This window comes from Vipera berus (assembly GCF_964194415.1).
Source record: "Vipera berus genome assembly, chromosome: 4".
NCBI classification, from domain to species: Eukaryota; Metazoa; Chordata; class Lepidosauria; order Squamata; family Viperidae; genus Vipera; species Vipera berus.
The window spans coordinates 90,564,908-90,853,265 of NC_138206.1; positions in this window are offsets into that span (position 1 = coordinate 90,564,908).

Genomic DNA, 288,358 nt, shown 5'->3' on the forward strand with positions numbered 1-288,358 from the left:
GAGGTCCAAGAGATCCTTGACTCCAGGGTTCGTAGGGGGGGGTGTCCAATACCTAATCAGGTGGAAGGGATATCCTGTGGAGGAAGCGACATGGGTAAGGGACGCAGATGTACATGCTCCTCGGTTGCTGCGGGCATTCCACCGACTGCACCCTGATAAGCCAAGGGGAGGACGGGGGAACACCGCAGACTGGGTGGATGATCGCTTACCTCTTATGTCTTCCCCTGCAGGAGGGGCCCTGGCAGGAGGGGCGGCATGTCGCGCCCCGTGGGCGCAAAGCCCAGCGGCGCCACGGACGCGACATTCACCTGGCACCTGGCACCGGACCGACAGAACACCCCAACGGCTGCGGCAGCAACGACGGCCGGCTGACATCTGCCCTTCCCCACTTGTGCACGCCGAGCCGGCTGGAGCTTCTACGAGGTGCGCGTGCGTCGTGCAGCCCGGCCCAGCCCTGCCGGCTACGGTGGCCTCGCAGGGTCCTAGGCCCGGCCTCCCTTGCCTGCCGGCTACGGTGGCCTCGCAGGCTCCAGGGCCAAGACAAGCTGTTGATTTGGCCTTCGCGGCGTTGGCGGACGGGGCCCACGACAGCGGAGGCCGTTTCCCATACGAGAGGACTGGGGGCTCGCCAGTTTTGCATGGGGACAGCAAGCGGCAGGGTGAAGTTGTATTTGGTTGCCGGGTCCAGGGACGGGTGTGGGGGTGGCGTCGAGCGGCGTCGGGACAAGCGTGCGCGAGGGGATTCACCTGGGAGGTGGAGGGTGATGGGTGGCGGACGTGTCGCAAAGGGAGTTGTTTGGGAGAAGCGGGGGTTAAGTAGGGGATGGGCGGAGGTGGGTGTAACCGGGTGGGGCGTGGGTGTGTACCTGCAATGTGTATTTAACAGCGTTGGATGCAGGTAGCAGCCAACGCTGGCTTTGTTCCGTTTGGATACGTTTGCTTTTGCTTATTAAACCGTTTTGGAAAACTCAGCTTTCGTCTCGGTTGCTTGAATCTCCTGCTCTCCGGACGAGGTTTGAGAACCACGGAGTCGTCCTCGGATAAGCGCTGGCTCTTCGGCTTTGAAACAGAGATGAGCACTGGCCCCTAGAGTTGGAAACGACTAGCACGCATGTGCGGGGGAACCTTTACCTTTACCTAATCTTATTTGGTTGTCCCAGCAAAAGCATCAGTTATTGCTTTCATTATGAACCAGTAAATACTTACTTGATATCATAGAAACTCAGGTTGTTGTGCATTTTTAAGCTACTGTAAAAGAAAAAAAAGCAAGGGAAAATGAATCAGCAGTAAATCAGATTCTTCAGCTACAGACTGGGATAGCAGAAGCTTTGGGCTTGTTCAGACTTCAAAAGAAGCAACTACATTTATATCTACTCAATTTATCCACCATAGTGGCTATCCCTTTTAAATGAAGGATCTCAACTGTCCCAGCAAAATCATTACTGACACTGTGGAATTAGTTATTACATTTTTTATTTTGCAAATGCTGTTTACTGGCATGAAATCATGAAAGTATACATCAAAGACTGAAGCAATTTGTGAAGGTCAGAATCCCTCCAAGTTGGTGAAAAATGGCTAATTAGGAATGATAAACAAGAATATTGGATGAGAACTGAGACTGAATTAAGATATAGCAAAGTGGATTCAGAAAAAGAATATAATTTTCATCTGCAGCTAGAAAAAGACTGGAGTACGATGTCATAGTTAATTGGGGAAGAGCAAATCTTTCAACTGTTTGCAAAATCACCTTGGATGGGATGGTTCTATAGTTATTTCATTCTAGTCACAAAACTCAACATGTTGCACAACTCAATGAGTGAAATAAAACCTATATGTAGAACATATATAGGACAGGTGCTTCAGGATATAGATTTGACTTGCCTGCAAGTTTTTTTTTTAATGCCAATAATACTACATGCCACCTGGGATTTTTGAATGGAGGAGAAGAAGATTGACCTAATAAAGGAAGAAGCTATAGTGACAGAATCATGAAATGTCATCTTAATAACTAACAACTATCAGTGGAAAACAGTATTGTGACAAATACAATACATTCATGCAATCTCCATCTACGCAAAGCCAATTTTGGAGCAAATGTATGCTGAAAGCAACAATTTAATAAAGTGGAAAGAAGCAAACAATAAAAGTAGAAACCACAATTCTTTCACAGAAAACAACATAAGCAGAACAAGAGATGTCCATGAAGCATTCATTTTAAATCAATGGACCAAGTACACCGTCTTCCTAAGTTGAAGCTTATCCTGGTGTACCTTCCATAAATTCTATTAATTGATATGCAATTTGTTCAACGAACTTATAATTTTGTTCCAATTCACATAACTAAATTGTATGAATCAGAAAACAGCAGCAATCTGTGGAAACAGGGAAGTTTTTAGGAGGGGAAAGTAAAGGAACTATATTGGCTTTCTTACTACTGCTTGAATTACTACAATGAAATGTAATACACAAGAGAGGGGTACTGGATAACAGACAAAAGTCTTATTAAATAGAGGCACTGACTGCTTCTGAGGGACTGCTCAACTTTACAGCTTGGGAGTCCCAATCTCAGTATGTTTGCTTGGAATAAATTGTGTGTAAACTCATATTCTAATACTGATTTTAAGTTGTGTTTTACCTGTTAAGAGTTATGGCTTATTTTAAATGTGCTTTGGGTTTTTTTAAGCAACAGAGAGAGCTAGGATATCCAATCCCAGAATAGCAATATACTTTTATCTTGCATGGAAAGGCAGACAACTCCTGTTTAATCTTTGATCATTTCATCTCCATGTCAGTTATTACTGCTGTTTTCTATGAAGCGTTATAGTAGAGAGCATAAACCATTTTATATATTTATATAAGCAAACAGATAGTGTATAAAGATGATGGTGATCATGATGATGAGAGAGCAGGGGAAGGAAAACAATTATCATTCCAGAAACATTTTGTTTTAAATTGGAGAAAATCTTTGTCAGTGTTGGGTGGCTAATCGGCTAACTTGTCTGTTCTCTACATTTACTTCTGCTTGTTATGCTCCTACATTCATTCTGGAAGAAATGATGTATCACATCAATGCTTGGCCAGTAACAAATCTACATAGACTGGAATGCTTTCTATAAGGAGATTTATGTAAGTTTATAAAGAGGTTTATATTAGGTTTCATCTAAAAGTAAATAACATCTAATATACTTTCAAAAGAAAAATAGAAGGTGCAGAAAAGAAAAAAATATAACAAGGAAAAGGAAAAAAAATAATATAAGAAAAAAACTAAAGAAATATATAAAGAAATGATTTTCCTCTTCATCACAAGAAATATAAACTTAGTAAGCTATCACCTTCTTTTAATAAAACAAATGATCTCTTCTTCTCATATCCCATCTCTTATCTATAAAGAAATCCTTAAAGCCTTGCTGTTTATTTCTGATCAACAAAAGTCAAATAAGGATTACCAGAGATAGCATATATATTAACCCTGATCAAATAAACCAATTCTATATTCCTTTCATTTAAAAAAAATGATCTTTAGTCACTTCAAATGTCCTAAAATTTTATTTCTTTTTATTTATTTATTTTGTTCCTTCTCAAAATTCTTCAAAACTTTAACAAATCACTGTTGTAAATATGTGGAGTGGGACAGCCCAGAAAGACCCGGTCAGCAACTTGATGGTTCTCCTGGACTTGCGACTCCTGTTCAAGAAACAGGTGGCAGTTGTGGCTAGAAGAGTCTGTGTACAACTTGTAACACCACTTCTCCATGAACTACGTTGGTTACCAGTTTGCAATTCAAGGTGTTGGTGATCACATTTAAAGCCCTTCATGGCATTGGTCCAGGTTACTTGAGGGACTGTTTCACCCTACCGGGATTGGTCTGTACCACTCATGCCGGCAGAGGAGGTGCGCTGCAGGTCCCATCAACCTGATTATTCAAGCTTGTGGGGTCCAGGAAGAGGGACATCTCTGCTGTTGCTCCTGCCCACTGGAACATCTTGTCCCTGATGCGAGGTCCTATCTTTTCATATGGACCTAAAGAGATGGCTGTGCCAGTTGGGCTGGGGCCCCAGTGGGAGAAGAGTGCAATGGAGGTGATTAATAACAGATTCCCACCTCCCCCCCACTCTGTGTCCCACTTTCTCCATGTGTGGCCAATAATTTTAAATAAATAAATAAATAAATTCATCCAATACAAGAAAATTACCCATGTGCCCCTCTTGGGTTGTTACAGTGTATTCAGAAAGTATTCAGACTCTCTTCACTTTTGTCAATTTTGTTATGCTGCAGCCTGATTCTACAGTTGTTGAAATTCATTTTTTTTTCTCATTAATCTACACTCAGTATCCCATAATGACAAAGTAAAAACAGAATTTTAAAAATATCTATAAATTTATTAAAAAGAAAACAAACTCAATTATGTCTGAATTTTGATTTCCATATTTTTGTTAACTTCTGTTTATTAATCTTAAAACTCGCTAAAGCACCGTCTTCATTAATATTTCAATTCTCTTTAAAGGATCTTCCTCTCTTAAGAGAGGGGTAACATCACTGTCTTCTCCCTTTTGGTATCTCACAGAGTTTTGTTAGATCTCCATTAACAATTTTTGTGCTTTCTGTGAAGTATAGATCAATCTTATCCATTTTATGAAGTTCTTTACAAAATTCTTATCTTTCAGAACCTTAAACAAGGAAGTTGAGTTCAAATTGTCAATACCCCTGTCTGCATCTAAGAACATCAATTCAGCTTGTTTTCATTATTATTTAATAATTATTTTATCAGTTAATTTAAACATTTTATCATTTAATGTAATAATTATTTTATTAAATAATCCAGTATTATACTTGCCTGAACTATTTGCACAAGAACACATTTTGAAACAAGCCTACCTTAAAGGAATTTTTATTTTTATCTATTGCAATAGTGGATTTAAAATTGGCCTTTTTATGCTCTGTTTTGTTTTAATATGCCATTAATAACTGTTCTCTAATTTTTTTTATTTGCGGCTTTGAGTGCCATCTGTTGGCAAAAAAGAAGATATAAACTCAAAAATATCTAACAGGTTTGTATGAGCTTACAAGAGATGTTTCGCTTTGATGAAGGAATAAATGAGGCATCCCCTGAAGCTGCTTCATGAAGCAGTGTGGATTCCTCACTTTTAACTATTTTTTTTAAAAAAATATATTCTATTGATTTTTAATATAAATATCTTGATATTTGGTAAACAGCGTGTTGTCTGGGTTTATATTTACAAAGTAATCACTATCGATTAATTTCTATATTCCAAAATCCACATTATAGCTTTGCTTGATTTTCTCTTCTTCCAATAATATTCTCTTTGCAACCTAAATTAATACAACTCTTATTAATTTGATAAGTAACAATTAAATATAAAGGTTTTTCTAAAATTCCTACCAATAATAATTTCATCAATATCATGCTTCCTTTCCATCTGGTCATCTTGGTTGTCTCATCACAAATCCTGTTTACAATTCTTATTTAAATTTATTTTCCCTTCAATGTTCAAAACATTTCTACTGGTTAAAATTTTCCCAGAATTAATTACCTTAAATTATTTAAATCTGTTTTCATATCTTAAAAAATAAATAAGAAAAAGACACAAAAGAAAGACATAGAAAAAGAAAAGACATGAGAGAGAAAAAAAGAAAAAAGAAAATAATATACTATTTAAAATATGTATCCCTCTTGAATTAGTATACACTTATTTCCAAATTCTTTCTGTTCTTTTTACCCATAATTAAACCTATGTTTAATCTTTAAATGTTCCATTTAATAAATACAATCATCTAATCTTTTAACTCTATTCAAAACATTTTTCCCATTTTTAGTTATCCATTGGAGTTTTCTTAAAATCAATTACATATAAATATCTAAAACATTTCCTTTATGTTAATCATCCAATACATTTTTATAGTTCTCATATTGAAAAACAAAAGAAAGAAAAGAAAAAAAAGATACTGTCCTACTTAGAGAGTTCATCCCTCTTAAACTAAAATCTTTCAATTTCGTCAGCCATATTCAAACAATTTTTAAATATTCCCTCTGATATACCCCATCATCTAATTCTCAATTGTCACTTTAGCCCTCTTCTTTAGTCAAGCATCTCTCCCAGTCAATATATTCTGTTGCATCAAAGAGTCTTTCCATAATCTTGTAAAAGTTGTTGTAGATATAGTAGACAAATCAAACATCATGTCTTTGTAAAAAGATTTTGCCCCTTCATATTCATTGAAGATTTCTCTCATCATCCCTTGTCTCCCCATTTCTTGTGGGGAGACGGTTCAGCAATCCATTTTGTCAATTCTTTTTCCTTATCTTCAAATTTAGTTTGTGATCCTAGAGTTATCTTTTCAATGTTCAATGATTATTTTAAGTCCTTCTCCACTTGAATCTCCACTAGCTTATGTTCAGTTGTCTGCTTTACATGATCTCTCATTTTTTGTTTTCTGATCATTTGATTGATGTGACGTTAAATTTGAGAATGCATTCATTTAAATTTTCAAATTCATTTTTAATTTCCTCATGGTTTGAAGTTAATATCATTTGCATTTGTTGTAACAGAACAAACATCTCCTGGTAAGTATTTATTTTTTTCTTGGTATGTTCTTTCTGCAGATCTCTGGTGCTCCATAATGACCAAAAGTCCTTTTTCTGCCAATCACTTTAAAGTCGCAATTTAAAAAATATTTATAATCCAGGAAGGTCACACCTTGAAGGTCACGACAACAGGCTTCTCTTTCTGGGCTGTATATTTAGGTCAGTATTTTCATCCACCACTAGATATCAGCACCAGTCCATCTTTCAATTGTTTTTCCCGTAAAATAAATTCACCGCTTCCATTTAGAGGAGCGTGGAACAATGACCCCCCCCTCACTTTTGGAGGATTTTTACTTCTGGGTTTTTTCTTTTTTTCTCAGATCAGTCAGGTAGAAGAGAGAAAATCAATATTCTTACCCAGTTCAGTCACACTGTTTACAATCATGCTTAGTTTAGTGCTTTTTAGCTTTGGCTGCATGTAGATTGGGCTAGATTCATGAATGACACTAGCCTTTCTTCTGTCAGTTTTTGGACAGCTTTCCCCAGACATCCAGATTGACCTCCATCTCCCCAGGATCGATGGGGCTTCCCTCCTTCCTTGCCACCTCTCTGGAGTCGCTTTTGGCCCATTTAGGGTCCCCAAACAGAAATAAATCAGCCATAGGGCGTGGAGCCTGCGATCCCTTGGCTGTTGCGCTAAACTGTGCAGAACCGGAAGCCCCCACTTTTAAATATTTTACTTCCTTGTGCTCATCTCAGGTTTGACCTACAGAAACTGAATAAGCTGACAAAAGCTTTTCTTATAGTGCTGCCTAAAATGCTGCAGACATTGTGAGAATGTCTCCAGCATGCACTAAAGATGATCATCCTGGATTGATCTTTGCACTCCAAGGGTTTTCCAAATGTAACATACATTGAAGCTGCTCAGCCTAGAACAGTGAACCTTTTAAAGACCGAGGGCCCAAACTGCAACCCAAAACCCACTAATTTATTGCCAGGGGTCTGGGTGGCCATGGCTGCGATGGTCACGACAGACTGGGTGGGCGTGGCCATGGTAGACTTGGCCACCTCAATGTTGCTCATGGTGGGGGATGCCTGTGGGTGCTGGGCAGGGTTGGGGGAGATCCAGGTGGTCTCTGGCAGGTGGGGTGGTGGGCAGGAGGCTCGTCCTGTGGGGTGAGGTGAGGCGAGGCAGGGCAGGGGTGTCAATTGCCACAGTGCAAGGCAAGGCGAGGCAGGGGCCAGGGTGGCTACTGCCTGTTACCATCTTCCCCCCCCACAGAGGCCAGTGAGCACATGGGGGCCGATGGTGTCCATCAGCAGCCACAGCCTGCCAGCTGTCTGGCATCATGGCGAACTGGCAATGGAGCACCATCAGCATGGGAGGAGACAGTCTCGGGACAGCTGGAAGGAAGCCCTTGCCTGGCCTCTGCCCCATCTGCTTGATGGCTCTGATGGGGGTGGCGGCTGCTGCTGCTCTTGCTACTCCAAGCAGCCAACCACGCAGGGAAGCAGGATGAGGTGGAGGGGTAGCCGGGGGTCTGGAGCCGCCTCGGCTGTCAGCTGGCCATAGCTTGCCGTGCCTCAGCAGCCCAATGAGGCAGCGAATCCCAGTCCAGTTGGAAGGCAAACATACATACGCATTCCCCACACACAAGAAGACCCCACATTTTCTTCCAAACAGATTTCTATGCTCATGGAAAAAGCATGCAAGTGGCTGTGTTCTTTATTCCAGACCCCATGGTCCCTGCTATGAGCATGCCAGTTAGTGGCTGGTTTGAGGTTTTTCTTGTCCCTGGACTCTATCAAAGATAAAGGGAGCCCCAGGGTCCAGAAAATAGTGGGAGCTCTTATTTCCAAAGGCAAAGGGAGCACAATCTGTGCCACTTTGTTGCTGCTGAGCCAAAGTGGGAATTTGGGTTTTGCAGACTTGCGTTTGCACAGCCCCTTCATAGAGTTTCCTCTCCCTTTGGCAATGTCCAATTGCGGCTGGACAGAGAAAGTGACCTTCTTTCTGTAGAGGTCATGTGTGGAAGGGGAGATGTCCTGGATTATTTTGACTTCCTCATGCTTCTGCTGAGGACGGCCTATGGCTATTTCCATTTGGCACCCTTGCCAGTGTTACCCTGTTCTTCCCCCCACTGGAATTCCTTCCTGGGGGTCCTGACTCCTCCTGATGCACAAGGGTGATGGTGGTCCTAGGAGTTGTATACCAATGGTCACGGGGCCAACAATGGGAAGGGAGCTAACTCCCAACCCCTCCAAGCTGTTATAGAGATCATCGTGTAGCTTTGCATCTGCCAGTTGCCCCACACACACCTGGCATCCCACTCAAAGGCTAGGGTGGCATTGGTTATTACCTAGAGGTGGCATGACAGGGACTGCATGGTATGCTGATGGGAATGCAGATAAACACAACCAGCATCATTGGGCCAAAGTTGGTTTGGTTTGGTTGACCAGACTCTGAGCTATTGCCAATATTTTCAGCATATAATCCCCTTCCATCAGTTGTTGCATAGGCCCCTTTTTAGCCTGGATGGTATTGTTCTGTACCAGCCTGCTACCGGCCTTGCAGAAAAGGCAACCCCTTTACAGACGGCAAGAGGCTGGAATACGTCTGCCAAATTTATTACAAAAATAAACAAAACATGAAACAAGATACCGGAGCTTTGAAACACTATCTGAGCGGTTGCTTTCAGCAAACCAGCCCTCCCCACACAAGTCCTTTATAAAGAGTTCAGGGCGTGGCTTCTCTATCCCTCCTTCCGAGAAGCCCCATTGCCTTCCTCTGTTTACTCCTACTTGACTGCCTCCTGCGTCGGGCGTCCTTGAACAGGGCCAGCTGTGGGTCATCTTCATCCACGCTGTCAGGCTCACACAGCTGGGTCTCCACCAGGTGAGAGGGGCCTGGCTGGGGGCTCTGCGGAGCCTCAAAGCCATCATCAGCAAGTTCTTCAACACCCCCCTCCTCCCCCTCATCTGTTCTGAACCAGCCAACTACCAGCCTTGTAATAAGGCAAACCCCTGTTCAAGTAGTAGAGACTGGAGAGCGTCTGAGGCTGCAAAGCGTCTGCCAAGTTTAATTCACAAGCAAAACAACAGAACAAGAAACACAAGAACTTGAATCCTCAAGCGGAAGGGTTGCTTTCAGCAACCAGCCCCTCCCCAAACACTCCTTTTATTTAGAGTTCAGGGCGTGGTCTCCCTGTGCCTCCTCCCGAGGAGTCCCACAGCCTTTCTTTGTTTGTTCCTGCTCGACTGCCTCCTGCGTCGGGCGTCCTTGAACAGGGCCAGCTGTGGGTCATCATCCTCCGCACTATCGGGCTCACGCAGCTGAGAAGAGGGCCCCGGCTGGGAGCTCTGCCAAGCCTGCAAGCCATCATCAGCCGGTTCGTCTTCCACACCCTCCTCCTCCCCCTCATCTGAGTCATCCGATACATCCGAGCCGGCTGCCGGGCCCACCGGCTGGCCCTGAGTCACAACATCATCTGAGTCATCCGACCCAACTGCCGAACCCACAGGCTGACCCTGAATCACAACACTATCCCGCACTGCAGGGCCCTTCCCCCGGGTCTGCCGATCCGGATGCGGTCGAGATGGAAATTGTTCATGAAAAGCGGTCACCAACGCCGGGGCATGAACGGCGGTCGCGTCTTCCCAGGTGAAGTCCTCTGGTCCTTAACCTTTCCATTTAATCAGGTACTGGAAACGACCTTTCAGCCAACGGGAATCCCTGATGCTGGCGACCTCGTACTCGGGGGTGCTGCCTCCATCACGAGGTCCTGATGGGGGAGGTTCCGCTCGGCGGAGTGGACAGGCCGGTTGCTCGGGGACCAACAGATACCGATGAAAGACTGGGTGCACGCGCAGGGAACGTGGCAGAGTTAAGCGATAGGCGACCGGATTGATGACAGCCTCGACTGGGAACGGTCCTAAATATCGGTGATCTAACTTTCTCACCGGCCGTGTTGACGGTAGGTTCCTGGTGGACAACCAGACCCGATCTCCCACCGATAGTGGAGGCGTATCCCGTCTTGACCGATCAGCAAACCTTTTGTAATCGGCCTTGGCCTTCTCTAACTGACGTCGCACCAATCGATGGATCGCCTGTAACTCTGCCATGAAGTCGTTCACTGCCGGCTCCGGTGAGTCCACGGGAGAAAGGGGGGAAAACCGGGGGTGATATCCCACATTGGCCAAGAACGGTGTCATCTGTGTGGAGGTGTGCTGCGAATTGTTAAATGCAAACTCAGCTATGGCCAGATAGTCCACCCAATTGTTTTGCTGCAGATTGACGTAGCAGCGCAGATATTGTTCCAGGATACCGATGACCTTCTCGGTTCCCCCGTCAGTTTGAGGATGATGCGCGGACGAGAGGCAAATCTTGATATCCAACGCATGCATCAGAGACGACCCTATCAGGGAGGCCGTGCAGCCGAAACACCTGCTGAATGAACATACGACTAGTGGTGCGGGCTGACGGTAAGCCGCGACAGGGGATGAAGTGCGCCATCTTGGTCAGCATGTCCACCACCACATACACTGTCGTAAAACCAGAGGATGGGGGTAAATCCGTCAGAAAGTCCATGGACACAGACCCCCAGGGTCTTTTGGGTGTCGGCAAAGGCTGCAGTAATCCAGGCGGGGCCCCTGTCGCTGACTTGGCCTGCCTGCATGGGATGCAGGAGGTAACATAGGACTGGACGTCGTGTCGGACTCGGGGCCACCAGAAGGTATGGGAGACCAGGTTCAGGGTCTTGAACAGGCCAAAATGCCCCGCCGCCGGGTTATCGTGACACTGGCTGAGGATGAGTCCCCTGAGTGGCCCTCCCGGAATGTAGAGCTGGTCACGATAATACAAGAGTCCATCCGTGACCGTCCAAGGAGAATCTGGCCCCACCTCCTCCTTCTGCTGAGCCACCCACACCTCCTGCTGCTGTGCCTCCCGGATCCGAGCCCGTATATCAACCGGCTCCCGCACCGCAGCAAAAGACTCGACGGGGATCACTGTCCTGGGCAGAAGCTTGTCTTCCACTCGGGAATATTCGGGCTTCCTGGACAGAGCATCCGCTCTTTGATTGTGCCCGCAAGGTATGTACCGAACCCGGAAGTCAAACCTAGCAAAGAAAAGAGACTACTGGATCTGGCATTGGTTCAAATTGCGAGCGGTCTGCAGGCTTTCCAAATTCTTATGGTCCGTCCGGACCTCGATTTGATGCCGCGCTCCCTCCAGATGATGCCTCCAGGCCTCGAACGCCGCTTTGATGGCCAGCAGCTCCTTCTCCCAGATTGTATAATTGCGCTCCGAAGGGTTCAGTTTTTGTGAATGGTACGCGCAAGGGAAGAGGGTACCGCTGGGCGTCGTTGCCTGGAGTAACACCGCCCCAATGGCAATGTCGGAGGCGTCCGCCTCCACAACAAACGGCCGTTGCGGGTCAGGATGCTTCAAGATGGGCTCCTTCATGAAGGCTTCCTTCAAAGTCTGGAAAGCCTGTTGTTCTGGAGCGTTCCACTGGAACCGAGTCTTCTTCTGCAGGAGCCGGGTGAGGGGGGCTGTCAAGGCAGCAAACCCAGGGATGAAAGTTCGGTAATAGTTGGCGAATCCAAGAAGTCGCTGAACATCCTTCACGCGACGCGGGGGTTGCCAACTCTGCAAAGACTCAACCTTCCTCGCCTCCATGGCGATGCCCTCAGGAGAAATGCGGTGACCCAGGAAATCGATGGTCACCCGGTAGAACTGGCACTTCTCCAACTTGGCAAACAGCCGATGTTCTCGGAGTCGCTGCAGGACCTGATGGAGATGCTGATGGTGCACCTCACGCGACGGGGAGTAGATCAGGATGTCATCCAAGTAGATCACGACAAACTGATCCAACAAATCCCGGAAAATGTCATTCATGAAATGCTGAAACACGGCGGGGGCATTGGTCAGGCCAAACGGCATCACCGTGTACTCAAAATGTCCATAGCGAGTACCAAACGCCATCTTCCACTCATCACCCGGCCGAACCCTGACGAGGTTGTAAGCTCCACGCAGGTCCAGTTTCGTGAAAATCTTAGCCTCCCGGAGTCGGTCCAAGAGTTCGGGGATGAGGGGCAGCGGGTAACGATTGCGCACCGTGATGGCGTTAAGTTTCCTATAATCGCAGCAAAGCCGTAATTCGCCCGACTTCTTCTTGACGAAGAGCACGGGTGCAGACACTGGCGAGGATGAGGGCCGGATGAAACCGCGAGCCAAATTCTTCTCCAGAAAGTCCCGCAATGCAGCCAACTCGGGGTCCGACATGGAGTACAAACGCCCCACTGGGAGAGGCGCATCAGGGACTAAATCAATGGGGCAGTCATAGCGCCTGTGCGGGGGTAATTGATCCGCCTCTGTCTCGCTGAACACATCAGCAAAGTCGGACAGTTCGGGAGGCAAGGAAACCCCTGGGGAACCCTCCACCTGGCCGGCACAGATATGGCGGGAGTGGTCCACGCACTGCAAGCTTGGGAAGGTGACCAAGTTCTGTGACCAATAGATCTGTGGGTCATGCGCCCGGAGCCACGCCAGTCCCAGGACCACGGAGAAATGCAGATCTGAGGTGATATAGAACTGGATGGCCTCCACATGGGAACTGATGGCCATACATAATGGTTGCGTGGCGGCCGTAATTGGCCCAGACAGGAGCACTCGACCATCGATAGTCTCCACTAACATGAGCGGATCCACCGGGCACTGGGGAACAGCCCATTTGGCCACAAATGCTGAGTCCATAAAATTTGTGGTGGCCCCAGAGTCAATTAAGGCATGGACTGGAATCCCCTCTGGCTTGCCAGGAAGGATCAGACGTGCCTCCAATATCAGATGCCGTGGAGGTCCACAGGCAGCATCGGAAAGACGTCGCTCAGTGTTGTTGTTGGACGCCCGATCTATCACACCGTCTAGATCGGGCTCGGGGCGTTTCCCGACAGAAAAGTAGGGGACTTTCTCGGGGCAGGCTCGGTCACTGATGCCCGCTGTCGCTTCTTTGGGCAAAAAGCAGCCAAATGTCCAGGGTCCCCACAGTAAAAACACAACCCCCCCGATCGTCGTCTGTTCATTTCAGTCACCGATAGACGAGACCTGGCGGCACCCAGCTCCATTGGCTCCTCCCTTTGAACTGGGGGCTCATGCACAACAGAGGCTGCAGGGGTCTGTGGGGTGGCACGGCGACTCCTTCGCTGCTGCAACCGAGCATCGATCCGCAGGCAGAGATGGATCAGCCCATTCAGGTCTGAGGGAATATCCACACGGGCCAGCTCATCCAACATCTCCTCCGACAATCCATCCTGGAAGGCATCCATGAGCGCAGCCTCATTCCAGGCGGAATCCTGGCTAAGCAGCTGGAAATTGCTGATATAGCCCTGTAGGGGGCGTTGACCCTGCCTCAGAGCTTTCAGGCGTCGAGTAGCAGTCTGCGTCTTAATAGGGTCCTCATACATCAGACGCATATGATCACAAAACCCCACAAAGTTGTCCAACAATGGGCTAGGTTGAGCCAGCAGAGGCGTGCCCCAACGAGCTGCATCACCCGAAAGAAGGCTTAACACAAACCCCACCTTATCCCGGTCAGTGGGGAAATCAGCTGCTCTCACGCTGATAAAGAGCTGGCATTGTCCCAGGAAAGCAGGAAACAGTTCTGGAGTGCCTGTAAATTTATCCGGCATTGCAACTTGGCATTTTCTCCTGGGTGGGGGTGATGGTGGGGGTGCAGCATGAACCTGAGCTTGCAGTTGAGCCACCTGAGCTGCCAGCAAAGTGAGTTGCTGGGTGAGCTGGGCATTCTCAGCACGTAGTTGCTCCATAATATTAGTAAGGGGTGGGAGGCTGAAAGCAAACTGTTCTGTACCAGCCTGCTACCGGCCTTGCAGAAAAGGCAACCCCTTTACAGACGGCAAGAGGCTGGAATACGTCTGCCAAATTTATTACAAAAACAAACAAAACATGAAACAAGATACCGGAGCTTTGAAACACTATCTGAGCGGTTGCTTTCAGCAAACCAGCCCTCCCCACACAAGTCCTTTATAAAGAGTTCAGGGCGTGGCTTCTCTATCCCTCCTTCCGAGAAGCCCCATTGCCTTCCTCTGTTTACTCCTACTTGACTGCCTCCTGCGTCGGGCGTCCTTGAACAGGGCCAGCTGTGGGTCATCTTCATCCACGCTGTCAGGCTCACACAGCTGGGTCTCCACCAGGTGAGAGGGGCCTGGCTGGGGGCTCTGCGGAGCCTCAAAGCCATCATCAGCAAGTTCTTCAACACCCCCCTCCTCCCCCTCATCTGAGTCATCCGACCCAACTGCCGAACCCACAGGCTGACCCTGAATCACAACAGGTATCTTTCTTCCAGTCCCACTTGGGCTGGGTTTGGGATGGTGGAGGACACGATAGATGCGGTGGCGATGACGCGGGGAAGTGGACTGGCTCTGGTCTTTGTTCATTTGGTACTGTTTATGACCCCAAACTTTGTACCCCAATCCTTCCTCCCCCTCAACAGTCTCAGGAATGAGAGTAGTTACTTGCCCATTCTCGCAACACTCGACGCTGTTGTTCAGAGCCCTATCCACCAACAGGGCACACAAAAACACCAGAGAAAACTGCAGAGGACCCATGCCTGCCAATTTTTAAAATAAGTCAGGGTAGTCTGATGGGTCTAGGTCTGAGATAAGGATGATCTCTTCATCCGCCAGTATGGCATTAAAATCAGGAAACTCAGCGTCCTCTTGAGGTTTAGGTTCAGAGAGTTCAGCCCAAATGTTAATCACAGTGGCACACCTTAGCCTGTGGAAGCCAAGGCCCTGTTGCAGGGTGTCACAGCAGGTTATCAATGATTACAATGTCAAAGTTAACAACATTCAGTGAGGCAGTTGGAATCACAAAGGCAACACATCAGGGAACTGGGTGGTGTGAGGTGTGATGGTTTGGGAAGTAATAGTCTCAGTCCTGGGCTGCCCACAAGCCAAGTTTTGTTTGCCAAGTAAAACACCCACAATCCCAAGATGCACAACAGACTCCAGAGGCCCCACTCCTAAGACTTGTCAAACATAAGTGTTCACAGGGGTTGCACACCTTTGGCTGCCAAAGTCTGTTTTCCCAGGGGCAATGCCTGAGTCCTTGGGAATGGGATGGTTTCAAAAGAAAAAGTGTCCAATAAGACAATTCACAGTCAGCATAATCAGCAACACTAGGGCCAAACTCACCACTCCTATAGCTGTGTATTCCAGTCCTACCATTCCTCAAAATGGCCTTCAATCAGAAAATGAAGAAGAAGAAATGCAGGGTTAGGTGGTGGCTTTTCATTTGAAAAGAAATCTCAGTCCCAAGTCTCCATCACCATGCAGCTTGGGGGTCACAGTCCACTGTTTTGGCACCTCCTGGTCTGGGCACTTTTTTTACATGGGAATGATGGATCCACAAGGACAGGCCTTTCACTTTCAGGGCAGAATATGTGGTCAGCAGCATCTGGAATGGGCCTTTCCACTTCTCCTGGAGTGGGGAGTCAAGCTTCTATGACCTCACTAGGACCCAGTCTACTGGTTCGAAGGGATGTACAGGATGGTCCAGGCCCAAGGGTTTGTTTTCCTGGGTAGGAGCCTTGTAGGAGGACTCCCAATGAAGGTTTCTGTGCTGTTTTCAGGTTGTTTTGTACACAGCAGAGACAGGTTGCAGTGACCTGGTTGGTGTCAGCACTCATGCCTTTGGCCAGCATGTATTGGGCTGCAAAATCGGCAAGCGCTTTTGCTCCCCAATGGGTGTCTTTGTGTAATTGGGTTAGCAAAGCTCTTAGGGGACCTTTAGGCTCCACCAACCTTGGTCCTAACCTCCACCACTCAGGTGGCCCCCAGTTCTTGAACCCATTCTTTCTCTTTAGTATAGGTTGGTTTGAGCAGGGATGTTTCTGACTGACAGGGGTTCAGGGGGCAGACATGTGCAGAGGCCTGTTGAGTGGCCTCTTTCGCTGCCTTCTCTGCCACCCAATTTCCCTTTGCCACCAAGGTGTCTTTGTTTGAGTAACCCATTATGTGCATGACTGCATCCTCTTGAGGGAAGTGTACAGAGTCCAGTAATTATATGATTTGGGGTCCATGTTTGATTGCCCCCCTTGGGGAGTTACCCCTTTCTTTCCAAATACCCCCATGCACATGTAAGACTCTAAATCAGGGGTGTCAAACTCAATTTCATTGAGGGCCGCATCAGCACTGCGGTTGCCCTCAGGGGGCCGGGTGGGTATGGCCAGGATGGGCGTGGCTTACTGGGTGGGCGTGGCTAGAGTGCGTATGGCCTACTGGGTGGGCGTGGCCAGCTCTACATCGTTCGCATCAAGGGTGCCTATGGGGGCCTGGGCAGGAGTGGGACAGATCTGAGGGTCTCTGGCAGAAGGAGGGTCTCTGGGCCAGGGCCAAGGCAGTGGGGGCCGTTCCCTCACTGTTTCCAGGATGGCTTCGCGGGCCACGTGAAACCACTTCACGGGCCAGATCCGGCCCCCGGGCCTTGTGTTTGACATGTCTGCTCTAAATGGATACCTACTGTCTATGTAAATATTAAGCCTCTTTCCTTTTGTCAACTGGAAGGTTCTTGTTAGGACTGTGATTTAAGCCAGTTTTGCAGAGGTACTTGGAGGAAGTGGCCCTGATTCAACAACCTCCCAGGGCGTGACTACTGAATAACTAGCCTTGTGGACACCATTCTGGACAAAACTGCTACCATCAGTGAACCACTTGCAATCTGCGTTTTCTAGTGGTTCATCTGACAAATTAGATCGGCTTGCGTAGACCGATTCAATGACTTCCACACAATCATGTTGTATTTCTGAGCCACCTGTGGCAGTAGGGTGGCTGGGTTTAAGACATTACATACTTCTAAGGTTAATGCTGGTGCATCTAACAAGATGGTCTGGTCTACCACCCATCATCCAAAATGCCCCCTTCACTTCCATGACTTCCTTGACCCCATGCGGGACCTTCACTGTCAGCTCTTGGCCAAGAGTCAACTTCTAGGCTTCTTCCACTAAGAGTGCCATGCCTGCCACCACCCTTAAACAAGCTGACCACCCCAAGGCCACTGTGTCAATCTGCTTACTGAAGTAAGCCACTGGCCTGTTCCAAGAACCCAATTTTTGGGTTAGGTCCTCAGCAGCAATTCCCTTTCGCTCATGGACAAACAATATGAAGGGCTTACATGAGTTCAGCAGCCCCAGGACAGGAGCTCGTGTGAGTTCTGCTTAATCGCATCAAAAACATTCTGACACAGCTGCGTCCATTCAAACACCTCCTGGTCACTGCCCCTTGATGCCTCATAAAGAGGTTTGGCCATGAGCCCAAAATTGTTGTTGTTGTTAGCTGCGAAGTCGTGTCCGACCCATCGCGACCCTATGGACAATGTTCCTCCAGGCCTTCCTGTCCTCTACCATCTTCTGGAGTCCATTTAAGCTCACGCCTACAGCTTCAGTGACTCCATCCAGCCACCTCATTCTCTGTCGTCCCCTTCTTCTATTGCCCTCGATCTTTCCCAGCATTAGGCTCTTCTCCAGTGAGTCCTTCCTTCTCATTAGGTGGCCAAAGTATTTGAGTTTTAGCTTCAGGATCTGGCCTTCTAAAGAGCAGTCAGGGTTTATCTCCTCTAGGACTGACCGGTTTGATCGCCTTGCAGTCCAAGGGACTCGCAGGAGTCTTCTCCAGCACCATAGTTCAAAGGCCTCAATTCTTTGGCGCTCAGCCTTTCTTATGGTCCAACTTTCACTGCCATACATTGCAACTGGGAAGACCATAGCCTTGACTATACGCACTTTTGTTGACAGGGTGATGTCTCTGCTTTTTAGTGTGCTGTCTAGATTTGCCATGGCTTTCCTCCCCAGGAGCAAGCGTCTTTTAATTTCTTGGCTACAGTCCCCATCTGCAGTGATCTTGGAGCCCAGGAAAATAAAATCTGTCACTACCTCCATTTCTTCCCCATCTATTTGCCAGGAATTGAGAGGGCCAGATGCCATGATCTTGGTTTTCTTAATGTTAAGTTTCAACCCACGTTTTGCACTCTCCTTCTTCACCCGCAACAAGAGGCTCTTTAGTTCTTCTTCACTTTCTGCCATTAGAGTGGTATCATCTGCGTATCTTAGGTTGTTGATATTTCTTCCGGCAATCTTAATTCCAACTTTTGATTCATCTAGCCCTGCCTTTCTCATGATGTGCTCTGCATATAGGTTAAACAGGCAGGGTGACAGTATACAGCCTTGCCGGACTCCTTTCCCAATTTTGAACCAATCAGTGGTTCCGTGTCCAGTTCTCACTGTTGCTTCTTGACCCGCATATAGGTTTCTCAAGAGACAAATAAGATGGTCTGGTACTCCCATCTCTTTAAGAACTTGCCACAGTTTGTTATGATCCACACAATCAAAGGCTTTAGCATAGTCAATGAAGCAGAAGTAGATGTTTTTCTGGAACTCCCTAGCTTTCTCCATGATCCAGCGTATGTTGGCAATTTGATCTCTAGTTCCTCTGCCTCTTCGAAATCCTGCCTGTACTTCTGGTAGTTCTCGATCCACATACTGCTGAAGTCTAGCTTGTAGGATTTTAAGCATGACTTTACTAGCATGAGAAATGAGTGCAATGGTGCGATAGTTTGAACATTCTTTGGCACTGCCTTTCTTTGGAATTGGAATGTAAACTGATCTTTTCCAATCCTGTGGCCACTGTTGAGTTTTCCAAATTTGCTGGCAAATTGAGTGTAGCACTTTTACTGCACTGTCTTTTAAGATTTTGAATAGCTCAGCTGGAATACTGTCACCTCCACTAGCTTTGTTGTTGCTCAGCTTTTCTAAGGCCCACTTCACTTCACATTCTAGGATGTCTGGCTCGAGGTCAGTGACCAACTCATTGTGATTATCTGGGACATTAAGCTCATTCTTGTATAGTTCTTCTGTGTAATTTTGCCACCTCTTCTTAATCTCTTCTGCCTCTGTTAGGTCCCTGCCATTTTGGTCCTTTATCATGCCCATTTTTGCATTAAACGTTCCCTTCATCTCTCCAATTTTCTTGAAAAGATCTCTGGTCCTCCCTATTCTATTGTTTTCTTCTATTTCTTTGCACTGTTCATTTAAGAAGGCATTCTTATCTCTTCTAGCTATTCTCTGGAATTCTGCATTCAATTGGGCATATCTATGTTTTTCTCCCTTGCCTTTTGCTTCCCTCCTTTCCTCAGCTATTTGCAAAGCTTCCTCAGACAGCCATTTTGCTTTCTTGCATTTCTTTTTCTTTGGGATGGTTTTGGTTGCTACCTGTTGTACAATGTCGCGAACCTCTGTCCATAGTTCTTCAGGCACTCTGTCTATCAGATCTAATTCCTTAAATCTATTTGTCACCTCTACTGTATATTCAACAGGGATATGATTTAATTCATACCTGAGTGGCCTAGTGCTTTTCCCTACTTTCTTCAGTTTAAGCTTAAACTTTGCAAGGAGAAGCTCATGATCTGAGCCACAGTCAGCTCCTGGTCTTGTTTTTACTGACTGTATAGAGCTTCTCCATCTTTGGCTGCAGAGCATATAGTCAATCTGATTTCTGTGTTGACCGTCTGGTGATGTCCATGTGTAGAGCCGTCTCTTGGGTTGTTGGAAAAGAGTGTTTGCTATGACCATCGTATTCTCTTGACAAAATTCTATCAGCCTGTGCCCTGCTTCATTTTGTACTCCAAGGCCAAACTTGCCTGTTATTCCAGTTATCTTTTGGCTTCCTACTTTAGCATTCCAATCCCCCATGATGATAAGGACATCATTTTTTGGTGTTAGTTCTATAAGGTGCTGTAGGGCTTCATAGAACTGGTCAATTTCATCCTCTTCAGCACTGGTGGTTGGGGCATAGACTTGGACTACTGTGATATTGAATGGTTTGCCTTGGATTCGAACTGAGATCATTCTGTCATTTTGAGGATTGTATCCCAGTATTGCTTTTCCTACTCTTTTATTGACTATGAAGGCTACTCCATTTCTTCTGAGGGATTCTTGCCCGCAGTAGTATACCTGATGGTCATCTGAATTAAATTCACCCATTCCTGTCCATTTTAGTTCGCTGATACCTAAGATGTCGATGTTCAGTCTTGTCATCTCTTGTTTGACCACGTCCAGCTTTCCTTGATTCATGGATCTTACATTCCAGGTTCCTATGGAGAAAAAATCTTTACAGCATCGGACTTTCCTTTCACCACCAGACACATCCACAGCTGAGCGTCCTTTCGGCTTTGGCCCAGTCGCTTCATTCTTTATGGCGCTACTAGTACTAGCCCTCTGCTCTTCCCCAGTAGCATATTGGACGCCTTCCGACCTGAGGGGCTCATCTTCCAGCGTCATATCGTTTTGCCTTTTGGTACTGTCCATAGGGTTTTCATGGCAAAGATACTGGAGTGGGTTGCCATTTCCTTCTCCAGTGGATCACGTTTTGTCAGAACTCTCGGCTATGACCTGTCCGTCTTGGGTGGCCCTGCACGGCATAGCTCATAGCTTCATTGAATTACGCAAGCCCCTTCGCCACGACAAGGCAGTAATCCATGAAGGGGAGCCCAAAATTAGGGACCCAAATTCTACAGAAGCCAGCCATCCCCAGAAATCCTCTCACCTGCCATCTGTTTTCAGGTCGTTTCAGCCTACGGACTGTTGCTTTCTTGGGGGGGGCAATAAAGTTTGTTGCCTTTTAGAGACACCATAACCCAGATATTTCACCTCCTTCTGAGCAATCTGCGCCTTGCCAGCAAACATGCGGTAGCCACAAGTCCCTAACCAATTTAACAAGTCCACTGTTCCCCTTACACATTGTTCTCTTGTGTTTGCCCCTAACAATAAATTATCCACATATTGCAACAATGAATACTCTTTCACCCACTCAGGCCTATACAAATCAGCCGCCAAACACTGTCCAAAAATGGTTGGACTTTCTTTGAATCCCTGTGGCAGTCGGGTCCAGGTATATTGAGAGGTGATGCCCATTTCAGTATCTCTCCTTTCAAAAGTGAAAATGGGCTGGGACTTTTCAGTCAGAGGGATACAAAAGAAAGCATCTTTTAAGTCTAGTACCGTAAACCAAGCATCCTGTTGGCTCAACAGGGTGTAGGGGTTTGGGACAACTGCATGTAGGGTCATGGTATTGCGGTTGACTCATCTTAAATTGTGTATGAATCTGAAGGACCCATCGGCCTTCTTGACCAGTAGGACAGGGGTGTCCCAAGGTGAGGAAATGGGTCTAATTAATCCCCACTAGAGAAACTTCTTTACCACTGGCTCTAATCCTAATCTTGCCTCTCTCTTTATGTCACATTGTCTAATGTTTGCAATTTGGCTTCCTGGTTTTAAAGGGATTGACACTGGTTGTGTGAACACTGCCTTTCCCGGCTCCCCATCTGCTCAGACCCAGGGTTTCACAGCCTGCCTGATTTCCATAGGTATTTGGTCTGTTTTCACTTCTGATAAAGCCATCAGTCTCCATGAAACTTCAGGCGGCATTTTCATTATGATTTTCCCATCCTTGAAAGTTATGGTTGCCTGGAGTTTGGTTAACAAATCTTGCCCCAATAAGGGAATGGGACAGTCTGCCATATAGAGGAACTGGTGGGTCAGAGGTGTCTTGCCAACTTTATATTGTAGAGGCTGGAGGAAGGGAGCTGCCACTGTGGTTCCCAATGCCCCCATTACTATGAAGTTGTCACTATTTGGCTATCATTTTATTTACAACTGATCTACTTGCACCTGTGTCAAGCAACATTTCCCCCTTATTTGAATTTCCACCAAGAGTTCTGGGGTTGGGGAGGCAGTTTCTCTCCTCCCCTGGCCCCATCAGTCTTCTTCATCTACCACCGGTAAGATCGTTGGACACTCATTTTTCCAATGGCCTTTCTTTCTACAGTGAAAGCATAGGGGTTCCCTCAGCCTCCTTCTTTGTCTCTGCCTGGGCCTGGAGTTCTTCCTACTGACCCCCATAGCCCTATTTGCCAACCTCTTCCACGATACCCTTTATCTTTCCCCATTTCCAGTCTAAGAGCTTCAGCAAGGAATACGGCATTTCTTCTTGCCTTCTGTGCTTCCTTCTTTTCTTCTACTTGGGCCTGATTAATATAAACTTTGTATGCCAATTCCACAAGTTCAGAAATTGCCTTTCCAGGGCCCCCCTCAGTCTTCTGTAACTTAGTCCTAATGTCATCATCAGCTGTCTGCCCAATAAAAATCATGTTTACCATCCTCTGATTTTGCTCAGCCTCTAGATCTAAGTCAGTGTATTGCCTAAAGGTTTGATAAATGCATTCTAGGAATCCCCCTGGATTTTCATCCCTCTTTTGTTGGATTTGGTAGACTTTCCCCAAGTTCTTAATCTTTGGGACCCCGTTTGAGTCCTAACAAAACCATGATCCAACAGTTACGTAACCGAACGGACTGAGGTTCCCAATTTGGTTTCTTCACAGGGCACATCCAGTCTGCATCAGTTGTGTGATCCTTCTCTCGAGCCTTGTCCATGGTTCCCCTCACCATCCTCCTCTCCTCTGGCATTAACAAAGTTTCCATCAGACTTTGTATGTCTGCCCAAGTAGGCTGTTGAGTACGGAAGATGGATGCAAAAAGGACATGCATCTGGTCTGGACTCTCTATAACTAGGAGTTTGGTTTTTTCCAGTTGTACAGGTCAGCTTTTGAGAATGGGGTATAGACCAATACTCTTCATGGTTCCCCCTCACCCTCCCACAATACAGTCTCCCTTAGGGGCACTTGGACTTCTGGCTTAACTGCTCCCTTGGACCGAGTGTGTGGTCTGGTTGATATTGGGGGAGCTGAACTTGCCCCTTCAGGCACCTCTTTGGTCTCCTTCTTCCTGGCCCCACCTACTGGGGCTGCTTGTCCTTTTGGACCAATATCTGACTCTTCCTTTTGCCTCCCTGGTCTCTCTACCCCTTCAGACCCAGCCACTTCGTGCCAAGGATATAAAGGTGGAGGACATTGGGGGATAGGTTTTCCTGGGCACCATCTATCCTCTGGATCTTCCATAAGAATTGTGGAAGGGGCACGGGGTTTCTTGATTGTCCCCTGTTTTTTTTCACTCACACTCTACATCCACACACTTCTAGTAATATAGGACTGTTGGCTAGTTTAGTAAATAAGTCCAGCACTTGCACTTTGGTATGTCTTTCTCCTTTTTCCAATACTGTCCTTAATTTGCTGATCAGATGATCGTCTACTGACCCTTCTGGGGGCCAGAAGTCACCTGGCCATGACAAATTTTCATGAAGCCACACTGACATACAATATCTGCACAGGGCAATCTTCCTGCCAAATTCCCCTCCTCCTAATTCCCAGAAATTTATCAAAATACATCCTATGGAACTGTTCAGAGTAATGACTGCCAAGGCCCTCCTTTTACTGTTTATCCTTTAGATTTTTTTTTTTGAGATTTTATCCTTTTGGGCCCTGCCTCCTGGAGTTTTATTACCCATCCTTGTGACTATTTCTCAAGGATTTTCCTGGGAGTGTTCTGTTCTCTCTGCCTGGGACTCCGCACCCTTAAACCCTGGGGGCGTCCCCCAAACAGTCTCACCTTGTCCTATAGATAGCCAACCACCTGAAGGAGCCTGCTTTATTTCAATATTTTCCTTCACGATGATGTAAGAAGGGGAATTGGAGTCCACACCTTGATTTTTCTGGGCTTCGACCTTTAGAATTCCACACTGTCTAAGGACTTATTCCAGGGCCAGGTTCAAAGGCATGCAGCTTATGGTCACACATACTCTCTCTTTCTCTGTGCCAGGATGGCATGCATGCCTTGTCCAGAGGCCCTTGCTATTTAATCTCTTTGGTCACAACTCACATGAGTTCATGAGAGGTTAAGGGTGGCTGCCTCTGGGAGGTGCACAGCCGAGGTACCTGGCCGGATATAATTATTAGGAATCATCCATTCCTCTCTCAACTACCTACTTATGTGACTTGAAGGCTTTCCCTTTGGATCTGTCCCTGGACAGTGGTGGATCCAAGCAAATGCCCACATTCTCCACCAAAACTGTTGTCCTCAAAACTGGGCCTTAGCTTGCTGTCAAAGCCAATTGACCACCAAACACAAAGTGTGAAACAAAAATATAGTTTTATTTTGGTACCACGATATAAAGGCCCTGGCTTTGAAAGCTGCCACGGCCTTGATTACAGTTTTACAGCAGATTTTATATTCTAAGGTGAATCACACACACACCTTTGTCCTCTCCCCATTATACATGCATAACATATAATATTGATTGGTTACCTGGATTGCAGCCTCCTAAAGCTTTCTGGCTTGCTATGCAAAATAGCTAAATGTCACCCCTCCTGTTGCCCACCTCACGTCACAGGTTTCTTGCAAAGTGTCTAGTTTCCTGTTCTAGCTACCATATTTTTCCATGTATAAGATGCTATTTTTTCCTGCAAATACCCTGTTCAAAAATCAGGTGCATCTTATACATGGAAAAATAATGGTAACCTCTGCAGCCCAGGACACACCAGTGTGGGTTGCCATGCCGCCTGGTACAGGTGTCAAGCCCCTGTGGGCTTGCCACTAATGGGAGGGTGGAAGGGCAAGATTGTCAGGCAACCAAACTTCCAGATTTGCCAGCTCAGCGGATCTGAAAGTTTCTCGGCATGGAGAAACTTGCATGCCAGAGCATCTTATACAAGGTTGCGTCTTATACACAGAAAAATATGGTAAGTGGTTTTGGGTTTTCTTCTAAGTGAGCTATTCATGTACCCAACATCCTGGCTAAGTGGTTTCTGACAGGTAAGTCTGTCTCGCTTCATTGCCCCTTCAGCCCCCCTCTTCCCACCATAGCCCCCCTCGCAATGCTATCAAGTATGTCAATTGTTAGCAATCTTGTATTGCAAATCCCTTAGTAAGCAGAAAGAAATAAAAGTTGTTTAATTGTTTAAGAGTAAATGTTTCTCTCAGAATTCATCTTCCTCACTTTCATGTTCATCACTCCTACACCTGGGTCCTATCTCCACATATGATCCTTCTTCTGATGCCCAGGGCCTCATCTGTACGTATATTCTTTCATCTGATCCTTCACATGCCAACTGACTGAAAGGAAAGGGAAAAAAAATTGGAATGGAGTTTAAAATCAGGAAGTGTCTTGTTGGAAGCCTGAATAGACAAATTAGACTCATTGGCCAGATAATTTCCTACCTGCCTTAGAGGCTGGTTTTTACATCTATTAATAGTAAAATGCCCAAGATTGTGACAGAGTAAAACAAAAACCAATATATGGCAACAATTTATTCATATATACAAATTGCACCTACTATGACTCTTTTAGTGGAAACTTTACATTAGGAGGCATGGGTGTAAATTCTATTTTTTTCAAGCAAAAACGTGTGGGAAAATTCACTCGCTGATGATCCTTAATGCAGTTAGTGGAAGTTGTGTCAGTGAGTGGAGTCTAAATATAACTAAGTGAAGCATTAGGGGATGGGGATTAAATGCAGTTATACCAATTGCTTGGAGAGGGCAAAAATCTATTAATTTCACAGCTTTGGAGGTGATCACTATTTACTTATAAATAAATATTTAACACAGAAAACTAAGATTGATTTTTTTGGCACGTGGTAATCTGACTATTATTTCTTATAGGTTGAGTTGAGACATAATGTCAATGTTGGTGTAAGCACAAGATTGTTGCATTAGTCCAGGGGTGTCAAACTCAATTTCATTGAGGGCCGCATCAGCATTGCGGTTGACCTCAGGGGGCCGGGTGGGTATGGCCAGGATGGGCGTGGCCTACTGGGTGGGTGTGACTAGAGTGCGTATGGCCTACTGGGTGGGCATGGCCAGCTGTACATTGTTCGCATCAAGGGTGCCTATGGGGGCCTGGGCAGGAGTGGGACAGATCTGAGGGTCTCTGGGAGAAGGAGTGTCTCTGGGCCAGGGCCAAGGCAGTGGGGGCCGTTCCCTCACTGTTTCCAGGATGGCTTCGTGGGCCACATGAAACCATTTCACGGGCCGGATCCGGCCCCCGGGCCTTGTGTTTGACATGTCTGCATTAGTCATTCTGGACCATATAAAAATAATATAAAAAAGAGATGGAATAATAAGACTGATTTTAAAAATATGTAAGTAATTGAGATGAGATAAAAACATAACTAATTATTTCCAAAACATCGATTGCGACTAAGAACCCTCACCAGGTCTTATCTCGCTGCGATAAGGGTGGCAAAATCCAACTACTTTTCCACCCTCATCGCGTCCGCAGATAATCGCCCGGCTGCCTTGTTCAGGGTGACTCGCTCCCTATTAAACCAAGAGGTGAGGGAGGAACCCTTGCAGGGTCGAGCCGAGGAATTTGGTCAATATCTGCTGGATAAAATCGCTCGGATCCGAACTGGTCTGGACTCCAACTGGGCTGAGATGGAAGAACAAGACATGGACAGTCTTGTCGACGTCATCTGGGAAGAATTTGATCCTGTAACTCCTAAGGAAGTGGACAGGATTATGAGAAGGTTGAGCTCCTCCACATGCTTACTGGACCCGTGCCCTTCCTGGCTGGCCTATGCAGCTCGAGAGGCGACACGAGGCTGGTTCCTAGCGGTCATCTCTGCTTCTCTGAGTGAGGGTCACTTCCCCACCGCCTTGAAGGAGGCGGTGGTGAGACCTCTCCTCAAGAAGCCCACCTTGGACCCATCCTCTTTGAATAACTTTCGTCCAGTCTCCAATCTTCGCTTCCTTGCGAAGGTTGTTGAGAGCGTGGTGGCGCACCAACTTCCTCAGATCCTGGATGAAGCGGTTTATCTAGACCCGTACCAATCGGGTTTCAGGCCGGGCTACAGCACGGAGACGGCATTGGTCGCTCTGATGAATGATCTCTGGAGAGCCCGGGACAGGGGCCATTCCTCTGTCCTAGTCTTATTAGACCTCTCGGCGGCTTTCGATACCATCGACCATGGTATCTTGCTGCGACGCCTCAGGGGACTGGGAGTGGGAGGCACGGTTCTGCGTTGGTTCTCCTCCTTTCTCCAGGGTCGCTCGCAGTCGGTGCTGACAGGGGGACAGAGGTCGACCCCGAGGCCTCTCGCTTGCGGAGTCCCTCAGGGGTCGGTCCTCTCGCCTCTCCTGTTCAACATCTACATGAAACCGCTGGGTGAGATCATTCGCAGTTTTGGAGTAGGGTACCATCAGTATGCTGATGACACCCAGCTTTTTATCTCAACTCCTAACAATATCAGTGATGCCCTAGACGTGATGTCCCGCTGCCTGAAAGCGGTCCGGGAATGGATGGGGAGAAACAGGCTTCAACTGAACCCGGACAAGACTGAATGGCTGTACGTACCGGCAAGCCAGGAGATTCAGAACGTCCCACTGCTTAACATTGGGGACAAGTTACTTCCCCCTGTTGATAGGGCCCGCAACCTGGGTGTCCTCCTAGACTCGCAGCTCTCCCTGGAAGACCACATTGGAGCTGTGACCAAGGGGGCCTTCTCCCGGGTTCGGCTAGTTCGCCAACTACGGCCTTATCTGGACCTGGATTCCTTACGTACAGTCACCCATGCCCTTGTGACATCTCGCCTAGACTATTGTAACGCTCTCTACATGGGGCTGCCCTTGAGATCCACTCGGAAGCTTCAACTGGTGCAAAGTGCGGCGGCACGGACACTCTTGGGAGCCTCCCGATACTCCCATATCACACCTCTCCTCCGTGCGCTGCACTGGCTTCCGGTTGCCTTCCGTGTGAAGTTCAAGGTGCTAACAATGACATTCAAAGCCCTACATGGCATGGGTCCGGACTACCTACGGGAGCACCTTCTGCCGATGTCAGCACCCCACCGTCCTGTGCGCTCCCACAGAGAGGGCCTCCTCAGGGTGCCACCGCTCAAGGAATGTCGGCTGATGGCCCCCAGGGGGAGAGCATTCTCAGTGGGTGCGCCAGCCCTCTGGAACACCTTACCAACCGAAATCCGGATGGCCCCTGACCTCCGCACCTTCCGTCGCGACTTAAAAACTTTCCTATTCCAGCAGGCTGGCCTGGCATGATAACGTTAATTGGGGTCCCAGTTTGTGTTCATTAGTGTTTCTTATTATTTTATTGTTCGGTCTGTATACCTTCCTTCCTCTGTACACCGCCCCGAGTCCCTCGGGAGAAGGGCGGTTTATAAAAACTAATAAATAAATAAATAAATAAATAAACTTAAAATAAATATTCTAGTAAAGTTTAATAAGAAATTTATGTATTTCCTAAGTTTCTGGTGAATCCTTGAATATAAAATCTTTAATCCAACCTTGGAAACTGAATTTCATGTTACCATTTTTCACAAACCTCAACAATGTAATTGCATGCAGCAAAAATATAAAAATTAACTATGTTCCTTATAACTAGATGCAATCCAGCTTATTGGTTCATACAGCATGGCATAGAACTCAAATCTTTAAACTGAATCCTTTAAAGTGAATCCTATTTTAAAGTAAGCCCTGTGTTTATGAGATATGTTTGGCAGAACAATTTTTACTATAAAATATTTAGATATATTTAATTATGTCCAATAAATAAACTTTCTACTGATTAATATTCACATTGTAGGGAATTAACACACTTATTTTAGGCAAACATTAAGAATCTTATTCCATAATAAAAGCTTACCATGCAAACTTGTCAAAAATGCTGTTTACAAGATCATTTAAATGATCTTTAAAAATGGAATGCTTATTCTTAATATTTTGTGAAATAAGCACTAGGAATGATCATGTTTCATGTAAATTTCATGCCAATTTTCCCTCCTCTATTTTTCTTCTTTATTTACATCATTTTTTATTTCTATTTACGGTACTTTTTATTATACCAACTACCAAAATAAATCCTGTTATTAATAAGTTATTAATAGCAATGCCAGTTGTTTGCCTATTTTCTGGGTCAAAGAAATTGTGAGAGCGGTTTTTTTTAGAACTCAACTGTAAGAATTAATACCATCATTACTGGCTGAAATATAGATCTTTATTCTGTGTGTATTTAATTGTTCTACATCAACAAAGCTTAAACTTCCAGAGGGGAGAAAAATCAAACAATGTGGGGGGGGGGGAAGCTTTGACAGATAATATAATACTCTTCTTTAAATCTATAAAGAAAATATATGTCATATTACAGTATGAATCATACACATATTTCTACTGTTTTGTTTTTTAAAAAGTACAATTTTACAATAGTATGGATAGTATTTGTTAGTTCTGATTTTAATTCAGTTTTCCTTAATTATCTTGATTTTTAATTTGGACTAGGCAAGACAAGAGACATGTCCAGATAAGAACTGCCTTTATTTCCAGGGTTAGAAAATATAAATCAAGTGCACAGATGTTTTTGATTATCCTACAGTGTATCTGCAAATAACCTAAATACATCTCCTGGGCCATAGTGAGACAGAATCTCTGTCCTAAATAATACTGATTTCATTTAATCCATTACCATCAATATTCATGGTTGAATGTATCTCCTTCCCTTTTTTTGCCACTGTGCAGTAGCAAAATCCAGATGTAGTACTGCCTGTGGAAAGTGACACAAATTGCAAACACAGCGAAATGTTAATTATAGACAGACCTTAGAGATGAACTTCTACTACAGAAACAAAGCAAGAAAGCTTTCCCATGTTATCAAACAGCATTGCCAATTTATGCCATGAGTGAAAATGCCATCTAAAATCTATATAGTAGACAGCATTTAAGCAGGTATCCTGCATCACTGTGCCTGCAGAATAGTCACATCTTCTAAATCACAAAGCGCCAATAAACACCTTTTTAAAGCTGGAATCCATAATCCTACATATTGACTTCACAACAGGCATAGCAATAAAGCTTGACATTCAAACTCTTTATGTCAGTGAACACTGACATAAAATGGCCAGATATGCTGTTTTATTGACTGTAAGAAACAATTCATACATGTGCAAAAGATCAGCCTTACCGCAAAACACGAAACTCAACTTACCACTTTTTTGAGTAAAACGCTGTTATTTTTTGGCCTTGACATTAACAGTTCTATCTACCTGGGAATCACTGTTCCCAATGATCATCAGGTTAGCCCTGTCACTTACCACATATGGTATTGAAGCACTATATGCTCTTTTAATAGTATCTTTATTCTTCCCCCAACATTTATGACTGCATTGCTTTAATAAAGAAATAATACAAATAAACATTCTAAAAAAATGATATAATTCCAAAATAATAACTGTCCGCATAACAAAAAATAAGTAGAAGAAAAGCATAACTAAGAAAAACTTACTGTGTATTTAACAGCCTTATTTTTTATTTTTATCGCATTTATATCCCGCCCTTCTCCGAAGACTCAGGGCGGCTTACAATTTATGGCCTCCAGATCATCAGGCTAGAAAACAACTGATAAGTCTAAAATTTTCAGAGTTCTCAGCCAGAACAGATTGAGGAAAGTTTGCTCTTCCTCACAAAATAGGTGGTCTGTCTGCTCCATATTGATTTATTCTTAGTGTTGAGTCATAAATGAAGGCAAAAATAATCAGTAAAAATGTGGTATTGGGGAAATATTTTCTAAGCAAGTTAAGAAAAATGTCCAGCACTAATCAGAAAATTTTTTAAGTATATTCTCACATATACTTATTTATAATAAACATAGCATGACTATTACCTATGTTTTGAAATAAAATAGTGACCAAAAATTCCCCAGCAGGTCAAGGATGTCTGTAACGGAACTGGGCAAGCTTTTTCTGATAAAAGGTTATGTTGGGCCTGTAGATGGCATGTTCAGCAGCCACTTATAAAAAAATGTGAAAGTAAAAAATAAAAAATAAAACATATTTAAATGCAAATTGAATGTAAGCCAAATTAATTAACATGACTTCCCCCCTGAATATTTAAGGATTTCCCCATTTTGTTACATTACAAATTTCACTTCTGAAATTCCTAGGGCTGCATCCATGGTTTGAGAGTTAATGGTTTTTATTTTCTTACCTCTGCCAATAGTTGTGACAAAAAGCAATCACAATAACTAACAACTATCACAGCACTAGTTCACATCCAGAAGCAGTCTAGCATCTAAAGTGTTATTTTATTTTAAAAAAAATGTTGAATTTTAGACATTTTTCAGAAGTTCTCTTAACTTCACTAGTACAAGAAAGTAAAACTAATATTAACCCTAGGAAGAGTATTTGAACAGGTACCTTGAGAAAACTGAAATAATTAGAATAGTCAGGTACCAGCCAAAAATGGGATGGATTTATTTATTGTAATCACATTCTCCCTCCTTTACTATGTCCAGTTTAATTTCATTAACATACATGCCAAACACACACACCTCTGCCAAGTAGCTTATTATTCTTTCAGTTATAGGTTAATGCTGTTTGTCTGCAGAATCAATCAACTACAATTACATATCTGTTGCTTTCCATATGTACCTTATCCTGACATAGATTGCTACAAGTTTAGCTACTTTGATAAATTGGCATGTAATTTAGACTACTACTCTTCCAAATATTTACAACCCACACATAAATGAACAGGTGCCCAAATTCAAGCTCATGCACTATAATAAATAACACAATGAGCATAATATTTCATAATATAACAAAGGAATGTATCACTAAGGATAAACTTTGCTTAATCCTACCTTAAAAATTGAATATATTACATAAAGCATAAACTGCTATTTATAGTTTATTTATAGATGTGAATCAGGTTATAAACTACTGACATATTCCACAGGAAGCAAAAACAAAAGTTTGCATCTTAAGCTGATATTTCAGTATACTTAGCACATGCTAACTGAAAACTAAATATTTATTCTTCAGAATGAAAAAACAGTAAATGCGCATTGAGAAGCTCTTAAAATCGGAAAGGTTATGTAAATGTTACAGCTAAAACTCTAGCTCTCCAGAAAGTGCCTTGTAATATATGTATGCACTGTGTACACTACAAAAACTATAGAATCATATATGAATTTAAAGATATTATGATATACAACATTCATATGATGAAAGCATGTTTATAGTGCTAAAATTTCATTCTTAATGCTCAAGGCAGGAAAACTAGATGGACTGTGAAGAATGTAAGGTAGTAGCTTTTTCTACAAAATTTATCAAACGTCTAAAGTCACAGAATTTACAGTTACTTCCTTCAAGCATCAAATGGGAATTTAGTATACATGTAATTGTTACTCCCAAATACATTTACAGTTCAATTTCATAGGACATTCTTGACTACGATGACAAAGGTAGTTTTGTCCTTTGAAACAAGTGGACATAATGATGTTGCATACATTCCTCCATTCCCTTCAGCATATATTCTTGGTACATGAAATATGCTAGTAAGTAGAATTTATTGTACAAAGAGAAATCTCCCCTGCAGAAGAAGGAGAAAGCGATCAATAGGACAGCCTTTTATCATTGCAACTATATTATTCCCTTAGAGCTGATATATATATCAAACAGACAGCTAAGTGCTTACTCGCCTTTCCTAAATCCTCAAGATACCACCTATGTGTAGAATGGGAGAACATTGTAGGAGATTCTTTGGTAGAACATAATTATGTCTGAACTACCTTTGCATCTCTATTAATATGAAAGGATACAAAGGGAAGCCAGGATAAAGTTATTGTGTCATACTAACATCAGATGTTCTTGCTTTGACATATTGCATATTAGCCCTTCAAGGCTTTACCTAACACAATAAAGATGTAATCAGTGTTGTTGGGAGAGACACATTCAGGTGGTTCTCAGACAATTGGTTTGGGTTTACTGATTCAAAGTATTAAAATTTCGGATTAGCTTCTTCCAAAGCATCTTCCCAAGTATTACATCCAACTGACTATGTCTAGGTTCAGAAGCTAAGCAAGAGGACTTGGGCCTGGTTTATACTTGGAAATCATTTCAACAGAGTGGAGATTCTTGAAACATGGTTTCCCCCATTTTATCTAATGACCCAGAGACCTTCACTTTCTTAGGCATAGAGGTGCAACATCATCTTTATTACTAGTCTACAAAGCAACCAATAAAATAATAGATTTTAGAAATTGTGAAGCTGTAACAATGAACTAATACTTGTATCCTGGATAACTACAGTAAACAAGGAAGTCAGACTTTCAAAAATGAACTTTGTGCCATAGTTTCTATTTGTTGTCTATGCAACAATCATTCAAATATTTAATTCCTCACCCTTAAATTGTGTACAATTTATATAGCTAATCTTAAAATTAGCTTCTAATTAAGAGCAGGTTTATAAATCCATGAGCATATCTATAATAAACTAAGAATTATAATCAACCAGTTTACTTCTTTAGTGAACCTATTACTTGCTATATTTTATGGCTCTATTTTTAACTGTATTGCAAGATAACATGAATGTGTGAGGATTTAGGAGGAAAAGAACAGTGAGATTAACATAAAAATAGAGTCTTTAAAATGTAACTCTTTGTCCTGTATGTGACTGTTTCAGAATTTCATGGTAAATAGCTAAGTAGAGGAAAAAAAATAACAGCAGCTGGGTATACTATTATAAAGAACCAGAAGGAAGATGAATACAGTTGAACCCATTTAGCAGATCATAAAATTGAGAACTTTTCCTGCCATTTGGTATCCTACAGGAGTTGATCTGAAAATGTCATTCTCCTTGGATGACAAACAAAGGATATCAGGAGAAACATAATTAACTAAAATGAATATACATTTTAAGACTGAGAAAGAATTTATTTCCTAATACCCCAAAAGCAAACATTAATGTTTGACCATTTTACCTATATTCCACAATCAGGTATGATGCTACCATTGTCTTAGTTGCACAGATTATGGATTTTTAAGGGGGGGGGGAAAGTCTCTGCAAAATATTATACCATTCATAGCATGGAATTTTTCTTAAGAATTTTATTCAAATCTCACTGTACTTTTGTTTGGAAATTCTAAGCAATTCACCTGTTCATTTTCAGTTTTAAATGCTAAATGAATTAATTAAAAAAACTTTAATTTTTAAACTGAAATATCTCTTTATTCTTTTAACAGTTAAATGTATTCCCTTAAAAATTGCTAAGTTTCTTATTCGAGAAAGAAATTCAGATTTATATAAACCTCAAGAACATACCTGAAACGGAAAGCCCATGATAGCATTCATGATGGAATTCTACCCGTGTCTCTTCTGAAGTAAATCCCACTGGCTTATTTACATAGAAGTGTCACTGAATTCAATCTATGGGAACATGCCATGAGTCATTTGTGTCCGAACTGTTAATTCTACTATAATACTCTGAAACATAAAAGCTCTTCAATTCACATTTTTTCCCTTCTCTCATACAGTCTTTTGGGCACAAACTGCATACAAAAATCTCTCAAGAATGCTTATAAAATTTGTTCACACACTGCATTAAGCCATGGTTTGCTAAATCATAACTGGTTGGACTACATCACCTATTAAGACATAAACAACATAATTGTTTCGCCTCCTTCCCTCTCCCCTGGTAATATAATTGGATTCATAGAACATCACATTTTTTTTTTAAAAAAAAGGTCAAAATCAAACATGGTGTGTATTACGGCTGAGCCCAATGTGTGAACTCAATCATTCTGTTCATGAACATGGACTTCTCTGAGATTCAGTGCAAAGTCTAAACCTGAGAAACAAAGGAAAGGACCAGAAAAGTTCCAAAAAGCTATTTTTAAACACTTCATTTAAATTCTCAGGAAGCACCTCTTCCTAAGCAATGTATAAACCCATTCACACTCCTTTGACTTTGACTCACAATAAAATAGAGTAGAATACAAACAGCTCGTGGAAAGTGAAGAACTAGGCAAAAAGATTCAGCAATCACATTCCACCGATTACAAATTCAAATTCACTGGTTACAAGAAGTCCATAAAAATTAGGGGAGGGGGAAAAGATAACATTCATAATGAGTCTCCACTCTCTCTTTAGATCGTTATGGAAAAGGAACATTTTAAGAGATTCGTCGAGCAACTTTGTCCCTTCGAGTATCTGTTTCTTTTCCCCACGGCATTATTTCCCCCTGCCTTTCTAGTAATAGTATTCGGGTTGTTACAGATAGAGAGAGCCGGCGAGAAACCGCTTTTTCCTGAGCCCGAGGGCAAAATATTTCGGATCCCCCACGAGCTTCGCAGCTGCCGCCGCCACAGTCTGGTGTCTGTGTGTTCGCACTGGGGGCCCTTCGCTCGCTTTAGTGCTGTTGCCAAACCCAGCCAGTGATTTTTTTTTGGTGGGGGGGGAGAAGGAGAGACAGCATCTCTCGCATTACCAGGGGAGAGGGAAGGAGGCGAAACAAAGCTCACTCTTTCACCGAGAGCTACAAAACGCAACCTACCGCGTTCTAGGAATTCTTCGAAACCACCAAACGCTCCCGGCTCGCAGTTCTCGCACCTCCCTGCTCTTTGGGAAAGGGAGTCAGGTCCCTGAGATGCTCGCGCCATCCAGCTCCCACACACGGCGGCGGCGGCGACAGCAACAACAGTCCCCTCCCCCGGCGCCCGCTGTCAGCTCTCCCCCATTAATTCCCCCGCTTTGGACTGCTCCCGCCTCTTTCTCCCCCCCCCCCCAGGCTAAGCGGCCGCTGACCCCAGCTCCGCTCCTTCCTGGCACATGGCCGTGGAGGTTGCCCGCTGAGTTGAGCCGCGCGCGCGCGCGCTCCGCTCTTCACCGGCAGGGGCAAGCGACCTCTCTCGGCTTGGACTCTGGGATTTGTGACTGGTATGTCTGAACTGGGACTGGGATGACTTCGCCTCGCCCGCAGGACCGCGAAGCAGCAGCTGCCAGCTCCTTTTTCCACACGCCAAGTCTTACCACGGAAAAGAGAGCAGCTGGGGGTGGTCAGTGTAGCCGCCCGGTTAATGCACAATCGCCCCACCCGGAGAAGGAGGTGCCGAAGGCGGCGGTGGCGGCAGTAGAGGAGAAGCAAGCCAGGCGTTAAAGACCCGGGAAGAAAGGCAGCAGCTGCTGGTCGTGCTTCTGCCGGATGGCTGCAGCAAGTACCCGTCGCCGCCGGTGCTGAGAGGCGAGCATGCTAAAGCAACTCGGGCGCTACCGCTGCGGCGGCTTTGCCTGCGTCTTCGAAGCTTCTATGTTGAGAACGGCGGCGAGGGCTGGAGGAGCCGAGAGATGCGCGCGGCTCCGCGTGGCCCCTCCCTGCTCTTTGGGAAGGCAGGGGCGGAAAAGACAGGCGGGGGCGCTAGCGCCTTTTGCGCCAAAAAAGCGCGTGCAGGAGGGGGAGCGACGCCTCATCCTTCAAACTGGGAACGGTGGCACGCGGGAGGCTACCCATTGCGCCTGACGCCCGCGCGCGCGCACACACGCATTTTGACCTGTCCCCCCAAAAAAAACTAACAGCACTTTCCCTAAGTTTTATGCCAGGTTGACGGGAGGAGTCTGTAATGTCTGGGTTTCCTCCCTAACATTTGTGTGTGCTTCAGAATTGTAATAAAATCGACAAAGAAACAGTCTTGGGAAGGTTCCTCTTCCGCACCTTTCCATCTCGGTGGCTCTTTGCGCGTTTCGTGTGGAAGCTGGACAGGAAGGTCCTATGCAAAATAAGTACATAGGTGCCAGGAGCAAGTGCATTCCTGCTGTTCCTCTTTAACTCCACCCAAATCAAAGTCTAGATGCTATTAAAGGCAAAAATGCTAGAATTTAATTCACCCGTTTAGTTTGCCTTTCTTCCGAAAAAAAATTCTTAAACATTTGGTAGCAGGGACTCCTTTGAGAGTATGATGAAACCTGTGAAATGTACAGAAACTTATCAAGAGAAATGTATTTAAATGAATAATAAAATCCGTATACTGTAGATTGATTTCCTTTATAATATAATGTTCAAATACAGCTGTTAAAATATAACAAATGTGTAACATCGTAATATATTGCTTTATCAATCCATTAAGTCAATACAATGTAAGCTAAATTTCAGTTAGAGGTTAGTGCAAATACAGTTACAGGCAGCACAGCTTTTTTTCTTAGAAAAAAAGCTGTGCTGCGGTCACAGTTGTGAGGGGTGTTGGCGGTGGGCTGCCCACCGGGGCCAGAGCTGACGCGGCTGGTGCTGTGGGAGCAGCGGGGCCCGCTCTATATGGCTGTGGGAGCAGCGGGGCCCGCTCTATATGGCAGGGCTGCGTAGGGCAGTGCGGGCCAGGCGATGCAAGGCGGCCATTTAGGCACGCAGGGCGAGGCGACAGTGGCGCAGGTCCAGCACCAGGTAGGCCACCAGCCTGGCTGACATGGGTGAGCACAAGGAAGGAGTGCACATGGACTCTGCAGAACCCACCTCCCACTCCTTGTCCTCTCTTACTTATTTTTATTTGTTTTATTTTTATTTTAATTCCATTTATATCCCGCCCTTCTCCGAAGACTCAGGGCGGCTTACAAGCTTAGCAGTTAAGATGGTGTAGTTGGGCAGCAGGGAGGGATGCAAAGTTCCTGCCAACTTGCCTTCACTGCAGACAACTTGCCGGTGCAATGTTTGCCAGCCAGATCTTTTGGCGTGCTCAGCAGCAATTCCTATTGGCTTTCGAAAGCCAATAGGCTTTCGAAAACCAATAGAGGGAGTAGCATAGCTTGTGCAAAAGCTTTGTGTGTGTGTGTGCAAAAAAAAGGTGCCGGAACGCCATTCTGAGCGTTCTATGAGAAAAAAGCCCTGCTTTTATGTTTTAATCTTATGATTTTAAAAATATATATTTTTTTCTATTGTAACTTGCCCCAAACCTCACCATGTGGATTGCATACAAATATTATATAATCGGTAAATAAAGGTAGAACATATGTTAAATATACATCAAATGATAATATGTTTCCCTACAAAGTCAATTCTTGCTCAATGAAAGACCAAAGAGTTAATTCGGAAAGGCAAGAGGGAAATCTAGAAGAGGTCTGTGCAACTGGTAGAAGGGAAAGGCCCACACTGATAAATTAAAAATCTTTGTGGTCTGCAAAGGAATGCTGGTGGGCTAATCAATGATTTGGTGACTAGAGGAGCATCTTCAGTGTTGGAGTTCATGGTCATGGTAAGCCATGGAGGCACTAGGCAACATGACTTTCAGGGCAGTGGTGGTGGTGGTGATTTTATTCCTTTTTTTTAAAGTGTGCTCTGTCCAAGGGTGCTTGGTAGGCTGCATGTACAGGCCTGGTCTAGAATTTATTTTGGAGCATTCAACTATCTAGAGCAGGCATGCCAAACTCATTTTGTTTGAGGCAACTTCTTATAAAAGAATTGCCATTAATTTGCTTTAATAAAATAATTTAAATCAATTTTTCACTTGATTTCAAATTAAATGAATTATTTTGGTTGACAATGAGTGCATTAATATATGTGTGCATTAATTATTTCAACACCAATACATTTTAACAACATATTCTATTTATAAATGAATGCAAATGCAAATTATACAATTTTTTGTGCAAAAATAAAACAAAATAACAGATTTAAGAGCTGTTATCATTAGTTATCCTTAGATAAAAAATAATTCCATCATCCAAACCTTTGTTATACTGTATTTAATGAACAGATGCTTTGGGATTAAAAAAAAGATTGACTACATTTGATTGTGTATCACCATAGCATTAAAATTCGAACAGTGTATGAAAAATAAAGGTTCCCTAAACGTCTGCTGGCTATATCTATACATTTTCCTTGATAGCATTCTATTGCCTTCTTTTTAGCCTTTTTTTCAACTTCCCAGCATAAAAAAGGCAAGGCACCGGGAGCTGAAAGTTACAGAGACTATTTAAGCAGGTTCACACTCGGCCCTTCTTACCCTCCCACTTTTAAATTAGCCTGTACAGATTGCATTTCCTTCAATTTGAGCCATCTGAAGGTCCGTCACTGTGATGCATTCTGCTGCTCTGCAACCTGGATGCCTGAGGAGAATTTGGCTCTCCGGAACAGTTTCCTTCAGCTTTGTGTGTGTGAGTGTGTGTGTGTGTGTGTGTGCAAAAAAAGGTGCCGGAATGCCATTCTGAGCATTCTATGGGAAAAAAGGCCCTGGTTGCAGGTTTTTTTGGAAGTTCATGTCCTCTGTTAAATCTATCCACAGATCTCCATAGGTCTGTGGATCCCAGGTTAAGAACCTCTTTTCTAGGAGCTTAGAATGGCTTACAGAAAAATCTCCCTTTGCTTTAACTGCCCTATGCAGTAAGTTGGTCTGGAGTTACCCAATAAATTTCTATAACTGATGGACTTAAATATGGATCATCCTAATCCAACTTCTTAACCAGCATCTTAATCTGCTCTGCATATATCCGTAAGCCATAATGGCTGGATTCACCCTCTATATTAAGCTAAGCTTGTAAGCCGCCCTGAGTCTTCGGAGAAGGGCGGGATATAAATGGAATTAAAATAAATAAATAAATAAAATATTATGACTTGTGACATGATGTGTGTGAATTAGCTTTTGATATTGAACATGTGGCTTTTTGCATGTTCCCTGCAGCACAAAGAAGTAATAGTATCTGTTGTTATATGGTGTGCTGTCATAATGTTTTGTGTATCACATTCCTCAAACACAGCTGACTTTCAGAAAGCTGAAAGACATCTTTAGCTGTGTCAGGCTTCCCTGAGCAGGCAATGCAAAAAACTTCAGCAATAGATTTCCAAGGACACAAAAGCTCAGCTCAGTAGGCTTATTTTAGGAAAGCTAAAATGCTACTACAAAAACATTCCAATGACAGCTCTGTACCATCTGTAAAGTTCAAACTTTCAAAGTTTAAATGTTCTCTGCACTTCCAACCCATTTGAGGGAAACAGCAGGCTAAGTAACCCTCTCTTTCAAGTAGGAACCCCAAATCCCATTTTTCTCTTATTTTGATAATAGATCTTGCATCAGGTTATTTTCTTTTGACTATGTGACAACAATTTCTTCCAGTTTTATATAGTGCTGTACATATACACATTACTAGAACAGAGGTGGCCAGAGACTGATTTTTTGCAGCTGCCACTGGCCCTTTAGATGCTAAAGCAGGTTCTCTCTGCTGTGGTCCCTGGCTATTTTTTCCACCACCATTCTACTTTATGTTTCAGAACAGCCTGAAAATTATTTATTAAGTACAAGAATTATATGAAAAAAGATATTACGCTGAACATAAGAAACAAACCGGGTGATGTCTTATTAATTGAAAAGGATATACAAATTAAAAAACCAAAATCTGAATAATAATCTTATAGTGGATTTGCAAAAAAGACTTGTTAACCCTTTGAAGAATTTTGGGAAAAGGGATGAAGAAAAAATGAAAAGAAATAAGTTTAGAATATTATTTTAAGGGAGTAAAGATCAAGATTGTTAAAAGTAAAAGGAAGGAGCATAAAGTTGGTTTATTTGAACAAGGTTAAAATATATGTGTTATTATCCTTGGTAACCCCAATGGGCTTTTGCTGATCAGCATTGAAATGATAGATGATTTATTAAAATGATTTGTTAATAGATAAGAGATGGGGTATAGGAAAAAAGAGATAATTTCTTATATTTTAAGAGAAGATGATACATAACTAAAATTATTTATACACATATGTATTTATATATATGTGTTTATGTATAGATATATATAATTTGTTAATTCTTACTTTTATTTTGTCTTTTCTGTACCTTCTATTTTTCCTTTTCTACTTTTATTATTTTTTATCATTTTAGTTATAATTTTTAATAAAATTAGCAATAGCAATAGCAATGGCACTTAGACCTATATACCACTCCATAGCACTCTCTAAGCACTTTACAGAATCGGCATATTGCTCCCAACAATCTGGCTCCCCATTTTGGAAGGGTGGAAGGCTGAGTCAACCTTGAGTCCCATCAGAATCAAACTGCTGGTAATGAGCAGAGTTAGTCTGCAATATTATGTTCTAACCACTGCCCCACCATGGCTCCTTTTAAAATTACTATTAAAAAAAGATAATGACCGGAAAATCACTAGCCAGCTCTATAAGAACTGATTAATGGACTTTCACAGAGAAAAGTGGAGTCAGATTATCCACATAGCACAATTATTATTCATCTAAGATTTAGTTATTTGTCAAAACTGATTCCCATTTGAGCACACCATTTGGGCACAAGACAGAGGTGGAATGCATTGCTGTGAAATGTTCATAGCCTTCAAAGAGAAGAATCAGCTTCAGTCTCCAAATCAAGATCTCTATGTAGTCACACTGAACTAGTAGGGAAATACTATAAAAGTACCAAAACTTAGGAAAAGCCAATGCAGTCCTAAGTTTCATCAACAGAGAGAGAGCAGCAAGATCACAGGAAGTGATAGTACTACTCTGTACTGCACTAGTGAGACATTTTTGGAATATTGCATTCAAGGAAACTAGGTATGTTTAGCCTAACAGAGAGAAGATTAGTGGTGTCACGGTGGCTGTTTTCCAATACTTAAAGGATTGTCATAGGGAAGAGAGTGTAGATTTATCCTCTGTACAAGAACCAGTGGATGGAAGTTTGTCAGAGAGCCAACCTGGAAATAAAGAGGAATTTCTTTTTTTTATTTTTCTTTTTTTTTATTGAAAAGTTTTACAATACAATACAATTTCTTTAAAGGAAATAAAGAGGAATTTCTTGACAGTGAGAACAGCTTGCCTCCCAGAGTTGTGGATGCTTCATTGCTGGAGGTTTTCAAGAAATGATTGGACAACCATTTGTCCACAATGGATTCCTGTCTTGGGCAGGAGGTTGAATTGAAAGACCCCCAAGGTCCCTTCCAGATCTATGATTCTATGATTCAGATAACAAAGTATCCAAAACAACCAATTTGGAACTGAGTCACAGAACCTCGATGTTGAGAGAGAAAAATGGGATGGAAGAGCAGGTTATCCTAGAAGATTGGCTGGCTGGTTTCTTAGATATGTGAGCACCACCACTGAAAGAGTACAATAATTATGCAAATTTCTTCTGTTGAATTTGTGTATAAAGTCTACTTGAGAACCAATTTTCTCTGGAAAAGCTGGCTAAAAATACACAAAATAATTAATTTTAAATTAATACCTTATCTCTGAAAATGTCAAAAGTTTCTGGGTGTAAAATATTTTTACAAAGAAGAAAGCCAATGCACCTTCATTAAAACTGAAGCCACTTGTTATAGTTCTTCATAAATGTAAGTTGGTATTTTTCAGCATGTTTTGCTTATACATATGCATTGGTTGTTTTCTATTAGAAATGCAGAGACAGAACATGCACACCTATATCAGAAATCAATACTTTCATCCACCACCTAGATTTGTGTATTGGAAAGAATGCATTTGCATTAGAATTTCAAAGAGCATTTTACTGTAGAACCATATTTTTCAGTCTCATGCTCTACAGATGTATTGGGACTACTGTTCCCAGAATTATCATTTAACATGACCAACAGTCACACTAACTGAATTTGGGAATTGTTGTTCTAATACATTTGCAGGACATTAGATGTGGGAAGATTGGTAAAGAATTTTTTAATAATTGCCATAATGATATTACTGTCTTTAGCTCTCAGAATTCAACTCTAGCATGACCTAGTTACCATATCCTGCTCCATATCTGTATTTGTACAATATTTTTTTTATTCTGCTCCTAACATATGCATTTTTCCTTTTGTTCCTTTATAACATAAAACAGTCTTTCATGTTTAGGTTCTCATGACCACAGTATCTCAGCAATATTAAAGAAAAATCTATAGTGCAAGCTGAATTTTAAGAAACTCTAAAGCAAAATCATTCCTTCTTTTTGCTAATTCTCTATGCTAATTTTAAAGAGACATTTTCAGAAAACCTCTGAAAAAGGAATTTTATCTATTGAAATTCATTAATATGTGCTAAATCTAACTGTGTTAACTGGGGGATGGAAAAGAACTTAAGATCTGACTCTTAAGTTCTCAGCATCAAAAAGCTAGATTTACAACCATTTTGGAGAAACAGACACCAGAACAGTTATGTTTCCAAAACTCAGCAACTTTTCTTGTGACCTTCAGCCCCAGTTTTGAAAATTCTACTCTAGTTTATCTCCTTGTATGATATGTTTTTATTTGTGCTTCATAGACATATGGTTGTCCTAGTTTCCTTATTTATTGCTAGTAAATTCAGCAACCTGAACAGAAATTATCTATGGAACTATATTCAAAGTGGACAGTCACAAATTCTTTCACTTACACATGTTTCTGGAAAGAAGCTGTATTACAGGGTCAACATCTTTTATAGAGGATGGATAAGTGTATAATTTTATATAATGTGTCTTGTACAGGTGCTGATGCCACTTTTTTAAAAAAATGAAAATTAAAACATATGGAACACATAGCAAGAAGATCACATTCTACCATATTACTTCAGCTGTTCTGGTATTTATGTGTTTGTTTACGCATCAACTTTGAGTCAGGTTGAAGATTATCTTCTTAGTGCTTTTCTTTCTTCCATCACTCTATCAGGTATATTGGACCATGAGAACATGACTAGCACAAATTTGTCTCGAGAGGCAGGCTAGAATCTGAGTTTTGCCACTGCCTAACACTAAACTGCCATGTTACATTGGCTCTCATGCTGAGTAAAGATCTGTCACAGGAAAAGAATCCAATTAAGACACACAATTTCTAAAGTTCCCCCCCCCTATAACTAGTCTCACTACTGAAATCCAAGTTGGGAACATTTGGTCAACTTTATCAACAAAAGATTATGCAGTACGCTTATAGCAAGTCATTTAATATTTCAGGTCTCCATTTTGTTAGCAAGGGAAGTGCTATACAGTTCAGAAGACCGGACCACCCTACACAGGCTAAATGGAAGTAGTGAAGCAAGTATTCTTACCTGCTTTTCCTGCCTTAAAATATGACTTGAAATATAAATTAATCTAAATTCAATCTGATTCATATCATAATTTCTTATAGTGGTCTCTTACTGGTCTTCTAACTTTTCCATGTAAGCAAGGAAGTTTTGAAGAAAAATGTCACTGCACTCTGAAAGACTGTATCCTATGGTTCTGTATTCATTGGCAGAAATAGTTTTGTAGTAATAGATAAGGAAGGAAAGAGTTATGTAGAAATATAAGAAGTTGCTACATATATGGTGAGAACCACTTTAATGTAGTTGTTAAAGAAACCATATTAAAAACTGGAGACCCCTAGTTTTAGTCCTGTCTTAAGCACAAAGCCAGCTCAGTTGACTTTGAACCAGTTATTTTCTCTTAGCCCCTAAAAGAAGGCAGACCAGATTCAAAAATGTTGCTAAGAAACCCACATGGACTTGTCCAGGAAGTTGCCACAAGTCAAGTCTAAGCCAAAGAGATTAAAAAAAAGCAGTAAGTCATTTGTTTCATCTTGCTCACTATGCTTGACATTAACTAGCATTTCTTCTCTATGATATCCATTCCTATCTGAAGATAGGTATATACCTGATCCTCTTGAGCCCTTTAATATGTAAATTCAAAATAAATGCTAGATGTGATGCATATGAAAAGTAAGGTTCTACATTTAGGCAAGAAAAACCAAACGTATAGGTATAGTATAGGTGGTACCTTGCTCAATAGTAGTAACTGTGAGAGGGATCTTGGAGTCCTGGTGGACAATCACTTAAATATGAGCCAGCAGTGTGTTGCAGCTGCCAAAAAAGCCAACACAGTGCTAGGCTGCATTAACAGAGGGACAGAATCAAGATCACATGAGGTATTAATACCACTTTACAGTGCCTTGTTAAAGCCACACTTGGAATACTGCATCCAGTTTTGGTTGCCACGATGGAAAAAAGATGTCGAGACTCTAGAAAGAGTACAGAGAAGAGCAACAATGATGATTAGGGGACTGGAGGCTAAAACATATAAGGAACAGTTGCTCGAATTTGGTATGTCTAGTTTAATGAAGAGAAGAATGAGGGGGGACATGACATGATAGCAGTGTTCCAATATCTCAGGGGCTGCCACAAAGAAGAGGGAGTCAAGCTATTCTCCAAAGCACCTGAAGGCAGGACAAGAAGCAACGGATGGAAACTAATCAAGGAGAGAAGCAACCTAGAACTAAGAAAAAACTTCCTGACAGTTAGAAAAATTAACCAGTGGAACAACCTGCCTCCAGAAGTGATGAATGCTCCAACACTGGAAGTTTTAAAGAAGAGACTGGACAGCCATTTGTCTGAAATGGTATAGGGTTATCTGCCTCAGCAAGGGGGTTGGACTAGATGACCACCAAGGTCCCTTCCAACATCATCATCATCATCATCATCATCATCCTCATTATTATTATTATTATTCTCATATAAACAAATCAAACTTTCATTATCCCCAACTGATAATAGAAGACCTTGGGTATCTATCACAGTTATATAAAAGTAGCTATAACTACATTTGGTTGAATGCTTACAAAATTTCTTAGATTTGAGAATGAATTTAATATTCAGTTCAAAATTCAAAGAACATTATGAAATATCAAGAATGTGGGAGCACTATGAAAAAATGGCTTTCATCCTTTTCTTGCCACTATTTTCTCCCCCGAAGTTATCCTTCCTTTCAAATTGTTATTTTGTTGAATTAATAACTAACAGTATTGTACATATTAATTCCCTGTGGTATTAATAACAGTTTAGAAAATAATCTGGAATGTGTAAATTACACACAAAAATAGCTAACACTCCCAGTTTTAATTCCACAAACAAGCTAGATTCCTTTAGCTTCTGGTAGTAAAGAAATTTTTTTCAGAAGATTCAGTCACTTGTAGTTTTGGCTTATACTTGCATTTGGCATACATTAAAAGAGATCTAATCTGACTTTTCTCCAGCAAAATGCTTTATAGAAGCTGAAGCCAGGTGATATTCAAAAGCAAGCAAGTTTTAAAAAACTTTTAACTTTTTTAGTTAGTAAAATACTTTAGGAGTTCTTCAGTTTAATTCATTATTAAATTGTAACATTTACTCAAAGGGCGTAGCCTCGAAATAAAGAACATAAGGAAAGGGCATCATATATTTGTTTAAAATAAGGAAATTCTGTATAAGGAAAATAAAATAAATCTACCTGAAGTATTGCCAGATTTTATTTACGTTTAATTATGGTTGAGAAAACAAACAACTGTGTTCTAGAACAAAATAAGACATAGGCTGCCATAATGTAATCTGTACGTTGATTTAATCCTACTTGTCTAATGGGATCTGCTGGGAGGGTAGCTTCCCAAATAGTCACCCAGTGTGACCTTTTGCAAATTTTGAAGGGCTCCAGGTTGGATGTAATAAAACATTTCCTGGGTCACTTACTGATGTTGGCTATGCTATACACTTCAACATGAGCTATTTTCAAGGCAGATAGATCTCTGGATAGCTCCCAGAATTTTAAAAAACTTTTCAACTATTTAGAAGCTTTGAAGTTGTTGAAGGCATTGAGGAATATGGTAAGGACAGATCTCTGAAACTATGGCCCAGTAGGTCATGGGTTGTCTATTATTTCACATAGATTAGAAAGGATGCCTTTTAGATGTCACAAACACAGAAAAGACCTCATCCTGAATCACTGAAGTGCATCATGCTGTCCATTTTATTTGTTTGTGTATTAAATTTATTTGCCTTCCATCTTGCTGTGGGGCCACTCTGGGAAGCTTACAACAATAAAATGGGAAAAACCTTATAAAAATGTAAACATGGCAAGTGATTAGGAAAGTGTGGTGTCCCCCCCCTTTTTTTTTTACTAATATCATAGAACCAGACATAGACATACAATAATAAAACAATCACAAAAGTATAATCTGTTAAGAATATGTTTGTATAGGAGTCCTTGTAGATTGCACAGCATCAAAGCCACTTAAGATCAAAGCTGTCCAGCAAAAATATTACATTTGTGAGTCCTTTTGGATCTAGAACTTGAGTGTCATTGCCCATAGTTCAAATAAAGGATGTGGAAAGTAGATAATTTTAAAATTTACGAAAAACCTAACTCTGTAAACAATTGTTTGTCAATTGGGCGCACTTTGACATGAATAATGATTACAGTTGAATCCTGGATGAGTGTAAACTTCTGCCTTTTACTGACAGAAATGTATGATTTTCCTTTTTCCAAAACACCTAATCTAAGAAAGTAAGTGCAATGCTAACTTAAATAAAATTTCTGAACTACTTTGTGTGTCTGCAGTACTGGAAATTAACAAAAATAATGGAGCGCTCCAGAACGTTTGTTCTGATTTGGATTTATGGAATTTGATAAAAGAAACTTGCATAAAATTCTTGTTCATAATATTGGCTAGGCAATTCTGGGAGTTGACGTTCACAAGTCTTAAAGTTGCCAAGGTTGGATACTCCTAATCTAAGCCCTCTGGAGCATATAGTGTGCTATGTCTTCAGCAAGGAACACGCGAGACAGCTGGCTCAAGTAACAACCGTTTAATGTAGTGTGGAACTGGGCGCTGACAGGCTTTCTGCGCCGACATTTATACTCCAGCTGGCACGCTGGTAACCAATCAGAAACTTGCCGGTTTCCTGCGGATTGGCGAGGTCCAATCCATGGCGGCTGGCTTAGACAGCCGGAGCTGTTACATTTAGCTGCGCCTGCTCTGTCTCCGCAGTTTGACAGCTGAGAGCTGTCAAACTGCTGCGGCTGCGCATAAGCTTCGGCAGCTTTGACAGCTGTCAAAGCTGCCGTGTATTCAGGCCGGCTTTACCTCATAACCATTAGTAAAGTACATAACCATAACACATTAATACATATCATAGTGGATCACCAGTCATTTCTACTTCATCTAGAAATAAATTGGCAGCCAGCGTAATTATTTTAATGCTGTATAATAGTCGTGTTTTCCACTTGGGTTATTCCTGAGACTATGCTGGCTAGTTATCACTGAATTCTGCAGTAGCTGAGGCTTCGTCATTATATTCAAAGGTAGCCTCCTGTGAAACTCACTGCAGATGTCAAGCCAAAAGGTCTCTATATCTACCAGCTTTCTAAAAATAAAGTTGATGATGTATCATTTGGAGCTGATTAAAAGTGCTCCTGGCCATTCTCTCAATCTGAGGTCCCAGAAAGACTCTTGAATCAAAAGCATTCCAAAACTCCAACTCTGCTAATAACTTCATTAGCTTTCCAGGTACTTTCGTGGGCCATAAGATGATCAATGCAGAAACAGAAACCTTGGCTTATTTGTGGTCCCCAGACTGAGGTAGAATCATTTTCTGAGACCCAACTTTTTCACAGGAATCCTGAAGGAGTAATATTATTTCTATGAAGCATAGCCACATTATTTTCCTACTATTTTCCTTATGAACTCTACAACAGACTTCTATTGTAGCCAGACCTGCCAATATATACTGCCAGCTCTCAGTTATCCAGGCTAGACAACTCCATCTTACATCATCAAATTATATATGATTTCAGCTTTATCTAACCTGATTTGTCATTACAGAGAAGAAAGTGCAGTTTTCATGAATGGACATCCTTAAAGCCCAAGAGTTTATAGAGCCACTGGAAGAGAGCAGCTATTAAATTCCTGAAATTTGTCCTCTTATAACAGGCTACTGATCTACCAATAACTACTGTTTAGTTCCCTACTGCTACAATTGATGCTTTGCATCCAGCAAAGCATACTATCTAATTCCATCTGCAGAATGACAAAAATTTATAAATAGGGAGCAATCTAGTAGGATGAGGTTTTTCTGTTTCCCACTAGTATACACCCTAGTATTCCCCCATCCATCTACTAATCAGGCCCACCATTACTTAGCTTGTAAGATGAGACATTTTTTTGCCAGATGCTACCAGCTGTTGAATGCCAATAGTTAGTCTATATCCTCAATCCTTTGATGACTGACCTTAAGGGAAGGACTCAACCTTGAGTCCTTCTCTTAAGGTCAGTTATCAAAGGATTGCCTTTTTCAGTGGATGGGCCACCATGTGACTCTGTTTCAGAACCACAACCAGCCAATTGGGTTTACTTACTCAATTGCCTTGTAACTACAAATACCATAACAGATATGATTGGAGTTTAATCAGAGAGCAATTGTAACAAAGGGTAATAAAAAGTAAAACTGGTTGCTTAGTGGTTACTGTTTGAAAGATGAGTGAGTAGTCTGTGGAAGCTACACTTCTTCCCTATTTGTTCTAGAACTGCAATAAAGGGATAGCTGCATAAGCTCTCTACTTGCTATTTAGTATTTAAAATAAGATATACACATACTTTATTAATATGTACAAATATAATCCAAGGTATGAGTGGTGCTTTAGATCGTAATTAACAGTGCTGCTATAAAATTTATATCATAATTCTGTTTCAATTTAACATTCCATTGCTCAAAAAATAATAATCTGGTTTATGAAAAAAGCCCTAATCAATGGTTTATCTCACTCATAAAATCCAACAATAGGTACTGATACAGAACCTACAAAATTATTTATGGAATGCATTATTTTAAGCTTATTAAAAGTTATATATATATTTTATTTTAATTCCATTTATATCCCGCCCTTCTCCGAAGACTCAGGGCGGCTTACAAGCTTAGCAGTGGCCTTCATTCTATGTATATGCCTGCTTATTAGGGCTTTCACCCCCCCCCCCAAGCGGCATTATTACAAAGTCAGCTTATTGCCCCCAACAATCTGGGTCCTCATTTTACCTACCTCGGAAGGATAGAAGGCTGAGTCAACCTTGAGCCTGGTGGGATGCGAACCTGCACTAATTGCAGGCAGCTGGTGTTACTTAAGGAGGCATTAGCCCACTGCTCCACCATGTTTAAATATGTTTTCATATTTCTTAAATTGAATTGATAGAAATTTTATATGTAATATTTTAAATATATTTTTATAAATTAATTATGATCTTCTACAACAATGTTCATGGATTACTGCCTTGTCGTGGCGAAGGGGCTTGCGTAATTCAATGAAGCTATGAGCTATGCCGTGCAGGGCCACCCAAGACGGACAGGTCATAGCTGAGAGTTCTGACAAAACGTGATCCACTGGAGAAGGAAATGGCAACCCACTCCAGTATCTTTGCCATGAAAACCCTATGGACAGTACCAAAAGGCAAAATGATATGACGCTGGAAGATGAGCCCCTCAGGTCGGAAGGCATCCAATATGCTACTGGGGAAGAGCAAAGGGCTAGTACTAGTAGCGCCAGAAAGAATGAAGCGACTGGGCCAAAGCCGAAAGGACGCTCAGCTGTGGATATGTCTGGTGGTGAAAGGAAAATCCGATGCTGTAAAGATCTTTTCTCCATAGGAACCTGGAATGTAAGATCCATGAATCAAGGAAAGCTGGACGTGGTCAAACAAGAGATGACAAGACTGAACATCGACATCTTAGGTATCAGCGAACTAAAATGGACAGGAATGGGTGAATTTAATTCAGATGACCATCAGGTATACTACTGCGGGCAAGAATCCCTCAGAAGAAATGGAGTAGCCTTCATAGTCAATAAAAGAGTAGGAAAATCAATACTGGGATACAATCCTCAAAATGACAGAATGATCTCAGTTCGAATCCAAGGCAAACCATTCAATATCACAGTAGTCCAAGTCTATGCCCCAACCACCAGTGCTGAAGAGGATGAAATTGACCGGTTCTATGAAGCCCTACAGCACCTTATAGAAGTAACACCAAAAAATGATGTCCTTATCATCATGGGGGATTGGAATGCTAAAGTAGGAAGCCAAAAGATAACTGGAATAACAGGCAAGTTTGGCCTTGGAGTACAAAATGAAGCAGGGCACAGGCTGATAGAATTTTGTCAAGAGAATACGATGGTCATAGCAAACACTCTTTTCCAACAACCCAAGAGACGGCTCTACACATGGACATCACCAGATGGTCAACACAGAAATCAGATTGACTATATGCTCTGCAGCCAAAGATGGAGAAGCTCTATACAGTCGGTAAAAACAAGACCAGGAGCTGACTGTGGCTCAGACCATGAGCTTCTCCTTGCAAAGTTTAGGCTTAAACTGAAGAAAGTAGGGAAAAGCACTAGGCCACTCAGGTATGAATTAAATCATATCCCTGTTGAATATACAGTAGAGGTGACAAATAGATTTAAGGAATTAGATCTGATAGACAGAGTGCCTGAAGAACTATGGACAGAGGTTCGCGACATTGTACAACAGGTAGCAACCAAAACCATCCCAAAGAAAAAGAAATGCAAGAAAGCAAAATGGCTGTCTGAGGAAGCTTTGCAAATAGCTGAGGAAAGGAGGGAAGCGAAAGGCAAGGGAGAAAAACATAGATATGCCCAATTGAATGCAGAATTCCAGAGAATAGCTAGAAGAGATAAGAATGCCTTCTTAAATGAACAGTGCAAAGAAATAGAAGAAAACAATAGAATAGGGAGGACCAGAGATCTTTTCAAGAAAATTGGAGAGATGAAGGGAACGTTTAATGCAAAAATGGGCATGATAAAGGATCAAAATGGCAGGGACCTAACAGAGGCAGAAGAGATTAAGAAGAGGTGGCAAAATTATACAGAAGAACTATACAAGAATGAGCGTAACGTCCCAGATAATCACAATGAGGTGGTCACTGACCTCGAGCCAGACATCCTAGAATGTGAAGTGAAGTGGGCCTTAGAAAAGCTGAGCAACAACAAAGCTAGTGGAGGTGACAGTATTCCAGCTGAGCTATTCAAAATCTTAAAAGACAGTGCAGTAAAAGTGCTACACTCAATTTGCCAGCAAATTTGGAAAACTCAACAGTGGCCACAGGATTGGAAAAGATCAGTTTACATTCCAATTCCAAAGAAAGGCAGTGCCAAAGAATGTTCAAACTATCGCACCATTGCACTCATTTCTCATGCTAGTAAAGTCATGCTTAAAATCCTACAAGCTAGACTTCAGCAGTATGTGGATCGAGAACTACCAGAAGTACAGGCAGGATTTCGAAGAGGCAGAGGAACTAGACATCAAATTGCTAACATACGCTGGATCATGGAGAAAGCTAGGGAGTTCCAGAAAAACATCTACTTCTGCTTCATTGACTATGCTAAAGCCTTTGATTGTGTGGATCATAACAAACTGTGGCAAGTTCTTAAAGAGATGGGAGTACCAGACCATCTTATTTGTCTCTTGAGAAACCTATATGCGGGTCAAGAAGCAACAGTGAGAACTGGACACGGAACCACTGATTGGTTCAAAATTGGGAAAGGAGTCCAGCAAGGCTGTATACTGTCGCCCTGCCTATTTAACTTATATGCAGAGCACATCATGAGAAAGGCAGGGCTAGATGAATCAAAAGTTGGAATTAAGATTGCCGGAAGAAATATCAACAACCTAAGATACGCAGATGATACCACTCTAATGGCAGAAAGTGAAGAAGAACTAAAGAGCCTCTTGTTGCTGGTGAAGAACGAGAGTGCAAAACTTGGGTTGAAACTTAACATTAAGAAAACCAAGATCATGGCATCTGGCCCTCTCAATTCTTGGCAAATAGATGGGGAAGAAATGGAGGTAGTGACAGATTTTGTTTTCCTGGGCTCCAAGATCACTGCATATGGGGACTGTAGCCAAGAAATTAAAAGACGCTTGCTCCTGGGGAGGAAAGCCATGGCAAATCTAGACAGCACACTAAAAAGCAGAGACATCACCCTGTCAACAAAAGTGCGTATAGTCAAGGCTATGGTCTTCCCAGTTGCAATGTATGGCAGTGAAAGCTGGACCATAAGAAAGGCTGAGCGCCAAAGAATTGATACCTTTGAACTATGGTGCTGGAGAAGACTCCTGCGAGTCCCTTGGACTGCAAGGCGATCAAACCGGTCAGTCCTAGAGGAGATCAATCCTGACTGCTCTTTAGAAGGCCAGATCCTGAAGCTAAAACTCAAATACTTTGGCCACCTAATGAGAAGGAAGGACTCACTGGAGAAGAGCCTAATGCTGGGAAAGATTGAGGGCAATAGAAGAAGGGGACGACAGAGAATGAGGTGGCTGGATGGAGTCACTGAAGCAGTAGGCGTGAGCTTAAATGGACTCCAGAAGATGGTAGAAGACAGGAAGGCCTGGAGGAATGTTGTCCATAGGGTCGCGATGGGTCGGACACGACTTCGCAGCTAACAACAACAACAACAACAACAACACAACAATGTAACTGAAACCAGTACTGTATGTTTCCTCCAGACAACCAGAGGTGGAAGCTTATCTGCAGATGAGCTCCTATGGCAGGAACTAGACTTAAGAACAGGTGCAGCAAATAGTCCCACTGGCTGCATTTCTGTCTCTAGCAGCTGAAGTCATTTCCACCTGCCATGTTTCCCTGAAAATAAGACCGGATCTTATTTTTTTTTGCCTCCAAAAGAGGTACCAGGTCTTATTTTAGGGGTAGGCCTTACCTCACCTCTGCCACTGACAGCCCAACTGGTCCACTTCTTCTGGAGCCTAAGTACTGCAGCTGCATTTGGCCCTGCATTTTGCAGTCAGGCCTTTCCAGAAGGCCTAAGCAGCCAAGTACCGAGCTATGGATTCAATCCATAGCTCAGTTCTTGGCTGCACAGGCCTTCTGGAAAGCCCTGTGACTGAGAAATGCAGGCATGGCTGCAGAAGAGGCCTCAGAAGAAAAAGTGGGTCGGCAAGGAGAGGCCTGGCTGCAAGTTAAGCGGGTGCAGGGCAGATGGGGCAGCTTCAACCCCCACCCCTGCCCTAGCTTGATTTTAGGTGTATGCCTTGCCCCAAAACTATGGCTTATTTTTGGGATAGGGCTTATATTAGCCCCAACCCCCAAAATCAAGCTAGGGCTTATTGTTGGTGTAGGCCTTACTTTTGGGGAAACACGGTAGCTACTAGCATTGACCATGTGTCAAGATGTCTCAAACAGATCATCGGTCCAGATCATAGCTGAAGATGTGACTCCAATTGAAGAATGAATTGACCTGATGTAAAACTGCTGGCATTAGAAGTAGAAATGCTTGTTGCAGAATGGATGGTTTCTAATCGTATGGATTTAAGCATATGTGTGGATAGTTTCTATAGTTTCTAACACTACAATTCCTAGATATACAGTAGAAATAGAACAACAGTAGTAAAAGAAAGTTATATAGTACCAATAGTAATAAGCACCCTGGGTGCAATCCCAAAACAACTGGAGGACCATTTGAATATCATCAGCATTGACAAAATCACCACCAGTCAACTGCAAAATGCAGGTTTACTTGGAACAGCTTACATCCTACAATGATACCATTAAACAACAATGTTTTCCCATCCCACATACTTGGGGAGAGATGGACTAAAATCCCAAATTCAGTTTAAATACTTGGCTGGCTGTGCAATGAACCATAATAATAAATAATGACTGCCAATTATTTTCTAGTCAGATTTCCTTGCTTTTTCTAAAATAAAAGATGATAGATCACAGTTTAAATTTCTTATATATGTGCTTTACAATACAAGTCCAGGAAAAGAAGCCTAGAAACTTTTTATTAGAAAGTTTGAACAATGCTAATTACAGGAAAATCTTCAAAAGAGAAAACAAACAAAATCTTCAAAAGAGAAAACAAACAAAATCTTCAAAAGAGAAAACAAACAATGATATAATAATGAAACAGTAAAATGTACATTTTTACAGATAAATAAAACATTGTATAGATAGATGGCTTAACTTTCTAACCTAGATATATTCCTGAGAGGTTCTAGTGTACAGTTACCCTGAACCTCAACCCAAATCCTTCAATTAAGGTAGTTAAGGAGGACTATCTATAAGGAAGAATTTCTTGACTGTGAGAGCAATTATGTTGTGGAACAGCCTATTTTTGATTTGTGGGTGTTCTATCACCGGAGGCTTTCAAGAAAAGACTGGATAGCCAATTATCCAAAATGGTTTGAGATTTCCTGCACTGGGCAGGAAGTTGACATAGAAATCTATGATACTCTGAAACCTGAGTACTACAACAGGTGTTTTCAAAATGAAGCCCAATTCTTTTAGAAAAAGTTACAAAAGATTATGAAATGTGGAAATAAGAAAAGAAACTCATAATACATTATCCTCCGGGTAAGATTCAAGGTGCTGGTTATCACCTATAAAGCCCTAAATGGCATGGGTCCGGGTTACTTACGGGAACATCTGCTGCCGGCATCAGCTTCCCTTCGTCCAGTGCGCTCCCACAGAGAGGGCCTCCTTAAGGTGCTGTCGGTGAAAGAGTGTCGACTGGCGGCCCCCAGGGGGAGGGCATTCTCTGTGGGCGTGCCAGACCTGTGGAACCGTTTACCGGTGGAGCTCCGGACGGCTCCCGACCTTCGCTCCTTCCGACGTGACCTAAAAACATATTTATTTGAACAAGCCGGCCTGGTCTGATGGGTTTAGGGGTATTTTAACATTTTGTAATTTATTAAATTGGGCTATTGTATTTAATATTTTTTAATTTTTATATATTGTATTTTATTGTATTGCCCTGTACACCGCCCTGAGTCCTTCGGGAGAAGGGCGGTATAAAAATTAAATAAAATAAAATAAATAAATAAACTTGTATCTTAAATGAATACATCCTGAAAACAAGTTCAAATAACAAATAATTGGAAAGAAAATAGGGAAAATAAATTAAGAGACCTATGGGATATGGAGGAGAGGATAACAGTTTGAGTATCGATGAGAATCAGTGAAGATCTGAGAACTAACATTTAAATGCATGAGACAATTTAATGGCAATCAGAGTTCATGACTAACAAATAAATTAACAAGAATTAAATAAAATTACACTGAATGTAGAGTCGTTGAAATTTGGACAGCATATGAGTTTTATAAATTATATTCATATCATTACTATACAAAATATCTATATGTATTAAACCCCTCCTGTTTGCAACCTTTCAGTTAGCCCAAACTCTGCATCATAGCACAAAAATATTTGAATCATAATACCTGGCTTAAATCCATTAACATAAAAATGCACACAAAATTTGAATCTCATTATTCCTGTGTAATTGAAATTTCAAGGATTTTCACAGCTGTTGTATTTGCAAAGTTGTGGACACTGCAACATTGCTGTGGTTAGCCACAGTCACATGATCATGATTTCCAACACTGTCAGTTTCCTACAAGCAAAGTCAATGGGGAAGTCAGCAGGAAGTCAGAAGTCACTCCTGCTCCTATTGCATTATGCTGCAACAATTTGTGAATTAAGGTGCCTCACTTTGGTATAGTGGCTAAGGCATCAGGCTAGAAACAAGGAGACTGTGAGTTCTAGTCCAGCTAGATGCATTATCAGATGGGTGACCTTGGGTTAGTCACTTTCTCTCAGCCCTAGAAAGGTTGCAATGGCAAACTATTTCTGGAAAACTTTGTCAAAGAAACTGCAAGAACTTGTTCAGAAAAGTTCACTGACAGTCTTTGAGAACTGGACATTGTTTAATAGAAGGAATGTATCTCTTCAAATCTTGTAAGTTAAAGAATATGTAAAAACAATGGAACCCATTAATCCTAAGAAATTGAAATTTTCACAATGTTACACCATTTTTATTTGGAAAGTTCAGGCCATTGCAGCATCCCAGGGTCATGTGTTGTAGATATTCCTCTGAGGTGATGAAGGCACCATCCAGCATTAGGATTTTTTTAAAAAAATATCAGCCTAATTATGCCACATGGTAAGAGATAGGGGATATGATGGTCAACAGATGACACCAAACATTGTTGGGAAGGACCAAGAAAGAATAGAGAAAATAATTGGATGAGGCCCATGCTAGATGACTCCAGGATCAGTCAGGACAAATAACATGAGAAAAAGAGAGACAAAGAAGGAGAGGCATGCACATATCCAGAATGACAACAACAGGAACAAAAGGAGAGAACAAGACAAAAGAGCAGAGAAATATTTGTTTCCAGGATCAGAGACAAAGAACAAATAATAAGAGAGATGAAGAAATGAAGGATGAAAGGGTTGCACATCTCCAAAAAGACAATAAAAGGCACAAAATGAGATAAAAAGAGATGGAGAAGAAAAGGGAAGATTGACTCAAGAATATACTGTATGGCAAACATTAACTATATGAGAGTTCCTCAACATTACAAGCCTAACTGCAGTGACAAGACCACAACAAAGCAAGAACAAGGCAAAAAGTATGACTCACATGACATAATATTTCTGCTGATATTGATGGCCATAAGCTGCCTTACTGTCATGCCTTCCTTGGAGAAATTACCAATTTCTGTTGTATGAAGGAAAGAAAATTGCAACCTCTACATAATGAACTCCCCAATTTATACAGCAATGATGAACCTATTGCAAGTGAGTTCAGGAAGAACATCAAATAATACATCTGCCTAATCCAAATGACATCCTTTGGTGCCAAAGAAGTCCTTCCAATGTGGAATGGATGGAATCCCATGATTATTCAAGGGCAAATCCATCATTACTATACATTGAACAGTTAATTCCAGACCCAATCATCAGGGTCTATGATATCTTTATGCCACCATCTTGCCATGACTATGTCAGCACAGTCACCTTGGCATGGCCATCTCAGTGCCACCATTTTGCCATGGCCATGTTACCATTGCCACCTTGGTCTTGGCATGGCCATCTCAGCTCCACCATCTCAGCACAGGACAAATGATCATGGGAAACTTTTCACGGGACAACTCGATGTGCCCCCCTTTTGTGGTATTTTTGTGGTATTATTTCCACTTGCAAATAGGAAAATTTGAGACATTGCAAAAATTTCCATTGTTATTGTTCCTGAGCAAAGATTGGCATTGTGTCACTATGCATATTGAATAATGAACCACAAGAATGAGTTTGATAATCTCTCAGAAGTGAATGTCTATTTCAGCAATACCTGGTTGACATGCCTGCTAATATTGAAGGTGAGAGGCTCAGTTACATCCCAATAAATCAAGCAATTTTGAGATCAACAACATATAGAGGCTTGACTGATACACTGAATAATGATGACTTTATACATTCATCATCCTCTCTTCAAAAAGTGTTAGTGGACCAAAATATATGATGGAACAATGTCAATGATGTACGTACAAAAGTATGGCAATGCTTCATTTTTCTTTATGATGATGTGCAATCCAAAGTGGCCTGAAATATGATTGCATCTTCTTTTAATCAACAGCCAAATGATTGGCTAGATTTAATCACAGGAGTATTCAACTTGAAGAGGGCCCATTGAAAGGGCCCATTTTCCAGTCTTCAATCATCAAATCAAAATGGGACCCTTATCAGTCAATAGGAGTGCTGATTACCTGATTAGGCAGCACAAGGAAGCAACAGTTAACAACTAAACAGCCAGCCATCAATTCCCCAGTTTACAATTAAAAGCTAACACACAATAAGGAACCATATAAATACAACAGGTAGAACAGCCACAGCCCAGTAAACATATTCTGCAAGAGACATTCCCTGATCATATGCTCCAGTATGAGGCTGAAAGCTTGGAAGAATAAACCTTTGGTTCCAGATTGGATCCTGCAACATTATCCTGGGACACATACAGAATAACAGAATTGGAAGGGACCATGGAGGTCTTCTAGTCCAACCCCTTGCTCAGGCAGGAAACCCTATACCAGTTCAGACAAATGGTTGTCCAATCTCTTCTTTAAAACTTCCAGTGTTGAAGCATTCACAACTTCTGGAGGCAAGTTGTTCCACTGATTAATTGTTCTAACTGTCAGAAAATTCCTCCTTAGTTCTAGGTTGCTTCTCTCCTTGATTAGTTTCCATCCGTTTCTTCTTGTCCTGCCTTCAGGTATGTTGGAGAATAGCTTGACTCCTTCTTCTTTGTGGCAACCCCTGAGATATTGGAACACTGCTATCATGTCACCCTTAATCCTTATCTTCATTAAACTAGACATACCCAATTCCAGCAACTGTTCTTTATATGTTTTAGACTCTAGTCCCCAATTATCTTTGTTGTTCTTCTCTGCCCTCTTTCTAGAGTGTCAACATTATTAAGATGTTGAAGAGTACTGGGCCTAAAACAGAGCCTTGGGGTACTCCACTGCATATTTCCCTCCATGTAGATGCAGTTCCATTGAGCACTACACTCTGAGTGCAGTTGGTGAGCTATTAGGAATCCATCTGATGGTGATGCTATTTAACCCACATTTTTCTATCTTATCAAGCAGTAAGTTGTGGTCTACTTTATCAAGTGCCTTACTGAAGTCCAAGTAAATTATATCCACAGCATTTCTGTGGTCTACTAATTTTATTACTTTGTCAAAAATGCAATAAGATTTGTCTGGCATTTTGTGACAAACCCATGTTGGCTTTTGATTATGACTTTGTTTACCTTTTTCTTGCCTATTTTAACTTGTATTTATAATCTGCTTTTTATGGTACTATTTTTGATAGGTTGGACTGTTTTTTCCCTTTTGTATAAAGTCGGATGCAAAAAAGGAGTTAAGCAGTTTTGCTTTCTCCCTGTTGTTTGTCATCTTCTTGCACATTCTCCTATTAATGGATGGACCAATCATTTCCTTGACTTGAAAGAGGATTTTTTTTTGTTATTTTGACTTTTGTCACAAGCTTTAGTTCATTTTGAGCCTTAGCTTTCTCACTTCATCTTTGCAGGCTCAGGCTATTTGCTGATATTCTGCCTTAGTTATGGCCCCCTATTTCTACTTTTTATACTTTGCAATGGATCATGGAAGAACCCTACAAATTATAATTGTAGCAAAGATAAACATCGGTGCATACAAAAATGACATTGTCGTGATTCCAAGAATTTTCAGAAAGTGAAGATGTCCCTCTTTATCAGACCAATTCCCAATACAGTCATGCTTTGTTCTCATTATACATAAAGTGCAAGGTCAGACCATGAATGTGCTGATTTATCTGGAGAAACTAATATTCCAGTATAGTCAGCTGTATGTCACTTTAAGCTGGTGGGAAAAAGTGAAAATGTTAGAGTATTCTTAATGGATGGCAGATCAGCCACAAATGTCATCAAAACCATCCTTTGTTAAACAAAGACCAGCTATATATCTTTCTTCTTTAACAAACTGATATTTTCTTCTTTAATTTTCAAACCAAACCAATAGCAATATGATTCAGGAAATTTAATGTTCATTCAGGTCACATCAGACTCCACTCCTTTTTTCTCAAAGAATGGGTCACAGGTTGTCTAGCTGATATTATGAGTCCAACATAAATTGTTTACAAATGGGATCTGTTGTTGCTGTATAAAACTTGTCAACATTTTTGTGACTGAAGTTTTCCTCCCTGAAGAAGTTAACATAAAATTCAGCAGAATAACCTGAAGCAGGTAGTAACAAGGGACAAATAAGATTTTTCCAGCTGTCATTATAAGAGGGTCAGTAGAGTAATACATGAAGAATAGATTTAACAGCACCACAGCCAGAGGGACAAGTACAGCAAGCTATAGGGACTGTAATAAATTTTCCTGCTGAAGATAGAATATTGAATCTTGTTCTACAGAAGTACCTTTGTTAGCATGGTGAAATAAGTGAATTGATGTAATTAGTGGGTTCCATCTGGCATTTTTCTGTTTATTTCCTAAATGATTCTGAATTTAGGCCAAATTCAGATGTGAATTTCTTTCCAAATGAATTAAACTGGGGTGCTGATACATAGCTCTGACAGAATAACAAGTTGGAAGAGACCTTGGAGGTCTTCTAGTCCAACCCCCTGCTATCTGTATCTCTTGTGTACAAGGCTCTGATCTGATAGCAAACAGATTTCTTGTGAATGACACTATATGGTGATTCGGTCATTTTCATACAATTTTTGAATAAGAAAAAGAAGATTAGACCAGCCTAATTTTATGTTCATGGTGTAGAAAGATTTTCTGATTATTTTCTTAATGACTTGTAAAAGATCTAAGAAATCTCCTGAATGACTATGAGAAAAGTTTTTCTATAACTGCCTAGGACAATGAGGATTGAAATTATTCAGTTAAACATAAAGTAAACTAGCCCTGTTGGGGAACAATGATATCCGAGTCAGTAATTAATTATTTGCTGCCTTGATCTTCAGCAGCCCAGCCTCAGGACTAGATCAGATGCTCAGGTTGGTCCTGAAAGCAGCATTCTCATGAACTTAGATTGCACTATTTCCAATGACCTGACGATTGGGTAGATTTCGGTCAGCGAGCTATGAAGTAGCTGAGGAAAGGGGTTGGCAACAACAAAGAAAATTCAAGGCTGCTGAGATACATTCCCCATGGAGAAAAAGTTTAAGCCCTCAGAAACACATCTTTGGGCCTCCAAATAGCCACATCTACATATGCTTTCAGGGCCCAACATCTTTGAAAAAAAATATCTGAACTCCTCACCCACATGATCTCTTACCCACTCAAAACCCATATTGTGTTCCCAGTTGTCGTTGTTTTTTCATTCATCCCAAAAATGATTACTAGTTGATTTTCTCTAGAGTGCTGCACTAAGCTTTGAAATCCTCATCTGACACCAACCAAAGTTTTCAAAATACCAGCTGCATAAGCAGCACAGAGCAAGAGTTTCTTGTCACTTATTTTGGGGTTTGGGTGGGGGTAGAAATTAAGTTCTGTGAATTTCTTCAAAGTGAATATTTATTTATTATTTTATTGGATTTATATACCGCCCTTCTCCCGAAGGACTAGGGGCAGTGTACAGGGCAGTTAAAACACAATATACAAAGTTAAAAATAAATTAAATTAAATTAGCCCCAACAAGTAAATCACATTCTAAAAATTTAAAATTCCAATCCCTCAGTCCAGGCCGGCAAGCTCAAATAACCAAGTTTTCAGGTTGTGGCGAAAGGAGCGAAGGTCGGGAGCCATCTAGAGCTCAACAGGGAGCTGGTTCCAGAGGGCAGGTGAGCCCACAGAGAATGCTCTCCCCCTGGGGGCCGCCAGTCGGCATTCCCTGGTCGACGGCACCCTGAGGAGGCCCTCTCTGTGGGAGCGCACAGGACGATGGGAAGTTAACGCTGGCAGAAGGTGCTCCCGTAAATATAAAGATTGGACAGGGATGATTCTAATATGCAAGGCTGTCCCTCTCCCTTGTGTGCAAAGATTTAAATTAATGGCTAAGTTGTGAATTGCAATTTATTTGGATTCTGGATTTTTAATGTAGTTTTTAGATAAGGAAAATAGGTGACGATCAGTCTCAATATTCCTTAGATTTTCCCATAAGAGGGACTTTAAAACTGAGTCAAATTTAAAACCAGAGATAACATACAAAGAACAATTAGATTTGCCGCTGTATTTCTCTGCCAAATGACTTAGGATAAAATATGATGAATGGAGAATGAACATATCTGAAATTTGCCTCTTCATGATGCAGAATAGACTCATTCTTCATTGTTTCTGGAAACACCTGTTTTAGATGCTGAATAGAAGCTTGTTGATTATAGAATTTTAAAGAATGACATTCAGTTGAAACTAGAACTGTTTCTTCTGGGACTGCTGCATAAACAGAGAAGAGCCACGAACACTGTTTTTATATATGACTAAACAACCCATGACCCTTTTGGTCCTAAGCAGTGAAGGCATTAAAGTTCTAGGCTATGGAATCACTAGAACGTAAGATTAGCTCTGGTGGATCAGAGCTTTTGGTCAGCACTTTACTTTTCAAAATCACATTCATGGGGAGATGGAAGAAGTAACAAAACTTGTTCCATCTCTCTATGATGCAAACTCAATGATGCAGGTATCAAAGGTCAGGATTGTGCTATTACATCGTAATACACATTTCATTTACTACTTTCATTATGGTTTGTAACAGATGCCTCTGTTTACAGTGGCTTGTCAGATGTACATGGCCATCCTGTGGGCTGGGAATCAGTTTTGCAAGACAAAATGTATTATTATTATTATTATTATTATTATTATTATTATTATTATTATTATTATTATTATTATTATTATTATTATTATTATTATTATTATTATTTGGATTTATATACCGCCCTTCTCCCGAAGGACTCGGGGCAGTGTACAGGGCAATTAAAACACAATATAAAAATATACACTATACAAAGTTAAAATAAATTAAATTAAATTAGCCCTAATAAGTAAAACACATTCTAAAAGTTTAAAAATTTAAAAAAATTAAAATCCCAATCCCTCAGTCCACGCCGGCAAGCTCAAATAACCAAGTTTTCAGGTCGCGGCGAAAGGAGAGAAGGTCGGGAGCCATCCGGAGCTCAACAGGGAGTTGGTTCCATAGGGCAGGCGCGCCCACAGAGAATGCTCTACCCCTGGGGGCCGCCAGTCGGCATTCCCTGACCGACGGCACCCTGAGGAGGCCCTCTCTGTGGGAGCGCACAGGACGATGGGAGGTTGACGCCGGCAGAAGGTGCTCCCGTATATAATCCGGACCCATGCCATTTAGGGCTTTATAGGTCATCACCAGCACCTTGAATCTCACCTGGAAGACAACTGGAAGCCAATGCAGCTAGCGGAGCAGAGGTGTTACATGGGAGTATCGGGAGCCCCCCATCACAACTCGCGTGGCCGCATTCTGCACCAGTTGGTGCCTCCGAGTGGACTTCAAGGGCAGCCCCATGTAGAGAGCATTGCAGTAGTCAATCTGAGAGGTCACGAGTGCATGAGTGACTGTACGTAGGGCATCTCGGTCCAAATAGGGCCGCAACTGGCGCACCAGGCAAACCTGGGCAAAAGCCCCCCTGTTCCTCCCCATCCAGACCCTCACCGCCTCCAGGCAATGGGACATCACAGTGATGGCATCAGTGGGTTGATTTGGGGTGGAAATAAAAAGCTGGGTATCATCAGCATACTGATGATACCCCACCCCAAAACCACGAATGATCTCACCCAGCGGCTTCATATAGATGTTGAACAGGAGGGGCGAGAGGACCAACCCCTGAGGGAGTCCACAAACAAGAGGCCTCAAGGCCGACCTCTGCCCTCCTGCCAACACCAACTGCGAACGACCCAGGAGGTAGGAGGAGAAGCACTGTAAAACAGTGCCACCCACTCCCAACCCCCTGAGATGCCGCAGTAAGATACCATGGTCGATGGTATCAAAAGCCGCTGAGAGGTCTAATAGGACTAGGACAGAGGAATAACCCCTGTCCCGAGCCCGCCAGAGATCATTCACCAGCGCGACCAATGCCGTCTCCGTGCTGTACCTGGGCCTAAAACCCGATTGGTAGGGGTCCAGATAATCCGCTTCCTCCAGGAACAGAGGGAGCTGATGTGCCACCACACTCTCAACAACCTTCGCTAGAAAGCGAAGGTTGGAGACCAGACAATAGTTGTTCAAAATCGCTGGGTCCAGGGCAGGCTTCTTGAGGAGGGGCCTCACCACCGCCTCCTTCAAGGCGGCAGGGAAGCTACCCTCCCTCAAATTTATGGATCAATATATCACAGAACATAAACCAGAATAAGTTACTGTAGCTTCACATTTCTGGATTATAATATGTTCTTGTACCTATAAATGGAGGCTTGTGCACAACTCATTTTGCATAGAAGTATACTGTTTGCAGAAATAATAAATACCAGTTATTTGACAAAATATATATTGATACAATTCTTGTTCCTTATGTATTCACTGGATAGGTAATTGTGTCTGAAAGTAAAATTTGCTTTCAAAAGATTAATATCCTGTATTTAGGAAAGGATATAAATCAATTTTCTTTTTCATATCCTTTCCCAAAAGTTGATATATGAGGTATCTTTTTTTCTGAAGCAAGCATTTTCTCTACCCTTTAAATATGCCATGATGAAATACATTTTCTTGCCAGGGATAGAATAAGATTCAGATTCAAAAGTCAGTTGATAACATGGGACATACCAAAGCAAGTATCCGAGGAAAAGGAAATTGAATATTTCATTTAGGCATAAATATGTGTATGGGTTAAGAGAGTGAGATCCTTCATTTATATGAAACAGTTATTCAAAATATAACTGTGAAGAAAATAGTTGTATTTACTAAATAAGTATCTTGAAACTATTTTACAATTTAGCTTCATGTGTAGTTTAGAAGGAGGCAGAGGAGAAGAGTTAATTTCTTCGCAATACTGCGAAGGAACAGCCAATGAAAGGATGGCTTATCCACTTAGAATGATGTCCATATATAATATAGTCTTGGATAAATATCTTTGAAGGACACTATCAAGTCAGAAATTCATTCAATTGCTTTTCTATTACTTTTCATGAACTGTAGCTCCACAGATCAGTATCAGTTCAGCCATTCTATTTTGTGTGTGTGTTTGTTAGTATGCTTACAATCAACAATCCCCACTAGTACCGACTGAAATTTTGGACCACAAATCCCAGCCTTCTCATTTGTAGGGTACTGAGTTTCAGAAAACTATTCCTGCAAAGCTTCACAAAATGTCTTTCTGGTTGTTGTTGTTTTAAGTCTGTTTCTTAGGCATGTCATGCCATCCTTCCATTATGGGGCTAATCATGCTTTGATATCACACAGAACAATGGGAATGGGGACTGCAGAGAATACAGTGGATGGATCCAGCTGATACAATCCTGCTTTTTTCCTCCCACCCAGTGGTGCGATTCAGCCGATTCGCACCACTTTGGCAGAACAGTAGCTAAATTTTTGTTGCCCAGGCCCAGAATGGACTTCTGGAAGCGGCATCCACACAGAGAACCGGTTGTTCACATATTTGAATCCCACCACTGCTCCCATCTCTGAGGTTTGGAGCTTTCCTTGTGGAGGTGACTTTGTGAAAAATCTCACAAGTGTACCTATCACGATATTAACTGCTTATGAAGATATCATTCTTCTTGGAGCAATCCATTTGAGTTTAGGTACTATCATTCCCATAATTATATGAACAAGAGCGGGCTACATTCTGGTCCTCATCCTGCCATTAAGTCATTTATATTTAAAGAAATGATAATTTAGATGAGCCTTTGTCTGACACTGGTCACCTTCTAAGGGAGGGGTGTCAAACTTGCAACATCACATGATATGTCGTGACATATCAGGACTTTTTTGCCATTGCCAGCAATGGGGTGAACGCGGTTTCGCTATGATGCACCCGGCCCGGGGCCCGGCAGTTTGACACCCCTGTTCTAAGGTAATCCAATATGCTTTAATTTGCTGGCACTGTTTTCACCCACACAACACCATAGACTGAGAATATCTATAGTATATAGTATTAACCCAATCAGAATATTTCCCAGTGGGATGTGTACATTCATTAGCCAATCCAGTTGTCCTGCTGGAAAATCAAGCAAAATATGTGAATATTTAGAACCATCTACATATAATGTAGTAAGCCTCTTCTCTGCTTTATTTATGCAAAATATTCATTAATATAGAATCTTCCATGCATACACAATGGTACTGAACTTTTTTAACTGAAAAAGAATGAGATAGAATGTCCAAAGTGTAGAAATATTATTGTGTTCCCTGATTTATATTAGTTGAATAAAACACCTTATGTGAATATTCACTGAATATCTGACTCAAACATGATGGTAGGTGAGCATATGAAACTTTCAGAATTTAATGTTCTTTGGGGACTGGTTAAAATGAAATATAGTGAAACATGAGTTACACCATGTTTCATATTTGCTATCTGAAGCTGATGTGTATTACTGTATTCCCTTTGTCTTTTAAGGAACAGTTAGAATGAAATCATTTGATCTTCACTATTTATATTTGTAGAATAGTTTGTTTTCTCATCATCTGCAAAGCCAGATACTATGTCCAAAAATGAGGAATGGACCTATCAAACCTGCTTCTACTTTATACTGTAAAAATATTAAAAGCAGTAAACACTTCAAACTTCATGAAACAATCTGGGCAAAAATAGTCTGGCATTGAAGAAAAAAATAAATAACAAGGATTTCTCTGGAGGTGCTTCAAATATTTAAAAAGCTCAATTCCACCCAGTTTTTTTTAACTAATGCTCTTAAAACTGTCCATTGTCCTTACATCATTTAATCTTTTCATCGTGTTGCTGTTGGAACCAATCATTCATCCTGTTACAAGGTAGAGCTACTCCTGAAAATGCTTAGTGAAGGATTCAAAAATAAATCTGTTACTCTGGAAGCACTCTAATTTTCAGAGGTGTTTTACAAGTAATGCTAATTACACCTTTTGTCTTAATTGCATCACTTGTAAATGATTCCAATGTGACATAGAAACTGTAATAAGACCCTTTGTGATATGAATGGCTGCATATTTATATGTTTTCTTCTGCTTCTGCAATGCAAAAAAATACTAAAATAGATATATACAAGAACCCAATATATCTCTACTTGCAATCTGCCTGTAATCAATGGGATTTAATCCCACATAGATTACACTGGATTATAGCCTTAATTAGCTTTTATAAAAACAACCCAGCATGCAAATGATAAGCTCACAATCCTCCACTTCTATCTTCTGTCTTCCTACTACCTACTTTCTTCTGCACTTCTGTCTTTCTATAACTACTATATAGGTGCCTCTGGTGGAATGTCCAAGAAGTGTTTTTTTCAAAAGGCAACTGGACTTTCTTTATTTTGCTTGAAGACATTTTGCTTCTCATCCAAGAAGCTTCTTCGGTTCTGACTGAATGGTGGAGAAACAAAGAATGTCCAATTTCCTTTTGAAAAAGCACCTTTGGGACAACCTGGATGACTGAGAATCTCCCTAGACTCTCTGGTGAAATGTATTCCAGATTCCCAGGAGGTAGGGGCTGCATTTTAGAACAGAGACAGTGAAGCTTAGATAGTTTTGCCGGGAGGAAGAGGGTTGAGGCAGCTCCTCTTTAGGAATTCTTAATGATGCAAGTAGTTTGGCTTAGTTCGGAAAGATTTCTGTCTATAGGTAAGGAACAATAAGGAAATTACTTTGAAGTAGCTCAGCGTGTCTTTCTTGGTTTTGGGGGGTGGTGGGGTCTAACAATGCCCACCATCAAATACTGAATACTGTTTCCTTTCACTTTGTTACTAAGAGTGGACTGTTCAGATTTGGGCTGGTTTGTAACAAAGAGTGAGTTATCAGATGTAGCAAAGAAACAGAAAATTCCATCTAGTAATAGTTTGGATTTTTACAATCCAGATCTGCTAGTACTAACCAAAAATTGCTCCTCAAGCCATATTAACATGCTTTTATTTTGTCCTGGTATTGGGAAGAAATAAAGCTACATACAGGTAAATTGCATTTTCCCCATTGCCTACCTTTCCTACAGTTTAGTAATAAATGTTGCTTCACACAATATTTCTAATATCTAGCCTCCCAATAGTCTTTGTTGCTCTTCTCTTAATTCTTTCTAGAGTCTCGGCATCTTTTTTGTATTGGTCAACATGACTAAAAAGATGTTGAGACTCTAGAAAAAGTGCAGAGAAGAGCAACAAACATGGTTAGGGGGTTGGAAGCTAAAACATATAAAGAAAGGTTGCAGGAACTGAGCATGTGCAGTCTAACAAAGATAAGGACCAGGGGTGACATGATAGCAGTCTTCCAATATTTGAGGAGCTGTCAAGAAGAGGGGGGTCAACCAGTTCTCCAAAGGAACCAAGGGCAGGACAAGGAGTAATGGATTGAAACTTATCAAGGAAAGATCAAACATAGAACTAAGGAGAAATTTTGTGACAGTGAGAACAATTAATCAGTGGAATGGCTTGCCTCCAGAAATTGTGGGTGTTCCATCACTTGAGATTTTAAAGTAGCAATTGGGCAGCCATTTGTCCAGAATGGTATAGGGTCTCCTGTTTGAGCAGGGGTTGGACCAGATGACCTCCAAGATCCCTCTCAACTCTGTTAGTTTGTATTCTGAATTCATGCAGAATTATTTATAGTGTTTTGGTGGATTCCTGCTGTTATGTATTAGACTTTTTAGGAACACCTAAAGCACTTGTATAAGAGTCACCATCAGGAGGCGTTGAACTGTAACTGTTTTGGTGGGAAGCAGTTTTGGCAGGAAACAGAGGTTCAATCCGATTGGTTGGCTGTATACCTGGCCAGGTACTGGCCAGGTATATAAAGAGTGCAGGTAGCCCCTATTCCCCAGTACGGTCACTTCCACCTAATAAAGAGCTGTTATGCTGTACTCATCAGCCTGGCATCCTTCCTACTCTCCAGAACCCACTACACAACAGTGGCGATGAAGGTGGGATCCTGCTTTGCCTTAAAGAGCTGAATTCATGAGGGGATGGCTTTGCATGCTGGAGGAAAGAGGCATCTTTCCCCCCCTTCTATGGCCGGCTAGTCACCATGCTAGCGGCCACACATACTCAGAACCAACCGTCTGAGTCGGCGGAGCAGGATCTGAGAACAAGAGGAAGAAGATGCCAAAGGTCGACCAGCCCAGAGAATTTGACATCCGCCATCCCGAACGGTGGCCATCACATCTGGGGCAAGTCGAGAACTATCTCTGGGCGAACCAAATCTCCGAGGATGGCCTAAAAGCAGCTACCTTACTTTGCATAAGCAGGCCTGCCACATTCAATTTGGCCGAAAGCCTAATTGCACTGACGGCGATCGAAAACGTCTCATACAGAGACCTCACGCAAAAGCTGAATGGGCATTTCAAGCCCCGAATGTCCGAGCTGGCCTGGTGGTTCCGTTTTGACCAGAGGGTACAACAGCCGGGCAAATATGCGTCGGAGTTCATTGCAGCCTTGTGACAGGCCGCCCACCTCTGCAAGTTTTCCAACCTGGACGAGAGACTAGGGGACAGGTTTGTGTGCGGCCTAAGAGACAAGCGACTGCAACAGAGGCTTTTTGCAAGGCCCAATATAACTCTCCAAGACGCTCAAGATGAGATCTTGGCTGATGAGGTGGCCGGAGGCGCAGTGCAAGTGGTACAGACTCCCCTACCCAGCAGCCCAGAGGAAGCAATACACTACAAAGGCGCTACGTACGGCGAGCACACAGACAAGGAAGAAACCGACATCGACCAGATCCAGCGAAAAACAGAACAACGGGATCGACGACGCGAGCACAGGGAGAGCCAGCAGAAGGCAGCTCCCCCCTGAAATGTGGAGGCTGCGGAGGCAACCACGCGCAGGTGAGCTGCAAGTTCCAGTCGGCCATGTGTCGGGCCTGCGGAAAATTGGGCCACATCGCAGCGGTCTGCCATAGCCATTTCTGAGAGGGCCTACCTAAACGACAGTCAGAGAACTTGTCATGGAAAGGTACTGGGGCCCGGAGCTCGACAAGCGTGGGGGTTTTCGAAAGCCGGAGGGCCATCTGCCGAACCGGGGCCCGCCAGCCACTTAAACCCAAACTAAAATTGGAAGTCCATTTACAAGGCATTCCTTGTAAAATGGAGCTAGGCTCCAGCTCTGCAGTCTCAATTATTTCCGATGAGACGTTTAAACTTGTTTGCGGCTGGAGCAAACAGTGGGTTAAATTGAGGCCCTTCAGTATCATGTTAACCAATTTCCAAATTGCCCCAGTAAAAGTTAAGGGGGAGGCCACCCTTTCCGTGTGGTTTAAGAGGTTTCAGGGGCACTTGGATGTTATCGTAGTCGAAGGCCGTAGAACCAGCTTAGTCGGGTTGGACTGGTTTGAGGCATTGGGCATTGTAATATCTGGCATCCACAGAATGCAAGGAAACAACATTGAATCTGTCTTCAAAGAGTTTGCATATTCGATAGTAAGCTGGGAAGGTACACAGGGCCCCCCATTTCATTTAAATTAAACCCCAGTGTCTTACCCATTAGAATTAAACTCAGGAGAGTCCCCTTCGCACTCAAACACAAAATAGAAAAAGAGCTAGACAAACTAGTAGAACAGGGGGTCCTGCAGCCGGCAGACAGGGGAGAGTGGGAGACCCCGATAGTCACCCCCCTCAAAGCTAATGGGGAGATCCGCATCTGCACGGATTATAAATGCACCCTAAATAAGGCCCTAAACCAGCACGCTTACCCGGTCCCCACGGTCAGCCATGTTCTCGCTTCCCTCCAAGGCGGCGCAATCTTTGCTAAACTAGACCTCGTGCAGGTGTACCAGCAGCTGCCGGTTACCATGGAGACAGCAGCAGCACAAACAATTGTAACTCATAAGGGAGCCTTCAGAGTTAACCGCCTGCAGTTTGGCATAAGTGTAGCACCAGGAATTTTTCAGGAGGTAATGGAGCGAACACTTAAGGGCATCCAAGGTGTATGCCCTTATTTTGATGATGTCCTCATTGCAGGAGAAACAGAGGAAGTGTTAGCAGACAGACTTAGGGCAGTTTTAAAGAGGCTTCGCTCTGCAGGTCTCAAGCTAAAAAGAGACAAATGCAGCATAGGGGTTGCATTCACAGAATTTTTGGGGTTCAGAATAGATGCCACGGGAATTCAACTCGCAGAATCAAAAGTGAAGGCAATTAAGATGGCCCCCACTCCCAAAAACAAGGCTGAACTGCAAGCCTTTCTGGGATTATTAAACTTTTACCACTCCTTCCTACCCCACAAAGCAGCCATAGCTGAAAACCCTGCATAGGCTCCTGGATAAAAAAGCTGCATGGAAATGGACCAAGGTCCATGACAAAAGCTTCCAGGACCTAAAGGCTCTACTGTCCAACAAGTCCACAGTCACCCATTTCATTGAAACAAAGCCTATCTGCATTGCTTGTGATGCTTCACCCTATGGAGTGGGAGCAATGCTAAGCCATCTGGAGGAAAATGGTACACAGGTTCCCATAGCCTACTACTCTAGAACCTTGTCAGGGGCAGAGAGGAACTATGCACAGATAGACAAGGAAGCCCTGGCAATAGTGGCTGGGGTCAAAAAATTCTACGACTATCTATATGGTAGAGAATTCACAGTGTTTACAGACCACAAGCCTCTATTAGGCTTATTCACCACCCGCGTACCTCACTGACTATGTGCACAAATAAGGGAAGCCGGATGGCTAGGTCCATTGGGAAGACTGGTTGTCATGAATGTAAGTTCGTTGTATATGTATATTGTTTCATCCTTAAGGGGGAAGGGGTGTTATGTATTAGGCTTTTTAGGAACACCTAAAGCACTTGTATAAGAGTCACCACCAGGAGGCGTTGAACTGTAACTGTTTTGGCGGGAAGCAGTTTTGGCAGGAAACAGAGGTTCAATCCGATTGGTTGGCTGTGTACCTGGCCAGGTACTGGCCAGGTATATAAAGAGTGCAGGTAGCCCCTATTCCCCAGTACGGTTACTTCCACCTAATAAAGAGCTGTTCTGCTGTACTCATCAGCCTGGCATCCTTCCTACTCTCCAGAACCCACTACACAACACCTGCTATCCTTTCCCTTCCCATCCTTGTCAATAGCAGTCTCTACTAAGAGATCAATAGTTCTGACAGAGAAGTATAAGACTGATATATATATGCCAAACATTTCCCTTCTCAATAGTTCTGTTGGCGTTGAAATAAATTATTTTGAAAGCAAAGCAGCGAAGCCCAAAATACAGAGCTCTCAGTGCTATTTTGATTCTGATTTTTTCCCCTTCCTTAAGCCTTTTCTGTCTTCTACCCCCATTTCATACATCTGTGCATTTCAGTGCCTGCATGTATGTGCATGTCTTTGTGATATTCTTTCCTGATTTTGCAGTTTTCCCACAAATGTTCATATGTGGATACATAATATACACAGATACTGAATAGTAGGATTCCTGACTGACAGATATCCTGGGAGTTTAATATTCCAGTGCAAGGAGAAAAAGAAGAGGTGTTTGGTCTTTCACACAGCTATGCCAGACTGACTGGCAACAATCAGATAGGGAACAGACATTTCTGCATGCGACATGCTAGGGCAGTTGGAACTGAGCAGATCACAGTTCTTGAACACATCTTCTTCAGGTTTATTCCAGCTGCATGGGAAGTTCTGGTCTGGAACCAATAGGAGTCAGTTAGAAATGACTAAGACCAGGCTGCCTCAGCAACAGGCTGGTAATGAAATGGAGATGGAATCATGAGATTGTATACCTCAAAAATGATTCATAAAGCATCTTTGTGCCATGGCAAATAGAATGTGAGGGTGAACTCTACAAGACTACTTTGCCATCTCTTACAAATCTCGACTTAGTTTCTGACCATTGTCCAATCCATCCAGATGTTCAGTCAATACCTGCCAGTGTGGTAAAGGGAGAGACAGATCACAAGCTATCTGGTTAACACCTTCATGTTCCAAGCCTTTCTCTGTTTGTTTGCACGTTGAATTTGTGAAGTGGCTGAAGATGTTTGTAAACTTCCCTAAGAACTGGAACCATAATGTGGAGTGAAACCATCCACATTAAAGAAGAATATAGAAATGAAGAATTTTACAGGAAAATGAGTCCAAATTCATTAGTGCTCATCAATTTAATGCCTCCATTGCTCTTTTAGCCCTGATACAGTATATGCAGAATGACTATTTGATAACTATGGAATTAGGGAAACCCACTTAAAAAATCACTAAATCAGTGGAGCAGTGGGCTAATGCCTCCTTAAGTAACACCAGCTGCCTGCAATTAGTGCAGGTTCGCATCCCACCAGGCTCAAGGTTGACTCAGCCTTCCATCCTTCCGAGGTAGGTAAAATGAGGACCCAGATTGTTGGGGGCAATAAGCTGACTTTGTAATAATGCCGCTTGGGGGAGGCGGCGAAAGCCCTAATAAGCAGGCATATACATAGAATGAAGGCTATTGCTAAGCACATTAGTTTGTGCTTAAATTGTAAGCCGCCCTGAGTCTTCGGAGAAGGGCGGGATATAAATGGGATTAAAATAAAAAATAAAATAAAAAATAAAGCCAAATAGGAGACTTTGAACTAAAATGTTTTAGGCTATTATTTCTCAATCTATTACAGTAAAAGCCAAATGCTTCATATGCATTTGTTATCATATGTTGCTATTTTATGCCAGCATGGCTTTGGGGGCAAAATGATGGGAGCTAAAGACAACAAAACTAGGGGTTATCAGATTTGGAAAAGCTAACATTGTAGCCTTGGGATGACATATAATAAATAATTTTAACATCTAAGTAGAATGTCCTCTTTTCTGTCTTAAGTCTTTTTTTTACACTAATGGCTTTGCTTCAACATATTTTTAGTGTTTATTTAAGGATAGAAGATCTCTAGGCAGGTAGCCCCTGCATATAAGATTTTAAAACTGTTAATAAAAAACAGATTTATGTTTGGCAGTATCCCTGGATCAGCACATTTCATCCCATCCCATCCCTGCTTTCAGGTTTTTCTGATGTGAGGTAGTCTTTCATTAAGAACATTGGCCTTATCGACCTGCAGTAGAGAATATCAATATCTCAGATTATTGGTTTTTTGTTTTCGCCCCCGTAGTTGAAGTCAAAACAATCCAAGAAACTACTGGATCACATCAATTCTCAGTTATGATTTGAAGCAACTCCAGTTCTTTAGACATAAGGTAATTATAGTGCTTAGAAATAAGAATAGTATAGAAAATTGACAGATTTCAAAATCAATACAATTTCTATGTTATACCTCTGGGGTTTTTTTCACAAATTTCTCCCAGGTTGACTGGAATTTGTGTTTTGCTTAAATTACTGCCATCCTTGTAAGACTTCAAAATTATTGAATGAAATCACTAACATTAATTGTTCACCTAGGCTTGAAATGGAGGCAAAATTCTCCTGGTTGTCTATTCTTGTATTACTGAAATATTAGTCTAGCTAATTTCCCCATAATCATTTGGCCATTACAAAATAATGTCAACACTTCTAAAGGGTGCTACTGTAATTAGTGCAATTCCCTTGCTGAAATGGACTCTACATTAACCTTAAAGAGGAATTGTTACAAGACCAGTTATTAAATGCAACTTTTATTTAGTAAACACCCAGGAGGATGGTGTTCACAGGTAATAAAAAGAGCTCTAAATTTGGCAGAGCAAAGCTAGACAGAGCAAATTATCTGTGGCATGAAATATCCTTTGAGGTTCCAGATTGAAAACACTTCTAATTTACTTAAATTCTTAAAAAAAAGTTAAAGCCCATAATAGGTTGTGGAAACCTTTTTAAGGAAGTGGGGAGAATGAATGCATGATTTATGAAACTTGTTTTGTTTTTCTGAGTATGCTGCGATTCCAGTGTGAAGCAGTTCACAACAGGGCATAAGTAAAATAAAATGTTTATTTTTATTATTATAAGTTTTTATTGATTTTCCAATATTACAATAGTATCTTTGAAAAGCAACGTTCCATTTCATACAAATACATATTATTACAAATCTCCAATTTATTGTAATCAATATTTCCTCTCTTTTTCCTTTAATACATATTATCTCTTATCTAAATTAACATACTTCTTATTGTTATCCATCAGTTATTTAGTAGTTTTCTTACATTTGTCAATACTTTTATATATTTTATATTTTAACATTCCATCTTTAAGACATCAAACACACATATTTTTCCAGCTTTAATTGTGCTTTGATATTAAAGTTAAACGTTTGAAGTTTCTCATTTTTATATTTCTGGGTGACCTCCCTTCCCTTTACAGAATTCTCTCCAATACCTAATAATATAAATACACTTCTTATGTATCTCATTTCTATATCAACAAGTTAGTAATACAATATAATATTCTTGTTTTCATTATAGTTTCCACATATTGAAAATTAGCCAAAATTTCTCCCATTTCAACATTTAATACATCCTTTCATATCACTACATCCAAGTATATTAATTACATTATATTATTCTTAAGATCTATACATCTTAATCAATTTCATTTAAACAGATCAATATTTCAATTTAACTGTTGATATTTATACATCTGAGTTCTTTTTTTAATTAGCTAATATTTTTATCTACTCATCAAAACAATCTCTCATAATCCAAGTACAATCCTGTCTATTTTAGTGTTTTCCGTTTCAGGCCTCTTAAATATGTCCATTCTTCTTCAATCTTATTCTTTCTTTTTTCCTTTGCCGTGTCATTTTTCATTTCCTTGCTTCAGGGTCATCAAAGAATTCTTGTGTTATTGTATTGTATTGAAATGACCCTCCATTCTCCATTTTTGAAGGGTTGAAGGGTCTAATAAAAGCACCAAATCTTCTCATTATTTTCTCCTCTTGATATAGCTCATATTTCATCCCTGACTATAGAAAGGAGCTGATAAGTTTGGCAGGTTATTTTCATCATAGCATAGATTTGTTTTTGTATTTCTTCCATGGTGTAGTCTCACATCTGGTGTTCAAGGTTAAAGGTATCAGCCAAGTCTCTCTCTCTCTTTTTTTAAAGAGTGTCAGATTGCACTTTCAGGTTTGGCCACTGGGTGTCCCCCAAGTGCTTAAAAATTCTTTTCTTTTCTTTTAGGGAAGTATCTTTTAATCTCTTTTCAATTGTTTCTTCTATTTTAGAAGAGCAAAGCCAAATTTTCAAATAAGAGTAGGAAGTAAGGAGTAGATAGTCAAAAGCTTTTAGTCCACAAGTTATAAAGTTCTAGTTGAGGTCCAATTTGTTTTTTCAACATTTTTTTAAAAAAACATCCCTGGAGGCTCAATCGCCACTATTTTGAAGGGAGGGTTGAACTCCTCCCTCCCTCTCCACAGGGGGGGAAGGTACTTAGCATCTTATTTAGGTGAAAAGAAGAAGATTGGAGTATAAGAGAGGGATCTTACCAGTCTCTTCCACGCTGCTTTAATGTTGCCTGGTGGTAAGTGTGACTTCGGCTGTCTGCAGCCTAGTAACCGGCCATGTTGCTATGGCCGGTCTTTCATCTGCTGGTTTGAAGGGAATGCAGGCATAACGGGAGGGTTGAGGCTCCCCTGCGTTTCTGTAAAAGCCCCTTCTTGCTGGTTACCCCTCCAGGGTGACTCTTTGGCCCTTTTAGGACCCTCCAGCGATGCAAAATTGGACATGGAAGACGAGAGCTGTCCTCCAGACGTCCATAATGGCAGCGTTGGCAAACCGGAAGTCAGTAAAAAAATGTTTAGAAATATTCACAGATGCATCTTGATTCTGATACATTATGACCAAATCAATAATATCAGTTGTCTTTATTATGGGAAACCAGTGAAGAATGAGCAAACAAAAAAGACATTTGTCCCCTATTATAAATCTACCCCATTTGTTTTACTGAATATATCTTATTGGGATTATTTATTTTTATAGCAAAAACAATCTCTAACTAAATAAAAATAGTGCACAAACTCTGCTATTCTTTGTAATAGCACTTTAATAATATCATAATCAGTAATCACCATGATTGCCTTATATATCTTTCACAATTTCATTTTCTGCAAATTTTATAATGCTGGCTTACTGTACAGTGTAAACATAAAGTCAAGTTAATTTCACACTCCATGTATTTCAGACTGATTAGGGTAATTAGATCTTTGGCTCATAATAAGACTCCACATGTGACCACACAGTGAAATCCCTGGATTGCTACTTCTGATGGCAAAGAAAATGAGTTCACACCTCCTGAGCAACTTGGATGAAGATGTTTTTTAAAAAGAGGAAATTTATAATATATTTTGAAGACTTTGGTAGCGTCTAGGAATGAGGTGCCCTTTTAGAATTACAGGCTGTCTGGACTATTAAGAATTTCCTTGAGTATGTTGGGTAAGATAAATGCAGTTAAATATGTTGATTTATTATATTATTGAACAAATGTGCCATCCTTACCACGAACAGGGATAAAATAATGAAATCTGCAGGAATCAAGATGCCCTATAAAAACAGTTGCAAGAGTATGGATGAAGATCACCTCAAATAGCAATAGTACTTAGACTTATATACCACTTCATAGTGCTTTAAAACCCTCACTAAACAGTTTATAGAGTCAGCATATTGCTCCCAACAATCTGGGTCCTCATTTTACTGATTTTGGAAGGATGGAAGGCTGAGTCAACCTTGAGCCCATCAGGATTGAACTGCTGGCAGTAAGCAAAGTTAGGCTGCAGTACTGCATTTTAATTACTGTGCCACCACAGCTCTTGTGCCACCATGGCTCTATAGAAATAACCTAAAGAGTCTGGGTGATCACTACAAATACCTGGACATCCTTCAAGCTGACAACATTAAGCACTCTATGATGATGATCTGTCCCTAACTTGGTCTTGCAACAGTGCACGCATTGCACTGTAACTGAATTCATCCACCTTGTAGCTGGTTTTCCTCTTTTTCTCTTCCCTTCAACCTTTTCTACCATTATAATATTTTTCCAGGAAGCTAGGTCTTTGACAAACCTCATAATTTAAATCTGGTCATTTTTGCCTCAAGTGAAAACTCTGGTTTGATTTGTTCTGTGATTGATTTGCTGTTGACTTCTCTACAGGAGTCTCAGGAGTGGAGCAGGCAGAAAAAAAGCAGGGTTAATCTGAACAACTCAGATGGCTTTGTGACTTAACAGAGTGTGGAGATAAAGATTCCTGTGTCAGTCTAAAGACCTGGATTCCTACAGTGTCAGATATTCCAGTAATATTAATTCCAAACCAAGACAAAAAATAGAATCTAAAAGGCATTCTTAATGCAGACACCCTGACTAAGAAATTCCCTCTCTGATCAGTCCAAGATCTTGGCACTAGCCCTTTAATTGACTCTAGGCTTCTCTATCTCCTCATTATTGCTACTGTCTTGGCCAAAGGAAAAGAAATTTTATAATTCGTTTACGTGTGTGTACTTACATAGTTAAGATAATGCAATTGTATGGCTACTGATTCTTTTTTTTTGCTTTGGAATTTCTATTAATATAATGAAAATCAAGTTAAAAGTTTTAGGGAAACAAATAAAATTCTGATCAGAAATTGAACACTGTACTGCCTCAGGGCCAAAATTAATGCAGCATTAATGAGCTGTGCCACCATTTTCATTTTTTACTTAAAAACACAAATGGGGTGGTTAAAAATTTGATTAGAGAAATAGAACTGGAAAAGGCATATTAACCCATTCTTCTTTGCTACTTCATGATCAAAAGATTGTCATTAATTTCAAAGACGAATCATACCTTTTCCTATAGTGATGAAATCTGGTCCCATTACAGCTGTTTCTTTCGACAATAAATGATACTGTAGGGGTTTTTTCATTTAGATTAATCTTGGAACTCTTTAGTCCTCCATAATACAATGGAGTCAGAGAGTGAAGGGGTAGCATGGTAGAGAAAGGAGTTCAAACTGCAATAGATCTAAAAGCAACAGCATCTGTCAGAGAGTAAAAAAAAAAGAATCAATATGCTGTCTGCAACCTTGTGATCAAAGCCCTGTGTCTTTTTCATGGGTGCAGCATGCATAGGTATAGCAGTTCCATAACCTCTTTTAGGATAACTGGATACCATGGCAACTTTAAGATGGGGAAAAAGGTGAACCAGTGTTTGGTGCATTGCTGGTTGTCCTCAACTGACACCTTAGGGAAACCTTTAATCAATGTCTCTCCCCCTACCCCTCAAGGATGTATCAAGAATGAGAGGTGTGTAAACTGGGAAATATTTCCATTTTAAGAATGAAGATAATAGTGGTGGTAGTGATTTTCCATGAAATTTGGCAACCTGCTTAACATGCACCCTAGGTGACCAATTAAGCTGCTAGCCTTCCGAATTCTACTAAAAACATGCTATGTCTATAATTGTGCCACTCTTGATTTTAAATGAATTGTACAATCCTTTTTTTAAAAAAAATATGCTTCAAAATATTTTAATATGTTGCCCCTTATCGTCAGGATACATTGGTACAAACCTGCACTTTGATTCATACTATCAATTTGTGCACTCCCTAAAATTGCTTCATGGCACAATTAGAATAGATTAAGCACACTCATAACCCACAGATGCTTTGATGAAAGTTCTTATTACAACATGCAACATTCATCTCTCTTGTTTGTTTATTAGTTGGCTGGGGGAGGCAACAATTTTCCTCTTTTAATAATACACAGTGCACATACACGTGAGCACGCTCTCTTTCTCTCTTTCTCTCTCTCTCTCTCTAACACACACACACACACACACACACACACACACACACAGAGAGAGAGAGAGAGAGAGAGAGAGAGAGAGAGAGAGAGAGCATTGCTTAGAAACATTGAGGGGTATCTCCATATACTTGAGACACAGACTGGCAATGTGTATGTACTGACAATTAGCTGTTTTATTTACACAACACTGGATTCTAGCCAGAGACTTGATGAAATCCAGTCTTAATAGAAATGTGTTTCATGCTTTCCACTGGCTTCTAGAAGCTGGGGTATTCAGTAAATAAGAAAATTACCCTCTTTAGTATACTTAGCAGTGAAAAGAGCTCTCAGAATGTGCAATAACAAGATAAGAATTGTCAAGTCAGAAAATGAGTTTTGGAGGATTTGGATGAAGTATCCAGCATTATACAAAGCCTTATAACCTTCCAAATCCAATTCTTAATATTCTTTTTTATAATGTTTTGTTGATGGGATCACATCTTGGCCCTTGAAGCCCCACTGAGGGAGAGGGGTCCTAAAAATAGGTAGGATAAAACCAGAAATGTAGGTGTAACTAAGGCTCTTACATAACAAAGACACAAACTAAATTTGGTTTAAAATAAAGTGAAAATTACCACTCCTCATGTGTGTAGGCATCTTCTTATTGTGTCACATTAAACATTACAATCTGATGGCAAATGTGGAAAGCTGCAACAAAGACTTCAAGGAAATGCAAAGCAGTGTATTCCAGACTTCTAATGGAAAAAACCAATATAGCTATAGTTCTGTTTTGTTGTAAAATATGTGTGACTGCATGTGGGATGTTTGTTTGGTATCCTTCTGAAGCATAATAATCATATCTCCAGACTGATCTCCATCTCCAACTGTTAAATCCCTTGACCTTCAAAGCATGGAATGGAACTAGTTGGTGTTAGGACAGGCAGAATAGGAGCTACAGGTGTATAATTTTATTCATTCATTGAATAAAAGAGAAACCAAGTTTGTTAACTTAGTATATTTCCTTCCTTTCCCATTAGGATTTGCAGTATGAAACAGATTTCATTCTTTCTTTATAAAGACTCCACTGTATCAAAGCAAATGTCAGCCGCAATGAATAATTCTGCCCTCTTATGGGATTAGTAAATAGATGCTGTGTTGAATGGGTAAATGTGTATCATTGAAATATAACATCGGTTGAGAAGATTTATAGAATATTTCTTTTTTATCAGATGCCTTTTTTCGTTCTGCATGATACTTTCATTTTCTGCTCTACCAACTAGAGATTATGGGTCCTTTAGGGAAGAAAAAATCCAGTATATTAGTAAAACTTTTTTCTCCTTTCAAAAAAAATAAAGGTATTCTTTGGAAGTTATTCTTAGATGCCATGTTGTACTGCATATACTTTTCTTAGCTTTAATCCCTGCATCCAGGCTCTGTTCCAATGCAATATTTCATAGCATCAATGAAACTGTATTTGTAAATGCTCAAAGTATCCACTGTGCACTAGATAAGATTTATACATCAAAAACCATGATGTTTTGATGAGAAAGAACAGAAGAATAATTCACATAAGCAACAAAGAACTTTGAATCTATCCATGGGAATCCATAGCGTAGTTTTTACTGACTCTATAGAAGAAATCTGTTGCATCCCAAAGATGTGTACTATAATAGGAGCAGCCAAGGAAATCCACTAAATATATCCAGGTTTAATTCATCCTCTATAGAACTTAAGACAGTAGTTATGTATTTCTCTATACATAAAAAAAGGAAATTTGAGAGGTGGATTCTGAGCTGAAAAATGGCTGGGGAAAAAAGTCAGGAGCCACACAGATTCTTAAATTGATGTTACAGTCTTTCTGTTTATCTTTTTTGATGAATGAGATGGGTGGAGAATTTACAGAAAAACCTGAGTATGGCATAGATTGGACCAAGGCAACTCATTTTTGACAACCCAGTTTCTCATGTTTACGATAAGGGTGCATTTTAAACAGACAAAGAATATAATGACTTGAAGTTGAGAAATTAGCTGCCTTTGGAGGAAATGTTGGGAATATATTGCAAGTACCAGGGCTTTTTTTTGTCATAGAATGCACCGGAATGGAGTTCCAGAACCATTTTTCAACAGATTTTCCAGACTTGCATTCTTTTCCTATTATTGCCCTTCCTAACCTTGTTTGCTTTTGAAAATGCCCTGCTGGCGGTACGGTGCAAGCGGGTTCCCCTCCAGTGCTGTCTGCCTCCTCTAAGAGGAGCCATGAAGTGCTCGAGCACCACAGACAAAGCATGGCTTGATTGGCTGGGTCAAACCATGTGGTGTGGAAACCAATGGTGGTGGTGGGAGACACATAAACATGGAGGCCATCTTTCACGAGAGGGTGAGTGAGCCTTTTGCCTTCCCTTAAAAAGGTGGGGTGTGAGATTAAAAAGAGGTGAAGTGAGAGGAAAGAAAGGCAGCTGGCATGGAACCTTGCCCAACAGCAAAACTTTGCTCTTTCGGTTCCTTGCGCAGTTCAAAGGCTAGGATGTCTGATGTAAAGGTAGACCTACAGTATGAGGTTTAACCAGATCTATTTATTAAATACAGTTTAACTTAAAGGTAAATTAAAAGTAATATGTTCACTGACAAAGTTTCAACTTTAATTTGTTTCAAGTCAATATCCATATTAAACTCTAAATGTAAATTTTTCCACCTTGTTTGACAACTTCTTAAAAATAATTCAATCTTTTACAAGCAACCAAATTTTGTTTCAATGGGCCAATTTCATTCCACATAGAAAGCTGACATTTCCACTCATTAAACTAAATGGGTATGTCATTGGTAAATGGCCCAAAAGATTAATAAAATGCCTTCTTGTAATTTAAAGCCACACAGTGCATGGTAATATTAATAGTATTGACTTGTTGTTGTTGTTGTTGTTAGTTGCTAAGTCATGTCTTACCCATTGTGACCCCATGGACAATGTTCCTCCCAGCCTTCCTGTCCTCTACCACCTTCTGGAGCCCATTTAGGCTCATGCCTACTGCTTCAGTGACTCCATCCAGCCACCTCATCCTCATTTGTCCCTTTCTTCTCTTGCCCTCAATCTTTCCCAGCATTAGGCTCTTCTCCAGTGAGTCCTTTCTTCTCATGAGGTGGCCAGAGTATTTGAGTTTCAACTTCAGGATCTGGCCTTCTAAAGAGCAGTCAGGGTTGATCTCCTCTAGGACTGACCGGTTTGATCGCCTTGCAGTCCAAGGGACTCGTAGGAGTCTTCTCCAGCACCATAGTTCAAAGGCCTCAATTCTTTGGTGCTCAGCCTTTCGTATGATCCAACTTTCACAGCCATACATTGCAACTGGGAAGACCATAGCCTTGACTATATGCACTTTTGTTTGCAGGGTGATGTCTCTGCTTTTTAGTGTGCTGTCTAGATTTGCCATGGCTTTCCTCCCCAGGAGCAAGCATTCTTTTAATTTCTTGGCTGCAGTCCCCATCTGCAGTGATCTTGGAGCCCAGGAAAATAAAATCTGTCACTATCTCTATTTCTTCCGCATTTATTTGCCAGGAATTGAGAGGGCTGGATGCCGTGACCTTGGTTTTCTTAATGTTGAGTTTCAACCCAACGTTTGCACTCTCCTTCTTCACCTGCATCAAGATGCTCTTTAGTTCCTCTTCACTTTCTGCCATTAGAGTGGTATCATCTGCATATATTAGTTTGTTGATATTTCTCCCGGCAATCTTAATTCCAACTTTCAATTCATCTAGCCCTGCCTTTCTCATGATGTGCTCTGCATATAGGTTAAACAGGCAGGGTGACAGTATACAGCCTTGCCAGACTCCTTTCCCAATTTTGAACCAATCAGTGTCCAGTTCTCACTGTTGCTTCTTCACCCGCATATAGGTTTCTCAAGAGACAAATAGGATGGTCTGGTACTCCCATCTCTTTAAGAACTTGCAACAGTTTGTTGTGATCCACACAATCAAATGCTTTAGCATAGTCAATGAAGCAGAAGTAGATGTTTTTCTGGAACTCCCTAGCTTTCTCCATGATCCAGCGTATGTTGGTAATTTGATCTCTAGTTCCTCTGCCTCTTCGAAATCCTGCCTGTACTTCTGGTAGTTCTCGGTCCACATACTGCTGGAGTCTAGATTGTAGGATTTTAAGCATAACTTTACCAGCATGTGAAATGAGTGCAGTGGTGCAATAGTTTGAACATTCTTTGGCACTGGCTTTCTTTGGATTTGGAATATAAACTGATCTTTTCCAATCCTGTGGCCACTGTTGAGTTTTCCAAATTTGCTGGCAAATTGAGTGTAGCACTTTTACTGCATCATCTTTTAAGACTTTGAATAGCTCAACTTGAATACTGTCACCTCCACTTGCTTTGTTGTTGCTCAGCTTTCCTAAGGCCCACTTCACTTCACATTCTAGGATGTCTGGCTGGAGGTCAGTGACCACCTCATCGTGGTTATCAGGGACATTAAGCTCATTCTTGTATAGTTCTTCTGTGTAATTTTGCCACCTCTTCTTAATCTCTTCTGCCTCTCTTAGGTCCCTGCCATTTTGGTCCTTTAATATGCCCATTTTTGCATTAAACGTTCCCTTCATCTCTCCAATTTTCTTGAAAAGATCTCTGGTCCTCCCTATTCTATTGTTTTCTTCTATTACTTTGCACTGTTCATTTAAGAAGGCATTCTTATCTCTTTTAGCTATTCTCTGGAATTTTGCATTCAATTGGGTGTATTTTTCTTTTTCTCCCTTGCCTTTCACTTCCCTCATTTCCTCAGCTATTTGCAAAGCTTCCTCAGACAGCCATTTTGCTTTCTTGCATTTTTTCCCCTTTGCGGTGGTTTTAGTTGCTACCTCTTGTACAATGTTGTGAACCTCCATCCATAGTTCTTCAGGCACTCTGTCTATCAGATCTAATTCCTTAAATCTATTTGTCACCTCTACTGTATATTCGTCAGTGATATGATTTAGTTCATACCTGAGTGGCCTAGTGCTTTTTCCTACTTTCTTCAGTTTAAGCCTAAATTTTGCAATGAGAAGCGCATGGTCTGAGCCACAGTCAGCTCCTGGTCTTTTTTTTATTGACTGTGTACAACTTCTCCATCTTTGGCTTTAGAGCACATATTCAATCTGATTTCTGTGTTGACCATCTGGTGATGTCCATGTGTAGAGCCGTCTCTTGGGTTGTTGGAAAAGAGTGTTTGCTATGACCATCGTATTCTCTTGACAAAATTCTATCAGCCTGTGCCCTGCTTCATTTTGTACTCCAAGGCCAAACTTGCCTTTTATTCCAGTTATCTTTTGGCTTCCTACTTTAGCATTCCAATCCCCCATGATGATAAGGACATCATTTTTTGGTGTTAGTTCTATAAGGTGCTGTAGGGCTTCACAGAACCAGTCAATTTCATCCTCTTCAACACCAGTAGCTGGGGCATAGACTTGGACTATTGTGATATTGAATGGTTTGCCTTGTATTAACTTACCTTGAACAAAATCCTAGTCTTTTAGATACACTAAAAATTTAAGGGTTTTTTTTTCAACTACAAAGGTAAACCTTGTAGGGTAGGCAAGGCGGGTTGTATGACATGTGTGAGTTCTGGCACTTTTTTTTTTTTTACAAAAAAAGCACTGGCAAATACCATATATGAACAATTTTCCTTAACTTCCCCCAACTATGTAATGCTACTTGGATGAACCTGTGACTAAGCTCTGCTCTATAAGTAATACCCAAGAGATTTAACTACACTCATTTTAAAAAAAAAATTATATATATATATATATATATATATATATATATATATATATATATATATATATATATATATATATATATAGAATTGGAATCTATAAAATTTGCAGTATATTGGTAAAAAGAAACTTATAACAACTTATTTATCTTGCAATTTACAATAAAATCATTTATAGTTCAAACACTACCTAAGGTAAAGGTAAAGGTAAAGGTTCCCCCGCACATGCGTGCTAGTCATTTCCAACTCTAGGGGCCAGTGCTCATCTCCATTTCAAAGCTGAAGAGCCAGCGCTTGTCCAAGGACGTCTCCGTGGTCATGTGGCTGGCATGACTAGATGCCAAAGGCGCACGGAGCGCTGTTATCTTCCCACTGTAGTGGTCCCTATTTTTCTACTTGCATTTTTATGTGCTTTCGAACTGCTAGGTTGGCAGAAGCTGGGAGGAGTAACAGGCACTCACTCTGCTACGCGGCACTCGGGATTCGACCCGCCAAACTGCTGACCTTCTGATCAACAAGCTCAGCATCCTAACCCACTGAGCCACCATGTCCCTAAATACTACCTAGATCTACAAAAATATAGATGACCTCTACAGAAAAGCAAAGGGTTGAGGTTTTCCATGTCCATTTGCTATAGTTCAGTCGTCAGTCATCCTGAGTTTAGAATCAGAGGCTTGTTCTCAATACCACTATTTCTATGTCCAGAACATCTGAAAGTGTTTTAGGTTTCAAATTGTTCAAAACTGAACCAGGCAAAACATTCTGTATTTGTTTTGCTTGAACCATGAAAGGCCTGGAAGATAGCAACAGAACTTTCAAAATGTAATGTTTTGTTTCAGAGACAGCTATAATGAGAATATCTGCCAACATTTCTTCTGTTGTGCAATATTTCAGCTCAATAAGCCCTTTGTGTTCTGTTTCTTTTATAAAATGGTATTTAGCATCCATGTGTTTTGTGCATGGTGTAATCATTACACTATGCACACAGACAGCTAATTCCTCCATCATAAAACAGATGCCACTAACAGACTTTCAGTGTTCTCTGTCTTCAGCCCAGTTTGCATCCATAGAACCCACTAATCTATTGATTACAAATAAATTCAATTTCTTAACTGTAGCATTTCATTACTGTAGTTACTACCAGTCCAGTGTACTTCATCTGGTCCATTATCTTCTTTTCTGGTTAAGGAAGAAGTTTCCATCTTATTTTCTTTGAGTGTGTAGGCAATAGAAGAATTGTACCATCTATATTTCTTGACTATTCCTTTCATCATCAACATACAAAATCAACTCAGTGAGATATATATCCAGGTTTCACTTTTGCACCTCAGGTACAAGCAGTGCTTTTTTTGTAAAAGAAAAAGGTGCCGGAACTCACACATGTCATACAACCCACCTTGCCTACCCTACAAGGTTCCATCCAAAAAAGGTGCCAGAACTCCGTTCTGAGCGTTCTGTGACAAAAAAAGCCCTGGGTACAAGTAGGGTTCACTTTTATATTTTGTAAAATCCTAGGAAACATTGTGTTTAGCCTTAACAATCCATTAGGTAGCAGTTTGATTCAGGCTTGTACAGGAATCCTATTTTTTCAGGTTCTTCAAACAATGATGCTTGTTGCATGTATACAGCTTTCTTAATGTCTCCATAAAAGAAGGTTTATGGACATTCATTTTCTTGTTTAATACTGATGTCCTGATGGAAGTACACTTCACTGCTGATATGAAGATTTCATTGCCATATTCATAGTTTTGGAAGTTTTTCTTGACAGCTATCTGAACATTGAACATTCTTTCCTTTGATGCTGAAGACCACATTACATTTCAAGAGTCATTCTCTCTTTTGATAGTTATGTAAGAGTCCATACTTCATTCTGGTGATGAGATTCTATCCATTTTTTCATGGCTTGTCGCTATTTTTGTGCTTCAGCATCAGTATTGTTCCAGTGTCCATCATGTGAAGAGATCTGGGGTCTCTTCCTTCTTCCAGAAGAGAAATTACACTACGTGACCCCTTTTTGTTTGGTATGCTTGTATCTGTCCCAATTTCTGCATCTTCTTTTTGACTGGGTTCCCTGTTGCCAATGAAGATCGTAGTCTGTTCTTCTTGCAGCAGTGACATAATCACAGTGTGTTCTTCTTCAGCCTGTTGCACTATTTCTTTTCTTGCTTAGATGCCTAAATTGATTTATGATATCTCATTAGTGCTTGGTTTTTGTCCTTTATCAAAGCATACCACCCTCTGCAATTTAACTTTTTGTGAAAAAATCAAGGATTCCGTTTCCTTTTCAGTTCAACCCATAACCAATAAACACTCCTTCATCACTTCTGAGGTTAAATTTTATCTTCTTTTCTTGGGAGTGTAAGCCTATACTTTGGTTCCAAGTATTCTTACATATCTGTTATTTGGTTTATTTTATGTACAGCATGGCCTTGAATGATATAGGGAAAATACATTACCAAGGAATGATCAGATAAATGTGACTTGAGTGCATACCAAGAAATTGGTCTCTGGAAATGACACCCCCTCAATTTGCATGAAAGTAAAAGAGGGAAACAAGGAAGCAAATCCAGACTTGCAAGATAGTAATACTACAGCTATTATAAAAGTAGCTTTAGGCACACATATAGCGTCTAGTTCTTAGTCTGGTCTAACATATAGGGCTGGCAGTTTTCTACCTTTGCTGGGCAGGAGTTTTGCAAGTTTATTTGAAGAAATATTTTTCTTCAATATTTGTTTGAACGTCTAGTACTGAGAAGCAAGGTTTCTGTCATTTACAAATCAGTTTTAATTAATTAATTATATACAGGTAGTCCTCAACTTACAACCACAATTGAGCCCAAAAGTTATGTTGCTAAATGAAACCTTTGTCAACTTGCAATTGCTAAGTTAGCAAAATGGATGTTAAGTGAATCTGGTTTCCCCCATTAACTTTGCTTGTCAGAAAGTTGCAAAAGGTGCTCACATGATCCTGGAACACAGCAGCGGTCATAAATATGAGTCAGTTGCCAAGTGTCTGAATTTTGATCACGTGACCATGGAGATGCTTCAATGGTTTTAAGCATGGAAAACAGTCATAAGTCACTTTTTTCAGTGCCATTGTAAGTTTGAACAGTCAATAAATGAACTGTTATAAGTTGAGGACTACCTGTACATTCATTCAATTATGCAATCTAATTCGGTTTTCAAGATATGCCCAGAGTCATTTGGTAGAGAGATGAGCAGCATACGAATTTAATAAATAAATAAATAAATATGTTTTGGAAATTCCTGGCTTGTAATTCATTTGTTGTAGAACAGCATGCTCCTGGAATGGAATTTGCCTTGACTTGTGTCTCTCTGATGAATGTAATATGCAGATTAAGAGAAATGGCATGGCAACATAAAAGAAATTTGTAATATCATCACCTTTGGCTGAAATGCTGCCTTACATTTTCCTACATTTTCTTTACAGTTTTTTAAATTTCCAATATCTTTAAGTAAATTATCACATACAACTAGAGATGTACATTTGCAGAGAGTATGCAACACCATTTTGATGGAAATATGTAGGAACTACTATCTAGGTAAAGGGGCTGAAAATTATCTTGCTATTCTGGATTTAATAAAACATCTGGAAGTGACTCAGGAAAATGCCTTCTTAATTTACTGCATTATAAAAAGGGGAGCATGTATACCACAGTCAGACTTGTGAGACTTTATCACAGGCAGTCCTTGACATACAACTACAATTGATCCCAGAATTATGTATTTCATGGTGGTTGTTAAGCTCATCACCATCTGACCACACAGCCAGCCACACATCTTCAAATTGCAATGGTTGACAAACACCGTCACAAACCTACACTCACATTCTATAATGGACATTTTAAAAAAAATGAACCAGAACTTTCTTTTGGTGTGAATGTAAACCATTTCCTGATTACTCATCCTGTAGCTAAAAAACCCCAGTCCTTTCTTGAACAATGGAAAGAATGGTGACCACATGCTCTATCTCATATCTCAACTTCTACAAAAGCTTTAGTCTTTTTCTCTCAATTTTTAAGAAAGCTCCAGAGATTATGTCTTCTCAAGAAGAGCAGATGATTCGTTTTCTCTTTCTACATGCCCATGTTATTTTTTTCGTACCCGTGAAATCTGTGAAAATTTTAATCTGAGTTAAAAACTATTATTGTACATTTAAATGTCTTTCCACTGTATGTTAAATTCTCCCTGCAAAATCATTGAAATGCAGTACCTGAAAACAGGTTTTTATATACAAGATGAGTGTTGTACTTTATTGCTGTAATTTTATACCTCAATCTCTTCATAAATTGGGACTGTAAATCTGTTCCACCAGCCTTTACTCACACTGCCTGGAATACTTATGAAAGATTTGATAACTAAAGGAAAACTCGCTGTGCAATATCCTGCCTCACGAATGAATCTTACGGACGATATAAGCTGCTTATTTGATTTACAAGCAAGGCAAAATTGGCTTGCATAATTTATTTGATATTTTTCCAGCTACACATACAGTAAACCCAGGACCTTTTTCTATGAATTGATTCACAATTACACTACTGACTAAGGAACATTTGTCTGAAGTAAAAAGAAAATAAGCCTCTTTTTAGTCAAATTCAACTTCTGGCAATCTCAAATGTATAAAACCCTAGAGCGTCACATCCCCCCAGATTTTACCCTGGTATGTCAGCAATAGTGGAATTTATAAGACTACTTTTTGTTTCCTCCTCTTTTTGAGAAAACAGATCTGTAAAGTGGCAATGTGCTTAAGGTTTTTGTTTGCTTCTTTGTTTATCTCCCTTTTCTGTGGAACAGAATGTGAAGGGATGTTGATTACTTTACTGAAGTAAAAACCGTGACAGCATGGAAGTGCCCTTGCTATGAGATTGAGTTCCTGCAGCCTAAAAAGTATTGATTTTGTTTGGAATTTATTGCCTCTTCTCCTTCACTTTCAGCCACTGCTGCAACCCACAGTCATAGTTACAGGCACAGGGCAAAGCACTTGGTCACAAAATTGATGACTTATCATTGCTTCCCTTAATGGGATTTAATATAGAAAGAATGGCTGCTTGGTAGCCAGGCAGTTTTACTCTATTATTTTCTAAGAGACAGGAATACAGTTGAAGTCATCACTGTTGAGAAAAGGATTGTCACCAAAGTGATAGGAGCCCTAATGGTGGACATATGGTCTTATTCCTGCATAAATGTTTATATCCAGAAAGCCACTCTTTCATCATTCTATAGTAATCATCAGACATACGAAAGAGATGGCTTCCTGTCTCAGCACTTGACTTCCAAGTATCAGAGCTGCACACAATGTTTCAAAATTTTAAAAAAGAGCTTTGGCTTTGTAAACCATCCCTTGCTCTGATAGCCATTAACAATACTGGCTTCTTCCTGGCTTCCAAGTGAAATGCAAAAGGGGCTGCTGCTGCTTTAAGAGTTGCTTTAACTTTAATGAAAGCATTCCTTAAATCAGGGGCATCTGTTCCAGAACCCTCCAACAGGTGGGCTATTTAAATGACTAGCAAATAGGTGTTGTATTCCCACCAGGCCCAAAACTCATCTTCCAGATCATTTTGCATCATGAACAGCCACATGATGGGGAAGGTTCTAAAATGGGGTTAGAAAATTAGCTCAAAGGATTAATTTCACTCCCTCCTAAGCCATTACTTTCAGAGCTCTTGCAAATGGAGACTGTTCCTTAGTATCATGATTCGGGTCCCAAGGATAATGTGTGTATATGTATATGAATAACAACAAGGGTTTGTTTGTGGAATGTCATCAAGATAGCCATATTTCTAGAATAGATAGCAGCTTAAAAGAAGTTGGGAAAGTATTTAAAAGTCAGCATTTGTAATCATATGGCATATGGTAATTTGGATTCTAACAGGTTTTTCAAACCACTTGGCAGGGAAAAATCCTGGAAGTGCTATTATCACAGTAGACCTCTTCAAATTAAAACAAAAAAACAAAAAACCCAAACCCTGTCTGTCATTTGGTTGTTGCTATAGTAACAACCTAGTTCCAACTGGAAGGAACCCACCAGCTTACTACTTGTGCCTACCTTCCCTGTATTTTATAAGCTTGTTTTCTCCCACTGTACAGCAGCAAACAGACGTTTGTAATTGGGAAGGGGAGATGGGGGTATAGTAGCACCTAAAAATATGAGTATTTTATTGTAAGGTTTGAAAATGATTAATTCAGAGTGTTTCAGTTTTTCATTTTGTCATCTCAGATGCAATCCATGCAATCAGGTAACCAGTTTTTCCTTCCTTCTTGGAATTTAATAATTCATAGTGATTTCTCAACATGTGGTTTTGTTTCCTTGCTCTTCATTGACTCTCTTGTTCTTTCTGGAGGAATAGAAATGATCTAACCTACTTTCAGATGGTTTCCAGATGGTCCACTGATGAATCTTTCTAGCTAAACAGTGAAGTTCAGAGGTGCTAATGAGGAAACCTGCCTATTCTACAGTAAGTGTGCGAAGATGCATCAGGAGCATTTTCCCCACTATTAGATTTGCAAGAATTCTGGTTCAGAAACAGCATGTTTTAAAAGTCATCTCTGGTCTGTTGTACTCAAATGATGAGTAAGCTGCTGGAGAACATATGCTAATGTAGAGGGTGAAGATAGGAAAAGAGCATAATTTTAGAAAACATGCACATGAACTAAGTCAGGGCTTTTCAACTTTTTCACCCATTGTACCACTTTTAGGATATGGCAACATCTGAGTTCCACCAGTTGCCTAGCAAGGTGTCAAAAAGTGGATGACCAAAAAAAAAAAGGAAAAAAAGTGATGAAGTACAGGTAGTCCTCGACTTACAACAGTTTGCTTAGTGACTGTTCGAAGTTACAATGGCACTGAAAAAAGTGCCCCCCCAATCCACAGCCGAGCAAGACACCTGCCTGCCCGCCCAGTGGTGCTCTTCCTCCTGTCCAAGGTTTTCATTGTTTTCACAGTTGAGGATTGGCAGCGGGGGTGGGGGGGTATTTGGTTTTTATTCCCCCTGTATGCTGGGTGGTTGCAGCAGGTTTTGGTCACTTCACATGACCCTGGGACACTGTGACCATAATAAATATGAATCAGTTGCCAAGCATCTGAATGTAAATCACAAGACCCTGGAGATGCTGCAACAATCCAGCTGATCAGAGCTTCTTCTGGGCTCAGCAGAAGCCCCAGGATCAGCGCCAAGCTCCAGCTGGAGCCTGGAGCTGATCATGGTGCTTCCACTAAGCCCTGACAGCCCCGAAGAAGCATTGATCCTGGCGCTTCTGCTGATCCCTGACAGCCCTGCAGCTCCAGCCATCTCTCGCTGAGGCTTGTGCGGTGCTGCCACCAGTTCAGCTCATTCCCCTCCCCTGCTACCACTTTTCTAGGATGGTCACATACCACCTGCCAGGTGCCAATGTACCACAGGTGGTACCCATACCACTGGTTGAAAAGCCCTGAAATAAATGACAATGGCCAGTACAGGTAATCCTTGCCTTATGGCTGGTCACTTAGCAAGCATATACAATGGACCTCCAAAAGGTATCCAGTTCCAAAGTTCTGATGGGCATCCCCTGATGTCACATGACTATCATGCATTTTGGATGTTGGACAACTGGCTCTCATTTATGGCTGTTTGTAGCATCACGTCATCATGTGACTCTGATTTACTATATTTTTGCCAACAACTGTTTTGTCGAAAACACCCCATACAGCACAATGGGTTTGCTTAACAATGGCCACATTTACTTAACGACCACTGCAAAAAATTGGGTCTGGTCATGTGATGACCTGCTTTAGAACCATCATGACCATAATGGGCAGTTTACAGTCAACTTACAATCATACTGTAAGTTGAGGGCTACCTGTAATTCTAATGAAAGAATGACAAGGGGAAGAAATCTATATCTAAAAATGAAAGTGCAAAATATTTACTAGATGTCTGATTATGTTATTCTGCATAAATGCTAGGGAGAAAACTGGTGAAATATGTAATTTCTGGCATGATATAATTACATTAGTTGCTGGATCAACTTTATTAATGGGAATGTGGGCATTTCTGAGCTCTGTTCTATGACAAATGCATGATTCCTCTATACCTTTCTACAGTCACTCATACATTTATCCTATTCTATGTAGCCAAATAATTCTTTGTAATTACAATTTCATTTTTCTTCTATAGGTTCTTCTACAACTATAACAAGTGAAATACCTCTTAAATAATAAATGTACAAGAATTTACCAGAGAAATGTTTTTATTGTAGTCATGGGATTTGTACAATGTTTTTTATAAGCATTTATTTATTTGCACAATAATATTTAGTCTGACTCCCTTAAACCATAGTGATCACTGGCAACTCAATTCAATCCAATACAATTCAACCATCAATTATTTAATAATGAATTGTGTCATAAAGTGCTAAGTAGTACTTTATAGTTTGTAGTGAAGTAGGCTAATTAATAAACCTTCCTTATTAAGTGGAACTAACAAGTTAAATTCTTACCAAGCCTATATTTGTCGGTTTATCTGTATGTGTAAGGCGAAGTTATGAAAACTGTCTTAGCTAATTTATCTCTGACTTTGAAATTTAACAATTTTTAAAGCAGTTCATGGAATGGGTTCCCCAGTTCCAGTTCTACTCTAAAAAGTGTCATGATTTAGGAGAATAGATTTGGATAAAAACAGCTACCCTTATTTTAAGGGGGAAGCAAAGCTGAAACCCTTGAAATTTGCAGTCGGTAAAAGGTTTACTGTATTTTAGTCTTCCCATTTCCTCCCCACCTCCAACACTATTGCACAGTTCACTCCCTCAATAGCTCTGTCTGTTTCCTCCTGCCCACTAGTTTTCATCATTGCTGTCATCATTTATTCTTTCTTATTCTTTTCTATCTGACACCTGTTGGTCTTCAGTAGTTGCCCTATCATGCTAGTTCCTATGCCTTGAGCTGTCATATTTCAAACTTGGCAATAATGTATTAAGTATTACAAGGTTCTGAACTGATCCCTTCTAGATGATGTATTGGAAAAAGCTATAATAGGCTCATTAACATCTTCTCAGTTATACTTCCTAGCATTTTATTTAGGTCATAGAGAAAATGCTTTTATGTGGTTACTAGGAATCAACATTGCCTTGCGGATTAATAGTAATTTATGATAGTAATAATTTTATTCGGAGATCAGTACAAAGAAGTACAGCAAAATATAAACTGTATATAGTTAATCATTATATTAATTGTATTGTTCCAACACAGATTAGACATTTGTTGCAGATCAGAGCAAAATATTATTTTTCCTCAGATCTCAAACATATTTAGTAAATAATGTAAAGCAACTTTAATAATAGAGTTGAGACTTCTAGGTTTTTTATAAAATACAAATTATTAAAGATGAATAATTGTGTGTCACATATTCCCTCTGAATTGACATGAAGCAGACAGAAGTAGATTTTTAAACATGTAGTTATTTAATGTTGGTAAATGTTTCCTTGCCTTTTATAGAAGACTTGCACAGACATAACCCCAAGATTAACCCCACTGAAATCACTAATGTCTTCAGAATCTAGCCAAATATACTCTGAAATTCCATCCAGTGGTTTTGTAATGAGGAAAATGTTATTGCCTGGAGCAGGAAAAATAGGTTTCCATAATGCTTTCTTGTATCACAGAAAAATATGAACATGGTTGGAAGTAATTTAATGTTTTGACCTCTCTTGATTATTTTCTAAAGTGTTTCCACGTGCTCAGAGAACTCATCTGTGACTTCTGTGCTAGTGATTTGAATCCTGTAATCTTTTTCCATGACACTTTCAGATTTTTAATCCCTTTCTTTATAGCCTTTGCCATTCTCCACCAAAAAGATTAATTGGATGATTTTAAAAATATGGGGGGAAAAAGAATGGTCTTCAGCTTTGTCTCAAATTTTGCAAGAATGTTTTGTTTTTAAAATGACAAATACATTTTCACTATAGCCGTACAGTCTGCTTCTGTGAACAGAAAGGAAGAGGAAGGAGATGATGGACTTCTGAATTTATGTCAGCATTTTTGTATACAGTCATCTGAATCTAGACCGAACTTGCTGTTGTGAATTGAAGGGATTTTCAAATGGAGATCTTTTAGCGCTACTGCACTCATAGTGTGACACTTGGATATTGGGAATATAACTATTCCAATAAACGAGAATATTTGTAGCTCAGGGGTGAACTGTAGAGTTCATTTGACTACATCATCAGTGCAATTGAGTGTGCGGTTTGCTCCCTGTTTATAGACAATAACGTGCGCTGCCAGTTTGGGTGGGTGGTGTGTTTTCTCCTTAGTAGTTTATTTTTTTATTTATATCCCATTTATATCCCGCCTTTCTCCGAAGACTCAGGGCGGCTTACAATCTAAGCACAAATCAATGTGCTTAGCAATAGCCTTCATTCTATGTATATGCCTGCCTATTAGAGCTTTCACACCCCCCACAAGCAGCATTATTACAAAGTCAGCTTATTGCCCCCAACAATCTGGGTCCTCATTTTACCTACCTCGGAAGGATGGAAGGCTGAGTCAACCTTGAGCCTGGTGGGATGTGAACCTGCACTAATTGCAGGCAGCTGGTGTTACTTAAGGAGGCATTAGCCCACTGCTCCACCAAGGCTCTTGGTGGAGTTCCTTGATTAAGGCAGAGTTCCTCAACCTTTTCAGCTTTGCAGCCTGGAAAGGTGGGGAGGGGGAGGGATGGTTCCACATGGAGTAGGTGAGCTCATGTGCTCCAATTGTGTGAGCAATGGGCACCGGCATCTGCTGCTCATGCCAGGGGACCACATGAACCCACGCACTCGCCTTCTGCTCGCTCTGGATTAGGGTATTGTTTTCTGCTTATTTTCCTGGTGTTCACTAGCACTGATGCTGTTATCTATTTGGGTAATGAAACGTCTTTAGGTGAAATAGTGAAAAAAGAAGGAAGCTTTGTAAAGAACACTAACTGTCAGCCATTCCAGTTGCCACATTCTGAAAAAGGAACTCCTGATCCAAAGTATTCACCAAGAGTAAAACTTTATTGAAAGTTCCATCTAGGTACAGCAGAAGCAAAGTCACTTCTGAGGTTTTCCCATGCAAACCCACATAGTGAACCCCCCTTTTCTTCTCTGAGCCACTCACAGTTTGTTGTTCACAGTTCTTTTGTTTTGGGAGTACAGTCTGCAGCGTTTAAACAGTTCTCAGAAGTTGACCTTGGTGGACAACTCCTCTCAGGCAGCAGGAGGCTCTCATGCATTCCTTAGACCTCCTCTCTCCCTGGGAATTACCAACCTCCCTTCTGTTTCTGTTTGGCAAACTCCAAGCTGAAATCAGGTGCAGGCAATGATGAAGCCAAGTCAGCTTTGACATGCCAACCATCCAGAACAGGGGTAGGCAACCTTGGCTCTTTTATGACTTGTGGACTTCAACTCCCAGAATTCCTGAGCCAGCCACGAGTCATAAAAAGAGCCAAGGTTGCCTACCCCTGGTCCAGAGGAATGATAGGCCTAGCAAATAAACATAAAGGTCCATACAACATTAGACATTGCTTGTTCTTCTCCAGGTTTTTCTTTACTGGGGAAGACCTGGCTGTTTGGCATAAAATCTGTGTACTAACCTAGCTGCCCTCGCATCTGTCACTGCCAGATTCTGCATCGGCTGAAGGATAGCCCTCCCATAATACCAAATATTGCATTCTTGATTTTGCCGGCTGAATGAACCCACTTGCCAAATTCTCTGTCTATGAAAACTCGAAGCTCGTGCACCTCTCTGGGGCATCATAGACTACATTTTTGATTTGGTAGTTTGGCTCCCGGCATGATCTCTATCATACAGTTGGTGGGTCAGTGAGGTGGGAACACGTCTGATTCCTTTTCGCTAAAAATCTCAGCTAGGACACAATACTCTGCTGGAATCAGCATCTCTAACCCATCATCTCCTTTTAGTGTATGTGTACTTTCCACTTTCACTTTTCTAACTGCAGGCACACAGCCAGTTCTCTGTGCTCTCCCTAGCTCTCACCAATTAGCAGCTTTTCTCTGCATCCACCACTTTTCTTTGTCCCAGCTCACAGAGGGGTTCCACTTTTCCCACCATGCCAGTCCTAGGACCATGGGTTCAGTTATTTCAGGGACTACAATAAATCTAATAGGTTCTACATAGATCCCCACTTTGAATCTCACTGACTCAGTCAGGTAGGTGGCTGGCACACCCTGTTATAAACCCATCCAACTAGGAAAATTCCATGGGTTCTTTTAATTTTCTCAATCTCAGTTCCAGTCCCTCCACCACTTGGGGGCTGACTATGCATCAGGTGCACCCCAAGTCCAGCAATGCTGTGATGGTCCACCTCACTCCTGAGGAGGGCACCATGATCTCAACCCTGACCATCATAGGGATGATGGTGCCATTTTCCATTGGGTCAACTTCCCCTTCACTGTCAGTCTCATAGAAGGCTGGACATGCTCGGTGGGGGGTCAGAGTTCCATCTTCCTCACTGGACTGGGGAGAGAACTCAATGACCTGCTGCCCTGTGCTTGTCTTCTCTTTTGGCTTTGTGGGGGGGCTTCTTCCTTTTGGGTTGACTGGCAGGTGGGGGAGCAGATGCTGGCTGTGGCATGAGGCACTCGTCTGACCCTCCTTTCCACAATGTAAACAGGCTCCCTGGCTCCTCTGGCTGAGGTTGCACCTCACTTTCCATTTGTTTCTTTGGATTACGTCGAGTCCCGAGGGCACTAGGCAGTCCTCAGCTTCCACTGCCTTCCCCAAGTGGGTCCACCCAGTGGGTCCCGGGTATGGTGCATCTCTCAGTCACTCCTTTGATCTTAATGTCAACCATCCAAGTTGGCACATTCTAAAAAAGGAACTCCTAGTCCAAAGGGTTCACCAAGGGTAAAATTTTATTGAAAGATCCATCTAGGTACAGCAGAAGCAAAGTCAGTTCTGACGTTTTCTCATGAAAACCCACATAGGTAACCCCCCCCTTTCCTTCTCTGGGCCATCCACACTTCATTGTCCACCAATTACATGCAGTGTTTTTGTTTTGGGAAGACAGTCTGCAATGTTTGAACAGTTCTCAGAATTTGACCTTGGTGGGTAATTCCTCTCAGGCAGTAGAAGGCTCTCATGCATTTCTTAGCACTCCCCACACCTAGGAACCTACCCCCTCCCATTTCTTTTTTGGCAAACTGTGAGCTGCAATTAGGTGCAGGCAATGATGAAGTCAAATCAGCTTTGACACTAATGCTGTCTAATGATATAATAAATGTCTCAGTGTTGTACTAATAATGTTGCAATGTTGCTGCACTTGCTAAAGCAATGGGTAGCAATGTGCATGCTCCAAAAAGTATCATCCCTTAATATTTGACTCCCCAAATGGTACAAATGGGATGCATACCTCTCAATAGTAGTAGGATTAGATGTATTACATTGGGCTTTATGAATGGTAGCTACCACTAGTATGTAACTGTACCCTTTTTACAGGCAACATATTTGATTTCATTATTGGAGACCAGGAAGTTGGAAGAAAATGACATGATAAGTGGACATGGTAGACTAGTTTGAGCAGAAAGTACAGATGTAAAAATAATGGCAGATGATGATGTGGAGTAGAATATTTCATGAAGAACATCTTTTAATGGAACTACCAATATTTAAGGAGAGTATCTGAATGGTTTTTTATTGAGAAATTGTACAGGATTTGGGAGTACAGTATGAAATAAGTATGCAAAGATAACCTATCTAGAATTACAATGTAGATTATTCTTGCCTGCCAAATTACTCTGCAGGTGTTTGATTATCTCATTGGCAATATAAAGAAGGCCAGAAGTGGAAAAGGCCAAAAGTCTGAATCCATTAGATTCTACCAAGAAAATCCTTTCTTTAATTGTACATTAAAATCCATATTTTGCTGCTTTAGAACAGGAAATGTAAGTTACGTAAAGAAATATTCTTTTGACTAACCTGATTGCTCAGCTCTTTAGACATGGTCAAAGTTTAGATCCTGTTTACTTCAGTGGAGGAAGTAACTTTAAATTCTGGTTCTTGTCCTCTGAAATCAAGCAGACTGAAGAATGCTCGAGATGACAGTGAAAACAGTTATTCACTTATCTGGCTAAAAGCGCCATTGAATTTGAGACTCTTACGGTGTGTAGATGTATAGAACTATACTGTAGTTTCTACTCAGATGCTCTCTACCTAATTGCCTCTTGCAATGTATCTTCTTTGATTATAATAACATATTTTCTCCACCTCTGATTCTATGTATTAGCTACAGGGCTTATTGCTTCATCTTAATATTTATTTTTAAATTAAAGCCTTAATGCAAATAAAAAACACACACAACGTTCTGTAGCTGTCTTGCTGATATTATACTTTTGACTTGTTAATGTATTAGTTCTTTTATTCTAGAAGAGTAGCTATAGTCATCTCTTTTAGTCAAAATAAAAGAAAATATTATGGCACATTAGAAGATAACAAATTTGTGGCACAAGCTTAAAATGAATTATAGACTACAAAATTTTTCCATGATAAAATAATTATCTTTGCAGGCATCAAAGAATTCTTTCATTCTCCTGAGTATTTCTAAGGTGAGGTCAGCATTTAACACTATTATTCCCCAGCATCTAGTAGACAAACTGGGTCTTCTAGGCTTAAACACTCCTTTGTGCAACTGGATTCTTGATTTTCTTACCAACAGGCCCCAATATGTGCGAGTTGGAACAAATACCTCTAATACCATTTTCTTGAGCACAGGTTCTCCTCAGGGCTGCACTCTAAGTCCGCTGCTGTTAACCCTGTTGACCCATGACTGTTGTGCTAGGTTTGCCACCATATTGTGAAGTTCGCAGATGATACAACAGTAGTGGGACTTATTCATGATGACAAGGTGGAAGCTTACCACAAAGAGGTTGAGGGGTTGGTGAACTGGTGTAAGAAAAACAGCCTCGTTTTAAATACTGGAAAAACCAAAGAGATCATTGTCGATTTCAGAAAAGGCAGGCATAGCCACACTTCTCTGTGCATAAATGATTCACCTGTGGAGATGGTTACCAGCATCAAATTCCTGGGTGTGCAGCTATCGAGTAGGCTGGCTTGGTCACTCAACAGTGAGAACCTGGTGAAGCAGGCACGGCAGTGCCTGCATTTTCTGTGTCGCATCCTCTTCACAACCTGTTTTCCTTGTTACCTTCTGGGAGAAGGCTTCGTGGTATCCGCAGCAGAACATCCAGATTCAGCCATAGTTTCATTCCATACAGCATTAACCTTGTGAACTCTCAAGCTTCCTCCTTTCGTTATATATTTAAGAGGGATAGTATTTAATATTTATTTGTTACGTATATGTAGTGGTGTAGGTCTATACATATGTGTATATAGTATGGTTAGGTGTGTGTCATGTATGTGTTCCACTTTGAGAAAGGGCAACTAAATTTCATTTTTTATGTGTGCCGTTGTGCCCACAGTAAAAAAATGACAACAAAGGTTATCTTATCTTATATTACAAAAACAAAACTGTCCATGTTTAAAGTAATTTGTTTTGAATTCCTGATTCAAGAGATTAAAAAATTGGTAAACCACATAAGTTTGTTATAGGATTGAAGGTTCAAAGATTCTAAGCATCAACTTTTTTTTACTGATTCTATGTCATCCAATGTAGGAGAAGAGCAGGCAGAGCTGGAGGGCGGAGCTAAATTCATCATCAGTTTAGAGTCATTGCATTTCCACAAGCATTCTAGTCCAACCCTTCCTAAATTCCGTTCTTATCTGACACTAATTTAGTGCCAAACTTTAATTGACCAGATTCTTGTGTAAAAGCTTGAATAAATCTATGTAGCAATCTAACTGGTGGTCCTGATTCTTTGTTCTTGTCATGCAATGGATCATTAATGCTGGTGCAACTCCCTTCTGTGAGGGAATCATCAAAAACAAGACAAAAAAATGCAGATATATTTTCAGTGGTGGAAAATATGCTGTTTATATTTTACAAATGCTATTTCAACACTGAAAGTTGGGTGGCTATCTTTACAAGCTCTCACTCATTATTCCATATCAGATCTAATAAACCCTCAATTTAATGATGCATTTACAGGAGAGGGGTTTATTTAAAACCAAATATCCATTAACTCCAAATGTATGTCATTTGCATCAATTTGCATCAATTTTAGTAATGACCTCATTACACAAATCACATAAATAGATGGATATCAAGTAATTTATATGAATCATCCAGACTACTTAGATATAATATTTTATTCATTATTTTGTGGTAATGTCCAAAAGAACGCGATGTATCCAGTCCGTAAATCCAAAAGTAATTAAACTGAAGGTTTACTGTACTTTTAATAGTTTTCCCAAGACAAGGACTTTAACATGGAAACCTATTTTTGACACTGATTCTGCATTTTTAACTCCGCTGAATTGTCATATATTTTTCAGATACCTAAAAATTATTCACTTAAGCCATTCTGAAACTGGAAATAATAGAAGGGAGCAAATGAGAGGAGCAACTTGTCAAAAGTTGAGTTCCAGCTTTGCAGCATATCATAGAAAAGGATTGCAAAGGTGGAGATGAAAGTGATTGAACAATGTGAGACGATTCTTCAAAAAAACAGCTCTGACATTCTATATTTAGGCAGCTATTTCTATTGAGAGTACAATTTGGATATGGGATTCCAGCTGAGAGCCACAGTTCTTCCAGGCACAAATGTTGGTTAGGTTGGGTTGGCTGGGAAATTTCAAATTCTGACATCTGAAAGCTGTCAAGATTGAGAAATACTGTTTTAAACAAGCATGAGGATACCAATGAAGTCTATTTTAAAGATCTCCCCATAGAGATCATTTCTGAGAAGGGAAAGTCTAACTTCTAGCCTAGTATGACATCACTGTCCAATATCAGTATGTTCTGATTTTAAAACCATTTGTTCTGTACAAGAGTAACAGAGAACAACTAAATCAGAGTCAGTGATCATGTGCTGGCAATGTCCCCTATGTCTCTTTCTCTGCCTTTAGCATGGAGTCCCTTCAATTATTAGCTTCAAATTAGTTTTTCACTGCTGAAAATAGAGGCAGTCCTCTTTTAATGCTACTTGTGGCTTCATTTTGTTTTCAGGTTTTCATTGTACCATAGACTTTTCATTTTATTTTAGTTTATTCTGGTCCTAATTAATTACAATCTATTTTATGATATAACATTTTTGTCCCAGTCTTCTAAGTATAGAAAAGAAAGAGCATATTTCTGGAATATCCAACTTAGAGACAAAAGACCAGTATTTGTTCCTCATGCTATTCACATAATGTGGCTTTGTTAGATCCTTTTTTACATTGCTGCTGTTGCAAAAAGATAACATTAGATCACAAACCATAATGCTTGTTCTGTCACTATTTTTCTTTTTTGTTTAGCAATAAAATATGCAACCTCTTTCACAATAAACACAAATGGCTAAACTGTACTGATTCCTTTCCAGTATTGATAGCAGTGAATGAAGCTGAGATCTAATCAGACAAAAGATGGAGAGTTGCATTCTCCAGGGTCAATTATTTTAGGTTCCCATTACAAGCTCAGCAGGCACTTGCCACCAGTCTCAATTAGATTTCAACTATTATACTGGCCTTGTTCTCTGTGTGGATGGTAGAATTATGTACCACTCATCATATCAGTGAAGACAATGAGAATATTTCCTGATTGTTCCATCTCCCGGTTGAACAGAAGCATTTGAGTCATCCATACCACAAGACACAGTGATTGCTGCCAACTTGTACCAGTCTTAAAATATGTTTCATTTAGTTTTATTTATTATTTGATTTAGAGCCTGGCTTCTGCCCACTGGGCATTTGTAGCACTCTGAAATATAATGTGAAAAGTTGAAAACAAAATGGAAACTGATTAGTAGTAGTAATATAACTGGGCCTAATGGAAGAGGAAGATCTTTATTCTTTTTCTGAAAGTGGAAAATGTGTGAGCTAAACACAATTGCCAGAGAAGCATGCAAATGCCTTCTCTTGGGGAACTGACATTATTTGAGTGCTTTTCCTGCAAAAGTGAATGCCTAGATAGCTTCAAAGGGAGATAGGTGGTCCCTTGGGAACAAGTGCCTTAAAACGATACCATAATTAAATTGCCAACCAAGGCAAATTTATGTTTGATTAAGCTTCCAAAGTCATTTGAATAAATAAATTGCATATGCTGAAGGCTTTGTGGATCCTGCTTACACGATGGAGGTTGGATCATTCCTGGATTTAATACTTTTCTGTTTTGTTTTCAGTTATCCTGATGGAGAATCAGAGTCCTGAGGCCTTTTATATAAATTCTTCTACCATTCCATTAGATTGGAATACAGAAAAAGAGTAAAATAACTATTGATGCTTTAAGATTTAGTTTACTTTTTGCAAGAGTTTAGTCCACTTGCTTACAGACAACAATATAAAGCACATGTGAATGCTTACTTCTCTTTCTTTCATCTAAATGTTCTGTTAGGAAATGGAATCACTCAGGGAAACACCATACAGAGAGAGAGGGGGGGGGGGACAGAGACAGAGACACAGAGACAGAGACAGAGAGAGATTGTTACAGAATTCTTGCAGAAAGAGTTGTGGACACTGCTGGATATTGATATGGAAAAGAAGATTTAACAGAGATTTTGCACAGACTGACTTTTCCTCTGCAAAGTTTCTTTTAAAGATCAGAGCAATGCATCTTCAAAGGAAGATCTCAAATCTATTAGAGCTTGCAGCTGTCTATGAGATTCAGTACAGATGATTCCTTTTGTGTCACTTCAAACACTTTCATATCAGTCAAATATTAGAACAATAATTATGAGGTCATGCATTTGGTACTAATTTCAAATACAAGATGTAGGTTTCAGAAAATATATCCTTATGGACATCTGGTGAAGACGTAGTGAAATGAGGGCTGCTCTGGCAAAAGTGGATCTTTTCCAAGAACAGACATGCTTTGGATTTCTAAAACGTCACTATTCATGTTTATACTGTAAAGTGGAGACACTACCAAACATCTCAGATCACAATTCAGTGTCTTTTAAAAAGAAACATGATTATTTTAGGTTTTAATTGAATGATACATTGTTACAAAATGAAATGGTAGTGGAAAATTTTAAAAAGAAGTTAAAGAAATTTTTTGAGAATAATCTTAACAAAGGAACCTTCGTAAGGATGGTTTAGGATGCAAATAAAGCTTTGCTAAGGGTATATTTTATTCAGTGCAATACAGTAGTGAATTTAAAAAGAAAAGGCAAAAGAAAATATACATTATTGTGGTTGAAACAAAAAAAAAGGAAGAAAAATCCCCAGGGATGACAACTATTACTCACCAAATTAAGCCTTTACAGAGGCAGTTATCCATGTCAACAGTGAAAGAGAAGGAGATAAAGATGAACTATGCAAAACAAAGAAACTTGAATTTACAAATAAGTGGGGAAATGATTGACTAGACACTGAAAGGCGAGTGTATTTGTAATATTGATTAATGTACATTGATTATTTGCTTTTTTTAAAGAAAAAATCTATCTTTGTATTAAGAGAAAAGTGCATTAAACTGAGCCTATTTGTCTAAATTGGTTTAATAGTACATTAGTCTAAATCCTTTTAATTTATCATTATAAATGTATTATAATTTACAATGATGCTGATAGGCACATTTTAGCTTTAAGATATCTATATAGATTTAAACATTAATGAATTAATTGTCCCTGCCTTTCCACCAACTATGCTCTGCTGCTCAGATTCACTAATAATATAAAACAAATTAAAAGCCCCTGTAATAATAAAACTGTGAAAAAACTCATTAATAAAAGAAAAGAAAAAAGCATCCATCCCACTGAACAAAAAACAGCTTCTACATCAAAGGCCAGCCTGAACAGAACAGTTTTGCCTGCTAGCAGAAGGTTAATGGAGGAGGCATTGCCTTGACCTCCCTCGGTAGGAGTTCTGAAGCTTGAGAATTTCCACAAAAGAAAGCAGTTCTGTATAAGGCAAAACTTTCAGCTCCTCTGGTCTCAAGATACAGGGCTTCTTATGCCATAAAAACATTTGAATTCTGGCACATTTCCTGTTACAGACATTTGGAGAAACAGGCAGCATCACACTTACCATTAGCTGTGAAGATACTCTCCTGATCTTTGCTGAAAATGTGGGGATCCAGGATCAGGGTTAAATCCAGAGTGACATCCAGAGTGACCTCCAGAATTTTATCTCATCTGGATTAAGTCTCAGAAATAAAGAGAATATGTAAATAGCAAAGATTCATCTCAAAATCCTGGTTATGTTTGAACATGCATTGTTGTTGTTAACTGCGAAATCGTGTCCGACCCATCACGACCCTATGGACAACGTTCCTCCAGGCCTTCCTGTCCTCTACCATCTTCTGGAGTCCATTTAAGCTCACGCCTACTGCTTCAGTGACTCCATCCAGCCACCTCATTCTCTGTCGTCCCGTTCTTCTATTGCCCTCAATCTTTCCCAGCATTAGGCTCTTCTCCAGTGAGTCCTTCCTTCTCATTAGGTGGCCAAAGTATTTGAGTTTTAGCTTCAGATTCTGGCCTTCTAAAGAGCAGTCAGGGTTGATCTCCTCTAGGACTGACCAGTTTGATCACCTTGCAGTCCAAGGGACTCTCAGGAGTCTTCTCCAGTACCAAAGTTCAAGAACATGCATTATGGGATTAATATTGAAAATTGAAAGACATCTGAACAAAGGCAAAATGTTTTACCAATGTGTTCCGATTCAAGCATGTGCTGGTCATGAATTATAATTTAATAATAATTTGTTAAACTTGTATGCCACCTGACTTGCAGTAACTCTAGACAGCTCAAAACAATAAAATAAATTACAGTAAAATCAATAAAACATAGAAGATAAAGATAAAAGACAGACCAGAGGGAATGAAACGAGGGGTCTCACTCTTCCCCACGAAGATGGACTGCTTCAAAACCATGGCAGGTATCAGAAGGTGCCTAGCAAAGAAATTAATTCCAGGTTGAGCCATGGAAAGTCACTGAGTGACTGTGGGCCAGTATTTCTCATAACCTACTCTGCATGACTTTTATGGGAATAAAATGACAAACAAATCTGTCCATTCTGTCCATTCTGTGTCCACTGGTAGCCACAGCGACTGAAAATCCAGCAAGATTTGAGTAACCATTTGTTCTGATCTAGGTAACAGGATAGTCAATGAAATCATTTCATATAACTTGATGCCTCCTGCAAAATATTTTTTTTAAAAAACAAAAAAGCAGAAAGTGGCAAATAAACAATTTAATTATTGTTTACTGGCAAAAAAGAGTGTAGCAGCAAGTTGCAGCCAGTTTGCTCTTGAACAGAAAGTGGCAATACTGTAGGTTTCAACCATCCCAATATGCTAGTCAACAAAAGACACTCTGGAGACATTTTTTTCTCTCCAAGGGTATACTTTACTGAAGAGCCATAAGGGTACAAGAGTAGAAAAGCCAGTTCTAACATTTCATGGGCAAAAGCATAAGATAATTTGCCCTTTCCCTCCTGGTTCTCTCATGATCCTTTGCCACCAATCAGTTGCCACCTGGATTATTTTGAGTACAACCACGGACATTCTCAGACTTGTGGCCTTGGGGTGGAACTGTCTCAGGCTTCCAGATGGCACACTTGCATTCCAGAGTTTCCCTCTCAAACCACCCTCACATTCCAATGCCTTCCCTCCCACCTCCCATTATTGTTGTCTGGCTGAAGCAGGCTGCATAGTGAGTCAACCATGACAGTAGGAAACAATTCATTGAGGCCGCCTGTCCTGGTTTTTCTGGCAAGCAAGGAACAAGAATCTGAGAATGTTCAATTATGTCACTCTGCAAGTTCTGCCTAAAGTGATGTCACAATGCAGACATACAAAGCAGGGGCTTCTACAGTGATTCACTGCAGGCTTGGGCTTATCATAATGTACACTGGATGCAGCTCACACATTGGAAATTCTGCATTGCTCTGAATACTAGCAACAGCCAACAGTAGGGGCTATTATGGGTAATGTGAAAAATGCCAGCTAGATCTCATCACTTATCACTAGCTGAAACACTGTTCCATGTAGACCTTGAGCTATACTTGACACTTGCTAAATCATACCCAGCACATTTTAGAAAAGTTCTTATGGCACAAGTTAAATTCCAGAGTGATAAAGAGACTTGGCAAGAAGCCACCAGTAGCAACTTGACAAGGCGGTTTTGATAATTATTAAATATTACTTAAAAATCAGTGGTGTGCAATGGCGAAATTATGGGTAGTCATTATTACAAAATAAAATAATGCTTCTCTCCCCTTCACTTTTCTATCAGCCTTTAAGCTGTTGTAATCCTCACAGGTCATGTGAGGGGTGGAGGGAAGAGAGAACGAACAGAGCTCTTCACGGTCTGTTTTATGGTAAGCAAATTGGAATATGGTGACCTTGTTGCCTTATTGATCCATGTGATGCAGGAGGCCAAGACAAGTTTAAGAGATGTAATGTGCTCAGAATAATATTTACCCAGCTGCTTAGCCAATCAGTGGAACTGTGCTGATTTCTCATGATTTACTTCAGAAAAACAAGGGGGAATCATATATATACTTCAATTTTAGGTAGCGCTAAACTTTCTCCAATAGTGTCTTCTAGATGTGTTGGACTCTAGACATGTCTGACATTTGTGTGCTGATAATCATTTTGAATTGGAGGGACAAACAGACTAGATAGTTTGTATTTGACTATGATTGGCTCTAATTTCCTTCTTTAAACTTTCTTATCTTCCCCAAGTGGTTATATTTATTTAGTTATGTTATATTTATTTAGTTATGTTTTGTCCACAGAAAAAGCTTTGGATGGCATACACAAAGCTTTGGATGGCATTCAGAGATTTCAAGAAAAAAACCAAAGGTTGAGGGCTGTTTCAGGCTGAGGGTCTTTATTATTGGTTTTAAAAATGAGTAACAGGACTCATTATCAGAAACCTCATCCTCAGCTTATCAATATATTCATCACTAACAACACAGACACCCATGAATTTAAGAGAAGATTCAAGAACAAGTCTTAGATATATAAGTGTGTTATAGAGACCAAACAATTCCAATTGTAATTAAATCAGCCAATGGAGTCTAAGGATCTAGGTATTTCTATTTGTACAGTATGTTGAAGTTTTAATTCTGAATTTCTATCACCTGCCATCTTAGTTTTACAAGACTGCCTGCCACCGTCATTCAAATTCCTGATAGTCTTCCATCCTTAAGCTGCAAAACTCTGGACAAACAGCAATAGAGTTGCTTGTGTCTTTTTGTGTCCATCTGAAGGTCATCCCTATTTTTTCAGCCTAGCTACAATATGCTTATTCTTTCACTTTATCTGTTCATGAGGAAGTGGGTAAGAAGGAAGAAAGGATGGCCAGTTATGATCTCCAGAGAAACTACCAGGACCTCTGAGGGCTTTGCTTAACGCAAGAACTCATTCAGAAGAGACATCACAGGAGGAGGACATGGGTCTTTCCTCCCTCCTTCCCTCCAACTGTTTTGCCAGTAGGAGTCCTACTGAGGAATCCTGTTTGAGCTACCATGTTTGAGCTGCAAAAATTGGCAATGATCACTAGAGATGGCAGTAATGGGATACATACTATAAAATTTTAATTTCTTCAATCTAATACAGGTAGTGCTCGACTTACAACAGTTCATTTATAAACAGTTTATTTAGTTACAATGGCACTGAAAAAGTGACTTATGACCATTTTTTATACTTATGACTGTTGCAGCATCCCCGTGGTCACATGATTTACATTCGGATCCTTGACAACTGACTCACATTTATGACCATTGCCGTGACCCGGAGTCATCTGATCCCCTTTTGCAACCTTTTGACAAGCAAAGTTAATGGGGAAGCCAGATTCACTTAACAACTGTATTACTAATTTAACAACTGCAGTGATTCACTTAAGAAATGTGACAAGAAAAGTCGTGGAATGGAGCAAAACTCACTTAACAAATTTCTCACTTAGCAACAAAAATTTTGGGCTCAAAATTAGTGGAGGACTACTTGTAGTAGTCCAGATTTTTGTAGTCCAGCTATGATAGACCCATCTTGCACAATCAGGCTTGTTGAAAGTGTGGGACTTAAGGGAGCCAGGTGGAAGCTGTCTGTATCCATTGCCTTAACTGTATTCATTCCTCAGCACTGGGATCAAGGTCTACAACTCTCTTGAGTGTTGCAAATTTAAAAACTTAAACATGTTTTTTTCCCCTGCCAAAATGAAAAGGATAGACTTTAACCTTCACTGAATTATGCGTTCGTTATATGGAATGGTGTTTTGTTTTTTACTGTAACAACTTTTTTCTCCCAGTCACCACATATTTAAGCATATTTTTTCCAAGCAGATTGTAATTCTAAGAATTAAGTATGCTGCAGCAGCTTACTGAACTTCCTTGGGGAGGCAGGCCTAGCATTTATTGCTTCTGAGTTTGTTGATTGCTTTGCTCTGTAATGCATTAGAAGGAGAAGCTGAGTTTCAGAAGTGGAAGGAGGTAGCAATTTGTGGGGAGCTGCACAATCAAGGTTACTGCTGGCAAGCAAACAACGCATCCTTCAAATATGCTAGGAACAGAAGTTCAAGAATAAAGCTAACATCAAGGCCACAGTGAGGTGACCACTGAAGGCCCAAGCAGATAAAGGATGTGTAAACTAATCAGGACCATAAAGCAAAAAAAAAAAAAGCCATGCCAGAGTTCAGACAGATCTTGCTGCTCATATAAGTAAGTATTATTGAAACAGAAAAATCTCTTCCTGTTCCAGAGGAACCAGTGCAAGATCAGTCTTAGCTGAAATATTCATCTTTGGAAAACTTCACTGATAGGATTTACTTTGATTTTGTGCCATCAAATCAGTGTCAGTTCTTAGTGACCACTTAGTGACCATTTAAGTAGATTTTCTCCATGATGATAAGTCCCTAATCTTCAAGTCTTCTAACGGTGATGTGAATTTATCAGGACTCTGCTTTATAATAATGAATTATACAATTCCTTGTATGAACTACAGTAATGTAGCTCCCTCTTTAAAGAAGTTTGTCAACCACAGGAAACATTGGAGCACAGATGTCAACTGTTGCAGAATTTTGATTGTTCTGCTTGAAGTTGTAATAATGTGTAATTATCTGAAAAAGTTCAGAGAACAACTAAAATGATCAAAGGCCTGGAGACTAAAACATATGAAGAACAATTGCAGGACTTGGATTTGGCTAGTCTAAAGAAAAGAAGAAACATGGTAGCAGTCTTCCAGTATTTGAGGGGCTCCCACAAAGGAGAGGGGGTCAAACTATTCTCTGAAGCACCAGAGGGCAGGACAAGAAACAATGGTTTGAAACTGGCCAAAGAGAGAAGCAACCTGGAATTAAGGAGAAACATCATAACAGTGAGGACAATTAACCAGTGGAACAGCTTGCCCCCCCCCCCAGAAATCGTGGGCGCTCCATCACTGGAGGTTTTTAAGAAGAGACTGGACTGCTTGAGCAGAGGGCTGGACTAGAAGACCTCCAAGGTTCCTTCCTATTCTATTCTATTCTATTCTATTCTATTCTATTCTATTCTATTCTATTCTATTCTATTCTATTCTATTCTATTCTATTCTATTCTATTCTATTCTATTCTATTCTATTCTATTCTATTCTATTCCATTCCATTCTATTCTATAACATTTTTGTCCAGAAAGAGACATTGATAAGACTTAGTAAAAAAAATAGACGAGAGAATGCCATATTTAATTTGTGAATTTTAGAAAAAAAACCAAAAGAAATGTATTAATATGAATTATTTCATAAGTTGACTGAATGCATGCAGGAGTCAGGCTTGGCCACAGCTCTGCTATGCTGACCTGATGCAACTCTGTGGCTACATGTTCAACATTAGTGAAAAAGGAGGCAGTACAATCTAGTTACATGGGTGAGAGTCTTTTTTTTTGTCAGTTGAGAATATTGATTGAGCAAAATTCTTAAAGCAGGTATATGAGGATACATGGTTAAAGCAAGCCAGTCATGCACAGACGCTTCTGGTCAGATGCTTGGATAGGAGGTACAGGCACCCTTAATTTTTCTTCACATATTGAGACACTCATACATATACTACTACTTTGGAGTTTGTTAGATTTGTAGTTTGCAGTTGGGATAGGAGGCATTCTTGAAATTCCAAAGATGCTGGGGGAAAAAACCCTCCATATACAGGTAGCCCTTGACGTACAACATTTTAGACCATTCAAAGTTACAACAGCACTTTAAAAAGTGACTTATGACAATTTTTCACACTTATGACCATTGCTGCATCCCCAAGGTCATGTGATGAAAATCCAGACGCTTGGCAACTGACTCATATTTATAACAGTTGCAGTTTCCCGGGGTCATGTGATCATCTTTTGTGACCGTCTGTCAAGCAATGGGGAAGCCAGATTCACTTAACTACCAGGTTATACCTTAATAACTGCAGTAGTTCACTTAACAACTCTGACAGGAAAGGTCATAAAATGGGGCAAAATTCACTTAAAAACTGTCTTGCTTAGCAACAGAAATTTTGGGCTCATAAGTTGAGGACTACCTGTATTTAGAAATGAACATGCAGGTTTATGTTTAGAATAAATTATGCAGAATTTGGAAACTGGACAGAGTTGTGCAGCTTTCTAACTAGTGCAGACCAAAATGGAATCTTTTCAGCATTTCTTAGGAGCCTTCAAACCAACCACAGGTTATTTCTCTCAACAGTGTCTTCAGTACAGCTGCATATCAAGGGCCTATTTCATCCATCTTTGCTGCCTGAAGTGAGCTGACATGACTGAGGAGAAAAAGCAAGCAACAGCAGTAATTGAAAATAGTTCTCAGAATTTGAGGATGCTTAGTAAGTGAACAGCAGATATTTGGCAATAACCATAACTTGGTTTTAAAAAAAGTTTGATTCCAGGATATAAAGAAAGAAAAAAGCTTCAGAGAATTACATGTAATGAGTCCTAAACATTTGACATAATAACAATTTTCTGCAGGTATAATACATAGTTAAATTTTAATTATATAACTAATGGATTTAAGCATCTTTAAAAATGAAAACAAAGACTTCTATTGCTGCAATAAGGGGCCTCTGAAAGATGGAACATGTTTTATTAAACTTTTTTTTATGTCCTAGAAATATCCCAAAGTTGCTTTTTCATGAGGCAACTGGACTTTCTTTTTTCTCTTTGGAGGCCTTTCGCTTCTCATCCAAGAAGCTTCTTCAGAGCTGAAGAAGCTTCTTAGATGAGAAGCGAAACATCTTCAAAGAGGATAAAGAAAGTCTAGTTGCCTCGTGAAAAAGCAACTTTGGGACAATCATGACCTGGATAACTGAGAATCTCCATAGACATCCTGGAAATGTATTTATCATATTTATATCCTGCCTTAATCATAATCTGGTCCCTGATTTTGTTTCTCTTTCTTCCCTCTTCCTGTGAGATACTTTTTGGACAAAATCAACCTATTGTGCAGGAAACAATGGACTGGACCCACATATGTTCAGCTGAGACTTTTTTTTCATAGAATCCAACTAGTTTGTTCCCAACTGAATGATTTAGAATTGCAACCTGTTTCCATCTGCCAAATTACCTCTCAGTTTCTAGTATAATAATTCAATTCAAGTTTGGATTTAAAAAGTTTTCTTTTCAGTGATGGCCTATATTAGTTTAACACCTTTCACTAAAAAATAGCCCCCAAACACTAATTAAACTACAGAAATTACAGTTCTGTAATTATTCTTCCATCTGAACTTCTTACTTCTTTAATAATGGAAGACACAGACTGTAGCAATAACTACAAATCTGTAGTTAGAAGTGTAAAAAATAGATGAAATTAGAGTAATGCATGTATCAAGGAAGGGAGGAGGACCCAGATTGTTGGGGGCAATTAAGCTGACTTTGTAATAATGCCGCTTGGGGGTGTGTGTGAAAGCCCTAATAAGCAGGCATATACATAGAATGAAGGCTACTGCTAAGCTTGTAAGCCGCCCTGAGTCTTCAGAGAAGGGCGGGATATAAATGGAATTAAAATAAAAAAAATAAAATAAAATAAAAGTTGTGGCCTCTTGGCTTCCATACAAAAATTTGAATTGTACTTATAAAGTGATAAATCATCCACTGTCTGACAGGCACTACATTCATGGGACAAGATAACATTTTGTGATAGCTGATTTTAGATAGACTTTTCTAATCACCGTGATAAACATGGTGACATGATTTAGGCACTGATTAAAACAACTGGATTCAATGGAAAGTTGTGTTCTTTTGATTTATTATGTTATTACATGACATTTGTAATACATCTCTATTCAACCCAGAAAGTACCTCAAAATTTAGTAGTATTTTCTGCCAGGTAATTGAGAATAATAAGAAATATTTGTTTCTCATTTTGTTCAGATCTCATTTTGTTCAGATCTTGAAATAATACTAAATAATATTATGACAATGTAATAAAATAATAATCAGAACCCCTCAATGGATACCCCTTGTTGCTTTGATGTGATTGAGAGCTATGCTGGCAGTAATGTAGCCTATCAGAAGGGTCACCCATACCTTAGTGCACAGGTCTGCAACCCGCGGCTCCGGAGCCGCATGCGGCTCTTTCAGCCATCTCCTGCGGCTCCCAGTCCTCTGCTATGTGCAGTCCAGTCCAAAAATAAAAAAAAAGTGGGACTAAAAAATTTCAACCAATCCATTCAAATATGCAGGGTAGGTGCATATCTCACCTTGGCTCCACTCTTCAGTCAAACCTTGTTCTGCACATGCGCGCATGTATGCGCATATGCACACATTTTTTGCGGCTCCCAGTTTTTCCTTTTGTGAGGGAACCGGTTCCGAGTGGCTCTTTCACTGTTTCAGGTTGCTGACCCCTGCCTTAGTGGAAGAGTCAGACTGGTATTGATAGAATATGCTCACTCTGCAGAAATGGCAACAGAATTTTACTTGAAGTCCAGCATACCATAAAAGATGCAAAGCATGCATTGGCTGATTATGTAAAAGCAGCCAAGAACAAGCATTGATGCAAGTTAAGAATTGGAAATTACTGAATGTGCAGGAAATACGTATAATAATAAAACCAGAAATAATATAAACAAGAACAGGATGCTACCAAGGAAAAGCATTATATGATTAATGTATACAAAAGAGGAAAATGGGTAAAGATAAAACCCGGTTTACAATTGGAATACTAAAAAAAGAAGGTGTGATTTTGAATTCTCAAGAGAAAGCTATTCAAACTAATGCAACCAAAGCCAGAATTGATAAATTGTAAAATGATTCAAAGTGCAGATTGTGCAAAGCAGAATAAAAAGTAGATCATATATTCAGCACATGCAAGAAGATGGTACAAATCAATTATAACATTTTGCTAAAGTTGCTAAAATGTTTCACTGGAAGATTTGTAAAAATTATCATGTGCCAGTAATGAAAAACTGGTGGGAACATAGAGTTGAATAGTAGTTGAAAATAAGCAGGTTAAAATATTATAGGCAGTGCTTTTTTTCTAAAAAAAAAAAAGGTGCCGGAACTCTCATCTTGGCGGGCGCAGGAGGCGGGGGTGGGGGGCGGTGCTGCTGCAGTCACAGGTGCACAGGGTGTTGGCGGTGGGCTCCCCTTCCTGGGGCCAGAGCTGGCGCGGCTGGTGCTGTGGGAGCAGCAGAGCCCACTCTATATGGCGGGGCTGCGCAATGCGGGCAGCGGAGGCGGTGCAGGCCAGGCAATGTTTTATTCTTATGATTTTAAAAATATATTTTTTCTATTGTAAGTTTCCCCAAACCTTGCCATGTGGATTGCATACAAATATTATATAATTGGTAAATAAAGGTAGAACATATGTTAAATATACAACAAATGATAATATGTTTCCCTACAAAGTCAATTTTTGCTCAATGACAGACCAAGAAGTTAACTCGGAAAGGCAAGAGGAAAATCTAGAAGAGGTCTGTGCAGCTCTTCAACATCTTCAACGATTTGGATGAGGGGATAGATGGGGAACTCATCAAATTTGCAGACGACACCAAGCTGGCAGGAATAGCCAATACTCCAGAAGACATGCTTAAGATACAGGAGCATCTGGACAGACTCGAACACTGGGCACTATCTAACAAAATGAAATTCAGTTGTGAAAAAGTAAGGTTCTACATTTAGGCAGGAAAAATCAAATGCACAGGTATAGTATAGGTGGTATCTTGCTCAACAGTAGTAACTGTGAGAGAGATCTTGGAGTCCTAGTGCACAATCACTTAAATATGAGCCAGCAGTGTGCTGCAGCTGTCAAAAAAGCCAACACAGTGCTAGGCTGCATTAACAGAGGGATAGAATCAAGATCAAGTGAAGTACTAATACTACTTTACAATGCCTTGGTATTGTAACCAATATTGTATCCAGTTTTGGTCACCACGATGTAAAAAAGATGTTGAGACTCTAGAAAGAGTACAGAGAAGAGCAACAAAATGATTGGGGGACTGGAGGTTAAAACATATAGGGAATTGGGTATGTGTAGTTTAATGAAGAGAAGGGTGAGGGGTGACATGATAGCAGTGTTCCAACATCTCGGGCTGCCACAAAGAAGAGGGAGTCAAGCTATTCTCCAAAGCACCTGAAAGCAGGACAAGAAGCAACAGATGGAAACTAGTCAAGGAGAGAAGCAACCTAGAACTAAAGAGAAATTTCCTGACAGTTAGAACAACTAATCAGTGGAACAACCTGCCTCCAGAAGTGGTGAATGCTCCAACACTGGAAGTTTTTAAGAAGAGACTGGCCAGCCATTTGTCCAAAATGGTATAGGGTTTCCTGCCTGAGCAGGAGGTTGGACTAGATGACCTCCAAGGTCCCTTCCAACTACTTCTTCTTCTTCTTCTTCTTCTTCTTCTTCTTCTTCTTCTTCTTCTTCTTCTTCTTCTTCTTCTTCTTCTTCTTCTTCTTATTATTATTATTATTATTATTATTATTATTATTATTATTATTATTATTATTATTATTATTATTATTATTATTATTATTATGTTGTAGAAAGGAAAGGCCCACACTGATAAATTAAAAATCTTTGTGGTCTGCAAAGGAATGCTGGTGGCAGTCCAACAGTCCAACCTACCAAAACCAGTGCCATAAAAACAGAATAGAAACGCAAGTTAAGATAGGCAAGAAAATGATAAGTGAGCACCTGTCCAGCCTAGACGAGTTCAAATCACCAGGACCAGATGGATTACACCCCAAGGTTCTGAAGGAACTGGCAGACGTGATCTCAGAACCACTGAACTATATTTTTCAAAGATCCTGGAGCACTGGGGAACTACCAGAGGACTGGAAGAGAGCTGATGTAGTTCCCATCTTCAAAAAAGGGGAAAAAATAGATCCAGGAAACTACAGACCTATCAGCCTGACCTCAATACCTGGGAAGATTCTGGAAAAGATAATCAAACAACAAATCAGCGAACACCTTGATGCAAACAAAGTCATCACTAAAAGTCAACATGGGTTTGTCAAAAACAGATCATGCCAGACAAATCTTATTACATTCTTTGACCAAGTGACAAAACTAGTGGACCAGAGGAATGCTGTAGATATAATTTACTTGGACTTCAGTAAGGCATTTGATAAAGTAGATCACAACCTACTACTTGATAAGATAGAAAAATGTGGGTTAGATAGCATTACCACCAGATGGATTCGTAGCTGGCTGACAGGCCGTACTCAGCGTGTGGTCCTCAATGGAACCGCATCTACATGGAAGGAAGTGTGTAGTGGGGTGCCCCAGGGCTATGTTCTGGGCCCAGTGCTCTTCAATATCTTCATTAATGATTTGGATGAGGGGATAGATGGGGAACTCATCAAATTTGCAGACGACACCAAGCTGGCAGGAATAGCCGATACTCCAGAAGATAGGCTTAAGATACAGAAGGATCTGGACAGACTCGAACACTGGGCACTATCTAACAAAATGAAATTCAATGGTGAAAAAAGTAAGGTTCTACATTTAGGCAGGAAAAATCAAATGCACAGGTATAGTGTAGGTGGTACCTTGCTCAATAGTAGTAACTGTGAGAGGGATCTCGGAGTCTTAGTAGACAATCACTTAAATATGAGCCAGCAGTGTGCTGCAGCTGCCAAAAAAGCCAACACAGTGCTAGGCTGCATTAACAGAGGGATAGAATCAAGATCAAGTGAAGTACTAATACCACTTTACAATGCTTCGGTAAGGCCACACCTGGAATACTGCATCCAGTTTTGGTCACCACGATGTAAAAAAGATGTTGAGACTCTAGAAAGGGTACAGAGAAGAGCAACAAAGATGATTAGGGGGCTGGAGGCTAAAACATATAGGGAACGGTTGCTGGAATTGGGTATGTGTAGTTTAATGAAGAGAAGGGTGAGGGGTGACATGATAGCAGTGTTCCAATATCTCAGGGGCTACCACAAAGAAGAGGGAGTCAAGCTATTCTCTAAAGCACCTGAAAGCAGGACAAGAAGCAACGGATGGAAACTATTATTATTATTATTATTATTGTTATTGTTGTTGTTGTTGTTGTTGTTATTATTATTATTATTATTATTATTATTATTATTATTATTATTATTATTATTATTATCTACAGTGTTGGAGCTTGTGGTCATGTTAAGCCATGGAGGCACTAGGCAACATGACTTTCAGGGCAGTGGTGGTGATTTTATTACTTAAAAAAAAAGTCTGTGCTCTGTCCAAGGGTGCTTGGTAGACTGCATGTACAGGCCTGGTCTAGAATTTATTTTGGAGCATTCAACTACCGGTATCTAGAGCAGGCATGTCAAACTCATTTTGTTTGAGGCAACTTTTTATAAAAGAATTGCCATTAATTTGTTTTAATAAAATAATTTAAATCAATTTTTCACTTGATTTCAAATTAAATGAATGAGATTTTTTTTAGTAGAATTACCAAATGAAATAAACTGGTTTTAGGTATATGTTACTTGAAGGAAAAAGCAATCCCTGTTGCGTTACTGATCCCAGAGAAACATTTGCATGTATGCAGGTATCCTTAGGGTGCCATAGTTATGGATGAGAAATATTGGTTGCAAAGTTGGCATTTCTGGATGTAATGCAGATATTTTGGACTTATTTTTGTTTCTTTGCATGTTTGATATTTTTAAAAAGGCATATGCTACTGACTATGCTTATGCACATATGTAACATGATCACTGCTTGTCCAAAATTTTACTATACAGATAATACCCCCAGAAATTATTTTAGCCTTTTTAATAAATGTTGTTATTGATGTTAAGCTCACCAGGGAAAACATCATATATTGTTATGTATATACTAGGTTAATTATTTAAAGACTGAAGTGCAACATAACTGGATTCTAAATAATCTATTTTTCAAAACACACAACAGTCCAAACAGTAAAAGTAAAGTCCAAATTAAGAATATTTCATTCTTAAGAATTGTTTAGATTCAAAATAGTTTTCAAGAGTGTACAAAATATACTATTTTTTCTAGAATCAGCTAAATTAGACATATTACATTGAGAAAAATGTTTCTCATTTCTTTCCTGTTACCTTTGATTTCATTGCAGAGATGTTAACATAAGAAATAGATTATTTTGTTATCTAATTTTACCTTCCAAAAGACAGAAGCAGATGAAAAATTGAGGTTCTTTCCTGTTGGCTTTTCTGAATTAGCTGTTTTAGATTCTAAAAGTTTAGTTCCTAAAGAAGTAATCCTGTAAATAATTTTAATGTCCTCCTCTAGTGCAGGCTCTTTTGTGACTCATGGACTTCAACTCCCAGAATTCCTGAGCCAGCCTGGCTCAGCTTGGAAACCTCTCCCTTTCCCCTCAGCATGGCTGGCTCAGGATTTCTGGGAGTTGAAGTCCACGAGTCATAAAAAAGAGCCAAGATTGCCTAGCCCTGATAGGCTTAGGAAAGCCAATAAGGGAGCTGTTTTTTTCTTTTTGTTTTGAAAAAAAAGGTGCAGGAACGCCATTCTGAGCGTTCTATGAGAAAAAAAGCCCTGATTATAGGACATCCAAATACAGAGTGATAAAGTTTTGGCTCATAGCACACCAGATTTAACTGTGGTTGAAAAGAAGAAAGTGTGGATCATTGATATGGCAGTAGAGAGCAGCATGGAAGACAAAGAATTTGAGAAGATCACAAAGTATCAAGATCTGAAAATTGAAAATGAAAAATTATGTTATGGCATAAACTATTCATGGGTGGTCCCAGTGGCTATTGGCAAACTGGGTGCCATACCAAAAAAATCTTGGATGAACTTATAAAAACTACATACTGAGAAAATATCTGTCAATTACAAAAGGTCAATGTCCCTGATTGCACTATTTCCCAGCCAAGGTTCAGGTTCCACTGACGGTGTACAGTTGTATAGAGCAGGTGAGATACAGCCCAAGCAAAGGAAACCAGAGCACAGTAGAGTAGAAAACAATGGAGAGAATAGTCTGTTCCATTTGAATGTGCTCAGGCTAAGGAGAGGTGGGTAATAGTCATTGCCTGGAGTTTATTATTAGAACTTCTGAAAGGTTTGGGATTAGATGTTCAAGTAAAAAACCTGTAATGCTAATTATTGTTCATCATTTGGTAAATAAGGTTTGGGTTGCTCTTAGGGATTTGGACTTAGTCTCCCAGTGGCAACCACTGCTTCAATTCCACTTAATTCTCACAATTTCTCATATGTAACAATCAACATTATTATAAACAGTACTGATGCAATATTTATATCCTTAAAAATTATTATAACAAATAAAAGTAGCAGTTGAATGCCTGCCCCATATTCTTTCGGAAAAAGGACACTTTTTTGTTTCTCCTTCAGTGAGAGCAACTTCATTCACAAATAATAAAATAAACCATCTGGGGACAAATAACACTGCAAAGAAGAAATTCAACCATATAACTGGGGACAATGAAGATCTAGGAAAGAAATTTAACTCCCAGGACTCAGATGATGGTTTCACCACCCTTCAATCTGATGAAGATGTCTGAAAAGGAAACTGCGAATGAATAAAAGATTCTGTAAATAGTATTTATGGGAGAAATGTGGTTTCTGGCATTATATTCTGATATCTGGATGACGGAGTGCTGGCAAAAGATGAGTTGAACCTCAAGAGAACTGGTAAACCCTGAAGGATTTTATTTCCTTAAATAAAAGCTTATGTGGCATAGAAGGAAGAGGGAAAGTTGCTGTAATGTAGCTATTAAACCACTGAGTGAGAATCAGAAAGAACAATTGACTATGTGCTATTCTTATAATATAAATTCAATCTCTTGATATACGTAGGAAAACAAATCTAATTTACTAAGTATAACAAAGACCTGTTGGAATGACTGTTATGACAGGAATAAAGCAACTGACAGAGAAAATTTGTTCAAAAGCAGGAGAAACAACCAGAAGGACAGGGTTGTGGTGCATGTGTTAAAAGGAGCTACACCTGCTCAAAATCCATATAAATAAACTTGATAATAGTGGGGAGGGAGCACTTGATGAAAAGTGTAAAAGCAAATAAAAATAACATCATTGTTGGTATTTATTATTATTGATCCAGTCCTGGTGGCTGGTCTTTCCATCTTTTAAATTTCAGTCTAATGAAGCTACATGACCATGATGGTGTCCTCTCCAGTCTCAAAGTCCTGCTTTTCAATGCCACATCACTTGCTGAGGCCTAGTAACATCTAATATCCAGAATTTAATCTTCTGTGAATGTGCTGATCTGGCTATATTATACAGCAGTGATGGCAAACCTCTGTCACGCATGTCAAAGGTGACACAGCAAGACATTCTGAGTGACATGCCAACATTCAGCAACACCCAACAGCTATTCTTGAAAGCATGCCCCATTCTTGCATGATTTTCGAAAGCTGTTGAGGCTGTGTGAAAATGGAGTATGCCTCAGGTAAGCGCAGGAACCTGTCAACAGAAAGAGAATACCACAAAAACGTGTGGGCTTTTTGAGTGGCAGTGGTGGCATTAGGGCCTTCACTTCAAGCCCAGCCTCAGTGCTGCCACAAAATGCTGTTGTTCAGTGTAGTCTAGATGGAGATAGTGAGGAGAGATTTTCTAAATTTTTGACATGTTGAGTGGAAAAAAATTGCCATCACTGTTATAGACCCTGGGCTGATGAATATGGTAGTTGCAGCAGAGCACATGAATGAGTTCAACTGAGGTCATGACTTGAAAGTAGAAGAGCTTTCTGTAACTCCATTGTCAAATGGAGTTTGACGATGTTAAATGTACTTCTGATCTTTCATGAGATAAAAAAAGGAAGACTTACATTTCATTCAGTCTGGGAATATAATTTTTCTTATATTCAAGAATTCAGCTTGCGTGAGAATAAATCCAGTGCATTTCAACAGGATTACATTCCAAAGTGCTGTATAGATGTATACGCATGCACATGCGCGTGCGGGCACACACACACACACACGCACACTTGTATTTTTGTACATAATTTGTAATACCACTAATGAAAGCAAGGACAATGCAAAAAAAAAGTACTGAATCAAAGGATTTTACAAATAATCTGATTTGTTCAACATCGCTAAGATAGTCTGGGGTTAGTATAGCTTGGTTTATTTCAGGTTCTGGAGCAAGGAATGCTTTCATTATTGAAAACAGAAAAACAAAATGTCTAATATATCTTTTAATCTTAAAAAAACAGAATGTGGAAAATTTGGTTGAAGGTTAGACAGTTACCTGAGGTGAAGGCATAGAAACCTAGTGCAAGGAGCATGTCAGCAAACAAAGAAGAAAGGCATAAGTGTTGAAATATTTTAAACAAACAGACAAAGCAAAGAGGGACAAAGAAGGATAAAGAGATTTGGTGTCATCACTATTTTCTGTGCGTTCTAACCATTAACACTTACAACCAGTCAGCTGAATCCAGGTGAAATAGACTTTCCTTGTTTGCTTTTCCTTTCTTTTCAATGATTTTACCCCTGTATTTTTTTGTAGCAACTATCTTTTGGTCGATCATGATTATATTGAAGGGGGAGATGCTGGAAGACACTTTCAAACATATTATCATATTAAACTTATCTGTTTTGGGGATCTCTCCAATGATCAAGTCAGTTTGAAAGACATGGCCTACCTATCTTCTTTGTGTCAATGCCTGCCAATTCTGCTTGCTAATTGGCCAGGAAAGAGCTGAGATGTATCTAGCATTTGGAACACTCTCCTTAAACCCAGGAGAGCTTGCTTGGTCCAAGCCCAAATCTGTGGAATTACAAACTTGTTCTTAGTGCTATATGGCTATCCTATCAAACCAAGAAGTGAAAGTGGTGTGTGTGTGTGTGTGTGTGTGTGTGTATGTGAAGTAGGCTCTGAAACAATTTATATCTTCACCACAATAAAAATCAATCAGATTGTTATAAATTATGAAGAGTTATATGCTGGATAACTATGAAGCTTAAAACTCTTATCTGGCACAGTATGTATTTGTAACAAAATGAAAGGACTCATTAAAGCATGAAGCAAATCAATCAGCTCCTACTTCTACTTTGACTGTAAGAAGAATGGATGAGGGATGAGAACATTTTTGTATTTCAGTAAGAAAATGCCCAACTATAACTATAAAACATGATCGCCAATTATGGAAAATAATCTCTTGCATGAGTTCTCTTGAAATGAATAATCAGGCAAAGAAGGCTATTATCCTATTTCAGTAGTTTCTTGTATCACAAAGGTGTATGCATGTGTTTTTTGAGGTGGGGAGCAAACTTTAAAGTAATTGTACTCCATCTTTAAGAATCCATATGGGTTGCCTGATCTTAGATTCAAGATATGATCTAGAGCAGAATCAGTTTTAATAATCCTACTGGACAAATTAAGATTTTAGCACTAATTGTATTAATTCTGCTGGACCAAATAGCAGCCTTTGGTATAATTCTGGTCTACTTTATTTAAGATAGGTACAAGACATATTAATCTCATTGATTATATTTTTACTAAAGTGATAAATTTTAAAACATGATAGAAATATGGTATGAACTTTTATCCCAGGTTTTTCTTTCCTACCTAAATTAACATTCAAATGAAATTTTTCTATGAAGACTTCTGGGACTTTGCCATGAGATTGACAGGAAGAGGGGGGACATTGAGTGTCCAAAACTCTCATGGTGTAGTTTCTAAAGCTGAAAGGCCCCAGATAAAATCAATCTACTTTGGTTTCATCTTCACTTGGATGAAAAATATCTAAATCATTATGTTTCTGTGGTTCTGATTCTAACCTAGAGAGAGATTCCCTCCATTAAATTTAAATATCTCTATCCCACTTGTATCTCACATGTGTGGGAACATCTGAGATCATTGCTTGTTTCCTGGTCTGGACCTTACCCAATTCTGGAAAGTAAGCAAAATTAGGATGGTGGTCATGAGAACTTTGAAGGCTTTGACTATTTCAATCCATTACAAAGCCCATAAAATGCCAACAATTATTATGACTGTATTCTGTTGAAGAAATCTACTGCAGTGTGCTTGTGTTGAAATTATTATCAACATAATAATTATCGAGATACTGAGATACTTGATTTAATTTTTAATAGCTTTATCAATTGATTGGTTTTTCCCCCTCATTTATGTTAGAAAGAAGAATAATTTTGAGGAACAGGAGAAAGAAATAGAATCATAGGGCTGGAAGGGACCTTGAGCCAAAACTGTAACCTGAGAAAAGATCAACAAAACTTACCCCAATTCTCATGACAATAAAGGGGTGGGTGGGGGAACATATTCAACATGCAAGATTCTGTTACAATAGCTCTATAATAAAAAATATAATATTAGCTTGCATGACTTTGGTTTCCTAGTTTGATCTACCTTAAAGAGCTGACTCTATGCATCAGCCACTAGTTTTCACTCTATCAACCTACCACTGATTGACTGATAATAGCAATGGCAAATATCTGCTCAGTTCTCAGAGTATTCATTTTGCACACTTTCTCCCTTCCAACTTTGTGTACTCCTTCTATATTCATGGCATGTCTTTTTTCCTTTTTTTTCTTTGACAGTCAGACTATTTTTTTCATATTATCCTTTCTAGTTTGCTTTTTGGAAATGTTACACAGTGGTGAGAAGGTTAGAGACAATTGATTCAGTTTGGATTAGTGCTAACAAGTCTTTGTGATCTTATCCACAGCACCTCTTTAGCATTTTGGATGGAAATATCATGGCAAAACCTGCTCTTCTGAGATTTCCAGCTAAGGTTTTGTAAAATTAAGGGTTTCTAGGCAAGCTCCCTATAAATGTCAGCTCTATCAAGGTTAGAATTATAAGCAAAATCCAAATTCTAAAGGTTTTGAGTTTTGCAGATTTCCACATATACAATCTCCTAGCACTAAAGAGCTTTTGACAACTTAAGCTACTCAGTCTGGAATGTAAACAATTAGATGAAGTATTAAATGCTATGTGTCTTTGATTTGTGATATATATTGATCAATCTACATAGAATATAAAATGTATTGTCCTTTTATCGTGTCTAGATAATTAAATGTTTTGTTGTGATTTTTCTCTAAATTGTTTTAATGTTTTAAAAAGTATTGTGGGTTCATTTTTTAAAAAAAGAATTGTATTTAGGTGCTGTAGGTTAACTATGGACTATTCATTTTGTATTTGGAGGTGAAGATGATAGTTATTCTAAGATTTGAATTAAATTCAATCATTTCATTAGGTATATGGATGGAGATAGTCTGACATGAACAGTCGGTTCAAGGCCAGAAAAAAAGACAAATTAATATGACCCTATGTTATTTTTAGATCTAGCTGAAAGGAATTTAATAACATTTATATATTTATTTATTTAATCCTACCTTTATTATTTGTGAAAGTAATTCAAGGCTGCAAATGTACCTAATACTCCTCCTTTCTATTTTCTCCACAACAACCACCCTGTGAGATAGGTTGGCTGAGAGAGAGTGACTGATCCAAAACACCCATTTGGCTTCCTGCCTAAGGCGGGACTAGAACGCACAGCCTCCTAATTTCTAGCCTGTTGCTTTAACCTCTAGACCAAACCGGCTCTGGTTGCAAATATATCGATTGCATCTTAAGCATGCAGAATTTGCATTATGCTCCAGAATGAAGCTACGCTGTTGGAATAATTGAAGACATTTTGATCAATGAATAAAGAAATACAATTGCAAATATATATTCACTTCAAGCAATGATGCATTCATTCAACAGCTATACCTAGCTACCTATAGATATATTTGAATATTGTAATGCATTTTATTTTTTGATGATGATTCAGAAGGTTGGCTTCTTATCAGAAGATTGAGAGGCAGTAGAGTCTGTTTTAAATAAATAAAAGAAATATCACAGTCATAGTATTACTTAAAACAATAACATGAGTTTCAACTGAAGCTTAACTCTAAGTATCAGATTTAGACATTATATTGTACTCTAGCTGCCAAGTATGTATGCAGGAATAAACTTTGAACAAAGTATACATTGAATTGGAATATTTGGTCTTGGTGCAATTGCCTTTATTTGAGACCTATTTTTTGTTATTGTTTATGACTTCACTAGAAAGGAATATGAAGCTCAAGATTGTTTATGACCTGATAGATTTACAGTTTTGTGCACAGGTATATGGGTTGAAAAGTAGATAGATGCTTCATTTAAATGAAGAATAACCTTGCTGTATTTTTAAAAAATACATCTCCAGTCATCGTTCACTCACTACCATTCATTTATTAATTATATACAATATACATTGTATATCTGTCTCTACCTTTAAAAAATTGAGAGCAACCTATCCAAAGCCTTATAGTTATACATGATCAGTTTCACATCTGTTTAATTTCTTTTATAACATTTGAGACTCAGTTGTTTTACAGGAATATTCTTCCTTTTGACAAATTTCTAACCTACATTTTAGGATAGATATATATGAATGTTACTTTGTCAAGGTTTAATACTTTGTATAAAGACTTGGTTGAATGATTTCTTTTATGCAACATAACAGGTTTTTAGTTTATTCTGCTTTCTTGTTTTTTCTATGAGTTTCTATTTCATATTACAGCAAATAGAAGCAAAAAATAAATTTATAGAAATATTGTGTCTTGAATAATTGTTGCAAGTTTCTAATGAGAGCAACAAAGATGCTCTCAGCTTTATCAATATGAATTTCTCCTAGACTAGTGTTAGAATTATTCCATGGTGACTTTGGCTTGTGTTCTTTATTAAATGTTTCTATTAACAATTAACAATGATAGACCCAATCCTGTGTAACATTTTTAAAATAAAAAATCTCATTTAACTGAAAATAAGAAACTTCTGAATTTAAATAAAAAAGAAGAAATATAAACCAAATATTAATATTTTTTTTATTTTTTAATTCCATTTATATCCCGCCCTTCTCCAAAGACTCAGGGCGGCTTACAGGCTTAGCAGTAGCCTTCATTCTATGTATATGCCTGCTTATTAGGGCTTTCACACACACCCCAAGCGGCATTATTACAAAGTCAGCTTAATTGCCTCCAACAATCTGGGTCCTCATTTTACCTACCTCGGAAGGATGGAAGGCTGAGTCAACCTTGAGCCTGGTGGGATGCGAACCTGCACTATTTGCAGGCAGCTGGTGTTACTTAAGGAGGCATTAGCTCTATCATATCAATCAATTGTGGATTTTTTTCTCCTTCTGAAAAGACCAGTGTCAGAAGATGATAGACAGATGATAGACAAATAGATAGATAGATAGAGAGAGAGAGAGAGAGAGAGAGAGAGAGAGAGAGAGAGAGAGAGAGAGAAGATAAATATTAAAATTAAAATTAATTGTAAAACTGATTGATTCCCCATCTTCATATACCCAAATTAGTCTGTCTCACACATTAAAAACACACTTTTTCCACACACACCATCAAATATTATCTTTTCTTTGCTTTCAGAAAAAATGTGGAAAAGGAGTAAAGGAGGACAAGATGGAGTGAAAGGAAAAGGTAGCAGTACTGGGAAGGACAAAGAACAGAAGGGAACAATAGAAGATGGTAGAGCAAACAATGAAAATAAAATGGAGATGTTGGAAATTCTACATGGGATTGTCCTAGGGTCTGCAAGCTTAAATTTATACATTCTTGTTCAACAGTAAGTTTCAATGGACCTTCAAATAAGTAGGGCAAGAACCTCTAGTCCTGGGCACTCATTATTAAATCCAGCACCAGTTGGTCCTACCAGATGGGACTTTGCTCACCCCTTGCCCTTTCCCATTGCTCTCCATTTATAGAGGCTAAGTGTTTGCAAAGAGGAAGTAGGGGAAAATAACCATTCTCATGGTAGGCCATATTGTTTCTGTCTTACTGAAAGTAAGTCTTCATGGAGTCCATCAGGCCTGGATTAGCCCTCAAGCAAAATAAACAGTTGCCTAGGATACCAGGGGAAGGTGAAGGCACCACAGAGTATTTTCCCCCCAACAATCTTGTCCTTAACTCTTTCACTGCCACAAACACCTTCAATTTTCAGCATTTATTAAGTCCAAGTTGCTTAAGGATTGAGGGGCTGTGCTAATGACATCAGTTGGCCTTAACCTGGCCTTGGAGTCCATGCATATAAAACCATCCTTGGATCACTTATCTAATTCAAGACTCGGTCTATTAGGTGAATGTCAGATGATTTCCCAATTTAAAAATGAATTATCTGGAGATAAGTAAGTACTTTTACCCAGCTGTTCAGGCAATGTTAATAAGAACATTAGATTTTACAGATACAGTATACATGTGCACACACACAAATGCACGTGTAGACTTTTGGAAAAAACTGCATGTTTGACCCTAGAGTAGAAAGAGTGATGTAGATTTCTTTTAGCAACATTTCCTTCTGCTCAAGGCCATTTGGGAGGAGAACATTCTTGTCCTTGAAATCAAACATTGATTATAAAAACATGACAGGGAAGGGGTGTGAAGTTTGTTGCGATAACATATAAAACTCTTACTGTTTCTATTTCTGCTGGCAACAAATGCTGGATAACTTCTGAGAAGCATGTGTCTTACTGCAGGTAGAACAACAAACCTGTTTTGAGTTCGGTATCTAGATGGGGAAATAAAGTTAAAACCCCCATCCAGCAATATTTGTAATATAGGTAGTTCTCAAGTTATGATTGTAAGGGAGCCTGCCCATCACAGTCATAACTTTGACAGTTGTAAAATGGGTCATTTGTGTAACTGACCTGATATTGTGACCTTTATTGTGGCAGTTGTTGAACAAATCACTGTGGTCAGTAAGCGAAGCAGTAGTTCACTATGGGCACAGTTTTGCCAAAACCCAGAACTAAATACCAGTTTTAAGCAAAACTGTTATAAAACATGGCTATACGATGCTGCAAATGGCTGTAACTGCATCCTGGTTGCCCAAAGTCATAATCCAGATCAAAAGGTAGGTTTATTAGAACTTCAAATAGTTGCTAAGCAATCAGCCGTAAGTCAAGTACAACCTATATATTTTTGAAAATCAAATTGCTATCTTCATTCTTTGCCACCTCCCATCTTGCAAACACATTCTTTTTTATACCACTGTACAAATCTGTCACAGTCAAGTAAAAGTAGTTCTCTTGAGAGAAGGATTGATTTCTCTACATTGCCTTCATATATTTGCAATGCGGTGTTCTAATGAACGAGTTGCAGAAATCTATTCATAGTCTTAAAATTGACTCTCAAAGGTTATCATACCTCAGACGGCTTTATTTCCCCTATAGCCCTGTAGTGAAAAAAGGATTGATTTATTTGCACAGGTTTTTACATTAATTTTTAACCTAGGAATAAAAGCAATTAAATGACAGGCTGCCCACTTTTGGGCCCTGACTGTTTCCATTTTGCAGAGCCTTGTCCTCAAGTCAGAAAAAAGGCCAGACCAGTAGGCCAGACTAGGCTGGAAAGAAACCAAATAGACAAAAGCTTGTTTTTCTTGTAAGGCCCATTTCCCCCTTACAATCTGAAAAAGCAGGATGGGCTTTTGGACAGTGATTTTATAATTTGGTAAATAAATATGGTCCACTTATTATGAAATAGGGGGCTTTATTTAAGATCTTTAAAAGTTCTTAAGATTTTATGGATTGGAGCCCAGATTCTGTACTGTAGTTTGCTTTCAACAATATCTGAGGTATCCAAATATTTTGTCTTTTTCAAACATTTACAATTCCTGGCAGATTTCTTTCAGATTAGATATTTCTTCTTCAGTTTATTCTATCACTGACATTTGACCACATTTTAAAGATTTTTTTTAAAGAAAAGCCCATGTATTAAATTTGTCTGTTAAAAACACATAATTTATCCACTTTCCAGGCTTAGTGTGGAAATTGTTCCTGTAATAACATTTTTAATGTGTAAAAGCATGGAATAATGTAAGGTAAAGGTACATTTTCCCCTGTCCAGTTGTGTGTAACTCTAGGGGATGCTGCTTGTCTCTGCTTCTTAGCTGAGGGAGCCAGCAATTTCCAAAGACCCATCCGTAGTCATGCGGCCAGCATGACTATACATGGTGGGACATGGAATCCCACCAAAGTGGTACCTATTTATCTACTTGTATATGCATGCTTTTGAACTGCTAGTCTGGCAGGAGCTGGAACAAATAACAGCACCTCACCCTGTCACATGGTGCTTGGGTCTTGAACCTGGGCTATCAGCTTTCTAGCTGACAAGCTCAGCGTCTTTAAACAGTAAGCTATTGCTCTCCCTCATGGAATAACGTACAGAGGCAGAAATCTGTCTCTGACAACAAATGAATGCAGTAGACCTAGTACTGTTCCCTTCTCCCACTGTTAGAGTTCAACAAGTTTCTAATGGTAATCCTAAAATGTGCTACTCATTAAGGAAACAATTTCATTTCTGCAACAATTAAATTAGTAAAGCAAAGTTTCTGGGCTTTTTGTTACATGGGCCACCACTTTGTATATATAAGCGGGTGGCCCTAAAATAGAAGATGTTCAGCCTAGGATTTCTGAAAGCCTTACTTCATGTCTTTTGCACTTGTTCAGTTAGGCAGGACAAGAAAGCAGGACAAGAAACAATGGATAGAAACTAATCAAAGAGAGAAGCAACTTAGAACTAAGGATAAATTTCCTGACAGTTAGAACAATTAATCAGGGGAACAACCTGCCTCCAGAAGCTGTGAATGCTCCAACACTGGAAGTTTTTAAGAAGAGACTGGACAGCCATTTGTCTGAAATGGTACAGGGTTTCCTGCCTGAGCAGAGGGTTGGACTAGATGACCTTCAAGATCCTTTCCAACTGTGTTATTCTGTTATTCAGTTACAGTTTGCTGCAGTTTTCTTGGGGTCCACCTGATGCTTTGCTGTATTAGATTTTGGACTAAACAAATCTTTGGAGTGATTTCTTGTTCATGGCATTCTATTGATTAGATTTTCTTTATTCCTGAGGAGTCAGATGATTCTGATCTGGTATATTGTGGCATCTCATATTGATAATATCATCATTTAGTCAGGTAAATCAGACTAAAAGAGAGGATCTGGGATTTATATCTACAAAATTACTGGGCCAACATTGCTCACTGGTGCTATGTGCATGCTGTCCATGGATGATTCTTAGCTGTTTCTATAACATCTTACATGTTTCAAGGAGCACTTTTTTAAACCTAGTCTCAGTTTGTCTCACTACTTACTATGGAGATTATAGGTAAATATACCAGTCATTTGTACAAAAACCAGATGTTTGCTCAGATGTAAAGGCAGTGTCAGTAATCCATGTACTGTGTACACTGCCAATTTGTACTGTGCATGACTGGCACTCATAAACTTGATTGTTGGAAATTTTAGTTGGCTGTATGATCAGAAGTGACAATTTTCCTTCTGAAAGACATAACCTGGACAACCACTATAAAAGTTGCCAAGTTTCTAGCAAGAGCTAATATGTGCAGAAGCCAATTGATATTATTTTCTCATTATTGTTTCAGATTTCAGTTTTCTGTGTTTTAAATGCTGTTTTTTATTGATTAACAAATGTGAATTTATTGTATATTGTATATTGTATAAATAGCCTTTTTCTTAAATATTTCAAACAACTAAATAAAGCTGGACAGCAGCTAAACAACTGTAAATAAAGCTGGACAGCAGCAAATTATGTCAAATACGTAATTTAAGGTTTTAATACAAAGGCAAAGTGCTTCAAATATAAGTATTTTTTTAAAAATCCTTTTCCTTGCTTTTCTCAAGACCTTCAAGGGAAAAAAATTGAGTATAATTTTATCATATTGGAGGGACAAAAAAATCTTAGAATTTTCTTCTCTGATTTTGGAGTGGAGTAGGATGAAGAAGCAATTTTGTCTAGGAATGTACATTTTAAAAAAACCAAAGGGCCAAATATCGATATAATAAGAATAGTGTGGAATTCTGAAGTATCACTGTATCATTAGTTAGTGGGATGGTGTCCAGGGATTGACCTGTTTTTTTCCTATTTTTTTCTCTTAATGACAGGAAGAGGTATTGCTTCTGCTTGCTTAACAAGCACAAACAACAAATTAACAAGCTCCTTGCTTTGATCTTAGCAAGATAATTGGTTACTGATTTCAACCACGGAGCAGCTTGCATCTCCCTGCTACTGGTTAGCAAGGCAAACAGCTTGGGCTATTACATTCCTTTCAATGGGATAATCCACATTGTTTGTTTTGTGTTCATTTCTCATGTTTTATTAATGTCCTGGGACAGGAGGATATATTCTCTGGGGCCCTACTGGTTTGGTTCTCCACAACAATCCTAGTTTCTCATGTGGGCACTTGGGAAAATCAATTGCCCACCTCTGCTCCAGACCTTAAATGTATTGAAAACCTATATAGTTGAAGGAAACCCGCATGTGAGTTCTTTTGAAATTAAAAAAACAACAACAACAAGCCTTGGAACAATGTTCTCTCAAGATCCAGATAGCCCCAGCTCTCCTGTTAATTAGAAGAGCTTGAAGACCTGGCTCTTCTCCCAGGCCTTTGGGAAAAGAGGACAAGACCACTAAGACTCCTTACTTCACCATGCTTATCATCTTTTATCTTTATCTTTTATTGATTTTATTGTAATGTCTTTGATTGTTGTGAGCCACCCACAGTCACTGAGAATTGGGCAAAATATGAATTTAATAATTATTAGTTATTATTAATTTTTGTGGACTAATTAGGTTAAAAAAACCCTTTTAAATAGCAGTCTGCATGTTGGTCTTCCTTAAAGAAAAAATATATTTTTTTTAGTTTAACTAGAAACATACATATAAATATTCATGTTCTTCAATCATACAGAAAGCAATAGATAAATGAACATAGCAAACCTATCCTATCTTGTGTCTTTCTAAAGGAAAACAGAAAGTAGTTTTTTGTAAAAATCTTAAGTTCCTATGTATAGAGGTTTAACTATAGGTCTACAATTGAATAGAGATGTACTTTCAGTGTCTGCGGACATACACAAAGGAATTATGTCATGGTAATATCTTGAGATGAAGGGACGCAGTGGCTCAGTGGGTTAGGACGCTGAGCTTGTTGATCAGAAGGTCAGCAGTTTGGCGGGTCAAATCCCGAGTGCCGCGTAACAGATTGAGCGCCTGTTACTCGTCCCAGCTTCTGCCAACCTAGCAGTTCGAAAGTACGTAAAAATGCAAGTAGAAAAATAGGGACCACTATGGTGGGAAGGTAACAGCGTTCCGTGCGCCTTTGGCGTCTAGTCATGCCAGCCACATGACCACGGAGACGTCCTCAGACAAGCGCTGGCTCTTTGGCTTTGAAATGGAGATGAGCACTGGCCCCTAGAGTTGGAAATGACTAGCACACATGTGCAGGGGAACCTTTACCTTTACCTTTAATATCTTGAGACTTCACAGTTTTGAAAAATAACACAAATAAGAATGGTGGTTTTAGAACAAACCTGAAAAAGTACTTTTCTCCTTAATCTTTATACTTACCATTTGCTATGCTGCAGAACTAAAGAAGTCCATCTGAAGCATTCTCAAAATCTTTTTCTCACCATAATACTTTTCTTTGGAGGCCCTTGGCTCAATTTTACATCAGGCAAATCAGCTTCCATGTTGCTTGCAAAAAATCACTTGCTCTATGTATACATAAAATAATTGAACTGTAATATGCCTGGACATATAGTTGGTCTCCTGCAGTAGGAGATGCTTTATGCATATCTACAGTCATCCTGAGGGTATGTTTCTGCTCAGTTGCAGACCTGTAGTCAAATCTTTCCAGAAGTTTAAATGCTTTTTTAAAAAATAACCTAGCTTTTATTTTCTTTCACAAAGTAGTGCTTTCTTGACATATTCGTTTTTCCCTTGATTGTTAGAGGGACTTACTTGCCATGAACCCTTCCTGATGGGATCAGGTATGTCATAATAATGAGTAAGGTTTTTGATTTGGTGACATCTGCACCATAGAGTTTTGTTTACCTTGATAGCATAACTTAAACCCTGATAACATCCCATTTATTGATTGAAACAGATTCTTCTGTTGTATCTTCAGTGCTGAGAATGTAGGATGGAAGCCACAGGCAAAAAAAAGTAAAGTTGGTGGTTCCATTTGAGTCCCATTCCTTTAACTATGCCTATGATGTTGATGCATATAGAAAAAGAGTGGAGATTCTCCTATAGACACCTGTTCTCTCCTCTTGACCAGTCCACCAGTGTCCAATAGTATTCATTTTTGATGTTTTGGGAATGGCTTTGAGGTTTGGTGCCTCTCTGGTCTGGTTTTGCATTCTGTTCTCAAGCTCTGTTGTTGATCACTGGTTCTTTCCAAATTGACACTTCTGGTCCCCAACATCCTGTCATCACTCTTTCTCTGCCTATCCCCATGCCCCATCCTTATTTCTCCATTGCCTCTCCCTCCCTTGCATTTTATGGCAGGATGCCAGCAAAATGGAGTAGGCTGAAGATGGCAAACCTGACAAATTAATTGGATATATGTTCAGAATGGGACCTTCAGGGGATAGTGACCAGTACTTTAAAATTATTTGTAAATGCTCTACACCTTTGTGGATTACTGCCTTGTCATGGTGAAGGGGCTTGTGTAATTCAATGAAGCTATGAGCTATGCTGTGCAGGGCCACCCAAGACGGACAGGTCATAGCAGAGAGTTCTGACAAAATGTGATCCACTGGAAAAGGAAATGGCAACCTACTCCAGTATCTTTGCCATGAAAACCCCATAGACAGTACCAAAAGGCAAAACGATATGACGCTGGAAGATGAGCCCCTCAGGTCGGAAGGCGTCCAATATGCTACTGGGGAAGAGCAGAGTACTAGTAGCGCCAGAAAGAATGAAGCAACTGGGCCAAAGCCGAAAGGACGCTCAGCTGTGGATGTATCTGGTGGTGAAAAGAAAAGATTTTTTCTCCATAGAAACCTGGAATGTAAGATCCATGAATCAAAGAAAGCTGGATGTGGTCAAACAAGAGATGACAAGACTGAACATCGACATCTTAGGAATCAGCAAATTAAAATGGACAGGAATGGGTGAATTTAATTCAGATGACCATCAGGTATACTACTGCGGGCAAGAATCCCTCAGAAGAAATGGAGTAGCCTTCATAGTCAATAAAAGAGTAGGAAAAGCAATACTGGGATACAATCCCCAAAATGACAGAATGATCTCAGTTCGAATCCAAGGCAAACCATTCAATATCACAGTAGTTCACGTCTATGCCCCAACCACCAATGCTGAAGAGGATGAAATTGACTGGTTCTATGAAGCCCAACAGCACCTTATAGAAAAAAATGATGTCCTTATCATCATGGGGGATTGGAATGCTAAAGTAGGAAGCCAAAAGATAACTGTAATAACAGGCAAGTTTGGCCTTGGAGTACAAAATGAAGCAGGGCACAGGCTGATAGAATTTTGTCAAGAGAATACGATGGTCATAGCAAATACTCTTTTCCAACAACCCAAGAGATGGCTCTACACTTGGACATCACCAGACGGTCAACACAGAAATCAGATTGACTATGTGCTCTGTAGCCAAAGATGGAGAAACTCTATACAGTCAGTAAAAACAAGACCAGGAGCTGACTGTGGCTCAGACCATGAGCTTCTTGTTGCAAAATTAAGGCTTAAACTGAAGAAAGTAGGCAAAAGCACTAGGCCACTCAGGTATGAACTAAATCATATCCCTGATGAATATACAGTAGAGATGACAAATAGATTTAAGGAATTAGATCTGATAGACAGAGTGCCTGAAGAACTATGGATGGAGGTTAACAATATTGTACAAAAGGTAACAACTAAAACCATCCCAAAGAAAAAGAAATGCAAGAAAGCAAAATGGCTCTCTGAGGAAGCTTTGCAAATAGCTGAGGAAAAGAGGGAAGTGAAAGGCAAGGGAGAAAAAGAAAGATATACCCAATTGAATGCAGAATTCCAGAGAATAGCTAGAAGAGATAAGAATGCCTTCTTAAATGAACAGCGCAAAGAAATAGAAGAAAACAATAGAATAGGGAGGACTAGAGATATCTTCAATAAAAGTGGAGAGATGAAGGGAACGTTTCATGCAAAAATGGGCATGATAAAGGACCAAAATGGCAGGGACCTAAGAGAGGCAGAAGAGATGAAGAAGAGGTGGCAAAATTACACAAAAGAACTATACAAGAACAAGCTTAATGTCCCTGCTAACCATGATGAGGTGGTCACTGACCTCCAGCCAGACATCCTAGAATGTGAAGTGAAGTGCCCCTTAGAAAAGCTGAGCAACAACAAAGCTAGTGGAGGTGATAGTATTCCAGATGATCTATTCAAAATCTTAAAAGACGATACAGTAAAAGTGCTACACTCAATTTGCCAGCAAATTTGGAAAACTCAACAGTGGCCACAGGAGTGGAAAAGATCAGTTTACATTCCAATTCCAAAGAAAGGCAGTGCCAAAGAATGTTCGAACTATTGCACCATTGCACTCATTTCACATGCTAGTAAAGTTATGCTGAAAATCCTACAAACTAGACTCCAGCCGTATGTGGATCGAGTACTACCAGAAGTACAAGCAGGATTTTGAAGAGGCAGAGTAACTAGAGATCAGATTTCCAACATACGCTGGATCATGGAGAAAGCTGGGGAGTTCCAGAAAAACATCTACTTCTGCTTCATTGACTATGCTAAAGTCTTTGATTGTGTGGATCACAATAAACTGTGGCAAGTTCTTAAAGAGATGGGAGTACAGACCATCTTATTTGTCTCTTGAGAAACCTATATGCGGGTCAAGAAGCAACAGTGAGAACTGGACATGGAACCACTGATTGGTTCAAAATTGGGAAAGGAGTCCAGCAAGGCTGTATACTGTCGCCCTGCCTATTTAACTTATATGCAGAGCATATCATGAGAAAGGCAGGGCTAGATGAATCAAAAGTTAGAATTAAGATTGACGGGAGAAATATCAACAACCTAAGATATGCAGATAATACCATTCTAATGGCAGAAAGTGAAGAGGAACTAAACAGCCTCTTGTGAGTGAAGAAGGTGAGTGCAAAAGTTGGCTTGAAACTTAACATTAAGAAAACCAAGATCTTCTGCACACGTCCACCACATATGATAGAAAGAGCCTGGTATTTGATGGCATTTCCAACATTTCATAGATCTGTCCTTAAACATTTTAGCTAGTTTTTCTGGAAATATATGCCATCTGTAGAACATCTTGTACATATTTTCTTTATACACTGTCACCATTGTCAGTTTATAGTTTCTTTCCCACAATTGCTGCCATCTATCTAATTCAATTGTATATCCAAAATTTCTTGACCATTTAATCATTGACTCCTTAACTTGCTCCTCCTCTAATTCCCTATATAATAAGTAGCTATACATTTTTTAATCCATTTTTCTTCAGTTCCCATAAGTATTTCATCTAACTCTGTTCTCCCCAAATTAAAACCATCTATTTTAGCATCTTTTTCATATCTAGATTGTATTTGCGTTCTCATGTATCAATCCATCTTTATTCCTTGTTCCTCTAATTGTTGTTTGGTTTTCAGCTTCCTCATATCTGTTAGTAGGTCTTTATATCTTATAATGTTTCCCATGTTAAACATTGCCGTGATGTCCTGTTACCTGGAGGTGGTCCAGGTCTGGATGGGGAGAAACAGGCTTCGTCTCAATCCTGCCAAGACTGAGTGGCTGTGCATACCGGCATCTCGGGTTAACCAGACTATTCCACCTCTAACGATGGGGGGTGAGGTGTTACCCCCCCGTTGATAGGGCTCGCAACTTGGGCGTCCTCCTGGATTCACGGCTCAATTTTGAAGACCATATAGGAGCTGTGACCAGGGGGGCTTTTGCCCAGGTTCGCCTGGTGAGCCAGTTGCGACCCTACCTAGACCGAGATGCCCTATGCATAGTCACTCATGCGCTTGTGACCTCCCGTTTATACTACTGCAACGCTCTCTACATGGGGCTGCCCTTGAGGACCACTCGGAGGCTTCAGCTGGTGCAGAATGCGGCCGCGCGAGTTGTGATGGGGGTTTCCCGATACTCCCATGTAACACCTCTACTCCGCAAGCTGCATTGGCTTCCGGTTGCCCTCCGGGTGAGATTCAAGGTGCTGGTGATGACCTATAAAGCCCTAAATGGCTTGGGTCCGGGATATCTGAGGGAACACCTGCTGCCGGCATCAAGTTCCCTTCGTCCAGTGCGCTACCACAGGGAGGGTCTTCTCAGGGTGCCGCCGGTAAAAGATTACCAGCGGATAACACCCAGGGGGAAGGCCTTCTTTGTGGGTGCGCCTGCCCTCTGGTACCAGCTGCCTGTGGAGCTTAGGACTGCCCTTGACCTTCGTTCATTCTGCCGGGACCTGAAGACCTGGCTCTTTGAGCTCTCCGGCCCAGGCTGAGAATTTTTAACTGGGGTTTTTATTTTTAGGGATAATTTAATCTTTTAAAATTGTTTTTTAACTTTTGTATTTTGTATTGGTTTGGTTTTTAAATACCCTGTAAACCGCCCTGAGTCCTTCGGGAAAGGGCGGTATATAAATCTAATAAAATAAATAAATAAATAAAATAAATATTGGGGTGTATTAACGCTTCCATCATTGAGAGCCAATCTGGAATCCTCAAGTAATGCTTCCTTTTTATTTTCTCCCAAACCATCAAGAAAGAATTCCTGATATAATGTTTCTGGAAATAGCTGTGTATTCTATTTTTCCCATACCATATGAACGAATGCCATCCCAACTGTAAATCATGCCCCTCTAATGTCAATAATCTAGTATTCCTCAGTAAAATCCATTCTCTCATCCATGACATTACTGCAGCCTGGTAATATAATTCCCAATTACGTAAGCTAAACCCACCTCTGTGTCTTGCATCCTGTAACATTTTTAAATTAATCCTTGCCTTTTCCCCCTGCCAAATATATTTCAAAATTATTTTATTTAGCCCCTCAAAATATTTCTTTTCCAATCTTATTGGTATTGTTGAAAACAAAAACAACAATCGTGGTAATATATTCATTTTGATTATTGCAATCCTGCCCATTAATGACCTATTGGAACATAATCAAATCATGGATAGAAAAGCTGAGACAACATATAGAATGAAGACCAGAAATATTCCTGTTGGGTATTTTACCAGAGAAATATAGCAAAGAGAACTCACATTTGATTATTCATATAACCACTGCAGCTAGGATTGTGTTTGCACAAAACTGGAAGGCACTGAAATCTCCTCCAGAAGAAGAGGTGATTAGGAAAATAATGGAATGTGCGGAAATGAATAGATTAAAATGATAATTAAAGATAAGACAGAGTCAGAGTATTATGAAATTTGGGGAAAATTTTATGAGTGGGTGAAAAAGAAAATATGCTTAAAAGACAGCTAACACTAATTTAGATGGAAGAAAAATGAGGAGATAAGGATATTATAATACCTACTTGGTGGAGCAGTGGGCTAATACCTCCTTAAGTAACACCAGCTGCCTGCAATTAGTGCAGGTTCGCATCCCACCAGGCTCAAGGTTGACTCAGCCTTCCATCCTTCCGAGGTAGGTAAAATGAGGACCCAGATTGTTGGGGGCAATTAAGCTGACTTTGTAATTATGCCACTTGGGGTGTGTGTGAAAGCCCTAATAAGCAGGCATATACATAGAATGAAGGCTATTGCTAAGCTTGTAAGCCGCCCTGAGTCTTCGGAGAAGGGCGGGATATAAATGGAATTAAAATAAAAAAATAAAAAAATAAAAAATATAAACATTGAAAATCCAAGGAGAGGAGCTGCTCGGACATCACCCCTGAATTGTATCGGAAGAGGAATGGGAGGGAAGAAAGGAGAGGAGAGAGGGAAGAGAGTAGAGGAGGGGGAAGGAAGTAGGAAGGTTGGAGGGAAAGAGGAGGAGAAGTGGGGAGAGACGGGAGGGGAGTGGTGAGGGAAAGAGGAGAGGAGAGTGTTCTGAACCAGCCCTCTTCTGGCCTTGTAAAGGCAAACCCCTATTTAGAAAGAAGAGACTGGAGAGCGTCCAAGGCTAAAAGGCATCCGCCAAGATTTATTACGCAGTTAACAAAAACACTAGAGCTTGTCTTCTCAAGCGGAAAAGTTGCTTTCAGCAACCAGCCCCTCCCCAAACACTCCTTTTATAGAGAGCTCAGGGCGTGGTCTCCCTGTGCCTCCTCCCGAGGAGTCCCACATTCTTTCTTTGTTTGTTCCTGCTCGACTGCCTCCTGCGTCGGGCGTCCTTGAACAGGGCCAGCTGTGGGTCATCATCTTCCGCACTATCGGGCTCACGCAGCTGAGAAGAGGGCCCCGGCTGGGAACTCTGCCAAGCCTCCACGCCATCATCAACCGGTTCGTCTCCCACACGGTCCTCCTCCCCCTCATCTGAGTCATCCGACACATCTGAGCCGGCTGCCGAAACCACAGGCTGGCCCTGAGTCACAACAGAGAGGAAGAAGAGGGAAGTAGGAAAGAAAGGAGAAAGGGAGAAAGAAAGTAGAGAAGAGGGAAGAGAGAGAAGGAGGGTGGATACAGTGAAAGGGGAAATGGACGAGCAGCACCCAAACTTATGTGTATGTATTTATGTACGGCGATATATTTGTTGACTTGTCTGTGGAAGAAATGGGAAAATAAAATTGAATATAAAAAAAAACAAAAAACCCAAGATCATGGCATCCGGCCCTCTCAATTCCTGGCAAATAGATGGGGAAGAAATGGAGGTAGTGACAGATTTTATTTTCCTGGCCTCCAAGATCACTGCAGACAGGGACTGCAGCCAAGAAATTAAAAGATACTTGCTCCTGGGGAGGAAAGCCATGGCAAATCTAGACAGCACACTAAAAAACAGAGACATCACCCTCCCAACAAAAGTGTGCATAGTCAAGGCTATGGTCTTCCCAGTTGCAATGTATGGCTGAGAAAGTTGGACCATAAAAAAGGCTGAGCGCCAAAGAATTGAGGCCTTTGAACTACGGTGCTGGAGAAGACTCCTACAAGTTCCTTGGACTGCAAGGCAATCAAACTGGTCAGTCCTAAAGGAGATCGACCCTGACTGCTCTTTAGAAGGCCAGATCCTGAAGTTGAAACTCAAATAGTTTGGCCACCTAATGAGAAGGAAGGACTGACTGGAGAAGAACCTAATGCTGGGAAAGGTTGAGTGCAAGAGAAGAAGGGGATGACAGAGAAAGAGGTGGCTGAATGGAATCACTGAAGCAGTAGGCGTGAGCTTAAATGGACTCCAGAAGATGGTAGAGGTCAAGATGGCCTGGAGGAACATTGTCCATGGGGTCACGATGGGTTGGACACGACTTGCAACTAACAACAACGAAAAATGCTCTACGTTTAGGTTTAAATCTGTTGACCAAGTTGATAGATATCAAATTATTCAAAAATAAAATGAAAAATGGATTTCAAAGAGTTCCAGAAGAAACAACAGCTCCATGTCCAACTGTTATTAAAAAGGATTTATTCTCTGTTTGGCATCCTTGGGAAGGAAGCTGAAGCATAGTAATCTCATTATATAAATCAAAGGTCAAATGATATTTGGGATATTGTGTAGCTTTAGTTACTGCAACATACAAGGATATTGTATGGTTGGAAAAATATCAAAGGATAACCAAATAATGAAGAAGCTGGAGCAGCTTCTCCATAAGGAAAGAATACAACAAATGGGACATCTGGTTTTAAGCAAAAGATTAACAAGCTACAACTAAGGTGCATAAAATCATGCATGATATGAAAAGAGTACAAGAAGTTGTTATCCCTTTCTTAGAGTATTAAAGCTTCAGATCCTTGCAAAAAAAGCATTAAATAGAAAAGATTCAGTACTGATAGAAAGAAATACTTCTTTATGCAACCACAAAGTTAAATTGTGGCATTTGCTGCCACTAGATGTGGCCTAAAACCTGATTTTGGATAGATTTAAAAGGAAAATAGATAAAATCAATCTCTATAAATCATAAACAGCATACTTTAAATTCAAGGCATGAGAAACGATCGTGGGGGAAGGGGACTATCATTGTTCCATCCATATTTATGAGCTTGCTTAATGCATCTGAATGCTCCTTTCTGACATAAAAATTATAGATGGGCTGCTGGTCTGATCCAGTGGGTTCTTATCTAGCAGATACGGAAGAGACTGCACAAATAAATCTGATCATTGTAGTTACTTTTCCAACATTAGTTTCTATGTGAATTCTCCCACAATTTATGATATAATATGATTTATACATGAAAGTCCTTTATATGTCCACTTAAAGAAGTTAGGCTGCTAGATGTTTGAGTTATAACTTTTTACTAGGAGCAATCATTTTGGACTGTTGCATATGGTAAATAGGTTGTCTCTCTTCCCTTATTTTCCGTAGGTAAAAATATTGTTGTGTTCTATCAGGTTTTTAATTGTTTGATTAATTAAATGAACTTGGTGATGTTGGTGCTGCCTGATTCTGACTCTTGGAGGTTCATTATATCGAAACCAAAATACAATAAAATTCATAAAAATGTAACAAAGGAAACACCAAAATGGCAATCCTGATAATAATATCCACACATACATAGATCTCAGAGCAATGTGAGATTAATTCTATGGAATCGCTTGTCACTGTTTAGTTTTAATTCAAATGTCACTCTTAAATGATTTTGCCAAGATGGGCAAATACCTGGAAGGAGAGATGGTCCTGCAAGTATAACAGAGTAACAGAATAACAGAGTTGGAATTGACTAAGATGATCCAAAGCCTGGAAACTAAAACATATGAAGAACAGCTGAAGGACTTGGGTTTGGTTAGTCTAAGAAAAGAAGAAATAGGAGTGACATGATAGCAGTATTTGAGAGGCTGCCACAAAGAAGAGGGGGGTCAAATTATTCTCCAAATCACCAGAGGGCAGGACAAGAAACACTGGTTGGAAACTGATCAAAGAGAGAAGCAACCTGGAATTAAAGAGAAAGTTCCTAACAGTGAAGACAATTAACCAGTGGAATAGCTTGCCTTCAGAAATTGTGGGTGCTCCATCACTGGAGTTTTTTAAGAAGAGACTGGACAATCATTTGTGTGAGATGATATAGGTTCTCCTGCTTGAGTGGGGGGCTGGACTAGAAGACCTCCAAGGTCCCTTCCAGTCTATTCTATTCTAGTCCAATGCCCCTGTTCAAGCAGGAGACTCTATACCATCTTGCAAGAGTGGCAGAGAAGTTGGCATTTCCCATCTCCATCTCCATGGAGCGAAAGGCCATTTAAGAAGCAGATGGAAATGCCAACCTAGGAAGGCAAAGGGGTGTCTTTTGGCCTATTGTGCCTGCCAACCCATCCCCTTTTGCAATGGGGGACAAGAGAGGGATGTCTATAGAAATTGTCAGTCATCCAGGTCATGGTGTCCCACAGATGCTTTTTCTCTTTGAAGACATTTTTTTTCCTCTTTGAAGACATTTCACTTCTTGTTCAAGAAGCTTCTTCAGCTCTGACTGGATGGTAGGGAATGGAAGGATGTGTACTCCTTGCAGACAGCTGGTCATTTGCATTCTTTTAGAGAGTCTTGATGCCACCTGGAGGCTTATCTGTGTTGTCAGGTCACCTGAGTAGTCCTCTCTGTCTGAAATGTAGACTTTGCTGTCTTTGAAAGATAAAGACAAAGTCAACATTTTGGACAGAGAGGATCGCTGGTTTGAAAGAGGGGTCAAAGAGGCCATCTATATCAAAATTGCACAGCCCTCCCTCTTCCATTCCCCACTATCCAGTCAGAGCTGAAGAAGCTTCTTGTATGAGAAACAAAACATCTTCAAAGACAGCAAAAGAAAGTCCAGTTGCCTCATGAAAAGGCACCTTTGGGACAAGAGAGGGGTCTCCCCATGGAAGGCCAGGAGATTGAAGGATCCTTGTAGCCCAAAGGCAGAAGTTCTCAGCTTGGATCTGCTGGTGTCCCTGGAGCAGGAGAAGCAGCCCCTGCAACCATTGATGAGCTTTCAGTCAAAGGCCCCAGGCCCAGCCCTGTCACCCTTGGAAGCCCAGCCATATATTGATCCTGGATCATATAGACTTTTAAAGGTGATAACCCATATCTTGAATTGCCCTGGAAAGCAACTGGGAGCCAGTGGAGCACATACAGCATTGGTGTTACTCAAGTGAAATGCACACCACTCAATTCTGAACCAGTCACAGCTTGGTTTGTGGCCTGTGGTTACTAGTATTAAAATGGAGGCCCTTTTAATCCATCTTTCTTGGCTAACAGAAGTAGAAAAAAAGCCTAGCAATCTTAAATATATGAAACGCAAAAAGGATATGTTAGAGAAACCAAACACAAAGCAACTAGCAGATGCAAGTAGCTTGAAGTGGGGGAAAGAAAGAAAACATTTCACAGGCCAGATGGGAAAGAAACAGCAAGAAACAGACTTTCTCTTCTGTAGGATCAAATCTACAGAACTGTGAGAAAAATTCAGTCAAAAGAACATGGAAAACAGAAAAATGCCATTTCTTCACAACTGCTCTACAATTGAATAAATACACTCCCTCCCTGGTAATAACATGTAAAAATGAAATTTTTACAAACAGCAATTTAATTAATTCCATTTTCAACTCAAATTGAGGGTAACTATAGTGTTAATAGCATAGCAAATTGGAAGCATGTATCAATAGGTCAAGAAAGATAGCATAATACAGTAATTGTCACATTCCATAACTAAACTAACTGTGCTATAGGCAGCAACTTTTATGTTTTAAGTGACAAGGAAACAGAAATAGTCGATCCTATTCCATTGCTAGGAATAAATAAAATCTGACATGATTTTAGTGGAAACAAATGGTACAGTCAAAAAATGACATTTGATGCAACACAGAAATGGAAGCAGGTATAACTGAACATTGTGTACTCAAAAATACACGCAAAACAGCTTATAGGATGTTTATAAGGAAATATATTTTGGATAGTTGCATCTTTAAAATAGCTATTTAAATATGACATATAAAGGTTTAATTAAGAAAAATAAAGCTTTTGATAGGTTTATTTGTAGCAGAATAACCAATAACATTGGTGTCATTGGCCACGGACTAGATCTATATAGATCCCATCATTGGCTAGTATTGATCAGAAAAGTATGACTAAAAATCAGATGCTCAGTTTGTATTATGAAGAATATTTCCATAATAAAGAAATGTTTATGCCCCTGCTTTATAGTATGTACAATAGATACATCAATATAATTAATTAAAGATAAATAGGATCAAAAGATCTGATTACAGTATAGTCAAAATGATTCCTGGCTTTTTTTTAAAAATGAAAAATTGGATTGAGATGCCCTTCATAAGATAATATACTACATAGGATTTTTATAAGTTCTCATAAGCATAGCAGGAAATAGAAAGTACATTTACATACCAGCATTTAAGGAGGTAGGGGAAGGAGGGAAGGAAGGAAGGAAGGAAGGAAGGAAGGAAGGAAGGAAGGAAGGAAGGAAGGAAATATCACCATATGTTGTTTTTATTAAAACATTTCCAAGTAATTCTAAAACAAATGACCATCATTCTCCATCTTGAATCACTACTCACTTTTCACCAAGGAAGGAAAATGATTTCTTCATGGTAAATCAAAACTGAATTTCATTGTGTTCTTTACCCTCAGGAGCTCATTAGCTGCTAGGGAGAAGCCCTCTCTCTCCACAAATGTTGCATTAAGCCAGGAGTATAGATAACTGAAAACTCCAAACACTTCAGTGGAGTTTCATCAGAAAATGCTAGATTGGATGAATGATAACTTAATGGAAATTTCATATGACATTTTAAAAAGTGGACCCAAGAGAAGCTGATTTGCAGGTGTGATCACTGAGACATGTCCTTTACGTGCATCAGAAGCACATAAAAATGCTTCAAAGAACATGCCCCACATGTGCTTGAACTATAGTAGAGATGTCAAAATGATATTTAAACTTTAATGGCATAAGCCCTGAAGCAGGGGTATCAGCTACAGAGCACTCTTGAGGAAAATAGTTATCTAGATCTATTTCAGTTTGGATTCAGACTCTGTCATGGATAGAAATAGTAGTAGTTACTGCAGTTGATGACTCTGGGGAGTGGGGGAACCACGGTATCCTCCAAGACTGGCTGCAATTATTTGGGGTCAGGATCTACAGAGGGATATCGACATAACCTTTAAGAAGGAATGTAAAGTGGTATACCAGGTACAACTCTACCTGCAACAGGTGGCCATTATCACAGTGACATACTGTGTGCTCTAATCACCACCTATTTGTATTTACTGCAGTGGGGTCTCCATGGCCCTGCCTTTGAAGGCTACTTGAAGTCTGCAACTTCAAATAAAATATGGTAGCCACAGTCATGACTATCGTAGAACACTTGCTTGATGGTCACTACTCTAGTTACCAAAAAGGTAACTTGGCACTTAAAGTACTTACAAGAACACTTCCTCCACATAGAAGCAACCCATTGGTGCATCCATGGCCTTCAGGGAAATAAGATGAAAGGGGCAGGGGTTTGCAGGCTTTCACTTCTAGTTATAAAATTGCCAAAGTTCAAAATAACTATTTGAAGTTTCATTGCAAATTGCATTCTTATTCTTCTGTGTTCTTTCTTTGTGCACATTTATTTTGAAGTCAGTGTTTCTCTTGTTAACATGGTCAATTCTTCATGTAAAAGATGATGCCACGGTGAAAACAATCATTTAGAGGTGAACATAGATTTTAATAAATTAATACAAGGAAAATGAGTCATGGGATTGGTGGTCTCTAATTAATTCATTGTATAGGGCTTCTATGTCCCCTCCCTACTTGGATAGCAATAGCCTGCTCATTGTTTCTTAAGAGAATCGCTTCTGGAATAATCTGCAGATTTTAGTTGTTCAGATAACCTAAGTAGCACTGGTTCAGTTGATATATTTGGCTGGCTGTGTTACTATCCTTCTGCTAAAAGTAACACATATTCCAATGTAACCTAATTGCATTTGCAATTAAGAAGCAAATGTTAGTTTAGTGTTATTATATGTACTGTATGTACAGAGCTTGCTTTAGAGATCCAGAGAGGTTTTCTTGGCAGGCCCAGGTCAACACCCAAGACAATTGGGGCTGTACAAAATCTGGTGGAACAGCAAAGATCCCACTGCTTGATCAATTGCTAATATGTTTGCTAGATCTTGCACACATTTTCAGACCCTCACTGAGAACCAGTTTTGCTTTCTTAAAAACACAGATCAACTATTTCAGATTCTAAAGTGTGACTGCTTTCTTGTCCCATTCCTGTGATACACACCCTGCCCACCCTGCAGCCCCCTTGCAGTCCCACCCCCAGCCACCACCCCATTGTGAATTGAATTGGATGGAAAAGTAAGCATACTGATCTACTATATAGAACTTGGTTCTATACTAAAATGAGGAATTAATGCAGCACAAAATGCATATGGCTGTTTTCTCTGTGGAATGAGCTGCACATCTGAAATCTCAACAACAAATTAATAAATAAAAGCCTAGTGCTTAAGGATTGTTATTCCATTGCCTGAAAATGCAATGAACAATGCTGCCTCAAGAGTGCAGAAGGCAAACTGACAAGTGATAAAACAAAATAATGAGTGAAACCCAAAGAGACTCATATGTGTGGTGAAAAATTGAGACTGAAAATTAAACACATGTGATTTTCCTTCTGAACAGACATAAATACAAATCAAGAGCTAGAATCATACCTGGACAATTAATTATTGCCTATTTTCTCTGCTGTGGCTCCTCAGCTTCAAAATTCTTTTCCCTGGAGGCCAGACTGTCACGGCTGTTGTCCATCTTTTGACACAAGGTGAAGTCATAGCTTTTTAGAACTGCCTCCAGAACTCAGCATTCACATGTTTTTGTCCCACTGTGTTACTGTGATAGTTATTTATACATGTCAAGTTCAGTCTTGGGGTCCTTCTGAATCCACAACTTATGCTCAATGAACAAGTGGCAGTCATGGCTAGGGAGCTTTCTGGGTTGTGTACTGGTTGCATCCTTTCTTGGACCACTTATGTCCTGGTCACCTCCCATATGGCTTACTGTAATATGTGCTACATGGGGCTGGGCTTAAAGAGTATTTGGAAGACTCAGTTGGTGGAAACTGTGGTAGCACAGATAGATATGTCAGCACACATTATACATCTCCTCTGTGAATACATTGATTACTAGCTTACTCCTGGGTTCAGTTCAAGGTGCTGGTAATGATCTATAAAAACCCTACATGACATAGAGCCAGGATATTTGAGGGATCCAATTCACATCTACCCAATCACATTGACCTATCCTATCAGGTCTGGAATATCATCTGATGGGACGCAGAAAGACAGTCTTTTCTACTTTTTGGAATTTTATTCCCCTTGAGGTCAGATTGGTCTTGACCTTGCTGACCTCTGAAACAGCCTGCTTTGCCAAATGGCCTGGAGAATTGCAAAGTTAGCTCTTAGTTCATTGTTAGTGAACTGAATGTGCTCTCTCACTTATTGTTTTTAGGGTTTATAATGGTTTTTCTTGTTTTTAATGAATTCTGCTCTTATGTTTTTAATCTTATTTTGCTGTATTTCTTTTGTATTTTTAACTTTGTAACTTTGAGTTGTATACAGAGTTGCTTTGTGGCAAAATGGGCAGAATAAAAAAATAAATAATAAATAAATAAATAAATAAATAAATGGCAGATGGGCTATATAAATTTACCAAATAAATAATAAAATTCTTATTTTACCAGGGTTTACTGTTTTAATCTTCCTTTTTGTCCAAGATCCTCTGGATAGTGAGCAGGTTATTTCTACTTTAAATAAATTACTTTTATTTATTACTTATTTATTACTTTATTAATAAAGTCCTCCCATTTTCATCTTCCCACATTCTTGTAATATTGAAGAATAAATCAGTAAGCCGCAATTCTTGCGTGTGTGTGTGCCTGTGTGTACATATGCAGAAATCTAACAAAGCACATAAACATTTTTGAAACTAATTTCATAATACTTCATAAGAAATATGTCTTTGTGTGTGTGCATGTTTGTATATAAATATATACATATGTATGTACACACACAAACATATTAACATATAGTGCTCTCTCTCTCTCTCTCTTTGTGTGTGTGTGTGTGTAAGCATGCAGTAAATGTGGATATCATGTATGCTTAACGTCTCTGATTTTGAAGAGGTTTCAGAGTCTAAAAGGAACGTCACATCAAATTATTTTCAATTTAAGAGATGAAAGTGGAAAAAGATATGTATAAAGCACTCCAAATCACTTGACTTGTCAAGTGAACAAAAGTAAAAATAATAGACATGTGGAATGATGCAACAGACAGTAGCTGTCAAAATGAGAGACAGTTTCAGCTCCTGGTATTATTTTGTTCTAAACAACAGTTAGTTTTACTAGAAACAAAAAAACCCCATACAAATCCTACCATGTGTAAATGGGTGTGCATAAGTATTTAAAAAAACCCTAAATGCATAAACAAATTCTCACCCATTCCTACTCTTGAATACAGGAAATCCTCAGTTAATAGTCACTTATTCAGTGACCATTTGAAATTATGATAGCACTGAACAAGTGCTGGTTTTGACTGGTCCTCAAAATTCCGGTGGTCCCAGCACCCCTGAAGTCACATTATCATGATCTGGGTGCTGGCAAATTCTTAGTATGCATGACAATTACAGCATCTCACATGATTGTGATTTACTTTCATGTCACTTCCCACAGCCAAAATCAGTAGTCTGAGCCTCATGGTGTACACATCATACCTCCCCAGCCACTTGTGTACTCTCACATAACCTCCCCAAGCCTTCCTCACTATTTACACAGCCCCACTCACACTCTCCCCTCTGGAAGGAACCACTTTCCTGCCTCCTTGGCCTACTTGTGAGCTGCTAGGGACTTGCAGCTTCTTGCCAGCTTCTCCACTTTGGTTCTAGGAAGTTGGCAAGAAGTTGCAAGCAGGTGCTTGTTTAACAAACTATACAATTTTAACAACTTAATGTTGGCAATGGGGACTGCAGGGATTGCTGTCACTAAGCAATGCAGTCATATGACATTACAACCTCATTACTTACCAACTGAAAATTCAGTCCCAATTGCCATCATAACTCAAGAACTATCTGTATTCCTTTATTTTGGCTACTTTTCATTGAACTCCATCCTTTTTTGTTATTTGGGTACCCACATATATTTTATGGCATCATTATAGAGCATATCAGTGACTGCAGTAGACATAGGCAAAACCATGCTTTCTATTTGACCCGTTGCCAGCACAGGGCACTCACCTGACATTGACAGCTTCTTACTTACAGCCCATTGCAGATGGATGTTGCACTTATGTTTTCCAGCTTGGCTTCAAACTATTGCTTTCTGACACTTTTGTAAGCTTTTCAGAGCGGTTCAGCAACAGTTTGATTCTGTCCTAATAGTAGTCTCATTAGCAATTGGCTTCAGTGCCTAGCACAATCCCTCTCTGCCGGTGGCTGAACATATGGCCTAAGGAGCTATTTTGTCTTGTGCTACCGTGTTGCTATGTTCTACACATTATTTTATAATCTTGCAATTGATCCAAGGGTGGCCTCTTAAATCAATGAACTATCCTCTCCCTTCCGAAGATCATTTTCCATTCTAGTTTTTCATCTCCAGTGAGCATCCATTTGGTTTCTTCCTAATTGGGTGAAGGATACACCTCTTGCTCTCCTTCCCCTGCCCACAATATTACAAACTTTCCTTCTCTTATTTATTTATGTATTTATTTGCTTATTATCAGTGGTGGGATTCAAATATGTGAACAACCAGTTCTCTGTGTGCACGCCGCTTCCAGAAGTCCATTCTGGGCCTGGGCAACAAAAAGTTAGCTACTGGTTCTGCCGAAGTGGTGCGAACTGGCTGAATCCCACCACTGCTCATTATATATACAGTATAATAAAAATGACCTATTACTTACTGTTTATATGTGCACTGTGAGTTTGTGCACCAGAGACAAATTCCTTGTGTGTCCGATCATACCTGGCCAATAAAGAATTCTATTCTATTCTATTCTATTCTATTCTATTCTATTCTATTCTATTCTATTCTATTCTATTCTATTCTATTCTATTCTATTCTATTCTATTCTATTCTATTCTATTCTATTCTTATATACATTTTTAGGTTGCGGCTTTGGAATTTTGCTATTGTATCTATAAGAGTATTTATAAACATATGAGCTACCATTTCTTCCTTATTACACAATTTCCATGGACCTGCTCCCAGTGGTTTAGAGTACTTCAGCACCAGACCGGTGATGCAATAATTTAGTGTCACAGGAAATAATACAGGAAGAAGTGAAGGGATCCAGAGATGCAAATATCTGGAAAAGCAAAAGAAAGGCATGGAGATTCACAAGTATGAAATAACCCCTAAAAGGAAAAAGCAGCTCCACCACAGAAGCCACCCACTGAAGCTTGCTTTCCCTGCACATGGGCTGGATGCTACTATCATTAGATGGTTTCACAAATCCATTAATTGGTCTACTTAAGATTGGAGGGAAGTATAACAGCCCCCTTTCCTGGGTCCTATATTCTTTATGATCATTTAGTAAATGATTTGGGGATACTTATCAAATTTGCAAGTGTATACAAAGCTCTTAAAGGGACATAGACATAGACCCTGTTGAGTCATTCCCAACATTACATCATACATTATATCAGCTGGTTAGCTTCTAAATCATTACCTTGACAGAGCTAACACTTTAGCTATCAATAACAGGGCTAACACTTTAGGTCTAAAAGGAGAAGGCTTTAAAAAGCGCTAAACAGGCATAAGTAATAAGTAGAAATTAATAGGATTAATGAGATAAATTAAAAGTTCTACATCTGAATAAGAAAATGCAAGCCACTTCATTCTCCCACTTCATTCTCCCATGTCTGATTGTTTGCTGGAATTTAACTTACTTAACCAGCCCTACTATTTAAGCATGGTACAGGTATATCAATAGTAGTTTTAAAATATCTGAAGGATTGTTACATAGAACAGGGGTCCCCAACCCCTGGTCCATGGACCGATACCGGGCCGCGGCATGCCAGCAACTGGGCCACACAAACAAGCAAAGCCCCATCCGCAGAATGCAGGCAGCACACAAAACCATGCCCTCTTTGGTCCCTGGAAAAACCTCTTTCCATTGAACCAGTCCCTGGTGCCAAAAAGGTTGGGGACCTCTGACATAGAAGGAATGGACTTTTTTTCTATTGTCCCAGAGGGCAGAACTAGCATTAATGGGATAACAATAGACATCAAAGGAATTTCTTGATGTGTATGAGTTGCCAGTCAGTAGAATAAGTTTCCACATGAAATAGCAAATTCTCCGTAGCTAGTAGTCCTTAACTGGACCAGCCAGAGATGCTTTAGTAACTGAATTGAGTAGGAGTTTGGACTAGATGATCTCTAAGATCCCTTCCAAACAAATTTGATATATTTTTTGCCTTTGTTTCTGATTTATGTTTAACCACTATGTCCTGCCTTGCTACTTAACTACTTTCTCCCATTGGTGTCTTGCCTGCAGCCTATAAAGATTTAAACCTTGTTTTGCTACAATCAATGATCTTCTATAATGTATGATATATGAATTTGCAAAACCCACACCCAGGCTTTTTTTTAAAAAAAAATATCATTTAAAAAGATAAGAATACTGTACACACAAGCATACACATGCACACAATTATTCCTGCAAGGACGCTGGTTGCTACAGAGCAAAATGAGATCTAAAAATTGTGTAGCAGCACTGATAAACAGAACAGTGTTTGGGTACAGTTTCTAATTAAACATTTCTTTAGGTTGTAAGACTGGCATAATCTGTGCCATGATCTTCAGCCACTCTCTTCATTGACTTGGAGTTCTCTTGATTTCAAGTTAAGCAAATAATCTCTGTAGATCCTACAGAGCTTTAAGTAAATGTTAGCCAACAATTAAATGACAGTTAATTCTGGTCATTTATTGAAACCTTAGAGGATGTTGGACAGTCAGTAATATACTCCTCATGCATTCCTTCTTTGATTGAATCCTGCTAAATGTAATGATTTTCAGATCCAGGAACCACTTACAATTTAACCTTTATATACTATCTAGTTAAGGGCAAGTAATGTCTCAAATTTTAGTAAAGCTATGCAGCTTCCTTGCCCCCTTCATTTCTTCTCTGAGCCTGTCAAAATTCATTTTGCAAGTGAATGGAACTCAAGTTCCATTTGCTTCAAGTTCCTCATGCTGCACTTTAATTGTCCTGTTTATAGGAGCTAATAAAAATGTGTCCAACATAAGACATTCTTCATCAAGCCAACTTTTCTCACTTAACTGGTGCACATTGCAGTTTCAGTTGGTACATTAAGCAATGAATCAATTAAAGCAGCATTTTCTTTGCTGGATGGAGAACTTGTAATAATTGATTTCTATGCTCTCATCCTTTGATGCAGAGGGTGGAATGAAGAGAGATGGTTTTTTATGGTAATTACATATTCAGCTACTCACACCAAGGGTAGTAAGCTTTACATTTTGCCAATTTGGAACTAGAGTTTCAAGCCTGAGAGACTGATCTGACAATAATGGATTGTCACTTTCAGGACCAAAATTGGCATGATAGTACAGGTAGTTCTCAATATAAAACAGTTCATTTGTGACTGTTCGAAGTTACAATGGCACTGAAAAAGTGACTTATGACCATTTTTTACACTTACACTTTTACACTAACCGACCATTGCAGCATCCCCATGGTCACATGATCAAAATTCAGATGCTTGCCAACTGACTCATCTTTAGGATGGTTGCAGTGTGCAGGGGTCATGTGATCACCTTTTGCGACCTTCATATGAGCAAAATCAATGGGGAAGCAAGATTCCCTTAACCGTGTTACTAACTTAGCAACTGTAGTGATTCGCTTAACAACTGTGACAAGAGTGGTCTAAAATAGGGCAAAACTCACTTAACAACTGTCTCACTTAACAACAGAAATTTGGTGCTCAGTTGTGATCATAAGTCAAGGACTACCTGTAACAGTGTGATTTTATTTATGTTTTATAAACAGAAAATGTGAAGGAACCTAGACTACATGGTGACTGTGGGGATCTAGAATTGTTTACATAACAAGAAAAAAGACTATGAATGTTAATTGCATCCACACAATCAAAACCATGTTCTGTTTGGCTTTCAACCAAGGAATATACAATCTGTGATATTCAAGTAGTGGCTGATCTAAAGTTCATAGTATCCTGAAAAAGCACTGCCATGATGAGAAAGCTGCGAGTTGCAATTCAGCAACATTTGGAGTACAAGAGTTGCCTAAGAACATGTTAGACATCCTTACCTGAACTTCTTCTTTTCCCCTCCATTTTTAACATTTTATTAGACTATAGAATAAAATACAAAAATACAAAAGCAAATAATAGGAGACAGTGGGGAGGGAAAAGGGAAAGAAATGTGGGGCAGAGAAGGAGAAAACAAAGCAAAAGGCATTGATTTCCGACTCCCTCTGTTGCAGTAGAATAAAGTATTAACACTGAACCTCAACTTTTTACTTTTCCATAATACTATAAACTAGACATTTCTATGAGAACAAATCAATCTAATCAGTAAAACCCCAAATCAAAGTTTCATTTTTTCCACCTCAAGTACAAAGTGCAGAAGTGGTCTCCAAGTAGAAACAAAAGTACTTATATTCTTTTTTTTTAATCAGAACAGTCAATTTAGTCATCTCTGCCAACTGCATCTGTGGCCATTCATCCATAGTGGGAGTCAAAATGTCCTTCCATTTTTGTGCATACAATAGTCTTGCTGCCGTCAGCATATATAAGATCAAAGTTTCAAGGTTTTTTCCAAGTCTTTTTCCATTAAGCCCAAAAGAAAAGTTTCTGGTTTCATATTTATATTTGCTTTAAAATCTTTCTATATTAGATTGTGAACCTTACTCCAATATTTCTTTGCTTTATCGCATGTCCACCGTAAATGAAAAATGTCCCTTCTTTACACTTACATTTCCAGCATTCATTTGAAATACCTTTATACATTCTAGATAACTTATCTGGTATTAAATACCAGTGGTACACCATCTTATAAAAATGTCTTTTAAATTATAATTTAGTGAGAATTTTAAACCTTTTGTCCACATATTCTCCCATTGTTTAAGCATTATATTATATCCAAAGTTCCTTGCCCAGTGAACCATACAATGTTTTACATGTTCACTTTCCAAATTCAGTTTCAATAACGTTTTAGATACCTTAGCAATAATATGTTCATCACTACCCCACAATAAGATTTACAATTCATTTTTAACAAAGTCAAACCTATAACTATTTTTATTTAGTTTGAATCTTTCTTTCAGTTGTTGGTATGTAAACCAATAGCAAACATAGCCCTCTGATTCTAACTCTTCCCTTGACTTAAGGGTAGGTAGGGTCACTGGAGTTGAAAAGTATTATTAGTCCTCCAGTCTGGCTTTGCCACCATTTATTTGCTAAAGAAAGCTTCCTGGGGGAATACCCAAAGAGGCAACTTCATGGAAAACCTTATTTTATACCTTCTAAATCAAGTAGCTTCTTGTTCTGGAGGCTCACCCACTTTGAGCCAGGCCAGATAGCATGCGTCAAAGTGCACTTTCAAATCTGGTAAACCCAAACCTCCTCTTGCTTTAGCATCTTTCAATATAGCTTGTGTCTAATTTTTGGATTTTTTTCCTTGCCATATACACTTGGAAATATTCCTCTGCCATTGTTTAAATGGAATATCAGTTTCAAGTATTGGTAATGTCTGGAACAAAGAAAGCATCTTTGGTAAGACATTCAACTTAATTACAGAGATTTGACCCAATAGTGATAAATGCAATTCGTCCCATCTTTGTAGGTCCTTTTTAATATCATTCCAAAGAGGCACATAATTATTTTAAACAATTTTATGTTTGTGTTTGTCAACATAAGTATTTCATCCTTACCTGAACTTCTCAGAGGATATACAGTATACAATAAATGGAAGTGCTACCTCGCTAAGAGCAAATTGTGCCTCTGTCTTGGAAAGAAACATGGGGCTTGATATTCTATATGGGCCACAGCTGTAACATAATAATTGACATCTTGTACCTGTGCAATAAGTTCATTCTTTGCACCTCTGCTCTACTACAGTATCTGGTGAATATAATGTTTTCTCTTCCACCAGTAATTGGTAGGTTCCATTGCACTCATGATGAGTTTATGTACTTACAGTATGATGAGTTTAGATTTAGAAAGACCATTGCTCCATTTCAGTAAAGAACTTAATCAAATAGACTTTTCTATTTTATGCAGTATTCAAAGATAAATATACTCTACACCAGATACTGATAAACCTAGGCTAGAGGTGAACATTGCCTGAACACATTGTAAGAGCTGTGCTGGTGCATGGTTAAAATGCTATATGGCAGGCTAATTCTGCCCCAGGAATTTGATCCTGATCAGCTCAAAGTTAACTCAGCCTTCCATCCTTCCAAGGTTGGTAAAATGAGGAGCCAGATTGTTGGGGGCAATATGCTGACTGTGTAAACTGCTTAGAGAGTGCTGTAAAGCACTCTGAAGTGGTATTGAAGTCTAAGTGCTATTGCTATTTTTACCATGTTGAAACAAGATACTTAAGGAAATCCATCTCTACCCTGCACTTTGATACTAAGCCCCATTGATGGTTTATTCTCTATCCCTTTAGTGGAGGGCCTTTATTAAGGACTATGAATTGGATATAACCCACTGAGAAGCAGAACAGTTATTGAAATTACTATAATTAAATTAGGTTTTATAGCAATTTTTGAGGATTTGTCCCAATCAAGAGCATAATAATTATGTAACTGAAATATTAGAAGTAGAAGCAGATAACACAATTTATAATCCTGATAAGGGAATGTTGAGTCTAAATGTTAACACTTATAGTATCTATTCACATCTTGCATTCACCTGAGAACTTTTAAATTACCGTATCTTTATCTGCTACACATTGTACAATGCATTTATTTTTATTCTGCAATCAATATTCATATAAAAAGTGGAAAGAGATAATAAGAATACAAGCCTGAATGCAGCAGAGAACTACCAAACTAGCAACTATCAGATTTCAATTTCCAACAGAATAAAAAATTAGACGATATTCTAAAGCACTATTTTAGGAGAAACAGTAAATGGATGGAAAATATTTTTCTAAATGGAGAGAGGAAAAAAGAACTTTTCATGGTAAATTAATTTGTTCATCATAATATATATGATATATTGTATATATGTATGTCTAGCCATTACTATTCTCTGAGAGATTTGAACAAATTCTTATTCAGTTATGTATATGGCCTATAAAATTATATGTTCTCTAGAGCACACTTTTGAAATCATGAAAGCCTAAAGGAGCTATGATGGTTTAGAACCCATTAAGTTAAATCGGTCCAGCTGCTTTAGTCATGAGCATCAGATTTGTTTACCCCATCAGGTTCAATGGAAGGGAAAATAATACATTTGGTGGAAAGTTGTAGCTCAGACATTAGACATATCTGGAACAAGTTTCATTTCATACAGCTACCTTATTTGGCATTGCTGAGTATGAAGTCTGCCTATCATTTTAGTGATTTAAAAATGCAGATCCATTCAAAGAAAATCAGTTTGGAAGTCATTTGCAGGAACAGAACTTCCAAACCCAACCAATATTACAAAATGAATTATTAAAAGAAAGGATTTAATTCTCCAAAATGTTTTGTTGTTGCTATTCTCCCTATGAAGCAAAAACTCCAGCTTGCAACAACAACAAAAATCAGTACTCCTGTCCTAAACCTATTCCATTGGATGATCCTTCCAGGAAAGAACAAATTATACTGCATGTAGAACAATAATGCCTTTATGAACATTACATATTCTTTTGATATATTAGAGCCTAGGACTCCTCTCGCAGTTGGTGTAGAAGCTAGTGCATTAAAAGCAATGATGTACCTTCTAGAAACTACTTTTGTATCAAAAAGGATAAATATAAAGTTTATAGATCATTAAATTACATTTTATATTAATGTTTTACAGGTTTCTATCCAACTTTTCCAATTTTTACTTCAGATTCATGGAATCTCTGACTCCATACCAAATTCTAGATATATTCTGCTTTTGGATTCATAGTAGATGTAGAAATAATAAAGGTACTAGGCATTTCCTACCCTTTTAATGAAATCTAGGAATTCTATCCACAGATTCTGCAGATGTGACAGTGCTATTCATTCATAGTTTTTTTTAAAAAGGTTAAAATTGATAAAATATGTTTCCCTTTAGCTCAGTGGTCCTCAACCTTTCCAGCTTTATGGACCAGCCATGGGGGGGGGGAGGAAATGATTCTGTGTGAGCGGCAGGCACACATTCTTGCACACACAGCTCCATTTGCATGAGTGATGGTCACTCACTCACGCACATGAAGCTCCATTTGTGTGAGCTACACACTTGTGTGGCCCGGGGGTTTGGGACCCCTGCTTTAGCTAAAGGAAACCCATGGAAATCTTTTAAAAGGGTGCTTCACAATGTGCAGAAATTCATAAAAAGTATTTCTCTTTAACTCAACAAACCAGTCCTAACTTTCTGCAGACTGCTTCACCATCTGTTCCAGTTGTTTTCAGATGTATGTGCATGCACAACCACTTTGCTAAGAAAAATGAAGCTGTCTTTAAATCATGACTCCAATCTCCAATATTATGTTTCTAGGTAATGGTACAGGAAACTGAGTTTGTTTCTTCTTTGTGCCAGTTCATTTATTTTGTTCATTTCATTATACTGGCCCTGATCATTTAGGTTAATTCATTATTCATTGCTTTCTGCAAGTTTTTTTTAAAGTACCATTAATCACATAATTACTGTCAATACCTTATTCCAACACAGTCTCTGAGTCAAGCAGCCTATAATACTAGCTGCAAAAATGTTATCCATATTTTTTTCCAGCTCAAAGCAACCACAAGAAGCTGCCATTTCTAGAGAAATCTAACAGAGTGAGACTTATTTTCTTGAGGTGTTGCTTTTATTCTTTCCTACATTAGTATAGCTGAGAGCAAAATGAATTTGTCATTTGTAAAATATCTTATGATTGAGAATTTAAAGTGATAAGGGACCATCTGTACTAAATGAGTGGAGAAAGTTGTGTTGAGGGGAACACAGTCGGACTGGCCCCCAATGTGGAAGTCAAACCAACAAGCTAGATTCCAGGACAAAGTGGCAACTTATAGAAATATAACTCACTTACCATCAGTTCTTTGCTGAAGGAGACAGCAAAGAGTCCACTGAAGCAACAATCAGTTTGAATTGCCATGGACATCAGAGGGGATTTGCACTGTGAGAGGCCTCAGCTATTGCTTTCATGGTTTTATTGTGTTTGAGGTGACCAGAGGAGTTTTGATTGGGTTTATTATGATTACTAGTTTTTAGCTGTGTAGTAGCTGAGCTATGTTTTTAGTCCTCATACTGTATACTGGCTGGAGTCTTGAGAATTGGGTGGTATAGAAAATGTTATAAATAAATAAAAAGACATCAATCGAGTATGCAGTAAAGTTTCATATCTAGCTATGCTGTGTGTCTTAACGCTTGTAGGAGAATTTTAAGGTGGAATTTTAAGAATCAAGAATGGACCTGTGGGACCTAACATACAAATACTGCATTATTAATATAACTACAAACTCAGCTCAGAAATACCAAGACAACTTAAATTTTATATTAAAATGCAGACAATTTTCAAACCCTACTTTGAAACTGTAAGTATTGCACCACGAAGGCTGAAGATGTCATCTTCAGCTTAGTAATTTTCATTTGAAACTACATGATCTGTTGGATATGTATATGCCAATTGTGCGATGGAAGTAGGAACATTTAAAATATCTACATAAAATGCTATAGGTTCATTTCTATTTTTCTAGAATTATTTAAACCAAAATCTCCCATGGAGAAAGTTTGTCTACCCAAAGAGATTGATCATTAGGTACTCAGAGGTTTGCTGCTCATTGAGCAGGAATGTTAACCTCTGGCACTAGAACAAAGGATGCATCAGAAACTGTGATTTACTCTTCTCAGCATTGACAGGACAGTTTGATAAGTAAATCACATTTCACCATTGTTTCTCAATGTGGTCAAACCTATTGGCTTTCCTATTCCATATGGATTTAAATGAAATGAAGCCCTGCTTAGCTGTACTTTGATTTACAGCTGTAAACATGGTTATGAGGGTTATCTTGAAAAGGAAAAACTATTTTCTGTTCAGGCTAAGATTAGAAGAACCAACAGAAGATCAGAAGGATCCTACAATGAAAGAATTCCAAGAACCACATCTAGTGGTAAGATCATTCCATTTGAATTTAAGTACACATAATTAACTTAGGCCAAAATAGATGTGATGTGGTAGGGGATATACAGCGATATTTTAAAATGGCCTTCAGCTCTAAGTATTCTGTAAGTGGCAAGAATCTGAGGATATAATGCAGGTAGGACTGAAATATCTAGAATGGGCATTTTTTCACTTACTACCATTAATATTTGATAGAGAAAAGACCTTGGATGTTCAGTAAGCAGGATTAGGATAATTTTGTTTATTTTTGCTAGGATTTTTCAGAGGAATTTTAGATTAGTTTCTTTATGTTTTGCGTTTTCTTGTATAAACTTGTAACTCAGCTTTAACAACATCCAAATCCAATCTATTTATGTTGTTCTCTACTTAATTTAATTCCCACTCTTCTATAAAGAGGTGAACATGCAGTTTACAAGAAAATTCAAATAAATTAACAAAGTTATATTTAAAACTTAAGTTGTATGAAGACAATCTGACCCACCTCAGACTTTAACTCTGTGAAGCAGTCAGTGTAGCCTATGAATTATCTGGCTTGTTTGTGGAAAAAAAATGAAGCTCCATTTTCCCTGTAGTATTTGGAGCCTAGGTCACAGCCAGTCCTCTGTTTCTCCTCCCTCTTCCTCTTCAACGACTTCTTTAAATGCTCTTTTAGAGGAGCTTTGTACATGCATTCTGCAAAACAAGGTAATGAAAACTGTATTGCTCTAGGGCTCCAGAGAATAAAACTAGAGTCCTTGGTGCCCTCTAAGCTTGGCTGTGTTCTTGAAACTGTTTCCTTACCCAAACTAGGCAATATCATCAGTATTTATGCTGTTGTGAGCACGGATGATATTACTTAGTTTGGGTAATGAAATGTCTGCCAGAAAACAACCAAGCCCAGAGAGCATCAAGGATCCCTCATTTCAACCCTCAGCTACAAATATTCTCCTTTATCGGTGAAACTAGACTGAGCAAGAAGTAGGAGTAAGAAGGAATTGAGCGTTATATGCATCTGGTATTTCTCAAGACACTGTTATATTTTGAGTGTAGCATGACTTGTTTTAGGTAATCTTGTTCTTGCATTCTGTAATATATGCACACAAATATACATACGGTATATACCTGCATATATACATACATAGATATATGAGCTCGTATTCTTTAGTCTTAATCATTGCTTCTGCAATGTCTGCAGTTTGTCAGGGACCTTTAGCTGGCTTGCACTGGCCAATCCATCACTATGAAATCCTGATACCATGATCTAACCATCAAATATTGTTTTTAAATTGGTTTATGTTTTAAACTTAATTTCTCTATTGGATTCTTGTGAGCAGTTTAGAGTCAGGAATCTGAAGAGGCATGTAAAATCAAATAATAATAAATAAAGTAAATCTTATATGTTGTAGTTAAGGTAATTGGTAGTGATTAAATCTCAAGAATCACTGTGATTGTGATGACTAATGGTTCTCTAATTACAACAGTCATTCTAATTTTAGGACAGATCTCCCTGTCTTTCTGGTCCCATCTCCATTCTAACGCTTTTAGAAGATATGAACAGCTTTAAACTCATTTACTTAATTTATTTATTTATTATTTATTATTTGGATTTATATACCGCCCCTCTCCCGAAGGACTCGGGGCGGTGTACAGGGCAATTAAAACACTATATACAACACATAATATACAAAATTAAAATAAATTAAACCAAGTAGCCCTAAACAATAAAACACGTTCTAAAATTTAAAATTTAAAATCTAAAATTCCAGTCCCTCAGTCCAGGCCGGCAAGTTCAAATAGCCAAGTCTTCAGGTCGCGGCGAAAAGAGCGAAGGTCAGGAGCCATCCGGAGCTCAACAGGGAGCTGATTCCAGAGGGCAGGTGCACCCACAGAGAATGCTCTCCCCCTGGGGGCCGCCAGTCGACATTCTGAATTACTCTGACCTTTCTCAGGATTTAGACTTTATCTCTACTTGAAGAACAATTGAAACATACCCCTTGTTGTCCATAGACCTTCATTAAGATTCCTGCATGACTTCAGTTCACAGTATTCAGTGAAATGAATACTGTCTTGTGGTCTAGTTAATTTAATATTGTACCAATGTTAGGATGCCAAGACATAGCCTTCAAGAAACTGTATTTTGCAATAGATAGATAACATTTTAAACAACATGTTGAGAGATCAACAACATTCAAGAAATGTGATACCTGACATAGTTAGAGTGAGGTGTGTTACTAGAGTTCAGTCTAAACTGTCCTATTAATGTGTATATACATTTCAACCAGCTACCAGGAGAATACTAAAAGCAATAATTCAGCTGATGGGAAAAAAAGTTTAACCTGCAAGAGGAAGAAGAAAAATTGCTACACAGGGACTATCATTCTTAGCTATAGGTATACCTGGAGGTCTATGTGTTTTATTCAGCTCAAGTAATGCAATGCTGAATTTACTTATCAGTTTTGCCTCAGCCACAATTTTGTATTTGCCTGAATTATTTTTTATTTATTACCCTGCCTCCTTAGAAGAATGTTTCTAGGGTACTGAAGGAAGTTAGAATGGTTTCTCATTCTATTTGTTGTCCATTTGTTTCCTCCCACCGTAATTGTCTTGTTGGGTTATGAAAATAGTAGACGTGTGTTGCTAGCAAATGATATGAAAGCATCTGGCATATTGAGAAATTAAACTAAAATATACATAGGACTTTACTTCAAAGAACTGCATCTGGCTAAAAGGCCAATATTACATTTCATTTTCCAAATAGCCTATCAACTTGACAAGGTATACTGGTAGTTATGTTGTATCAGCATGATTTCTGAAATGTATTTGAGAATAACTTCAAAGCGTGATGTTTAAAAAACTTGCAAATAACAGGAAGAAAATATTAATGTAGAGAAATGAAGGTGGTAAAAAAGGTAAAGGGGTAAATTGAGATCAAGCACATAGTATAAGACCTTTAATGTCATTTTTGCCTATTATTAAATACATCCTTAAATGTTAGTATGATGCATCATAATATGAAGTTATAGTTTCAACATTTAGGGTTTTGAAACAAAATGTGTCTTCAAATATGATTATTAATGTTTCCCCATATGCAGGACATCTAAGTATCAGACAATTTCCAGTTTAGGATCTCTTTGATATTTGTGAATATCAAAGGAAGGAACAGACAGCAAGTGTATTTACAACCAGAAACTTACATGGTTATTGTCCAGAGTCTTTTGGGAGCTGGGCACTCTCCAAATCTAATACATAAATAAATCTAAAATAATCACAATCATTTTGAATTTAGGGTATAATTAGATACTTTAATGAAAGGATAGCTAAACAATTGAAAGCATGGTTCTCATTCTGGATTAGAAAGGATTATTAGAAATCTATTTTACTATCTTTAGTATTTTTCGATAGACCAATAAGAAAGTTACAACTGAAGCTATTTTGCTGGTAAGGAGTGACTTTGCTTTTGTTGTGACTAGATATATAACAAAATAACAGAGTTGGAAGGGACCTTGGAGGTCTTCTAGTCCAACCTCCTGCTCAGGCAGGACACCCTATACCATTCTAGACAAGTGGCTGTCCAGTTTCTTCTTAAAAGCCTCCAATGATGGAGCACCTACAACTTCTGAAGGCAAGCCATTCTATTCATTAATGGTTTACCTTATTATATCCATGATTTTTGTCTTTAATAAAATTAAGTATAATCTCCTACTATGGACATCTGCATGGGTTTCAAAAGGAGAAGTGCTATCATGTGTTGTCATTATTTTTTCTTCAATTCAATTCAATTGTGTCTGATCCTCAGAGCTTGCCTAAACAAGCCCTTGGGGGTTTCTTGGCAAGGCTTGTAAGAAGTGGTTTGCTATTGGCTCCTTCCAGGGGCTGAGAGAAAGTGCCTAGCCTAAGGTCACCCAGATGGCTTTGTGCCGAAAGCGGGGCTAGGACCCATAGTCTTCCAGTTTCTAGCCTGATACCTTAACCACTACACCAAACTGGCTGTCATGTGTGTTATGGCATCAAAAATGACACAAATTATTGGTAGAAATTATTCATCTCATTTGCATAATGATGCGAAGACACTCTTGGTGTCTTTATGACCTCTACCAGATGTATGTATTTATTACTTTGAAAAATCAATCAGATCATCACATTCAAGTTCTTCCAGATTGTTATATTTGGAATTGGAAAAGACCTCTTGCATTCTAATAAATAGTGCTGCCGGGGGGTAAGGAAGGGATTGGTTTATTGTCTCTGTAGTTTGTGACTTTATTCCATTATTTATATAGACATTGTTATGTAGACATCCCTATGCAGTCTATCCTGTGTTGCACGCTGTCTGAGCTACATTGATTGACTCCTGCTGAGCTTGTAGTAGTAGACTATCTTGCCTTAGGATAGGATATTAGTTTGAATAGCCTGTAGGTCTCTCTCAACAGTCTAAATTAGCTGCCCCCAACTGATGTATCTCTACCTTAAAGCTTTTATGCTGTTTCATCTTGAAGGCAGATGAGTCTTGACTAATTTTCTGGAGTTTTGTCCATGAGGCATTAAATTGTCTGCTTTCTTTGATCAAATTCACAAATCCCTTTGACCACCATTCTCATTCACTACAAATCCATGACCAAAACAAGGCCAAAGGTATTATCTGTGGTTTTCAAGCTATATGTAAATTTCTATTTCACTTACAAAAAGTCTGCATACCTCAGACATGAAGGCCAGCATCTTGATGATTGATTAAAAAATTAAAGTGAAATTTGCCAGCAGATAGGGAAAAAATGGAACTTCAGGGTTGAGTGGTGACAGGACTCCATAAATACAAATGACACCTTACTGGGGATAATATACTTTAGTGATGAAGATCAGTCATGTATATCAAAACACTATTAGCGACTCACTGATGATTCATCTTGGATGCATACATAGAAGCCATCAGAGTTTAGAGCAAAGGCTTTTGTTCTGCATTTAGCACTACATTTGATAAAACATCCCTAGGGCTTTAACTTATGTAGCTCAAAGAGACACTATTACAAAGTTCTTGTAACATTACAAGTGTGTCTTGTACATTATAATATTCTGTAAATAGATAATATAGTTATGGGATATTATTACTCATAATTTGCCTGAGTATGAAAAAAGTTAGAGGGAACAAATTTATGCCAAAAGCAACGATAAAGAATTGTGACTGGCTTTTATTTCTCAGAAACTAATTGGATGAAGCAAGTTATGTGAATACAAAGGCATCTGTTGAATCTCACATTTTTGACAGAATAACTGCATTGAGACATTGTAATGTAACATCATAAAGGGGGGGAAAGAAAATTTGTGTTGCAATTGTTGCAAATGCACCTTTTGACTCTGCTCCCTGTCTCCACCTATGGATGCCCATGTTCAAACATTCATAAACTTATGCCCATAAATATGGTGAATGGTGCTTTCATATCTGGAAGCCAAAAAGTTGGACTAGTCAGAGTAGAATAATACTGAATATTATGACTTGTACAGTAACTACTTTTAAATAGTAAATTTTAAATAAAGCCTTCACATTTAATGTACCATGTTTCCCTGGAAATAAGACCTTGTGCTTCTTTTGGAGGCAAAATTAAATATAAGACTGGGTCTTGTTTTTGGAGAAACATGGTAGGATATTCTCAGAAATTAACTTTGGTATGCACATGCTATGAATGATAATTCTTATTTACAGAAATCTCCCATTATGCTGCATTTACTCTACTTTATCATTCATTACAATGGTAGATTGCAAAAAAATCATCTCATAAAACACTCTTTTTCATCCTGCCATTTATCTTGTGAATCCCTCTCTCTCCTTCCCTCTCTCCTCCCACGATTCTCTCTCTCTCTCTCTCTCTCTCTCTCTCTCTCTCTCTCTCTCTCTCTCTCTCTCTCTCTCTCTCTCTCTCTCTCTCTCTCTCTCTCTCTCTCTCTCTCTCTCTCTCTCTCTCTCTCTCTCTCTCTCTCTCTCCATTTTAACATTTTACAACATTCACAGTAATGGTAGGGTATTTGCTTCTGACAGACTAAAAGACTTCATGCTTGCATTTTTATTCTATTCTGCTTTGCTAAACAAAATGATTGTGGCCTTTTCAGGATTTATGTTGTATCAAATATAGTAAGGAAAAAAATATAGTAAGGAAAAAAAATAACATATGGATTTTACTTGCCCATCTCACTGTCAGTGAACAACTGGCTATTTAATAAACACTTTTATAAGCAAATGATCTTAGAATCCTTTCCTGCTTGGTCAAAAAACCCCCACAGATTATTCAACATACAGGACATCCATCAACACTTAAAGCAATTGGACACGTGGTCAAGTCCTTGTAATATATTTCATAATGTACATCACTGTTCTCCAATTTAATGGCTCCCAATTATGCTGGATTTTAACTCCTTCAAACCCTAGCTGGCACAAGCTATTTGGAGTAACATCAACTTTCCAGAGGGCAATAATTTGCACAATACTGAGGTGTTTGGCTAATAATTTAAAAATGGCTGAGACTCTCTCCTTTTTAAAAAAGAAATACAAATACAAAAGTATTTGCTGTGGAGAAGATGAAGGCATTGTGGGGTCATCTGTGAAGTTAGCAGGGATTAGGAATGTTAACCCTTTATCCTCTTTCTTGATTGAAATAAAAAATTTCCGTCTCATTATTCATTATTAGCTGGAATGGAAGGTCCCATGATGGTGGTGTATATTTGACCTGAACAGAGAAAAGGATCAGGTTTTGCTTTCCTGTGAACTGCAATTCCGTCAAAAAAAATATCTATCACTCACTGATCTTCTTAACTAATTAGTGTAGTGCAAATGATATGTTTAGTGTGTCATTTCCTAGTTAACCCTAAATCTGTTGCAGTTAGAACAATTATGAGATATGTTTTTCTTTGAAACCATCAGATTATTTTTTACCTAAGTCATCTCCGACCACAGAAATAAATTTGAGATGAACTGCATGACAAAAGCAGAATTTAATGGTGATGCACTGTTCTTTACAATGTTCTTTAAGGTATCTTGGATCTGATCCTACACTATTTTTAAGCAATAGTAGAATTCTAGGATTCAAAAAGCAGAAATGACCAAAAATCTAAGAAAAGTTTCTTAATGCAGGCCATGCTTTCTACATGGTATTCGGGCTTACATAAAGTATAGACTGAGTTGTCCAAATAGTTGCAACCAGCTTCATACAAGAAATGTCTTTTTTAAAGGAAAAAAATTCTGTGCCATGCATTGAATAAATTGTATGATATTTACCAGGTAAGAATACAACTTCTTTTTATGAGTGTGGGGAGGTGAATGGAAAGGTAGAAATTGCTACATTTCCAAAAGAAAAATCAGAGATACAGTTGAAACCAAGAAATGAGGTAGCCAGTGCAAATGGCTGCAGATATCTCTAATAAAAAACGTGGAGGCAATTAAGTTTGGGGACATTGAAGGCAAGGGGTGGCATGCCAAATATACATTGCAAAAGAATCATGCAAACCTGTCACTTATATTCCTGTGTACTATATCAGATGCAAATATGAAACAGTTTGCGTTATGATGTCACAATGAGATGTTGTGATTTGTACCAGAATCTTAGAAGACAATAATTCAACCCTTGTTCTAAAACCTAAAACGGTTCTCTCTCCTTCCCTGGTTCAATTCTTTTGCTTTGTCCTCTATTCATCCTTCTCTTCTCAGTGCAGCAACCCCAATGCCAGGACATTGAAAATTGGCAAAAAAGCCATAAAATGCAGTCTGCAAGATGCTGCAGCCAGTTGTCAATGCAAGCCAGTTGCCAAGCACCCAAAATGTGATCATGGAGATGTGCATCAGGCATAACTTTGAGAACAGGACAAAAATTATATGAGTAAACTTTTTCAAATCCATCATATCTGTGAGTGGCCATCAAGCAAGAGGTTGTAAGTGGAGAACTACCTGTATGCAGAATACAGTAGGTTAAAACAATGATAGCCATATAAACATGTTAGAAATATATAGACACTTGAATAATATTTGCATTAGATAAGTATATATAGAACTGTAACTGTTGTTATAATGACATACTGGTACTCCTTGGCTTACAACCATTGACTGTTGAAGTTATAGTGGCACTAAAAAAAAGTGCCTTATGATGGGTCTTCACACTGATGAACATTGCTGCACCCACACCATGACATGATCAAAACTCGGCCCCTTGGCATCTGGGATGCTTTTTTCTCAGGGACGTAAGTAGCTGTGCCTCCATATCCATGCAGAAACAGTCAGGATCTGGTTTTGAAGCAGCCCCTTGAGCCCTACAAAGGATTGGCTGCTTTAATTATTTAAAACAAGGAGCTTCTACTTGATATTCGGTTCAGATTTCTTATACTATTTCCTGATCCCTTAATTCTTAGATGGAAATATAAGCCTAAATGGCACTTTGTTGCCTTCAAAACAAACAAGAAAAAAAAAGAAAAGAAAAGCAATCACTTGCTGCAGAAATAATTAACAAGTAAGCTGCTGTCTCCAACCTGAATAGAAATAAGTGAGCTATAATCGTGCTCCATGAACTGGAAATCTACAGCAAAGCCAACCCAAGGGTTTGATAATCTAAAGTCTCAGTACATGTACATGCAGTAATAATGATCTTTCCAGAAGCCCAAAGGAAAGCTTTAACATTTAAAAAGTCTCCTCCCCACAACAGTTCTGCTCCTTTGTAAAGCAGTCAAGAGAATATCAACAGTGAATTGCATCTTTATGTGCAACCATTTTCAGCTTCACATATTTCTGTCTGGAAGGAAGAAAGGGATATTAAATGTTCAATAAGTCTCAAGTTGTCCTTTTCTATTAGAATAGTCTAACTCTGAAGTTGCATAAATATGTACATTGAAAACCTTCTTCTTACACCCAGCACTTGGATTTAACAGCTTGTGGGCTAGATGAAGTCTCATTATTTTCAGTTTGGGCAATGCTGTGCAGATTATTAATTCCATACTTTAAAGTTGATAGCCAGTTGGGTCAAGTGGTTAAAGTGGCTTTGGACCAATTACCCTCACTTAGCCCCACTCACCTCACAGGGTTGTTGATGTGGGAAAAATAAGAGGAGGAACATACTGCATATTAGATATGTTCAATGCCTTGAGTTATTTATGAAAATCACAAAGGGAATAAAAAAAATAAAGTTTAGAAAAAGAAGCTTCAATCTGCTCCTTTGGGCCCTTCTCTTTCCCATCTGTTGTGTAGATGGCCTTTGGGGGGGAATAAAGCAGCTACTGAAGAAATAGTTAATCCCATCTATCATCCACAAAAATAATGAACAATTATTAGCTTTATACAAAGTCTAAATAATGTGAAAGGGAACAGATGTCTAAGGCTCTGCAAACTATGTGAGCATCTTTTCTATAATGAGAGGAAGGAAACCAACAAGACAAGAAGAAAGATAGAAGGGAAAAAATAGAAATACTAATTTTTTCATGGCAATCTTTGCAAGGCTTTCAGGAAATGATTCCATTATATTGTAATGTTTATTTCGTGTATATAATTGTGAAGCCCCAAGTAAGGCAATCAATATTAATACAGGTAGTCCTCAATTTACAACCATAACTGAGCCCAAAATTTCTGTTGCTAAGCAAGATAGTTGTTAACTGAGTTTTGCCCCATTTTATGCCCTTTCTTGCCACAGCTGTTAAGTGAATCACTGCAATTAAATTAGTAACATGGTTGTTAAATGAATCTGGCTTCCCCATTGATTTGCTTGTCAGAAGATTGCACAAGGTGGTCGCCCTGGGACATTTTTGCCCACTATCAAAAATAAATGCCAGTTGCCAAGCATCCAAATTTTAATTACGTGACCATGGGAATGCTACAATGATCATAAATGTGAAAAACAGTCATAAGCCACTTCTTTTCAGTGCCATCATAACTTCAAATGACCACTAAATGAATGGTTGTAAGTTGTGGACGACTTGTACAATAAAATCTCACACTTCTGATTATAATTTTGGAATAGTTTAAATTCAGCATTCAAGTTCTTGTTTCAAGGAGGTTCAATTACAATCATGAGTTTTACTGAAGGAAACAGAACAGGTATTGATTTTTTCCTACTCTTAGTGTTATTTATATATTCCCCACAGCTGACTCCTTTATGTGCTACACCCCCACTTAAAGAATTGTGAGTTTTGAACAGTACTTGATGACTCATGCAGAGGCTGCTTAATATTAATAGTGATTATAATTGCTGGGCTGGCTTATTGCAGTCTCAGCTCCTGCCTATGCACCAAGTAAGTGGCCTAAAGTGAGTCACCCTCTTTTGCAAGAAAATAGTTCTAAGGAAAAGCAAAGTAGTGGCATGTGGCTATTTTGTAAACAGTGTGTAGGAGAATCATCCTAGCTGGAAAATGCAATTGCACCTCTTACAGGGAAGGACCATCCTGAGGTTCCCCATGAACACCAATTATACATTTGCCTGCTCTCAAATGTTTTTTTCTTGCCTGAAGTTTGTTTGCCTTGCTCCCTGGTTGGCCATTAAAGACAAGACTTGATTGATCTACTTTATTCATAAAATCCAACTATACAAGGTGGATTTGTTGCAGAAAATGATGTTGAAGTTTTGATCATAAAATGAAAATGTACATAATTCTGGAGTAGCTCAGACATCAGTAAGATTAATTAATAAGAACTCCCATGAATTTTATACATGCTTGAGTAGATAGATAGATAGATAGATAGATAGATAGATAGATAGATAGATAGATAGATAGATAGATAAAAAGGTAAAGGTTCCCCCGCACATGTGTGCTAGTCGTTTCCGACTCTAGGGGCCGGTGCTCATCTCCGTTTCATAGCCGAAGAGCCAGCGCTTGTCCGAGGACATCTCCGTGGTCATGTGGCCGGCATGACTAGACGCCAAAGGCGCACGGAACGCTGTTACCTTCCCACCGTAGTGGTCCCTATTTTTCTACTTGCATTTTTACGTGCTTTCGAACTGCTAGGTGGGCAGAAGCTGGGACGAGTAACAGGCGCTCACTCTGCTACGCGGCACTCGGGATTTGACCCGCCAAACTGCTGACCATCTGGTCGACAAGCTCAGCGTCCTAACCCACTGAGCCACCGCGTCCCAGATAGATAGATAGATAACCTTTATTGTCATTTTATACTGTGGGCACAATGGCTCACATTAAAAATGAAATTTAGTTGCTTGCTCTCAAAGTGTACACATACATAACACATATTTAAACACTATATACAACATATGTATAGACCTATACCAGGGGTCAGCAACCTGAAACAGTGAAAGAGCCACTCGGAACCGGTTCCCTCACAAAAGGAAAAACTGGGAGCTGCAAAAAATGTGTGCGCATGTGTGTACATGCGCCCATGCGCAGAACAGGGTTTGACTGAAGAGTGGAGCCAAGGCAAGATATGCACCTACCCTGCATATTTGAATTGATTGGTTGAACTTTTTTAGTCCCACTTTTTTTTTGGGACTGCACATGGCAGAGGACTGGGAACCGCAGGAGATGGCTGAAAGAGCCGCATGTGGCTCCGGAGCCGCGGGTTGCAGACCTGTGACCTATACCCTTACATATAAGTACCATATAAATATTAATCACTGTCCATCTTGAATACATAATGGAAAGAGGAAGCTTTAGAGTTCACAAGGTTAATACTGTATGAAACAAAACTGTGACTGAATCTGGATGTTCTGCTTCAAATATCACAAAGCCTCCTCCCAGAAGGTAACAAAGAAAACAGGTCGTGAAGAAGACATGTAGTGTCCCAGACAATCTTACAGACCCTGCTCAAGCAACACTTATATGCTATGTCCTGGATGGAAGGGAGGGAACTGCCAATAATCTTTTCAGCCATCCTCGCCACTCTCTGCACCGCCTTCCTGTCTGAAGCAGTGATGCTTCTAAACCAGACTATGATGCTGTATGACAGGAAGCTCACAATTGTCCCTCTGTAGAAAGTGGTAAGGAGAGGGGAAGGAAGATGTGCTTTTCTCATGCGACACAGAAAATGCAGGTGCTGCTATGCCCACTTTACCAGTATCTTGCTGTTGAGCAACCAAGCCAGCCTACTTGTTAACCACACATCCAGGAATTTGATGCTAGTAACCATCTCCACAGATGAATCATTGATGCACAGAGAAGTGTGGCTGTGTCTGCCTTTTCTGAAATCTACAATGATCTCTTTGGTTTTTCTAGTATTTAAAACTAGGCTGTTTTCCTTACACCAGTTCACCAACCCCTCAACCTCCTTGTGGTAAGCACCCTCATTGTCATCATGAATAAGTCCCACTACTGTTGTATCATCTGCGAACTTCACAATATGGTTGGTGGCAAACCTAGCACAACAATCATGGGGCAACAGGGTGAACAGCAGCAGACTTAGGATGCAGCCTTGAGGAGAACCTGTGCTAAAGAAAATGGTGTTACAAAAAAATGATGTTAGAAGAGTCAGGTATAAAATCGGACATAAAGCTGGGCATGTTGGATAACAATAAAGTATAACATATAACAGCCGAAAATATTAACAGTCAGTAGAGAGAAGTAGGAGGTACCAGATATCCCGCAGGCAGCAGAGTTGCATTCTTAAACTTGTCTTTGATAGTTTGCATTAATTCCAACCACAACTGCCCATATATAATATGTAAAAGTCTGAATATAAAAATCATCTAAGAATTTGCTTTTGTGTTAAGCTCCAACCACATTTGACAACTGAGGTCAAATGTGTTTGGACTGAATGGAGATACAATACAGATTGTTCTAGTTCTAGTAGGTTATGAGTGAATGATATATATATATATATTTAAAAAAACTCAATTACAGATGAATTTCTCCATTAAAAGCAATCTGGATTTTTGCTTAGGAGAAAAAAGATGCATTTTGTTGTGAAATAAATATTTCATTTTCAAAGAAGGCAGAAACAGTTCAAATAGTTGTATAAATCATAGAGAAACAAACCAAACAATGTATTATTTATATTGTAAATATACCTAAATGTATATATTGTGCATGTTTTGAAGCTTCTCCATTCCTATTAATATTTATTTAAATATTCCCAACCTAATTTATCTTTTGATTGCTTCTTTAGGGCAGAGATATAACACAAGAGAAACAGAAGAAAGGTTTTTAATTGCGAAATGTGAGGCCTTTAGCCTGCTATTTTAATCAGCTGAAAACACCAGGCAATAAATAGGGTGTGTTTTTAGTTTTATGTATTGGCTATAATGCCCAGTCATTGGTGTGAATTATCTTTCTGCTTATGACTTTGTTTTTTAATTGACAATTTCCTTACTGTAGCTATGGGTATAAGATAATATGCTGAGAACATTGCCAGCTATCAATGTTTGGGAAATGTATTTTATCCCTCTGCCATCCTGCAAAATGGATGTTCCTCTGTACTAAATTTATAACTCAATAATAATCAATTTTATACTAGCAACTCCTAGTGCATGTGTGCAATTAATACCAACAAAATGGAGAACTGTTATTCCAGAAGTCCTGCTGCAAGAAAAGAATTCAATCAACTCTCAAACTTAAAAGATAATTGGCTTCAGCATACAATCATATAATAATAATAATAATAATAATAATAATAATAATAATAATAATAATAATAATAATAATAATAATAATAATAATAATAATAATAATAATGTTGGAAGGTACCTTGGAGGTCATCTAGTACAACCCCCTGCTCAGGCAGGAAACCCTGTACCATTTCAGATAAATGGCTGTCCAGTTTCTTCTTACAAATTTCCAGTGTTGGAGCATTCACCACTTCTGGAGGCAGGTTGTTCCACTGGTTAATTGTTCTCTGTCAGGAAGTTTCTCTTTAGTTCTAGGTTGCTTTAGTTCTAGAAATGCTTCTGTTTATAAACTGTATCTTGACAGATTATGAAGGCTTACATATCACTTTTTACCATCATTCTATCAGCCTTGTGGCCTTCAGAGTGATTTGCCTTCTAAAATATGCAGTGTGAGAGGAAAAATTCCAGATAGTAAAAGATAAAAAGTAAAATATAAATAAATATATAAATATAAATATATATAAATATAAATATAAATATAAATAATAAATATAAATAAATATAAATCCATTTTTGAATCCTCATCCAATATCTAACCACTTCTGGACATGTCCACCATAAGTGATAATACGTGCCAATCCCTTTACCACACTTCCAACAATCGGCTGACAGTCCGGGGAACATTTTGGAAAGTCTAGCCAGAGGGAGATGCCATCTATAAAGCATTTTGTATATGTTCTCCTTATATGATGTGGAAACCACCAGCCTCATATTAATCCACCAAATCTCTTCCCATTTCTCAAGTGGAAGTGCATAACCAAAATTCTTCCCCCAGGCAATCATCGCGTCTTTTACCACCTCTTCCCCTACTACCCTAGTTAGCAACAATTTATAGCACGTAGATATCATCCCTTTCTCCGGACCCAGCAGAATCTTATCTAATTCCTGCAGATTCAGATAAATACCCCTTCCTTCCTTATCCTTCTTACACCTTGACTGAATCTGCAGGTAGGCCCACCACTCCAGTTGAACCCCTTGCTGAGCCAGATCTTGTCGCGTTTTGAGTTCTCCCCCGCTATCTAAGAGTTCTTTGTAAGTTGGTCTTCTTCCCTTCTTGAGTAGGGTCGGATGAGTCAAGGCTTCCAAGGTTGATAACCAACACTGAATTTGCACATAGTACTTGGCCCTTATCTTATCCCAATTCCGAATCAGTATATCCCTTATGTAATGACGAGTAAACTGTTTGCTTGGAGAAGTACCTTCCCACCAAAGAGCTGCATGCCATCCCTGCAATAAATTGAATCCTTCCAAACTCAACAATCGATTATTCCTTAAACTTATCCATTCCTTGCCCCAAACTAAAAGGGCAGCCTGATAGTAAAGTTCCCAATTCGGCAGGCCAAGGCCCCCTCTTTCCTTAATTTGTTGCATCATTTTTTTTTCCAATCCTGGGCCGTTTCCCCTGCCATACGAATCTAGAAACTACCCCCTCTAACTCTTTTAAAAATTTCATCGAAAGTTTAACCATTGCTGTCTGGAAAAGAAAATTCCATTTCGGCAAAATATAAGATTTCACCGTGGCTACCCTTCCTAATAATGACAACTGTATCCTACCCCATTTTCCCAAGTCCATTTTTGTTTGTATCAGTAATTTAGAATAATTATCCTCCCTAATACTTGAACATCTTTCCATCAACCAAATTCCTAAATATTTCACCTTCTTCACGATTTCCTCTAACATCCACTAATACCTTATACAATTCTGCAGGAATTCCGTCAGTGCCTGGGGTTTTTTGACATTTCTGTTGTCTTACTGCTTTTTCAATTTCTGCTATTGTTATCTCCTGATCTAAGGCCTCTTTCTCATTAGGAAGTAACTTAGGAAGGTCTGACTCCGTCAGGTATTGTTGAATCCTCTCCTCAGGAACCTTTTCTTCCTGATATAATTCTGTAAAAAACTCAATCGCTATCTTTTCTTTCCCTTCTTTATCCCCTATCAGTGTCCCCCTCTTATCCTCTAACTGCTCAATTCTTCTACTTTCCTTCTCTTTCCTTATTCTATAGCTAAGCCATCTCCCTGGCTTATTGGCATATTCAAAATAGTTCTGCCTCACCACCCTAATTTGACGTGCTATTTTTTCTTGATCCACAAGGTTAAATTTATGCCTCCAAAAATCCACCTGCTCCTTCCCATACACTTTCTGTGGGTTTACCTGGAGAGCCTTCTCTGCCTTAGTAAGTTGCTCAGCAATTTCCCTCCTACTTTCCTCCTCCTTCCTATGTTTAACTGCCATCTGTTTTATTATTAAGCCTCTCAGATAAGCTTTAGCCATATCCCAAACTATTTGTAGGGGCATCCCTTCCGTCCTATTTTCTAAAAAAAACAGGCTCATCTCTTGTTTAATTTTTTGTACAAAAACCGTATCCTTTAGAGTCTCCAGACTCATCATCCATCTACTCCTCACTCTATTCCCCCTTATCAACGTAATAGCCACTGGATTGTGATCCGCCCATTTGTTCGTCAAAATCATGGCATCTTTTCCATAAGATATCAGCCCATCTGACAACCATACCATATCCAACCTAGACCACGAGTTATGCCTGGGGGAATAGTAGGTATAACATTGAGAGTCCGGGTTAATCTCACGCCATATATCCCTAAGGCCAAATTCTTCGCATATATCCCTAAATACTTTGGGCAAGACCCTCCTATCTTTTCCTTTTTTCTTCTTCAAATCAACCCTCCCTGTTTTGTAATCCTTAGCCCTATCTACCACCGCATTAAAGTCCCTGAAGAGACACATCTGCTCATACTCCAGGTCTAATATTTTCCGATATATTTTCTGGAAAAAGTCTCCCTGATTATTATTAGGTGCATATATGCCTACCAGTAACACTTTGCTTCCCACCATTTCTATCTCCAACATCAGGCTTCTCCCCTCTGGGTCCGCCCATAATTCTTTAGGACACAAGTATTCCTTAACATACATTGCTACACCTTTCTTTTTCTCCTCAGCAGATGCTACAAATAATTTCCCTAGTTTAGGATAACTCAACAGATTAGTTTGGCATTTCTTAATATGAGTTTCCTGAAGGCATAATACATCGGCTCCACATTTCCTTAATCTAGTTAAGATATTTTTTCTCTTGACAGGAGCACTGAGACCATTAACACTGAGTGTCAAAAAATTCACCCCTTGACACATCTTTACTTTACGTGGGGCCTTAGATTTGGTAGTCTGTCTAGTTACCCTCTTATATTCTTCTCCCTTTCCCTCTCTGCCCCCCTCCCCCCACCCCCTCCACTCCCCCCAGATTCCTCTCCTCCCTCTGACTTCTACTCTCCACTTCTCCATCACTCTCCTGATCGCTAGTCCCACAAAAAGTTTTATAGAAATCTTGTGCGTCGCGTAGACTCTCAATCTTTATCTTTCGGTCTTCCCACATCACCAGGAGCCCCTCTGAAAGCAGCCATTTATATGCCACACCTTTTTTCCTCAATTGTGAAGTAACAAATTGATAGCGTTGACGATGCTCTCGGACCCTTCTTGGTAGTTGCTTAAGAATTGTAACCGGACGGCCTTTATACTGAATTGGTTGGTCTCTAGCTCTATAGAGCACTTCATCTCTAAGCGCCTTTTTGGTAAACCTAACGTGCACTTCCCTAGGAAGGCTGTATCACCTGGCATAGTTGGTATAAACTTGAAAGGCCTCATCAATATCACACTGAACCTCTTTTTTCTCTTTCCCCACCAGGTCTGCAATCAATTCTCCTACCACTTCTTCCAACTGTTCTTCTCTGTCTTCCATCACATTTTGGAAGCACACAAAAAAGGCCGCTTTCTCCATCTCCAGGTACACCATATCATCTTCCAGCTTCTTGGATGCTTGTGTGCACCTGTGCTCCCATTTCTCCATCCACTTCTCCATATTCTCAGAGTCCTTTTCTACTGTTTTAATTCGCTCTTCGTGCATATCCAGAGTCACCTGGACTACACCCAATTTTCCTTTAATTTCCTTCATCTCCTCTCTCATGTCCCCCAACTCAGCCCTCAGGCTGTCAAAATTCCTCTCCATTATGTCCTGCATATTTTGTAGCATCGTATAAATCCCTTGAATTGTAGCAGATTTTTCTGTTGGCGATAGGCTCTCCATCAACTTCCTAACCCCTGGTGGCGTCGTAACCGGAGAGGCTGCTGCTGTCAGGGCGGAGGCCTTCTTTAAGGTTTTAGTTGACGTCATCGTTAAAGACATTTCAGTTTGTCCCAGGAGGTTTCTCCACACTACTGTACACCACAGGTTAACTCCTTCCCAGATACTTTATCACAAACTTGTCAGGGCCAACACCTAAACTACCAATAACTCCGTACTTGCTTCTAATAAGTCTTCTGCCAGAACTTATCTAAACCTGTTCTGTAAATTAATTTCACTTCCACTCTTTAGGTAGAAAAAAGAAAAGAAAGAAAGAGTCACATCAATATCCGTCAGTTTAAAGCAGGATTTCTATAAGTCCGCAAATCAGTACACTAGCTTTTTCAGGGGAGAAGAAGCTTCCACCAATCATGTCATATTTGTAAACAAGTCCATTTAAGCCTCTAATCAGCATTCGGATCCATGGCAGCAGAAGACAAAAGGGGTAATAAAAGAAAAAAGAAAAAAAATGTTGCCAAAACCACCCCTGATAACTGGCTGCCGCTCCTTTCACTTCTGCTTAGCGCCCCACTGGCGTGCTCGCTCAGAAAGTCTTTAAACTCACTTCCACTCTTTCTTACTTCCCTGCTTCTTCTCAAACTGCTGAGTCATTGGCTTTGGGGCTGCCAAACCGCGGCCCTCTTTCAAGCCTCCGGATCCTTGGGGTACTTTCCTTTTTCCAGCGAGGTGGTCACACCACACCTCACCTCCGAAGATGCCCCCTCCACTTCTCCCAGCCTCTCTGGGGCTGGAAATGGCAGAATATCGTTGCAGGAGGCCTGAAAAACAACAAGAGGCTCGGCTGTCTATCGCCTCCCCTCCCAAGGCAGTGCCATCTCGGACTCCAGCTTCTCAAGCTATCATAAAATTAGCAATAGTCATTGCCCTCTTACACTCAGCAATGACAAATTTAACTATAAAATATATAACAATAAGCCAACAGAAAGGTTAAAAAGGTAAAGGTTCCCCCGCACATGTGTGCTAGTCGTTTCCAACTCTAGGGGCTGGTGCTCATCTCCATTTCAAAGCCGAAGAGCCAGCGCTTGTCCAAGGACGTCTCCGTGGTCATGTGGCCGGCATGACTAGATGCCAAAGGTGCACAGAATGCTGTTACCTTCCCACCGTAGTGGTCCCTATTTTTCTACTTGCATTTTTACATGCTTTCGAACTGCTAGGTTGGCAGAAGCTGGGACGAGTAACAGTCGCTCACTCTGTTACATGGCACTCGGGATTCGACCTGCCAAACTGCCAACCTTCTGATTGACAAGCTCAGCGTCCTAACCCACTGAGCCACCGTGTCCCTCTACAGAAAGGTTACAGTATATAAATATGATTAGCTGATTGTTTTAAATCACTAGTTCCTCTCCTGGGAAAAGATGTGTCAGAATGTTGAAAACCATTTACTTAAACAATTTTGCCTTCATTTGAATCCCTTCAAAAATTCAAGTTGTTGTATTCTAAAATAGTGAATTTTGCTAAATTCAGTAAAAGGACAAATGAGATCACAGACAAAGCTCCTTGAATTCATTGACAGAGTCACATGTTTTCTCTTTTCACATGAAAGTGAGCTTTCAAAAAAAAATGTACTGAACACCAAATGTACAAAAAGACCACCAGCATTGTTATATTCATTTCCTGCTACTGAGTGTTACTTCCCATAAATTACATTGAACCTATTGCACAAATTCAGCCTCTGAATTTAAATTCAGAAAAAATAATTGCAACCAGCCTGCCTTCCATCGAGGAACTGTATACTGACTGCAAAGGTCAGAAAGAGAACTAAGAAAATATCTACTGACCTCTCACATCCTGGATATAAACTGTTTCAACTCCTCCTCTCAGGACGCCACTATAGGGCACTGCATGCCAAAACAACTAGACACATTTTTTTTCCTCCTGCCATCACTGCACTGAACATCTAATTCCCACAACGCTATCTTCTGCCTAACAACATTAACCCATGTAGTATGGCTATACAGTATTAATATTATCCTTCTCATCTTTTCTACTACCTTCTCTTATTGGTATCTTATGATTATATTACTTTGTTGTTTGTATGTACACTGAGAGCTTATGCACCAGAGACAAATTCCATCTGTGTCCAATCACACTTGGCCAATAAAGTATTCTATTCTATTCTAGTGAAACATTGCAGTTGAACAATCAGTGTGCATATATAAGGTTTCAAGATCAATCCCTAAGAGTAGCAAAAAAATGAGTTTGCGTTCAAACCATGGATACTTCTTGCCTAGATAATAGTGAGATAAGATAGATCAATGGTCTGACTCAGCATAAAGCAGGTTTCTATATCCTGAGGGATGTTCTGAGTCCCACAGACAACTGGTCCTCTTCTTCATTGGTCCATTGTTCTTCTGCTGCCCCCTCCTATCATCATCATCATCATCATCATCATCATCATCATCATCTACGGTACTAAAACTCTTTGCAGCTTACATGTCATTGAAAGCGACCTGAGACATCTGGGCTTTTTTCAGCAGGAGTAAATTTTAACTGTCTTAAGTCTAATTTTAAACCAGACCCAATACCGAATGTGAGACAATTCCAACTCATGCTATAGTTTCCATTCAGCTTTTGAGCACTAGCTTTTATACTTTCCTAGGCAACATATCTTGCAAAAATAAATTAATTGAATACCTTCATATTTTAAAGAAAGACAATTAATCCTCTACTAAATACAACAGTGTAGATTATTGCCATGAAAGTAGCTCCAGGTTTAATTTAAATTTAAAAATCAACAGAATAATAAAAACACAGTTTTAAACCAAGTACATAATTAACAAGATAGATATTTTATCTTCCACTTAATTGATTTTTCCATATTTGCACTGAATGCTTTGTTTAACTCAGATTCCCTCTTGAATATTGATCTGCTTCTTGGAAACATTAATAAATATATTAATGGTACCCTCTTTTACATGAATTTAATAGTACATGTAATAGGTTTCCCAATGATCTGAGAACTGCAAAATATGGTATAGGCTGCTATTATTTCCTATTATAGAACAAAACCCTACTTACCAAATTGATCTGCTGTTCAAGGTGTGCTTTCTCTCCTATGCATTAGATTGGCCTCTCTCATTACATGTTAATTATCATTTCCTACATCCAATTGTAAATCATAAATCTAAAATAACATTAAAGCCTGCTGGATCTCATGGAACATGCAAGTTTATTTAGACTTACCAAATTATCCCTTGGAAATGGAGTTACAGGTTATAGATTCAGAAGTCTAGGTTATTACACTATAAAGGTATGAGCAGATTGATGCAAAATAGCTTCAGTGGTCCTGAATCTAGCTGAGATGCTTGCATTAATTAATCTGTGGTTAGGTAGATTGTCTTTCTTATATATCACACTGCTAAAAACAATAGACCAGTTGTATTGATATTGCACTGAAGCAATATCTGTGCTATAAAACTTCCCTTAAATAAATGTCTAATTGTAGATTAGTGAACTGCATAATGATATAGCAGAGTAATTATGTGGATGAGGTATCCTATCTTATTAAATATGTAGTCTTGGATCAAATTGTTGCTTTTTTTGTTTGTTCATTTACCTACTTATTATATTCAGCCTTTCCTTTAGAACCTCAAGGTAGTATATAGAGCACTCTTTCTTCCTACTCTCATACAACAAACTTATAAGGTAGATTGGGCCTAAGAAAGGAATGAATCAAAATGTCACCTGAATTCCATGACTAAGATTCTAAATCCACTAAGGGTGGATTTGAACCAGAGCCTTCCTGATCTGAATCCAACACTTCAACCATCATACCACACTGTCTGTTCTTATTTGTCTTCTCCCACCACATTAGAATGCATGGGTTAGTTGGTTTATTGGTGGCATGTCTATCCCATCTCAAAGTGACATGCAGTTCTTCCTCCTCTTATTATTCTCACAGTTATGACCCTGCGAGATAGATTGGTTGGTTGATTGAGAGAGAGAGTGGCCCAGAGTTATTCTGTGAATTTCTCTGGCTAAGGAACTTGGACCTGAACCTGAGTCATCTTACTCCTGGTCCAACACTTAAACCAGAGGTTCACAACCTATGGGCTGTGGTCCACTACCGGGCTGTGGCCTCTTGGCTACCAGACCATATAAGTGGCTGGCCATTGTGTGCACACGTGCATGTGGCTCAACCCCCCTTGCGCTGGCACTAGCCTTGGCATGACTGTTGTGACTCAGGGTCAGCCTGTGGGTCCGGCAGCCGGCTCAGATGTCTCGGATGACTCAGATGAGGGGGAGGAGGAGGGTGTGGAAGACGAACTGGCTGATGATGGCTTGGAGGCTTCGCAGAGCCCTCAGCCGGGGCCCTCTTCTCAGCTGCGTGAGCCCGATAGTGCGGAGGATGATGACCCACAGCTGGCCCTGTTCAAGGACGCCCGACACAGGAGGCAGTCGAGCAGGAACAAACAGAGAAAGGCTGTGGGACTCCTCGGGAGGAGGCACAGGGAGGCCACGCCCTGAACTCTAAATAAAAGGAGTGTTTGGGGAAGGGCTGGTTGCTGAAAGCAACCCTTCCGTTTGAGGATTCAAGTTCCAGTGTTTTTGTTTCTTGTTCTGTTTGTGTAATAAATCTTGGCAGACGCTTTGCAGCCTCAGACGCTCTCCAGTCTCTACTGTTTGAACAGGGGTTTGCCTTATTGCAAGGCCGGTAGCAGGCTGGTTCAGAACAATGACCCTTGGTGTGACTCTTACGGCAGTGCTAGCCTCGCCGGTGTGTAAAGGTGTCTGCCCCTCCCTTTCCCACCGGGCCGCCAACCCAGAAAGGTTGGTGACCCCTGACTTAAACCACTAGCCCTCATATCTAAATTTTATTTCCTATTAGCTTGTTATGAATGAAGTACACTGCAAACAACAGGAAGAAGTCACAAGTAAAATAGCCAATGAAATTTCAGAGCAAAGCAGAGCACATATTTTGTGATATATTGACACAAGAAAACAAAGAAACAGAAAACACACATTGCATCCTGAGACTAATTTGTAGGTTTGTTCCTTTATAAAACATATGAGATTTCCCTCCTCTCCTCAAAAGTAGTCATATATGAATTCCATAAGCAGCAAGACACAGGAATCTTCTTGACACTGGATTGAGTAGAAAATGGCCCAGAAATTTATTATGTTATAAACACGTCGGTGGCATCAATGACAATTAGCGAGCCTTCAGAGGCTACCTTGTTTCAGTAGCTCCATATACAATTCATTACATTTGCCTCTAGAATTAGCATGTCTCTAGAAAATATTTATGAGGATATGAGACACAGTCCATTGCTAAGAAATGTACCCTATTCAAATGTTGATAAATTTGTTAATATGTAGTAGCAATATACAGAGAAAATAACTCAGTTATTAAAGATAGCATCAATTTTTTCTTTTTTTTTTTCTTTTTGGTTTCTGATGTGCTTTTACCTCATTTTAACTTGGTATATCTAGATGCTGCTGCTGCTGTGATTCCAATGGGGCAGTGAGAATATACTTTAAGTCCTTCAATACAATGGTTGCTGACCAGACCAAATACTTGCTTTGGACTTCTATTCCATGATATCTCTGGCTGGCACATAGCATTACACAATTTAATCACATAAAAGTATTTCAGATAAGGTGCTTGTGTGCCTGGTTAGCAAACCTGCCAAGCCATAAAATTGATTTTAGCATGGGGAATGCATGAAAAGCTAGAGATCATATATCCCAATTCTCTGGTATGCTATGGAAATTCCTTCTGGTGGTCTATGGACAAACACTGACAAAACTAAGCTAAAATTGGCACTGAAATTCAATGGGTTTCTATTTCTGGAAATCTGGCTGCTCAAGAGTGTAGATGTGTGTGACACTAACGTAACTGGGCAGAACTTAAAATGCAGGCTTAAAATGTTAAAGTTATAATTTATTAACATACTGATATATGAAGGAGAGCGTTACAACACTGTGAAAATGAAATTTCTCTTCTATCATCTCAAATGACTAGAAAATGTTTTTAAAAGAATAGTCTCACAAGTAGTAATCTAAAATATTCTCACTGAATCACAAATTTATATTTTGCCCCTACTGTTAAATTGGTTTGTATTTTTAAGAAAAAAACTACATTAGGCACAATCTTTTACAAAAGCCATAAAAATATATTTCCAATTATAGCATATGTATTTCAAGAAAGCAAATAAATATTCTCTCTCTCTGTGTGTGTGTGTGTGTATGTATGTGTTTATATATATATCCACATCCATTACTCCTCTTCATATGTGTGTGTGTGTATGTATATAGATAGATAGATAGATAGATAGATAGATAGATAGATAGAGATAGATAGATAGATAGATAGATAGATAGAGAGAGAGAGATAGATAGATAGATAGATAGATAGATAGATAGATAGATAGATAGATAGATAGATAGATAGATATAGATATACAGTAATAGATATAGATAAACTGCAAATGAGGAAAAATTGGTTATAACTAAAATATATACATCCTTGTTTTTGATGATATCCATATCTTAAAATATGGAATACCTCTCTTAAATAGATATGCTTGAAATTAAAGTAAATCTGGAGTATTTTATTTAATGCAGCACTGTGGAATCAATTAGGAAGCCACTGTTTTTAGGGTAAAGATATGCAGAAAGGGAGTAACTAATAATAAGCAAGTGCAACAGGCAATTATGAGATCAGAAAAGGAAATATAGCTAAATCTACTTTAAACTGGAAGCGCAATGGGTCAGTGGTTAAAGTCATTGAGTTTGTCAGCTAGAGACCTAGGTTCCAGACCTGAGCTCCATGCAAAGAGATGAGTTCCCATTACTTGCCCCAGCTCCTGCCCACCTAGTAGTTTGAAAGCATGCAAATGCAAGTAGGTACTACTTCGGAGGGAAGGTAACTGTTCTGTGTGCCTTTGGTGTATAGCCATGCTGACCACATGACCATGGAAATTTTCTTCACTGATTCCCTTGGCCAAGAAATGGAGATAAATGCTATGCCCTAGAGTCAGTCAGACATGACTGACAGGGAAACTTTTATATTTTTACTTCATAATATTACCTTTTACTATAGTTTTCCATATTTCTCTAACCTTTCAATTCTTTTTTCCTTCCATCATATCCATTACTCCTCTTCATGTGTTGCCATTTTTGTGCCCCAGCCTTTGAAACAAGGATGAATGCTGGAGCACCTGCCAGACAGGAAGTGTGTGAAAGTTTTTTTGGGAAGCTGGCACCAAGCAGATGCCAGAGTGTGCTTGAGTCACAGCTTAGAAGCAAGTAGCACTTGATGAGCTTGCTAAGAGCCAAAGAGATGTAAGCAAAGTTCAATGGTCTGACATTGAAAGTATAGAATAATCTTGGAAAGCCAAGGGGTGAGCCAAAGTCTGAGTCAGGAACAAGCTGAAGTCAAGACACTAACTGGAATCAGAGACACAAAACAAGTGCACCAAGATGACTGCTTCCAGCAACAAAGTTGTGGTTGCCACATTGTATGAATCCTCTCCTGGTTGAGCATGTACAGCTGCTGTCCCTTTTGCATTACTGGCATGATGAGGAGACAGAAATCTTGCCATGTCCAGGTGGCTTTTGCTGCTTACTTGTAGAACACAAGAACTTTGTACTATGGCTGGTGTGATCTGTCACACTTTCTGAAATCCTTGTTGGTTAGGGAGGCCTCTGTGATGACAGAGGAATGGTCTGATTGTGCCACATTTGGGAAACTAGACATTTAAGTCTCTCCAGCATCCTCCACACCCCAATCTGATGGTGTCCCTGAGCCCACTTCTTGGGCCATGACATCTTTCACTCCATCTTTGATTGATCTTCTTCACGTACACTGGAGCTGGTTTTTATTTACTCCTCTTAAATTCTATATTGCATTATTCCATATAATGGAAATAGTTAACTCCTATAGTTGTAATTATATGGACACCACATTTCCTGAAAATACTCAACAAGTTTCTGATCTACAGACTGATTGAAGGCACTCAGAGATAAACAATTAAAACTATGGAATTTTGCCCAAAGTCAGAAATGGACACAGTGAGGATCTTTTGAGTTATACTTTCTTGGTTTGGGATGCATTCAATCTTGGTGTTACTTTTAGAGGCTGAAATGATCTTTTATCATGTATGGTTATTATACTAACTTAAGCTCCTTCTTCTTCTAAATAAAGATATTTGGTGTTGAAAGAAAAGTCTTCATCATGGTTCAGTCCAAGTCGGGGATAAACAACCTGGCGACTGCTTTAGAAAGAAGGTTGCAGTTTATTGAAGAGGAGAGCCAGACAGAAAGATGGGTCTGGAAGAAAGAGACTGAGCACGTGTAGGGAGTGGGTTTTCATACCCTCTGGAGCCTTTTGTTTGAAGTTGTTTCCTGTTTGAGGCTTTGTATTTCCTGTGTCATGTATTCTGACCTGAGTCTGGGTGTGCCTTTCTGGTATTCTTGATGGTGGTGGGTTAATCCTATTATGTCCCAAGGGTTATATCCTGTTTCCCTAGGGCTGTGGCTGATGACTCTTAGATTTTTGGTGTTGATCTTTCTTCCTAATCCCAGCTTCCAGACTCCACTCTTTCTGACAAGATTATCTGCATTTCTGCAGACTTGGTTTCTGCTTGGGACAGAGAAACTTAGGAGCAGGGTTGGTTTCTGCTTTTAAAATCCTTTAAGGAAATACATTCTGCCCTTTTAATATTTCCTTCTCTGGGGAAGCTGACTTCCCACATTGGGCAGCAATTAATCATTATTTGATAAGAGATATTATTTGATGCAATGCGTTTATACAGAGTGGCTTTGAAAGCTTTTCAAAAACTGTCTGGAACTATCTATATGGAATTTGTCACCAACCTTGAAAGAATTGCAGTGATTCTTCATTTGAATCTGAGCATCATTCAAAACATTAATTTATATATATTGAAAGACTTGAATGACTAGTAATGAAAGATACCTGAAGATCAACTTCCTCTGAATTAACCTATTTGATTATCAGTTGCAAAGATTTTTAGGAGTTTATTTAAAGTGACTAAGGATAGTGATTCTTTTGTGGTAACATCACAATATGAATATCATTCTTCAACAGTTGGCCTAGTTCATGTATAATGTCTCTTCTGGAGCAGTAGAACATTTTCATTTTCCCAAGCCTTTTAACTATAATTAGGAATGCATGGGGATATATTTTTTTTACTAAAGCTGCTGTGATACAAATAGAAACTTGTCTAAGAATTTGATTGTAACTAATGTATTTTATCTTGTGTAAGCCACTTTGATGGATAAGAAAGTAATATTATAGTAATTAATTATTGTAATCATAATCAATAAAAATCCACTTAAAGATGATTTCTCAGGACCTGTTTCTTAGTTTAAAATTATTAATGTCTATAAGATCCTCATTAATTCAAAGAAATACAGACTAGGGTCAATAGGCCGATTGCAAATGTCCAACATTTATTCAGCTTTTAAACTGTTTCTTTTTGCAGTTTGTCTATAATTTATTGTTGAAAAATGAAAGCAAAAAATAAAGGTTTTGCCTATTCAAGGCTGGCAAAGTCAAACTAAATATAGCCAAACTAAATAGATACCTTCAAGGCCTTAAAGTCAAGATATATATATATATATATATATATATATATATATATATATATATATATATATATATATATATATATATATATATATATATATATATATGTGTGTGTGTGTGTGTGTGTGTGTGTGTGTGTGTGTGTGTGTGTGTGTGTGTGTGTGTATATATATATATATGTATAAATATGTATGTGTACATATATATACATACAGTATATTAAAAAAAGTAATCAATCCAATTGTATGGTATACTAACATAAATGGAGAAAATTTAGAAGGGTGTATGTTGGAGCAGCAAAACAGCATTTATTAAGTACAGTAACTGTTGATTTCTACTAGTATTTTACCAATAATGCTAAATTTGAACAGGGTGATCCTGTTGAGGTAAATACAAAAACAACAGAGACACAAAGCTTGTCATCCCATCCTATTTTCTTCTCTCTGTGTTGGTATCTGATCTGCTTTTCACAAATGTAGTTTGTTCAAAAAATGAAAAAGATTAGATTATCAACAGACTAAGTCTGATTAAAATATATTTTATAATACAGTACCCTCATCCATTGCCCCCCCCCAATTCCTCTGGTTTCAAGAAGATCCTTTAATTAATTCAAGATTTGGAAGTATGGAAGAAGATACTTTCTATAAAAAATACCCCTGCATTTTGTATGTCTTGATCCTGAAATGTGTTCATTAGTACTCTTTCAAACTTGTTCCTCTGTGATTGGTACTGATTGGTCCCATACTAAAATATATAATCATCATGACTAAGAGAGAAATATATTTTCATTAATTGTTTAATCACATTTGAAAATCATCCAAGGTGATCAAATAACATTGTGATAGCAAATGTCATAGTTAAAGATTAGACACATTGTGAAGAAATGCTTGTTTTATCATTCTTGAACTTCTTACTATTCTGCTTAATTTGATTATTTCAACATCTATTTTAATTGTGAAGGGGATCTCCTTAACTATGTTCTCCATTTTACACAACATCATGGCTTCTCTCGTTGACTGAGCTGAACAAAGACATATATTGCCTGAACAGAGCTGATGTTTATTTAATGTGCAGCTGATGCGAATAAAGCAAAGTCCATTAAATATATCATCAAAATAATGACTTGGAAAAAAAACCCCAAAGTCCAAACTCTCCCTACATTTCTACATTTTGCTACTTGCTACATAATCAGTTTTCAGTCTATGCAAGGGCTACTAAACGTGCTAAGGAGCCTTTCAGGGATTAGTGATTTTATCTCCATGAATCAAATTACCTCTATTACTTAATTTTTGACACATACTAAAATCATAGCAAGAACAGATTTCCCATTATAGGACAAATACAAATACATATTCTGGTTCTTCTTATACAAAAATAGTCCTTCTTACTAACTTGATATTGCTTTATCCAGCAGCTTATGCACACAGAAATAAAGCAAAATAAAGCTAAATAAAGTAAAATAAAATAATATCATAAAATAGAAATAATTGAGGTATACACAGAAGCCTTCTGCAAACAGGTACTTATCATGGCAAAGAAGAAGAATCGTTATAATAAGTTACTATTATACAGAAAGGTAAAATACCTGATTTAAATGTGAAAAAATTAAAGGCCATGGACCTGCTAAAGCATATGGAGTTGGTAGGATATCAAGTCTATTATCAGAGAAGAGGGAGAGTTGACTGTGGGATCAAAAAGCAGGGACTGGAAATTATAATAACCCAAGATTATCAATGTAGTCAATAGAATCAAAGGATGTTTTCCTATTACTGACTTATAGCAACTTAATAATTTCATCTAGACACTATTCTTGTTATAGTTATTTTGGCACAAGAATGATTACCGTATTTTTCTGTCTATAAGATGCACCCTTGTATAAGACGCTCTGGCATGCGAGTTTCTCTGTGCCAATCAGCTGTTTGGTGGAGTCCTGAACAACTGAGCAGGCAAATCCAGAAGTTTGGCTGGCAGACAATCTTGCCCCCTCCCTCCTCCCGTTAGTGGCAAACCCACAGGGGATTGACACCTGCACCAGGTAGTATGGCAACCCACATAGGCATGCCCTGAGCTGCAGAGGTTACCATTATTTTTCTGTGTATAAGACGCTGCACTTGTATAAGACGCCCCTGATTTTTAAACAGGGTCTTTGCAGGAAAAAAATAGCATCTTATATATGGAAAAATACGGTAGATTATTCTAAAAGGTGCTATAAATCACTTGGGGTGAAATTATAGAGACTGGCCAAGCCAGAAGGAGGAGTCAAACATGGACTTAGTCTAGAATCACTACATGGGCACAAGATAGCAATGCCTAACTCTCCTTGAATTGCATTGTACCTTATCTAGTTACATTCAGGTGCAAACTGTTACTCTGAGAAGTTTCCTATATATAGGCAATAAATCAGCCAATTGAATTCTTTATGCATAGACCTGGTTGTTCATACCTGACAGAAATGATCCATGTACGCACTCCTTGTTAAGCTAACTTTAACTACACCTACTGCTTTTAATGGCCAACAGAATAAGAGAGTACAATACAGCAATGCTGGTGGGTAGCAGTGGAACTTCCAATATTCTAGTCACTTAATTTGTAATTTCCTACATCCTCCCAATCCTTCTTTAAATAAATAAGTGCTATATTGACTGTTTTCCAATCCTTTGATTCAGAGACTATTTTATAGTCAGCTGATACATTTAGGTAGAAGTTGAACTTATCTGAGTTTTAAGAACTTTTCGATTGATATAAAATCGTGTAAATGGAATGTATGAAGAGGGAAAGAGATGCTGCCTAGGAACAATCAGATAAGAGAACAGGAGCCACCATTCCTTAACAGTCAGGGGAGCAAACTTAGGAAAAATGGATCAAGCAATTAAATGTGGTGGTGGGAAGTTTGTGCCTTTAAATTTTTAAGATTCTGTTAATGCAGCCTTACAACAAAGTTAGCTCATCTTGCCATGTTTCCTATTTGGTTTCCATGGGAGGGCTGATATCAGTTTTGCAGGGGCAGGGTCCTGGGATTCTCACAGAACCATTGTAGTATTTTTCCTTTGAAATTCCTGATTGGTTTGGCATAATATTCTCTATGGCAGGGCTTTTCAACCAGTGGTACGGGTACCACCTGTGGTACATTGGCACCTGGCAGGTGGTACGCGACCATCCTAGAAAAGTGGTAGTGGGGGAGGGGAATGAACTGACCCAGTGGTAGCACTGCACAAGCCTGGCTGGAGCTGCAGGGCTGGCAGGGCTCAGTGAAAGCACCAGGATCAGTGCCGCTTTCCAGCTGATTGGTGCTTCTTCAGGGCTGTCAGGGCTCAGTGGAAGCGCCAGGATCAGGGCCAGGCTCCAGCTGGAGTTCGGCACTGATCCTGGTGCTTCTGCTGAGCCCTGAAGAAGCTCTGATCAGCTGGAATGTTACAGCATCTCCAGGGTCTTGTGATTTACACTCAGATGCTTGGCAACTGACTCATATTTATGATGGTCACAGTGTCCCAGGGTCATGTGAAGTGACCAAAACCTGCTGCAACCACCCAGCAGATAGGGGGGGAATAAAAACCAAACAGCCCCCCCCCACCCCCACTGCCAATCCTCAACAGAAATGCTCACAACAATGAAAACCTCGGACAGGAGGAAGAGCGCCACCGGGCAGGCAGGCAGGTATGTTGCTCGGCTGTGGCTTGGGGGGCACTTTTTTCAGTTCCATTGTAACTTCAAACAGTCACTAAGTGAACTGCTGTAAGTCGAGGACTACCTGTACTTCATCACTTTTTTCTTCTTTTTTTTTGGTCATCAAGCTTTTGACACCTTGCTAGGTGACTGGTGGTACTTGGATATTGCCATATCCTAAAAGTGGTGCAATGGGTGAAAAGGTTGACAAGCCCTGCTGTATGATATGCATTCCAATAGCACCATCAAGTATATTTCCCTTGTCCTTTCTAGAGTAATACTAAAAGATTAGTGTATTTCAGTGGTTCATTCTGTTTATGTCTACCTCCTCATCCTTTAAGCCCAAACACTAATACTCCCATTTTGGCTTAGGATTTTTATTTGCTTGTTCAGCTTAGCTGGAAAAAACAGCTTTTTTCTCAGAAGTCTAGCATCTGTGTTTGATCACGATTTATTTCTCCATCTTCCACCTTGATGGGCAATCATAATTGTTCCCTGGAGATGATTTTTCCTGGGCAAATAAGATATTTTACAGTTCTTTTGTCTTCAACATTTTTTTGCCAACTTTTTTTTCCTTTTTTATGATAAGGCTGGTTAGACAAGCCCAAACTGTGTGACAGCTCTTTGAATGGAGATTTATTTGAAACAGAAACGAGTACTTAAGATATTTTCAAGATACAGATTTCAGTGTGAGCATTAAGAACATTCTTAAAAATCTCCTTTTGATTTTGAAGTGCTTACCCTTGGTTCTTCCTTCTTCCCTTTCAGAAAACAAAGTCATAATAAATAGCTCATGACTCACCTTCAGAAAATAAGCAGGGTCAGGCTTGATTAGCACCTGAAGGTTAGGTTGGAAAGTAAAAAAAAATCATAAGAGGGAAACAATAAATCCTTTCTGTACTGTTTATAATAAAACTTGCCTATGTGTGTCTATGAAATTCTCAGATGTTGAGTGTGAGTTGAAGGAGACTACTGAAATATCCTTGTATGTCCATAAAAAAATAAGGTCTTCACATATAAAATTGGTCTTTCGTCTATCAGCCCAGTAGCTTCACTAGGTAGACAAGACAATTAAACCCACTGGAAGACTACTTTTTGTCAGAATTGGCTATAATAATAGAACCTTGAAAGGCTGATTGTGCTTAATCTCCTCTTGTTGTTATATCCCAGTGAATTAGAGAGAATAAAATTTCTGAAATTTATCTTGCTTCCTAGAACTTAAAAATGTTTCAGTCTTCTTTGCTGAGGTCAGTCATGACATTTGGGCTGACATACCAGTGTTCACCAAGACCCTACAAAAGCTATTCTCAAAAGCATGCTCCATTCTTGCACAATTTTCAGAGGTTGCAGTGATTGCATGAGAATGGGGCATGCTCTTGCATGGCCTCCAGACTCTCTAAACATTGTCCAAAAATGGGACGTGCTTCCACATTGTTGTTAGAGGCTGCAGAAGTGCATAGTGGCTTCAAGAGCAAAGACTTTGTACAACCTGAAGCAGCCTTAGGTAGGCTTGGGGCTCTCACCAGAGACAGACCACTGCTGAATCACACCATTCCCCAAGTCTTGCACATCTTGAGGAATGGTGCAAGGTGGCCTTTTTAAGTGACACTGGTGGCAAGAGGGCTAAGGTCGAGGTCCAGGCCACTGCTGCCTAGTGCTGTTGTTCATGGTGGGCTAAATAATAGGGGAGAGAGATTATTATTTCTCTTCTGATCAGGGATGAGATGTGTCAAAGTCAACTTAGATATTTTCCAAATTTTTGACTCGCTGAGCCAAATGTTGGCTGTCACTGGCCTAGGTCATGGTTCTTCCATATTTCTGTCAAAGTCACCTCCCTTACAACCCCAAACTCTTCTTTGCTTTCTAACAAAGGACTAGGGGTATAAACTAGGAAACCTCAGTGTACTACAGTAATGAAATAAAACCAAAAAGCTGTTCTCTCTTTTCACCCACAGTAAGCTAGCATGACTTTGAGGCTGGTAGATCAACTGCCAAATAAAGCCCTATCTCAGCTCATGTGGGAATGCTCTGTTATTCTGCTATTTAGTTGGCTACCTCTCTCAGCCAGTTATTAGACCATGAAAAATTTGAAATGACAGGCTAATGATCACAGTTGTTTAAAGGATGCTGAATAACTAGTCCCTCTAGCTAAACCTGTGATTAATCTGCACCATAGTGAGCTTTCTTCCTACTGATATCCATTTAGTATGGAATTATAAAGTTGTCACAATCTTTGCTTTATTATCCAGATATGAAGCCTTACTCACCCTAAATACAATTTAAACTACTTAGGATTATCTATATTCTGTTTTGCAAGAAGGCAACCTTGTTAAAAAGAAAATGTAGGAATGTCATTTATAAAGCTTGGGATTTGTAGATTACCTTTGTGCTTGGTTGATAATTTGATAATTAGAAAGACTTCAAATCTCTTCTGCTGTATTCATATTTAATGAATGAAAGAAAATATAAAACTGAGAGGTTTTTGGTGCTCTCTGAACTGATGATTTTTTACAGTTTGATCATTACCAAACTAGGTGATGTCATCAGTGCTTGTAAAGAATGAGGTTTTCTCTCATTTTATAGTCCTATAACCTGTCAGTGTGTGTGGAAGTGGTCTTGGTGGTTCCTTGGTTGGGTTGTTTACTGTTAATTTGATTGGGGTATTGTTTGCTTCTTGATTTGTGGTGTAATGTTAATCTTGGTGTTAATTTCTGCTCATCTAACTGTTGATTGCTGGTGAGGTTTTTTGGTTTTTGTTCCTTTTTTGGCTTGTTGATTGTCTCTTTTGAATGGTCTGTAGATCTTGCTAATATCTATGTGCTTGTTGATGGCTGATTTGTTAGAGTGCCAGGCTCCCAGGAGGTTTCTAGCATTTTTGTACTTGGCTTGGTCTAGGATGGTCACACTTTCCCAGTTGAAACTATGGTTAAGTCTGTTATTGTGTTGTGAAATTAAGGGGTTTTCATCGTATCTTCTCACTCTAGTTGGTGTTAATGGATACATTCTTCGAGTCATCTAGTATTAAGCATGCTTGCTACTTTGAGTTATTTATAACAATAGTAAAGACAGGATAAAAATAATAAATCAGTGAATTCATTTGAAACCTTTAATCTTTACATGTTTTTCCCTTTTCTTATTTGCAGATTATTTGATAACAGAACGCACATTTATGTCAAGCATTTTATGACACTGTGTCATAGTTTTATGGCATGAAAACTAATACAAACTGCTGGTTCAGTCTTGTATAGAAAGATATTTTCCATATGGTTTGAGGGCAGAAACCAAGTCCCTAGAGTAATTTTGTACATGGAAAAATTAGTCTGTACAACAGGTAAGCATTAGGAATCAGCTGGATTTAGTTATCTTGACCAAATGAGTAACTGTTTGAGAAAATGTCTGTCTTTCCTTTCTTTGCTTATTTTATTAAGTAATTCTGCTTCACACATGATTCTCAACTTTCCTTCTTTATCTATCAAGGCCCCTTTTCCATATATTTTCTGAATATTTCATTTTAGGCATGAACTATTGACAGATTTAACCAAAGCAGCCATGATTTAAAAAAAAAATTCTCCCATGGGCTTAAGAGCCAATATATTCACACAAACTACTGAGGTTCCTTTGTTATACAACTTGTGTCCCACTACTTGGAATTAATCAAGGGAAGAGAACCAGATAGTAGGATTCTTTAGAATAGATTCACCTGGCAGAATGCAAGGAGATTCTGACTTTCCAGTTATTTTATGATGAACAAAGTCATACAATTGCAAGGCAAAGAAAAATTAACAGTGTAATATTATTTAAATTGCTATCCTTTTTTCAAGTTAAAAGCACTTGGTGGATAACAACTCCTTGTCTTTTTTCCCAGTCAAGTTCACTGCGGAATACCAATGAGGCTCACTGAAATGGAAACTTTTCACTCTGAATAATTAGCATAAATGAAACGTGCACCCATTTTCAATGTGATTCCTTTAATTCTGTTTTTTAAAATGTTTTTAGTAGAAAAAGTATGAAGCAATCATCAGTCTGATGAAGAAGGAAACAGCAATTCATAACCACTTAAAGTCAACTGATTAAAGTGTTAGAAAAGTTGCATTAAATAAATAAATTCACACATACATAAAACATTAATACAATAGTCAAGAAAGAAAATTCTGAATATATAGCTGCAGGAAAAGAAATTCTTAATTAGGAAAAGATAGGTGTTATATAATGATGGTCTGCAAACATGCTAATGTTTATTTCTTTGGAATCCATAAATACTGAACATATGAAGATCACACTTACCTCACACTCAGATAGCCTCCTCTTTAAAGGAGGCAAGTTCTTCAGCTCCTAATCAATATGAGTAATTTCTGATAACTTTTCCTGAATGGATGCCTTTCTCAAACAGTACTTGTTAAACTAAATTTTGTTCACATTAGTGGATGTCATATTTCAAACTCAGTTGTGTGATATGTTTAATAGACAGTGATTGCAATAGTTATTAATTTAATTATAGCAGGGAGCTCTTGACATCAGTTGTGAATGCAAGCCATGGAATTTTATGAAGGTCTTTAAAAGCTGAGATCAAGAGTGAAGATGATAAAAAAGATGAAGCATGGTTCTGTTTCTTCAGTTGGCAAACATAGTACAGTGACTATGTTTCTTAGACTACATAAGCAATAGCTGAGCAATCAAAAACCTCTCAAAATCAATTGCAGTTTCTTCACTCACAGAAATGACAAGTATTGGCAAGCTAAATGATATGGGATTAGTTCCTTACAAAATTAATTCATTCTCAGAAAATATTTAGCCTGACTGAGCATCTGAAAGAATCCCTTGAATCAATTTTGGATCCAGTTGCTAGCCTAACAGAGAAAAAAAAGTATAGTGCTTGCATTCTGGTACACACATCCTCTACAAATAAATAGCAAAAATTGCTAAGTGATTTCACCACAGTAAGGTTTATGGACTTTATGGGACTTGCAAAACGTCAACTGCAATTCAAAAAAGAAAGAGCTTAAGCACAAATAAAGGAAGAAGTCCCTGTTGTGATGAGGACAAAGGAAGAACTTGTTCTTCTGGTCAGGGAACTTGCCTTTTGTTTAAAACAAAGGTAGAAGGCATTTAAAATGAGCGGTCTAGCCATTCAACATACTGGCATGCCATTAAAAGAATTAAGGTAAGAAAAGAGCAGTACTGATCTCAGAATTCAGCAAAGTTGTCGGCTTTTGAATAGGACCACCTCACAGAATATGGTCCTTTGTTTTGCCAGATTTCAGGAAATCTAAGTTTGTTTTGATGTCTATGGGTGTTCCCAACACCCAAAGGCAGCAGAAATTGTGAATATGCTAGAGGTCATAGACAAAGTACAGAATTAGAAGACTGTTCCACCAAAATGAATAGCAATCTTTCTTGTGTCATTTAAATTTAAAAGTTCACTTGAACTGGGGACCATTGTCTCCCCCTCCCCAGAGAATAGATTGGCCCCCAACCCTGCTGGCTTTTTGCAAGGCCCAGAAGAGTTGGTTTTGCCAATGACCTTGGAGACATGGCAGTGTAGTAGGACTGTTGGAAGGTCTGTATTGAATTGTTTGGATGAATGGATTACCTTGGCTGTGACTTTTATGTATTTTATGAAGGTGTTTTTTTAAAAAAAATGTTTTATATTGGTTTTCTTAAAAAAATATTGTATTGTTCTTTTTTATGCTTTTATATTTGCTTTGTTTGTAAGCCAACCAGAGTCACATATAGGAGATGGGCAGCTAGATAAATTTGAAAAATAAAGGAAGAATGGGGGAAAGGACATTCTAGCCTTTTCCTCTCAACCTTCTGCTCGCTGCTTACTTAATGCAACAATCCCTTGATTTTCCCAGGCATTGGTATATGATAATACAAATTTTATTTATTTATTTTCCTTGATTTGCATTTATAACCTGCTTTGATGTCTTTGTTTTATTCTTTTAAAAACAACCATATAAAATAGATTGGCTAGCCGCTAGGGAAATAGCAGCTGGCCTTCACTGAGCCTGAATACTTGTGAAGAAGAGTAAAAAACCTCCAAATTTAGTATAGTATTCTATAATACACCTAGTATATGCCCTGTGATTCTTTGCTCATCTTCCCAGAAACCTCCTGAGTGACCCCAGGAGGACTTGGGAAAAACAAGACAATGCTAAGTCCTAAATAGTGACTAAAGTTTCTAACCTACCAGACTCCTTATACATAAACAGGATTGATTTAAGGAGGAAGGGCAAAAAGGAAAAGAAGGTTTATATTAAACACTTTAATACAATTTCTAAGTCACATATTATAAAGGAATCACCCCAGTGGCCCTCAGGTTCATAAGTATGCATACCTAATCCAGAAAACTGTGGAAGCAAGATATGGAAGATAAGTTGTGTGAGAAGTCTAATCTAGAGACTGTTGAAAAACATAAATTTTCTATGGTTTAATCTACTCAAGCAAACCTGAGGAATTTTTTTATCAATTCATCACCTCTGTGACTCTTTAAACTTACTTTAGCCAAGTATAAGGCATTATAGATGCTTATGCTTTCAAAAAGCAGATTTAGCTCTTAAACACAAGCACACAGCACTTCCTCACATATACACATACATCTGACATTTTCTGTGCACTGAACATTAAAAAAAGGTTCAAGAAACAAGATGGAGGCCAATACAATACAATGTTTAATTTATTGGAGAAGAAAAATGATTATACATCCTGATGAATTTATTCATCTTGAATGATTATACCATTAGACAAAAAGTTCAACGTAATGCATGAACCAAATAAATTAAACACAATAGGAAGTATAGAGGTATGAAATAAAGATAATTCTCCATGACTTTCTGTTTTAAACTTTCACCCTTTTCTCAGTAATAGCTGTTTTTGCTAAATTGAGGTATGAAGATTGCATAAAAGAAAACATTTCACTTGCACTTCCTGTTCATTTAAAAAAAATTATCTCATTACTCAGGATAAGGTAAAACCTATTTAATTTCAGGGAAACTGGGTATTCTAAGATGATTTTTGTAAAAAATACTTATTTACTAGATATTTCTTATTGGGTGTCATTTTAGTCTAGTTATTGCTAAAATTTATTCATATTTTCCTTAAAAAATTGCAAGAAAATTAAACAATCAAAATAGATGAAGACATGTAATTACTTGATTGATGGATGATTTAAAACTCGCAGGAGTTTTAAAATAATATAGATAACTGCGAGCATTATACAGAGAAAACTTGTTGGTTAGACTTACAGAATCATAAAACATGCTATGCATAAGATAATAGCCAAATTCATAATAGCCAATTTTATGTGCTTTTCAAACAATTCTATCCTTTTTCTAGAAGAAAGTGCAAACAGCTTTGTGCTGGTTTTGAGGTCCGACACAATATGATAGTTTCAGTTTGCTTTTTAGAAAGGCACCTTCAAAGGGGTGCTTTGTTTGAAATGAAGCAAGCTTTCAAAATTTTGCAGTACCAGTAAAAATAACAAATTGCATTCTACTGAAGATGTATCTGTAGAACAATCAGATCACAATAATAGTTTTCGGTCTTTATAATTATGCCAATTGTCATAAGACCTGAATGACTTCTGTCCAAAATATTCAAAACTTTAGCATATTTTGTATAAATTTTTGATACTTTGTTTTATTTGAGAATGGAGTAGGGGTCTTTTAGGGGGTGTGAATTATTTTAGTATTCCTAGACCCCAGAGTGCCTACCTCTAATTTATGCATAATAAATAAAAAAAAAGTTATTTGCATAATTGACATCTTTTTTAAAGTAATTTATTTGCTTCAGATGAATGATATCTACAGTATCTCAGGATCTGGTTTATAGGTAGTGGTATAATGGCCCATTCAGATTTGAGATTCTCTCTGGAATGGAAAGAAGAGTTTAAAAAGCTGGCTGGAGAATTCTGAGAATTGAAGTCCACATATCTTAAGATTGTCAAGGTTGAGAAAGGTTGGTCTAGAGTCACAAAGCAGCCAGACAGTGAACAAGACAAAGCCAGATTGGAATGTCAACCAAAACAAGAATACTTTCATTAATATTTTAGTCATTATGTGTTAACTGCATAGTGAAGAATGCGAAATTTAGGTAGGAAAATATTGGAGAAAACAGTTCTATCTTTGTGCAAACGAAGTGCAGTTTCATAATTACAACCTGTGGCACATTTTGGTGACAGATCTTGTTAGTAGTAATTATTTGACATTTTCTTCTTTCTGAATTTAAATATATTGGTTATGATGATTAATGTAAGTATTAGTAGTAAGGACTGAAAACACAGAAGTTTTGAATATTTTTGACAGTTTTGCAGAGAATTAGAGCAATCAAAGTGATAATGAAAGAACCATAGCTAGTTTCCTACTTACCCAAGTGAACATATACGTTGGTTTCAGTTGCTGAATTTCAGAAAACAAAATTTAATCTGAAAGCAAATATTTATTTTCTTCTCTTTTGTTTTTGGAGTTGATTTCATTACACTGAAATTTCATTAATTGCATCTGATTTCATTACATATTACGGTAGTCTGTAATGCTAAAGCTGAAAATGAGGAGCATTAGCCTCCTGGACTTGAAATGAAGTTCTCCAAAGGATTTTGGGTAGCTAGTAAAGCCCATCTATCCAATCCTGTCTGTTTACGAGTTTGTTAATATCCCATCTTTCCTTCAGAAAATGAAGGCAGCCAACCTATACCCCTTCCTGTCACCATAACAACAACTCTGCTAATTTGGGCTGAGAGAAAGGAGCTAGCCCAAGTCAACTACTGACCTTCCATGGCTGAGAAAGGAGTTGACTTGACATAACTTGACATTTTCCCACTGCCAGGATGATATAACACTACTGTACAATGCAAAATAATCCAGCAAATAAAACCGAGCACCTTTTGTCGATTAGGTTTTTAAAAACATCGTGTGTTTGTACGTGTTATGTGTGAATGAAGTTAAGCATTGCAACTTGCTGACATGAGTAGCTGTAATCTTCCCTTTCGCAATGGCAAATCATAGCTATATGAAATTTTATCGATACTCTTTGTTGTTGAATAGATCTGCTGTTAAATGACTTTAATGCTGCAAATGTGACTGATTCTAGTCTGTAATTCAGAAAAGGAGGAAAGCCTTTGGACAAGAAAACCACACACCTTCAGATAGCAGCACACCATAACAATTTCCCCTAAGATCTATCAAAGGGTTTGCAGACAACCATAAAGGCTATCAGAGCTACCTTCTAGCCTATAATCTGAAGAAAGATTGAAGGGCAAGAAAAAGTAGTGCTTGATATAGGTAATGGGCTGTAGTAACATATGAAGTTAACTGTTTTCTCTGTAGATGAAACAAAATTAAAAGTTGAAAGCAAAATAACAGATTTAAGGAAATAAGCATGCTTCCTAAAGGCTTATCTTAGGGCCAGAGTAGATGGATTTGAATTTTTTCCAAGCACAAAACAAATCCACTCTTGTATTTGTTTTGGTTTTATGTATTCTTCCATAGTGATAAAATAACCCACACATATATGCCACAATAGATCCAGAGAAACGTTTACTGGAAGACTTTTTAGCAACTTTATTTGAGCAATGAAAGTATCAACTTTCTTTAATAACTTTCCCTTTAATAGCTTTTCACTAGGTGGCCAAATCCTTCTGTTCAATATGGCTTAGAGGATATCAATGGCATTTCTGCTCCTGCATTTTAAGAGCCAATATAATTTGACTAACAGTGCAAACCTTTCTCTGTCTCTGTGTATGTGTGTGTGTTTGTTTGTTTATGTGCAGGGTATATATGTGAGCCTCACAGAGATCAATGAGGTATACCCTCTCCCCCACGAGTAAGTGTACACTTGGGTTGTAACCTGAATTTTTACAGTCACTGTGTGTATTTTCTGTTCTTTTTGTTCTCCTGATTTCATTAAGCTGGTTATTTTATTATGTTTTCTATTTGAGGAAAGGGCCTAAACTTTAGTTAAAGAAAGTCAAAGTACATTTAAAACAAACAAACAAAAATAATATTCAAAAGCTGAACTTGTCAGGGGGGTAAATCAAAACCTCCCTATCAGAGGGTGATGAACCATGGTTCATTTGATGCATGGTGCACATCAGGTAAAATAAAGAAAACCCGAAGCATACTGTAATAAAACTTTAATCAGAAAACAAAGAAAAACTCCTAACTGACTACATGCTCTCACCAGACAGCACACAGAGAAAAAGAAAGTAAAGTGAGAAAGTTTTGTTTGGACATGCGCACTTAATAGTAAAAACAGATTGAAACAAAAACATGGCTGGACATGTGACAATGACCCTGGTTACAATGATAAGATTACAATGCAGCTGGCAGAAAAACAGAGTGAGATGTGCGTAGCTGACAAACAGAATAAAACACAGTGACAGAACTGGTATCCTAAGGAAGCAACAGTGGCATTCCAGCCTCAGGTTCCTTAATTTGTCAGAGAGCAGGTCAAATGTGATAGTATGTTTTGTGTATCACTTTTATTTATGACATGTATGTCTAATCTTTTCTGCAAGCTGCCTGGGGTAGCATTTAATGATTTCAGAAACCTGCCTCTGAAAAGTGATGCCCACTGAGACACATGAAATCAAGATTGTATCTTCCAAGATAACCATGAATTGCTCATGGTATTTTTTTTAAATTCCATTTATATCCTGCCCTTCTCCGAAGACTCAGGGCGGCTTACAAACTTAGCAGTAGCCTTCATTCTATGTATATGCCTGCTTATTAGGGCTTTCACACACACCCCAAGCGGCATTATTACAAAGTCAGCTTAATTGCCCCCAACAATCTGGTTCCTCTGCTTTCTCTTGTAGCAAGGGAAGCTGAAACCGAACGAGGGAGATTGCAGGAGCGCGAGATCGGCCAATTCGCGTTACTGTCAATATCCCTCACTCCGTTTCAGCTTGCTTTCTGCAAGAGTTAGCCAGGCCTCAGGGCCGCCTCCACAGGTACTGCTCTAATGTGGAGAGGGAAGGACAAAGAGGGAGGGAAGGAAGAAAGGAAGGAAGGAAAGAAGGAACAGACAATGGGAGAGGGAGAGAGAGAAAGAGAGAGAGAGAAAGAGAGAGAGAGAGAGAAAGAGAGGGAGAGAGAGAAGGAGAAAGAAAGGGAGAGAAATAGAGAGAGAGAGAGAAAGAGGGAGAGGGAGAGAGAGGGAGAGAAAGGGAGAGAGAGAGAAAGAGGGAGAGAGAGACAAGGAGAAAAAGAGGGAGGGAAATAGAGGGAGAGAGAAAGAGGGAGAAATAGAGGGAAAGAGAAAAATAGAGAGGGAGAGAAAGAGGGAGAGGGAGAGAGAGGGAGAGAAAGGGAGAGAGAGAGAAAGAGGGAGAGAGAGACAAGGAGAAAAAGAGGGAGGGAAATAGAGGGAGAGAGAAAGAGGGAGAAATAGAGGGAAAGAGAAAAATAGAGAGGGAGAGAAAGAGGGAGAGAGAGAAGGAGAAAGAAAGGGAGGGAAATAGAGGGAGAGAGAGAAAGAGGGAGAAATAGAGGGAAACAAAAATAGAGGGAGAGAAAGAGGGAGAGAGAGACAAGGAGAAAGAAAGAGAGAGGGAAATAGAGGGAGAGAAAAAGAGGGACAAATAGAGGGAAAGAAAAATAAGGAGAGAAAGAGGGAGAGGGAGAGAAAGAGAGAGAGAGAAAGAAGGAGAGAGAGACAAGGAGAAAGAAAGAGAGAGGGAAATAGAGGGAGAGAAAAAGAGGGACAAATAGAGGGAAAGAAAAATAGGGAGAGAAAGAGGGAGAGGGAGAGAAAGAGAGAGAGAGAGAAAGAAGGAGAGAGGAGAGAGAAAGAAAGAGGGAGGGGGAGAGAGGGAGAGAAAGAGAAGGAGAGAGAGAGAGAAATTAAATTAGTAACATGATTGTTAAGTGAATCTGGTTTCCCCACTAACTTTGCTTGTCAGAAGGTTGCAAAAGGCGATCACATGACCCTGGAACAATATGAACCGATTGCCAAGCATTCGAATGTAAATCACATGACCCTGGGGATGCTGCAAATGTCATAAGTGTGAAAAATGGTCATAAGTCACTTTTTTCAGTGCTGTCGTAACTTTGAATGGTTACTAAGTGAATCATTGTAAGCCGAGGACTACCTGTACTTTATCATTTTTTTTTCCTTTTGGGGGGGGTGGGTCAAGTTTTTGACACCTTGTTGGGCGACTGGTGATACTTGGACATTGCCTTGTCCTAAAAGTGGTACAATGGATGAAAAGGTTGAAAAGCCCTGTTTTAGTATACCAGTACTATTTGGTTCAGAATATTTTTTTTCTTGTTTTCCTGCTCAAAAAACTGGGTGTGTCTTATGGGCAGGTGCGTATTATGGTCCAAAAAATATGGTAATTTAACAGGAAAAGTAGGGGGTTGTCTTATATGCCCAGTCGTCTTATACGCCGGAAAATACGGTAGGCCATTTTGCTAAGTATCCAAATTTTGATGATATGACCATGGGTGTGCTACAATGGTCATAAGTGTATAAACCAGTTTTGTAACTTACTTCTTTCAGCAGCATTGTAACTTTGAACAGTCACTAAATGAATGGTTGTAAATCAAGTGTAGTGGAGCTGGGGTGAGAATGGGACCAGCTGAGAGGTTTTGTGGAAGCCCTGCTGATCTGGCAGGGAAATGAGGAGCTCCGGCAGCTGCTGTGGGTCTGGCGGTTAGGCACGGCTCTGAGGAGGGAAGAAGAGGAAGGAGGAAGCCGATGGGAAGGGGGAGAGAAAGAGAAAGGAGGAAGATTTTTGGCAGAGATTGGGCAAAGCCAGCTGAGGAAAAGGGAGAGAGCTTAGCTTAATGGAGCCTGCCATCCAGAGCTAGCTGAGCAAAGAGATAGAGAGAGAGTAAGAAGGCCAGGTGAAGAGAGGGAGAGAAGCTAGGTTGGGGAGTTTTATTTCTTCTCTCTTGTTGGAGTCAGCTGGGCAAAGGGAATGCCAGGAAAGAGTTTGACTGGGTTGAGGATATGTCTTTTAGTGGGAGGTAGAGTGGTTTTTATAGGATCCGCTGGAAGAGGCAGATTACATATAGTGAGGGGAGAGAGAGATGAGGAGAGTGGATAAAGGAGGGCCCCTGTGAGCTCCAGAGAGAGACTGATTACCATCGTCTTAGGTAAGTTCCAGTCACCAGAGACTGATTATCATCACTCTAGGCAAATCATTGTTACCAAAGACTGACTAATATTGTCTTAGGCAAGTCACTGTTACCAGAAACTGATCAACACTGTCATAGGCAAGTTGCTACTATCAGAGACTGGCTAACATCATCCTAAGCAGGTTGCTGTTACTAGGATCCGACTGTTGTACGCCAGCTGCTGCTACCAGAACTTGACTACCATCGTCTCCTGTAAGTCTTACTGCCTGAGGTCAACTATCATCATGCCACGTGAGTTACCATCAAAAGAGATCGACCATCACCGCCCTATGTGCATGGCTGCCAACCGTGACTGAATATCACCGTGCTACGTGCCCTGTCAGGCAGAGGCGCCAACGTGAGAGACCCCTTGGGTTGGCAGCCAGCCGAAGAGGAGGCCAGGAGGGCCTGGACTTTAGCGGTCCCTTTGGGGGTGGCTCTACACAAGGATTACTTGTATCATTATGCTAGCTACTGAAACTTGATGGCATTAACAAGAATAATTACAAAAACTGAAAGATCTAATGCAATTGATTATCATTCTGTTGGCAAAGGCATCCAGTACAAGAGTTCAAAAGAATTACAGTAGTGTCCACAAATTTAGGAAGGACTTGATAGGTGGATAAATATCTGACTGACTATGTGACCAACCATAATAATGTTTACATTTGTATGCTGCCTAAATTCTCAAAGTTAGACTCCAGACTCCATTTGGTTGAAGTGGTAAGTACTTTTACTAAAGCTAAATGGTTGCAGCAAAAGTAAAGCTGGATCTGAAGATTGTCATGTAAAGGTTCCAATTCCCCCCCCTCCCGCTTTCCCTGGCCTTTCACCGTTGACTAGTCCATCAGTGTCCAATAGGATGCTTTCATGGTGTTTTGGGAATGGCTCAAAGCTTGGCATCTAAATGCAGTTTCACATTCAGTTCCCAGGCCAGATATCCTTGGAGGCTGGTTTATTCTGATTTGGCACCTCTGGTTCTTGCCAATGTGTATCCCCTCCTGCCATTTTTTTCTCATTCACAGGCCCACATGCTACCACCCCAAATTCCTTTCCTCCTCCCCTGCAGTTTATGGTAGGATGCCAACGAAGAACATAAGCTGGAGATGGCAGACATGACACCCAGTGATTCTAGGCTGTCTGGCAGCAGAGAAACTCATATAAGTCAAAAACAATTATCTGATTTATAATAAAACCTGAGATAGTTTTATGTCTCAAAGTTATTATTTTTCATTAAAGCTGGAAAGCAATGGAAGGGTGGGCATATATGTGTGTGTGAGCACCCATTAAATATCACATACACACAGTATACATGTGCATATATATTGTAAATACTTTATTTCATTCCTAATGTAATAAAGCACAATGAGAAACATTGATTTAGTGCTGTATAAACTCAAATGGAAATTAAATTGCAGGCAAGATGTACAGATAACTACATTTCCTCACATTTTTTTCTGCTTCAGATTCTTTATGGGAGCTGAAAATACTTTTTTACCATGTACTTTGTAAATGCATGCATATGAAACTGGCTGTAAAAACAAAGTGAAAAATTGAAATGCATAATTATATAGAGGCACTTTCAAAGACAAGAATTAATGGAAATGCTGTCTAAATGCAGGGAGAAAAGATAGTATTTTCTTCTAGTTTGTTTTGTTCTAAATCATCCTGTTTGCCAGAAATATAGCTCATGCAGTAGGCAATGGTACAATTTTAGAAGTAGTTTAGGATCCTATTTATTTCAGAGCCTGAAGCACGTGGCATAGAAATGCTCCTGTTTATAAATTGTATGTTGACAGATTATGAAGGCTTACATATCACTTTTTACTATCATTCTATCAGCCTAGTGGCCTTCAGAGTGATTTGCCTTCAAAAATATACAGTGTGAGAGGAAAAATTCTAGATAGTGTTCTTAACATTAAATGTAAAAGTTGCTTTTATAATAAAGGTGAAAGAGGATGATGGCTGAAAAATACATTTGTTAGCCCATTAGCCTTAATAAATGAATGTAAATGTTCCCATTTATGCTGTGAAGAACTACTACAGAGAATAATAATAATAATAATAATAATAATAATAATAATAATAATAATAATAATAATAATAATAATAATAAATAATAATAATAATAATAATAATAATTAATAATAATAATAATAATAATAATAATAACAACAACAACAACAACAACAACAATAATAATAATAGTTGGAAGGGGCCTTGGAGGTCTTCTAGTCCAAACCCTACAGGCTATCCAGTCTCTTCTTAAAAACTTCCAGTGTTGGAGCATTCACCACTTCTGGAGGCAGATTGTTCCACGGATTAATTGTTTTAATTGTCAGGAAATTTCCCCTTAGTTCTAGGTTGTTTCTCTCCTTGATTAGTTTCCATCCATTGCTTCTTGTCCTGCCTTCAGGTGCTTTGCAGAATAGCTTGACTCCCTCTTCTTTGTGGCAACCCCTGAGATATTGGAACACTGCTATCATGTCATCCGTCATCCTTCTCTTCATTAAACTAGACATACCCAATTCCAGCAACTGTTCCTTATATATTTTAGCCTCCAGTCCCCTAATCATCTATGTTGCTCTTCTCTAATACTCTTTCTAGAGTCTCAACATCTTTTTTGCATCGTGGTGACCAAAACTGGATGCAATATTCCAGGTGTGGCCTTACCAAGGCATTGTAAAGTGGTATTAGTACTTCACGTGATCTTGATTCTATCCCTCTGTTAATGCAGCCTAGCACTGTGTTGGCTTTTTTGGCAGCTGCAGCACACTGCTGGCTCATATTTAAGTGATTGTGCACTAGGACTCCAAGATCTCTCTCACAGTTACTACTACTGAGCAAGGTACCACCTATACTATACCGATGCATTTGTTTTTTCTTGCCTAAATATAAAAGCTTACTTTTTTCACCATTGAATTTTATTTTCTTAGATAACATCCAATGTTCAAGTCTGTCAAGATTCTCCTGTATCTTAAGCCTATCTTCTGGAGTGTTGACTATTCCTCCCAGCTTGGTGTTATCTGCAAATTTGATGAGTTTCCCCATCTATCCCCTCATCTAAATCATTGATGAAGATGTTGAAGAGCACTGGGCCCAGAACTGAGCCCTGGGGCACCCCACTATACACTTCCCTCCATGTAGATGCAGTTCCATTGAGGACCACATGCTGAGTACAGCCAGTCAGCTAGCTACAAATCCATCTGGTAGTGATGCTGTCTAACCCACATTTTTCTTTCTTATTAAGTAGTAGGTTGTGGTCTAGTTTATCAAATGCCTTACTGAAGTCCAAGTAAATGATATCCACAGTATTCATCTGGTCCACTAATTTTGTCACATGGTCAAAGAATGCAATAAGATTTGTCTGGCATGATCTGCTTTTGACAAACCCATCTTGGCTTTTTGTAATGACTTTGTTTGCCTCTAGGTGTTTGCTGATTTGTTGCTTGATTATCTTTTCCAGAATCTTCCCAGGTATTGAGGTTAAGCAGATAGGTCTGTAGTATCCTGGATCCATTTTTTCCCCTTTTTTGAAGATGGGAATTACATCAGCTCTTTTCCAATCCTCTGGTAGTTCCCCAGTGCTCCAGGATCATTGAAAGATATAGTTCAGTGGTTCTGAGATCACATCTGTCTGTTCCTTGAGAACCTTGGGGTGTAATCCATCTGGTTCTGGTGATTTGAACTTGTCTAGGGTGGACAGGTGCTCACTTACCATTTTCTTGCCTATCTTAACTTGTGTTTCTAATCTGTTTTTTATGGTACTGTTTTTGATAGGTTGGACTGTTTTTTTTTTCCTTTGTGTAAAGACAGATGCAAAAAAATGAGTTAAATAGTTCTGCTTTCTCCCTGTTGATTGTCACCTTCTTGCCACTTTCTCCCTCTAATGGACCAGTCATTTCTTTAACTTTTTTCTTGTTTTTTACATGTTGAAAGAAGCTTTTTTTGTTGTTGTTATTTTTTACTTTTGTCACAAATCTTAGTTCATTTTGAGCCTTTGCTTTCCTCACTTCATCTTTGCAGGCTTGGACTATTTGCTGATATTTGGCCTTAATTATTATTATTATTATTATTATTATTATTATTATTATTATTATTATTATTATTATTATTATTATTATTATTAATAATAATAATAATTTTATTTGTATACCGCCCTTCTCCCTTATGTGCCCCTCTTTCCACTTTTTATACTTTCCTTTTTATCTTTCAATTTATCACAGAGTTCTTTATGCATCCATGCTGGTTTCTTTTGAGAGCTGTTATCTTTCTTCTTTGTTGGCTAGACTGGGTTTTTATAATCTCACTTTTCAAAATTTCTCAAGCTTCTTGAGTTGTTTTTCCCCTTGAGGATTCTCATCCATGGAATCCTTCCCAAGGATATATATAAATCTGTCATGTGTGTTTCATGATCTAAGGAAATGACATCAGGAGTAGGAGTCTTATATTAGTCAGGTCCATTTTCTAATATAAAATTCCTGACACTGAGATATACATATTGTTTATTCAATTGAAATCACACTTCTCTAGCTAACATTAATACAAGCTGACAAGATATTGTTCTGTACCAGCCTACTACCGGCCCTGCAGAAAAGGCAGGGACAACCCCTTTACAAAAAGGCAAGAGGCTGGAACTAAGCCTGCCAAATTTATTGACATAAAACAGAGCAAACAGAGCAAAACCAAACACGAACCATGAAACAGGAGCTATTCAAACGGTTGCCTTCAGCAAACCAGCCCTCCCACACATTCCCCTTTTAAACAGTTCAAGGCGTGGCTTCTCTCTGCCTCCTTCTGAGGTGCCCCATTGCCTTCCTCTGTTTACTCCTGATTGACTGCCTCCTGCGTCGGGCGTCCTTGAACAGGGCCAGCTGTGGGTCATCTTCATCCACGCTGTCAGGCTCACACAGCTGGGTCTGTGTCGTGACCAGATGGGAGGGGCCTGGCTGAGGGCTCTGCGAAGCCTCAGGGCTGTTCTCTGCAGGCTCTCCAACACCCCCCTCCTCCTCCTCTGAATCATCCGACCCAACTGCCGAACCCACAGGCTGACCCTGAATCACAACAGATATTTCAAAAGTGCAATTCCAGAATAACCAGCAGAATGGGATGCCTGGAATTATAAGTCATCAACATATCAAGGGTAGTAGTTCTTAACATCTTCTTTATATCTTTTCATGACAATCAAACCTCTAGACCTAAGTACGTCTAGAAAAACAGAGGGTGGTGCACTTTCTTCATTTACTTTTTAGAAAGCTTAAATTAAAGTTTGATTCTGACCTCAAATACTAGAGCATATAATTCACTGAAAACTATGGGAGCAGGACACCAGGGACAGGAAGTAGGTATTGATTCTGATTATCTACCATGATTAACTGAACTGCATTATGCATTATTATCTTCCATTTAAATATGATACGCCTATTGTCAGTGTTTAGCAGGAGTTTTAGCAAAATGGCTCATAAATTGCAGTAAATACAGCCATAGTTGCTAAATCTATCAGTAACTGCATTGGGAAATTACACTAAGCCAAAACTATTACCGTATATACTTGAATATAAGCCGACTCGAATATAAGCCGAGACCCCTAATTTTACCCCCCAAAAATGGAAAAAGTTGGTGACTCGAGTATAAGCCGAGGCTGGGAAATGCAGCAGCTCACCTTATGCTCCTCTCCAGAGATCTTCCCTCAGCAGCGGCCGGCAAAGTAGCTCGCACGCGAAACAAGCCCGGCAGAGGAGCCGGAGCGGCGAGCAGAGGCGCCCGGCCCAGATCCTGCAAGGCCCGGCCGAGACGCGCCCCCAGCAGCGGAGCTGCTCCGGCTCCTCTGCCGGGCTTGTTTTGCATGTGAGCTACTTTGCCTGATGCTGAGAAGACCCGCTTGGGCACTCGGGTTGGTGTCAGTCTCCGCAGGCCCTTCTCGTTTCCAGGAACGTCAAGCGCGCTTGGCTCTCCACCCCCACGGCAGGGCAGGGCAGGGCAGAGACTTGCTCGCCCTTCTGACGGCCCTGAAGAGAAACGAAGGGCTTGCAAACTCCCCGCGAGAAGCTGGGCGAAGCGCGCGGCTGGGCGAGTGTGTGCCTGCGCGCGTATTTACGAAAGAAACGCTCCGAGAGTTCTTCTTTCTCCGCCCCCTTGGGGGGAACTCTAGCGACTGCTGTAGCCGCGCTTCTCTTCTCGGCTCCGAAAATAGGGATTTCTACTCTCTCTCTCTCTCTCTCTCCCCTCCCCACCCCGCATTCTCCTGCCTCTTCGATTGCGACAATAAAAGGGCGAAGGGTGCGCTGGTTTCTTCCTCCTTCCTCCCCCCCTCCCCTCCCCTCCCCGATTGTCAGGTGAGGCAGCTGGAGGTCTGGCCGGGAGATTGTAGCCGTTTTGAAACGCCGCGTCTTGAAACGCCCGATCAGCTGATTTTCGGGTGGAAGAGCCGCGGCTTGAATCTGTTTGCATCTGCCTGAATTAGACCGAAACGGCCTGAATTTGACCAGAGTTGCTTTGTAATGGCTGGAGGAACTGCAGAGGAGGTCTTGCCGGGAGATTGTGGCCGTTTTGAAACGCCGCGGCTTGAAACGCCCGATCAGCTGATTTTCGGGGCGGAAAGAGCCACGGCTTGAATCTGCTTGTATTTGTTTGAACTTAACCAGAAACGGCTCGTAATGGCTGGAGGAACTGCGGAGGGAGTGAATGCTCCAGCCTGGAATATTTGGAAAGGCTGGGGGAACCGGATGAACTGCAGCTTAAGCGACTGTTGCCGGAGGAGCCATGGCTTGAAACGCCCCAGTTTTGGGGCAGCGTTTGCTTGTTCCCTCCCTCCCTCCCTCCCTCCCCTTTCCCTCCTCTCTAAATCCTTCCTTCCTTCCTTCCTTCCTTCCTCCCTCCCTCCCTCCCTCCCCTTTCCCTCCTCTCTAAATCCTTCCTTCCTTCCTTCCTTCCTTCCTTCCTTCCTTCCTTCCTTCCTTCCTTCCTTCCCCAGCCCTAATCCGGAAAGTGGAAGGAAAGAAGAGTAAAGGCTGGGCGGAGGAGGAGGGGAAGTTTAAAAAGGGGGCGGCGTTCCCTTTAAAAAGCCGCCCGCCACGCCGCGCTCCCTCGCAGCACTCGCGGCGGCTGGCTTCTTGGCTCCCGGTCTCCCCCAGGCTTCCCGGCTGTGATTGGCGAGCGAGCCTCACGAGCTCCGGCGGCCGTGACATCAGCAGAAGCGGAGCAAGCAAAAGCGAAGGGGGAAGGAAGTTCACCAGCAGCACCTCGAGCCCGCTCCAAGCGCTGGCGGACGCGGAGCCGAAGGAGAAGCAGCATCTCTGCGCGCCCGGGCTGCTGGGGTGAAGTTGCAGCCGCCGCACCAACCAGCTCCTATTTACAGCCACCCATCCGAGAGAAAAGCGGCTGTCGGTGCTTCGTCGGCCTTGATCCGGGACGCAGCCTGACCTCCCCTCGTCCCGGGAGACTCTCGCTTCCCCCCACCCCCCACCCTCCCTACATCCCGAGCCTTCCAGATCTTCGCCTGCCTACTCGCGAGCAGGCATGTTTTCCAGCCAATCCGGGCCTGGGAGCAGGGCGCCGGCGGCACGTCCACTTTCCCCGCACTCTCCGTTCAGTGCTTCCTCCACCCCACCCCACCCCACCTCACCCCTCCCCGCAAAAGATGCCAGGGTCGACAGCGTTTTTTCTACCCGGAACAAGCAAACACGCAGGCAACCCTGCACTATTCAGCTCAGTGAAGTCACGCTTGAAACGGCTTGAAACGCCCGATCAGCTGATTTTCGGGGCGGAAAGCGTGCGGTGTTGTTGTGTTTTTTTTCCTCCCCCCGAAAGTGAACGGCAGCTTTCCGTACTAGTGTATTGGCATGTCAAGACACCAGCACAAAGACCAAGGTACAAGCAGCCCTCCTTCAGTCATTATTGAAACATTTGATCAGCCCAACTTCTTCTTCTTATTATTATTATTATTAAATCTGTTTTTTAACCAAGCGTGACTTCACTGAGCTGAATAGTGCAGGGTTGCCTGCGTGTTTGCTTGTTCCGGGTAGAAAAAACGCTGTCGACCCCGGCATCTTTTGCGGGGAGGGGTGAGGTGGGGTGGGGTGGAGGAAGCAGTTTGCAAAGCAGCCGAAATGGGGGTGTCAAGCCGACCAGGAGGAGGAAGAAGAAGAAGAGGAGGAGGAGGAGGAGGAGTGGGGGGCACGCGGCGATCCCACTTCGCTGCTTTCGCCCGGCGCCCTTTTCCGACGTCCGCATCACTCCAGGCTCAAAGGGCGCCGTCTGAACGGAGAGTGCGGGGAAAGTGGACGTGCCGCCGGCGCCCTGCTCCCAGGCCCGGATTGGCTGGAAAACATGCCTGCTCGCGAGTAGGCAGGCGAAGATCTGGAAGGCTCGGGATGTAGGGAGGGTGGGGGGTGGGGGGAAGCGAGAGTCTCCCGGGACGAGGGGAGGTCAGGCTGCGTCCCGGATCAAGGCCGACGAAGCACCGACAGCCGCTTTTCTCTCGGATGGGTGGCTGTAAATAGGAGCTGGTTGGTGCGGCGGCTGCAACTTCACCCCAGCAGCCCGGGCGCGCAGAGATGCTGCTTCTCTTTCGGCTCCGCGTCCGCCAGCGCTTGGAGCGGGCTCGAGGTGCTGCTGGTGAACTTCCTTCCCCCTTCACTTTTGCTTGCTCCGCTTCTGCTGATGTCACGGCCGCCGGAGCTCGGGAGGCTCGCTCGCCAATCACAGCCGGGAAGCCTGGGGGAGACCGGGAGCCAAGAAGAATCGGAGGAACAGAGACCCGGCGACGTTTGGGGAGGTTTGGGCGCCTCCCCAAATATCCCCAAACGTCGCCGGGTCTCCGTTCCTCCGCCCCCTGCCTGCCTGCTTCTTTCCGCTGTGGAAAGAAGCAGGCAGGCAGGGCGCAGAGGAACGGAGACCCGGCGACGTTTGGGGATATTTGGGGAGGCGCCCAAACCTTCCCAAACGTCGCCGGGTCTCCGTTCCTCCGCCCCCTGCCTGCCTGCTTCTTTCCGCTGTGGAAAGAAGCAGGCAGGCAGGGCGCAGAGGAACGGAGACCCGGCGACGTTTGGGGATATTTGGGGAGGCGCCCAAACCTCCCCAAACGTCGCCGGGTCTCCGTTCCTCCGCCCCCTGCCTGCCTGCTTCTTTCCGCTGTGGAAAGAAGCAGGCAGGCAGGGCGCAGAGGAACGGAGACCCGGCGACGTTTGGGGATATTTGGGGAGGCGCCCAAACCTCCCCAAACGTCGCCGGGTCTCCGTTCCTCCGCCCCCTGCCTGCCTGCTTCTTTCCGCTGTGGAAAGAAGCAGGCAGGCAGGGCGCAGAGGAACGGAGACCCGGCGACGTTTGGGGATATTTGGGGAGGCGCCCAAACCTCCCCAAACATCGCCGGGTCTCCGTTCCTCCGCCCCCTGCCTGCCTGCTTCTTTCCGCTGTGGAAAGAAGCAGGCAGGCAGGGCGCAGAGGAACGGAGACCCGGCGACGTTTGGGGATATTTGGGGAGGCGCCCAAACCTCCCCAAACGTCGCCGGGTCTCCGTTCCTCCGCCCCCTGCCTGCCTGCTTCTTTCCGCTGTGGAAAGAAGCAGGCAGGCAGGGCACAGAGGAACGGAGACCCGGCGACGTTTGGGGATATTTGGGGAGGCGCCCAAACCTCCCCAAACGTCGCCGGGTCTCCGTTCCTCCGCCCCCTGCCTGCCTGCTTCTTTCCGCTGTGGAAAGAAGCAGGCAGGCAGGGCGCAGAGGAACGGAGACCCGGCGACGTTTGGGGATATTTGGGGAGGCGCCCAAACCTCCCCAAACGTCGCCGGGTCTCCGTTCCTCCGCCCCCTGCCTGCCTGCTTCTTTCCGCTGTGGAAAGAAGCAGGCAGGCAGGGCGCAGAGGAACGGAGACCCGGCGACGTTTGGGGATATTTGGGGAGGCGCCCAAACCTCCCCAAACGTCGCCGGGTCTCCGTTCCTCCGCCCCCTGCCTGCCTGCTTCTTTCCGCTGTGGAAAGAAGCAGGCAGGCAGGGCGCAAACTCCCCAAACTTCGGCAGGTCTCCGGACGGCGGTGGCTTGGGAGAGGTGCGCGCGATCCCGGAAGCACCAAAGCCTCGGCCGCGCATAAGTCCTCGGTAAGTTTTTTTTGTTGACTGGAGTATAAGCCGAAGTGGGATTTTTCAGCCCAAAAAGTGGGCTGAAAAATTCGGCTTATACTCAAGTATATACGGTACTTGCAAAGAACCATGACTGGGTTCTCATAATATGCTGAGCCAAAACCATCTGGTAGTTTAATCCCCATAGCCCATTATTCACCAATGTGACTTGAATAGGCCAGGCCTATAAAATGCACTGGTCTGTGTTCAGAAATGCAATGGACTACAAAACAATACTTCAGGGATGGTACTTTTGGTGGGAAAAGATAAAAGCAGACAGTGAAAAGAAGATAATAAGAATCAAGCAATTTAAAGTCTTGTGTACTTCCATGCTTTTATTCAGCTAGAGAGCTCTGAAAGGAAGTCAAGTCATTTCCCTCCCTTACAGAGAGAAATCTGGCAGAAATCTCTGTTCATCTACTTGGCATTTAATTACTTTCTGGCAAAGAGTCAAATACTTCAAAAGTGTAACTGTCTTAATTGGAAGGTCAAAGAAATAAGTGGAATCTCTTATAGTTTCATTTGCTTATAGTAGATCTGATGAAAAAGAAGTGAGAGGTTCTCTCTCTGTGTGTTCATTCATTGATTCTGTCATGAATCCCAATATTTCTTCATGATTCCACCTTGATAAAAAGCTAAAGCTCACTTGAATAAGATGCAGACCTGAGCCTCCTAAACATGGATCCTAATATGGGATGATATAAAGTTTATCAATTTTTCAATGATGCTGAACAGAACTGAATTAGAAAAGAATAAGTTTTCTTCCATCCCACAAAATCAGCCTTTCTAATCCACAAACCAATCTTCTGTGAATGTTCTCTCCCTTTTAAAGTTGTCAGGCAGCAATTGAACATAAGGAAAGATAGAGTAAGATGTGCTTGATATTCCAAGTAGGAAGATCTGATTTGATCCTAATTTGATGGACCTTGGCAGGCTGTTACTGTAAGGACCTGCACAATCCACAGGTGGCATATTGTTTTGGTAACGGGCTCCTTTGGTGCGCTCTTTGAGATCTCTCTTGCTTTCATTTCCCTCTGGTTCTAAGCGCAAACAGACTCTTGGATCAGAGGTCCCCAACTTTTTGGGCACCAGGGACCAGTTACGTAGGAGAGGTTTTTCTGCAGACTGGAGGGGGTGTGGTTATATGTACTGCCTGCATCCAGTGGATGGGGCTTTGCTTGTTTATGCTGGTGTGCCATAGCCAGGCACTGGTCCACAGACCGGAGGTTGGGGACCACTGTCTTAGATAAAGATGATGTTATTTGGCTGCATTCCTTCTCCTGGGGAAGGGGAAAGTGCAAAGCTTCCCCAAAGCATCCCCCTTCCCAACAGAATTTCACGCCCCCAAAAATGGTTACAAAAGTATGAATACTATAGGAAAAGAAGCAATACATTTCTTTGGGGATCTGACAGTTACCTCATGTGTAGATGTGAAGCTTCTTGGTAGAGTTATTGAGTATATGATAGCTTATCATCCCTTGTGAAATATGGTGACACACTTTTCTATTCAGAATTGCTCAGTAAATGGACCTTGCTTTAAAATTTTCTCACTGCTAACATTTGGTAGATGTATTTGTATCTATTTTGTTTGACCTATGAAGAGTTCATCAAAATTAAGCAACCTATAAAGTTCAAAATGTTGCAGTTTCTTAAAAAGGAAGGTATTTGCAATCTTGCAAAGTCAACAAACTATTACTTTTATCACACCAAATTGGAGGTAGAATAAGTGTGCTGCCATACGTTCATAACAAAGAACATTTATCCAGCATATATACAGTTACAGAAAATAGACCCTAGAAAGACAGAGAGATAGATATTTAAGTATAGGAAAAAAAGAATGCCCACTTGGAGATCAGTCAACATTTCAACACCTAGTTATGGCCTGAAGGTTTTTGGTGCTAATTAAAGATTGCTTGTAGTAATCCAAGATGAATCTGCTAATGCTCCATTTTTGCAGCAGATATTAGACTCATTATGACTGGATCTTAATCCAGTCTCTCTAAATTAATGGCCTGCACAGCCTGTGATTTCATGAAATTAGCAACATAGCGGAAAATAGGAAAACGCTAGAAAACTGATAAAAAACCTATTGGCTCTTGATTGACCTCAGTCCTTGAGTTTTCTATAGTTGTATTGACTGAACTACTAACATTTTAAGGGACTATTATATTCATAATTTCAATCTATTTTGGGCACATCATAGGAAGACTTAGCTCTCTGAAGACAGTGCTGATGCTGGGAGAGGTGGGAGGAAAGAGAAGAAGAGGGCAACCAGCAGCAAGGCAGATGGACTGAGTTATAATGGCAATGGTGCACCATTGGAAGATCTGAAAGACTGGGCTAAGGATAGACTGTCATGGAGAAAAATTTTCTATATGTAGTTGTTAGGATCAAAAATAACTTGATGGCAAATAATCAATCAAAAATCAATTTCAAACTGCAAAAAGGGAAAGAAAACAGATCATACTAATACTAATGAATTACACTGATAAGTGTAATTAGCAAATTTTATGTTAGGCATATATATTGGAAACTCCTCAATTGATTTAAGTAAAAGAACATACAAATACACAAATAAACACATTTTAGTAAGACAGGCAAAGATGATTTGGTGTGTAACTGAAAATATATATACTTCTGAGACTGGTGTGAAACCTTTGTTGACTTTAAGTCAGCTTTTGAAATGATCCCTTGGGACAAGCTATGGAAGATATTGACATATTCTTCATAGGTAGATGATTCCTGTTGTTTATTCAGAGGCTATATTAAAGTATTTCTATAAAAGTTAGAAGTAATCTTCACAAAGTAAGGAGTGAAACAAAGGTGTATTTTGGTTGCATTGTATTTAATTTTTATATTAATTCCTTACCAGCTCTGATTTTTATCTGCAAAATTTGGTCAAATTTATTCCCACACTTTTCTACAGTATATAGGTGATGTATTAGTACTTTTATAATATCTACTGTATTAAGAAAAACTCCATGGGTGCTTAATAGTATTGTCAGAAAGGACTACTGATCAGGAACTAACACAACTGAAAGTTGTCTGTAGAGATTCTAAATCATCCAGGTCATGGTTCTCCGAAAGGTGCTTTTCCAAAAGGCAACTGGACTTTCTTCATTTTTTCTCTGAAAAAAAAAATTGCTTTTCAAAACTGAAGTCCAGCTGCCTTTTGAAAAAACACCTTTAGGACAACTGAAAGTTATCATTTTTGCCAAAATATAAATGGAATATAACCATCAAAGAAATATAATTATAAGAATAGCATGTTGAACTCCATAAATGTTTAATGGCTATTTTCCAAGCTATGACCTTATGGAAAGTATATATTTAATATTGTATTGCCCCCAGACATTTTTCTGATTCTTAAATATAATTTCAATATAACAGAGGGCATTAGAATACAATTAGAAGATGATGTAATGAAGATAACAGGTCCCATATACAGCCTACTTTAACTGAGGTTTTGGTTTCAGTATATAAAAGTATATGGTATCCCCTTTGGTTGAATCAGTGTCTGCTCTTGCTGGTTAATCCAGTTAAATTTGGCAGTTAATTATGAATCCAGATGGGAAGCAGGCTTGGTAGAAAAGCTTCTGTCTTTGATTTCCTTTTTCCCTAATTTGTAACCATTCTGGATTTTTAATCTTGTTAAAAAGATTGTTTAATTTATGACTCTGACTTTCAAGATGATATAAATTCAGCCCTGAAGATCACTACCTGTAGGGAATAGGAGTAGAATTTGTTTAAATATCACAATACCAACACTGCATAGGGCTTTTATGCTGGCTTGGTTTAATGCCTTGCCTTGCTGACGAGTATCAAAAATAGTATCAACTATTTCTTTTATTCATCTTTGTCATACTGGAGAGATATAGACACTCAATCATTTTTTATTTTACCCTTGCTTAAAATGATATTTGCCCTTCTTCTTGTATACATTTTAATGAAGATGACAGCAAAGTAGTGGAATTTTATGTCTGCACCTTATATTTTTAGTAAAATGTTCTGCACCATCATGTGTTCTGGAAATGAGCATCTAGTAAATGCTAAACCTTCTTTGTTAGATCTTGAGATAAAGTAACATTAAAAAATGATGAGGGTATAGCTGGGTCACCAAATTCTTTGTGTACAAAATATATATTGTAAGAAATATGGATGTAGGATGATATTTGCTTTCTTTTATGTCTCACGCCTGAGCTTTCTGTGCTGGTTTAATTGACCGAAAGAAATCAAGAAGTGTATTAAATCTGCAAAGAGATGGAGAAAGGACAAAACTTCTTTTCATTCCTAAAAGAACCATGCTCCTGCTTATTCTATCACTTTTCCTTTATATGTCTATTATTATATTATCTATTCACACTCTTGTCATTTTGCAAAACTCTGACAGTCTTTAGGTATATAAAAAAAGTCAAAGTAAAAATATCTAAAGGTAAAGGTAAAGGTTCCCCCGCACATGCGTGCTAGTCGTTTCCAACTCTAGGGGCCGGTGCTCATCTCCGTTTCAAAGCCAAAGATCCAGCGCTTGTCCGAGGACGTCTCCGTGGTCATGTGGCCGGCATGACTAGATGCCAAAGGCGCACGGAACGCTGTTACCTTACCACTGGAGTGGTCCCTATTTTTCTACTTGCATTTTTACGTGCTTTCGAACTGCTAGGTTGGCAGAAGCTGGGACGAGTAACAGGCACTCACTCTGTTACGCGGCACTCGGGATTCGACCCACCAAACTGCCGACCATCTGATCGACAAGCTCAGCGTCCTAACCCACTGAGCCACCGCGTCCCTAAAAATATCTAATAACCTGTCAAAATGATAAAAATCATGATCAGAACATGGCAACATAAAAGGAGCCACAAAAAAGTCCTTCTCAAAAACATGGAATCATATCTGTTTTAAAATCCACAAATAAATCTCCTGCATAAAAATGTTCTTTGGAAAGTGAAATCATAGCAAGTGCCTCTCCCCAATGGGACTAACCTGCCCCTCTCATGCCAGTGGAGGAAAGCTGTTTCAGATCACGTCTGATAAGGAATTCCAGCAGGCGGGTTCAAGGAGAAGGGCCTTTTCCACTGTGACTCCATCCCTATGGAACACTGTGTTACTGGAGATGAGAACCGCTCCCACCTTTTTGGCATTCAGAAGGATATCAAAACTGGCTTCGCCACTTGACCTGGGGCCCCGAGGGGGGTACTCCCCATCCCATCCATCCCCAGTCCCATCTGTCTCTTGGCCCTGGTTTTAGTATAATTAGTATAATTATAATTATAATTAGTATAATTTTATAATCATAATCTGTGTAGTTTTAATGTTTTAATACTTATTTATTTTTTATTTATTTTATTTACTTGTAAGCCAACCAAGATCACCTTGTAGGGAGATGGGCAAACAAATAATGCATACACCTGTACATACATACACATACATGCAGTGGGCTTGCTAGATGTTTCCATTTCATGTTCTTCTATTTTTCCCTGTCCTTTTTATATTGTAAACAATCTTGTTACGAAATTAGCTGAAGAAGCTTATTGTTCCCATGCCTGAATGATCAAAAGTAGGCATTTCCCCCCCCAAAAAAAAATATGTCTGATAGTATTATATTTTAAAAATAAGCAAACTTGTGCTTACAGATCTGTATTATAACATATTAAAGGATAGATTTTCTGGGTGGTAAGCAAATTCCGAACATTCTAAATATTGACTTTTGAAACTTCAATACGAGTATGCAGTTACCATTTTGAATGCTCTAAATGTCAGGTTTAAAGACTTTATCTCTAGAATCAATCAATAGTATTTTTAATGTTATTATTCATATGCCCATGTGCTTGTGAGTGCCCATACGCAAGCATGCACTTTGGCATTTTAGAAATGCTGCACAAGCAATATTTTATTTTTAAAATGTGCAGAAGTAGAAAGTATGCATTAAATGACTGCTATTTAATACTAAGTAAGCACTTAATGTAGTAAATGCATTAAGATGAGTACCAGATGAATCCACATGACCAAAGTTTCCATAATAATAAATTAAAAGTTGTAACTTATACATTGTGACTTATACCAGAAACAGGTAAGATTAGGGATATGTCCAAAGAACCGGTCCTTGGTGCCGAAAAGTTTGGGGACCTCTGTCTTATATCATCCTCAAATGGATCTTTGACAGTGATGGGACTGAGAAATGGTGTGTTGTTTTATGGTGTAAAATTTTATTGGCTGGGCACTTTCATAAGAGAACAGATCATCTGAAAACTAAAGGTCAAGTCTTCCTTCAGATGAGCTGAAATTTCTGGAGACTAATTTTTGGAAGGGCAAGATATTATGAATACCTTTCATTACCATAGTGATATACTGTATATTCAAAAAAAAGTAAAGATTCCTCAAGTCAAGCTTGTGTCCTACATCTTATTTTCTTGTCAATAGTGTGAAAGTGGTTTGCCATTGCCTTCTTCTGAGAACCTTTTTAGATTTCCCAGATGTGGACTATGTTGACAATCTCTCTGCCAAATATTAGGTAGGTCCAAACACATGAAGATTTTCTGACTAAACTTACTCTTTTGGAAACCCAGTAAAGATCATATGTGTTCTGCCATTTTCAGTGACATATGAAATACAGTTACTATGATATTTGGCAGGGATTGCATTTTATTATAAAATTCATAAGTCCTGCTAAATTATTTCCCATACTTTGTAAAAGTTTTGTAGGACTTTTTTCAGCAAAGAGATGCAAAACCTTTCCTTTGGGGATCAGTAAGTGTACAATTTTTATCTGCATTCTTTGAATAACTATAACCTAGCGAAGAAAGTTTGTATGGCTGTGGTTCATGAATTGATGAGGAATTGAAATTATGATCAATAGTCAAACCCTCTATCTTGGATTAGAGAATGAGTTGTACTAAAATATCTTCAGCCTCAGAAAATTAAGAAAATACCAAATCAGCACATTGCTAGCCTATATGCATTTTAGATGCTCTAGCACAGGGGTCTTCAAACTTGGCCCTTTTATGACTTGTGGACTTCAACTCCCAGAATTCCTCAGCCAGTGTGCCTGGCTAAGGAATTCTGGGATTTGAAGTCCATAAGTCATAAAAGGGCCAAGTTGGAAGACCCCGCTCTAGCACTTTGTATATAGAGATAATATCTTAGATTGCCACTTTAGCAATTGAGAGTCAGCCAGTAGAGTATGGAGCTATCCAAGGTTCTGTTTTCTTCAAGCTGTATTAAGGAGTTTTGCCACAATTTTGCTTACCTTGAGTTTCAGTTCACTTAGTGACCTTGCTGACTTTGATTGGATTTAGCTTCCTTAGTCTAAACAATTTAGATGCCACTGTCTTACCTGTGAATCATAAATACCTACAGAACTCCTGGAAGCTATACATTCTACATACAAGTGATATAGTCACATAGTGTTCTATCTACCTTGTGTTTGGAAGTGCTCAGAATTTGTAGGCTGATGTGGCTTATGATTGCTTAATGTGTTGGCCAAACTGCTTCTTGTTTCCAATAAAATATGGATTTATTCTATGGTCAAAGACATATATCTAATCTCTGTGGATAATGAGATTAAAGTTAATTCATAGATATTGCTTTATAGCCTTCCTTTGTGATTGTACATAGAAGAAAATTTTTCATAAAAAGATTGCATGATGTTATTGTTATTTTTCTTCAGTATTTTTCACTCATAAAATGTGAAGAGGAAAGAGAGAAAAGAGACTGAAAAAGAAAAAGCTACAGGTTTATGTATCAGCAATTCACCACACAGATTTTTTCTCCTTAAGGCTGTAAAAAACTATTATTGCTTTGATCATAAGTACTATTTATAGTCAGTGAGGTTAAGAGTCTTAAGTAAAGTGAACTTATTTTGGCAATTCAAAACTAAATGATTGTTTACAGAAATCTAACAAAACAGTGTATAACATGTTACTGCAGTTAACAACATTAACAAAGAAATTAATTAAAATATAAAAATAAGTTGATGAAGTGGCAAAGGTAAGCAAAGAGAAGCTCATAAGTAGCAGTGGGTCCACAACTATCTTCTTGCTGGTATACCAACTTTCTGGTTCAGCTGATATGTCATTTTAAAATAATTAAAATGGAAGTTGATATAACACACTTTCCAGCATTATGTTTAATTTCAGGAATGTGTCTAGATCAGCTACACTGAACAGAGATTCAAAGAAAAAAGTTGGTGTTTGTTTGTTTCTTTGTTTGTTTTCTTCACTTCTCTAGGAAAAGGCAGAGATTACAAAGAATAACCTTCTGTTAAGTTAAATTAAATTAAGTAATGTGTTATGGCCACATCCAATGCGGTCTCATGGAAGGCAAGCTCACAAGTCTATCATTTTATGAAAATTTTCCTAAAATGCTCTCAAATTCAAAATGTGCCCCAAGCACAAAACGATTTGAGAATACTGGTTCACTTTTCTGTTGATCAGTTCTTACTGAGATAACGTAGTCAGCTATTCATATATGAATTGCTATAAAATACCATAAATACCCACATTTCTAAACCAAACAACTTTCAGTGATTCTTTCCAAGTCCAGAGATCCTATGGAACACTTAGGAAGAGACGAACATTAATCATAGGGATCAGTCATTCAAAATTTGTTATTTCATTATTTATTTGCTATAAAGTCATATACCTAAATGACAGTTTAAAATAAATGTCTTTGTGTATGTGGGAAGAGGAATTAGATGACATAAAAACTGTTGGCAGTGGAAGAAAAAATAAAGGGATGGGAAAAGGGAGGAAAAAACGGTATATGTGTGTGTGTGTTTGTATCTGTGTGAGCCTGTATAGTATATATGGGTATGGGTATGATGGGCATCAATTGAAACAAATTATTAGAGTTGGAGTTAAAGACATGTCAAAACTTTTGTTTTCTAAGTGCAATTCACAATGGTTTATAATTTCATGAGATTTACAGTGTTCATGTTTCTCAGTAAAAAAAGCACAATTTCAGACTGAAACCAGTGGAAGCATCTCCTGATAAGGGGGAAGATTAATTCTAAGCACCAAGTATGATACAGGAGCAGCTCAGGAGGGCATGTACAATGGTCTCAAGCTCTGCATGAAAACAGGTGCAAAGGTCTTCTTGAAATGAGATGTTGTTGCATTCTTCTTTACTGCCTTTGAAGGTAGGATGTTAAATCTCACCAGGGTGAACACTCTTCTACGGTATGTGAGGCAAAGTATTTGGGAGTGACATAAGGAGTATCAGTGAAAGCAAGGTAATAGTAATATGAGGATTTGGTTCTGTTACTTTTAGGTCTGGCTAAATTGCAGCTTCTCTATTCCATAATGAACAAAGAACAGGGTGAAAGACCACATTAAGCCAAATAATTAGGTATTTATATTTCTCAGCCCAGATCAGCTGAGTTAAGGAACTTCCAGATATATTTCAGCCATTACTTCAGTTTGTGGAATCTCATTCTTGCCTCTATCAAGGCAGTTTGACTCTAGAAAATACATTTGCTGCTCAGATAGAAGCATCCTTTTCAAGAATTTAGATTGAATGGATTCTAATGTGAATATATCTTTATAAGTAGGAGTCATACAAAGGATACAAAATCACTATCATTTAAAACAATTTGGATAATGCCAAGACAGAGTTTTTACCTTTAATAATGACACTGGTGGATTTTATTTAGTAGTCATTGATGTGGGGTTACCACAAAATGAAAAATGGAAGAAAGTACTTAGATGACTTAGAATTGTACATGGAAACCAGAGGTAGTACAGTATGTGCAGATCCTGTAGAGCTCTTGCTTTGTTGAATCAATTTTTGTCCTTCAGCATGCAACTCAGCTGAAGCCCCCAAAAGTACCTTATCCTGTAATGGTGGATCATGATGTGTCTAATAATTTCCTGAAGAAGTTAAATAATATTGGGCAGAGGACCGAGCCTTTGTGATTTCCACATTGTAATAGTCAAGGCCTTATTTTTTTTTCCTCCAATCACTGTCAACTGGAATCATCCAGTTAGCAAGTGAAACCACTGTAAAACAGTCCTCCTGATTCAAAGCTTTTGCAAGTAGTTCAGAAAGTACCATGGTGAATGGTACCATAGTGAAGGTCACTGGTAGCTTTAATGGAACCAGAAAAGCTACATGAAAACCTGGTTTTAGGCTCAGTGGGTTAGGACGCTGAGCTTGTCGATCAGATGGTCGGCAGTTTGGCGGGTCAAATCCCGAGTGCCGCGTAACAGAGTGAGCGCCTGTTACTCATCCCAGCTTCTGCCCACCTAGTAGTTCGAAAGCACATAAAAATGCAAGTAGAAAAATAGGGACCACTGCGGTGGGAAGGTAACAGCGTTCCGTGCGCCTTTGGCGTCTAGTCATGCCGGCCACATGACCACGGAGACGTCCTCGGACAAGCGCTGGCTCTTCGGCTTTGAAACGGAGATGAGCACCGGCCCCTAGAGTCGGAAACGACTAGCACGCATGTGCGGGGGAACCTTTACCTTTACCTTTAATAGTAGCCAATGCAGTTTTCACATCAGGGTCAGCCCTTGAACCAGACTGGCAAGATCCAGGTATTGGGCTGCAAGATCATCTACAATTGAGCCTATGATTCACTTCCCTTTGACCCACTTTTGTTCTTGGCATCTTTTCTGCTTCAGGTTTCTCAGAAAACCAAATAGCACTTTTGAATTGGCATTCAAAGAAAGACTACTTGAGGGCATTCTCATCTAACTCTGAATTCTAGTTATCAAAAAAAGATTCAGCATGGAACTGTCTGTGGGGTTAATGGACAACTCCCTAAATGCCTCCTGGAAACCAAGCAGATTGATGAAATAACTGGGCAGACTGTCCTAATTGGTCAAATCACTCTGCAGAGGTCAGAGATGCAGAATAGCTTCCATATGATCAAAAATTGATCTATGATAAAGATAAAGCTTGGATGATAATATCTCCAACTTCAGATCATGAACCCGATATTCCAAGGTAAAAATCAGATCAAGCATACAGCAGTCTGATTAAGTCGATTATGATGTGGGCCAAGTCCAAATTTCCTATGGTGGACCTGAACTGCTGCTCTATTTCCTTACCCTTTTCTCATGGCATGTAGATCAAAATTAATTTCATTAGCTTGGTGAAATTAAGTCCAAGCTCCATCCAATCACCCCAACTCTACCACGAATTAAGGGATTACAGGGTCATAAAAAAGGGAGGTGAAATTAAACTCAAGCCTTGAGAAGGGACGGGACCAGAACACCAGAACACCACTGGTATCAATAGAGAGTTCTTAGGCCAGTTTCAAACACAGAAACCAGGCAACTCTTCATTGCCAAGTTCTCCTAGAAGATCATCCACCCCAATCTCAGTTTTGTAACATGGAATACTCAAAATCTAACAGGACAAAATTTTGATAGAGCAATCCTCATCCAAAAGTCCAATGGCACCACATAATACTTTTTGCCCATCCCAACTTCAGATTCATCCTAGTCCCCAGAATTCCTGATGCCTCCTCAGCCTCCTAAAACAAGTTTTCAAGAAAATTATCTCTAATTCCAATCTCTCCTCCTCACATAGCCAAATCATCTGTTTGACCGGAAGCCACCCAGTCAGATTTGTTAAATCCTGTCTTATAAATCCAGAAAATTAGAGATCTTTTAAGAAAGCATCCAATGCAGACTCAAATAAAAGGGATCTGTAGGTAAAAATAACCTGGCTTTACATCATATGGTGTTTGATTAACATTAAATGCAGTGGATTAAAATGTTGTAAAAAATTGAAAGTATTTTGAAGGACATAAGATTTTTGATCAGTTATTTGTTTTTCTTGATTCACTCCACTACAATAACATGCAGTAATAAAGTACAGAACTTTTACTATTATCATTTCTTTCAGAGTGCTATTTTTTTACACTATTTGTTCTAGACACCTATTTTAGGAAAGTAGTATTATGTATCATGCATATTTATATATCCTGGCAAAATTCTTCCCCATCCAGTGAATTCTGAGGCTGCCGCAGGTGCACACAGGAATCCAACCTAGGCAGGCACAAAGAATCCATCAGCAAACAAAATTCATTGACAGCTTTCAGTTTCACACTTCAAAGCATCCCCTTGATACAATCCCTATTCACACTAACAGAGCTTTGCCAAAAAACATTTTCTTTTAAAAGCTGGAGATGTTTTAAATGACTAGCTGGTCTAATAATAGACATCATTTCAAGCATTTCACCTTCGAAAGTCAGTGGGAAAAACTCTCTAATTGGAAAGAACATTTGGTAGAAGACTTTACCTTATTATCTTCAGAAATCAGTGTTGTTCTCAGTTTGGTAAAAAGCTTTTTTATCCACACTTTGCTGTTTACTACTATCTTATTTATAATGTTGTTTATCCCTTAGCTTAAGACAGGGATGGGCAAACCAGAGTCCATGTGCCCCATACAGCCCCAATTTTTGGCTTAGTTCATCCTAGATTACACTGTCAGCATTTGATAATAACATGTTGATGTGGTTTGTTTATTTGTTTGCTTGCTTGCTTGTTGTCTTAACAAAGAGGAAGTGGAAATAAATTTGTCAAATCTTTGGAATGCAGAACTATCTATTACTTTCACTTCCAGCACTGGCACTTCAATGTGCCAGTGTGATGAGTCAGAGTGGCCTACTGGAGGATGTGCTGGTCTAGGAAAGTATAGGAATGGAGCCAAATTCTCCCTTCGGCACTTGGTCCTGGACTGTCCTCCAGCTGCCTTATAGGATTTGTGGGGAAAAATGAGAAGGGAATGTCATGAAGTCCTCCTTCAGTTCTTGGATGAAAATATTAATAATAACAATTGTGTGTGTGTGTGTGTGTGTGTGTGTGTGTGTGATAATGGCTCAGCAGTTAAAGATTATCAGCTTGAAAGCTGAAAGTCTAAATTCAGGACCTGAGTGCTGTGCAATGTGGTGAGCTCCCAAAACTTGCTCCAGTTCCTGACCATCTAGCAGTTCAAAAGCATGCAGATATGAGTAGATAAATAGGTACCACTTTGGTGGGAAGGTACTGTAAAAGTGTGTGATGTGTGTTTTGTTGTACAGTCGTGCTGGCCACATGACCACAGAAAGATCTTAAGACAATGCTGGTTTCCTCTGCTAAGAAACACTGATGAGCACCACTCCTTAGACTCAGACTGGCAGAGGAAACATTTACATACATACATACATACATACATACATACACACATACACACACACACACACATACACACACACACATATACACACAATGACGGGCCCAATTATTGGGACCCTGAGAGATGGCTGGGCAGGGACAGGAGCCTCTATCATAAATTTAACAAGAGGCCCCTGGTTTGTTTTTAGCAAAATTTTTTGGAGGGTTAGGGAGGGGGGGATCGTAGGTTTGGTTGGAAACTGGGGGGTATCCACCAACCATTATTCAGGCCAGGGCTTGGGCTGGCTGCCTCCGGGGCCCCGGAGCGGGGTGTGGGGTTATCTATTCCCACGACGTTAGGGAATGGCAGCAGGCATCCAAACAGAGGGCCGTATCAACATCCGGGAGTGCGTCCCCACAGTCTGCAAGCGGTGATGTGCTCCGACCCTCTGGTTTCGTCCCGTGGTTCCGGGAACGAGGATGAGCAGCCACCTGAGCTCAGGCTTGTGTATTTTAATGCCAGGTCCGTAATCAATAAGGCTCCTCTCATCCGGGATTTGGTTGAGGAGGAGCGTGCGGACCTGGCTTGCATTACGGAGACCTGGTTGGGCCCAGAGGGAGGTGTCCCTCTGGTCGATATCTGCCCACCAGGTTTCCGGGTGCTTCACCAGCCTCGGGCTCAGGGTAGGGGCGGGGGTGTGGAGGAAGTTGTGAGGGAGACCTTATGTCCGCGGGAGGCCACCGTTGTCCAAATAGTCTGGCATGAGTCCCTCCTCCTGAGATGTGGCCCTCGAGCTCAGTTGGGCTTGCTGCTGGTGTACTTTTCGCCTAGTCGCATAGCAGCAGCCCTGCCTGAGCTTCTCGATATCCTCTCGGGGTTGGTGGTTGAGTTCCCCAAATTTATGATTTTGGGTGACTTTAATCTACCATCCCTGGGGGGATCATCAACACCCAGGGGAGGGCCTTCTCTGTGGATGTGCCTGCCCTCTGGAACCAGCTGCCCGTGGAGCTTAGGACCGCCCCTGACCTTCGTTCATTCCGCCGGGACCTGAAGACCTGGCTCTTTGAGCTCTCCGGCCCAGGCTGAGAATTTTTAACTGAGGTTTTTAGTTAAGGGATAATTTAATCTTTTTTTAAATTGTTTTTAACTTTTGTATTTCATACTGTTTGATTTTAAATACCCTGTAAACTGCACTGAGTCCTTCGGAAAAGGGCGGTATATAAATTAAATTAAATTAAATTAAATTAAATCATCTGAGTAAGCTCGGAAGTTCATGGCTTCCATGATGGGCATGGACCTGATGCAAGTAATTCAGGGCCCGACTCATGGGGGGGTCACACGCTCGATTTGGTTTTCCTATCTGGACGGTGGTTAGATGATCTGGTTGGGGGCTCTCCAATTGTTATGCCCCTGTCATGGACCGATCATCATCTCCTGCGCTTGGTCGTCCATTTTGCCACTCCCCGTCGTGGGGTCGTTGAACCAACAAGATGGTTCCGCCCTAGGCGCTTAATGGACCCTGAGCAGTTCCAGGCAGCACTTGGGTCCCCACCTGCCGCCTTTGCTCACAGCTCAGCCGTTGCCTTAGTGGAAGCCTGGGAAAAGGCAGCCACGGAGGCACTCGACCAAGTTGTACCCATGCGGCCCCTGAACTGGTGCAGATCCCAGTGGGCTCCGTGGTTCTCCGCGGAGCTCTGGGAAATGAAGCGTTGGAGATGGGGCCTAGAGAGCTGTTGGAGGTCCAGCCGGTCTGAATCCGACCGATTCCGACTAAGGTCCTCTATGAGGTCTTATCTCACAGCGATGAGGATGGCAAGGTCTAATTACTTTGCTACCCTCATCGTGTCCACAGATAATCACCCAGCTGCCCTGTTTAGGGTGACTCGCTCCCTCCTTAATCAGGAGGTGAGGGAGGAGCCCTTGCAGGGTCGTGCCGAGGAGTTTAGCCAACATCTGTCGGACAAAATCGCTCGGATCCGGACCGGTTTGGACTCTGACTGGGTAGAGTCTGACAGTGAGGACATGGGCGTTCTTGGTGATGTCATCTGGGATGAGTTCGATCCTGTAACTCTGGAAGAGGTGGACAGGATTATGGGGAAGCTGAGCTCCACCACGTGTTTATTGGACCCGTGCCCTTCCTGGCTGGTTTATGCGGCTCGGGAGGGGACACGAGGCTGGCTTCAGGCAGTGATAACTGCTTCTTTGAGTGAGGGCAGTTTTCCCGCCGCCTTGAAGGAGGTGGTGGTGAGACCCCTCCTCAAGAAGCCTGCCCTGGACCCAGCTGTTTTAAACAACTATCGTCCGGTCTCCAACCTTCGCTTTCTTGTGAAGGTTGTTGAGAGTGTGGTGGCGCATCAGCTCCCTTTGTTCCTGGAGGAAGCTGATTATCTGGACCCGTACCAATCGGGCTTCAGGCCCGGGTACAGCACGGAGACGGCATTGGTCGCGCTGGTGAATGATCTCTGGCGGGCTCGGGACAGGGGTTGTTCCTCTGTCCTAGTCCTATTAGACCTCTCAGCGGCTTTCGATACCATCGACCATGGTATCTTACTGCGGCGTCTCAGGGGGTTGGGAGTGGGAGGCACCGTTTTACGGTGGTTCTCCTCCTACCTCCTGGGACGTTCGCAGTCGGTGTTGGCAGGAGGGCAGAGGTCGACCTCAAGGCCTCTCGTTTGTGGAGTTCCTCAGGGGTCGGTCCTCTCGCCTCTCCTGTTCAACATCTATATGAAGCCACTGGGTGAGATCATTCGTGGTTTTGGAGTTGGGCATCATCAATAGAGGGACGCGGTGGCTCAGTGGGTTAGGATGCTGAGCTTGTCGATCAGAAGGTCGGCAGTTTGGCGGGTCAAATCCCGAGTGCCGCGTAACAGAGTGAGTGCCTGTTACTCATCCCAGCTTCTGCCAACCTAGCAGTTCGAAAGCACGTAAAAATGCAAGTAGAAAAATAGGAACCACTCCGGTGGGAAGGTAACAGCGTTCCATGCGCCTTTGGTGTGTAGTCATGCCGGCCACATGACCACAGAGACATCCTCGGACAAGCGCTGGCTCTTCGGCTTTGAAATGGAGATGAGCACTGGCCCCTAGAGTCGGAAACGACTAGCACGCATGTGCGGGCGAACCGTTACCTTATCATCAATATGCTGATGATACCCAGCTTTTCATCTCTACCCCAAACCACCCCAGTGATGACCTCGATGTGATGTCCCGTTGCCTGGAGGCGGTTCGGGTCTGGATGGGGAGGAACAGGCTTCGGCTCAATCCCGACAAGACTGAGTGGTTGTACATGCCGGCATCCCGGGAAATTCAGATTATTCCATCTCTAATCATGGGGGGTGAGATATTACCCCCCATAGATAGGGCTCGCAACTTGGGTGTCCTCCTAGATTCACAGCTCTCCTTGGAAGATCATGTAGGAGCTGTGACTAGGGGGGCCTTTGCCCAGGTTTGCCTGGTGCGCCAGTTGCGGCCCTATCTGGGCCAGGATGCCTTGCGTACGGTCACTCATGCGCTTGTGACCTCTTGTTTAGACTACTGCAATGCTCTCTACATGGGGCTGCCCTTGAGGACTACTCAGAGGCTTCAGCTTGTGCAGAATGCAGCCACGCGAGTGGTGGTGGGGGCTTCCCGATACTCCCATGTAACACCTCTACTCCGCGAGCTGCATTGGCTTCCGGTTGCCCTCCGGGTGAGATTCAAGGTGCTGGTAATGACCTATAAAGCCCTAAATGGCATGGGTCCAGACTACCTACGGGAGCACCTGCTGCCGGCATCAACTTCCCTTCGTCCAGTGCGCACCCACAGAAAGGGCCTCCTCAGGGTGCCGTCGGTCAAAGAGTGTCGACTGGCGGCCCCCAGGGGGAGGGTGTTCTCTGTGGGCGCGCCAGACCATTGGAACCATTTACCGGTTGAGCTCCGGATGGCTCCTGACCTTCGCTCCTTCCACCCTGACCTAAAAACTTACTTATTTGAACAAGCCGGCCTGGTCTGATGGGTGTGGGGTATTTTAATATTAATTTTATTAATTTTTATTGTAATTTGGGGCTACACTATTAAATTCTTTCTTAAATTTTGTATATTGTATTTTTATTGTATTGCCCTGTACACCGCCCTGAGTCCTTCGGGAGAAGGGCGGTATAGAAATTAAATTATTATTATTATTATTATTATTATTATTATTATTATTATTATTATTATTATTATTATTATTATTATTATTATTATTATTGTTGTTGTTGTTGTTGTTGTTGTTATTATTATTATTATGTTTAACTCTTATTATATACTTCCCAAATTACTTGTTTGTGACATTAAATTTGATGAATAAATAAATAAATACATTTGAACACTAGGTACCATACATTATAAGATATTTCATTTTAAAAAATGCTGTTCTTGGAAAGAATTCATAATAATTTTTGGCTCAATTTGACTAGAAAGAAATGATTTTAACTGACTAAACAATTGACTGTGAAATATTTTTGAATGCAGTTTTCTGCTAACAACTTTCACTCTCTCTCTCTCTCTGTCTGTGCCTTGATGCATATTATAGCTGGACAGATCTCAGAATTGAGAAACTTTTGATTTCCTGCTATTATAATATAAACTTCCTTCTACTTACATAGCTGTAGCCTCAATGTTATTTTCTGATCCAATTTCATTATTTTTGCCAATGGAGATGCTGATATCCTTTCTTCCACTAAAAGAGTTGCATCTATAATTCCTACATCATTTATTAGCACAAGCAGGACAATAATGAAAAATGTTTTTCAAGGACTATGGGCCCATAACTCAAAATAACTGAGAGATGAACATCAATCAATGACTCCAAAGCTCCATTCCCATTTTTAATGTCAAGCACAAAATTATTGAGTAGGCAAAGAATTAATATGGGTGGTGCAACAATAACTTTATTACAATCAAATACAATTCAGAATATATGGGAATAAGCCCTTTGTGTTCTCATTTAATTAGAACCATGTCTTAAATGAGAGGTTAGCAGAAACTGGGCAACAGGAGACCAATTAAAGAATTTTACCCTGGAAATACAAAGCTCCTCATCTATTTATGTGCCACAAAATGTGACAATGTCAGCAACATAACAAATCTGTATAAAAATGTATTTGAGAAGACATGGAGAGTTCCATTGGTGGGAAATAGTGAATATTAAGGTATCCATGATTTTATTTACTGCCGTGCTCCCAGTCAGATGTTTATTTTCCCTCTGCTGCAGCAATAGGAAGAAAGATTGTGCTTAACCTTTTGTTCCACACAGAGAACAACTTTTTCCATACTTCTGAAAAGAACTCAAGAAGAGTTCAGCAGGAACATTATGTCCCAGGTATAAGAGACAGGTCATACTTTACTGGTATACAATCATAGCATACAATGATAGAATGGAGAAAAGAAGACATTCTAATGCCAGGATAGGAAACTGATATTTTTAAAAAGTGCCCACACACTGTGAATATTATGAAAGAGAGGTTTTTTCTCTCTGAAAAACAGATCACTAATGAAACTACATCAATATGCTGGAACACGATTCCCTAAACCTTTATGCTGATCCACCCTTGCCATTATAGGAATTGCATATTTACAGGTGAAACTCGAAAAATTAGAATATCGTGCAAAAGTTCATTTATTTCAGTAATGCAACTTAAAAGGGGAAACTAATATATGAGATAGACTCATTACATGCAAAGCAAGTTAGTTCAAGCCGTGATTTGTCATAATTGTGATGATTATGGCGTACAGCTCATAAAAACCTGAAATCCACAATCTCAGAAAATTAGAATATTACATGCAATCAATAAAACAAGGAGTGTACATAGAACAATATCGGACCTCTGAAAAGTATAAGCATGCATATGTACTCAGTACTTGGTTTGGGCCCCTTTTGCAGCAATTACTGCCTCAATGCGGCGTGGCATGGAAGCTATCAGCCTGTGGCACTGCTGAGGTGTTATGGAAGACCAGGATGCTTCAATAGAGGCCTTCAGCTCTTCTGCATTGTTCGGTCTCATGTCTATCATCTTTCTCTTGGCAATGCCCCATAGATTCTCTATGGGGTTCAGGTCAGGCCAGTTTGCTGGCCAATCAAGCACAGTAATCCCACAGTCATTGAACCAGGTTTGGTGCTTTTGGCAGTGTGGGCAGGTGCCAAGTCCTGCTGGAAAATGAAGTCAGCATCCCCATAAAGCTTGTCTGCGGAAGGAAGCATGAAGTGCTCCAAAATCTCCTGGTAGATGGCTGCGTTGACCCTGGACTTAATGAAGCACAGTGGACTAACACCAGCAGAGGACATGCTCCCCAAATCAACACAGACTGTGGAAACTTCACACTGGACTTCAAGCATCTTGCAGTGTGTGCCTCTCCATTCTTCCTCCAGACTCTGGGTCCTTGGTTTCCAAATGAGATGCAAAATTTGCTGTCATCAGAAAAGAGGACTTTGGACCACTGAGCAACAAACCAGGTCTGTTTTTCTTTAGCCCAGGTAAGACACTTCTGACATTGTTTGTTGTTCAGGAGCGGCTTGACAAGAGGAATATAACATTTGAAGCCCATGTCCAGGATCCGTCTATGTGTGGTGGCTCTTGATGCACTGACTCCAGCCTCAGTCCACTCTTTGTGAAAGTCCCCAACACTTTTGAATGGCCTTTTCCTGACAATCCTCTCCAGGCTGCGGTCATCCCTGCTGCTTGTGCACCTTTTTCTTCCACACTTTTCCCTTCCACATAACTTTCTATTGATGTGCTTTGATACAGCACTTTGAGAACATCCAACTTCTTCTGCAATTACCTTTTGAGGCTTTCCCTCCTTATGGAGGGAGTCAATGATGGTTTTCTGCACAACTGTCAGGTCAGCAGTCTTCCCCATGATTGTGATTCCTACTGAAGCAGACTGAGAGACCATTTAAAGGCTCAGGAACCCTTTGCAGGTGTTATGGCTTAATTAGCTGATTAGAGTGGGACACTTTGAGCCTAGAATATTGCACCTTTTCACAATATTCTAATTTTCTGAGATTGTGGATTTGGGGTTTTCATGAGCTGTAAGCCATAATCATCACAATTATGACAAATCACAGCTTGAACTATCTTGCTTTGCATGTAATGAGTCTATCTCATATATTAAGGTAAAGGTTCCCCCGCACATGCATGCTAGTTGTTTCCGACTCTAGGGGCCGGTGCTCATCTCCGTTTCAAAGCTGAAGAGCCAGCGTTTGTCCGAGGATGTCTCTGTGGTCATGTGGCCGGCATGACTAGATGCCAAAGGTGCACAGAATGCTGTTACCTTCCCACCGTAGTGGTCCCTATTTTTCTACTTGCATTTTTACGTGCTTTCGAACTGCTAGGTGGGCAGAAGCTGGGATGAGTAACAGGCGCTCACTCTGTTACGCGGCACTCAGGATTCAACCCGCCAAACTGCCGACCTTCTGATCGACAAGCTCAGCATCCTAACCCACTGAGCCACCGCGTCCCTATCTCATATATTAATTTCCCCTTTTAAGTTGCATTACTGAAATAAATGAACTTTTGCATGATATTCTAATTTTTCGAGTTTCACCCTGTATTTTTATCCATGTTCACATCTTTTATCAACTGTTCTCTCTGTATTCTTTCACATTTTTCTTTCTTTCCTTATGTTTTCCTTTTCTCCCTTGATGTTTAATTTGTGATATTTCTAGTCATCATGAGCAGTATTATTACTTATCTGGCAGGGGAGATAACTTGATCATGATTTAGAATATCTCAGGGGTTGCCACAAAGAAGAGGGAGTCAAGCTATTCTCCAAAGCACTTGAAGGCAAGACAAGAAGCAATGAATGAAAACTAATCAAGGAAAGAAGCAACCTAGAACTAAGGAGAAATTTCTTGACAATTAGAACAATTAATCAGCGGAACAACCTGCCTCCAGAAGTTGTGAATGCTCCAACACTGGAAGTTTTTAAGAGACTAGACAGCCATTTGTCTGAAATGGTATAGGGTTTCCTGCCTGAGCAGAAGATCTCCAAGGTCCCTTCCAATTATTATTATTATTATTATTATTATTATTATTATTATTATTATTATTATTATTATTATTATTATTGTTGTTGTTGTTGTTGTTGTTGTTGTTGTTGTTGTTGTTGTTGTTGTTATTATTATTATTATTATTATTATTATTATTATTATTATTATTATTATTATTATTATTATATTTAGATGCTAGCTAAATGTCCATGTTTTTAGCTGCCAAAGAATGTGAAGAGTAGATTTGATGCTTCATGTGAATCCAAGTGGCAGTGAGGCTGGCAGGCAGGCAGGCAGACAAGCAGGCAAGCAGGGGAAGAGAGGGAGGGAGGGAGGGAGGGAGGAAGGAAGGAAGGAAGGAAGGAAGGAAGGAAGGAAGGAAGGAAGGAAGGAAGGACCTGAAAAAAGCTTGATACTAAGTTTGTTAGCTCCACCACCAAGGAAAAGTAATACTGCCTGGACAGTCTCCTACCTGCTGTGTAATTGGAAAGCAATTTGAAATTGTCCCCACCCCACTTTTTAAAAAACAAAATTTAAAAAAATCAGTTGTGCTGCTCAGTAAGGTGACTTTGGATAGGCCACTTTCAGTTCTTCCCTGAGAGCTACTGAAAAAACAAGTGTTAGGATTTTGAAACATTTCAAGTATTTTGACTATTGAAGTGCTTTAAAACACTGTGTGTTACATAGAACTGCAGACCAGCCAAAACTACTTGCTTGCTTCCCTCTCTCCCTCTTCAAAATTTAGCCATATAAAGCCCCTGTTCAATTCTACTCAAAATGTTTCTCACTGTATATTGCAGAAAGGCCATCTAAGCAACAGATGGAAAGACTGGATTAAGGAATGCCTCAGCTTTGCTGTAAATAAATGAGACCTAAAGAATTATTCACATGTTTTCATATGTGTTATATGCTACTGTATTGGATATATGAAGAAGATATAAGGATAGATGTTGAGCTGACCTGCCTGAATATTAATATACTCAATGAACATTCTCTCCTTGCAGCCATAGATGCCAGATAAGTGCACTATGCACATAGGACTCTTACTTGAAATTGGATTTCGTTTGAATTGAAAGAGGGCATCCCAACTGCAAAGAGCAATTACGCATATGTAATCCTTCAAGAATAACATGAGTTTAATGTGGCTAAATCATAATAGGGACAATGTCAGTAGATGCAGTGCTGCCTTCCTTTCATGCATTGACACTACACTCATTTTAATCTGAAACTAAAACATTAATAGCTATACTGACATTTAAAAAATCTGCACCTTTGAAAGAGAAACAAAGGATGACCTGATGACAAAGAATGTGAAATGTATTATTCCAGTAGACGGGGGTGGGGGAGGGATCTTTTTCTATTGAAAAATCATTGGGGGTAATGCAAGGATGTGGGATTTGTCTTGGAGAGAGGTGATTTCAAACTATTCCACCATAAAATTCAAAGGTCTCATTGGCCAACTTTTCTCTTAATCTACCTTACTAAGTTATGGGGATAACATGGGAGTAAAGGAGTTCAGTTTCTAATATCTTCAACTCACCTGTATCAGTTAAGATCCTATCTAACATTTTAATCAATAGAAGATGGAAATGAACTGAAGTAGATGTCAACTTAGACATGTTCTAGTTAAACGAGGGATCATGAACAGTGGAACTTAGAAAAGATCAAATGCACAAATTTTTAAGGATCTGATTTTCAAATGGTAACATTTATGGACTTGGGATTTACATACAAACAACATTACCTGTTGATAGCTGTCTGCAATACTGTACTAACAATAGGAATAAGTATGCCCTGCTTTGGGTTACTCATTCTGATCTGCTTGAAAAGATGTCGAGACTCTAGAAAGGGTACAGAGAAGAGCAACAAAGATGATTAGGGGGCTGGAGGCTAAAACATATAGGGAACGGTTGCTGGAATTGGGTATGTGTAGTTTAATGAAGAGAAGGGTGAGGGGTGACATGATAGCAGTGTTCCAATATCTCAGGGGCTACCACAAAGAAGAGGGAGTCAAGCTATTCTCCAAAGCACCTGAAAGCAGGACAAGAAGCAACGGATGGAAACTAGTCAAGGAGAGAAGCAACCTAGAACTAAGGAGAAACTTCCTGACAGTTAGAACAATTAACCAGTGGAACAACCTGCCTCCAGAGGTGGTGAATGCTCCAACACTGGAGGTTTTTAAGAAGAGACTGGACAGCCATTTGCCTGAAATGATATAAGGTTTCCTGCCCGAGCAGGGGGTTGGACTAGATGACCTCCAAGGTCCCTTCCAACTTTATTATTATTATTATTATTATTATTATTATTATTATTATTATTATTATTATTATTATTATTATTATTATTATTATTATATCTGAAGATATCTTAAAGGATGTGAAACAACCTAGCAACTGCTCTTAGAGTTTCAAAGACCGCCCCCTCCTAAAAATGCTAGACAACATGCTGATCTAATGAGACCTAATTAAGAACATGTATTTCATTTGTATGCCTGTTCTAACCTGAATAGCAATGGTAAGTGAAATCTGCTGTGAACCCAAGATGTGTATAATAACATCTTTGGTTTTAAAATTAAGCATGTATGTTTGCAAAAATTAAACAGATTATATTATATTATGTATGTGCATGGCACAATTATAGCATTTTCCTTTTACCTACTAAAAAGCCAGCAAGTGCTAAGGACATACTTAACAATGCTACCTATTTTAATTAAAGTTGTATAAGGACCATCCAATCATTTCATATCTAGTTCCTAATATGCATAAGAAGACCAAGCTATATTCATTCATTTTTTAAAAAAGATACAGTCGTTAAGCCACTAATTTGGTAAACACCTGAAATACTTTTTATTATTTCTAGGAAGGAGAACAAACAATTAAGTGAAGCTTTCTTTTTCAGGTTTTTTGGTTCTTATGCTTGGCCAAAGTCCATAGTGAAATCATAAGGAAGACTTTTATTTGGGATGCACCTGTAAATCTATTAAATACTTTTCTCTATTTTCCCATCCCAGCAAGAAATTTGATAGCAGCATGCACTTACTATAAGGTTATTATCGTCGTTACTTCCTAAAGGAAATGTTGTTAGAGTGGAAGAGGGAGAAGTGAGGCGAATATTAAAGGAGATAAATATGAGAAAGGCCATGGGCCCTGATGGAGTGGCTGGTAGGGTGCTGAGAGTCTGCTCGGAATAACTGGCAGAAATCTTTATGAAGATTTTTAATCGGTCTCTGGCCCAAGCCACTGTTCCACCTTGACTGAAATCCTCTACTATTATACCTCTGCCAAAAAAATCTAATATAGATAGTTTGAACGATTTTCGTCCTGTGGCACTTACACCTGTCATAATGAAATGCTTTGAAAAATTGGTGCGAAATTGTATTATGGCTTGTTTGCCTGTTGGATTTGACTCTTGTCAATTTGCATATAAGGGAAAGAGATCCACGGAGGATGCGGTGGCCATGGCCTTACATGCTGTCCTGACTCATTTGGAGAAGCAAGGGAACTATGTGAGATTGCTATTTGTAGATTTTAGTTCTGCATTTAATACTATTCTTCCGCATAGACTGGTGCCCAAATTATTAGATCTGGGGCTCCCACCATGCTTATGCAGGTGGATATTAGATTTTCTATCAGATCGTTCCCAATGGGTCAGGATGGGTTCTCACGTCTCTGCAGATCTCAGTATAAATACTGGGATGCCGCAGGGGTGTGTGTTGAGCCCGCTTCTGTACACGCTCTACACATATGACTGTGTTCCCTATTACCCCAGCAATAAGATCATTAAGTATGCAGACGACACAACGGTGGTTGGTCTGATTACTGTTGGGGAAGGGGAGTCAGCTTATAGGAAGGAGGTTGAGTTGCTGACAGAGTGGTGTAGGGAAAATAATTTATTTCTCAATTTAAAAAAAAACAAAAGAGATTATTGTGGACTTTAGGAAATGCAAATCGAACATTCATCCACTTATTATTGAAGGGAATTGTGTGGAACAGGTCTCGGTGTTTCGATTTCTGGGAATGGAGTTAAGAGATGATCTGACATGGGGAGCAAACACCAAAGTTGTGATGAAGAGAGCACAGCAGAGGTTATACTTCTTGAGAATTCTCAGGAAGCATAATCTCTCAAAGGACCTGTTGTTCGCATTTTACCACTGTACCATAGAGAGCGTGTTAACCTATGGTCTGTTTGTGTGGTTTGGGAGTTGTACAGTTAGGGAAAAAACAATGCTGTCCAGGGTCATAAAGACTGCGGAGAGAATAATTGGGTGTACTCTTCCTACTTTAGATCAAATCTATGCCTCCAGGTGTTATAAGAAAGCTGTGGAGATTGTGCAGGATTGCACGCACCCCGGAAATGATCTCTTTCAGCTTCTGCCTTCTAGAAGGAGGTATAGGGTCATAAAGACCAGGACCAGCCGCTTGAGAAATAGTTTTTATCCAAAAGCAGTTTTGGCTTTGAATGCAGCAGAATGCAGTTTCTGAGAGAACTTCTGTATTTAGTTTTTAGACTGTTAGAGTGTTTCTAGGGGTTAAATGTGTATATGTGGGGTGGGTGGTATGTTGATATGTATTTTGTTGTTTTTGTTGGGTTTTGTGGGGTTGATGTGGATTTTCAATTTCATTATGTATGGGACAAGATTATCGTATCGTATCGTATTTTATTTTATTTTTGGCAGAATTTTCTGAAAAGCAGACAGTGATAACAGGGCAAAATAAAACTTTCCCTTCCCTTTCTCCTTCCCCTTTTCCCCTCCTCCTCCTTTTTCCTCCTTCTCCTCTAAGGCAGGGCTTTTCAACCTTTTCACAGATTGTACCACTTTTAGGACATGACAATAATCGAGTACCACCAGGGCTTAGCAAGGTGTCAAAAACTTGATGACTAAAAAAAAGGGAGGGGGATTTTGGGCTTTACTAGTTAGATTCATTTGTTGGCTAGTTTATAATATTATGGAAAAGAAAAAAGTTGAGGTTCAACGTTAATGCTTCCTTCTTACTACAATAGTCAATGCCTTTTCTTTTTCCCTTCTCCCCCTCACTTTTCCCTTTTTCTCTCACCCTTCACTTGCAAACTTCCCCCTCACCCTTTGCAAGCAAAAGCCTCTCTCTTGCTCTCTTTCACTCACACGTTGCTCTCAAAAGCTTCTCTCTCACTCTCACTCACTTACACATTGCTCGCACAAACTTCTCTCTTGATCTCATTCAATCACATTACTTGCAAAAACTTCTCTCGCTCTTTCACTTACATGTTGCTCACAAAAGCTTCCCTCTCACTCTCATTCACTCACACGTTGCTTGCAAAAGCTTCTCTCTCACTCTTTCACTCATATGCTTGCTTGCCCTAGCTTCTCTCTCACTCTTTCACTCACCCTTTGCTCGCAAAGGCTGCTCTCTCTCTCTCTCTCCTCACTGCTTCACTAACAAAAGCCTCTTCTATTCTCTCTCTTTCTGTTTTTTTTCTCTCCTGCCAAAACCTGATCCTTTTATAGCTTCTCCTCTCTCTGCCCTCTCCTCCTTTTCTCTTCCAGGTGCACCAGAAACTCTAACCAGCATGCAGCCATGTGCAGAGATCCTGGGGCTTCTGCTGAGCTCTGCAGCTCTAGTTATTCTCCTCCAGGCCTGCGCGGCAGCACTTTAGCTTGTTCCCTCCCCTGCTACACTTGGCTAGGGGTCACGTACCACCTACCAGGTATGCATATCACTGGTTGAAAAGCCCTTCTCTAAGAATCACTATCTGATCTTCAGATTTAGGTGATGGGCATTGCTGTTTTTTATTCTATTAAATGCTATTATTATTGTACTTTTAGACAACCCATGTTATTATTAGTTTAATTCTTTCTATTAGGCACTTTTATTTCACTTTTTCTCTGTTGACCAATTTTGGTTTCCTTTTTATTGAAAGGAAAACAGAATACATATATAAAATTGTAGTTACAAAAGACATTCCCAAATTAACCCACCCAGTTACAGGCTTGAAAAATCTTATGGGGGAGGGAAAACCTCTTTCTACCATAATCTGCCCTAAATCACTCCTCATCACTGTAGCTGGGAGAGAAGGAACAATCTGGTGCTCATCTACAGCCCTGGATGTAGTATTACCTTAAGAAAACAAGAATTTCCTACATCTATATGTGTTTGTTCTAAATTCAGTTTATTCTGCTGGTCACACATTTCTGTTCTTTGAATTTCCTGCAGGTGTTTGGTCTTTTGGATGATAAGCATAATTTGAGTTCACCATGCTTTCTGCTAATACTCCTGCTTCTTTTTGTTTTATTTTCTGTGCCTGTTGAAATAAGTAGTGAAGAAACACTATCAAACTGCAAGGTGGGAATCAAATTGAAGTGGAATGGTTCCACGGGACAGACATAAGGAACTTCTCAGAGCCTGGGAGAGAGGGAGAAACTTACAAAATATTATAAGTTCAGAGTATCTTCACATGGGTAGCTGGCTCTCCACTGCATCAATTGGCATCCAGCAAGAGCTTACAATGGTTTCCTATGCCATAGCAACGGATGGCTTGCTAATAACTAGCAATCATTAAATGCACTTAAGTCTGTTATGCTTTCATTTTAATAGCTAGCTGGTTCTTTGAAAGAAAATACTAGAGTCTAATCAATAACATAATTCCCAGGAAGAAAATCTTTTTCTAAAATGTCTCAAGCCCTTTATCTTATTACTTGTATACTGAATATACATGATGAACTGATCTGGAACCACAGTAAAATTACTGTCATTAAGAAAATAGCCAAGATGACTGATAAAATAATTGACTGCAAAGAACTGGAATTTTGCCCACGAAGGCCCAAAATATCAATACATAGAATAGATAAAAATCAGAGAGGTGTGTCATTAAAAAGTCTGAAATTATGAATATAATCTTCCAGGCTATTAATGGATGCAAGACTTTTTAAATAAAAGTGTATTTCTTATATGGATTGTATGTCATTGTTTAGTCACTGAATAAAGGAGAAAGAGAACAAACATTTCCTTTCTTTCTCCAAAAAGGAAAGGAATGTTTATCATTTCAGTATCTTGTCTAACTGTCTGCTGAGAAAAGATGCTGCTGTTCATCATGGGAAGCCTAATAGTTGTGTTTTTGCTACATATGTCATTTCTGCTCATGACTTCAATAAATGGTGCCAAGTAACCAAGGAGATCTGCCAAGTAACTTCTGAAAAGGTGTGATTAAACACACACATGTGTGAATGCATATGGTATACACACATACAAAGAGGAGAGAAAAAACATATAAAAGGGGGTGGGGAAGAGCCAAGCTGACAGACAAAACCTCTTTCATCTAGAGTAATTAATATTTTCTTTTGAGACTTAATGTCACAGACTTGACCATCAAATTTCTAGCTTGAAGCAGCCAATCCAACCAAGCACATCTGTTTGCATCATACATTGATGTTGATGGTGAATATGCAATTAGAATTTTAAAAAATAATGAAATTTTTCATCTGGTTTTTGTGTTGTGCTTTGAGCAAAAGGTTTATTCACACATGCACATTTCATCTTTTGATGACTGGAATGGCAGGTAGTGATGTATATGATCTAAGTGTTTTTCAAACCTGATAGCTTTTAACATGTGTGGACCTCCACTCCCAGAATTCTTCAGCCAACATAGCTGGCTGAGAATGTTCAGTGAGGAATTGTGAGATTTTAAGTCCACATATCTTAAAGTTGCCAAGTTTGAAAAATACTTCTCTAACAGAATGTAAAGAAAGCGATGACACACTTAGGTGCTCATGCAGGAAGATCTGCAACCATACAATTAAAGCCCCTCCCTTTTTTGATGTGCAATGACAGGGTTTAAAGAGGCAGAGCTTTCATTGCATGATCACAGTAGCCATCTTGGGTTTTTTTACTTTTTTACTCCTCTCCCCCATCCTTCTGTGGATACCCTGACAAGCATCCTCAGGATCCAATGCTTTGGTGAACAAAGGGGCATCATTCAGCAACTGTGGGACTTTTTGCACCTGCCCTACATGCAGTGCTTTTTTTGTAACAGAAAAAGGTGCCGGAACTCACACATGTCATACAACCCTCCTTGCCTACCATACAAGGTTCCATCCAAAAAAGGTGCCAGAACTCCGTTCTGAGCGTTCTATGAGGAAAAAAAGCCCTGCCTACATGTGTTTGCAAAGAGGCAAAGCTTGTATTGTGACTGCCTACTGCCGTTTTACTCATGTGCTGCTCTTTTTTAATGGCCCCTGCCAGTGGTGTCCATACAGTATAGCCAAAAAACAAATGGCAAGAAGTGGGAAAACCATTTTATTGTTTCTTTCCTTCCTTCCTGAATTTATATTGGACAAGAAACCTCATTTCTCTTATTCCTTGCCTTCTGTCTCCTGCCAGATTTTGTCATGTTTTCTGATGTTCCCCAAAGGTATTCAAGACTACTTATGAGTCACCAACTCCAGCTTGACCATCTCGGATTTAAACTCCTGATAAATACTATTATGCCATGCCTTACAGAATGTAAATGAAAAAAAAGGCAATATTATTAACTCAGCATGTTTGCTCCAAGGAATTTTATATTCAAGTATTTCTAAAATGTTAATCATTACTATCAGGGTTTTACAAATAGTTTTAGTTGTTTATGATGAACAAAGAAACAAAGAATGCTTCCTTTTGGTAATATAAGATTACAAAGACATATTTTGGTTTTGATTAAAAATGTACAACATGAATATAATTAAAATACAAAATGCTCTTTGAAAAAAATGAATAATTATAACCTTCTTGTCTGATACAATATTGTTTCAGTCTAAAACCTGTAATTTCTCATTTATTCAGGTTTCTACTATGCAACAAGAGTAATTTTCTCTTATTGCTCCTTGCACCTCTACATGTAATATTTATACTTCCAGTTCTTGTTTTTCTAGTAGGTCTAGCATATTAAAATATGAAACAAAGAATGGTTCAGATTTTGCTTATAAGTCTCTTCAACTTCTGATTCGTCTGTCTCCCCACAAATGCACTTAGACCTTTTCTCACAGGTATGGGAGCACCAAAGAACACCTAACCCTATCCAGAAATTTTAATGTTTTTAAAAAATGTAATCTAGTGCCTGGGGTTAAACTACTTTCTTCCAGTCAGTGATGCTGTGGGAACACACAATCCCATTCAGTTAACCTGTTTTGCTTACTCTGGCATCCAGGAAGAAAAGCAAAAGAGAAAGAGCAGTTGAAAAAGGAAGCCAGTCCATGACTGAACTTAGTGCCAAGAACAGGCAGTTCAGTGCACATCTTGCAAATCTCAATTGACCACAGGACCAAGCCACATCTGCAACTCCTGCTGGCCAGTGGAGGGGAAGTTAGTCATGTCATGAAGCCTTGCCAGTTGCCTTTGGATGTAAAGCTCATGACATACTAAACATATCTTGGATAGATTGGGTAGTTTATTTTATCTATACACAAATGCTGAATTATGAGCATTTGTGTATAGATATATATACACACAGTTATCCATGCAATTGTGGCTACCGGGTTCACCAACAAGAATATTGGCATCTGTCAGTTAAAGTCACTTAGATTCACTCTATATACAAGACCAGCCCTGATGCAGGACCAGTGGAGGTTATGGGGCTGAGACTTGTATCTGGGAGATGTTTGGGCCCATTAAACTTGAGGAAGTGGTTCTTGTAGCTGTTAGTTTGGTCACTCTTCCATTAGATCCTTGCCCTTTCTAGACGGACAAGAAAACATGTCATTGGGTCTTTCAGTGTATGAAAGGGAACTCCTGCAGCAGGCTGGAAAACTAAGCTTGGATCCAGAAGATCCAAGGTTTATTTCTGCACTCAGGTGTAGGAGTTCCTTTCCAGGAATGGAGGTAAAGTGCCTGCCTTCCTTTGGCAGGAAACTCTTTCGTTCTATTCACTTAACAATCCCTGCAGTTGCTTTAGGACCACAACTGAGAGAATCAGGATTGTAGTCATTGAGCAAAACAGTCATCTTGCTTAATGTCCATTTCACTCAATGACTGAAATTCAGGTTGTAAGTTGAGAACTACCTGTATCATTCTTTCCACAATAGAATAGAATAGAATATTCTTTGTTGGCCAAGTGTGATTGGATACACAAGGAATTTGTCTCCAGTGCATAAGCTCTCAGTATACAGTGTTCAGTGTCTTTAGCTAAATACACCCAGGACCTCTAAACATTCCTCATTGTTTTTCTTTTCAGGTCTCTTATAATTTGTTGCTCCCCTTAGGATGTATTCTAGCTTGTCTGTCATACCTAGAATGAGTACTCAGAACAGGCCACAGTATTTATAGGAAAGCAGGCTAGCTTCAAGTTTCAGATTTTCTTATTATGAGGTCTAGAGAAGAACTTTCCATATCACAAGGCTTTTCAGCAATAATGGAACCATGTTTTTTGCATTGAGGCATTATCTCATTTTGCAGTTCCTACCAGAAGAAGGGCAAGTCATTGCTGAGTCAATAGTTTCCTTTCTCCCTTGTTGTGATTCCATCATAATGTAAACCTTTCTCCAGTACTACATTAATACTAATGGAAATGGGGGAAAATGAATACAACCTTAGAATGCTTCCAAATATAGATTTTATTGTGTCTTAAACCCCACAGCATTATTTAGAGTGGGATATTTTCTTCCATTTGTCAACTATATTTTGCTATCCCCTTTCTCCTTTCTTGTCCTACATTCATTCAGACTTTCTTAATGACCACATTTTCATGTCCTGAATCACAATTAAAGTACATTAAGTGAAATTAATTACTTCAAATGATCATGGCTAATTGTGCCCACTTGCTTCTAATGGCCTTCCACAGCTTGTCTTACTTTGGATCCAACCCATAGAACTTCATGGCAATGCAAGATGCTGAACAACAACTGGGTTAAGTTCTTGCCAATCTGGCAAGATTTTTCTAAGAAGCTGGACTACCTGCTTTACACAATTTTGTTGGAGAAAGCATGGGTGCAAGGTGATAGTAGAAATGGGGGAAGAGTTGTACATTCAAATGCAGAACCATGCAAGCTGTTTAAAATTATTGTTTCTGTCAATTAGCTTCTGAACTATGGCTTGTTAATTGTCCCATTTTCATCATTATCTCTCTCTGTCAACTATACTGTGTTACTCCTAAGAGCATGAAATTAATAGGTATCTCTGCCCTTTCCATCCTGACCAATGGCAACTAACAGCCCATATAACATAAAGTTCCTGTATCATTCTTTCTATCACTAACTAGGTAATTAAATTTTTATAATTGGGTACAAATTGCTACTAACAGGCTGTTTTGATTTCAGCAGCAATGGCTCCTAAATAGGGACACGTCAGCTGCTCTATTCGTATTAGATTTTTGTGTAAATGCTGCAATTTTTCAAGTACTACAAAACACACACTGCTTAATTAGAATGTGGTTCATCAGAGAAGAAATTTAATTGGGACATCACTCACAATCCATTTTAAGTCCAGTGATAATTGATAGCAATGAGTACAAAGTAATTGGCAATGTAATTCTTCTAGGAATATTCTCTAAAGATTCAGTACTGATAATGTCTTTTCTGCTTCCATTATCATTTGTTTCAGCTATTTGCATCACAAAGAACAGTCTTGATATTTGGAATAAGAAATAATTATTCAACAGAAATAATCAACATATCAGGTTTTTCTTCCTCTCACCTCACCCACTACTTTTCTTCCTTCTGTAATCATGAAAAGCTTTTGGAGAGTTTGGATGATAGCAAGATACATGTAAAAATATTATACATGTATGTTTGTATTTGGATTTGGCAGTTTTTCATATACCATTATAAATATTTGCTTGAGTTGGCACTATGTAAATAATTATAAATAATATATAAATCAATGCAGGGATTTGTAAGGAATTCCAGACTGGTTAACCTCATCTTTGTCATTTTAAATATTTTTAGTACTAGCAGTTCCGTGGCACAAGTTTAGTTAAAAAGTCCAGGACATTTGTTAATATCCTTTTAACTATTATGTGCATTATTTAAAATTCATATAAATTTAAAATTGCTTCAAAGTTCTTTCCTTGTTTCTAAATTGTATTTATTGATAGCTGTTATCTCCTTTTTTTCTGCTACTTCTAACTTGTGGTAAATGTGCTTTCAGTATTTATTATTACTGCTTTTAACAGTTTGTAAGACTGCAATTGTTGTGGGCTCTTGGGAGCAGGAATGATGACACGAGGCTGAGTACAGGATAACTCATACTTTTATTCTTGCTGGAACTGTACTGGAACTTAGCTGCAACCAGCCACAATATATAGTCTAGCCCCTAGGCGGCAGCCAATAGGTTTGAACCCACTCAAGCCACCTGGGGCTAGCCAATTGCAGGAGAGGAGACAGCAAGTCTGGAATGCTGGAGAGCCGTTAGACTCTCCAGTAACACACGTGGTGTATCACCAGTACATAACAGTAATTCTCAGGATTTCCCCCTTGGAGGTTGTGATGACAGCTCCATCACACCTTTGATGTTGAACCATCCTTCTGTAAAGAAACTCAAAGCTTCCTTCAATGTTACAATGTTACAAAGGTCCAAAAATAAAGAAGAAGAGCTGGGAGCAAAGGTCAAGGAACACCAATCCTAACTGTGGCATTACCAATTGAGTGAATTTATATTCTCAGTATTACAGATATTGCATATGCATTAAGCTTTGTACAGGACAAGTTTTCTGTAGCTAATTAGCTAATTCTTTGGCATAAAATGGAAAATCAGTGATGCAGCTTTCCACAGCCTTCATTTGTATCAGATTATAATTCCATCCATCCATCCATCCATCTATCTCTTCAGGAACGTAAGACAATATTCATAATTCTCCATTTATCAATACTTGTGGAAATAATAGAACTTTACTTCACAGGAACACAAAGTTGGAGAGACTACGTTTATAGCTGATCGGTTTTGCAATAATCATCAAATATGTTTTCTCTTTGTTCTACCAGTGTTTACATATTAATTTTATGTATTAAATTTATTATTTATTAATTGTATTTTTTCCATACAACCATGTTGGTTAGCTTTTGAATATTTCTATGATGTAAGTTACTGGGAAGATATAAACTGCTCAGAGTCACACTGTTAGAAGATGGGCGACCATATAAATGGATAGATGATAGATATAGATAGATGATAGATAGATGATTGATAGATAGAGTTAAATAGATAAATAGATAAAAAGATAAATAGAGATGATAGATAGATGATAGATAAATTGATAGATGAGAGAGAGAGAGAGAGAGAGAGAGAGAGAGAGAGAGAGAGAGAGAGAGAGAGAGAGAGAGAGAGAGAGAGAGAGAGAGAAGGAGAAGGATCTGCCCAAAACTATCCAATGAACTTGGCTGTTGAACATACTGTATATTTTTCATACATCTAAGCCACTATACAACCTTTCTACAAACTGGTGGTATTTATACCACCAAACAGTTCCAGAATTCCCAGCCAAGGTGATCTTTTAGGCAGGGAATTATCAGAATAGATTTTCTGACATATCTGAAAGAATTCAGGTTTAAGGAGGTTACTTTTTCTTGCCACTTCTGCATTTTGTCTTGTGAAAAAACAAATGTATAGGGTTTTTTATGTATTCATGTTTCTTATAAAATGTCATCCAGATAATAGTTGTTTCCAAATTAATAGTGGTATTATCTTTGGGAGGAGATTTTAATATCTATAGTTCTTAGGGATGAGAGTTGTTCTGAAATATCCTTTCACTAGAAACCAAAACAGTTTAGCATCTGGATAAAACTTAATTTAATACAGTCTCATTTTTTTATTTGTAAAAGTTAATATATGAGAAATATTTTATAGCAAAGTTCTGTTTTGGAAATGTTGCATATATGTATCAGTCTTACACCTAGAAGTCCCCCTGTATTCAAAATGACTTATCAACAAGGATGAATGGTCCTGAACTGAGGATGTAAAACCAGGAAACCGTTAAAGTATTAATATGCTTATATTAATAACATCAAGATTATTCAGTACTGTATGCCAGTGTGTCAAGGTCCCCCTTACTGAGCAAATTAATATTTCAGAAAGGCTTATTTTTAAACTCTTCACTTCACAGTAGAAAATGTAGATGAATGGTAGAATTGAATCCCTGTCGGGTAGAAAAAGAAGAAAATTGATAAACCTCTGGGTTTTAATTCATGGATTACCAGATCTTAAAAACACAAAGAACATTTTGTGTGAGATTGTGTGTGTGTGTGTGTGTGTCTAAAAGCCACAAAAGAACCTTGAAATGCCACCTTTGAAGAATTAATCAGGGAAGAAAAGAAACCTGAAGGCACATTTTATTAGGTTTTTAAAATCTATACAACAGAATGTCCAAAATGTAGGTTTTTACACCTCCATTTTTATCATTTTAATTAAACAGATAACACATGAGACAACTTCAGCATACAACACAGTAGTTTTGCCATGTTGTATGATTTGAAAAAGGTAGTCCCCCCACACATGTGTGCTAGTCGTTTCCGACTCTAGGGGCCGGTGCTCATCTCCGTTTCAAAGCCGAAGAGCCAGCGCTTGTCCGAGGATGTCTCCGTGGTCATGTGGCCGGCATGACTGGACGGCAAAGGTGCACGGAACGCTGTTACCTTCCCACCGTAGTGGTCCCTATTTTTCTACTTGCATTTTTACGTGCTTTCGAACTGCTAGGTTGGCAGAAGCTGGGACGAGTAACAAGTGCTCACTTTGTTACGCGGCACTCGGGATTCGACCCGCCAAACTGCCGATCTTTAGGGCATAGTAAAGAAAGGGGATATTTTCTTAGTGCTTTTCTTCAATGTTCCTCAGGTATATAGGATTACAACTGTCACCATACACCTGAAGGGCATAGAGGCCTAAACATCACAATGATCTTTAGTGGTGTTTTTGAACTGTTGCACCCTTTACCTCTCCCTACCTCTAATTTACCCAAGTATCCACTTTCTTTCTTACTCCAGGGCTCTGGTTCTCAGATTTTTTTTTTCTTCAGCAGGTCAGAGGGTTTTAGGTCATTTCTAACTTCAATGGAACTTTGCCTCTGAGCAAAGGAGAAAATATTATTGTTTCTGTTTTCAAATGCAAAAACTAGGTGATTTTCTCGACAGTTACAATGTGGTAACCCCTCCTAGCTTTAATGGATTAGAGTTTTTTTCTAATGGTTTCAAAGTTCTACAAAACTAACAATTATGATGAAATGTGTTCAGAAGTGAACATTGAGAATCAATTGGTATAGATATAACATGAAGCCATATGTAGGCATCTGATGTAGCACTTTTCATAGCAGTTTATTTTAGAGAAACAAGTGCACCAAAATGTTGTTTCATTTGTGGATGAAAGTTGGCCAAATATCATCACATTTTGTCTTTTCAATGGATAGCATTTCTGTAGGGTCTGTTTTCTTGCAGACATTTCATTACCTAAACTAGTGCTAACTGATGGTGTTAGCTAGGTTATTAATAAAACATCTGCAGAAAAACAACCAAACTCAGAGACTTTCAAGGACCCTACAGTTCAACTGTGAGCTACAAATATTCTCTTCCCTTTAGCATTTCATCTCCACTGATATCTTATGCAATGAGATGATGCATTGCATAGTTTAATTATGTGTGCATTGAAGAAGTACTGCATTTTCTCTGTTCTGAATTTATCATCCATCAGCTACAATGAATTACTTCATGGTTTCATCTTGTTAGAAAAGTCCATTTTTGTGACAAAGGGAGAATTTTTTTTCCAAGAGATTACATCCACACTGCATATATTTTTATACTTTCCTTTTGAGGGAAGTTAGCTCCCCAGAAAATGAAATATTAAAAGGGCAGAAAAATATATTTCCTAAAAAGAAATTGAAGAACCAGGAAAGCATGCCCAGTTTTCTTAATAGCCCAGGTCTCCTTCCCCCAAGCAGAAAACCAGTTCTATAGACATGCAAATGTAAACCATCAAGAAGGTTGGAGCTAGAAGCTTAGGAAGACAAAGACATACCGCAGCCCCATGAAAGCAGGATATGACCTTTGGACATAATAGGATTGACCCACAACCATCAAGAATACCAGAACGGCGCACCCAGACTCAGGTCAGCATACGTGATGCAGGAAATACAAAGCCTGAAACAGGAAATAACTCCAAACAAAAGACTCCAGGGGTATAAAAGCCACTCTCTACATGTGCTCAGTCCTTTTTCTGCTGGATCCATCTGCAGAATGATTTCCAGAGCTTGGGGCAGGAACTCAGCAGAATAGGCTGTAGGTTCACTTTTTCAGAGGTCTTACCAGTGTATAAGGAGCAAAATGGAAAAGGCCAGCGTATAGCAGAATTTAATATGTGGCTAAAGGAGTGGTGTAAAGGAGAAGGCTTTGGTTACATTAGTCACGATGTCTGCAGCTGGTCCAATGAAAAAATGTACAAAAGAGATGGTCTGCATCCATCCAAGAAAGGGACTGAGTTACTTAGCAATAAATTCACAGCTTTTCTGAAGGAATTTTTAAACTAAACAACGGGGACAGTGAGTTAATTGATACAGAACATCACTGTCCCCGGCAATCTAAGAAGATAGGGGAACTTAGGCACCACACAAGTTATGTAGCAAGTAAACACAGGGTCAGTCATAAAGGACTCAAATGTCTGTACACCAATGCGCAGAGTATGAACAGAAAGCAGGGTGAACTAGAAATTCAGGTAAATGAGGGTGGATATGATATTGTTGCCATTACAGAAACATGGTGGGACGAAACCCACAAATGGAACACACAGCTAGAGGGTTTTAAATTATTTAAAAGAAATAGACTAAACAAAAGAGGAGGTGGAGTTGCTCTCTATATAAGAAATAACTTTATCTCGACAGAAATAGAGCACAACAACGATGAAAACTGTAAACTTGAATGTATTTGGGTCAATATAAAAGGGAGAAAAAATGACATTGCCATAGGTGTATACTATAGGCCGCCCAACTAAACAGAGGAAATAGATGAACTTTTTGCTAGTCAGTTAACTAAGGTATGTAGGAAGCACATCACAATACTAATGGGGGACTTTAATTACCCTGATATCAACTGGGAGAAAAATTCTGCACCAAGTGGAAGATCTAACAGATTCCTGACAAACCTAGCAGACAACTTTCTCTCCCAAAAAGTAGAGAAGGGAACTAGGGGATTAGCCATATTGGATTTAATTCTCACTAACAGAGATGAAATGATAGAAAGTGTCAAAGCCACAGGAACCTTGGGGGGAAGTGATCATGCAATATTGGAATTCAACATTATGGAAGCACAAGCAATAGAATACAGCCAAACTAGAGTCTTGGACTTTAAAAGAGCTAATTTCAATAAACTTAGAGAGACCTTGGGAAGAATTCCATGGATGAGAATCCTAAAGGGGAAAACAACTCAAGAAGCTTGGGAAATTTTGAAAAGTGAGATAATAAAAGCCCAGTATAGCACAATACCAACAAAGAAGAAAAATAACAGCTTTCAAAGGAAACCAGCATGGCTGCATAAAGAACTCTCTGACAAACTGAAAGATAAAAGGGACAAGTATAGGAAGTGGAAAGAGGGGCACATAACTAAGGCAGAATATCAGCAAACAGCCCGTGCCTGCAAAGATGAAGTGAGGGAAGTTAAGGCTCAAAATGAACTAAGGCTTGTGACCAAAGTCAAAAATAACAAAAAAGCTTCTTTCAACATATAAGAAACAAGAAAAAAGTTAAGGAAATGATTGGTCCATTAGTGGGGGAAAGTGGCAAGAAGGTGACAAGCAACAGGGAGAGAGCAGAACTATTTAATTCGTTTTTTGCATCTGTCTTTACACAAAGGGAAAAAACAGTGCAACCTACCAAAACCAGTGCCATAAAAAACAGAATAGAAACACAAGTTAAGATAGGCAAGAAAATGGTAAGTGAGCACCTGTCCAGCCTAGACGAGTTCAAATCACCAGGACCAGATGGATTACACCCCAAGGTTCTCAAGGAACTGGCAGATGTGATCTCAGAACCACTGAACTATATTTTTCAAAGATCCTGGAGCACTGGGGAACTACCAGAGGACTGGAAGAGAGCCGATGTAGTTCCCATCTTCAAAAAAGGGAAAAAAACAGATCCAGGAAACTACAGACCTATCAGCCTGACCTCAATACCTGGGAAGATTCTGGAAAAGATAATCAAACAACAAATCAGCGAACACCTTGATGCGAACAAAGTCATCACTAAAAGCCAACATGGGTTTGTCAAAAACAGATCGTGCCAGACAAACCTTATTGCATTCTTTGACCAAGTGACAAAATTAGTGGACCAGAGGAATGCTGTAGATATAATTTACTTGGACTTCAGTAAGGCATTTGATAAAGTAGATCACAACCTACTACTTGATAAGTTAGAAAAATGTGGGTTAGATAGCATCACCACCAGATGGATTTGTAGCTGGCTGACAGGCCGTACTCAGTGTGTGGTTGTCAATGGAACTGCATCTACATGGAAGGAAGTGTGTAGTGGGGTGCCCCAGGGCTCTGTTCTGGGCCCAGTGCTCTTCAACATCTTCATCAATGATTTGGATGAGGGGATAGATGGGGAACTCATCAAATTTGCAGATGACACCAAGCTGGCAGGAATAGCCAATACTCCAGAAGATAGGCTTAAGATACAGGAGGATCTGGACAGACTCGAACACTGGGCACTATCTAACAAAATAAAATTCAATTATGAAAAAAGTAAGGTTCTGCATTTAGGCAGGAAAAATCAAATGCACAGGTATAGTATAGGTGCTGCCTTGCTCGATAGTAGTAACTGTGAGAGGGATCTCGGAGTCCTAGTGGACAATCACTTAAATATGAGCCAGCAGTGTGCTGCAGCTGCCAAAAAAGCCAACACAGTGCTAGGCTGCATTAACAGAGGGATAGAATCAAAATCACGTGAAGTACTAATACCACTTTACAATGCCTTGGTAAGGCCACACCTGGAATACTGCATCCAGTTTTGGTCACCACGATGTAAAAAAGATGTCGAGACTCTAGAAAGAGTACAGAGAAGAGCAACAAAGATGATTGGGGGACTGGAGGCTAAAACATATAGGGAATGGTTGCTGGAATTGGGTATGTGTAGTTTAACGAAGAGAAGGGTGAGGGGTGACATGATAGCAGTGTTCCAATATCTCAGGGGCCGCCACAAAGAAGAGGGAGCCAAGCTATTCTCCAAAGCACCTGAAAGCAGGACAAGAAGCAATGGATGGAAACTAGTCAAGGAGAGAAGCAACCTAGAACTAAGGAGAAACTTCCTGACAGTTAGAACAACTAACCAGTGGAACAACCTGCCTCCAGAAGTGGTGAATGCTCCAACACTGGAAGTTTTTAAGAAGAGACTGGACAGCCATTTGTCTGAAATGGTATAGGGTTTCCTGCCTTAGCAGGGGGTTGGACTAGATGACCTCCAAGGTCCCTTCCAACTTTATTATTATTATTATTATTATTATTATTATTATTATTATTATTATTATTATTATTATTATTATTTCTGGCTTTCCTCTGCAATAAACTGTAACCTTCTTCCTAAGGTAGTCGCCATGTTGTTTATCCCCGGCTTGGATGGAACCATGATGAAGACTTTTCTTCCTACACTTTTATGTTCTCTGACTCTTTTCTTTAAAAATATTATTAAATAGTGCAGACATTATAGCCATTTTTGTGGGGCAAGTACTGTAGTGCCTCTTTTAATACTCTGGTATGTTCAGGTTCAGGAAACACAACTATGCCCAGAATTCCATTTGTATAAGGTTTTATTTTATATTCGTTCCCTAAAGATCTAACATAGAATTCAACATTCCTGTTGCTGCATTTTACCCAGTCAGCATACCAAAGTTTCTTTCCTGCTAAGTCATTTTTTCCCCAGGATGTTCTCCTGGAGTGTCTGTGTGTGTTGTGTGTGGACAATTTGAAAGAGGTCATTGAAACCTACTGCTTGCAAATCTGCATAGCCAACTCACCTTACTTCAGGAGCAGCAGAAGAGTTGTCTCTGCAGGCATATATGCACATACACAAACATATTTGTGAGAGATCACTTTTGAAGTGGCTGTGTGAATCTTGCAAAGAATGAAACTGCTTTACAACTAATGTATTATTTTGAACCCCTCTTTCAAATGTTTTACACAGTCTTCTCATCCTAAATTGCATCTGGCAGTTTAGTACATATGCATCCAGATGAATAGATCTTCCTGGTGTCTTTTGCAGCGCTATTTGTTTTATTGACCAGATATGTAGTGTCAAAGCCACCAACTTATTAATTTTTCAAATTTATAAAGCTACCTAACTCTATTGAGTTTGAGTGGCTTACAATAATAAAATAATAATACAAAACTCTGAATGTCTAAATTCTTAACCCCAGATCATGATTATCAGAGATTCTTCTTCTATATAGATCCTTTGTGAGCATTGTGTGTTAACTCGCTGATTATTTATGTTGGATGACTCATTCCTATCCACTGATTGTTTCTTTCATTATACAGGAGAGAGATACAGTACCTGGTGTCTTACAAAGTGATTCTGTTCATGTTATGTACATAAAAGTAAGAAAATGGAAACCATCAAGGGACGATACATGCTAATTACCTCAGAATTGTTTCCACTGGCTCTGGAATCTTGGTCTCTGTTGACATCAATATATATAATTACATAGATAATATAAATTGTTGCCTGACTTTTACACCTTTTCCCCATTTAATCTTTTTTAATGTTTACAGATGTTTAATAAATAAAGCTATATTGCTAGATGTACTGAGTGATATGTAAACATTCTCTGATCTGGATCTTACAAGGATTGATGAGGAATATACTGGTTGCCAACTAAATTGGAAATTGCCTGGAATAATTTTCCAACACTTCAAATGGGTCATTTTACCCTATGAAATGTTTGTTCAAATATGGGATTTTGTCAAAAGACTTTTGGAAATCAAAATACCCAAATTCTATTAGATCATCCAGCTGCAGCACTCTGAGAACTGCCATAAATTATTATTTACTGCAGTAAATAATAAGAAATAAAACGTAGGTGACATCTAAGACATGAATAACCTGCTAAGTAAAACTAGTACATGCACCAAATATTAGGCTGATTTTGGCAAGAAGAAGCTATGCATTTGAACAGCCAGACGGCTAGTGCAACAGCATGTTTTTAAACTGCATTTTAAATTCCACTTCAGCAGGTTTGCTGAAATATGTCTTTGGCCCAGGTTAGCTGCTAAGTTCTTTTGTGGTGACCAGTATGGAACATAAACATGCATCGGAATAAGGAAGTAGTCTTCTATGCAAAGTGGTAAATGCTCTGAATTATCATGATGTACTTACACTGGATCTTCAAAAATTGCATCTGCATAGCTCTGTACAGAATTCTATGAAATGCTACCAGATCTTGACTTGCACAGCTGAAGGCCTTCCATTCTGCTTGACAATGGAAGAAACTAAGAATTGGGTTGATGAGAAACTATATAAGCTGTAATGTATTGGCTTTATATGTTTAAATCACTTGCTTTGTGTCTAACTGTTTGCTTAATGGCTGACCAACTTTTGCATGTTATGTAACGGTTGCTGGGCTGAGCTAGACTTGCTGTCTCCAGTATGTTAAGTAGGTTTTGGGCGGGAAACTGATACTTTAAATCTATTGGTCGCTGCTTAGAGCCAACTATATAAATAGCTGCGCAGCAGGTATTAGCTTCTTTATGTTATGTTCTTTCTCTGAATAAACTTGTTGCTGTTTGAACACCTCATCTTGCTCAGTGCCTGCAAGAACCGAATACTTAACACTGGTGATGAACATGGGATGTACTGCTTCATCGTAAGAGCCTGAAATCACTAGGGGGTGACGCCAGCACAGAGCCTGGCAGGAACTATGTTCCCCCTCTCGGTCTGCCTACCAAGCCATGCTGGAGACCACCCCACCCTAAGGATCCATCCTAGGGTCTACGCAGAAGCCAACAGCATAAGGCAACATGAGACACAAACCACAATGACTACTCACCATGGTGAAGGTCGGAATGCTTGAAGAGTTCAACATGACACACCCGGAGAGATGGGTGTCCTATATTTCCCACGTAGAAAACTACCTCCATGCCAACCAAGTCAGTGAAGATGGGCTGAAGGCCGCGACCCTCCTCTGCATGTGTGGCCCAGCCACCTTCGATATTGCAGAGAACTTGGTTGCCCAGGTGCTGCTAGAGTCCGTTACTTACACGGACTTGAAGAAAAAGCTCCGCAACCATTTTGAACTGAAGTTATCCATGATAGTGTGGAGGCATGCCTTCAAGCAATGTGAACAACAACCCAGCGAGTTGGCAATGGAATTCATCGCAGCACTTTGGCAGACATCGTAACTATGCAATTTCGCTGACTTAGAAGAGAGACTAAGAGACCGCTTAGTCTGTGCACTCCAACAAAAACTTTTCACTAAGGAGACTCTCTCACTACAAGATGCCTTGAAGGAGGTGATGGCAGATGAAGCCACCAGAGGGGCCATTAAGCCACTGTAGCCCTCCAAAAGCACGCCAAGCACAGAAGCCATCTACCACGAGGATGCCAAGAGATTGGAAGACACCAACTCCAACCACAAAGTTGACAAGCTACAGAGGCACCAGGAGAAGGGACCGAGGCCATCTGACAAGGCAGTCCAATTCCCTAGGTGTATGAGCTGCTGAGTCCGCCATCAATGAGTGGAATGCCATTTCTGGACAGCCACATGCCAGACGTGTGGAAAACCAGGCCACATCACCTCCTTCTGTTCAGGTCGCCAGAGGGACCACCAGCTGGACAACTCATTCAGGAGAGATACCGGGGCCCCGGGGCAACACCGAGTAGGGTTCTGCTCCAGTCGCAGGAGCGTGTTCTGCACTGGTACCCACCGACCTCTTAAGCAGAAGCTTCAACTGCAAGTCGAGCTTCAGGGAGTTCCATGTAAAATGGAACTGGACACAGGTTCAGCCGTGTCCATCATCTTCATCAGAACCTTCCGGCACATTTGCAGCCACAGCAACAGATGGGTCAAACTGCAACCATGTAATATTTTACTCACAGACTTCCAGAACTCCCAAGTGGCGGTCAAGGGTGAAGCCACATTTACAGTGAAATTCAAAGGTTTACAGGCCCACTAGATGTTATTGTGGTGGAAGGCCAATGTACGAGCCTCATAGGGCTCGATTGGTTCGATGCATTGGGCATCCAAGTAACTGGCATTCACTGGACATAGATGGCAGACTGTGGATGTTCATGGATGTTTTCAATCCACATTTGGGAGAGTACAAGGGCCCTCCAATGGCTTTTAGATTTGATCCCCTGGTAGCGCCAATCTGGGTTAAGCCCCGCCGGGTGCCTTTTGCATAAAGCACAAAATCAATGCAGAGCTGGAGAAGCTAGTCAGTCAGGGGGTATTGCAGCCCATAGACAGTGGGGTGTGGGAAACTCCCATCATAATGCCACTCAAGACCAATGGAGAGGTACCCATTTGTGCTGACTATAAATGCACCATTAACCGGGCACCTCAACAGCACGCGTACCCAGTGCCAGTTGTCAGCCATATTTTGGTGTCTTTGCAGGGAGGTCACGTGTTCGCTAAATTAGATTTAGCACAGGCCTACCAACAGCTGCCAGTGGATGAGGCCACGGCAGCCACCCAAACAATTGTTACAAATAGGGGGGCCTTCAAGGTCAAACGTCTACAGTTCGGGGTGAGAAACTGATACTTTAAATCTATTGGTTGCCACCTAGAGGCCAACTGTATAGATAGCTGCACAGCAGCTATTAGCTTGCTTCTGTTATGTTCCTTCTCTGAATGAACCTGTTGCTGTTTGAAAACCTCGTCTTGCTCAATTCCTGCAAGAACCGAATACTTAACATAAGCCATGATTGCAGAGCTACCATAGTTTCCGGTGTATAAGACTACTTTTTCACCCATGAAAATCTTCTCAAAAGTCAGGGGTTGTCTTATACGCCGGGTGCTGAAAATTTAGGGACAGGGCTGGCTGGAAAACCTGGAGCGGATCTCCCATTTAGTCTGCGCAGGGAAAGCGGGACCAATTGGAGAAGAAGCTGCAGTCTGTGATTTTTTACAGGCTGGGGTCTGGGCGTCGTCCTTCTAAAGTTGAAGAGCAGCTGTAGTATATCCCAACTTGAAAGGCAGGTGGGGAAGGCAGCAGCCAGAGCAGCGGCTTAGCTCTAAGGACACATTTGACTCAGGAACTGGGCGGGCTGGCTGGAAAACCTGGAGCGGATCTCCCATTTGGTCTTTTTTTTAAAAAATCCCATTTATATCCTGCCCTTCTCCGAAGACTCAGGGTGGCTTACAATTTAAAGCACAAATCAATGTGCTTAGCAATAGCCTTCATTCTGTGTATATGCCTGTTTATTAGGGCTTTCACCCCCCCAAGCAGCATTATTACAAAGTCAGCTTATTGCCCCCAACAATCTGGGTCCTCATTTTACCTACCTTGGAAGGATGGAAAGCTGACTCAACCTTGAGCCTGGTGGGATGCAAACCTGCACTAATTGCAGGCAGCTGGTGTTACTTAAGGCTCTGCGCAGGGAAAGCTTTAGAGTGAATTAGGAAAAGTGAAAAAGTGAATTAGGAAAATAGGGAACAGTTGCTGGAATTGGGTATGTGTAGTTTAACGAAGAGAAGGGTGAGGGGTGACATGATAGCAGTGATCCAATATCTCAGGGGCTGCCACAAAGCAGAGGGAGCCAAGCTATTCTCCAAAGCACCTGAAAGCAGGACAAGAAGCAATGGATGGAAACTAGTCAAGGAGAGAAGCAACCTAGAACTAAGGAGAAACTTCCTGACAGTTAGAACAACTAACCAGTGGAACAACCTGCCTCCAGAAGTGGTGAATGCTCCAACACTGGAAGTTTTTAAGAAGAGACTGGACAGCCATTTGTCTGAAATGGTATAGGGTTTCCTGCCTTAGCAGGGGGTTGGACTAGATGACCTCCAAGGTCCCTTCCAACTTTATTATTATTATTATTATTATTATTATTATTATTATTATTATTATTATTATTATTATTATTATTATTATTGTTTAATCCACTTGCACTGTTTTATGTTTACATGTTTGATGACAAACAGCCTTATTGTTTATAAGTGACAGTTTTCCTACTAAGCACCTACATGTCATAAGCATTTGAATTAAAATTACCATATTAAAATCAAATCTGATGTTTTTTAATTTTTATTTGGTGTCCGTTGGAAGAGGGGTAGTCTTATACGGCGAGTATAGCCCAAACCCTATAATTTAACAGGAAATGTAGGGGGTCGTCTTATACGCCCAGTTGTCTTATACGCCGGAAAATACGGTACAAAAAATACCTGCCTACTCAATTAAATACTTGTTTTCTTTCCATAATCATTTCAAATATTCAAATCACTTTCATTTTTACTTATTTCTGCCTTATTTGTTTGGCTCTTTATGGTTTTTATTTAAATGTCATGCTGTCCCTCATTTCACAGTTTTCCTAAGATAACACAAAATTACAGGCTATTAAAAAAACTTTAAATCAGTAATTAAAAATACACAGTTAATATTTAATAAAGGAAGGGACAGCAGACAAAAATAAATGGGTTTAAAAGTTCCATTGATGTTTCTAAAGATGCAAAAAAACTTAAAGTGAATAAAAAATAATACAGGAGTTGGCAGAAGAAAAAACATTTCAGAGTTGGATAACCACCACCAAGCTATGTTTCCCTCTGGAAATGTGCAGTAGACAGTACAGAAGATGATCTTGATAGAAACTTGCAAGACATGTTATCTAGGAAAAGGAATTTCAAACATTCCTTAAGTCCTGGAAAGCAAAGCAATATTTCGAAACAGTTCTGCCAAAAGCCTCCCTGATTCACTGGAGTATAAGATATAGGAGACGTTATACCACAATCATACTTGCAAGATTCTGTTACTATAGCCTATCTCAATAAAGAAAAGGTCTGGTTTTCATGGTGCAACTGGTTTGGTCTAAGTAGTTTGGTCTAAGTAGTGGGATTGTTTCGGAAACAACACAGAGCAGAGCAGAACCTTCTCTATAATCTTATGAATTATTTGTGAATTTTGGCAAATTTTTCCATCCAGCATAAAAAAGCTGAATAAAAACATCTCTGCACCGTTGGAATGGCAAGGTCCAAGTTTTCCCATGAATCATTTTATATTTCCTGTTATGAGATGAAAATAAAGGGCTTGTCTGATGAAAGAGGTGCCAATCTTAATTCAATGCATAAACCTAGTTAAATGCATAGTACGTTCCAGTCCTGGATGCCCCTGATTGGCATTACTTTCCTGCCTTATTCATTCCTTAAAATAATACACACACAAACAAATCTTTTTATCCTGTTTCTAAAGAAATTTCTCATTTAAAAAGTTAATGAAATAAAAATTTTACTCATCTCTGAGGCTACAAATAGTTTACAATTGTCAGGCTTTTTCTTTGAATAGAAATAATCTTTATTTCTTGATGGTCTCAATTAATAGCCTTTTCTCCACAATGCCCTGAATTCTGTGTTATTCTTAGGCATTTTAAAGGGAAAAAAGGTTGTTCAACCCAATTATCAGAAATGGGTCATCATTTATTGCATGGACTTTCTTAAAATTGGAATATGTTATTATGTTGAAGTTAAGACTATATTCAAACAAGGAATAATGTACTCTTCCTTTGCAAGAGACATGTAGATTTGAAGATAAATTTAATCCATTTGCATTTAATGATAATTCTGGGGAGGTGCATTGCATTAGACTCAAAAGCAAAAAGTTAATGCATCATTTTTCTGTACTCAGTCTGGGATGTAATACTGTATTTTTTAATGACTTATGGCAGACTCAGAATGGAGGAAGTACAACTCACTTGGCGCTCCTTGATTTTTATCAGTCTGATATACTTGACTTTATTATTCTGGACCAGTTGAAGTGGGAAGCACATTACCTCCTGTGATGGAATGTAGTCTGGATTCCCAGAAAGGAGGAAATGTATTTCCAAGGAGCCAGAGACAACTCAGTTCAGATAGTTTATGTGACAGAAAGAGAGTGAAGAAGGTTCCTCCCTAATAGTTCCCAGAGTACATGCTTTCTGGTGGTGTCAGAATACTTTAGTTTGGCAAGATTCTGTCTATGGGTGAGGAACAATAAAAAAATCTGCTTGGAAGAAACACTGATATGTATTCTTTAGTTTTTGGAGTCTGACACATCTCTTCTCCAAGGTTAGCAACAAATCAATATTGGCACTGGAGAAAGAGGCCCAGCCTTAGAGCTTTGCTTTGCAGGTATTTTATGGTTCCACTCATTTTTAATACTTTATAGTATATTCAGTAATTAGCAAAACAATAGACCTGTATTTGTGTAATGATATATAGTTAAATAATGTTTAATGAAATGAATGTACCGTATATACTTGATTATAAGCCGACTCGAGTATAAGCCGAGACCCCCAATTTCACCCCCAAAAACTGGAAAAAGTTATTGACTCGAGTATAAGCCGATCCGCCGTTCTGCAACCCTCTGCCGCCAGCAGAGGCTCGATCCGCCATTTTGCAAGCCTGAATACACAGGAATACCCTGTGTGTCTCCGTTCCTCCTGCCGACGTTTGGGGAGGTTTGGGCGCCTCCCCAAACCTCGGCAGGTCTCCGTTCCTCCGCGCAGACCTGCCGACCTTTGGGGAGGTTTGGGCGCCTCCCCAAACCTCGGCAGGTCTCCGTTCCTCCGCACAGACCTGCCGACCTTTGGGGAGGTTTGGGCACCTCCCCAAACCTCGGCAAGTCTCCGTTCCTCCTGCCGACCTTTGGGGAGGTTTGGGCGCCTCCCCAAACCTCCCCAAACCTCGGCAGGTCTCCGTTCCTCCGCGCAGACCTGCCGACCTTTGGGGAGGTTTCGGCGCCTCCCCAAACCTCCCCAAACCTCGGCAGGTCTCCGTTCCTCCTGCCGACCTTTGGGGAGGTTTGGGCGCCTCCCCAAACCTCGGCAGGTCTCCGTTCCTCCGCGCAGACCTGCCGACCTTTGGGGAGGTTTGGGCGCCTCCCCAAACCTCCCCAAACCTCGGCAGGTCTCCGTTCCTCCGCGCAGACCTGCCGACCTTTGGGGAGGTTTGGGTGCCTCCCCAAACCGCCCCAAACCTCGGCAGGTCTCCGTTCCTCCTGCCGACCTTTGGGGAGGTTTGGGCGCCTCCCCAAACCTCCCCAAACCTCGGCAGGTCTCCGTTCCTCCGCGCAGACCTGCCGACCTTTGGGGAGGTTTGGGCACCTCCCCAAACCTCCCCAAACCTCGGCAGGTCTCCGTTCCTCCGCGCAGACCTGCCGACCTTTGGGGAGGTTTGGGTGCCTCCCCAAACCTCCCCAAACCTCGGCAGGTCTCCGTTCCTCCTGCCGACCTTTGGGGAGGTTTGGGCGCCTCCCCAAACCTCCCCAAACCTCGGCAGGTCTCCGTTCCTCCGCGCAGACCTGCCGACCTTTGGGGAGGTTTGGGCGCCTCCCCAAACCTCCCCAAACCTCGGCAGGTCTCCGTTCCTCCTGCCGACCTTTGGGGAGGTTTGGGCGCCTCCCCAAACCTCGGCAGGTCTCCGTTCCTCCGCGCAGACCTGCCGACCTTTGGGGAGGTTTGGGCGCCTCCCCAAACCTCCCCAAACCTCGGCAGGTCTCCGTTCCTCCGCACAGACCTGCCGACCTTTGGGGAGGTTTGGGCGCCTCCCCAAACCTCCCCAAACCTCGGCAGGTCTCCGTTCCTCCTGCCGACCTTTGGGGAGGTTTGGGCGCCTCCCCAAACCTCGGCAGGTCTCCGTTCCTCCTGCCGACCTTTGGGGAGGTTTGGGCGCCTCCCCAAACCTCCCCAAACCTCGGCAGGTCTCCGTTCCTCCTGCCGACCTTTGGGGAGGTTTGGGCGCCTCCCCAAACCTCGGCAGGTCTCCGTTCCTCCGCGCAGACCTGCCGACCTTTGGGGAGGTTTGGGCGCCTCCCCAAACCTCCCCAAACCTCGGCAGGTCTCCGTTCCTCCGCGCAGACCTGCCGACCTTTGGGGAGGTTTGGGTGCCTCCCCAAACCGCCCCAAACCTCGGCAGGTCTCCGTTCCTCCTGCCGACCTTTGGGGAGGTTTGGGCGCCTCCCCAAACCTCCCCAAACCTCGGCAGGTCTCCGTTCCTCCGCGCAGACCTGCCGACCTTTGGGGAGGTTTGGGCACCTCCCCAAACCTCCCCAAACCTCGGCAGGTCTCCGTTCCTCCGCGCAGACCTGCCGACCTTTGGGGAGGTTTGGGTGCCTCCCCAAACCTCCCCAAACCTCGGCAGGTCTCCGTTCCTCCTGCCGACCTTTGGGGAGGTTTGGGCGCCTCCCCAAACCTCCCCAAACCTCGGCAGGTCTCCGTTCCTCCGCGCAGACCTGCCGACCTTTGGGGAGGTTTGGGCGCCTCCCCAAACCTCCCCAAACCTCGGCAGGTCTCCGTTCCTCCTGCCGACCTTTGGGGAGGTTTGGGCGCCTCCCCAAACCTCGGCAGGTCTCCGTTCCTCCGCGCAGACCTGCCGACCTTTGGGGAGGTTTGGGCGCCTCCCCAAACCTCCCCAAACCTCGGCAGGTCTCCGTTCCTCCGCACAGACCTGCCGACCTTTGGGGAGGTTTGGGCGCCTCCCCAAACCTCCCCAAACCTCGGCAGGTCTCCGTTCCTCCTGCCGACCTTTGGGGAGGTTTGGGCGCCTCCCCAAACCTCGGCAGGTCTCCGTTCCTCCTGCCGACCTTTGGGGAGGTTTGGGCGCCTCCCCAAACCTCCCCAAACCTCGGCAGGTCTCCGTTCCTCCGCGCAGACCTGCCAACCTTTGGGGAGGTTTGGGCGCCTCCCCAAACCTCCCCAAACCTCGGCAGGTCTCCGTTCCTCCTGCCGACCTTTGGGGAGGTTTGGGCGCCTCCCCAAACCTCCCCAAACCTCGGCAGGTCTCCGTTCCTCCGCACAGACCTGCCGACCTTTGGGGAGGTTTGGGCGCCTCCCCAAACCTCCCCAAACCTCGGCAGGTCTCCGTTCCTCCGCACAGACCTGCCGACCTTTGGGGAGGTTTGGGCGCCTCCCCAAACCTCCCCAAACCTCGGCAGGTCTCCGTTCCTCCTGCCGACCTTTGGGGAGGTTTGGGCGCCTCCCCAAACCTCCCCAAACCTCGGCAGGTCTCCGTTCCTCCGCGCAGACCTGCCGACCTTTGGGGAGGTTTGGGCGCCTCCCCAAACCTCCCCAAACCTCGGCAGGTCTCCGTTCCTCCGCACAGACCTGCCGACCTTTGGGGAGGTTTGGGCGCCTCCCCAAACCTCCCCAAACCTCGGCAGGTCTCCGTTCCTCCTGCCGACCTTTGGGGAGGTTTGGGCGCCTCCCCAAACCTCCCCAAACCTCGGCAGGTCTCCGTTCCTCCGCACAGACCTGCCGACCTTTGGGGAGGTTTGGGCGCCTCCCCAAACCTCCCCAAACGTCGGCAGGTCTGCGCGGAGGAACGGAGACCTGCCGAGGTTTGGGGAGGTTTGGGGAGGCGCCCAAACCTCCCCAAAGATCGGCAGGAGGAACGGAGACCTGGGGAGGTTTGGGGAGGCGCCCAAACCTCCCCAAACCTCGGCAGGTCTGCGCGGAGGAACGGAGACCTGCCGAGGTTTGGGGAGGTTTGGGGAGGCGCCCAAACCTCCCCAAAGGTCGGCAGGAGGAACGGAGACCTGCCGAGGTTTGGGGAGGTTTGGGGAGGCGCCCAAACCTCCCCAAAGGTCGGCAGGAGGAACGGAGACCTGCCGAGGTTTGGGGAGGTTTGGGGAGGCGCCCAAACCTCCCCAAACCTCGGCAGGTCTGCGCGGAGGAACGGAGACCTGCCGAGGTTTGGGGAGGTTTGGGGAGGCGCCCAAACCTCCCCAAACCTCGGCAGGAGGAACGGAGACCTGCCGAGGTTTGGGGAGGTGCCCAAACCTCCCCAAACCTCGGCAGGTCTGCGCGGAGGAACGGAGACCTGCCGAGGTTTGGGGAGGTTTGGGGAGGCGCCCAAACCTCCCCAAAGGTCGGCAGGAGGAACGGAGACCTGCCGAGGTTTGGGGAGGTTTGGGGAGGCGCCCAAACCTCCCCAAACCTCGGCAGGTCTGCGCGGAGGAACGGAGACCTGCCGAGGTTTGGGGAGGTTTGGGGAGGCGCCCAAACCTCCCCAAACCTCGGCAGGAGGAACGGAGACCTGCCGAGGTTTGGGGAGGTTTGGGGAGGCGCCCAAACCTCCCCAAAGGTCGGCAGGAGGAACGGAGACCTGCCGAGGTTTGGGGAGGTTTGGGGAGGCGCCCAAACCTCCCCAAACCTCGGCAGGTCTGCGCGGAGGAACGGAGACCTGCCGAGGTTTGGGGAGGCGCCCAAACCTCCCCAAAGGTCGGCAGGTCTGTGCGGAGGAACGGAGACCTGCCGAGGTTTGGGGAGGTTTGGGGAGGCGCCCAAACCTCCCCAAAGGTCGGCAGGAGGAACGGAGACCTGCCGAGGTTTGGGGAGGTTTGGGGAGGCGCCCAAACCTCCCCAAACCTCAGCAGGAGGAACGGAGACCTGCCGAGGTTTGGGGAGGTGCCCAAACCTCCCCAAACCTCGGCAGGTCTGCGCGGAGGAACGGAGACCTGCCGAGGTTTGGGGAGGTTTGGGGAGGCGCCCAAACCTCCCCAAAGGTCGGCAGGAGGAACGGAGACCTGCCGAGGTTTGGGGAGGTTTGGGGAGGCGCCCAAACCTCCCCAAACCTCGGCAGGTCTGCGCGGAGGAACGGAGACCTGCCGAGGTTTGGGGAGGTTTGGGGAGGCGCCCAAACCTCCCCAAACCTCGGCAGGAGGAACGGAGACCTGCCGAGGTTTGGGGAGGTTTGGGGAGGCGCCCAAACCTCCCCAAACCTCGGCAGGTCTGCGCGGAGGAACGGAGACCTGCCGAGGTTTGGGGAGGTTTGGGGAGGCGCCCAAACCTCCCCAAACCTCGGCAGGAGGAACGGCAGCTATATGTGAACTTCAAATGATTAGATAGTCTTTTAGAATATAAGATGTTCCATACTTTTTCTGTTCTCTGTTCTCTATGTCACTAATACAATACTCAGAGGCAGTTAAAAGAAATTACCTATGGCCATCTCTCTTCCCTATAAGATATAAAGAAGGTTTTCTGAAGGGAAAATCATTTTTCCAAGGAGATTGTCATCATCCAAACTCAAATCACAACTAGAACAAGCAAATTTATAACAAAACAAAGACACTCATTCAGTAATTGTTTCATTTTAATTGCTTGAAAATTAGACAATCAACAACTAACATACAAACTAGCAAAAACCCTGCAGAGGAAACTCAGACACCTGGTCAATGACTCAACCCACTCAATAAACTGCCCAGAACAATTTCTCCAATGCATCAAACACACCAAGATCAACAAGGAAGAAATTATGCTCTCCTTCAACATCACCACTCTCTTTTTGATATCAACCTGGCTAAACAAACCGTACACCACCTACTCACTAAAAACTATACCCACAAAGATGAAGCCACTACAGATCACTCCATGTCCACAGAAACCATCATGAAACTCCTGGATCTATGCCTCAACACATATTAAAGTTTAATGGGAAAATCTATAAGCAAGTGCAAGGTATCCCAATGGGATCACCCATATCAGGCCTAATAGCAAGAGCAGTAATGCAATGACTTGAATCCATAACTTTACCAACCATCCAACCGAAATTCTGGACATGCTACATTGATGACACCTTCGTCATCATCAAATACTCTCAAATTGAAGAAATACACCACCTACTCAATAACATATTCCCTGGGATCAAATTCATGCGTGAAGAGGAAACAGACAACAGATTCCCATTCCTAGATGAGACTAGACAATGGAAAACTGAAAACCAGTTCTCCACATGGACCAGACCCTCAGTTTCACAAGCAAACACCCCATCACACACAAAACAAGCTGTGTCTAGACTCTCTTCAGAAGAGCCAGGACACACTGCAGCATCACAACATTAAGAAAAGCAGAAGAGAAACAACCACTTGATGTCTTTCTCTGTAGTGGCTATCCAAAAGATTTTGAATTCTGACACACACCACCCAAACCACACCACACCGCCAATCACCACACAAAAACTAACCCTACCATAAATGAAAGGGGTGTCAGAAATGACAGCCAGAATTCACCAACCCCCAGGAATAGCAATAGCCCACAAACCCTCAGGAATTATCCAGAACCAAAGAAAAGATACAGAAGGAAGAAAGAAACAATGTAATCTACAAAATCAACTGTAACCATTATAACCAATTCTACATGGGACAAACATCACATCAATTAAAAACCAGGATCCACAAACATTGGCTGGTAGTCAAAGACCACAATCCCAAATCCTTAATCTCTACCCACACCAGCACCAAACACCAGTTCAATTGGAGCAACACAAAAATCATCAGACAAGCTACCACTCACCACACTTATGAGTTCATCAAAGTCTGGCACTCTGCAAGCAATTCCATCAATAGACACATTGACATACTACCAGCCTATGAACCCCTCAGAATCCAAACCAACCACACAACCAACCAGAGGTAGCACCAACCCTCAACCTACACAAGTTCCCCACAGCCAGCACTTCACCTCCCAATGACCCTGACCTGATATAATCTCCCCATCACAAGACCCTCACTTGACACACCCACACCTGAAGCCCTTAAAACAGAAAAATACTGACACTGACATCCCCTAAACTCTGCAGAAGATGTTATCTAACTTAGTAACAAAATGTTCAAAAACCAATCCACAAGCTCAGAGAAAAAACCTTCACCCTCAATTAGGCAATCATTTATGGCCATTAGGCATTTGTTGTGCTTTTCCTGTGGTAAAAATAAGGAGCTGGGTGTTAGAACCTTGGATTGTGTGGGTTTTACACTGCAATCTGGATCTTTCCTCCCATCAATACCAACTATTGGACAGAGAGTAAGGACTGACAACTGACGACACACTACCCTCATCCTTCTGCTGCCAGAGTTCCTCCACTAGAGTGATCAGTGCCATTTCAGTCCGATGCCCATGCCTCAAACCTAAAAGGGCTCCAGATAATCTATTTCTTCCAGGGTTCTCTGCAGCTGCAGCATGACTACCTTCTCAATCTAAAAAAGAGGTTGAAGAGAGGAGGAAAATTGTCCAAAACAGTGTGATCTAGGAAGGGCATTATAATATAATTCAGTTCATCTATGTAAGTCCATTCAGGAAAACATCATGGTTTCTTCTAAATATTTTCAGCAATTTTTTTGCTTTGCTATTTGACAAAACATGTCTAGATGAGGGAGGATGGGACTGTGGAAGGAGTAACTTACAAAATCTGTTTTAGGTGATTGGCAAGCATATACTGAATTTAATGCACATTTAAACTTGGAAAGAGGAGACATATCTCTGCTTTGACTTACTTTAGTTCCCAGCTGACTTTACTTCCTTATACAAATGTCATTTGTGAGCCTCATCTGTCTTGGAGATGCTATTCAAGGATACAGCCTGTAATGAAGATGATCTTTCATTATCAGAGCTGTTTAAGTTCATTAAGGTTCTGAGAAGAATGTCACTTTTCAGTCTGAAAGGATATTACTTACAGCAAAAAACACATTTTACAATTCAACTTGCACTCATAAAATGTTTCTTCAAATCCATCTGATACATGTTACTTTTTGCACATGTAAGATTTTACTCATAGCCTTCATTACCATACCAAAATATATTCACATAAAAGGTTAAGATTTCTTTGCATCAACTTTAATTTCTGGGGAACTACATGGACATATTTGCCCAGGTTGTTTAGGTATAATTGCAGAAGGAATTCTGTTTTCTTCCAAAACATTTTTCATCTTCCCAGTTAGCCATATCTAGTTCTTCATTTATCATTAGAACTTCTGCCTCAAGAGACAACAAGTTTTCACTGAGAATGTTAGATTCAAATATGAACAGTATTCTCAGATGAACCATCTGCTGTCAACTCTTTCAGGTAAACCAGACAGGAAATATGAAGAGATGAGCTAATTCTACTTTATTGTTTGGCTATATTAACAAATCTTCAAAGTTTGAAGGTACAAATCTCTCATCACCACTTTTCACCCTCCAATTAGGGTGGATCCTTCCTAAGTTTCTTTCTCTTCAGAGCCACTGGGGCTCAACTGGGTGTTCCTCCTTGTGTTGTCTGATTGCTCCTATATATATAATGTCATACAGTAGTCCTTATTATAATTGTGATGACACGAATAAACAAACATCTGAAATGTGGCTAATTTTATGCCAGTTTTGTCTTCTGCTTGTCACTGTCCTTCATCTGTAGTAACTAGCTTCATTTTAATAGATTGAGGTTCTCCTGTGCTTTCTCACATCATAAGTTGAAAATCCTTGGCATAAACCATAAAACGGTCTAAATATTTTTGAAAGCAAATGCCCAAAAGAATGGTCTACCACAATGAAGATAATAACGTTTCCCTGTGTCTGCTGAACCTTTGGCTGTCTTTATATGGCTGCCTTCAAAGTAATATTCATCAAATGTGATTTCCTTGTGCCTCAAGGATCATAATGCTGTAAAGGGCACAAAGTAAATTAAGATTGTCTCTGGCAAATAAGTTGTGACACCCAGTATTTTTCTCACTTATTTCCTATGTACATGAGAAGTCCTTGGAAACGTAGCAGAGAGTGTATATAAGGATGAAAAGAAGGAAAGAAATAACTACTGTTAGCTTGCTTTTACTGATTCTGGGATGCCCCATTGCTGCAGTTGAGAGACCCAGTTCGATGTAGTGGTTAAGGCATTCAATTAGAAGCCTGGAGACCATGAATTCTAGTCTCACTTTAGGCACAAGGCCAGCTTTCAGCCATAGGAAGAGGCAAAGCGAAACATTTTTCCAAGAATTTTTTTTCCAAGAAAACTGCAGAGACCAGTTCATGCAATTGCCAACAACTAATATTGACTCCAACAGACACACACATACAGAGAGAAAGAGAGGGAGGGAGAGGGAGAGAGAGAGAGAGAGAGAGAGAGATCACTCCAATTTCTTAATTCCTGAGAAGAAATTTGTGAGAAGATTCTTTTTTTATGAAGAGAATATTAGAAAAGCCTGATAAGAGAGAGCATAAGCTATGCAATCCTGAAATATCATCAGGGGTTGCATAACAGCAGCTTGAACTGTACATATATAAAGCTAAGCCAATACTTGCTAAAATATCTGTAATATTTTCTTCCAGATTCTTTTACATATAATTCTATATTATTACATTCCATTCCATTCTATTCTATATATTAATAGTGTGTGTGTGTGTGTGTGTGTGTGTGTGTGTGTGTGTGTACAGAATCTGAAAAGAAATGTAACAAATCTTGACGGTGATCAGCAATACACAAGCACACACAAAATACACACATAATCCACATTCATATACACACAAATAGACCTACATAACTACATATAAATACTTTTTGACATATTTACATATAGTTATGTCATATTAAGCAATTAATATAGTTATGTCATATGCAATTAAACCATATTGCTTGGGGGAAATTAAACTATGTACCAGACTACATTGTTCAAATTTTGAAATAATCTCCAAGAAAGTTCTTCCTGGGAAGGAAAGGTTTGCTCAGATACAGAGAAAGAGGTATGCTACTTATATCACTGGCTTATTAATGGAAAATAGCCTCCTTAAATTTCTAATCACTGATGTAATTAAAAATAACTTGAATGTTTATAGAAAAAAGCAAAGGGTTTGGATTAGGGTTAGGCATTAATATTTGCAGCAACAGTCATACCAGCTCTCAACCACATTACAAGTGTGTTTAAAGTTGCCTTTTAAGAAGCATTTCTTATCATTGACTGAAATATAGGTAACAGAATGAAAATAAACTTTTTCAATTACCATTAGCCTACAGAGATTCTAAGCCAAGATGTGGTCTATGTTTAAGGTAGCATTTTATCATATTTTTCATAATATTCTAGGTTCATTATTTTTTTACTTTTTTATTAGTTTTATAGGGTTAAAAAGGAAGGTAAGGAAATTGGGATTTGGAATAGTGTAGCGGAAAGGTTAAGGGTAGGGGTTGGGGTATATACATATATTTGTGAAGCAATATGGTGGTTGGGTAGTCAAAAGTAACAAATAACAAGTTGTTTGTAGGTAGTTCAGGTTGCATCAATAAAAATTTCCTTTCCGATTCCCTTAATTTTCACATAGTCAAAGTAATTAAGTTAATACATTTCTAGTTATGAGCTAGTCAATTAACAAAGTTTTCAATATAGTTAGACTAATACATATCAAAATCCTGTTTTTAAGTTTTACCTAATTGCAATAAAAATACTCTAAGGCAGCTTATAATATACAAAAAAAGAGCTTACTTTTTGGGTAACCTACAATTCCCTATTTCAATAAAGAGTAATTCTCTTGTCTACAAAACATACATTGTTCATTACAAATCATTCTTATGATTTAACAGTAAAATCTAATTTTCATCTTAACACATCACCAATTATTAAAAAAGATTTTTTGTCTTAACCATTCAACACTTAATAAAATACTATCTTCTATTATAAGATTCTAAAATCTATTGTATAATTCAAAGTTTTATTCTAAAAGCTTAATTTTGTTTTCCTTTAAAAATCTAGAAACTAAATATGAAATCAGTTTATATTTTTTTAAGATTCCCCTTAGTCCATCAAAAGAAATTTTTTAAGTTCTGTCTTTACAAATCCCGCCCCCCAAAAAAGAGACAAATCTAAGTCTTTAAATCTAACTCTCGCCTTCTTTTTGTGCCAATCAGGCTTCCATCTTAATGCCTTTAAGTTCTCCAATGTGTCTCCCTTTCTTCCTCCACCTCTTATTTGAATCCACGGAGACCATCCAAATGACAGTTTTGCCAAGCTAGTGTCCCCTTTATAATCCTTGAAGTATTGCTTTAATAGCTCAGTTTTTGATGTTTGATGTGATATGATTGTCATTAATTCAGTCTGATCTTTTTCTTGTTCCATTTCCATCTGGGTTAGGTAGTAAGTAGTAGCTAATGTTGTTATCATTTGATTAGCTGAATCCTCAACATACTGTATTTGGGGGCCTTTGATATCTTCGCTCTTAATGTTGCTTTCTTGGGGTATTGTTGTTTTTTGAATTGTAAGTTTTGTAGTTAAAGTTGGAATTTGGACTTCGAAGTTCTCTGTAGGCTGCGTTTGTTGCTCTTTGAAGTCTCCTATTTTAGTATTGATTTCCACTTCTATTTGTTTTTGGGTTGTCAGTTCATCATTTAAGGTCAAAGTTTGGTTTGGTGGCTTTGAGTTGTCAGGTTTATCATGCAGTTTGGCTTTAATTTGTTCAGTTATAGCCAAGATTGTGTCTAATATCAATTTGTAGTTAAGTGGTGGGATATAATCATTCATTTCATTAGTGTTTACAGTTAAGTCTTCCATGGAGGCTATTTTAATAAGAGTCAGTAATTTTCCACCTCCAATGTTTCTAAAAGTTGTTTTCAGTGCAAGGTGTTCCCACACTTGTCTTTAAAGATAATATCAAGGACAGCTCTCAGGTCTCAAAATAAGCAAAAGGTTTACTTGCAATTCCAAGTTTAGCCACAGGATGTCATCAGTAGTATATAGAATAAGTTGTAAAGTTCTTTTTCCCCCCAAATTAATATAAAGCTTTTGTATAATTAGTCCATTCTTTTTTTCCTTAGTTCACATCTTAAACAGAAAATAGGGTAGTAGATCCCCACAAAAATAGGAGCTTTTTAATAAGTAGGAATGAGATTATTTAGTTTCTTTGTTTAATCAGCTAGGTTATTTTTTCCCCTTCAACGCTTTAAGGCTTAAAATGTTGATCCCCCAGGTATACAAAAGCCATTTTCTCAAAAAGAGGGGGGAGAAAATTTTCAGAAAAGTCCCACAGGCAGGCAGTTAGGGGGATAGAAAAGGAAAGGTCTCGCCCAGGTCCTTCAGATTGCTTCGTTGTGCTAGATGGTGCTTTTGGTTTTCGGCAGGGAGCGGCTTAGTGATTGGCCATGTTGATGGCCGGTCTCTTCTTCTTTGGGCCAAAAGGAGCTGCTCTGGATTCAAGCGGAGGGCTGCCACCTTTCCACGATCACAGGCGGGTCTCCTTTCAGTGGTCGCCCCTCCAGGGTGACTTTCGACCCTTTTCAGGGTCCTCCAATGAAGAAGGATCGGACGGCAGGGAGGGAGCTCTCCCCTGTGTATCCGAAAGCGCCGCACGCACAAACTGGAAGCCATTTCTAGGTTCATTCTGATCAACCTACTATTCTCCAGTGTTTTTAAATGTCTCCCTTTAATTCTTTGCTGATGACTGGTCTGTGTAGGACAATAGATCTGAAGTACCAAAGTGGAAAGTTAGTCTGTTGCTTAATGCTGATCCCTGGAAGATACCTGTTTCCACTTATTGAATGAGTTGTTCAAATAGCTCTTATGCTATTTTGAATTTTAAAAAAATGATAGAATCAAAAACGGTATATTGGTGTTTCAATAAAATTCTGGTATATTATTTACACTTCAATAGGCAAAATCCTGGAAGGCATTGTTGTTCTTTTTTCTCTTCCTCCTCCTTCTCCTACTCTTCTTCTTCTCTGTAGCCTGTGGGAAAAAAGGACAGGCTGCTTATTCTCCATATTTTTTAAAAATATTTTATTTATTTTTTAATTTTACAATCATAAGTACTTAATAAACAACGTGTTGTCTGAGTCTATTGGTATTTCAGCAGTACATATTAACTTTCTCAGTGTAGTTCCAATACTACACCATCCAGTGCTTCCTTGATCCTCTCTTCTTCTGGTGGTATAGATTTTTTGCACACTGCGCAAATACAATTCTTGTTACTGTTAATACATATACAATTAAATATAGACATCTTCATCACATTTTTCTGGTATTGTACATAATATCGATCGCTTATAATTTTCTCATAATAAATTATATTTGGGTAACCAAAGGCTCAACCCATTTATATTCATTAAACAGCCTCCACCTTATAAGTGATCGGGATACTTTGAACACTGAAAGGAAATCAAAATTTTAAAAAAGCGGGAAAATCAGGATATTGATTGAATAAATTGGTTCTAAGTGCAAATGCAATTAAGATATGTTTTGGCTAGAAAAGATATTATGAACTGACGCTATCGATATTAATAGTAGAATATCCCACCTAATAAATCAAAACCTCTATTTTCCTCAGTCTTACTCTAGCTTTATTCCTTTGTCAAATAACTTTCCAAGTCAGTACATTTGAATCATCAAGTAATTCTTCCTCTGTTTTTGTATATATTGTTTGGAATGAGGAAGAGAATTTGACTGAAGTATTTTTGGAAGAAAGCTCAACCCATTTATATTCATTAAACAGCCTCCACCTTTCTCCTTCAATTTTTCTTTTCATTTCTTGTTTCTCAATATTTAGCATTTCTCCTAACAGCTTTATCATCCGTTCGATCAGCTCATCTTCTTTATCCTCAAATGTGTCCTGAGATCTTGATAGGTAAGATATCTTTTCCATTTCTGCTGTTACCACTGCATCTTCTAATTTTTTATTTGTCTGTATCTGTCTGTTAATTCCTTCCTTTAGGTCCTCCATCTTTGGATCCATTTCTACTAATTTTCTTTCTGTTTTCTGGGTTACTAGTTTCTTCTTTGTAGTCATAGTCTGGATTTGTAAGTTTAGATTAGAAAATTGTTCTTTTACCTCATTTGCATTATTTTTAGTCTCATCATGAAATAAAACAATTGTCTGTTGGATTGATTGCAACATAGAAAAAATTTATTTTTGAGATTCATTAACATTTTCTTGTTGGTATATCAAGCTGGGAGCTTCAGAGACAGATGCTAAAGATGATTTAAGGATAAGTATGGAACACTCATTTTGTTTTTGTATGTAGTCTTTATAGTCCAAAAGGCTCCCCAACCCAAATAAGCAGCCAAAGAGATTTTTTTTTTCCTTTTTCCAGCTGCAATCTTCAAAAGTGAAAGTTTCCAAGGACAACCAAACTCTTATCTGAGTCTGGGCTTCAAGCCAAGTTCCTTTAATAATAAATTATAGTGCCATAGTTCTCCACTAGATGTCATTGGCACCATCTTCTGGCTTTTTAAATCCAAACTTATATTAGAAATTTTTGAAGTCTCTTTTCTAAAAAAGTCTCAAAAATATTTTTAGTCCCTAAATTTCAAAGCTATATATCTGTATTGGTTCCAAATTAATCTTGTAATTTTCTCTGTTTCCCCCAAGCAATTAGTTCACCGCTTTTCTTTTCCTGAGGGAATGGGGCGGAAATTCTCCTACCCTCTCTCTTTGGGGGGGGGATTCTTTGCTTTGGGCAGTTTTTCCCAGGAAAAAGTCTTAAAATTATAAAGAGAGGATATAGTCTTACCCAGTTCCATCCACGTTGCTCAAGATTTGCTCATTAGTGCTTATTTTCTTTGGTTGTCAGCAGCTTCTGACAGGCCATAAAAGTGTAGTCAGTCTTCCCCCCTCTGGTTTGGAGGGCTTCCTCGGGTCAAACAGAGAGCCCACCATCTTCATCGCCTCTCCGGGGTGATTTTTGACCCTTTTTAGGGTCCTCAGTGGGCAAAATCAAGACCCATCTTCATGTGCCCATCACGCTGTGATGTCTAACCAGAAGCCTCCATATTATACTCAATACTAGAGGTTGAAACAGTTTATAGAAATGAATTGAAGCCACTCATTGAATGGCCTTCCAATGAGACTGAATAACACAGTCTCAAACCAATACACTATTGTAAGTTAAGCATGCCAGACTAGAGGGCATTATAATCCAAGTTTCTCTGGTATGCAATTAAAAAAACCCCCTAATGTTACCCAGAAACACCCCAACTCTCCATCTCTTTGCATTTCAACTTTCCTTGTTTTTAACATAATTTATATTTTTATGAAACATTAGCATTTGAACTAGATGCTATTGAATGAATTGAGAGGCACATTCTGAAGTTTGGAGAAAATGTGCAGAAAGTAAAACACCTGCTGCTATAAACAACTATTTCATGCCAGCTGAAGAGGTATAGAATACAGCTGTGCAGATTAATGGATCCTGAATAATAACAACACAAGTGTACTAAGATTACCTCCAAACATATTGGATCTTTCCGCATTCACATTATAATAAGAAATGAGGCTTATGATTCTTTTTCTGGAAAGGCAGTTTCTGTAGCTGGTATGCAATGCACTTTCTTGAGCTTGAACTGGGTAAAGTTTGAAAAGGAGCTCCTGGGGCTCTCTGTTCTGTTTTCTCTTCCACAGGATGTTTACTTTCTCTTTTCCAGCCAGATGTAAGGCACAGCAATTGGTTGCCATATGTCATGTAAATATAAGAGATGGAGTAGAAAGGGATAAATAGCTAAGAGCTGAACTATCTCCTAACCCTGGATGATTACTCCCCAGGAAAGAACAAAAGAGGTTGGGGAAGAACTGTGAGCTGGTAAGCTAACAGATAGCACCACACATCTTTCTTGTATTTTAATCTCTTATAGCTTCTCTTCTTGGAGCAGAAGTTTCAGGACCAGGATGACCATGCTAACCTTGGCTGACCTCTCTAGGATCTGGCTGTCTAACCTGCCTGCTTCCTCTTCACTTGCCACTCATTTTCAGCAAATGACTAATTTTTCACACTAGGTAAAATGGGGAGAATGGATTCCTGGAGATAGAAATGAATTGTATTAATTCTTTCCTACCACAGTTTCTTCAGTGATTCTTCATTTGTGGCATCTTAGTAATAATATTCCAACTCTGTTTCATAAAGAAAGCCAAGGTACATTCCAGGCTGCTTGCAAAATGCCACCCTGCTTTTCTTTTCTCCACCAAACGGTAGCCTTTTGAAGTGAAGAGCTGCCCTCCAGCTATGTGTTGCTTCTATTCTTACAGATTCTTCTTCACCTTGTGGGATTCAGTGGCATTCTTATGGTCAGGTTGGTGCATAGTTCCCTAGGTTTTAACTTCTTGTTTCTGATGCATGGCCCTCTGTGAATTTCTATGTATTTCAAGAAATGCTAAGAAATAATTAAATCTGCTACTGAGTACCTTTAAATTGCTGTCATGAATCCACAAAAGATTATCACTGATTAATTTAGTTAATTGGCACCAAGTTAGAGAATTAGAAGAAATGTAAGTGTTGCTAAGGGTCCAAGAATGTACCAGCAATTTATAACAGGGTGTACCTATCTGTTCTAAACACTAAGAGCACAAATGATCGTCTAATTAAAGCTGACATGGATAGTACTGTCATGGTTTTGGGCAGGAAACTGGCTGGGGACAGACTAAGGTTGACTCAGCCTTCCATCCTTCCGAGGTAGGTAAAATGAGGACCCAGATTGTTGGGGGCAATAAGCTGACTTTGTAATAATGCCGCTTGGGGGGGGAAGCCCTAATAAGCAGGCATATACATAGAATGAAGGCTATTGCTAAGCACATTGGCACATTGGTTTGTGCTTAAATTGTAAGCTGCCCTGAGTCTTCGGAGAAGGGCGGGATATAAATGGGATTAAAATAAAAAATAAAAAAAATAATTTAATGAACAAATGCTAGGCATTTGACTGTAGGTGCAGTTTTTACTCCATTTATTTCTCCCTCCTAATTATATGCCTTGTGTGAGGTACAGCTAATGGTACCTGTTTCAGATCTGCTTGACATTTCTAGAAGAAAAATGCTATGTAAAAAGTTGACTGTGGCAATGAGAAATTATAATGAGTCAGGGTAATCAGCATACATCACTTGAAGAAAAAGTCTGTATAAGTAGAACCAGACATGGGCTCATAAATCCAAATAATTATTTGATGGCAGTATTTCCTAAATGTATCTATTTCACTTTGATTTTATTTAGTGGTTGTATAGAGAGCCAGCTTGGTGTACTGGTTAAGGCAGCAGGCTAGAAATTAGGAAACCATTATTCTAGTCCCATCTTAGAGTACAAAGCCAGCTGGATGACCTTGGGCCAATCACTTTTTCTCAGACCTAGGAAGGAGACAATGACAAGCCACTTCTGAAAAACCTTGCCAAGAAAACCGCAGGGATTTGTCCAGAGAATATCTGAGAATTGGACATTATTCAATAGAGGAAAGAAAATGATAGTGTAGATTTGTGCAACCCAGATTTGGAAGCCTGAAAATGTATTTTTGTGACTATTTCATTCTGTGTTTCATCCTTCCCTCACTGTCCTTTGTCCTTGCCCTTTATTTTTCTCTGCTTTTCTACAAAGTGTTATCCCAGAAGGGTTAAAGACAATCTAAATATTTTGTAGATTTCAGTTATTGGGGCAGATTGATAAGGATTTCCCAATGAATAAAATACTTCAAGTTAATGTAATAAAAAATCTCTTCTTTTCACCTTACCTTGTACTTCAGAAAAATGTTTGGACTGTAGAATAAATTTCTGGGCAGAATTCCATCTAGTACTGATTTCCTTAAGAAATTTTGGAAGTTCAGAGTTCTTTAGGTCTAACCTCCAATTGGTCAATCCTGTTAGCCACTTGTAAAAATGGCATTTCAGAATGAACAGGGGAAAAAATCAATCAGTAGTAAAATTCTTAATGTATTGCCTTACTTTGAAAATTGACTTGATTTTCTAAAAAACAAAACAAATGCAGAACGCATAAATTCATAAATTCATAAAATTTCAAGTTACCTGCATCTGTCACCGTTCTTGTGAAATAATATCTTGAGAATGTATAGACCAAGTCTCTTCCTTCTTGACCTTCCCAATGGTGCCTCTCCAATAAATTCCAAATGGAGTTCATTTTTGTTTTAAATTCTTAATAGAACTCTGTCCCTCTAACCTTACAAGAAAACTTTTGGTTAGATTTGCCTCTCCAGTAATAAGAGTTTCTCAGTGTATTTGAGGCTTCTGTTTTTACCACATATACTTCTGGACCCATTCTGAGATCCAGAGGAAGCAAGGATGTGAAGCTCTACTTTCTGATCCCTTGCACCAAAAGCAACTGATTGGCCTGGGACCATAGCCTGAGTAAGAGAGATTTTTTTAAATATATTTTATATATTTTTCTCTGCTCCATTTTCCTGACCTTTAAAAAAAGCGCAAAAATACACCCATGTATATTCATCCATGCTTCATTTATCATGTTTTAGGGAAAACATTTAAGACATATGACATTGAACCTTAGACAAGTCTTATTTAGAATAAATGGCAGAGCATACTCAGGAGCATGTAGGAGTGAGGAGACAGTAATCTTTGGTGGGAGAAAACAGTATGCAAAGGTCTCTGCATTCCTGGGAAATAGTAAGCTTCAGATTTCACTTCTGTATTCTATACTCTGTTTGTCAAATCTGGATCTTTGTACAGTCAAAATTGTGCCATCCAGCCCAATAGGGAGGGAACAATAGAGCTAATGGATTTCACGTTTTACAGACAGTTGATGTTGGCATGCTATAAATTTTTCCAAAATGCACCTAAAATGAACTAGAAATTTCAAACTAGCTGAATAAAGATAGGGAATGCTGAGAGGATACAGAGGACTGGTAACTGAAATGCAATATGATGGAAAAGGTATTGGGCATCTGTGTGAGGTTTTAACTAACAAAGATTGCAGATCAAAGCCCCTCCTGCCTTCTTTTTACATTCTTTACCTTGGACACAAGGACATCTCAAACATGAAAGGGCCAATTCTTAATGCAGCATTGCATTTCCTACAGTTCCCTGTGGCAACAGCTGAACCATTCGGGCTTTTTATGCTGCTGGTGAAAAGAGAGCATGGTTATGTGAACTTTTCTGAAGATGACACATCCTATTTAATATATCCTATATAATAATTTTTATATTATATTATTTACTGTTAATAGTTGTAGGCCACCTTGAAAAATCAGATTTTTCCAAGGCAAATTACATCAGTCAAAATTCTAAAAGAATAACAATAAAACAAAAGAAGTAAAAAACAGACAACTTTAATGAAGCCTTAAATGAAACAACAAATCAATAAAAGCAGTTGCATGAATAAAGTATTGCTAAAGAACAAATACATTGAAAATCAAGATTCAACACATTAATTTTTTTAAAAAAAATCTTGGGGGGAAAAATCAGTAATGCTGGTTTATTCTTATCGGATATGCTACTGCACTGACCATCAGTCAGGATGTGGTTTATTTGGCTTCAGCTCCTGTTTTGTGGGAACTCCTCCAATTATGGTGTATTTAATTAACTATGGCTAAGCAAACTATGGCTTAGCATTAAATATGAGTCTGGTCAACATGTGCCTGGCTTACAGCTATTGACTTTAACAAAGAAAAGGCAGGAAAGGAAAGAAGGAAAATACGTATTTAAGGAAAAGAAGAGCAGGCAAGCTGATGGAGAAGAGAAATTGAGCAGGAAGCAGTTTAAGAGATGAGACTGCATTGAGAGTTCTAAAGTAAAAAACCGGGGCATGGTGGAAAGAACACTAAAATCACAAGGGTGATAGAGACTGAGGGTAAATAAAGATAACAACACTATTCACATAGCAAAAGTAGGGAACCAGATATTTTCCAATAACTCCCATCAGCCCCAACTCTGGGCCAGAAATTGTGGAAAGCATACTCCAACAACATCTGGATGATATCAGGTTGACTCCTTTAACAAATGATTACATCAAGTCAGTAGAAAGATCCATCCCATTCAATCTTGGCTATACTGACTGTCAACATCTGCCCTGGCTTTAGACTAGGTTCTTTCTCAGCCTTAGGCAACAGCAGAAGTCTGCATTATGAAACACATTAAAAAGCAGACAGGGCTTTGATCACATATTCATGACTACCACCCTGAATATTTTAAGCCCCCCCTCTCCCACTTATTTATTTACTTATTAAATTTATATGCTGCTCATCTCACAATTTCAGCCTCCCCATGGACAACCTTGCTCAGCCTTGCCTTTCCCAAAGTGATCAAGGACATAATTGAACTGCAGTTCATTTTGAACAATGCAACTTGTGATGATACACTGAAAGAGAAAAAGAATGAGAAAAAGCCTGTGCCCACAAGACCGAAATGCATACAATGAATTTTTAAACTTATTGCAAAACTAGAGGTCCATAAGTCATATCACTTTGTGATATTTTCCATTTTTATTAACTCAAGGGGCTGAATCACTGCCAAAGCAGTATTTTTCTTCCAACTGCCTGTGATTTGTCAGTGCACATTTGCTAAAGACTTTTTTTTCTTTGCAGCTTTATCAGGTTTATTTTTAGTTCACCGGGCAATAACTTTTAAAAATCAGTATACAGTTAAACAAAATTGCCTATGAATACAAGAAATGGCCATTTTTGTTTTATACATTAGGACAGGAGAGCCCTCCTTCTCAGTAATCTCTCTTCCAAATATACCGGTAAATTTCAGATCAAATGCATTGCAGGAAATTGAGGACACACATTAATGAAAGAATCACAGTTCAAATTAAACATTAAAATTCCATTTTAATGTTTAATTTGAACTGTGATTCTTTCGTTAATGTAGATGCAGTCTATATGCATTTGTGTGTATCTGTGTTTCCTGAATAATCTTTATCTCCTTCCATATATTGCTTCAGCACTAGCATGTAATTAATATTTTCTTTTATTGTTTCGATGCAGTTTTCCAACTGTGAGCAGATTTCGATGTAAGCATATGCGTTCAGAAACCGGTTCCCCAAACTGATTCCATTTGTACCCATCTGCATATAAAATATTATTGGGAACTCTGATTTATTAATAGACCTTGAATTCCGGTTGGGTTGGATACAGAGAAATCAAGTTTCCATACTGTAAAGGAAAAGTTTCTTTCAATAGTGTTTCAAGAGAAGCATTCTCAGAAACTGCTTCTCATAACAATGCTCCAGACTTCTCAAGAATTAAGTAAGACTGCTGTAAAGAAAATCAAGAGCTACTTCTTTGTATTTTTCTTTTTTCTTTCTTTCCCATTTTACTTTTACTTTTCCCCTGAAGGGTTCTGGAACAAAAAGAAATTGTTTAGTCTAACTGTTCACCAATTGCCCCGATTGTTGGGGGCAATTAAGCTGACTTTGTAATAATGCCTCTTGGGGGGGAGCCCCGAAAGCCCTAATAAGCAGGCATATACATAGAATGAAGGCTATTGCTAAGCACATTGATTTGTGCTTCTTAGATTGTAAGCCGCCCTGAGTCTTCGGAGAAGTGCGGGATATAAATGGGATTAAAAAAAAATATAAAAAAAATATCAAGTGATTTATGTTTTTTAAAAAAAATATAAAATATAAGAAACAAACAAACAAACAAAAAGCAATGCTACCAACTTTCTAAGGTGTGGCACTTTTGGACATAACGCTGCCAGCATTCCAGATTGTTGGCCACCCAGCTGCTTAATTTGATCAAATAAAGTTCTGCTTGATCAAAAAGTCTCTGCTTGGGTATCTTAAGTAAGGGACTGGGACCTTACACCCCTTTCTTGCATCTTTAGCTGCCTCTTTTATTTCTGTTTTTTTTAAAAAAAAAGATTTCTGTTAGATTCTTCTTGTCCTTTGAACTGGGGTGTTTTCATTCAGATTCCGGTAACAGACTGGGTTACCCAGTACATGAAGGATGAAGTTTTCTGCTTGTTTCTATAACTTCTATAAACATCATTGTTAAAATAGGATGTTACCTAGATAAGGAAAGGTAAGAAAATGACCGAGCAAAACATCTCAGCCCAAAGAATGCCAAGGCCCAATACTGTGTATTCTCTACTATTATAATATGGACACTGTTTGAAAGCTTACAAGCTAGAGAAACATTAGAAAAGGGAAAGGAGGGGAAGGAAAAGGAAGAATAAAACAGGTAAATACTCTTCCTGCCTGGGTAAATAAAACTTCTTGCCCCTTTTCCTTGCCTGCTTTGTTGATGGCCCCAAGCTGGCCCAAGATCCTTCCTGGATGACAGAGAGTGCAGCTTTCCATTATTCTTAATGCTCAGTTCAGTGACAAAAGCCAAAATGTATTTCTCCTCCATTCTGCAGTCACAGCGCAAATAAACCCCAAAGAACACAAGACTTGAATGTTTTTGCTCAGTCATCTACAAGTTGCAAAATTTTATTACATATAACTGCAAATAACGTTTAAAAATACCTACTCCATTTTGGTGAAAGCAACTTGTTCTGGCAGTCCTTGATGATGCTAAAATTGCTGTGGTCTACGGTGGTTGCTGATGTTGGTTCAAGTTTTTTAAACTATTAAAATTAAATAGAAGATTTAACATTATACCTTTTATTCATCAGATATCACTGCTTTCTTTTCAAGGTTTGTGCTACCCAAATTTTCTTTTATTTACCAGCCCAAAAGATATGGGTCTCTAACTCTGCATAATATTGGTACTGTGTAAGAAGAATGTAACAAAATACTACATTCTGTAGGAGAACATTTAGGAAATCAGTATCAATATGCTTGTTTGATTGATTGATTAATTACTTTGATCCAGATAATAATGTGACCATCAATATTATCAAGCTCCTCCAATTGTTAAATCATTACTGATGTTTATATATTGTGATATTGCTTGTTTTTATATATGTAAATACATATTTACTTTGGAGTAAAAAGAATTGCTCAGCTTACTTGCTGAGAGCCTTGAGTGAGTGGGTGGCCATCACAGTTGAAATAAATAAATACTTTCAAAGCAAGTATGCACAGAAAAAGTTCAGTATGAAACTGGTATAAGGCTATTGTAATCAGCTTCCCAAGCTGAATGTGATTGCTCTGTGCAGTGGGAAACAAAAAACCAGATTATGCCTACTGCCTCAATTAGGCATGTGTGTGTGCAATGGTTAGAATGCAGTATTGCAGGCTATTTCTGCCGACTGCCAGCAGTTCAATCCTGACTGGTTGACTCAGTCTTCCATCCTTTTGAGGTTGATAAAATGAGGACCCAGATTGTTGGGGGCAATATGCTGTCTGTAAACCGCTTAGAGAGGTCTGTAAAGCACTGTGAAGGGATATATAAGTCTAAGTGTTACTGCTGTTTCTGAGTGTGTATCTATAGAGGCTGAGTGTGTATCAGCTGAGTGTGTATCTATAGAGGCTCATACTATTATCACACATTTTTAATTGTATCAATTACTGCTACAGAACTATCATTACTATAAAGTCCAACAATGCATACAGGCAATAATTGCACCTCTGTCTCTCCATTTTCATCTGCAATTAATGGTTTATAACAAACAATATTTATCTGCAAGTTTGCATAGGGTAGAATATGGCTGCTTAATCAAATGAAGCATAGAAAATGTAGAGACACTGAAACGATAATAAATCTTGATTTAAATATGACAATGTTAACATTTCATTCATACATATGATCTTTATGAGTATGCCAGACACAAATGTCACCTGACTAATTACAGGTCTGAGTAGCACAACTGTTCTACTGTGGTTCCACATCATTTTTTTTCACTTCTCTTTAGAGCTAGTTGAAGCAGGTAGCATTGTATCCAGGCTGCACAATTCCCTCTTTGCTGAAAAATCTATGTCTTCTTAGTAGAAAATTGTGTGCCCTGTTTTAGGGATGCAAATCTTATCTTTAGGTAATAGCTTATTAATCCAATGAAGTTGAATGTATAACTCCTTGGCAAAGTATAACACATTAAATTGTTACACAATACAAAAAAGAAGAATAGAAAGGGGAAAAAGAGGGAATTCACTGGACATTTCAGGCTTAAGAAACAGATTTTGTCTAACCAAAACAGTCTCTCATGAGCTGGTACTAGTTTTATGTTTATAGTTTAGAAGTTTTCCGTATTTAAGCAATTGTAGAGGTATTTTAATTAATTTTCCTCAGATGCATCTAAATAGCCTTCACACAAAGCAGATAAATAAGATAAGTAGCAAAACTGCAATTTAATCATAAACCCAGCAACTATGAATCAATATGTCTTCTTTATCCTGATGGCAAACTGTAATCTCTATTCTGTTGGTTTAATCATATGAAGCAAATTTCAGGAGACAGGAATATTTTTATCCAGACATCATTATGTAAAATGTCCATTGCTTTATGTTGTTTAGGGAAAAGAATGGTAACTAATCAATAAGCACATTTTAAGAGTCTATTTTTGTTTATAGCTATTTTTATAAAAAATAAGATCACTGAGTTACAAGAATAAATCAGTTTCTACAAAGAATGATACTGATTTGATTTATGAAAAAAATAATTAGGAGTTTAAGATAATTCACTTGCTATTTATCTTGGGCAGAAATATTTTGGCATCTGAGATCTAAATCTCATAGAAAAAATGCATTGCAGTCTGCAGTTATGGTCTAATGTGATTATGCATATCTGTAAGTTAAATAGATCATATATTAACAAATGTAAATGATATTTTTCTATATTATGAAAAATTCCAACTACTGTTTCACTGGTTTGTTTGAAGATTGCCTTGGTGTGCGAAAATCAACCATCAAATCAAACAGTTGCCTTTCATTATTATTGATTCTATTTGGGCAGCCACCTTGTGGTAGTTGCAGACCTCATTTGCTGAATCCTGTCCACTGATAGCCAGATTTGGCTCACCTGGAGTCTTCCTGTCTCCAAGGCTTTGTGATGTAGATCAGGGGTGTCAAATTTGCAATGTCACGTGACATGTTGCAATGTTTCGTGATGTTTTTTTCATTGCTAGCAATGGGGTGGGCACAGTTTCGCCCTGACACATCCGTTTTGTGGGCCAGCAGTTTGACACCCGGATGTAGATAATATCAGGGAGGTATGTGTGTATGTTTGTGTGGGTATGCTTGATGTGGGTGAGATCAGGTTGGAAAGATTCCATTCCTCCATCCCTTTAACGATACCCAAAGAGAGCTAACAATCTCCTTAGTAATTCAGATATGTCTTAAAGGTAACACATTTTTTACATGTTCAAGTAAAGTAAAGCTCCATTTTATCCAAATGATATTCCAAATCTTATGTCTTGTTTAATTCTAGGCCACTAAGAAATCAGAAGAGGTTTTCTTTTTCAATCCAGCTTTAGTTGGTATGGAGCTATCCAGCATGACCACGAAATCACAGCAGGCTGGTTTGCAGAGTCCAAGTATTCCATTTTCTTTTTCTTGTTGAATAGTTTTTCCTCTGCAGATTGTTTATTTGCGTGACTACAAATGTTGCTGTATCTGCAACTATTAGTATTTTCTGGTTGATTAACAAAAAGAAAGTCTGTACAAGAGATAATAATGGAAAGATCTTTTGCAGTTCTTGAAATCTTATGTGACAATTGTGAGAATAAGAAGTCTATAGACTAAGGTTTTAAAATGAATTATCTTCAATTCAATAACTTTCTAACAAATTTCAGCAAAGATACTCAATATTTTAATAACATATTCACAAGTATATTCTTACCTATTATCTGCTCTGAGCTCCAAAATATTTTTAAGGTTGTATGGACATTTCCACTGAAGAACATCAGTTCCCCACCTCCTGTGAAGACTGATATCTCCTTATGCACCAGTTTTAACTCTCTCCTCATGTCTTAGTTTTAAATGTGCTCATATGTTGATTTGTTTATGAAACAATATTTCAGATGGAAAAATACCCATTTTTACTCTCTTTTCATATTTTAAAATTACGGTATTCACAATTCATATCAAAATAGAGGAATGGTTTATGGATGGGCACATCTTGACATATAAAGAACCATTAAGCATTTCTCCATTCCGGGTGATACTGTCCCCAAATCATTAGAAATATTTAATAGTTACTTACATTTTTAAAAGAATAACGTAG